The sequence below is a fragment of the Leopardus geoffroyi genome, chromosome A1, assembly GCF_018350155.1.
Source record: "Leopardus geoffroyi isolate Oge1 chromosome A1, O.geoffroyi_Oge1_pat1.0, whole genome shotgun sequence".
NCBI classification, from domain to species: domain Eukaryota; kingdom Metazoa; phylum Chordata; class Mammalia; order Carnivora; family Felidae; genus Leopardus; species Leopardus geoffroyi.
Window position 1 is genome coordinate 177,308,828 of NC_059326.1, and position 288,358 is coordinate 177,597,185.

Consider the following 288,358-nt stretch of genomic DNA (forward strand, 5'->3'; position numbering starts at 1 on the left):
ATTTTATATCCTCCTTCCCTTCCTGACTGCCTGCCCCATGGACTTTAGATCCAGTGTTGAATGTGAAGACAATGGGCTTACAGAGACTGCTTAATTACATTTAACAATTATATAAGGTCAACTCCTTGTAAACAAAAATCCCTTAACACACTGAGTGATTCTGCTTCTCTGACTGACTGGACTGATACAGAGGGATAATTTGCTACTGTGGCATCGTCTATTCTATTCTAATACAACCTTTCTTTACTTTTTCACCTGAAGGTATCTTATATAACCTGATAAGTTTAAAAAGGGTTGGGAAAGCACAAATATTAATTTCCATACATGTCTGTCAATAATTGGTGAAATGTTTCTATTTACGTGCTTTAAATGTATTTTCCTAAAAATTGTGAAACTAAAGATATAACTCATCTAAAATCTATTATTGACAAAGCCAGTCTACACTACCAAACCAGTCAGCCAAAAAGACTGTCAGATAAAGTCTAGCTTTGTTTTTCAGTTCAAATAAATATGCTAATATGTATGTTTATGATAACTACCTTGTTTTTAATTCTATAGATAGATGGATAAGGCATGGAGCCTAGTCATACAGATAAACAGGCTGCTGCTATCTTCAAAAAAAATTTTTTAATGTTTACTTATTTTTGAGAGAGAGACAGAGAGACAGACAGACAGAGTGTGAGTGGGAGAGGGGCAGAGAGAGAAGGAGACACAGAATCTGAAACAGGCTCCAGGCTCTGAGCTGTTAGCACAGAGCCAGACACAGGGCTCGAACCACAAACTGTGAGATCATGACCTGAGCCGAAGTCAGACGCTTAACTGAGCCACTCAGGCGGCCCGGCGGCTGCTATCTTTACTACTTCTTACTGCTGTTCTCTTTCCTAGAGTTTCACAAGATTTTCTCTTAAGAGAACTGCATTCTTTGGGCCACCTGAGTGTCTCAGTAGGTTCAACTTCCAACTCTTGGTTTCAGTCTCCTGGTTTGTGGGATTGAGCCCCAGGCTGTACTCTGTGCCTACATCACAGGGTCTGCTTGGGATTCTCTCCCCTTCTCTCTGCCTCTCCCCCATGCGTGCTTTCTCTCTCTCTCTCTCTCTCTCTCTCTCTCTCAATAAATAAATAAATAAACTTAAAAAAACCTCTCCAGATTAAACAAACAAACAAACAAACAAACAAAAAGAACTGCATTCTTTGACTTTAGTTGCAGATGAGTTAAGTCAAAATTTCAGTGCAGGGTGCATGGCGTTCAGTCGGTAGAGCATGTGACTCTTCATCTTGGGATCATGAGTTTGAGCCCCACGCTGGATGAAGAGATTACTTAAAAAAAATAAATAAATAAAAATAAATAAAAATATTTGAAAAAGGGAAGGGCATGTGATTCGCTCAGTTGGTGGAGCATGTGACTCTGATCTTGGGGTTGTGAGTTTGAGCCCCATGTTGGGCATAGAGTTTACTTAATAAAAAAAAATAATAAACTTAAAAAAATTTCAGTGCAGTATCCCTCTCTATAGTAATGTATCTGAATCAAAAAAACCCATCACAGGTCAAAATATACCATTTTAAAATGTCACTCTTTGTCTTCAAAGGTATTCATAAGAAAGGGAAAGACATAAAACCCTCCCAAGGGTTTATGGTGCCTTGATTAAAAGAGAACTCACGGGAGTCCAATACTTTGAATTAGCATGCATACTCTCTCTCTTTTGCATCTCTATTAGTTATCTATTGCTGTGGAACAAATTAACTCAAAATGTAGCAGCTTAAAATAAACATTATTGAGGTACCTGGGTGGCTCAGTAGGTTAAATGTCTGACTCCTGATTTCTGCTCGGTCATGATCTCCTAGTTTGTAAGTTTAAGCCCTGTGTCAGGCTCTGTGCTAACACAGTTTGGAATTCTCTGTCTCCCTCTCTCTCTTCCTCTCTCCTGCTCATGCGCTCTCTCTCTCTCTCTCTCTCTCTCTCAAAAATGCAAAAGAATGAAACTGGACCATTTTCTTACACCATACACAAAAATAAACTCAAAATGGATTAAAGACCTAGATGTGAGACCCGAAGCCATAAAACTTCTAGAAGAAAATATAGGCAGTAGTTTCTTTGACATCAGCCTTAACAACGTTTGTCTAGATATGCCCCCTCAGGCAAATGAAACAAAAGTAAAATTGCAATATTAGGACTACACTAAAATAAAAAGCTTTTGTATATCAAAACGAAATGAAAAGGTAACCTACTGAATAGAAGATATTTGTGAATGATGTATCCAATAAGGGGTTAACATCCAAAATATAGAAATAACTTAAGCAACTCAACACCAAAAATGTTCGATTAAAAAATGGGCAGATGACCTGAACATTTTATCCACAAAGACATACAGATGGCCAACAGACCCATGAAAAGACGCTCAACATCATTAATCATCAGGGAAATGCAAGTCAAAACCACAATGAGATATCATCTTACGAGACCAGGGCTCTAACCCCTGAGCTACGGAGCATCACAATGAGATCTCATCTTAACACCTGTCAGAATGACTAGTATCAAAAAGAAGAAATGACAAGTGTTGCTGAGTATGTGGAGAAAAAGGAACCCTCGTTCACTGTTAATGGGAATGTAAATTGGTGCAGCCAGTGTGGAAAACGGTATTAAGGTTCCTCAAAAAATTAAAAATAGAAATATCATATGATCTAGTACTCCACTATTGGCATTTACCCAAGGAAAATGAAAATACTAACCTGAAAAGATACATGCACCCCAATGTTACTGTAGCATTTACAAAGCCAAAATATGGAAGCAACCTACAAGTCCATTGATTGAGGAATGTTAAAAGAAGACGTGGTATGCATACACAGTGGGATATTATTCAGCCACAAAAAGAGTGAGATCTTACCATTTGCGACAGCATGGATGGACCTAGAGGGTATTGTGCTAAGTGAAAGAAGTAGACAGAGAAAAAAAACCAAGTACCAGATGATTTCACTTATACGTGGAATCTAAAAAACAAAAGAAACAAAAAGCAGAAAAAACTAGTAACTAGGAACAGGGCATCAAGTACTAAGGGGCAAAGACAACTCTAAATAGAGAAACAGCAGTCATAAGGAGCAACCATTACCTTTAGGGCTGATGCAGAGTACCTGAGGAAGAAACTTGGAGGAGCCTTCCACCCTCACAGCTAGGCTGAGATTCAGACCTTACTGGCGAGACGGTTAATTGTGACCCATTGGATGGTGACATTTGCTGAAGTGCTCCAGGTTAGGGCTGGCGAGCAGGAAACTTCCCACTGAGGTTGTCACTGAGTTCACTGGGAAGCCACCCTATGAAAGTCCCAGCCACCCGTGTATATGTGTTGGGGGGCTGGTTTGGATATGGTTCTGCAAACCACTTGCTGCTGTATACCACAAAAGCAAGAAGGAAAATAAAGTATATTGGAATTAGGAAGAGAAGATCCTCCATCTGCTTGTGTTCCTCTAGGAACGTTGTGCCAGCAGGCAGAGGAGAGGGGAAATATTCAGAGGGTCCCACTCCTGTGTTTCAAAGTATGTAAAAGAACTTGGAACTGAGAGGCTATTAATTGATAACAGGTTCACGTAAGTTCTGCTGCACAAAATTAATTTTATTATGAAGTGCTCTCCTAGACCCCACTGTGTGTGTTATATTACATATACTGCATGTGTACCATACTGTCTTTGTACAATCTAAACAATTTTGAATTCTGAATACGTTTCAGACCTTAGGGTTTTGGTTAAGGGATTGTGGACCTGACCACTTTGTTGTTAGCATGTCTTGTAAACCCCAAAGCAGAGCTATCTGAAAAACTGAAATATGCCTCAAGGTCTTCTGCCTTTATTGATGACCAAATGTAATCACCAGCTGGCTTCAAGCCTGAAGCAATAAAAATACCTGAGGACCTGAGTTCTTGTTTGACTAAAGTGATAAGCCTTGGCTCAGCTTGTCTCTCGTATAGCTGGGGTAAGGCTTCTATCAATATAAGACTTTTTAAATTCCTTGAGCTCCTGGAATTTGACCCAATAGTATTTTTTTCCTCTTACAGTAGAATATGGTTTTAATAAAAAGATAGAAACCTTGAGTTATCTCCATTATAGTTCTAACGCCAAGGGCTGCAAACTCAAATATCTCTATGGGTTAGGCATGCAATTTAAATGAGTGGAGCCTGCAGACAGAAGACAACAGGGGGCAATGGTGACAGTAGAAATCTACAGAGCACATGCTTCCTATAAAGAAGTTAGTTGCTACTTAACCATTGCATATTGTTGCCATGTATATCCAATATAGTCAGATTCTCTAATATTTCGAGATAAGATGTAAACTCAGACTTTGTGAAAATGTCAAAATTTAAAACGATAAATACGGTGTAGGATAAACATACATATTGGGGAATACAGCTTGTGACTCCTACCTTCACCCTATGTGCCACGTCCTGTGGTAAATACTGGGAACTGAGGTCTTGGTTGGCTGTTACACTGGTAGTCCTAGTGAACCATGATTGCTTGTGAACAAGCTTGCATAATTCCTTTCCACATTCACTCTGGGTTTGGCTCTATGACTTGCTTTGGCCAACGGGACATTAGCAAGCGTGGTGCAACCAAAAGCTTGATAATCATTTGCTCACTGGGGCTCATCTTCTTGGAAGCCAGTCACCGTGCAGAAATTTGGATGATAAGACACCAGGTGGAGAAGACAGGCCTGAGAGGATGAGAAGCTATTTTGATGAGCTCCCAGCTGATTGCAGTCTCTATGAGTAACCTCAGCTTATACCATGTGGGCCCAGCTGAGTCCAGTTGACCCACGGAATTGTAAAAATAAACCACAGTTTTTAAAGTTACTAAGTCTTGGGTGTGGTTTATTATGATACAAAAAGGTAAGTGAAACAGAGGTCATTTATCCTAACTCCTGTTTTACTAATGAATGTCCCAATGCCTAGACAGGGGAAGGGTTCTAGTTAAATTCAGACAGCAAGTTAGTGGCAGTAACTTTCCAATTCTGTGCTCCCTTTTCCTACTGCTTTTAATTCCTTTGGTGGAAAGCACCAAAGGACTATGAAACTTCAAACTCTACCAGTGTGGAACTTACACTGTGCCCTGCATGCATACAAATTACTGTAATAACTTGATCCTTAGAAATAGAAAGATTTCTAGGTCATCAAGTCCCCTCACTTTACAGGTACAGAGAATGCAAAACACTAGAGAAAGAGAAAGCAGCTTCTGATATTTAGTTGTAATGCTACTAGATGATAGCTAGCCCTCTTAGGTAGACCTTGTGCCCTCCTGTTGAACACAGTTTGGCAGAATGTAAACATCAGATGAGGCCATTCTCTGACCATGGATAGATCAAGACAAAGACAAGATCGCTCCTTAGTTACATTTGAAAGCAGATAAAACATGAACATTGTCCAAACCACAAAAAATGACCAAACATCCGTCATCTTGGCTAATGAGGGGTTTCTGCTTCTTTACCAATTACAGCTGCAACCTCTATCTAGTGTTCCCGTGTTCTAGGAACGACTGAGATGCCCCATCATAGAATTACCCCCACTTCCTGATAGCATCTGATGCAGAGTAAAGCCCCACTTCCTTACACCCTCTCCCAAATCACCTAACAACTCTTCCTTATGATTTTTCATGGTGGGTATTCTCCCTCATTGCAACCAGTAATTAGCCCAACTTGTTCAATCAGCGTGTCCCTAGTGGTCTTTGGTTAGTGACCACTGACAGACCTGACAAAGTTCACACAGAGATGAAGGCAGAATTCACTAGGAGTCTCCAGGTCTCCAGCTGTGGTCCTTCTTAGCACCCACTCTTTTGGTTAATGTCTGTTTTCCCACCACTAGAATTAAACTCCATGATAACCGAATCCTTCCCTGTAACGTTCGGAGCTGATTTCCAGTGCCTAGACTGGTACCCGGCAGAGGCTGGAAGTTGAAAAAATAAGTACTTTCTGAACGAATGACAAAGAGGGGCCCAATATGCACAGGTTCCCTTTCATTTCTCTGCTCTTCCCAGTTCGTGGTGCGTACAGACAGCACCAATTGTTCATCTCCATAAACCCACTTTCCCCAATTAAATTTCCAAACCTCTCACTCCTGGGATGCCCAAACTCTCAGAGCCTCCTCCCTTGCCTGAGCTTCTTTCGCTGGCTGGCACCCTCCCACACCTGAGCGCCAGGGCTTCCTAACGCACCTAGAACCCACCTGTCTCCAACATCTGTCCCTATCACCAGCGGCTCGCCCACCAGCCTCCCCGCTACCTAGGCGTCTTGTGGACACTGCGGCGTCGAGTGCGCATGTGCGGAAATCGGTCCACACGCAAGATTTCTGACGAGTGAAGAGTTACCTCGGAGTTTCCGTCCCGGTCCGAAGCGCTTGGGGCTGCCAGGAAGTCAGGAGAAACTAGCCGGAAGGAGAATCCGCGCGAGGGCTTTCTGGGACATGTAGTTGTGGCGCTCCTGAGGCCCTGTTTTGAAGGAGCCCTTCATTCTTTAGGTTTGCACGTGCCACTTTCAAAGTCCAGTGCTACTTTCGGCTCAGAATTCAGCTTCGGGGTGCCAAGAGAGATTAGCCTGGTGTTGGCTTCTCGTTCCCACAACGCTCTGCGGGCTCCCCGGCGCCTGCTGGGAGCTGTAGTCCTCGATCGGCGTACTGCGTTCGCCGAGGGGGAGGGCGGAGCTGCCGGCGGCCCGGGCGGGCTGGCAGCTAGAGTGGGTACGATAGCCGCCTCCGCCTCTGCCGCCTCCGCCGTCGCCTCCTCCGCCCGGGCCGTTCGCTGCTGCGCGGGGAGAGCGAGGCGGGGCCGCCGGGGCCGCCATGGAGCCCGACTCGGTGATTGAGGACAAGACCATCGAGCTCATGGTGAGTGCGGCCCGCTGGACCGTTCTTCCGTCCGACCGGCCCCGGGCGGGCCTGCCCACCTCAGCGTCCGGCGCGAGGCCGGCTCCAGCCCTTCCCAGCCGCCGCGGCCCCAACCTGGGCCCCCCGCCTTCCCTGGCCTCGGGGCCGGCGCGGTTCCACCAGATCCCTCGAGATCTCAGGCCGGACCTGGCCCGGCCCCCTCCATGCTTCTCGGTTCTCATTCCTTCCTCTGTCCTATATCCGGGCCCGTCTCTTGAAGGACCCTCGCTCGCTTCTGCTGTGGCCTTAGCGCACACTCGGTCTAGCATCTCATTCTCCTTCTCTTAGAAGGGGATTTTTTTTTCTCTATTTCTCCGGCCCAGGCCTGCACCGCTCTTGCAAGCCCCACTCAGGCCGAGTGAGATGGTGGTGGGAGGGGGGTTAGGAGGAGATGGGTCAGGGCCTCGGTCTCCGCGTCCTAGTAGGGGTCTCAGCACCCTCTCCCCAGCGTAGGGCTGTGTGGATGCCGGGATAGGCCCTACAGGGGTGGAGGTGGGAGCTGTGGGGTTTGTAGATGTGACGTATAAGGGGCCTCTTTCCTGGGCCCCTGTGGTGTCCGGCTTCTCGGACAAAGGGTTTCCTACTCCGCGATGAGGGATGTTTGCATAGCAAGGCCCCAGGTACTCCGGATTCCATCTCCCAGGAAAGGGAAACTGTAACTTCATGTTTTTCAGCGCTGCTTTGGGAAAATTGGGGAGGAGCGGGGTAGGGTTGTCCTCATCACTGCCGCCAGTTCTTTCTTATTAAAAAAAAAAAAAAAAAAAAGAGAGAGAATCCTAGGCCCCTGGGGAAGCGATCACTCTTCTGTTACTAGCCATTGGTAGCCATACCAGACTCCCTGGCCCTACGGACACCCCAACCGCTTTCCGCCTTAGGACTTGGAGCCAGAAGGGGTTTTTGGAGACAGGACTGTGAGAGAGTGGTTACCAGAAGCGAAGAATTTGCTGCTTGGTGGATGGATTGGTGGAAGAAAAGAAACATGGCAGCTATTACCTGCCAATTTGAACATTGGGGGAATCAAACTGGGCTTTGGAGAGTTGGGAGGAGGAAGTCTTCAGGGTTTCTTTCCTGTGGAAACCTTGACAGTTTCTTTGTATCTCTCCTAACACAGTAACCACCTCAACCCCAGGGTTGAGAGGGAAGATGAAAGAATCTACTTAACCCAGCACAATGTTTTCCTAGCCAGATTTTCTCCAGTGTGAAAATGTTTATTGAGTCAGTGATTCCACTGGGTAGGGTCGGTGACATCAGAGCCACTTCCCCCATTTAATGCTATAAATAATAAATGGTGACACTGAAAGTCTGTTGGATAGCTGCATGGTTTCTGTGGATGATGGTATCTGGGGAGTTGAGCTGCATGTTTTAAAAATGGAAGTACAGTAGCGTAAATACACAACTTAATATTTGCTGTCCTTTGCATAATTCACAGAACTAGACTTCTCCAGTATTCTTTAAAACTAGAAGGAAAAAAAAAAAAAAAAAGCTTTGGTTGTTCCTGCTTTGGGCTCGTGCACACGTGTGCTTGCTTTTTCAAGGATGTTGTCACTTGTGAGTTTTTCTTTGATTTTCATGTAGTAAGTAATTTTTCCTTTTTCAGTATAATTTATCAAACTGTCATAGTCAAGCCTTTGTATTCTGAAAATTTTGTAGTGGGTTATTTTGGTAAATATCTTCATTGGGATTCCACGTATAGTACATCCGTATTCTTATGGATGTACAATACAAACACTTAAACTGGAGGAGTACTTCATATTGAAAAATTGTAACTTGGTGCCTCTTTGAAATTGGCTGTTCTGTGCTCCTTCCATTTTCATTCATTTAAAAAATGACTAAAATGTCTTTATTTTCAAAAGACTTAGAAGAAATACTGCATAATTCATTTAGTATTTTTGAGTGTATGATTAAAAAAAAAACAAAACAAAAAAAAACTCTGCCCTAAATTTGTTGGTTCCCCATGCTCATAAAAGTTTTGATTATACATGATTGTACTTGTCTGTGATCTGAAAAGATATTTCAGCCTTTCAAGGACGTTATATACTGGGATTCTCAGAAAATTTAACAAAGAGAGCAATTTTGAAATGGCTTTTCATATACGGATTTTGATATTCTCTCAAAGGGATACCAGTTAAGACTCTTAGGCAACCCTTTTCATAAACATGTATGTATTTATTTTAGTGTAGTGGATAGTGCAGGTATTTAACAACTGATTTAGTAAATCCAGGATTGGATGTAGGAATGATAATGCCTTAAAATCTAATTGCATGTGGCTCTCTGTATTCGCTGCATTTTAATTACAGTTTCCAGAACTAGGTTAAAAATACTTTTTACGTTGGTTCTAAAATAACATGATTGAAAGAAAGGAATGGGTTAAACTGATGGTATGTTAAGAGCCTAAAGCATGAAATATTTTTAGATTTTTATGAGTCAGCTTCAATACTCAAATATTTGTGATTGTGGTGCCTGTACCAGTTTGGTACTTAATGGTTAACAGGATAACTTTCATTTGATATTCCAGAGAGTGCTATATGAAAGACAGGAAACAGACTTTTGGGGTATCTCCAGTTTCTTAATCTTCATCCTTCCACTTCTTTTGATTTTGATTCTTTTTCTTTTTTCCCTTGTGTTTTTGTTTTTCTTTTTAGTTTGCTAGGAAATAAAGCTGGTGATAGCCCAATAATTAAATCTCCAAAATATAACCTCCCTTTGTGACTCCTATCTCTGCCTAAGGCTGGGTCCACAAAAAATGCTTCTCCAAGTGACCTACCTCATAGGGTTCAGTCTTTAATATAGACTATAAACTCTTGATTGAGACAACAGAATTTATAATCGCTGATGGTAAATAATTTAACCACCAAATGACTTTCATGGCCTTATATTGGACTATAGTACTTAACTTAGTTTGTGGGACTTTGTTTCTGACTTTGGTAAAATGAGTTTTATTATTAATGAGGTAGAGAAGTAATAATCCAGTTGGAAGTATGTCTATGTCTAGTGCGGTGGATATCACTGGAAAGAATGAAAACTGCATTATGTATCACATGATGTTTTTTAATGCTTGAGTTAGGAGTAGGAGTTGATGTTCAGGCACTCATTGCTAGAAAGCGCTCACAGAGCTGCTGATTTGAAGAGAAAGATGGTAAATTTTCTCTATTAGAAGATAGCAGAAGCTGATGTTAAAAGTTTTAGGAAAGGTAACCCTTGCTTTCTCTATGGGTGTGAGCGTGTGCCCAACCGTCACCCCCAAGCACAAATTATACTCTTATTAGCTGTTGGACGGTCCCCCTCTTTGGTAAGTGACCTTAAGTGACTCATTTTCCTTTTGTGTTGTCTCTAAGTGGCTATATTACTTGTTGAATGTAGTAAAATACATTGGACCTAAGAAGGTAAGATATCAATGCTATTTCTTAGAGCTGTTGAAGTATAGGCAGGCTACAAGGCTAAGGAGATGAAAGAAACTAAGTAAAGTTATAGGAAATTTTTCTTTTTTTCTTTTTGGATTGTCTCCCCCTTCCTGCCATTGGTTCTCTAAGTGGAGTAAGTGTGATTGTTTTTTAGTGACTGCTTTAAGAAATTGGATCTTAGTTTGTCACTATCACTTACCCCCATTTACCTCTAACCATGTGTTGATTTACCAAATGCCGATTAAATAGACAAAGGTTTAATTAAGTAGGGTCCGAATGGAATAAACCACATACGTATACCTACTTATAGACTCATTTACCTGCCTCAAGACATTGTGGCTCAAATATATCAATTTTTGCTCCTGATTTTTGAGCAAGTTAGCTGCCCCTTCAGAAGTGACAAGGACAAATATGATCCTATGCGCACATCTTGGTACTCCTGGCTCCTGACTGCTCTAACCTGAAAACAGAGAGCTGGTATAGGAAAGTCACTAGGCCATTACATGGGTTCACAGAACAGCACTTAAGGCCACTTGACCCTTGAACGACGTGGGTTTGAACTGTGCAGGTCCACTTACAATAATTTTTTGTTTTTTACAGTACTGTAAATGTATTTTCTCTTTTAATGATTGTCTTACTATTTTCTTTAGCTTACTTTATGTAAGAATACAATAGGTGATACATATGAAATACAAAGTATGTGTTAACCACCTGTTTATTTTATTGGTAAGGCTTCCAGTCAAAAGAAGGTTATTAGTAGTTAAGTTTTGGGGGAGTCAAAAGTTATATGTGGATTTTCTGTTACATGCGGGTCAGTGCCCCTAATCACCCATGTTGTTCAAGGGTCAACTATATATCCTTCTGAGTAGTGCTGTTTGATTCTATGATCCTCTGAATTTTGTACTCTCAGGTTCCTGGGTTCCACCTGGTGGTATTTCACTTTAAGGGAAAGAAAGCATTTCAAGTCCTAGGAATTTCAGTTACAGATTCCCTTCTAGCTTTTCTTCCCACATTATTCCTCACTTATTCTATATTTCAGCCAGACGGTAGACCAGGGTTCTTCAGATTCTGCTCACATTATTATTATTATTATTATTTTCTTTTTTTCCCCCCATGCATTGAAGGCTACCGATAGTTACCGGCGGGATCTAATAGTTGGCTCTCTGGCCAAACTGGCTTCAATCAGATCTCAGCAATTCTCTCTTCCGCCTGTACTGAGAAAAGTCCTGTTTCCTCAAAACACAATTTAGGTGCCACCTCTTTTGATGTCAGTTTACGTTATGGTGGCAGATACTATTTTGTTTTTATAGCATTGCCTACCCGATGTTCACTGTTAAATGAAATGAATGAATTCTGGCACTTTGTGTTTATCTTGTGGCACGTAGCATTTTCCAGGCTTGTATTAGAGTTTCCTGTTTGTGTCTCCTATTAAATGATAAACTCCTCGCAGTGCCTTCTTACAGTACACGTTCAGTAAACGTTGAGTTGAATTTTCCTGTTGGTTGTTTATATGCATTATTGCTGTCTGTCTGTCTGGTAATTCTCACCTGTATCAGTAATTCTCTTAATGTATTCCTAACTCATATGGGACTTAATCATACCCCTCCTGTATATTGTAAAAGCTTGTGATTATGTCTAAATTTCCCTTCCAGAGGCTGTATTGTCTTTTGAATCCTTCACAATGCTTAGGACTTGGGTGTGTAATAGGTACGTTGATTGAAATTAATGTGAGGTATTTTTTCATGCTGTGAAATCTTTTTAAGGTTTCCTTTTGATAACTTTTAAGACAAAGGCGTAGATGAATAGAGGAATAAGACTGGTAAGGCAGAAGAGGAGAGTGATGTGTGGCACACACACATCTATAGACCATTGTTTACTATTTATACAGACATCCTATAAAACCATTATTTACAGACTTTTACACCCAACAGATAGATTTACATACATCCCAGAGAGTGGTTGATAGCAAAGTATTGAGGAAACCCAATTCCTTTTATACGTGTTGATGTGAACTTGCCAAACAGTAAATTCTGAGGAAGCGTGATTTATCAGCAAGGGCATGGACTTTAGAGGGAAGCACCCAAGTTTTATCCTAGCTTTGTCACCTGCTGGCTGTGTGACCTTAAGAAAGTTAACCTTTCTGTGCTATGATTTCATTATCGGTAAAAACAAGAAAATGTTGGTTTTGCTCTGAGTTGTTGGGAGGATGATGGGAGAAATGTGTGTGAAAGGACCTTGCAGAAGCTTATCTCAGCAACTGCTTGCCGTGCTAACTTCCACCAGTACAGGGACCGGGTTTTGTAAAGCACAGTCAAGGCAGATGGTGGGAAGAAAGTTTTATTTTCCCCCCCTTAGTTGTGCATGTATTTATTTGTGAAGTTTTACAGAGGCCTGACATTGAGTTGCTTTAATTATATGTTTCATGAGGTATCTCTTTAGAAGAAATCATGAAATCATACAGAATCAGTATTATTTTGGAAATTTGGGAAGTGGAAGGAGTGTTACAATTATTAAGAACTGTCAGTTAGACTTAATGGCCTGTACTCGAACTACAGAGAGAACCCACCCGACCCTGCTTTAGGTATCCTGGTAGAAAGAGATTGGTGATTTGTTCCTATTAACATTGAGCATTGTGATTTACGTTTGATCAGTTTAATTTTGATGAGGAAATTAGGATTTTTGAGTTCTTATTCTGGTTTTAGCAAAGCTGATGATTTTGACCTTTAACAGAAAAAACAGTGAGTATTATACAAGATTTCCTCTTGAGTTGTATTGTTGTTCATTGAATTAGTTGACAAAGGGGGAAAAACCTGTTGGTCAAGAATGTGCTTGTTAGCTTCAGTTAAGTTTCTGCTGATCACAAGTGCCTAACAGGAAGTTTGTCTTTGTAGGCAAATGAGAGACGAACCAGGAGGACCTGACAGTCCAGTAGGGTATTTCTAACCTGGAGCTTATTATTGTTTTAACAAAATTCAAAGATTGCAGAGTTCTGTGATGTCAGCAGGAAGCATTTTTAGGAAATTCCCTCTCAGGGTTAGTCAACAATGAAGAACTTCACAGAATGGAAAGCTGTGAAGTAGAAACAGTGGGACATTAACTTGTAAAATGAAGGGGAAAAAAGTCTGTGAGTAGAGAGATTGATAAATATAATAAGTGTAATGAATATGGGAAGCCATTCTAATAGCTTGTCTCTGATTCACAGAAGAAAATTTAAGTGAGAGCTGTACTGTTGAGAATTAGAGTTAAATTGAGAACCCTTAACCAGTTTTGGGAACTAATAATAAAATACATTTTGGTTCTGTGAAATGATTGCTTGGGAGACTCAAAGAGAAAGGGACAGAGAACAGGAAGAACTCAGTCTTTACACTTTTGGTCTGGCTTCTATTAATCTTTGTATCTCTAGCATTAGAGCCGCCACGAATTAGGCATTCGGTAAATATTTATTTGAAGGGAAGACCAGAAAATTAACACAGTAATACAGGAAAAAGCTTGATGACTCAGGAGGTTCAGAAATGAGTCCATTAGTCAGATTGTGGTTGTGTTTTGCTATCATTGCTCAGCATTTTGGTTACAGCACCGAGTTACACTTTGAATAGCAGAGTATATTCTTTTTAGCAGTTAGCTACTAGCTAACTCGCTGCTTCTATCAAAATAGGGTTTTCAGTTTATTCTTAGGCTTATTCTAAATATCACTTAACGGGAGAAGCTTGAGCACTCATTCTTTGCTTGAGATTTTACTTAACTGATCTTTTAAGTTGTGGGTATTAGGATACTTTCCTAAGATTGTTACGTTATGGTGAGGCTAATCATAGACTTGTATTTCAGTCACTCCCGTTGCTTTGCTTACAATGTGATAAATCAGAACATCTTCAGTGATTGCCTATGGACTATTTATTGACAAATCTTGGAATTTTAAAGTTTCTTGGTTTCGGTTGGATTTGAGATTCTTTGTCACAGACAGTCTTTGTTGCTAAACACAAAGACCTACTTGGCAACATTATAATGTGTTTTATTATAAATATTGTGAGCCTCACAATTGCATGCCTTTGTTAAAGAAATGCTTTTTTTAAGTGGTAAAATATGGAGCGTTAGCCCTTTCAGGATGGCTTAACTGGTTCAGTTGTGTTTTAGTTTGGCTAGGCTGAAATATTTACTCTTCTGTATTTTTGTACTTCTCTATTCTGGTGTTAACTCCGGACCTTTGAGAGTAAAGCTTGGTTTCTTCTGCCCCAGGAATCATGGCCTTTCTGATCCTTAGACTTGGCAGGCCACAGTGCTCTGTGGAAAGGGGATGGTCTCTACCAATTAGTAGATGTGGGACTTTGGGCAAGTTATTTCTTCTCTTTTTTTTTTTTTTTTTTGAGAATTAAATATGAGTAAGGAATGTAAAGGTCCTGACCCATTAGTAGCCCTAAAGGTAGGTATTCTAATTACTGCAGGAACATTTTGGCTGTAGGTTTTTAAGGAAGTAGAAAATTTATATGTAACTAACAGTCTTTTGACTGATTTTTAAAATTTTTATCTATGTTATTCTGTAGAATGGCTTTTTCTCTCTCCCTTATAATTTGTTTGTATATTTGCAGTCTGATGGAGAAGTTGGTATGGTAGTAAAAGAATGTTGATACAATGTTGACTCGGCTTATATATTTAAAGGTGTTATTTAGTAAATTGTTTATTAGTGTTTTTTAAATTATTTTCCTTAGTTTACCCAATGACTGGTCATTGTAGAGGGTTGGTCTTTACTGAATCAGAAGTTCACTCTTAAAATTATGCCATGTGTTTTTAAAATGTTGTGTATTTCAGGTGAGGTTTGAAGATTTGGATAATGTGTAGATTTGATGTCTTAATGGGTAGCAAACCAAAAGATTTCTTGTTAGGTGCCTAAATATCTTTTTTGGGAGGTATTTGAGCCTTCCTATATCATTAATTTTTTTGTAATGCTGGAGGAGCTGTCTTAGAACATGGGTAAGGAAGTTCATCGTAGCTGAATGGTCTGGGACAATTTATGTGGATAACGGAGTAAGTTTTTAGCTGCTCTCATTGGAAATCGCGTATTTATCATGAGTAAAAATTAATATTAGGGAATGTTTCCTTCTCTACCATGTAGAATTTCTTATCCTTTTGTCGGCACAGAGGTGAAGAATGCTGCTACAGAACTTTTATACCAAATAGCTGACTCAGGGGTTGTGACTTTTCTGTGCCTCAGATCCACCACTCCGATGACCCTTCCTTCCATTTCTTGGTGGCTGTCCTTTGCCGCTGGTGCCATGGTGGGTGTACGGATTGCTTTCTGTCTTTCAACAGTTACCGAAGTGCATGTTTGGGATTTTATTGAAGAAAGCTGGATACAGTAAACGGAAAGAATCTTGGAAGCTGCTTGACTGCTGTCTTTTCTCAGACTAGTCTGAAAGGGAATACCCCCATTCATTCTGGATTGGTGGATCTGAAGTACAAAATATTTTCCAGGTAAGCAATTACCCTGTATTGTTTTGTTGTATGGACCTCAACTCACTGAAAGAAACTTAAAAAACAGAATTTCTCTACTTTTTTCCATTGGTAGAGACAGGAAGGATGTTAGATGTTTAGACACAGTGTTCGTGTCTGGGGTGGATTAGTGAAGGTGCACGTGGCAGAATTGCTAGTGGACGCTTGGTTTTAGTGCGAGAAGGGCAGTTATTTTCATTGTAGGCCCAGGTGGTTTATAGTTATAATCTAACAGGGAATACGGAAAACAAGGGAAATTTGGGGAATAGCTTATAAAATATGGAAAACAAATGGTAATTTCGAGGTATTCTCTAATGATTTATACCTGATACCTGGTCAGAATAGTTTTTGTAGTCACTATGTAAAGCAGTGGTGTTTCATTCTTAGGACTCTTGGAGGGTCTTCTCAGGAAGATTTACTACCTGTAGCACCTGTTTCTTGAGCATCTGCTGCGTACCAGGCACTGTTGGAGGCTCTTTACACACATTTCTGGTTCAGTTGGCACATGCTTTTACCTTACATTTTACAGATAGTGAGATGAAGCTCATAAGCATTAAGTTCAAGTTGCCCAGGGTCATAGAGCTAGTAAATGGCAAAGCCAGGCTTTAGGCTTGAGTCTTTATGCTTCCAAAGTTCTGGCTCTTTCCATGTGACTACATTTGCTGAAATTTGTACTTCAACTTCTGGATTTTCAAATTGCCCATCTGCAAGAGCAAGGTGTGGTTTTCTATGATGGGTTTCCACTCAGAAAATACCTGACTGGTCATTGTTTGGTGTGGCATTTTAATTATATCTGGTGCTTTTTCTGCTTGATGAAGAAATTAGAAGATCTTCAGTCAGTTTGTCAAGTGAACGTACAGGTAACTTAGGGAGTATGAGAGAGGCAGTGCCTTTAAATGTCAAAACATGGTTTATACAGGGAAGTATCATTTGGTCTAGTGAACTCGAACCTGTATCTTCTCAGTTCCTCTTTAGTTTTTACTGGTTATTTAAATAGCTCAGTAGCTTATTACATGGACTTCTTTTGACCTGTAGTTTGTCAGCCTTACAAATAAGACATTGTTGGGTAACTCTCTTAAAAACGTGCCTTTTTTGGGTATCTAATATTCCCTACAGAATCCATTTCCTTTAATCTTAAAAAAGAATATCTTTTTATCATAGATGGATACTCTTGCATTGTGATCCTTGTTTTAGTTTAATTCCTTTATATTTGCTAATGTTTCTCCTAAGTGAGCATTTTACACACTTGTCATCTGAAGAGCTATGAGGGTGGTGTGGTGGGAACAGTAAAAATACTAGCAGTTAACACGTACTGGACACTTACTCTGTATTGAGCACAATTATAAGCACTTCATTTGTTTTTTAATGTTTTTATTTTTTAGAGTGAGCGAGCGAGCAGGGGAAGGGCAGAGAGAGAGGGAGACACAGAATCTGAAACAGGCTCCAGGCTCTGAGCTGTCAGTACAGAGCCTGACGCGGGGCTCGAACTCACGGACCGTGAGATTATGACCTGAGTCGAAGTCAGACACTTAACCGACTGAGCCACCCAGCACCCCTATAAGCACTTTATGTGTATAAACTTTGTATATTTATAGTAACCCAGGGAGGCAGGTGCCATTGTTTCTTTACTGATGAGGAAACTGAAGGATAGAATAATTAAATAATGTGTCCAAGATTACACGTAAAAGACAAAGATGAAGCATGAATTCAGGGAGTCTGGCTTCAGAGAATGTGCTTCTAACATCTGTGCTATACCGCCTGTAGTACGAGTGTCATCCTGTGATAAAAAGAGGGGTGGAAATCCTGAGGGCTGAAACTGAAATCAGTGCAGAGGAAAAGGAAAATTGTTGTTGAATATCTACCTCTTACCTTTGGTATAGAAAACGGTCTAGATCTCGGTTCTGTGGTAGCCATCCAGTACTGTCAGGCTGTTGCCCAAGATGACTCATGGTAGGGTTTATTGGAGGTTATCTTCCAGAATAGTCTGTCCGGTAGAACTTTCTGTGATAACGAAAATGTTCACTGCCTGTGCTGTTCAGTATGGTAGTCGCTAATCACATGTGGTTATTTTGAAATGTGGCTCTGTCACTGAGGACCTGAATTTTAAATTTTATTTAATTTAAATTTACATTAAGTAACCACCAGTGCGTTTTTAGAACTTACCTTAATCCTAGGTCTGGTCATTTGTTTAAACCCCTTAGAAATCTGATCTGGTCACAGGCTCAAAGCAACTCCTTATTCCAGGTCAGGGCACATTAACCAGCTATGCAAGACTGATGTATAAAACCAGAATTCCAGTTTATTAACGATATGTGCATTTTGGTATGATTAATACAAACTTTTTGAATTTTTTTTTTATTTCTGAGAGAGAGAGAGGGAGAGAGAGAAGGGGGGGAGGGGCAGAGAGAGACAGACACACGGAATCCGAAGCAGGCTGCAGGCTCTGAGCTGTCAGCACAGAGATCGACACAGTGCTTGAACCCACCAACTGTGAGATTGTGACCTGAGTCGAAGTCAGACGCTTAACTGACTGAGCCACCCAGGCACCCCAATATAAACTTTTTTGATAGGTAATTTGCTTATTAGTTCCTAATTAGTATACCAGTTTAGTTTTTTCGAATAAGAAACAAAAGTTAGAGGGACCCGAAGGTTCAAACCTAGTGACTGGCATATTGTATTTATGTGTGTAGACTTTACCTATCGGGTTCATACATAGTCGGGTGGCTTAGTTGGCATGAACTCAACCAGAGAAGTGAGATATTTGCTGGACAGGGACTGAGGCCACCTCGGTCCCACCCTACGTCAGGGATGGGTGGTTTTTCCCTGTGGCAGAACCTCTTTGTTTGCTTTTATTTCCCCAGTCCTTTTCTCATTAAGGCACGTGTTTTTAGACTAGTTAGTATATTCAACTTGAATGCATTCTTGACTTTATAGGTCTCGGAAGCCCTTTGTTTTCCTTCAGGTGCCTTTATCACTGCTATGATCCATTTTGTGTTCATTTTTTACTCTAAGAAAGCAGTTGGATGTTTTTGCTTCTGTGTAGCCTCTTTTTACCAAAACAGATTTATTAGCTTATTTAATTTGGTCATATAGTGTGGGGTAGAGTAAGAACATACTCATAAGAAATAAATTAGGTAGTACATTCTCTTTGCATTGTATCATGTTATTAAAAGAGCTTGTTTTTAGCTTACTTTATCGTTACTTTGGGACTTGTTCCTTCTGCTCTTAAAGTACCAAATTTGTATTTTAGGAAGTTAACCTTTCAGGTGTGTGCAACGTGGGTTGAAGAGACAGAAGGCACGGAGACCAGTTAGTTCACGTGAACAATGGGGAAGGCAAACCGAAGCATCGACAGTGGGTGTGAGGAAGGTGGGGAGGACTTAAAAGAGATGTAGGTGATAGGATCTACAGAACTTGGGGACTAGTTAAAGGAGTAGGTGATAGGTGAGTACAGTATGAATTTTAGGTTTTTGCCTTGGGCACCAGATGGATGTTTACTGTCTTTTCCAAGATAGAGAGTACTAGAAGAGCAGACAGGAAGTGGGAGTGGGGGAGGGAGAAAGAATGAGTTCCAATTTATAAGGAATTTGAGTTGCCTATCAGTGAATCCTCCAAGAAAAGTGTCTAGTGGGAATATGAACATCAGAGAGAGCAGGGAGAGAGAGAATGGGTTGGGAATTTTTATTTTGTTTCAGTGGTAGCTCACTTTACTCAGAGTTCTGTTTCTCAGAGTGTAGATTTAGAAGTCTACATTATCAGTGTATGGGAATGTTAACATAAAGGAATGGGCTATAACTCAGTTCAAATGACCTTGATACTGATCAAGAGGTATTACCACTCTCCTTTTTTTCTGAACCTGAGTATTCAGATTTAGATGCAAAGGAGTTTGCAAATTAAGTTCCATGCATCTGGTGACAAAAATAAAGGGGAAATAGCCTAAACAGTGAAGGTTCTGGATCAAGTGTGACATGGGAAATGAAAATTTGCTCTTCTCTCAGCCTGTCTCAATTCCTGAATGCTTCTCATCTAGCTGTGATGAGTGTGATTATGGTTTTTTAACGACACATTTTTAACATCACAGCATGAGGTCTAAGGACAAGCTAGCTGTTTTGTATCCTAGTCAGTTGAAGAAAAGGTGAACTATTCAAGTGGAGTGAAAATTAGCTGTGTTGGAATTACTGAGATGGTGTATCAGTCTAGTGGGCATATATTTAAGGGATTTGTTAGGCAAATGTTTACTCTATGTTGTTTTCACCTTATTCACTAATTCCCAGGTGAGCTGTAGCTCCATGATTTTGGTAATGAAAACATGGAGATTGGAAGAGTTCATTATAGCTACAGTGAATCAGTACTTACCAAAAAGATTTTTTGAATACATTATATATGTCTATGCTACAAAATTGACTGATAAGGTACAAAAAGGAGTGGACAGTTAAAAAAAAGTCTGCAACTTTTTTCCCTCTGGCTCCAGCTATTCAACCATATTTTTGCATAGGTTTCATATACGTGTGTGTGCTGTACATAATTCTTCTGAATCTTGAATTTTTTTAATATAAAACATGACACGGTCATTTTTCATATCAGTTCCCGAAGAGCTCTCAAATTTTTTGAAGAGATAATTTTGAAGATGCATACTCATTTATTGTAGGTGCTATAATTTGTGAAACCAGTCTGGACTGATATACATATAGATTATTTCCAGTCTTTTGCTATTACACATAATGCTGTAAAGAATAATTTAGTGTGTATGTCATTTCATGTATGGAGAAGTAGATCTTCAGGACAGATTCCTAGGAGTAAGCATCACTAGATACACACTTTTAAAAATCCCATAGACATTGCCACATTGCCCTCCAGTTATACTGCAACAGTACATACTCTCACAGGTTTTGCTTGAGAATATTCTTTTTTCCTGACACTCTTAATGGTGTTATGTGGATTTCAAGCTGATTACTTTTTAAACTGTTCTTCTCTTTTTCCCTCCCATAACTTTTTATTATGAAAAATTTCATATATATATATATATATATATATATATATATATATATATGGGGGAAAAAACAATACAACAAACACCTGTATAGTCTTAACACCTAGACTCAACCATTGTTAACATTTTGCCGTATTTGGATCATTTCTCTGCTCTCTGCCTCAGTCCCCCCCTTTCCTCTCCTTATCTCCTCTTCCCTCCCCTTGTCTCCCTCTCATCCTTTCTCCTTCTCTGTCTCTCACCTTCTCCTGTCCTCCCCCAAAATACATATCCTTTGTGGTGGTTAAAAATTTGACAGTGAGTTGCAAACATGATATTTCATTCTCTAAACATTCTGGCACCTGTCTCCTCTAAGAGTAAGAATAGTCTCTTTCTCTAAAACCACATAAGCACACAGCCATGTACAAGGTATATATCTACCTCTCTCTATATAATCTATATACGTATGTAACCACACATTATAATAGTCATATATTTCATACATTTATAAAACCACAATACTATTTTTATGTCTAAGTAAATGAAAATAACTCCATAATGTAATATCAAATATTCAGTTAGATTTTCCTAATTGTCCCAAGAATGTCTTTTCTGGCATGCCCCCCCCGCCCTTTTTGTTTTAATGCCAAGACACCCTTTGTATTTGATTGTTCTATCTCTTTAATTTCTTTTCATTTAGAACATTCTCTCTACCTTTTCCCCTCCTCTCCCGGCATTGTTTTTGAAGAGTTCAGCTCAGTTGTCCTGTAGGATGTGCAACATTCTTCATTTGCTTATTTCCTTATGGTATCATTTAACTGGTTCTGTAGGTACTATGTTTCCTGTAAACTGGAAGTTAGGTGAGAGGCTTGATTGCAACCAGGTTAAACATTTTGACAAGAATGTTTCATCATAGGTGAAGTGTACTTTGCATTGAGTCATGTTGGGAGGCACTTGATGACAGGTTATCCTATTATGAGCTATGCTAAATTTGATCCCTTGGCTGAGGTGGCAATAGCCAGATCTCTCCTTTTTAAAGGTACAATTTTATCCTTTGCTATTAGAAAGGAATTTACGGGACAGTATTTTGGCACCTTGTAAATACCCTGTTCTGTTACAACATTTCACCCAGTGGTTTCAGCAGCCTGATCCTAGAATCAGTTGTTATAATGAGAGTTACAAAATTGTGGTTTTCTATCATTCTGTCTACATTTATTAGCTATCATTCACAGAGGCCATCCCTGTTTCTTCTCCTTTCTTTTGTGTAGCATCATACTCTCATGGACTTTTTATTTAGTGTGTTAACAATCAGAGTCTTTATTGGTGCTCAAATTGTCCCAGATTGGCTAATGAGAGCCCCTTCAAGGTAGTTTCTGCTTCTTTTTAATATGATCCTATCAGTCTTTGTTTCTTGACTTTTTACTTTCCCTGCATTTCAGACACCAGCCATTTCTCCAAGAAGCTCTGATTCCTTTTAGTGGGGAATGGTATTTAGAAGCCCAAACCATTGTTGTTGGGTCGTGTCATTGCTTCTAGACCTTTTCAACAGACCTAAAGAGTATATTTAAAAAGAACCATGAGATCATGTTCTGATTCAAATTTAATATTAACAGGGATGTTTTTCTAAACCCGTTAGCCTTTTGATTCTTCAGCATTGTAAGGGACCATATTGGTGTGTAATGGCCATCAAGTTGAAATACAAATTGTTATGGAAATAGGCAGATAAATAACTTCATTCATTATTCCGCATGTACTCAAACAGGTACTGTTTGATTATTTGGGGAATACAGAACAGAATCAGATATGTACCTTGCTTCCAGAAGCTTGCAGTCTTTAGCATAAAAAAGTATAGTATAGGGTGAAGACTGGTAGGGATTGTGAGAGGTAGACACACAGTGTTTTACAGTTACTCTTTGAAGCCTGAGTGGAAATTAGATGTGATTGTGGGTATATTGGGGCAGGGGATGGCTTTCATAGCAAAGATAAACAAATGAACGATGGCCGGCAGGCAATGGTGTGTATTGCCTATAGGGCGGGACAAGTAAGTAGTTCTGTGAATGTTGGAGTATAACTTGGGTGGTAGGATTGAAGGCAGATAAATTTGTAAAGATAGATTGTAACCAAATCTTGGACTTTATCCTTTAGGCCATACGTTACAAACTAGTAGCCTGTGGATTGAGCTCCACAGATTTACTTGGTCTGCATAGATTTAAAAAATTGAGACATTCCTTGTCAACACTGATTTCTGGTTTTGTCTGAAAATTGGAGCTGGGGAGTGGCTTCTTTTTAGAGTCAGGGCTTGTGCTTTCCTGGTTCCTATGTCCCCTGTAAGTTTGTCTTTATCTATTTGGCCCTTACAAACTTCTGATCTTGTGATCCTGCAGGATTGGAGGAGGGGTGTGAGGGTGGTGGATGTGATTTGAGAGGAGAGGTGACTGAAAGCTTGAGCAAGACCTGTGCTTTAGAAAGATCACAGTCGGTTTGGAGGATGTTTTGGAGGAGCAAGACAAATACGTAGACTATTGGAATATTCCAGGGAAATACAAGATAGTAACAGATGGTGCAAAGGGGATATGATGAGATTTTTAAATGTAGAATGGTTAGATTGTATTGATAGATGAGAGTATGTGTGTGTATGTTGACGAGAATGTAAATCAAGCTCTATTAAAACATGATGTCCTGTTTTTTAAAAATTTTTTTTTTCCACGTTTTTATTTATTTTTGGGACAGAGAGAGACAGAGCATGAACGGGGGAGGGGCAGAGAGAGAGGGAGACACAGAATTGGAAACAGGCTCCAGGCTCTGAGCCATCAGCCCAGAGCCCGACGCGGGGCTCGAACTCACGGACCGCGAGATCGTGACCTGGCTGAAGTCGGACGCTTAACCGACTGCGCCACCCAGGCGCCCCCATGATGTCCTGTTTTTAAAAAGCTTTGCATTCATAAATTGATTTCTGGAAGTTAACCACATATTTTCATTATCTATTGGTTAATTTTGGAAGATAGTAGTAATAGTTCCATGCATTGTTGTCACTGTGTAAAGTTTAGTTTTAAAATTTTTTTTTTTCAACGTTTATTTATTTTTGGGACAGAGAGAGACAGAGCGTGAACGGGGGAGGGGCAGAGAGAGAGGGAGACACAGAATCGGAAACAGGCTCCAGGCTCTGAGCCATCAGCCCAGAGCCCGACGCGGGGCTCGAACTCACGGACCGCGAGATCGTGACCTGGCTGAAGTCGGACGCTTAACCGACTGCGCCACCCAGGCGCCCCAAGTTTAGTTTTATAATAGGCCAATAGCATCTTTCATCAAAAAATCTAACTCTGACCCAGCTTTATCTGAAAGTTGTGGATGAAGTGAATACTTATGATCTTATCATTTTCCTTATAATTATGGAGCTAAATATCCAGGCAAAAATATTAATAATGCTGTATACTTATTTTTAAAGAGCTGCCTGCTTGTAATTCATTTTCCCCACAGTGTCTCTCAGAAGTTAATCCAAAGGATAATGAGTTGACATGGAACTGTCTGGTACACTTAAAATCACACAGGTATTAAAACCATGTATGTGGTTACGTATTTTGGGCATCTTCCCTGTCTGGTTGGGGCATGACTTGATCCAGTTCCATTGTCAATGCCATTACTCCAGGTATTTAATAGCATCACCAGTTTAGGCAGTCTGAGGGAGATAGACATGCAGAGCATGTAAGTGACAAGACTGGTAGTGAGAGTGACTCACAGTGACAGAATCCATACCAGGATTCTGTGTCATAAGCTTTGGCTTCAAGGGGTGAACAAAGATTGGTTTAAAGGGCATTTGAAAATACATTTTTGTTATAACTTACATATAGTATAGAACACAAATCAGCTGGAAAAAAAACCACAAGTCAGCTGAATGAATTTTTGCATATGTATATACAGCACACTGTGTAATCACTACCCAAATCAAGATATAGAATATTTCCAGAGCCTCTTGAGGGCTTCCTCATGTTTATGCCTCACCCAGTCCAGACCTCCCAAAGGTCTGTTCTGGTCTTCTTCACTGTAAGCTAGTCATGGCTGTTTTTGGATTTTATACAAATGGAATCATACAGTTTATAGTCTCGTGTTTTTTTTCCCCTGCTTGTTACTATGTCTGTGAAATTCACCCATTTTGTTGTAACAGGTTCCCCCCGCCCTGCCCCGTGCATTATTCTGTTGTATATATAGTCCATGGTTTGTTTATTTTATTGTTGATGAATTAGTTGGATTGTTTCCAAAATTTGGCTGCTATTATGAATAGCACTCGTAAGGTGGACATAAGCACTTGGTTCTTTCGGTTATAAAAAACCTAGAGTGGAATTACGGGGTCATAGGATAGGCATATCTTCATATGTAGATACCGCTAAACAGCTTTTCAAGTGCTCGTGCCGATTTACACCCCCACCTCTAATGTGGGGAGTTCCAGTCATAGCTCGGTTTTGCTAGTCCTTTTAATTTTAGCTATTTGGATGAATGTGTAGTGGTATCTATGACCATAAGCTATTGAGGTATAGTTTACATGCAGTAAAATGCACTCATTTTAAGTGTACTCTTTGAGTTTTTAGAGCTATATACGCTCATGACCACTACTGTGATCAAGATGTAGAACATTTCTACCCCCTTCCCATCAAAAAAAACCCCCAAACTTCTCTCACTCCCTTTGCAGTTCCTTCACACCTGTCCTTGGCCTCAAGTAGCCTGCTTTCTATAACCGTAAATTAGTTGTGCCTGTTTTAGGTGGACGTGTATAGCGTGTGTAGCATGCATATACTGCAGGTACTCTTGTCTTTAGCTATTTTGCCCAGTGTAATATTTTTGAGATTCATTCCTGTGGAGTTAGTTTTTCATTCCTTTTCTTTGCTTAGCACTGTTACATTAAACAAGTATACAACAGTTCTGTTTATCTGTGCTCCTGCTGAAGAATATTTGGGTTGTTTCCAGTGTTTGTTGTGAATAAAGCTTGTGTGAACATTTGTGTTCCAATTTTTGTTGGGACATTTCTCTTGGGTATACCTAGGAGTGGAATTGCTGGGAAGTGTAGATGTATGTTTAGCTTTTCCCAAAATCGTTGTACATCCTTACGGTTTTCCCTACAATATATGAGAGTTCCAGTTGCTCTACAGCCTTAGCAGCACTTGGCATTGTCAGACGATTTTAGCCATTCTGACACATGTGAAGTAGTATCTCCTTGTGGTTATAATTTACATTTCTTAAGGACTAATGATGTTGAGCATTTTTACATGTGCCTGTTGGCCATTTAGATATCCTCTCTAGAGAAGCGCTTTTTCAAATCCTTTGACCCTTTTAAAAAATGGAGTTACCTCTTTCTTATTGATTTGTGGGAATTCTTCACAGTAGCCAGGAAACAAAATTCTTTGTCAGATACACATATTGCAGACATCTGTTCTGTGGCTTGCTTTTTCAGTGTCTTAATGTTGTCTTTTGATGGACAGAAGAAAAGTCTTAATACTTACAAAATCTAATTACTCAAGTTTTTCTTTTGTTGTTACTGGGTTTTATGTCCTGTTTAAGAAACTTTGCCTACAGTCTTAAAAATATTCTAGCATCTTTACGGTTTTACTATATTAAAATAACTTTTTTTTTATGGTTGAGCTAGGAATCAAGATTCATTTTTTCCCCCATATGGTTATCCAGTTAGCTCAGTGCCATTATTTACACATACATTAAAAAACTATTGAAAAACTGTTGAAGAACACAAGAACATATGAACATAAGAAGCTTTTGTTTTTACAGAATTAACCATCTTTACAATAGAACAGTTAAAAGAAAAATAATGTAAAATAAGAAACAAAAAGAAAAAATTCCTGGTAACTGTTAACATTTAGTATTTACCTTCCTTCGTGTACATACTTTTTCTTTTATGTACCTTTCGTATGTTTTTCACATGTAAAATTGTTTTGCAAACTGCATATAAATTCAGCAATACTTGTGGCATCTTTCTGAGCCATTTTATATTTATAATATTTTGAAGGTGTGCCTTATGTGTATGAATGTGGAAATAGCTAACTAATTAAGCTCTTCCTTTGTTAGACATTTAAATTATTTCTAATTTATAACAACTTAAAGCTGGCTTGTTCCTTCTTATAGTCTAATTTTTGAATACATCCATGAGTATTATCTTGAGTATTAATTTCTAAGAGGTGGAATTGATGGGTCAAATACACATTTTTAAGAACCTGGTTATTTTGTATGGCCAAAAGTTTTATCCATTTTCTATTACTTATATGGACATTAATATTCTTTATATTTTCTCTATAAAATTGCTGTTTTCTCCACGTTTATGCCATTTTCGAGTGTTAGTAATTAAAAAATAATACCAATTTGGTTAAAGAATTAAGTGATTTCTGTAAGTACTAGTGTTATTGGGTATGTTATGATGCTTGTCGCTATTTATGTTTCTTTTGTGAAGAAAGGGAAATGTGTAGAATAGCTGTAGTTGTACTCTTGTTGATTTAAATCCAGGTGCCTTGGGGAATTTGGTGGAAGGAAGTCACCAGGGTAGGGAACTTCTGAGTTTGTTGTGGCTGGGACAGTGTTGCCTTTTTGTGATCAAAATGGCCATTTTTGGTAGAAGCCAGCTGCAGAAATATTTGCTTTACTCAGTGACCTGTCTGTGGCGAGCTTAAGCTGGTCCCTGCTCTGGCCAGACCCTGGCTTCAGATGCTCTTTGTGAAGCTCTTTGGGATCACTCACTGCCTCAAGGACACTCCTTCCTACTAGCCTGCTTTGAGCTAGGAGGCGAGGTTCTGCTGGGAATTTCATGTACTTTTTAGGTAGGCTTCTCTTTATTTACATTCAGTGAACCCTACTTCCACTCCTGGTTTGTTTTTGTTTTTTTTTTTTTGTATTGTATTTTATAGAAATTTCTTGAAATGTTTTATATATGTGCAGGGCATCCTAGCCAGGTTTCCAGTGCCAATGTAGACCCTTTTATTTTGACATTGCTTTGATGATTTCAGTTGCACCAATCAGAAATCCCAACCTTGACACCTCTGTTTCCCTCCTAAGTCTTGTCTGGTTTTGTTCTTTTTCATTCTAGCTTTCTGCACTTAGTTACAGTGATTCCCCCACCCCTTTCTCTAGTGTCTTGACCCAACAAGTTCTTTATTGGGGAAACTTCACCGTTTCCTCCTTTCTTGCATAATTAACCTCTGCGTGTCCTTCAGAGCTGATTTCAAGCATCAGTTCTTTAGGGGTTGTGTCTGGGTCGCCTAGGTACCCCTACAGGTTGAATTCCCTTGTCACATTCTTAGCACTCACTTCTTTTCCTTCGCTGCTGTTAACATAATTGTACTTGATAAATGTATTGCACAATCCCCCACTAGACAGCTCCTTTGTTAGAAAGTACTCTTCATGGGGACAAGGATCATGTCTGTCATGCCACATTCAGCTCATAGAATATTTCCAGCATACAGTGCATACCCTATAGCTGCCCAGTTGAATGAGGGAATAAATTTGGGAGGGCAAATGAGAATTACCACGTTGTATCAGAAGTTTATATTCACTTTAAAAATGAATGTATTTGTTCCTTACATGCTTGGTGTTTCCAGTTTCAGTATCATCTCTTAATTTTAAATGACTTGATCCTGAAGATTAAACCCTCGGCATTAGAAACTCCTTTCAGGGGTCAAAAAGCATCCCTTCTTTCCCTCTGCCTCTAAACCAGATTTCTAAATCTGTCATTGACTTCTAATCTCTCCAGATTATTTTGCTAATACTTAAACTGTCATTCTGAAGGATTTGTCAACTGTTGTAACTGCTGATTCTTTCCTCCTCCCCTTTCCGTGTGTGTGTGTGTGTGTGTGTGTGTGTGTGTGTGTGTGTCTGTCTAATAGGATCACTATTCCTGGGAGTTGGTTCCTTAGGTCAAGTAAATTGGGTAAATTCCTCATATAATCTCCTCTTGGAAATTCACTTAATAGTTGTCATTTTAATAATTTGTTTCCCAACATTTCCCAAACTTTCTGACCCCAGAATGCTTTTCCTCTATTGTGGTTTAAAACCGATGCAATCTAAGAGCTATTCTTGACTGTCATTTTTGTCATTTCATCCCAACTTCTTGTTTTCAAGAGTTCTCTATCTTCTTGTCAAAGTAATGAGGGAGGGAGCTAGCACTTGTTAAATGCCAGACTTACATCTGTTATTCCTTTTAACCTTCTATAACTTTGAGTGAAAGGTAGGCTTATTTTCTACATTTTAGCATGTGAGGAAACTGAGACTGAAGAAGAGAGGTTTTTTGTTTTTTGTTTTTGTTTTTTGCTGAAGGCCACATAATGGGTTTTATCTATATCTGTTTATCTGCGGTGTCTACAAAGCATTGTGTTCTTTCCCTTGTGTAGAGAAAAACACTCTTCTGCTGATTTGAGAAACTGCACCTCCAGCTATCACTTAAGTTCGTTTGAGGAGTGTTAGCCTCAGGAGCCGCAGGGCCTCTAGGCTCTTGGTGGGCAGCAGCATTGGTGCTTGAAGAGATGGAGAAGAGAAGGCTGAGAAAAGCCTGGACTCCTCCTGCCTTTGTAAGCCCTCATGCTTTCTTCTCTCCCTCATTCCTTGCTTACCTCATTCTCTTCAGTTCCAGGCTTTCCTACTGTATGTGACTTCTTCGTTGGAATTTTAGGTTGGCTTTTATCAGTAACATAGGAGCTAATATTTATTGGGTGCCTGCTTTGGATGTAGCAGGCTGTCCTCTCTAGCCCTCTAAATAGCTGACTCACTTAAAGTCACATAGTGTTGAACCTGGGATCTTAACCCACCTCTGTTTTTGTGTTTTTGGTTTTTTTTTTTTTAGCCTCAGTACATTTTTTCATAGGGAAAACCTACCTAAGCAATTAAAATCTATGAAATCATGGGTTTGATGTGCTAGTTATTTTTTATAATATATATTGAAGTATATGGCTATTAAACATTAAAACATCATTTACGTACCACTGAAAATCACCTTGAATATTAAACCTTGGGAAATGTTCCTGTAATCCACCCTTTTAACTTTTTCTCTTTATCTGTTTATTCATGAATACTTTAGTATGTATCTGTAAAAGAGGAGGACTTTAAATTTTTTTTTTTTTCAACGTTTATTCATTTTTGGGACAGAGAGAGACAGAGCATGAACGGGGGAGGGGCAGAGAGAGAGGGAGACACAGAATCGGAAACAGGCTCCAGGCTCTGAGCCATCAGCCCAGAGCCCGACGCGGGGCTCGAACTCACGGAACGCGAGATCGTGACCTGGCTGAAGTCGGACGCCTAACCAACTGCGCCACCCAGGCGCCCCAAGAGGAGGACTTTAAAAACAAAGCAAAAGATTGTTAAAAACACACACAGAGCACACAATTCCATTATTATACCTAAAACATTACCAGTATTCCTTGCTATCAAATAGTCTGTTTATATTTGCCTACTTGTCTCAGAAATAATTTTAGAATTAATAAACTTAATTTTTTAGAATAATTTTAGATTTACAGAAAAATTGAGCAGACAGTACAGAATTTCATGTATTTTCCCTCCCCTTGCAGTTTTCCCCACTATTAACATCTTACATCAGTGTGGTACACTTGTTAAAATTAATGAACTAATATCGATGTTTTATTATTAACTACAGTCCATAGTTTATGCAAGTATCCTTAGCTTTTTTTTTTTTTTTAACCTCACGTCCTTTTTTTGCTCCAGGATCCCATCCAGGATGCTATCTTAACATTCAGTGGTCATGTGTCCTCAGGCTCTTCTTGGCTGTGTCAATTTCTCAGACTTTGTTCTTGATGATGTTGACAGTTCTGAGGAATTTTGGTCAGGTATATTGTATTGCCCTCTATTGAATTATCTTGTTTTTCTCATAAATGGTTTTTTAATAATTGTGTTTTTTCAGTTTAGGGGCCAGACTTGGTTCACACCTTGCATATAGTTAATAGCCTCTTAAATCTTTTTATCTATAAAAATTGCCTCTCCCATTTTTGTTTCTTGTGTATTTATTAAAGAACTGGGTTGGTCATTTGTTGTGTGTAACTTTACAAATTCTGGATTTTGCTGATTATATCCTCTTTAGGTCTACATATTCTCTTCTTGGTATTTCTTGCAAATTGGTAGTTAAATCCAGAGGTTTGTTGGATTCAGGTTCAGTGTATTCTGTATTCGTTAAAAAACAAAACACAACATAACCCGTGCTTGCTCTCCTGTGCCATGGTGCTTTCTTATTTTTGTGATATTCTCTGTTCTTTCCAAGTAGCTGAGTTTGAAGAAACCTAGGACTCTCATGCATGTACATTTTTCTGAGTTAAAAATTGTATAATTAAAAAAAAGTTGCATCATTTATTGATGGTACGTAGTGCAGCAGTAACCTGGTGGCAGGCATGTCTACATGTAGTTGTCAATTTTGCCAAGGATGATGATGACACAATTTATGGTATTGACCATCAGTATTAGAGTATTATTCCTGTAGGTTTTTATTTGTAACCTTCTCCTTTTCCCAATTCAGATATGTAATGACTTTTGCTACTGTTAGTATATACTTAAACTTTATTAAAAAAAAAAAGAATTTGATTACAATGACACATACAGTGTAGGAACATAAAAACAAAATAAGTGGGAAAATGAAGATGAAAGGAAAAATAAATGTAGGAAAATAAGATGAAGGAAGGAGTAAAGTAATGTAAAAATGCACAGAATAAGATCAATTGTCATAGGAGGGGCACAGATTAGGCTCTGCTTGTCGATAGTGTTCTTTGTAGCAGTTTGCAGGAATTTTGTATTTTTAGATGACAAATATATTACTTTCCCCAGGGTTATTTATTTATTTGGTGTTTGTACTCAGTAATGCCAGTCTCATTGCTTATTTGGAATGAAGTGCCTGCTAAGATGTGGGTCAGGTTTCTCAGTGTTTGGTTTCAGAGCTCATTAGAAAATCAGGACTCATTTTTTTCTGTTGTGCCTTCTTTGTACAGTTTTCTTACAGTTTTGATTCGTTTATCCTGTTATATAGGTTTTTTGTTCTCTAGTCTCTGTCGTAGAACACAAATGAGATATTCTTGGGACATTTAGTTTTGAAAACCTTCGTTTATTAGTAGAATAAAGTGTGACTTCATAGGAAAGAAAATAAGAATTTCAGAATGTTTCACCAGCAGAATATGGTGTCTTTATAACTTTGGCCATATCAAATATCTTTTTTGAGTTTTGCCTGTTGTATTCACACTAAATAGTTCAGGTTTCTTCCGTTTTTTTCCAGTTAAAGTGGCCGAAAAGCCTACTTAAAGCTGGTTTAAGCCAAAACACGGAATTTGTAATACGAAAAATACAGAGGTAGTTATGGATTCAGGTTTCTTCCTCAGATGCAAAGTGATACCTCCTGGTGACCCAACTCCACACTCTCCCGTGTGGTAGCATGAGGAGGGCATCAGCACCTCCAGCTCTCATCGTCTCATGTTCAAGCTCAGTGGGAAAAGAGATGTCTTTTCTTGTGGCTTCCATAGAGGTCCTGGGATTCGAAGCAGAACATGTGCCCACCTCTGAATTCATCGCTGTGATTAGGAGATATGGGCAGAAAACAAAGTGTCACCATCAGCCCCTTAAAATTATAGCACATTCTTCTCTGGCCCCTGAATCAGGTTTTTGCCCTGCATGTAAACTTTCTGGACTTTCCATGTTAATTATTTGATAACAAATACTTATGGAGTTCCTACTATGAACAGGCACTATAAGGACTTAAAAATATTACATTGTGAAGTTTTTAATGTTTATTTATTTTTGAGAGAGTGAGTGGGGGGGGGAGGGGCAAAGTTGGAGGGGGACAGAGGATCCAAAGTGTGTTCTGTGCTGATGGCAGAGCCTGATGTGGGACTCGAACTCATGAACTATGAGATCATGACCTGGGTCAAAGTCCCATGCTTAACCGACTGAGCAACCCTGGTGCCCCCAAAATATCACACTGTAAATTGATAAATTGCCTTTCCAGTTGCTTGTAGAATTCTCTATTTTTATGTTATTATGGAAATATAACAGTTGTTTTGGAAATAAACTATAATTTTTATTTTATTTTTGTTTTTATTTAAAGATTTTATTTTTGTAAATGTTTATTTTTGAGAGGGAGCGAGTGGGGAGGGGCAGAGAGAGAGAGAGAGGAATACAGAGAATCCCAAGTAGGTTCCAAGCTGTCAGTGCAGAGCCCAATGCAGGGCTTGAACTCACAAACTGTGAGATCATGACCTGAGCTGAAATCAAGAGTTGGACGCTCAGCTGATTTGAGCCACCCAGGTGCCACTTAAAGATTTTATTTTTAAGTAATCTCTACATCCAACATGAGGCTTGAACTTACAACCCTGAGATCAAGAGTTGCATGCTCTACCGACTGAGCCAGCCAGACACTCCTGGAAATGAAGTATACTTTTTAAAAGAAAATTGATGACTTTAAGATTTTCCTGTGGTTTATAGACCAGTTTTTGGCTTAGGAATTTGATTATTTTCAACATCAGAGTAGTATCACCTTTTGAGCCTTTTTTCATTTACATCCCAATCTTGGTAGCTGTTTCTGTTGTTTCTTTGTAGAATTTTAACTCACCAGTTAAAAGAAATAGGGCTTGTGGATTTTTTTTTCCCTCTTAAATGCAGCAGGAAATGTTCCTTTGAGATTTGTTTTCTGATCTTCCTCTCAATTCTGTATTCTCTCAGAGTTAATGAAAAATTTATTATGATGGTGACATCTGTGTTCTGTGCTTTGTAGAACATCTTGGCTGATTGCGTATAGCTGAGTCATTCATAAAGTTATTAAAACAGTGAAGTTGAACAAAGAAGTCCAGTATCTCTTAAACTTATATTTGGGCTTTCCATCTTGACTTCATTACTTTGTGTGAGGACTCCCAGAGTGCTACCGTCTACCCATGTTCATATGTACTCCTGCAAAAAGAGTCTGAAACGTACAGGTTGACCTTACTGGAGCATGTGTTCAGCAGTAATTATCTGCTGTTGAGACGAGGTGCTTTCAAGAGGATGCGCACCAAAAGCACAATGTGAGAGATTTAGAGGACTTAGGCTAGAAAAGCATTTTAAGAAGACGGACAGAATGCTCTGTAGAGTCCCTTTCAGCTCCAGAATATAATGAAATCTCTGGCTTCAAGCAGTGAGAACTCTCCTTACCCAGTTGCCTGCAGGAAACAGACAGTGTGAAGGGAATCAAAGACATCCTTGCTGTGCAGCAAGCAGCAGGAATCCTTCACTAAGGCAGCCCTAGCCCCTGGCTGAAAGACAGATTCATTTGTTCGCAGGGCCCAGTGGATTGTGAGGCACATAACTTCATTCTTATTTGAAACCAAGGTCAGCCTAGGATATGAGGACAATGGACTACATGAGAAACTAGAGCAAGTGTAAAGTTTGCTATAAATTTAATTAAGGGATGATAAAATGTGATCCTTTATAGGTTAGCTTTGACAACTCTTTGTACCCTTCCTAGCTAAAGAAGCAAAATTTTGATTGCCATTGTTTTCTTTTTTTTTAAGTTTTTAAATTTATTTTGAGAGAGAGTGGGAGTGTGCAAGAGGGAAAAGGGGGGGGGGAGAGGGGGGGAGAGAAAGAAGAGAAGAGAAGAGAAGAGAAGATTCCAAGCTGGCTCTGTGCTGTCAGGGCAGAGCCCAACTCGGGCTCAATCCCATGACCCTGGGACCATGGCCTGAGCTGAGATCCAAAGTCAAACGCTTAACCAATTGAGCCATTCAGGCGCCCCAATTACATTGTTTTCTAAATCAGTCAATACACAGTTGATTGTGTTTGTGTATATATAAAGTTTTAAACGCTGAGACTCTACCAACTTGGCTGGTTAGGTCTCTGAAAGTAAGTATACATTTGAGAAATCAGCAGTGTTTAGAAAATGTTAGAGGGCGTGTTTAAAGGGCGTAAGGTCTGAATTGAAAAGATTTCTTTGTAGGACCAACTTTCATTCTATAGATGCTTTTTCAGAGTTAATAATGAAACAGGAAGCATATTAGATGGTGAAAGCTTTGAAAGTCTTTGGAAGGTTTTTTTTTTTTTTTTTTTTTTGTATTTTGGTGTTTTTTAAAATACCATTAGTTAGTAGGGTTTAAGTTTTAATACTCTTAAAAGCTGTGAAACTGCATTTCTTTAAAATATTTTATACTTCTTTAGGAATTTAGCTGTCTTCTTTAGTGAACTGGGAAATAGTATAGCTTTATTTCCAGAAATAATTTTAATACCAGAATATTTAGTTTTGAGAATTCTTGTGTCTATTGAGGCAGTTAGTGTACTGGTATGCTCAGTAAGCCTTTTTGAATAAATAATCAGTTTAAAATGAAAAAGTTCCAATATGATTGTGGTGTGGTCTGACTGTAATTGAGTCAGACCCATTGAGAGTAGATATAAGTCATATCATCTTCCTGAAAATGATATCTCTTCCTAGAAAAAAATGAGAATATCCATTATATCAGGGAAAAAAGTTTTCCCTTTCTGTATGTTCTAATGGTCTTTTAGAAACATGGTGAACTTTGCACTCTCATGAAAATAGGTCAAGGATTTTGATTCAGTATGTCATATAGCAATCAGACCTTGTTGTGCAGACATGTTCACAAATTCTCTGATTAAAGTTTTTTTTGGCTTGTGAGAGTTGATAGGACTAGGAAGGGATGCAGCCAACCCCTATGTTTGGAATGGGAAGTTGGATTAACTCAGAGTGGGGTTTGGTGCTGTGGTGTAGATAATGAAATCAGGTGTCCCGCAGGTCTCAGATGATGTCAAAAACATGAGGTGAGGTTTTAGGTCTCTTACCCGGAAGTCCTCTCAGATGTTATGCAGTATGGGTTGTCGGATATATGGAGGTGGCAGCGTTATAAGACAGAACACCTGTACTTAAGAGTTGTCCCCCCCCCCCCCCCCCCCCGCTGTGTTCCCTTAGTTAGCTGTCTAGAAGCCTCAGGCATTGAAATGAATTTAGGTTAGTGTCTTTGTTATCTCAGAGTGCAGCTAAATTCTGAGACCTAGCTTAACCCCACCTGTTCTCCACCTTCATTGAAGGGTAATAGGCCAGAATCAGGGGGACAAGTTGCGATGACCAGTTCTGTAAGTAACAGTGGGGAAGTGACAGTTCCTGTGTTTGGAGGTGGCCTGGAAGAGAGAGGATTGAGAAACCGGAGTACCATGTTGCCCATTGTCTGTCAACTGCATCTGAAAATCTATAGTGGACCAAAAAAAAAAAAAAAAAAAGAAAAAAAAAAGAAAAAGTAAAGTAAACATCATCTGTATTTACTTCTGGATATTTTATATATATTTTATGTTTTATTAAGTAAAAATGGGATCATTACGAAAGTCCTGATATATAGCCTTTATTCACTTCATATTTCTTGAACTTCTTCAGTGTCTGTTAACTTTCCATATATTGTAAACTTCCTTCTGGGTCAATAAATATACTCCTACAACAGGATTTTTATTTGGTGGACACATAATATTCTGTCTTCTGGATGGTCTGTAATTCATATAACCAATCTCTATTGTTGGGCATTTTTTCCTTTGCTGTAATGACAGTGATGTGATGAACATATTCTTAGCTATATTTTTGGACATGTCTTTATTTTTGTCCATAATTTAATTTTCCACACTTGAAATTGCTGAGACAATGATGTACCTGTTTTTCAAGTATTGAGTATGTATTGATAAGTTGCACAGGAGAGGTTGTATAGATGGGTAACAAGTAGATAAAATTTGCAAGTAGATTAGAGGAAATTGCTGCTCCAGGGAGTTTAATGGCAAGCAAAGGAAATGAGAGGCAGTATAGTTTAGGGAAGAAAGCAGGGATTTTGGAGTCAGATAGAATTGCAAATCTGCACTTTTGACCTCTCGCCAGTTATTTGCTGTGTCTTGTCTTCAGTTTCTTCCTCTTTATTTTTTTTTACTTTTTATGTTTATTTTTTGAGAGAGAGACAGAGTGTGAGTAGGAGAGAGGCAGAGAGAGAGACACACACAGAATTCGAAGTAGGCTCTAGGCTCTGAGCTGTCAGCACAGAGCCTGACGCGGGGCTTGAATTCACGAGCTGTGAGACCGTGACTGAGCCACCCACGCGCCCCAGTTTCTTCCTCTTTAAAGCTAAGGTACCTGTCTGGCCAGAGGTGGTATGAGAGTTAACGAGATCACAGTACAGTGTGTGGCACATAGTAGGCACTTTGAAAATATGAATGTGCATCCCCCTCCCACTTTATCCTTTTTTGGTAAATTTTCATTTACATTTATCATTTTCATTGAAAATGAGGTTAAGCTTGTAGTTTGGTGGTCTCCCCTAGTCCTGAATAACCTTCCTTATTGGACCACAGATGCTAATTGACAAAGGCTCAGATGTACTTAATCTTACTGTTAATTCTCTCCTGTCTCAGGATTTGTGGATCTTGGATAAACCCCATTGGTATTGGGTTCAGACTGATCCGACCTGGAGCTTGCTGGGGGAGACTGTTCCTTCTTGGCAGCTGAATCTGATACTGGGCCTAGTACAACTGAGGACCCTTGTGGCTCTGCTGGAAGTAGATGACTTTGTTACATCCTGTTCTCTGTCATGCTGCTTAGAATAGAGATTTTGCTCCCCCCATTCATATATCTAATCCTCCTTTCCAGAGAGCTCTGAAAAACCTGGGGACATTTTTGAATGCTGGGTGGTAGTTGTTAAGTGGACAAGGATGCCTTTTTACCTATGGAGTTACTCATGAATAAGGTGTTAATCATTTTGAGGTGTACTGCTATTTCTGAGGGTCACTAGGTAAAAGATATTTTTCTACCTTTCCAGCATCTTAACACAACTGTAAACTACAGTTGTTAAAAATGGACTTAACTTGGGGCGCCTGGGTGGCGCAGTCGGTTAAGCGTCCGACTTCAGCCAGGTCACGATCTCGCGGTCCGCGAGTTCGAGCCCCGCGTCGGGCTCTGGGCTGATGGCTCAGAGCCTGGAGCCTGTTTCCGATTCTGTGTCTCCCTCTCTCTCTGCCCCTCCCCCGTTCATGCTCTGTCTCTCTCTGTCCCAAAAAAAAAAAATAAACGTTGAAAAAAAATATATTTAAAAAAAAAAAAAAAATGGACTTAACTCATTCTTGGGAAAAGAATTTGTTTTTATTTAAGTTGTCAAATTACTGTTTATAATGTATAACAGCTTACAATTAAACAAAATAAAACATCACTTAAAATTATGCAATGTAGTGTTAAACTGTTATCATAAGTACTCGATGTTCATTGGAGAAAAATCAGAAAATATGAATGAATAAAATTCAAAAAGAAAAATTACCTTCATCTGTCTACCAAAGATAAATCTGCAAAGATCTATTTTAATTTTATTAGCTGCAAGTTCTGGTCTCTCATTTTAGATAATCATTCAAGATGAGATCATTTCCTGGACATTAAAATATTTGTTTTTAAAATTATTGTAGGGTTTAAGGAAAGTCTGGGCTCTGGCTTTGAGTCCTGATTTCACTGCTGTTTGTTTAAATTTGAAGCTCTAAAACTTGCAGATAGTATCAGGTTTCCTCACCCTTCTTTTTTTTTTCTTCCTCCTTCCACTGTGGCCTCTTCCTCATACCCTTTTCTTCTTTTAACATATATCCCAGCCTGAAGATGCTCTGTGGTATATTGTTTATAAATATGGAGTTCTACCATACAGTTGTTAACAATTAAAGCAGTAACTTTCTTAGTTATGTCATATAGTTTATACCATCAAATTCTGCTATAATAAAATATCATTATAAGGAAAAGAAAGTCTTTCACACATGGAGGCATTGGACTAGTATTCAGTTCTTCAAAGGGCTTTGGTGAATGCCTTTAAATTGTGAGTTAACTTTTATTCTACAACCTGATTACTGAATTATGGTTCTTGGTTTTAAAAGTAATACAATTTTTGGTGGGAGTTCGCTCTTGTAGTTTGCTGTCAAACATTTTAACAGTAGAAGCCTAGGTTTTGAATCTTAGGAGATGCTTTTAAAAGCTTTCTGTGGCTCTATTTTCATTACAGCTGCTGCTTCTTGAAAAGCAGTAGTCTGAGAATTCGGACACAATAAGGATAGTTCCTAATTTGGATGACTTTTAATACTTGCTTTATTTGCTTTGAGGTGAGGACAGCCTCCAACTGAAAGAATGGATACTCTGTAGCTTTCACATCCATGTTTAGAGAGAGAGTTACATAATCTCCTTGAGCCTGCCTGTTGTATGATTCTTCAGGACCAAATCCCCACTCCTGGATAGAGATTCCCAGTGGAGAGTGTCATGGCCAAATGGTAACCATAAAATGGAGCTTTTATTTCACTTCTGTTATTTGGTAGCCCTCATTTCATTATCATGGCACTCTGTTTTATATCCTGTCCTATCAGTAGGGCATAGTGGAAATTTTATTAGGAAAAAAAGAACCTAGACTGGGTTATGAAAATTGACTGTAGGCATGTACTTCCAAAGGTAAGTGCTGGCCCTTGTATCCACTCTTTGCAGCCTGGCTAGAAGAACTTTGTATTGGTTGTAAAATAAAAACGAGAGACTGTCTTGTAGGTTCTTCAAGAGACTTCTGTTTCTAACTTCTCTTCAACATGCTTCTCTCCAGCTACCAGGAGTCGTTCCTCTCTGCTTAAAACGGTTTAACAGTTGTCTCCTCATTGACTCTAGCAGTGTTTTGAACTCTAAAGTTTTTGATGTCTCACTTGAAGGCATTAAAAAATCAAAACGCTCTTATTTCACAATATCTATAAAAACATACATGGTTTTTATACCATTGACTTCCTCTCTTTATCTCTTTATTTGGGTTACTATTGAACAGAATTCTTTTTTCTCCATTCTTGCATGTGGCAGATGCTTCCCACATGTTCCTGAAAACATAGATCTTTCTCTGATGCTGGCTTGAGTTGGCTTGGCTTTGGCTTGATATTCTGCTTTGTCCCCACCTTTGAGTCTAAGAACCTTACCCCCACCCTTGCCAGTATGTTGCATGTTCTGCTTCTATCCCTTTTTGACAGATGTGTTTGAAACAGTATGTATGCTGAGTTGCTGGAAAAAAAAACTTGCACATGTCGATAAAGAATTGGACCGCACACTTGGGGAGTTTTGGTTGTTTACTGGTGAGTTATACAGCACACAGTATGAGCTGTTGTCCTACAGGATGAAGTCCAAGTTTGATAGAAGGGTTTATGAAAGACCTCTGTGATTTGGCCTTTCCGCTTTCCCCATCTTGTACTGAAATACTTCAGTAATGCTAAATTAATTGCAGATCTTTGAGTAGGATGTGCCATTTCTTAGCTCTTTGGCTCTGCTTATGCTATTTATTCTGCCTGGAATGTCTTTCTTTCTCTTTTTACCCTGGCTGCCTCCTACTCATCCTTTATGGCTTAGTTTAGGCATCCTTCTCCTTTGGGCGGGTTAAATCTATTTGTGTGTGTGTGTGTGTGTGTGTGTGTGTGTGTGTGTGTGTGTGTGTGTGTTAGTTACACTGCACATTCTCAAAATTCCCTCCTTTGAACTCCCGGACAAGAGAGAATTTCTTAATTGCTTTTCTGTCTGTAGATATAAGTTGTTTGTTGAACGAAATAGTATTTAAGCTACTCTATTGGTTATCCCAAGCATGATGATAGGAGTTAGATGAGGCTGGTAATGATTCTATGGGAGGTGGTTTAAAGAAAAAAAATTAGAGGATTTATAGAAAACCCCTAAATATATACTTATAAGAATGTAGAAAATAAGGCATACTTCTGAATCAGAGTGACATTAGAGAGACCATTGACATAAAATACCTCTTTGGGTAGCTTTTAAAAGAATTGCCTCTTTGAGAAGGAATCAGGGCAGGATATTCAAAACAATCCCATCTAGAAACAGACCAAAGTTAGCTTTTGTGAGTTCTCCTTCAAGCCAGCCAATTAGAAGACAAGGTGCCTGCAGCTACTTTTTCCTTTTGATTTGTGGTTCCTATGGCAATAGGAAGAGAGACTAGGACATTTCTCTCCTACCTCTTTTAATAACTTTTTGCTTTTGAAAAATGCCAAAAGCTGTTATTCTTCTTGTCTTTACTTACAGTATTTCTCACCATGATGGCCCTGATTTTTAAAAAAAAATTTTTTTGATGATTATTTATTTTTGAGAGAGAGAGAGAGAGAGAGAGAGTGTGTGTGCGTGCATGTGAAGGGGGAGGGGCAGAGAGAGAAAGGGAGACACAGAGTCTGAAGCAGGCTCCAGGCTCAGAGCTGTCAGCACAGAGCCCAATGCGGGGCTTGAACTCACGAACTGTAAGATCATGACTTGAGCCGAAGTTGGACGCTTAACCGATTGAGCCACCCAGGCGCCCTTGATTTTGGTTTTTGATTATACAGTGGATATGACAAAATTAATAAACATTCTCTGTTCCCTTGACTACTGCTATTTTCTTGGGCTATAGAACTGCAAATATAATCAATCTAATTGAGTATTTGCTGTTAATATTAGAACACTTTGTGAATCATTTCTTATTCTTTATGGATAATCCTAAATTAGTATACTAGTCATTGCAAATAGCTAAATGTGAAATTAGAGCAAACATTTCTTGGGGGTTTTCTACCCCTAAAAAGCTTCTGTTAAGTGTTCCCATTGTGACCCAGTGGGTTTCTCTTGAGCTTGAGGCTAAAGTCTCAAGAGGAAAGAGGCTTAGTTTGTATTGTTGTTGGCTTAATAAGTAGGTCAATAAGCATTTGTTAAAATCGGTAAATACCCACAGTGTTAGGGTAACTTCTTGAGATATATTTTAATAATCAGATAGTGTTCCTTAAGTTTATAGAGAAACCAATAATCTTAAAAAAAAAAAAAAGACAATAGTCTATACATTTTGAATATAGCTCACAGGAAGAAATCTTTATTCTGTTGAAGAATGATAGATAATAGTTATTCCATAATAGTCAACATAGGTGTCTATCCACGTCCCTAAATTTAAGATTGGAATCTTCAAGAAGCAATTACTCCTGTGGTCCTAGCTGCATTTTAATGCGCTTAGGTTAATAAACGTGGAACTTTTAGTTTTATCCATTGTTTTCAAATTACGTCAATGTCTTTTTGGTCACTACACTTAAGAGGAACCTTGTTTAGACTAGCAGGTACATCCTTATTAAAAATGGGTGTATTTTCTAGAGTGGCATTTTCTGTTGAGTAAAGACTTTTTCAGCACTGTGGTTGGTCTCTTAGCTTCAAGGTAATTAAGAGTGAAAATAAAGCAGTTCTAATACCTTTAATAAATACTGGCATTACTCTCTATCCCACAATGTCCTTCATAGATGTTATAAAGGTAAATTCTTGGAAATTAGATCTTGAAAGTGTCCTTATATTTCCCTGAATGTACAATTTCAATATCAAACTTTTAAAAACAGTACTAAATGGTTAATATTTTGAAGTTAAGTTCTCAGGAAATTTTCTTTACATTGTTTTCCATATATTTTTAAGTATTAGGTCATTTGACGGTTTCCTAACCTTGGGAAGATCATTATTTTTCTTTTTGGGCTTTAGTTTCTTCTAAAATTAGGGGTGGAAGTATGGACTAAATTGTCTTCCAGTTCTTTGTGATTCTTTGGTTTATTAAATGTGAAAATGTGTCTCCTCCCCCCCCCCCCCCCCCCCTTTTTAAGTTTTGGATCCCAAGGCATTAGCAGAATCTGATCAGGGTATAGTATTCTTAGGCCTTCATAGTTTTACTCTTTGAGTCAAATACATATTAAACCTTGCGAGCTCTGGAACCTATTTTTTGTGGAATAAATGAAAATTGGTTTGCTGGTGAGCTTTGGTGTTAATTTGGTATCAGTTGCTGAATCCAGATGTAATCCTTAAACTGTATACTCAGATCTAAGTGATTCTGTGATTTGGTTAAAGATTCCAAAAAAGAAACTTAAATTGAACTATGGGGATATTGAGTTTATTTAATTTAAATAATTGATGTAAGCAGTGTGTACGAATGTATTGTGTCTGGGTCTTTTCTCTGCCCATCTACTTCTGATGCATGCTGATGTAAGTATTCTTTTAATAAGCATTTACTAGATATCTCTGAATAGTTTTAGTGGAAGGAAAATGAGTTTGCTTAGAGTCAGGCAGGATTAACTTCTAGTCCTAATTTTGCCACCAGTCAGCCCTTGTTTTCTTGTCTTAGCTTTTTTTTTAATGTTTATTTTTGAGAGAGAGAGAGAGCGAGCGAGCGAGCAAGCAAGCGAGCAGGGGAGGGGCAGAGAGAGAAGCAGGCCCCAGGCTCTGAGCTGTGAGCACCGAGCCTGACATGGGGCTCGAATTCACGAACCTTGATATCACCACCTGAGCCAAAGTCCGAGGCTTAACTGACTGAGCCATCCAGACGCCCCATAGCCCTTGTTTTCTTGTACCTTGAACAAGTTGCTATTTCAGTAAATTAAGTGCTCCTTTGCTGATCCTCAGATTCCTCATCTGTAAAATGGAATAATACCTCCCTTAAAAGAGTAAAACTCTTGTAAGGGTTTACTATGTCAGCTGTTTAGTGTATGAGAAGGACTTGATAAATGGCAGCTATTTTATTATACATATATTTATTCAGCATCTTTTGTGGCACTCTGCAAAAGGGTTGGGGTAACAAAATGTGTGCCTGGAGTATCAGTGATAGATTTCTGTATTGTCTCTGGTAAACTTTGGAGTTGAGGCACATGTTGGAAATGTATGACATTTTTGTTGTTACCAAAAAGCTGCTCAAGTTTTTATTCTGTTTGGTTCCTCTGGTGTTGTATTCTTTAAGTGCCTTTTCTAAATAATCTCAATACTCTAGCTAAATTGTAGGTGAGATGTAGCTAGTAAGTGGCAGATGCTGGATAGGAGCCCAGGTTTATTTGGTTTCAAGCATAGCTGACTTTGTTTATAATATAATTGGGGTGACCACAGAATTTGTCTCCCAAACCAGAACACTTCTGAGAATGAAAGTTATTCTGGGACAACAAGTGTAAACCTGGACTGTCCAAGGAAAATGAGGATGTCTGACCATCCTAATTATAGCTAGGGTAAACAAGTTTATGATGTTGAGTCTAAGACTTCTGGAGTATTTTGGTTGAATCCAAACACCCACCTTCAGTTAAAAAAAAAATTTTTTTTTTTTGCATGGTTGTTGTTTTTGCCACAGTGAATTCATTGACCTTAGATCTGCCAAAAAAGTACTTATTGAGTACAGTATATAATCTAATGGCTTAAAAATACTAGCCACAATGCCTATATTCATTTTTATATTTCCCTTTTTTCTTAATTCCTTTAAAACCAGCAAGTTTTTGAAAGAGAATGGGAATGGGTAAATGAAACAAACCTTTAAATTCTTGTGTCAAATGAACTTTGTAAACAAAGTCTAAAATCAATATCATCGTATTCCAAAGTTTTTTCTTTGGAGGGCAGAGGTGTGGGTGTCACTGAAAATCAGATGTGTTTTTAATCAGCTCTTTTATTGGCCTGTGTCTATCAATCTATCACTCATCTTTCTTATTCCTTTTGCCTTATGTCTGTAGATGTCCTGTGATTTTTATTTAGGGAAGTGCAAAACTGTATCTACATGATAAAAATTCAGGTGGTTTTACAATAGAAGCATCATAGTCTTGTAGAATTCATGTGGGTTTAATAGCAGACAAACGAAGATTTGAAACTCTGGCTTTCCACTCCTTTGCTGTGTGTCCTTGTGCAAATGATTTAACCTCTGAGCTTCAGTTTCTTTACTGTGGTGTGGGAATTAGAAAACACGTTTAAAGTCCCAGGCACATAGTAAGTGATGGTAATGATGGGAGTTATAATTCTGTGACGCAGACTAGAAACCGTTACTTTTATGAAGTTATAGTCACAATCTCACCCCTAATCTTGTGCACTCAACTTTCACAGTTCCCTCTAGTGGGTTTCCATTTAAACATTCTCTCTCTCCCTCTTGATTCTGTTCACTGTGTCCTGAGGAATTCGCGGTTGGCAGCAGAAACCTCCTTTCTGTAGGACAGAAAGTGGGCCCTCTCCCAGGGTTTCAGTAAGTTGTCTAGGACCACCACCCCTGACCTCCAAACTGCCACGGGTGCATCCCCTGCCCGACTAACATTCAAGTTGCCTGTGTGAAGGAGTGATTTGTTGCGGCCTCTAACTGCTTCTTCTCTTCCTTCCTTTTTGTCATCCTGCAGTGTTCTGTGCCAAGGTCTTTGTGGCTAGGCTGCGCCAACCTGGTAGAGAGCATGTGCGCACTGAGTTGCCTGCAGAGCATGCCCAGTGTCAGATGTCTCCAGGTGCCTCTCTTCTTTCTTGTTGTAAATGTGTTTTTTACGTATGCCATGAACATTTGTTGAAACTTGCAGTAGTGTGTTTAATCCAATGTTAAGTCTGCTAAATGTTCTGTGTAACCCTCTGCTTTTCTCCAGCCTGGGTGCCCCCCATGAAGGAGTTTAGTACCAAGAGGGGCCCTTCTGAGAAAATGGGTCTTTGGCTGGGCCCTGTTCTACTCCTCTTTTTCTGCTCCTGCTTTTTATTCTCCCCTCCTCCCTACCTTGAAGTTCTGATTCTTATGTTTAATAGTTGTGCATGTGCCCACAAAACCCTGATAATTTCCATTTGGCTACTTTTAACAGTTCTTTGTTGAGTTGGGAGGGTTTCATAATTCAAGTGCTGATTTTTCTATTTTGAAACTCATCTTTTGGCATGCTTTCACTCCCTCCTTCAAAAAAGGAGTGGGGAGGGAATCCCTAATTGTATAAAACCTCAAATTGAAGTTCATTGAAGGTCACAGCTTTATGCTGCCAATAACTGTCGGTTTGGGCCACCTCCCAAAGGCCAGATCTGACACCTGTCCTCAGGGTCCACCCAGGTTTCCAGGCCGAGGCTGGCAGAGAATTCCACAGATAAAAGTAAAACTTTTTTGGGGGTGGGGAGGGTTGCTCAGGAAAAAAAAACTGTCAGCAGCAGTGTGGCCGGATTGCACTCTTGCACTCGTTGGGATGGAATCTTAGGGAGCCAAGGCAGAAAACGTTGTGGCTTTATTGGGGAAACTCTGTTTAGAGGAAACGTGTATTTAATTAAGTATGGTTTCAGTAGCAATATTTAGTTTTCATCACTGCATATTCCACACAGTTTATTATATCTTTAAAAAGCATTATGAAATTCCTGGTATCCTGTGGAGACTGCCCTGTTTTAGGAAAACACTGTAAAATCAGGAAATGAGTTAGAGGGATATTATCGATGGCATGGATGACTTTACTGTTCTCAAGGTTATCTTTCTATTCATGTTTACAGTCTCTAAATGGAGCAGGGAAGCAAGGAGGGAGGAGAACTTCTTTCACATTGGGATTGTGTATTTTATTTACTTACTAGCAAACATTCTGAGTAGCATTAGTGTGGTTATTGATTCAGATTGCTTTCTTTAGAAAACTCTACTGGAACCTCATTAACACAGTTAACTAGAGAGTAAGTTGAGTGTAAGATCCAGTTGTTATAGGAGTGTGCATAAAAAGGCAATACAACTCTTCAGGGTCCAGGGATCGGATGTTTCAGTGAGGCTCCAGCATGGTGTGCATTTACCTTTGGAAAAGCAGCTTCCCTGCATGCAATGTAGCTTTAACAAAAATGTTCTTGAAATAGCAGACATTGTCGCATGTACTCTCCTTGGTGCTAAATAATGGATATTTGCCTTCTTGTAGTAACAGTGTCTCTGTTTTTCTGAAAATGCTTACTTGAATGTTAAAGTTAATTTTCGGTGGAGTGATTGAGTTTTTTTTCCAGAAATATAAATAGGGGAAGAATTGTTGTGCAGATTGAAGCGCAAATTCTTTTTATTGAATTCGGTTAAAAGTAATTGACCAATGGGAAGCATTATTCAATATATTTTAGTAACATTATTTTGAGATCTCTGGAGGTGGGGTGAGTAGGAGGAAATACTGGTTCTTACCTTGTTGAAAATGGAAACACTAATGTGTTCAAAGTTCTTTGACTTATCTCTCCCAGTGAAAATCCTTTAAGAGAAAAAAATGTAAACTTGCCTTGACTGGATCTTGAAATAAGGTGAAGTATTGAATGATATTCACTGAAATGTGAATGGAGCAAATATTGTCTTTAGAGATGTATAGGGAATTTTGTTTATTTAGGTTTTTATTTTCTTAAGTATATAATTGAGGATCTGCAGCACAGTAAAGTGAAATACATACTCAGCTGATTGGAATTTGCAAATAATTACTCTCTTCCGTTTGTGAATGGAAAGTAAGCATGTATCCATGAACATGGAAGATTTCTTTCCTGTCTAGTCACTGGTTTTACCTATTACTTTTTTTTAAAAATTTTTTTTTTTTTCGACGTTTATTTATTTTTGGGACAGAGAGAGACAGAGCATGAACGGGGGAGGGTCAGAGAGAGAGGGAGACACAGAATCGGAAACAGGCTCCAGGCTCTGAGCCATCAGCCCAGAGCCCGACGCGGGGCTCGAACTCACGGACCGCGAGATCATGACCTGGCTGAAGTCGGACGCTTTAACCGACTGCGCCACCCAGGCGCCCCTACCTATTACTTTTTAACACCTGTGTTCCTGCTCTCTACCTACAGTCTCCAAACAGTGCTACAATTTAGTTGACTTAATTTGGGTTTGGGTTTTCAAAGAATGCCTTTTGGCTTATATGCTACATCTTTGGTTTATCACAAAGATGACTCTTGCTTGACTTGGCACATCTCTCAGCTCACCCATTTTAAGAAGGCCTCAGAAGGGAAGAAACAGGTTATCTGAAGAGCCTAGTTGACTAGGCTCTGGAGTTGCATGACAGGGTCCCCCTTAAAATTACCACACCAGACCCATTGCTAGATGGAGCTTTAGCCAATTAGACTGTGTGGCTGAATTAGCATACCTTTTGAAAAGCAGAAATAAAGATAGTAGTTATCTTTGGCATTATACAGTCCCTCTGGTTTCTGCCATTTGTGAGAAAAGGGACAGCAAAGACTGAAAAAGTGAAAATCACTCATTTACCTCAATAAGCTGTTTAAAAAATAAAGATCATTTACCATCAACTGTACTTGCTGCTTCACATATATTAACTTCGTGATAACCTGGTGAGGTAGGTGTACTTATCCCCATTTTTCAGATGTGGAAAACTGAGTTTCAGAGGTGTTATGGGTGACTGGACCTAAGTTAATACTACATAGCTGTGAGATGGTGGAGTTGGCATTTGAACCCCAGATTTGCCTGATTCCAAAGTTGTTTTTCTTTCCTCAGTGCTTGAATGCTACTATTTCTATAGTTTCCCATCTTAGTTTTGTTTGTGAAAACTTTACTAGTGAGCTATCTGGTGTGTGGCTTGTTTCGTCATTATTTATTTGAAAATCAGAAAGGGAAAACCTGCCAGATATCTGTAGGTGAAAAAAATTGCATTTCTATTGCCAGGATGAGCCCTCCTGAATCTTAAAGCTAGTGAGGTTCCTGAATGGCTTTTCTGTGAGAATATTTACTGAGCATTTGCTATGTGCCTTGGCCTATACTGCTGCTGGACACATAAAGATGAATACAGACTTGTTCCCTGTTCTCATGGGGTACCCTGTAGTAAGCAGACCCATGAATGAAAATCCAGACTGAACCACAAATAAAGTCCGAGAGAGAGAGAGAGAGAGAGAGAGAGAGAGAGAGAGGGAGGGAGAGGGAGAAAGTGTGTGTCTAATAAAACTATGAAGTTAGCCAAAAAAAAAAAAAAGTGAACCGGTTTAAACTAGGACTAACTCTCAGCATTTTTTTAAAGAACAGTTGGACTGGAATATCTGGATGTCTGTGAACAAGCTGAACTGAATCAATATCTCAGTTGGTTCAGGTATCCAGAGTGAACCAGTTGATCGTTACATCAGATAATCAAGCGTTCAGACCGTGTAGAGTATTTGCTAAGATTCCAAGACTAATGGGGCACAGGAGTAATAATACTAGTGTTAATAACAGTGTGTATCATTTATTTTCCACCTCCTTTTTATGTGTCAGGCTCTAGGCACTAGGTTGTTTCATATAATCCTTATGCACAAGTTCTCTGTGGTGGCTTTTTGGTATATGCAGTTATTGAACTGAACTGACTTGCTTAAGGTTGCACATTTATTTAAGTGACAGAACTGGGCTATGAATGTAGGTCTGGATAGCTGTAAAGCCAGTGCTCTAGTCACCATTCTGTAGTGATATTAACTTGGCAACTGCCTTTTGTTTGAGAACAAATTCTTTATTTCTAGTATCAAAAGTTGAAAGCTAACGCACCTAGAATGTAGTGGTTCCATGTAGTGGACGGACAGATTTTCTTGGGAATGCCATTTGTGAGCTGTCAGCTGGGGAGAGTGTTAGTGCTAAGCCTTCCTCAAGGGTAGGACTGATGATTTGGATCGACAGCAGGGATCATGTGAATCAAGTTGTAGTGCCTCCTTCCAAGCTCTAGTGTGGGTAGTGCTGGACAATCAGTACAACTTCTTGACAGCTACCTTTCTTGCTTCTTTTCTTTAAGTATGGATAGTGAGCCACAGTGGGTTAAGAACACTACAGGTGGAACTTACAGCTGCCAGCAAAAGAGGATATTTTTTAGATATGAGCTGTAGCTTGGTAGAAAGAATCCTGGCTCTGGAGCAGACAAACCTCAGTTCTAGTCTTCTGCCTGCTACTCAGTAGCTCTGTGACACTAGGCAAGTGACTTAAATTAGCTGAATCTCAGTTTCCTCATCCTTAAAAGTGGAGATGTATCTATGTACAGGATTTTGTGAAGTAGAGGAAGCTACCTCTTAGTGATTGCTTGTTGAGGGGATGAAAATCCCTATCTTTCATTGCTTCTTCCTGGTTCCCTATTCAAGAAGAGCGAATTCCAGTCTTACAAGTCTTAGATTCCATTCCGGGGCAAGTAAGAATAAGATAAAGGCACATGATATGGCCCCTTCTGTCAGGTGTTCTCCTTTTGTTCAGGACTGTTTCCTTAGGTCAGACATGGCTGTTCCAACTCACTGTCTCGTTTCTAATGAGCATTGGGGGTTTTATCATTTCTTGTTGATTATCTTGTTGTACTCTGAGGCCACTGTGAAGGCTTTGAGTAACCTTTTGGATTATTTAATGGAAGAGTCTTTTATATTTTATGAACGTTAAAAAAACACCTTATTTCTCTTTACAAGAAAATTTACAAAATACTCTTATTAAAAAAAAAAATCCATTGGTAAACTCACCACCCAGAGAGAACATTTGTTGCTGTTTTAGGGTCTTCCTTCTGCCTGTTAGGCAAGGAGGAACCATCAAGTTGTGCAGGCTGTTATTATGGTGATGATAATGATTATAAGAGTGGTGTTTTAAATGTCCCATGGAAGCCCAGAGTTTGACTTTGGAGTCACTAGAGGGATAAAGGAGGGCCTAGCACAGTGCTTCCTCCTACTTGTGCCTCACCCAGAATAGCTCTGGATTTATCTGTATTATATAGCAGGGCTCTTAGTAAGATTTTATGTGAAGATTTTGGCTGTGGGAATTCCCAAACATACAGAACAATAAAGAGAACTATTCAATTCAACCCTTGAACAGTTTTCAAAATCATGCTATTCTTGGTTCAACTTTCTTCTTCTCCAACTTTATCTTTTTCTGGGGCATTTTAAAGCAAATCTAAGATGGTCTAAGAGATAAAGAGTTTGACAAATCACTGTTTCATATCAGCATTTACAAAATTAGAAAAATGGTTCATAGACTTGAAAATAATAGGATTGGTACTGAAAGTTATAAAAGACGTATAAAATTTCCTTTGACCCCAGATCTCACTTCCCGAAGGATCACTTATCTGTTTCCCAGTATCCTGTTAGACAAGAGCTTAAAAAAAATACAAATGGAACCATACTATACGTACTGTTTTTCAATTAAGAACTTGTTAAAATGTTTATTTATGTATTTTGGGAGAGAGAGGGGGGAACAGAGAGGAGAGAGACAATCCCAAGTAGGCTTTGCACCGTCAGTGTGGAGTGTGACATGGGGCTCAATTCCATGAACCATGAGATCATGACCTGGGACGAAACCAAGAGTCAGTCCCTGAACTGACTGAACTACCGAGGGGCCCCAATTAGTAACTTTTTCAATTAATAATATATGTTGAGCATTCTTCCCTATCAGTATATAAAACCATATAACATCTTTTTTATAGCTGCAATAATGTTCCATCATATCATTTATCATTGAAAACAAAATTTGGCCAATTCCCTACTCAAGGAACTTTAGACTTCAGTTTTTTTGTATCATAGCACTTCACTAATTTTATTGAACATATATCTTAGACTTACGTGATTATGTCTATAGAAGGAACTCCTAGAAATACAATTGCTTGACCAAAGAATATCAGTGTTTTATTGTTAATTCAATTATCTATATATAGAAAAGTTTAATACTATCTCCCTTCCAATATCCCCCAAATGCCACACCCAGATGTTTACAGTTTGTTGTCTGCCACTGTGTATTTCTTGTTGTTGTTATTGTTGTTGTCATTCATCTGAGGATATGTAGCACTATATTTAAGGGATTTAGGGAAAATGGGCTCACACTGCACCTTCGTTAACTTCCTTTATTTACTTAACATTATATTACAGACATGTCCCCAGATTTATAAAGTCTAAATAACTTTTTCACCAGTGGTACTTTTATCATTCACAGATTTGGTAGGGTTGGGGAGAAAGGAGAGTATAGTTTTTTTTATTCTTTTTTGAGGTAGAACACATGTATAGCAAAGTGCGGAAAACTTAACTGGTTTATCACAAAGTAGGCAGTGCTTTATTTTGAAAGGTATGGCTAAATTTTTTTTTTAATTAAAAAAATTTTTTTGATGTTTATTCATTTTTGAGAGAGAGAGAGAGAGGCAGAAAGAGAGAAAGAAAACAAGCAGGGGAGGGGTAGAGAGAAAGGGATGCACAGAATCCGAACCAGGCTCCAGACTCTGAGCTCTCAGCACAGAACCCGACGTGGGGCTCAAACCCATGAACTGTGAGATCATGTCCTGTGCCAAAGTCAGACGCTTAACCGACTGAGCCACCCAGGTGCCCCATATGGCTAAATTGTTTTAATGAAGGTTGGACCATTTTATAGTCCAGTCATTGCCATAAGCTATGGATATCATCACAAAAATGTTTAAGCTTTACTTTTAAATTTTTATTTAAAATAACTTATTATTGTTTAAAATTAAACCAGTAATAGAAAGTGGCAAATAGTAACATGAACTTTCTGTCGTCATTTAAAATCACTGCATAAAGGGCTCCTGGGTGGCTCACCCGGTTAAGTGTCTTGACTCTTCACTTTTGCTCAGGTCATCATCTCACGGTTCATGGATTCAAGCGCCATGTCAGGCTCTGTGCTGACAGTGTGGAGCCTGCTTGGGAGTCTGTCTGTCTGTCTGTCTCTCTCTCTCTCTCCCCCCCCTCCCTCCCTCCCTTTCTCTGCCCCTCGCCTGCTCTATCTCAAAATAAACTTAAAAAAAGTTAAAGAATTAAATCCCTGCATAATATTCCATTTAATATTATTGGTTTGAAAAGTCCGTCCTATCTGCATCAAGACTGCCTCCAGTTTTTAAGACATTTGAAGTAATGTTGAATAGAACCTCATTGTAGCTAAGTTTTTGTATATTTTTGTAATAATCTCCTAGGTAAGAGTGTACACTTGAAAATACTTTAGGTGGCTAAATTGTACTTTTGAGAGGCTGGGTCAAATTATACTCCTAAAAGGAGTGGATGAGAAGAGAGATTCCCTTTTCAGATGCCCTAGATGACATTGGATATTTTAATTTTGTATTTCTTCGCTATTTTGATGGATTAATATGTTAATATGTTGTAGTAATGTTATTTGCTTGTTAGTGAGATGGAATATATGTAAATGCATATTTATTTATTGGACATCTCTGTTTCTTGTTTTGTGAGTTGTCTCTTCATACCTTTCCTCCATTTTTTCTATTGATGGTTTTATTTTTTAAAAATCTGATTTGTAGGAATTCTTTTTATGTGTTAGAGTAACTCATTTATTGCATATTTTCCCTAGTTTGACATTTGCCTGTCAGTTTTGTTCATAATGCTTTTTACTTTGAAGAAAATTTCGAAGGGAAGTTTTCCTTTTTATATAGTCATACTTATTCCTGTCCTTTACTGTTCCTCCAGTGATTTATGGCTTTCTGTTCTACATTTAAATCTTTGAGTTTCTGTGTAATTTATTTTGGTATATGCTGTAAATTAGGGATCCACATTCTTTCTAAGTGGCCAGTCTGTTTTCCATATGCAGTTTACTGATCTCGCTTTTTCCCATTGATTTGAAATCATATGCTCATGTTTCACTTCCTTGTATCCCATGATGCTCACTCACAGAAGTCTCTTTCAAGCTTTTGTTGTTTTTTCCTTCCCTAAGTATCATCATCGGTTATCAACCTCTGTGGTCCTTGTGCTATATCATGCCATCCTTTACATATTAATGCTAGTTTCAGTATTTTGTTAATGATGATAGGCTTTGAAAGTCCAATGCCAAACAGAAAGATTTCATTCTAACATTTTTCTAGAAGGGTGATTTTTCTCTATTCTTACTATGAATTGAAATTTTTGGTTGGTTGTTTCTCATCATTTCCACGTCATATTTTCGGAAAACAGTGAGGGTGACTTGATGATCTAAGACTTTGAAGCATCAGAAGAGCAGCAAGTAAATTCATATTTGGAGAAAGTTGTCATATCCCAATGCCTCACGTGTAGTACTAGCACTAAAGAAATCACATTTCCTGTGGAGGAGAGCCTCTGCTATGGGAAAATTAAAACTACATCTAATAATTTAATTTGTGGTTTCTAAAACAGAGTGCTTGGTGATAAGGTTTAACAGTATATTTTTGAGGATAGGGAAGTGAGCAGATGAGACTCAGACCACATTAGAAAATGTCTTTTTACTTGTTTCAATAAAAATGATATCTTAAAGCCTCATGCAACAGACATTTGTTACGTTGCTTGTAAAAATGCTGTTTTTATGTCTTTCTATTGATTTATATTCAACTTTTGCAAAAATTTTAGAGAAGAGAAAACAAAATGAACCATTTACCGTAATCCCACTTCATTTTTGTGTCCAACCTTTGTTTTTTCTTCTTGGCTCTCTCTTTCTTTCTGGAATTTTATATTATATGTTATATGTTGTATGTTATATATATAATAAATATATGTACATGTATTTATTGTTTCTTTGTTTATGTATAGGCCCGTACTTTATATACTGAATTATAACCTGATTTTTATCAGTATGGCTCATATTAGTATATTTAGGTCTCTATTTAAAATTTTTTTTTAAATGTTTATTTTTGAGAGAGAGAACAAATGCAAGCGGGGGAGGGGCAGAGAGAGAGGGGGACAGAGGATCTGAAGCTGGCTCTGCATTGACAGCAGAGAGCCCGATATGGGGCTCAAACTCACGAATTGTGAGATCACCACCTGAGCCAAAGTCTGACACTTAACCGACTGAGCCACCCAGGCACCCCTTAGGTCTCTATTTTTAATAACGGAGTTTCATTCACTGGGCATACAATAATTTAATCAGTCTCTTGTTGATGGGCATTAACGTCACTAAATTTCAGTGTCTATTTGTGATTAATTAAGTTATATTATTCATTGGAAAAATTCTGAGTCAAAGGATATGACCTTTCTTAGGGTTTTAAGCTTTCGACCAAACTTCCACAAAAAAGATTATTCTAATTTACATTACAGTAGTCTCCCCCATTATCTTTGGGGGATACTTTCTAAGACTCCAAGTGGATGTGTGAAACTGCAGATAGTATCAAACCCTGTGTATGCTAGGTTTTTTCCTATACATATATACCTATGATAAAGTTTAATTTATAAATTAGGCACAATAAGAGATTAGTGACAAAAACTCATAATAAATAGAACAATTATAACAATATACTATAATAAAAGTCATGTGGATGTGGTCTCTCAGAATATCTTATTGTACTGTACTTACCGGTACTTCTTATGATGATACCAGATGGTAGAATGCCTACCTGATGAGATGAAGTGAGGTGAATGATGTAAGCATTGTGACATAGTGCTAGGCTACCATTGACCTTCTGATAGTATGTCAGAGGAGGATCATCTGCCTTCACACTGCAGTTGACTGCAGGTGACTCAAACCACAGAAAGCAAAACTATGGATAAGGGGCACTGTTGTCTTCTCAGCAGTGTTGGAATATAATAGAAATAACATGCCCAGTGTAGAAAACTGGAAAGCACAAAGACCAAATTAAAAATCACTCTTTGTTTTTTTTTGTTTGTTTTATTTTTTTGTTTGTTTTAAAAATCACTCACTTGATTTTCTTCAAGCAACAAATATTTATAATGTTTCTGTTGTGTGCCAGGAATTCATGTAGGGGATGGGTATACAGGAGTGATCAAATAGACAAAAAGCCACTTTGTCTTGGAACCTAAATTTTAGTGGGGAAAGCAAGAAAATGAGTAACGCACATAATATGTTAGATAGCAATAAGTGCTATGGAGAAGAGGGGAGATTGGGCACTTCAGGGTTTGGGGCTTTTATTCTGTATGAGATGGGAAACCATTAGAAAATTTTGACCAGAGGAGTAATTTATCTCACTAACATGTTAACAGGATCTTTGGCTGCTGTGTAGATGATAGAATGAAAAGAGGAAGCAGGGAGACCAATTCTGACTTTGGCTAGTGTATTAGGCTTCTTCAGAGAAGCAGAACCAATAGTAGATAGATGGATAAGTAGGTGGATAGGTACGTAGGTGGGTAAATAGATATTTTAGACCTTTGGCTCATGTGATTGTGGGGACTGGCAACTGTGACATTTGTGGGGAAACCCAGGCAAGATTTCTCTGTTGCAGTCTTGAGACAGAATCTTTGCGTTAAGGCCTTCAACTTATTGGATGAAGCCCATCTCATTATAGAAGGTAATATGCGTTGCTCATATTATCTCAATTATAAATGTAAATCACATTCACAAAATACCTTCACAGCATCATCTAGATTAGTGCTTGAGCAAACACCTGGCTACCATAGCATGGCCATTTTGACATATAAAATCAGTCATTACAACTGGTGACTGAGAAGAGCCTAAACTTTGGGAGTTAGGGACACAGAATGGAATCAGGCAGTTCATGACCGAGTGAAGAAAGAAAAGGTGAGTGTGACATTAGTAAAAATGATAACAACCTTGTCAAGCCAGTGTCGTTTATATCACCAATGTCTAACAAGCATTTAGTCAGAGGTGATTTGGGCTTTGGAGTCCCTGATATGATTGGAAGATAAAAACATATGTGTCTGTTTGTAGTAATGGTATGCTTGCAATAATGAGTCTTCAGGAAAAATCATTCAGTATATATATATATATATACTGAATGAATATATATATAGCATTCATTTGGTGGAAGAACCATAATGTGTAGGGAACTCACAGTGAATGAATACTTATGCCTGTTACATTACTAGACTCTTTCCCATACATTATTTTTCTTAATCCCCTGAACAACTTTATAAACCAGGTACTAGTATGTCTCTTTTTTTTTTTTTTTTTTTTCAACGTTTATTTATTTTTGGGACAGAGAGAGACAGAGCATGAACGGGGGAGGGGCAGAGAGAGAGGGAGACACAGAATCGGAAACAGGCTCCAGGCTCTGAGCCATCAGCCCAGAGCCCGACGCGGGGCTCGAACTCACGGACGGCGAGATCGTGACCTGGCTGAAGTCGGACGCTTAACCGACTGCGCCACCCAGGCGCCCAGTATGTCTCTTTTATACATGGGAAAATTGAGATTCAGAGAGAGGGAGACAGACAGACAGACATGGAGTTTACGACTCGCTTAAGGGCACACACGTGCTAAGTGGCAAAGTGAAGGGTTTAAACCTAGTCTGTCTAGGTCAGTATACCTTACTGCCTATTAAAAATAGAAGCTATTTTCATAGCGATGATTATTTGGTTTTTTATGTTGTAAATAGAGTTTTCTAAATCTTGGGACAATTATGCAATAGGAATGCTATTTATGTTATTAAGCGAGTAGCTTACGTGATCAAATATCTCTTCTTTAGAGGCCTTCTCTGACCATCCAATCTAAAATAACTTCCCCCTTTTCACTCTGTTCCTTTACTCTGCTTTATTTTTAATTCATAGCACTTAGCACTGCCTGAAATTATATTCCATGTTTTTTTCCTCGTATCTGTTGTCTTTCTCCCCCACCAGCATGTAAGTTCCACGAGAAAAAGAGTTGTGTCTTGTTCATTGCATGGTAAATATGCCCGTTTCTAGAATAGTTCCCAAATAGGCATAATAAACTGGAATGTGAAGGAATGGCTGTCTTTAAGTTTTTTTTGGATTATATGGTATAGTGATATTTGCTGTCCTAGCTAGAACTGCTTTGAACTTTGTTCTCTGAATTCTTTGAATCCAAGTGTTCATGTGAGTTGAAAGAGTATCTTGAGTAAAAATTGATTTTGCTTTGAAGACTAGCTTGTGTTTTTGCTTTGCTTTAAAAATACTCTTTTCTGATTATAAAAGTAATGCATGCATATTGTAGAATGTTGGGATAAGAATGGAAAGGAAATTGAGAAATAATCCACAATTTAGGGAGTATAATTTTTACTATTTTGGCATATTTTTTCTTAGTATTTAATCTACGGGTGTGTTTTATGGTAGTTGAGAATTTTTATATGTGTATATAATTTCATACGCTTATTTTACTTTATATGCCTTGTACATTTATTCGGGATGATTGTGTAAATGTTTTCCTATTATTAAAAATTTCTCATGGCATACTTTGAAATTTCCATGTAAATGTATTTCATGAACATCCCACGATTTGTAATTTTTCTGGGTGCTTAGAATCTTCATTTTTAACTATAAAAAACTTGAGCACCATCTTTGTACATAAATCTTTGCTTTCATTTTGAAATCCTTAGGATATATTTTCAGGAGATATACTATGTATGTTTTGTTAAATTGTTTTCCAAAGAATTTGTGTCTTGTTGTACCCAGACTAGGATTAAACATTTTTATTTCGAAAAAGTTTAACAAGCCTGTTCAGTAGTATACTCTAAATTCACAAGCCTCCTTGCAAATGGCACCTCTCCTCTCTGAGCAATTTGAGTATATGCTGAGTCAGCTAAGGCATGGCCTACTAAAAGAAGATATAATACTACTGGATATGCTTGGCCAAGGAAAAGAACTCCAGAGACATTTTCAAACACATAGCAACTGTGCCAGCCTGTTCCTTCCAATTACTGAATTGCCTGGGTGCTATGATGGAGTTCAAAATTGAGATCATTCAGTTAGGATGAGGTTATTCAGAAAATACTTAAGAAATCTTAGAATTATTCGTAAATCCTGTCCAGATTTACTGACTACCTACTATGTGCCATGCATCAGATACCACGCGATGGCATGGTAATACAAAGAACCAACTACCAATTTTTGTAGATAGATTGCACAAAAATACTCCTTACCGTAATAGAAGGAAGGTTCTTTCTACCCTGTCCTCCTTTAGAAAACTAGGAATCAGTTACTGGAGTCCTTGTAAGATCTCTTCTTATAGGATGCTTCCTAGTTGTTTAATTTGGAGTAAAAGGCAAATGTTAAATCATCCACCTTTAAGACAACAGGAAATGAAAAATTAAGGATTACAGTACTGGTAGCAGAAGACACTATTACCTAATTAATTTCAAAGAAAAAGATTTTGCCAAAGGAAACATTGCCCCGGGGGATCTGGTAGAGTTCACAGGGAAGGGATAGATGGATGAACCCCTCATTGCTGATTTAGTAGTGAATGGCTTGGGGAAGACCTGAACCTGTAGTGTCCTCAGTACTAGTTTGAGATGTTTACTAAGATCATTTGGCAGTAGTGGTGAAAAAGAGCACAAAAGATTTCAGCACATTTTTTTCCTATGGATATGATCTGACAATTTGAAGTGTTACTAATTAATGCAAACCAACTGTTGAAAGATTGCTTTTTATTTATTTTGAGACAGTCTCAAGCTTAATTGTAAGTACAATGCAAAGAACTTTTTGTTTTCCAAACTATTTGAAAGTAAAGCTGAATGAGTGTTTTGTCATGCTCTAATGTTTTAGTGTATATTTCTTACGAAGGAGGTGGTCCTACATAATTTTAATATGAGAATCAAATTAGTAAAACAACTTTGATACACGACTGCCATTGAGTCTTCAGTCTCTAAGTTTCATCAAAGGTTCAGTAACTTGTTTTGTTTTGTTTTTTAAATTTTATAGCAAAGATATCCAGTTCAGAATGACGTGAAGTTGTCATACTTCGTTTCTTTCAATTTTGAACAGTTTCTCAGTCTTTGCTGGACTTATCTTGACCTTGACACTTTTGAGGATTACAGATAATTTATTTTGTAGTAGGTCTGTCAATTTGGGTTTGTCTGTTTCCTTATGAATAGATTTAGGTTACATATCTTTGAAAGGAATAACACAAAAGTGGTGCTGTGTTCTTCTCACTGCATCTGATTATCAGGTGGTGTAGGATTTTGGTTTGCCTCACTACTAATGGTGATCACCTTGATTACCCAAGTAAGGTAGCGTCTAGCAACTTTCTTCACTGTAAAGTTATCCTTTTTCCCTTTGTAATTAAATATTTTGTGGAGAGGTGTTTTGAAACTGTATAAATATCCTCTTTTCATTAGAATGTCAGCTTATTCATTTACTGTATTAGTATAGATTTGTGGTTCCTATTTATTTAGTAGTTATAATGTTATTATCATTATTTATTTTGATGGTCAGTGTTCGAAGTTTGGCTAGTGCATAGATGCCCTTTCACCTTGCCTCCTGTATCCTTTTGATCTGTCCTCATAATTCTTTAAACACTTCTTTCTTTCTGCTGCAACAAAAATGTTCCAGGCTCATTTTATATTTTCCCATACTCAGCGCTGGGTTGAGTCAATTCTCCAAGGAGTGTTGGTGACTTTTAGTGAAGAAAGGCAGTTAAATCTTGGTGGTAGGTGTGTTTAGTGCTACTGGGATTGCTTCTAGTCATTGCTTCTAGGCCTTTTCAGCCAATCATGTTAGGTAACACACGTATAAATTTTGTCTTTCTCTGTAAAAAAAAAAAAAAAAAAAAAATTCCCTCCTTTTCTGTGTATTAAATCCATGAGTTCACAATATCTCCAAATCTAGTCTAATCTCATAATTTCATTCTAGCCTTTTGTAAGGTCATGCTTTTGTTTTTATAACTCCCTTCTCTGATGGTGAGAAACTTGGCTTCTGTCTTCCACAATATATTTACTCAATTCTAGATTGTATATTAAGTCGTTTTAGGATTGCTCACTTACATCACTGAAAATAAATGTGCTCATCAATGCTGAATATTTTTTTGTAATTAAAAAATAAGTCTTTTGCTTGTGGCTGTATAGTCAGTCTTAACTACTGAGTTCAAGAGTCACTTGATACGGTTTTACCCCCACCATTAAGTGTGATTATATTATTCATTTGAAATATATTTAGTTTTATTTCTTTCTGCTGATACTCCATCACTCCCAGTCCTTGATGATTGTATTTTTATTTGAGTATATAAAGCATTTAACTTACCTAGTTCTAAGAATCAAAATAACACAAGAAGGTATAGTCATCGTTTTTGTCCTGTTCTCATTTTTCCATTGTTTCCACTGGGTAACCAATTTCATTGGTTTCTTCTGGTTTATTCTTTCTGGGTTTCTTAGCACACTAATGAACAGGTACACATACGTTTATTATTTCTGCTTATTTCTTCCACAAAAGGTGGTACATAGATACCTTTTTTCACTTTGCTTTTTTCACTGAAAAATGTATCTTGAAAATTACTCTTTTTGGTCTGTTCAGGCCTTCTTTATTCTTGCTAAAGGTTGCATAATATTCCCTTTGTGTTGATGTGCCATAGTTTATTCAGCCAGTATCTTATATATGAGCATGTAGGTTGTTTCCAGTTTTTTTTTCAAACTATAAACAATGCTCCAATGAATAACCTTGTGTTATTTTCATAACATTATTTAATCACAGTGTATCTTCAGGGAAAATTCCTGGAAGTGGGATTGCTGAAACAAAATGTAAACTATAGGTGTAATTTTGTTAAATATTGCCAAATTCTCCCAAGGGTTGTACACATTTGCTTTCCCACCAGACATGGGAGAGTGCCTCTTTCCTTACTGTTTCACTGACAGAATGTGTGGTCATACTTCTAAATATTTGCCAGTGTTAGGTGAGCAATGTGTAACTTTGATTTGCATCTCTTATAATTATGAGCAAATCCGAACATCTTTTTTTATTTAAGGGTCATTTTTGTTTCTTTTAAAAAGTGCTCGTGTCTTATCCCCATTTCCTATTAGGAGTTTGGTAACTTTTTACCCCTCAGTCCAAAAGAAATTTTTAGGCATGTAAGTCCTTTCATCTGTGACATATATGTGCAAATATTTTTTTCCCAGTCTTTTCATTCTCTTGTTGATTTTATAGTGTTTTTAAAAAATAATGCTATGCAGGGGGCACCTGAGTGGCTCAGTTCATTAAGCATCTGACTCTTGATTTTGGCTCAGGTCATGATCTCACCGTTGGTGAGCTTGAGCCCCATGTCAGGCTCTGCTCTGACATTGTGGAGCCTGCTTGGGATTCTCTTTCCCTCTCTCTCTGTCCCACCCCCAAATAAATAAACTTTAAGAAAGAAAGAAAGAAAGAAAGAAAGAAAGAAAGAAAGAAAGAAAGAAAGAGGAAGAAAGAAAAGAAAGAAGAAAAAAACTGCTATACAAAAGTTAAACATTTTTATTGGCGAGATTTTCCTATTTTTTTCTTTTATTGCATTTGGATTTTGACTCCTAGCTAATTAAATAACCTTACCCTGCACCCAGATTTTAAAGAAATTCACAAATGTCTTTTCCAGTACTTAGGGTCTCACTCTTTAAATTTCTGATCTATTTGGAATCTATTCATGTATAATTTGTTAAGTATGGATCTAATATTATCTTTTTCCAAATGGTTAACAAGTTATCCCTTCTTGTTAAAAAGATCTGGGAATACAAGGTTTGGAAAACACAAACTCGGAAAGATTATCTGCACTCGCGTGTTCATAGTAGCATTATTTACAGTAGCCAAGACATGGAACCGACCTAATTGTTCATTCATGGATGAATGCATAAAGAAATTGTGTTAAAAATATTCAATGGAATATTACTCAGTTACAAAAAATGAGGAAATCCTACCATTTGTGACATATCTTGAATAGACCTTAAGTCAGACAGAGAAAGATAAATACTGTATTATTTCCCTTCTATGAGAATCTTAAAAAGCAAACAAACAGAAGCCCCCAAACTCAACAGAGAAAGAGATCAGACTTGTGGTTACCAAGGCAGGATATGGGTGGTGGGAGAATTGGAGGAAGGTGGTCAAAAGGTACCAACCAACATCAGTAGGGATGTAATGTGCAACATGATAACCGTAGTGAACGCTGCTGTACAATATATAGGAATATTGTTAAGAGAGTAAATTTTAAGAGTTCTCATCACAAGGAAAAAAATAATTTCCCCTTCATTCCTTCTTTTCTTTTTACTGTAAGTATATGGATGTTAGTTGTTGTGGTAATCATTTTGCAATATATGTAAATCAAACCATCTTGCTGTATGCCTTAAACTTAAAATTGATGTTTGTTAATCATTTCTCAGTAACTCTCAGAAATGCCAAAAAAACCCCAAAAAACAGAAAAACCCTTTATCATGGGGTTTAACATTTCCCCAGTGATTGGTAATACGTAACATGCTATCTTTAGCAGCGCATATAATGATAAGGTTATTTATGTTTAAAATATGTGTGGTTTAATCTGTGGGACTAAATTACAGGCAATATGTAATGTTTAACGAAACTTGTCTGTAAAGCCTGTTGGTGGGTCCAGGCTTTGTTCCAAATGTCTGTATAGAATAAATAAAGAATAAAAAAATAAGTTCCCCAGTGATTTGAGATGCCACTTTTATCATATACTAAATGTCCATTATGTACTTGGGTCTATTTCTGGATATTCTATTCTGTTAGACCAAGATTTGGCACACTATTGCCTGCTGGCCAAACTCAGCCTTGTTTTTGTAAATAACAGTGTTTTGGAACACAGCCACAGTCACTCATTTACATATTGTATATGGCTGCTTTTATGCTACAACAGAAGAGTTGAGTAGTTGTGACAGAGACGGTGAGTCTTGCAAAGTTTAAAATATTTACCCTTGACCCTTTACAGAAAAAAACTTGCTGACCCCCCACTGAAGTAATTATGTATTCCTTTGCCATAGAAGTTCCTTATTTTTAATTAGAATGGCTTATAGTAGTGTATTTTAATGTCTGTTAGGGCTGATTCCACTCCCCCCCACCCCACCCCACCCCGTCCCTTGTAGCTTTTCTTTTCCCATGTTTTTTTCCCTGAGTATTCTAACAACTGTTTTCATATGAACTTGAGTATCAACTTGCTTGTTTCCACAAGAACCTTTTTTATAATTGTTGGGCATGTGTTAAACGTATAAATTAGGGTAAACTGCATTCTTTATAGTGTTGAGTTGTCTTATCTAAGAACAAGTTATGAAGACAAGAATAGGGAAACTTACCAAAGAACTAGTCCACAAAAATGCATCAGACCAACATGGCTTCACGGGGGGAATTCTACTAAACCTTCAAAGGACATACAGACCAGAAGCTTCATAAGTTTTGTAGTATTGATTTTGAAGGAAAATGCTTAAATTATTTTTATAGAAATCATTTTTAGGTTTATTGTCTTTTGATCAGTGACTGTTATTTGATTTTTCTCCTTTTATGGAATTTACTATTTCTTTGTGATCTAAATGTGATCAATTTTCATGAAATTTTCATGTGTGCTTGAACAGTAGGTTTAGTCTCTATTAAGAGTGTAAAGTTTAGGGCCACCTGGGTGGCTCAGTGGGTTAAGCATCTGACTTCAGCTCAGGTCATTATCTTGTGGTTCATGAGTTCAAACCCTGCATTGGGCTTTGTGCTGACAGCTCAGAGCCTGGAGCCTGCTTCGGATTCTGTGTCTCCCTCTCTCTCTGCCCCTTCCCTGCTCATACTCTGTCTCTCTCTCTCTCAAAAATAAATAACACATTAAAAATAAATAAAGAGGTGAAATTAATTTAAGAAAAGAGTGTAAAGTTACTATCTCTGAGATCTGCCTGCTTTCTTGATTACATTTACTCTTTTTTTATTAAAAATTTTTTTTTAATGTTTACTTATTTTTGAAGGAGAGAGAGAGCATGAGTGGGGGAAGAGCAGAGAGAGAGGGAGACACAGAATCTGAAGCAGGCTGCAGGCTCTGAGCTGTCAGCACAGACCCTGATGTGGGGCTTGAACTCACAAACTGTGAGATCATGACCTGAGCTGAAGTTGGACGCTCAACTGACTGAGCCACCTAGGCGCCCCTGCGCTTACTCTTTTTTTAAAAAGTTTATTTATTTTGAGAGAGAGAGATAGTGGAGGAGGGGCAGAGAGATGGGGAGAGAGAGAATCCCAAGTAGGCTCACACTACTAGCGTGGAGCCCGACGTGGGGCTTGATCCCACCAAATGTGAGATCATGACCTGAGCCAAAACTGAGTCAGACACTCAACCGACTGAGCCTCCCCAGTTATTCTTTTGAATTTTGTTTTGTCTTCTTGATCTGTCTTGTACTGGGAATAGTATGTGTTTGTGTATTTTCAATCCATGTCTCTTTGCATATCTTCTACTTTCTTTTCATGATGTAGTTTTTTCTTTTTGAAACTTCTTTTTAAGATTAGGAAGGCTCTATTAATTACCCTTATAATTGTTCTATAATTGTTCTGTTAATTACCCTTATAATTTTTTAAAGGCCTCTAATTCTTTGTTTTTTACTTAATGTTTTATTAAGAAGTTTATCAATCTTCCGTGAAATCCTTTAACTCCCACCTACTGCCTGTATAACAGAGTTTGTTCTTTACTCTTTCTGATCCCTTCTCCTTTCAGTTTTTTAAAAAAGTTTTGTTTATTTTGAGAGAGAGAGAGAGAGAGAGAGAGAGAGAGAGAGAGAAAGCAGGGAGGGGCAGAGAGATTAGGGGAGAGAGAATCCCAAACAGGCTCTGCACTGACAGTGAGGCTGGATTCCACAAACTCTGAGATCATGATCTGAGCCGAAATTAAGAGTCAGGACACTTAACTGACTGAGCCACCCAGGTGCCCCTCTCCTTCCAATTTTTTTTTTTTTTTAATGTTTATTAGTTTTTGAGAGATGGAGACAGTGATAGAGACAGGAGAGGGGCAGAGAGAGAGGGAGACAGAATCTGAAGCAGGCTCCAGGCTCTGAGCTGTCAGCACAGAGCCCCACCCGGGGTTTGAACTTGCAGACCAGGAGATCATGACCTGAACTGAAGTCAGCCGCTTAACTGACTGAGCCAGCCAGGTGCCCCTCTCCTTCCAATTTTTAAGTTGCATTATTTTGACTTTGCCAGAATGAATGGCGTATTCTTCTACCCTTCTCCCTTTGTTTTATTCATAGGTCCATAATTAGTTGTTTTAAATGTCTACCATTAATCTTTTTGCTAAAGTTTTCTGAGTCATCTCTTGGTTTCTGAAGAAGGGCTCATGGGTACAGAATTCTCTGACCTGTTTACCTGTTTAAAACTCCTTTTCTATTGCCTTTGGATAGAACATCTTTGCTCCACACTTTTCTTTTCGTTCTTTTCTTTTCTTTTCTTTTCTTTTCTTTTCTTTTCTTTTCTTTTCTTTTCTTTTTTAACGTTTATTTATTTTTGAGACAGAGAGAGACAGAGCATGAACGGGGGAGGGTCAGAGAAAGGGAGACACAGAATCCGAAACAGGCTCCAGGCTCTGAGCTGTCAGCACAGAGCCCGACGCGAGGCTCGAACTCACGGACTCTGAGATCATGACCTGAGCCGAAGTCGGCCGCTTAACCGACTGCGCCCCTCCACACTTTATTTTCTACAATGTTTTGAAAATGCTTCTCCACTGATGCCTTGCTTGACGCATTGTTTTTAAGACATTTGATGCTAGTCTAATGCTCTCTCTCTTGTAAGTTTTTTTTTTCCCCCAATGAAAATTATTTTGGACTAGAGACTGTGAGAAGTTTTCTCTTTCTCTTTAAAATCTAATAATTTTCATTAGCTATCCACTAGAGTTTAATGCTGTGAACCAATTTTCTGTAGTACCTGGACACGTTTTTAACATGCAGTTTAACATGCAGTTTAACATGCAGTTTAGGTTTCTTTTTATTTCTGATACGTTTTCTTGAATTATGGTATTTTTAAAACAGCTTTATTGGGGTATAATTCACATATCATACAATATACCCATTTGAAGTATACAATTCATTGATATTTAGTATAGTTACAGAGTTGTGCAAGCATTAACCACAATCAACTTAGAACATTTTCATCACCCCAAAAGGAAACCCTTTTAGCTGTCACTCTCTATTCTTCTTCACTCACTGAACCCTAGAACTTTATCTTGAAAAACTTGGATCATAGTTTTAAATGTTATTTTGGTTTCATTTTGTGTGTGTATATGTGTGTATGAACTCCAGTTATACTTGAGCTGGATTTTTTTTTGTCTTCCATTATTTCAACTAATTTTTGTCCCATTTTGCTTCTTTCTTTTTCTCATTTCCATTCTCTTAGGTTATTTTCCTGCTTTTCTTCAATGATTCTTACTATGTTTTTCATTTGAATTTATCACTTTGTGGCATTATAATTTGCTTTTATTTGTTATAGGCTTGTTTTTCTTTTCTAAAAATTTTTTTTTTTTCAACGTTTATTCACTTTTGGGACAGAGAGAGACAGAGCATGAACGGGGGAGGGGCAGAGAGAGAGGGAGACACAGAATCGGAAACAGGCTCCAGGCTCTGAGCCATCAGCCCAGAGCCTGACGCGGGGCTCGAACTCACGGACCGCGAGATCGTGACCTGGCTGAAGTCGGACGCTTAACCGACTGCGCCACCCAGGCGCCCCTTGTTTTTCTTTTCTAAGTCATGTTTCACTTCTTTCTGCTTTTGGTGCATTTCTATTCTTGTTTTGAACTTCTGACTTAACACATGTAAAAAATAACATCAAAAACTTTTTTGAGCATATGTAACTCAGCTTGGAGTAACTCGTTTCAATCAGGTTCCGTAAGAGCATTTAAGGCATGCATGGTATATTATAAATTCACTTTTCTCATACATAACTAGAATGATAGTTACCTATATACTGTCCTTAGGAAAATTAAGAAGATAGTTACTGATAATAGGGCTTAATTATCTTGTTGAACCCCAGTTAAGAAAGGCTGATTTCTGGTATTTTAGTTTTCTTCTTCTGTCCCCCTTCTCTCTTTCCTTCTTTCATGTGTAGGTGTTTTTCTGTTTTTGTATTGATGAAGGTTGCCTGTGTCACTACATTTTTTGGGACAGGACTGGTAGTTTGAAGTTAAATTCACAAAATTTTAGTGTAAGAACATCCTTTGCCAGTGTAACAAAGTATAGTTTCTTTATTGGATGATCTTTTTTTGCAGGAGGGGGGATTGATAGTAGGAGATACGGTGGGGGCAAGCTTTGCATCCTTTGAATGGTTTTTAAAAATTCTTTAATGTTGCAGGATCTTAAAATCCCTCCCCTGGCATTTCTTTTTCCTCTACTCATATAGTTTCTAAAAGATGCCTAGGCTTTTCTCTTCTTTTAAAAAAAAAAAAATAGACTTTCTTAGTGCGGTTTTAGGTTCATAGCAAAATTGAGTGGAAAGTATAGAGGGTTCTCATACATTTCTGCCCTCACACATGTACAACCTCTCATGACAGTGATACTTTTACTATGATATGAACCTACATCATCACCCACAGTTCATAGTTCACATAGTTCACTCTTGGTGAACCCTGTTGATCACTTGATGGGTTTCAACAAATGTATAATGATACATAGTCACCATTATAGTACCATATGTAATTGTTTCACTGCCTTAAAGATCTTCCTTTGCCTGTTCATCCCTCCTTTCCTCTAACCCCTGCCAGCCACTAATCTTTTTACTGTCTCCATGGTTTTACCTTTTCCAGAATGTCATATAGTTGGAATCATACAGTATGTAACCTTTTCACATTGGCTTCTTTCACTTAGTAATGTGCATTTAATGTTCCTTTGTGTTTTTTTCATGGCTTGATAACTTATTTGTTTAGTGCTGAATAATATTCCATTGTTTGGATGTACATAGTTTATCCATTCACCTACTGAAGGACCTCTTGATTGCTTCCAAGTTTTGGCAGTTATGAATAGAGTGGCTATAAAAATCTGTATGCAGGCTTTTGTACGGACATAAGTGTTTACATCCTTTGGGTAAATAACTGTGGAGTGCATTTGTGTGATCATATGGTAAAAGTATGTTTAGTTTTGAAACTGTCCAACTGTCTTCCAAAGTGGCCATACCATTTTGCATTCCCACCAGCAGTGAATGAGGACTGTTGCTCTGCATCTTCAGCAGCATTTAGTGTTTTCATGTTTTAGATTTTGGACATTCCAATAGGTGTATGGTAGTATCTCCTCATTTTAATTTGCAGTTTTCTGTTGACATACGATGCTGAACATTTTTTCATTTGCTTACTGCCATTTGTATATCTTCTCTGGTGAGGTTTCTGTTCATGTCCTTTGCCCATTTTAAAAATTGGATTGTTTATTCTCTTTATTCATTTGAGTTCTTTATATATTTTGACTAACAGTTCTTTATCAGATGTGTCTTTTGCAAATATTTTCTCCCAGTCTGTGGCTTTTCTTTTCATACTCTCGACAGTGTCTTTCACAGAGCAGAAGTTTTTACTTTTAATTAAGTCCAGCTTATCAGCTATTTCTTCCATGGATTATGCTTTTGGTGTTATATCTTAAAAGTCATCACCATACCCAAGATCACCTAGATTTTCTCTTACATTATTCCAGTCCTGTTCATTGAAAAGTCTGTCTTTGCTCTGCTGTATTGTCATTAATCCTTTGTCAAATATCAGCAGACTATATTGGTCTGTTTCTGGACTCTGTGTTTCATTGATTTATTTGTCAGTTCTTTTATCAATACCACACTGTCTTGATTGCTGCTGTCGCTTATAATAATCCTCGAAGTTGGAAAGTACCAGTCTTCTAGCTTATTCTTCTCCTTTAATATTTTGTTGGCTGTTCTAGATCTTTTACCTCTTCATATAAACTTTTAAAATTTGTTGATATCCATAAAATAACTTGTTGAGATTTTGATTGGGGTTGCATTGAATCTTTAGATCGAATAGAGAAGAGTTGACATCTCGACAGTGTTGAGTCTTCCTATCCATGAACATGGAATATCTATCCAATTACATAGTTCTTTGATACCTTTCACCAGAGTTTTATAGTTTTTCTCATATAGATCTTATACATATTTTGTTAAATTTAGACCTAAATATTTAATTTTTGGAGATCCTAATATAAATAGTAATGTATTCTTCTGAAATCAGGTGAGATTGGGCGTGTTCAGGATGGTATGGCTATAGACAAAAGTAATGTATTCTTAATTTTAAATACCACTGTTGGTGTACCTGAATGCAAATGACTTTTATGTATTAAGCTTGCATTCTCCAACCTTGTTACAATTGTGTGTTCATTTCAGGAGTTTTTTTTTTTTCTTTTTTTGTTAGGTTTTATGTGTTTGGTTTTTTGTTTACATAGATGATCATGTCATCTGTGAGCAAAGACAGTTGCATTTCTTTTTTCCTCACTATGTATACCTTTTTTTTTCTTTTTTGGTGTCTTATTGTATTAACTACCTCCTTGAAAAATAGTGTTGAGAGGGGACATCCTTGAATTGTTCTTGATCTTAACATTGAAAACTTCAAGTATTTTAAGTATGATGTTATGTTTACTTTTTTTGTAGATTTTTTTTTTAAATCAAATTAAGGAGCTTCCTTCTATTCACCTTTCCTTTTGCACTCTTTTTTTAAAAAAGAGCCTCCCCTTGATGACTCCTTTTTTGCATCTCTGATACTTTTTTTTAAGTTGCTTATTTATAATCAACTCTGATACATTAGGACTCATTCTCATTTTTTTCATACTTAATGTGGTTTTATGTCCATCTTCGGTCTGTTGCTTGTTTCTCTCTTTTTGTCTTTTGTGTATTTTATCCTGGTCTACTCTTGCTCTCTAGGAAGGCTTATGGCAGAGAATATAGGTGTCCCAGAATTTATTTACTTTTCTACTTATGTTTTGTTCCTTCTGGTTATGCTGAAGGCTTGAGTTTTATGCAGCTTTATTCGTCCTTTTTATTCTTTGTATCCTGTGACTTTACTACCATCACATATTAGTTTGACTTGTTTTGTAGGTTTCCTGGGATTTTCTGTGTAGACATCATGCCGTCTGGTTCCTTCCTGACATTTATTTTGCCTTTTTCTTGCCTTATTGTACTGGCTATGATTAGTGAAATTTGTATAGAATGGACATTCTGCTTTTGTACTTGAGGATGGGGGAAAGTTTTCCATTTGACCATTAAGTGTGTTAGCTATAGGTGTGTGTGTGTGTGTGTGTGTGTGTGTGTGTGCGCACTCGCGCACATGCACATATACATCTATATATTCTTTATCACATTGAGTAAGTTACCTGAGAGTTTTTATTTTTTTAAAAATGTTTGTTTATTGGGGTGCCTGGGTGGCTCAGTCGGTTAAGCATCTGACTTTGGCTCAGGTCACGATATTGCGGTTCATGAGTTTGAGCCCCGTGTCAGGCTCTGTGCTGACAGCCCTAGAGCTGCTTCGGATTCTGTGTCTCCCTCTCTCTCTGCCCCTCCCCTGTTCATGCTCTGTCTCTGTCTCTGTCTCTCAAAAATAAATAATTTTTAAAGAGCGTTAAAAAAATGTTGATTTTTGAGACAGTGCAAGTAGGGGAGGGGCAGAGAGAAGGGGACAGAGGATCCAAAGCGCTCTTTGCATTGATAGCAGGGAGCCTGATGTGGGGCTCGAACTCATGGAACACGAGATCATAACCTGAGCTGAAGTCAGATGTTCAACTGACTGAGCCACCCCGGTGCCCCACACCTAAAGATTTTTAATCATGAGAGGGTTTTGAATTTTGTTATATGCCCTAAATACATGTATTGAAATCATTGTATAACTTACTGCCTTCTGTGTATTACATTGATTTTTTGACTCTTCAGCCAGTCTTTAATTCTGGGAAAGCCCCAACTGATGATGATGTATTATCCTTTTTATATAATTTTGTATTTGATTTGCCAATATTTTGTTGAGGGTTTTTACACCTTCCTGCCTGAAGGTAATTGGTCAGTTTTTTATTTTGATAGTGTCTTTTCTCAGGTTTTAGCATTAGGATTATTCTAATACAATGACTCATTCTCTCTGTTTTTAAAAAGAATGTGAAAGATTGCTGTTATTTCTTGTCTAGATGTTTGATAGTATTTACCAAGCAAGTCATTTAGGCCTTGAATTTGCTTTGTGGGAAAGTTTTTGTTTTTGTGTAGCACTTAAAGTTTTTAAAAAGTTAACTTTTTTGAGGTATACTTTATACATAATAAAATTTTCCAATTTTAAGTGTGTAGTTTATGTAGGTTTGACAAATGAATACATATAACATTCACAGCAATCATATTTATCCGTTTTGTTTTGTTTTTTTTTTCTTGTGATGTGTTTGAGAGACTTCGGTATCAAGGTAATGTTGGCCTCAGAATGTGAATTGGGAATGTTCTTGCCTCATTTACTTTCTAGAAGTTTGTGTAGAATTAATATTACCTCTTTGGTAAATACTAAATAAAATTCACCAGTGAAGACAATTTCTTGAACAGATATGGGGCTGCTGAAGTTACCTTTTTCTCTTGTTGGTATCCATGTGTCTTTTAAGGAATTTGTCTCTTCCATCTGAGTTGTAGGATATATTAGTGTAAAATTATAATATTTCCTTATTTTCCTTTAATGTCTATAGGATCTGTATTCACGGTCCCACTTTTTATCCTGAGATTGGAAATTTGTTTCTTATCTATTTTATTTTCCTTGTCAGCTTGGCTAGAGGTTTATCACTTCTATTAATTGTTTCAAAGATACAGCTTTGGTTTCATTGATTTTTCATTATTGTTTTTTCTGTTTCATATTGTATTAATTTTGTATCTCATCTTTACTATTTCCTTCCTGCTGCTTATTTTGGGTTTCATTTGCTAATTTTCTAGTTTTTTAAAGGGGAAGCTTAGATTGTTGCTTTGAAGATCATGTCCTTTTCTAGTGCATTTAATGTTATAAGTGTCTCTCTAACCACCATTTTAGTTATATCCCACAGTATTTAATATGTTGAATTTTTACTTTCATTCAGTTCACAATATTTTCTAATATTCTTTGTGATATCTTTTAGTGATATATTAATTTCCGAACCTTTTGGATTTTCTGTTACATTAATTTTGGATTAATTCTTCCAAATTAATTAATTCTTAATTAATTAATGCTCATTCTGGAGCATACTTTGTATAAATTCAGCCCTTTAAAATTTATTGAAACCTGCTTTATGGCCCAGAATAACATTTATCTTGGTGAATGTTGTGTACTTGGAAAGAATGTGTTCTCTTGTTGGGGAGAGTGTTCTATAAATGTCAACTAGGTTAAGTTGGCTGATAGTGTTTTTATGTCCTCCATATCTTTACTCTTTTCTGTCTGCTTGTTCTATGTATAACTAAGAGAGGAGTGTTGAAGTGTCCAAATATAAATTTGGATTTGTCTATTTCTCCTTGGAGTTGTGTCATTGTTTTTTCCTCCAGATGTATCTCAAATCTTTGTGAGAAAAGGGCATATGCATTTTGGATTGTTATATTCTTTTGATAAGTTGATCCTTTCATCAATGTGAAATACCTCACTTGATCCCTGATAACATTCCTTGTTCTGAAATCTGTTTTGCCTATTATTAATATTAATTTACTTTGACTTTTGGATTTCCTTTGATAAGTAATTCATGGTGTATACCTTTTTCTGTCCTTTTAACCAGTGTGTCTTTATGTTTAAAGCGGGGTTCTTTTAGAGGGCATATAGTTATCCAGTTTCACAATCTCTGCTTTTTAATTGGAGTGTTTTGACTACTTATATTTAATTTATTATTGGTATGTTTGGTTTTATTTAAAAAGGTTTTTTTAATGCTTATTTATTTATTTTGAGAGAGAGAGAGAGAGTGCATGTGCGCAGGGAGAGGGGTGGGGAGGGGCAGAGAGAGAGCGGGAGAGAGAGGGAGAGAATCCCAAACAGGCTCCGTGCTGTCAGCACAGAGCCTGACGTGGGGCTCCATCTCACAAACCATAAGATCATGACTTAAATTTTGGACGCTTAACTGACTGAGCCATCCAGGTGCTCGTCAGGTTTCTTTTAAAATGGTTAACGTTAGAAGCAAAAAAGTAAAAATGTTTTTCTGGTTTATATTTTTGAGCAATGTTATCCTGTAGGTGCTTTGCACGTGTTATTTCTCTTCCTGCAATGTAGGCAGTGTTCTCCCTGCCCTATAAAAGAGGAAACTGAATCCGAGAGAGAAGTCAAGTAACTAACAGGAAGTCAAGACAGTTTGTCATTGTCAGAGCCCAGAGTTTGCAGTGGGGCATTGTGTCTCTAAAGGCCTGCTCTTGACTCTTCAGCTGACTGACTCCCTCTGTGGTGCCATGACTCAGTGTCCTTTGGCCATTCTTCTACTACTTTGAAAGCACCTTCTTTTTCTGGCTTCCTTCCTCTGGTGAATATGAAACATTTTACAGGTTTTACTTTAGTAGTTCTCTTCCAAGTGTTAAGCACCAGGAAGCATTAAGGGCACATTCTGCTACTCCCCGTTTGCTTTCTCAGACTCTAGCAGACTTTTATCTATCCATCCTTTTGTTGGACCTTTTTAAGCAGTCAAATAATTAATGAGGTGTTCTTCTTTTATGTAGGTGAATGAATACTTTAGGGGTAATAAAGATGACTGCCTTTCTGAAACTAGATTTTGTTTCTTACTGCTTTTTGTGAGGGCCAGAAATTGTGTTGCATGTCTCCCCCCCCCCCCCCCTTTTTGAATCCTTGCTCTTTGTAGACAGTTTGGAAACTATGGGAAAGGAATAAGCAGAAACAAAATTACCACTTTTGTCATTACAATTCATAGGAAGATTGTAATAATTACAGCCAAGACTCATATCAACAGATACTTATTATACTTCTGTACTTAAGTAGTGTGCCAGGAATTATCGGAAGTGGAAGGAATACAGAATGAATAACTCAGCCAAGCTTTTTCTGCCCTTTGGAGGTTAAATTTGACTAAGGGAGCCCTTATAAGTGCCAGGATTCTCTTTTAAATTTTGTCACTCCCTCTGTCGGGGGGAGGCCTGTTTCAACCTCAGTTTTCTGGATGAGGAAGTGGGCACAGAGAGGTCAGGTGACATGCAGGAGGATCCTGCCTCAACTTTCAGTAACTAGTTTCTGTTTCCTTAGACTAGAGCATATGTATCTGGGGTCTTGGCATGGATTTTTACTTTTGAAAGTTTAATGTTAAAAGTCACCATTCCTTACTGTTAAAAAGAGATGTCTTTAAGCAAATAGAAAGCAAAATATACAGAGATAACATTGTTAGCATTTTAACACACCTTTTCTAGATACTGCTCTAAATAAATCAATAATTAAGTTTTATCCATGAAGATGGAGTCCTACAGATGTATTCTGACACCCCCCCCCCCATTTTATTTTTCATTTAAAATTTACCTTAGACCTTTTTTCATGTCACTATTATTCCAAGAAGTAGTTTTCCCGTAACTTTAGACAGGTGAGTACTATCTTCACAGTTTTGGACATTATCTGTATACTGTGTGTCCTTTTATCTACTTCACATATTTAAAAAATCTGCTCTCTTTTAAAAAATCAGAAAAGGAGACCGTATTGTTATATGACTGGAAAATCATGGCACTTGCTGAGACCCATATAAAATTCTAGCCACATACCGTTTGTTACAGTAAACTGAATAGGAAGCTAGGTCTTTTTGTTAAAAACAGATAATTGAAAATATTTAACAGTGTAAAAAATATCTTTTGATATAGTTAGAAGAATCGAAAGACAACTGAAAAGGTGGTAGGTAACTTTTGCAGTATGGGATTCATTGTACTCCAATACCTTAATTAGGGGTTTTCAGTGTTTTTAAGTATTTTCATAGTGAGAAATAAAACTTATATTTAGACCCCGCCCAGATTTACATTTAGACTTAGTACATGTAATCATATGTGCACACACATATTTATGTATATGTTTTATATATGTTTGTGTGTGTAACATAACATACATTCCTAAAGTCACCCCAATGTATACTGTATTCCACTGTGAAACATAAGACAGCATAGATTGTAAGATATGCCATTTTCTGTAACATTCAGAAAAAAATGCTACCAGTTTTAAGATGCCATTGATGGTTAAGAAATATCTCAATTTCAGAGATACTAAAATGTGAAAAAATATGTGTTAGAATTGATGAAATAAGAGATGTGTTGTGTGTTCATTTCTTCTTTCTTTCTTTCTTTTTTTCTTTCTTTCTTTCTTTCTTTCTTTCTTTCTTTCTTTCTTTCTTTCTTTCTTTCTTTCTTTCTTTAATGCTGGGTGTCCATTAAGTTGGTATTATAAACCACAGTGGCTTGTAAACTGCAATTTGAAAAACATAATGAATGCTGACTCCTACTTTGCATAAAGATTAGTATAGATGAATTTTAGATGTAAGTATAAAGATGAAATAGGGTCACCTGGGTGACTCAGTTGGTTAAGTGTTGGACTCTTGGTTTCAGCTCAGGTTGTGATCTCCTGGTTCCTGAGAGAGCCAGTCAGGCTCAGTGCTGACAGCATGGAACCTGCTTGGGATTCTCTCTCCCTCTCTCTGCCCCTCCCCTGTTTTCACTCAATGTATGTGCCTGTGCTCTCTCTCTCCCTCCCTCTCCCTCTCTCCCTCTCTCTCTCAGAATAAATAAACTTTGGGGAGGAAAAAAGTAAAACTTCTAGGCTATTCCATGGGAGACTATATAATAAATAAACATTAAAAAATTAAGATGAATTACTTCTCTTTATCAAAAGACACCATTAAGAGAATGGAAAGTTAAGCCACAGATTAAGAGGAGACCTTTGCAATAAATATATTTGGAAAGGGATGCTATTCTAGGATAAATAAAGAATTTCTGGAAATGAGTAAGAAAAGACTGTCCAATTAAAAATGGTCAAAAGCTATTTTTTTTAACATTTATTTTATTCTGAACTTATTCCTGGGCTGCAAGTTTTTGTTTCTCCAGTTTCCTCTTGGATATCTTTTTCTTTGGTGCAACCACCTCTTCTGATTTAGGAATACTTTGCTCTTTTTCAGTAAGGATCATCTCAATGTGTCAGGGAGAGTTCATGTATGGGCTAATCCGACCATGAGCTCTGCAAGTTCTGTGCTGCATCCTGGGGGCTTTGTTCACCTAGATGTGGTCAATGACCAGAGAATGTACATCTAAACCCTGAAGTTCAGCATTACTGTCTGCATTTTTAAGCATTTACAGTAAAAATTACTGTATTTTATGATCTGATTGTTCACCCCTACTATAGACCCAACAGAAATACCTGCCCATGTACACCAGCAGACATGACAGAATTATTTTAAATGCCAAAAGTGGAAGTGACCTACATGTTAATCAGTAGTAAAATGAATAAATATTTTTTGAAATAATATAGAGCAGTGAAAAAGAATGAACTGTTGCTGTATTTAAGAATCTCAAATCATAGTGTTAAGCAAAAGAAGCTAGACCTAAAGAGTATATATGATAAGAATCTATTTACTTAAAGTTCAAAAATGGGAGCAACCTGAGTGGCTCAGTCGGTTAAGTGTCAGACTCTTGGCTTTGGCTCAGGTCATGATCTTATGATTTGAGACCCACATTGGGCTCTGTGCTGACAGCACAAAGCCTGTTTGGGACTCTCCGTCTTTCTGCCCCTTTCCTGCTTGTGCACGTGTGTGCACTCTGTCTCGTCTGTCTCTGTCTCTCTCAAAATAAATAAACATTAAAAAAAAGTTCAAAAATGAATGTATAAATCTATGGTGATATTAAAAAAATTAGTGGTTACCTTTGGCCATTAATGACTGGGAGGTAATATGAGGAAAATATTTATGGACCCTGGCAATGTTCTTTATGTTGGTCTGAGTACTAGTTACACTTGAGAATTAAACCCTTTATTATATTATACTTCAATAGAAATGTTTTTAAAAAGAACTAAAAATTTCTACTATCATATATTAAAAACAAAATTTTTTTTTTACGTTTATTTTTGAGAGACAGAGAGAGACAGAGCACAAGTGGAGGAGGGGCAGAGAGAGAAGGAGACACAGAATCCGAAACAGGCTCCAGGCTCTGAGCTGTCAGCACAGAGCTCAACACGGGGCTCGAACTCACAAACCATGAGATCATGACCTTGAGCCGAAGTTGGACGCTTAACCGACTGAGCCACCCAGGCGTCTGTATCATATTTTTAAATGATACCCTGTTGTTGGACATTTACATTGTTTTCTAGTTTTCCATGTTATAAATTGTCATAGCTATAATTTTCTATAGACATACAGTTCCTTAGGAAAAATTGCTAAAGTTAAATTATGTCCATTGTTAAGTAGTACTTTTTGAAGTTATGTATTGATAAATATTCTCTGGAAAGTCACAATTTATAATCTTACCAGAGCGCCCCAATTCCTGTAGAGTACATAAAAATAAAAGTTGCCAATTTTGGTAGGTGAAAAATTGCATCTTTTTATTGTTGTAGGTGTTCATTTTTGATGGCCATTTAAATTTCTCATTTTGAAATATCTACTTACTCTTATTTGCCTATTAGGGTATTAGTTTGGGTTTCTTATTAATTTATTAGAAATATTTATATAGTAACTTATTTATCATACATTGCAATACTTCCCCCAATGTATTGTATTTGTTTTTGAAATTTATTGTGAACATTCATGAGTTTGAATTTTTTTATCCAATCACATCTACATTTATTTCTGTCTTTGGTATCATGCTTAGACAGCCTTTCCCTGGTTCCATGAATTTGTAGAAACTCCTGTATGCTTGCTTTTAGTAGTTTTATGGTTGTAATTTTTCACACTTGATTCTTTGTATCCATAGTATTTATTGGGATGTAATATGAGGTAGCATTTTAACTTTTCTTTATTTTTAAAAAGTTTTTATATTCATTCATTCATTCAAAGCAGGCTCCACACCCAGTGTGGATCCCAGTGTGGGGCTTGAACTCACAGACATGAGATCAAGACCTGAGCTGAGATCAAGAGACCCATGCTTGACCAGCTGAGCCACCCAGGTGCCCAACTTCTGTTTATTTTTATTTATATTTTTGGAGCATGTGCGTGTGTGCACAGGGCAGAGGGAGAGAGAGAGAGAGAGAGAGAGAGAGAGAGAGAGAGAGAGAGAGAATGAATGAATGAATGAATGAATCTTAAAGCAGGCTCCACACTCCATGTGAGCCCCACAGGGGACTTGATTCCAAGACCCTGGGATCATGACCTGAGCCAAAATCTAGAGTCAAACCCTCAACTGACTGAGCCACCCAGGTGCCCTCCACCCCCATCTTTTATTTTTAATCCCATAAAGAGTATTATCTCTTTCTCACCAATTTGAAACTCTGACTTTAAAATACACAGATTTGTAAGTATAAATGATCGGTTTCTGGACTTTCTATTTTGTTTCATTGATCTTGCTTTGCCAGAACCATACTGCTTTAATTATTGTAGCTTAAATTTTTTAAAAAATATCTAATAAGCATTCCCCTCTTTTAAAAAATAATTGGTGGTGAGGAAAGGAAGAAAAATTTTACCCTGTGTTCATTCTTCTACATACTTTGATATGATCTTGTCATGTAGGGTCAGGAACAGCCAAACACCTAGTTAGAAGTGTGAGAAGTGTGAGTAGAACTGCAGATTAGATAAACTGGAACAGAACTGACTACATTATAGAAATTACGTGGCAGTGATTTCAGACAAACTTCCAAAGAATTAAAATTTAAAAATTTTATTTTAATTGTAGAAAGAAAACAACTGGTTTGTTCCTATATGTTGATATTTGTGTGGAGGGACAAGAAGATTTTTGATTAGCTATGTTTAATGGTGGCTGGAGTTGTTGCTTTAAAAAGTCGTGTATGCATAGATGCGTTCATGTTTTTCTTCCTTCTGGAGTTGTGAGATTACTATGAGAGAGGGGACTGCTTTTTTGGAAAAGCTTGTCTCTTCTTTTTCCAAGTGAATGTTTCTCCCTCTTCAGTGATCTCATTTACCAGTAATGTGTTGGTAAGATTTAGGTTTAAGGGGAAAGAATTTTAGGTTAGACTAGGGGCCTGGGTGGAATTAACAATAACAACACAGAGGTGTTTGGTTTATTTGTGTGAGTCATTGTTCTGTTTATCTTTGGAATTTGTGGCACATAGTAACTAGCAAACTAGATTTGGACATTTCTGCTTGGCTTGATCTTAACACAATAATCTTTTCTTGATTTCTGACTGTATTTGATACTTTTTCTGTGGCCTAGGATACTCTGTCAGTTGTTTTTTTAATGTTCTATGGAAAGCCAAGCTTTTATTTGTTTGGTCTACTTGATCTGTCAAAGATGCAAGGGTGTTTTAAAAATTAAAAAAATATATATAACTTTTTTCCTTGATATATTTTGTGGAATTTTATATCTAGTGTATATATAAAAGTACACATAATCCTCTTCACAAATTACGACTTTTAGAGATTTTTAAAAACTCTTTGTCACTCAGTGATTTGACTTGAGTATTGTTCTCCTTGTGCAATAATGAGTTTTTCTTTCCTTAATTTGAATTTTCCTGTTCTGGTTTTGCTCATTCCTTTTATTTACCCCTTGTGATTTTTGTTATGCTTACCTTTGTGAGCAGGGGAATGCCCAGATTCAATTTCGTTTTATTAGAAAATGCTGATTGCGGCCCATTAAATGAACTTCATAGGCTACAACCAGCAGTTGGAAAATACTTAAGATGTGTCTTTCTGTACGGAAAGGACATTGACTTCTGATTAGAACAGACCTAGATCTGATTCCTGCATCTCTCATTTACCAACTTTGTGACTTTTAATCACTTACTTATCTGTTCCTCATTTTTTTTTTTGTAAAATTGCAATATATACATTCATATTTTTTTCCTCAAAATTAAAAGGCAATGTATGAAACAAGCCTAGATTAGAGACCCAATGAAGTTAGCTAATAGCATTTTTGCATTATATGTCTGTCATTTTTAATGTCTTAAGTCCCCCAATTTTAAAACACTAAAGAAAATGGCAGAATGCTCCCATGTTTTCCAGATCCTTTGTGGTTTTCTTTTTTTATTTTTGCTTCCTCTAAAGAGTAAAGACTCCTTTTGTATGAAAATCTTATGTTGTATAAACATTTTTCTTTTTTTAAAAATTTTTTTAATGTTTATTTTTGAGCGAGAAAGTGCAAACAGGGAAGGGGCAGAGAGAGAGGGAGACAGAATCTGAAGTAGGCTCCAGGCTCTGGGCTGTCAGCACAGAGCCCAATGCGGGGCTTGAACTCACAAACTTTGAGATCATGACCTGAGCCAAAGTCGGACGCTTAACCTACTGAGCCACCCAGGTGCCCCTGTATAAGCATTTCTATCATGAAACTCATAATGCCGAATTTGTAGCATTTTTAAAGTAGGAAATGTATTTCTCTTATATAACTCTTAAAGTAGATTTTTCCAAGTGACATATATTCTCTTAGCTGGTGGCACCTACTGGCAAAGATGTATCATGACTTAGAGCTTATTGTACCTACACATAGACTCAGCTCATAAAGCAGTCTGGGAAAGATGAGAGGAGACTCGGAATATTTTGTGCCTACCAAAGCGGTCATTTCCTTTGTCTCCCAGAAACCTGGGTCTGATGAAGTGAGAGGAGGGAGGACTTCTGCATGCTATTGCCCTAGTCCAGTGTTTTCCAGTATTTGCTGAGCTCTTGTTAAATGAGGTATTGTTAAAGTAAGAGAGGTGTCCATGTCCAACAAACTTGGGAAAGCTAGGTTAAACTACTATCTTAACCTGATTGTTACTTACGAGACATCTCTGAACCTTTAGTGTCTTAAGTGTTGTTCTTTTTTTTTAATGTTTTTATTTATTTTTGAGACAGAGAGAGACAGAGCATGAGCAGGGGAGGGGCAGAGAGAGAGACACAGAATCTGAAGCAGGCTCCAGGCTCTGAGCTGTCAGCACAGAGCCCGATGTGGGGCTCAAACTCACAGACTGTGAGATCACGACCTGAGCTGAAGTCGGATGCTTAACCGATTGAGCCACCCAGGTGCCCCTTAACGAAGTGGTTTTTAACCTCAGGGGTGGGGAGGGAGAGAGCAAGTGTTTGTGCAGCATATAGCATTTGTCAGATTTTATTAGACCGTGGGACCCTTTTTTCTCTGAGCGTCTCTTGTGTCACCTGGAAGACTCTTGGGAAATGATCCTCTCATCAATGTAGCTTCAGAGTAGCATTTTCCCTTTGGCAGCTTCTCCTGAGGGCTTTATAAGAGAAGTTGAAAAGATATGTATGATGGGGGAGCTATTCCGGCCACCCCAGGGCTTTATTAAATACAATTTTATTAAATCGTATCTTTTTATCCACTTTTATCAAGCCTTAAGAGAATAGTTGCTATTTTTATCAGAGGGGTTGTTTCTTTCTCATCTGTATAAATAAACACCATTTCTCTGTTTTGGAATGAGTGAAAGGAAGAAAGATAGTTGTTTCTTGTGTAATCTGTAGGGACTTCTGACTTTTTATTTCCTCCCTGAGTAAGGAAAGTATTTAGGTAGCTTAGGTCAGAAGAGTTCTGGTGGGTTCAGACTCCTGTATAACAGAAGTTTTTACTTTAGTTGTTTTAACATTGTATTTATTTTTGAGAGACAGAGCCTAAACGGGGGAGGGGCAGAGAGAGAGGGAGACACAGAATCTGAAGCAGGCTCCAGGCTCTGAGCCTGTCAGCCCCGCAACATGGGGCTCGGACCCACCAACCGTGAGATCATGACCTTAGCCGAAGTCGGATGCTTAACCAACTGAGCCATCCGGGCGCCCCAAAAGTTTTTAGTTTAAAACCCTACATATATGCATTCCTCATGCATTTCCTCAGGGGCCTGAAGACGGGGGCAGGGACTTGCCATTTTTCTTCTACTTTATACGCTTACTCTTCATGTTTCCAGCCATGGTTTCTTCTTGTTACTCTCAGAACCCAGGACATTGAGACCTTGCAAAGATGGCTTTGTAACTACTAGTTGGACCCAGCAGATGAGGTATTAAGTCACTGTTTCCACTTTGTTCACTCCCCTGCCAGCTTTATGAATCTTAAGTCCTTCAAGATAGCAGTAAAAGGAAAATTACATGGAGAGAGAAGTACTACTTTTGTTTTTCTCTTCTCCACCCTCTTCTTCCCATTCAGGATCATTTATTACCGTCTACTCTAGACCTGTTTTGGACTCTTGGACACAATGTCTTCCTCTCTAGCTCATGGTTGGCTTTCACATATGGGGAACCCTGACCGTTTGCCCTTCTCCCCCATTGCAGACCTTGGCACTGTGGGACTTGTAAGATTTTATTGAGGGAGCCAGTGGATTTTCTCTACAGGCAGCCATCTGGAGCCATTCTGTCAAAGCCTGAGGTTAAAAAGTGTGAGACGATAACACTTAAGGGAAAGTAGCATCTTCAAAGCTGGGCATGAATGATTTTTTGAGTACCAGTTACACACCAAGCACTGTGCTGGGGAGTCTCCATCCCACAGTACCTCTATATGGTTTGTATTTGTCCATGGGTAAAACACCTTACTCAGAATCTCTCTCTCTCTCTCTCTCTCTCTCTCTCTCTCTCTCTCTCTCTCTCACACACACACACACACACACACACACACACACACACACTGAATAAGTGACCACCTCACAAATGCAACGTGTCTCTGGTTTCAAAGCCTTTGACTGTTGTACTACATACTGTATTCCTGATCAGAGCAAGCTATGTGACCTGCAAAGCACTAGTGTTCTGTAGTGATTCTTCTGTCATTACCCACATTGGGAAATACTGTGTGGGTGCAAACATTTTATGACTTGAAGAAAACAAAGGAAAAATAGGGAAGTTTTGAGAGATAGGCTTATCCCTAAAGGCAGTAAACAGAATCTTGTAAACACCAGTGACTTAAACAGATCTATAGGATTCTTTTGAATAATACTGTGGAGTGTTATAGTTTATCTTTTGTACCCCAATCTTAGAACTTTAGGTTTGGGAAAGAATCTTAGAGGTTCTTGAATTGTTATTCCTTTCGGAGCACTACTCTCCCACTTCCCCTTCTCATTAAGTTTCCATTTAGCCATTAGGTAGGAGCTTCAAAAGGGAAAATCCAATCATGTATAATCTCTAGTTAATGGCATCTATTGAGCGACTAGGTCACCAGAAAGAATAATCACACAGTGCCTCTTTGTGCGGTAAACACAAAAATCAAAAGCTAATGCATTCCCAAGGCAAGCCAGATTGTTACTGGCTACCAGCATCCTCCCCTTCAGGGAAGAAGTTGGGGCACCCACCACTGGTGCTTGCTAAGGGAGATTGCAGAGCCGGTCTAGAAAAACAAGGTTATCAAGGAAGGAAAGAGAAAAGCAAGGGGGAACTTCCAGAGCTTGGCAGTACTAATTGCTGGTGATGGTTGGGATGGATTACTGAATAGCAGACATTCTAGTAAATGTTTGTGCAGTCAAAGAACTAAGTGGGTCTCCGTGGCTTCTTGCCACAAGTGAAAAGAGTAACAGTGATGGTTGAGGTAGAGCCTCGGCCCCAGTCCCATAATTTAGCTTGTTTTCTAAGTATGCCCAGCCTTCATAAATAAAGACTTTATGCTTAGTTTTGTCCAGCAACTAACTGTAACTTCAACTAACGTATGAAGATGAGCACAACCTTTTTGACCCCAAAATGGCATCTGTTAGTCACAAGCCAAATAGCTCTTGGGTTGGTGTTGGTACATTCTACTTTGGGTTTTCAAAATTATATTTTGGTGTAGGATTTGCAAAACTCGGCATAATTCAAATAACCTGTTTTTCCCCCCTTAGAACACTTCAGTTATGGAGGATCAAAATGAAGATGAGTCCCCAAAGAAAAATACTCTTTGGCAGGTAGGAATGACGACGCACAGATAAGAGCAGTTGACTTACTATAGATAAGATGCTCCCTCAGCTCATGTCCTCAATGAAAACCAGAGCCAAGCAAGCGTTTTTGTTTTCTTTTGTGCAATTTTGCTAGTTTCGGAATTCACCCTAATTTATCTTCTGTTCCTCAGGGAAGTGTCATTACTAATAGTAAAAAATTTTGGAGTTGCTACAAAGATTCTGAAGTGTCTGTAGCCTAAAATACTCAGTTTGTCGCCACAGTCCAAGCCAAAGATGGTCAGTGGTGGCATCCTTTGTCACCAGAATAGCACCATGCCATACCAGTGTGTGTGCATTGGTGATTTTGTCTCCCTACCCTCACCCTTCTCCCCCATTTCTTGTTAGTTTGCCCTTTCCTTTCTTCTTTCTTGGTTCTTTTTAGTCCTGCCAGTTTTCCTCCCAATTCCCCAGGGGTTTTTTTTTGCCCTAGCTACGGGGAGGGATGCTATGTAAAGTTTCATGATTGGATCTTTCCATCAACCATTATGGTACAAATAACTTTGCCCCTCAGAAAGACACAGTAAGAGGCAAATAAACCTAAAGATGAAGAGAATAATGTTAAAAATATTCTCTGCGTTCATTTGATTTGAAATGAGAGGAGTAGATGAGTTAGCAAGAATAAAGTATGCCCAACAAATTTACGATGAAATAAGCAAAGCAAAACAATGTCAGGAAAATCTGGGCTCAGCAGGTGGCTAGAAGTAGAAATGGGAAATGTGCTGTAGAACTGTGCACTTGCCACTGCGTCAGGGGAACTGTGTGCAGCTTGATGTCTGTTCCTCCTTCATGCTCCGTATTTTCCAATAGGGTTCTCTTCATTGACTATTGATTTTTCAGTTCACAGTGGTTCTTAACATTTTGCCTTTCAGTTTTTCTTTCGTAAGTTCTTTTAGTTAACTAGTTAATGGTATGCCAGTGTTGTAGGGAAGTTAGATGTTTAAGAACCCTTCTGTAAATGAAATAATAATCCCTTTGCTTATCAAATGATAATGGATGTGAAAGTATTTTGGAAATTATAAAACAGTACACAAATGCAAGTTGTTACCATATATTTAACCTGTCAGGAAAGCAATTATTTTGACAAGTTACAATGAGTAAAATGTAGAAAAGAAGGAGGAAGGAAATACGGCTGTTTTTTTAAATATATCCTTTATTCTGTCTTGTGTGTTCCCCATTGCACAAACTAACTGTGATTGTAATGCTCTATAAAATTCTGCATCTTGTCTTTTGTTCCTTAATATTGTTTCATAAACATGTTCTTTTGTTATTAAGATGTTACTATATAAACCTAATTTTAATGGCTTCATTATAGTACCTTATGTAGATGTATTATTATTTGCTTTAACCAGTTGCCTATAGTCGGGCAGTTACTATAACATTATAGTGAACATCCTTATACTTAAAAGTAGCAGAGATGTCCCTTATACTAGCTGATACTCACCACCGTGAAGAATTTTCACTTCTGACTGTTTTGAACGTTGATTTTTGGGCTCTGTCAGATAGAGGTCTTAACTACAAGCAGCAGCATAAATTTCTCTTCAATGCTGCCCTCTGGTGGTACCCAGTGTCAGTGAGCTCTCCATCCAATTTCCAGGGCGGGGGGGAAACATTCCTAGAGAAGGAGGTAGTAAGATAAATGGGATGGGAGGTGAATGCCTTCTCACTATGTACCTTTAAATGTGGACATAAAAACTTGCTGCAGAGAGGTATGATATATAAGATTTTAATAAGGAAAGTCAGACTCCTTTGGTTATTTATGAAGGATGTCTTCTTTCTGGGATAGATTCAGTTAAATTAGGGGACATAGTGATAACAAAGCTCTTGGTTCTTTCTGTGTAAAACTTCTGAGATAAGCTCGTGCATGGAGTTAATGCATGTCTGTAATATAACTCTTCAGTTTTCAAAATTCTCTTCTAGGCTATTTCTGGTGTTACACATGAAGGGGCTCTCAAAGGAGTGACTGGTAGATAGCTTGGCAAATGTTTGACAAAAACATTGAAGTAATTTTCGTTTTAAACAGGGATGTTACTTAGCCTCATAACACCAGTGGCAGTTGTGGCTTCAGTCTGGGGATTCCAATTTTTTTTTTTTTTTTTTTTTTTGATGCTGTTGTCAGATAAAGTATATGTAGTTTTTATTTTTTAAGAAATAAACTGGTTTTATGCAAGAACCATCATCCATGCAGCTTTGAGGAGAAATGATGCATAGGTAGTATAGGAGTCTGGGATATCATCGACCAACTCTATAGGATGAGAATCTTTTGAGGTGTATGTGGTTTACCTTGGGTTGCTTTCAGAGTAGGTGAAAAAAAAAAAGGGAGTGAAAGTCTAAATAAACTGTTATTTGCTAGCAGTCTAGTAGCTCTGGTAACAGCTTGGAGATGGGTTCAATTTTTAGATTGAATTGCCTTCAGATTTCTTCATTAAATGGACCAGTGGTTTTCAAAGTGTGGTCTCTAAAGTGCATTCTCCGGACCATCAGCACCAATACCACCTGGGAACTTGCAACTTCTCAGGCTCTACTCCAGACCTATAGAATGAGGACATCTGTGGTGGAGCCTGGCAGTCTGTCTGTTAAGAAGCCCTCTTGTTACTCTGATGCACACACAGGTGTGACAACCATTGGCTAGATGAATATAGCATTGACTTTGATCTTTGAAGAAGTAAAGCAGACTACTAATAGTCAATCAGTTGCTACTTTGCCAAGTTGAGCACATTCTCTAAGTAGTTATCTCTGACATTGGTTATCTAATAACCACATGGTTTTGGAATAAGCATTGGAGAATGATGACTTGGGACACCAGATAGCTTTATAAATAGCTGTAAATTCGACATTTACTTTAGAGACTTAATTTGAGGCCCTAAATACATTTTAAATTACTTATGAATGAATTAATAAAGGAATGAGTTTGGCTTCAGGGTATAGCTGGTATTTTAAGATTAAATACACAGGGTGAAAAATGTTTCCAATAAAATACTAATTAGAGTTTTTTTCTTTGTCAAACTAATTATTTTTTTTTGTTTATTTTTCTAAAATAGATAAGTAATGGAACATCATCTGTGATCGTCTCCAGAAAGAGGCCATCAGAAGGAAACTATCAAAAAGAAAAAGACTTGTGTATTAAATATTTTGACCAGTGGTCTGAATCAGATCAAGTGGAATTTGTGGAACACCTTATTTCACGAATGTGTCATTATCAGCATGGACATATTAACTCTTACCTGAAGCCCATGTTGCAGCGGGACTTTATTACCGCTTTACCAGGTAACTGTACTTGTCTTTTAAAAAGCTGAGCAGTAGAAGAATGTCTAGTCCAAGGGCCTACGCAGAAGTCAGTAGATATTCGTGAAATGAATGAATGAGTACAGTGTGACTACAGTGTGAGTTTCTTTGGTACCCATACTATATTTTATTATGGCATTGGAAAAGGAGTTATAATTTAGGATCTGTATAGGAAGTGTAGGCAGTTGCCACGATTAGTGGTGTTGATCATTGGTCATACCATTGTTTAATTTAGTTTAATGAGCTAATGCTATCCTGTTTTTTAAAGTGTTTATTTATTTTGAGGTGGGGGAGAGGCAAAGAGAGAGGGAAAGAGAAACCCAAGCAGGCTATGTACTGTCAGCACAGAGCCCAATGCAGAGCTTGATCCCATGAACTGTGAGATCAAGACCTCAGCTGAAATCAAGAGTTGGACACTTAGCTGACTGAGCCACCCAGGCATCCCTATGCTGTTAGTTTTGATGTAGCCTATATATAATCTGGATTTTGCTTTTATAAGTAATTTAAAAAATATATGAGATAATTTTTCCTACAGCATGTATGTTTAAGCAGTGTCCCAAAGTTTAGGATGTTCATTTGTACTTAAAATGACACTTAGGGTAGGGAATGGTACAAATGTTTTGGAAAAACTGATGGCATGTCTTTATTACATTTTTTGAAAAACTTATTTCTGGATCTTCTCCCTCACCACTTCTCTTTTTCTCTCTCCCTCCCTCTCTGTCTCTCTCTCTCCCTCTTCCTCCCATCCCCATACTCCTCTGGTTAAGTTTACTTTGATTTAAAAAAAAAAGAGAGAGAGAGAGAAACTATTTTTTTAGAGTAGTTTCAGGTTCAGAGCAAAATTGAATGGAAAATACAGAGAATTCATATAGTCTCCATATCCCCATCCTACCTCACTATCACCATCCCATCCAGCCTCCCCCGTTAACATCCCATCCAGGTGGCTCATTTGTTCTGGGACACATGGGCCTACATTGACACATTATTATCACCCACAGTCCATACTCATTAGGGGTCACTCTTGGTGTGCATTCTTTGGGTTTGCACAAATGTGTAATGACATGTATCTGCCATTATTGTATCATATTGAATAGGTTCACTGCTCTAAAAAGCCTCTGTGCTCTGCCTGTTTTATGCCCACTTTGATTTTTGATCACTCATTAATTCTGTCTTTTCTCTCTTTATTTCTCTTCCTCCTCCTCCTCCTCCTCCTTCTTCCTTTAATTTTGATTTTAACTTTAATTTTAAATTTGGCTAGGTAAGATAGATTTCTGAAGAGAATGCTGTCCAGAATGTTTCTTCTAATAATGGTCATTGTGGTCTAGAGGTTATAACTGCCATGCCAGGGTAGACCTAGAAATAGCCAGGGATAAAAGTGCCATTGCCACCAGCCCTGTCCCGTCAGACCTTCTCTTCAAAGAAGAGCTCTTCTCTTCAAAGAGTAGCTCCTTCCTTAGCTTGTCTGTGATTTACAGTGCATCAGGACTCCATGCTCTAAGTATTTTCATGGCAAATAGGAGCTGTTCTCAGGTCTCAGGCAAATTGAAAGTCCAGTTTTGAATTTCGAATCTTTCTTCCAAAATGTGTACATTTACTTTCTACAGTGGGAGTGTAAGGATATTTGAGTTAGCTTAAGAAATTTTGACTCTTCTGGTTTATTTTATGCTGAAATATAGCACTGTTTGCTCCATTTCATTCATTAGTATTTCTAGAAAAGAAAATAAGAACCCTCTCTTTCTAGAATTGTGTAGTATTTAATTGCTACGAAGGATCTTAGCCATCACTTAATCCTCTTTCTCACTCTATAGACCAGGAAGCCAAGGATCAGAGAAATTTCTTGAAATGACGAAGATCATACATCTTGGTTATTGTGGTGATTGAATTGTGGGTGATGGTGGGGGCTGGTTCAAAAGTTAGTGCAAAGGCTGAAATTGCTAGGATTACTCTGGAAAATTCTTATTGGCCATAGTATAGAATACATGTTTACAACCCAATTTACAGCCCAGTTATTTATGATAGGAAGAAAGGAGGAAACAGATACGGTTTTAATTGTATGAGAGGGAAGGAGGGTGAGGGGTTCAGGGGGAGAGAATTATAAGTGAGTTTAAGTAAGGTGATTGACCATGTGGTGCCGTCTCTCTGGTATGAGCAGTGCCAGAACTCAGAACTCCAGCAGCCAAGCCTTTCTGTGGACTCAGCTTGCATCTCATATCTAGAAAAGATCAGACAGTTAAATATTCGATGATGGTACTTGTTCCTCATAAGTGCTTTGAAACTATGCCTCCATTTTGCTCAAGGAAACCTGTTGTTTTTTGGTTTGCTTGCTTTCTGCTGCTTTGGTTTTATTTTATTTTTGCCTGTAATTTGCTTCTCAAACATTTTAGAGTGCCAGGAAACTCACCTTGTATTTACAGAATATCCACAAGGTGGCACTGTTGAAGTTCTCTTGATTTGCAGAGTGTAGTCCAGAGGCAACCCCTTCTCTTGGGGAGTGTACAGTCTTGGAGAAGAGACAGAACAGATGAACATGTGTTATGTATATAAATATGGTTAGTATAATTGCATACAATTCAGTTTTCATTACAGCGAATTTTAAGGCATTGTCCATATCTCTGTTAAAGTGGAATTTTGTGGTATTGAATATTACATGAAATGAATGGACCATTGGCTGGGACATGGAAATATTTTTGTTAAAATGCTATTTGTTTTAACAGGATTTGATCTGAACATATATACATATGTCAGTATATATCATACATACGAATCTAATAGCTGGGGACAAGCTGGCCAAGTTGATTGTGTTCGTGTCTAGTAGACTTGGATTAAACCTGGCATTAGTTCCTTAACACAGACCCTGCCTTAAGAGTATTAGGGGAGAAACTGGTCCATGTGTACGTGCATACTTAAAGTTAATAATGTATGGAGCAACTTAGTAATCACTATTCTAGTTTGGTGTTGAACTTTTACCATAGATGATCTTGAGTTTGAAGTTTTACTCTGTTTCAGTTGTCAACTTAAGACTTCTTTTGATTGGGAAAACCATTAATTCCATAAAAATTGTCTGTAGTTCTCGCTTCTTAATGCTTACTGTGAATATCATACCTGTCAGTATAGGGAAAATGGAAAATGTTTGTGGTCTCTGGCTCCTTTTGGTTCAGTGGAAAAAGTGATAATTATGATATGCTTTTCTAAAAATCATGGTAAATGTTTAGTCTGCAATGTCAATTTCTGCAGGCTAAGTTTGTGGTTTGTAAGAACTGTTGTTAAAGGGAAAATTTACATCATTTGAAGTAGAGGCAGATTGTACTTCAAAGAGGATGATAAGCATTGGCGATGTTTTTGGTGAGGTATCTGAGCAATTAAGAATTTTGAAACACTTAGCTTCCTGGCCATGGTTTATTCATTTGTCTTATCCCCAAGTAAGGGCGATAAACCATTATGGACTGTAAATGTGACAGACTAAATCAAAGGTCTTGAGAGAGCGTAGCTGAGGCTTTAGGCTGGATGTAGGGCCAAGGACCAGCATGACAGAGTGGAAAGAGTATGGGTGTTGGATTTAGACAGTCCCTAAATTTGAATCCCAACCCCTGCACTTGATAGTTACATGAGCCCACTTTTTGGAGCCTCAGTGTCTTTATCTGTATGGGAATAATAATAATAATACTTCATGGGATATTGTAAAGATGAAAGACAAGGTATGTAATATGCCTGACATCTGGTGGGTATTGTGAGGATGGTAGCTTTAAAAAGAAAAAGAAAAAAGAAAAAAAAAAACCTGGAGAGACAGGAAACACCTGCTTCTCCAGAGGTAGTAAGATTTGTTGCCAGGAAGTTTTAATTATTCACCTGCTAATTTCTGAATTGATTCATCCTGACATCATAGAGGTAGATGCGTGCGCCATTTTGTTGGGACAACAAAATGTTGAACTTTGTGACTTGAGTGTCATTTCACTTCATTTCTGTCTGAATCCTTAGGTCTGTATATGCCAAGTTAAAGGCATCCATTGACATCCTATTGCTGTCAGCAGTTGCATTGTTTTTTCTTTCAAAAGGTTGCTAAGTTCAGATTTTACCACTAGATCTGTGACTAGGAAGGGACAGCAGGAGTGGGTGGGGAAGGAAGTTTCTTTGCAGCTGCCCTTTGAAATGTGTTTCTAAAATAATAAAAGTTTCTGTAATTGTATGATCTAAGCAGCTGTGTTAAAACTGGCTGTAGTCAAGGGCATTGAAGTGACATTATACATTTGAGTTTCATTTTGATATAGTGTTGTTTACATACTGAGCTTTGAAATTTGTGCCTCTTAATTGTTTTAATTTATTGTTGAAATTTTTCCAGACCTTCGTCTGGTGCCTATAATTAGCAACAGAAGCACTTCTTCAGCATTGTGTGTGCCGTATTCTGGCCTCATTTTCTGAAACCATAATGTGTCCTCTTGTTGCCTTGGGAAGGGAGGTGGTAGTGGGAGACGGGGGGGGGGGGGGGGTCTCAGCAAGATAGAGAAATGAGAGCCAGATATTGGTACTTAAGAAAATGCTTAGTTTTAACACTTCAAAGCACTTTCTGGCCCGAGCAGATGGCCCACCTTCTTCAGTAACTTCTTTGTCCTGAATAGGCTTGAAATGAGAAAGTTCCATGGTCTGCTTGGCTCCTGGGGATACTGTTCTAAGGTGTTCTCGTAGAGGTTGTGGGATTCCTGTTATGCTGACATTTAAGGGGATATGCGACTTAGCACCAAGATGTTAGAATGGGCTTTAGTGCTTTGCTAGAGGAGCTGTTCAGCGTTTTTCTTTGTGGAAAATAACAAGAGCAACATTGCTTAGTTTCTTTGACCAATGGTAGCAGTTAAGGGGATTTGGAGATGAGGGAAGGAGAGCAGAGACTGACACTTAGCAAGAGCCTGCTCTGTATCTGGCTCCTTCGTAACCTTCTCCTGTTAACCTTCCCAACAAGGCTAAGAAGTTCCTTCTCTGTAAAATGAGGATATTGAGAATGACTGTTGTCAGAGTGTTACTGTGCACATTATATCAGATCATTCATGACAGGTGTCTAATATTATTCCTATTTTATGGGAGACTGAGATGGAAAACTGATTTGCTTCAACCCAGGTTATCTGACTCTACAGCCAGTGCATTTTCCAAGAGACTGAAATGCCCTGCCTCCTGGAATTGATGGCGTGAACTTAAAGCATTATGCAAGGGAAGTCAGTCTTCTAGATATGATGGAGATGTGGCTGGATTGGAGTGATGGCATTTGAAAGAGGAGGAAAGATGTGTTTGAGATTTCCTTATGTAGAAACTCAGTGATAGTCTAATGGTGAGCTAGACGAAAAAGGATATCAATTGCTATAAGGCAGTAGTTCCCAGTATCAGAATTATCTGGTGGCACTTCTAAAAAGACAGATTCCTGGTCTTCACCATGTAAACATGCTGATTCAGTAGACCAAAAAAATGTCCAGGGAATCTGTTTTTGGTGGTGGTGTTTTTGTTTGTTTTATTTTAAGTTTTTTTTTTTTTTTTTTGAGAGAGAGAATGAGTGAGCCCATAGGCACACACATGAATGGGGGAGGGACAGCGAGTGGGGTGGAGAGAGAATCCTAAGTAGGCTCCACACTGTCAGCACAGATTCCCACTCGGGGCTCAATCCCACAAACCATGAGGTCATGACCTGAGGACCTGAGCTGAAACCAAGAGTCGGATACCCTATTGACTGATCCACCCAGGTGCCCCTGTTTATTTTTAAAAATCACTTGCCCTAAGTGATTCAACTACAACTACACAGGCTTCTGAGAGCCAGCTCCTGGACCACCCAGCCAGGTAGAAGACTTGGATGGATGGCACTTTCCCAACTCAGATACAGACGATGGAGGTGTTGCACTGAGTTGCAGTGAGAAAGCAACTATCTGATGCATTCTTATCTCACTATGCATTTCATCACTCAGAGCGAGGGACTCATGAGGGGAATTGGTTAGGGGTGTGTTTATAACCAATTAAGAGGATTTAGTTGACGATATGGAAGTAATGTGGACCTTGAAAGGTGACTGTTCTCATAGAACGTGAGAAACTAGATGAGGTAAGTGCCCAGAATTAGAAAAATTCAGAGAAGAGCTAAATCTATTAGCCCATGATTAGAGGTGCTAAAAGAAAATGTGATTGTAGGGGCGCCTGGGTGGCGCAGTCGGTTAAGCGTCCGACTTCAGCCAGGTCACGATCTCGTGGTCCGTGAGTTCGAGCGCTGTGTCGGGCTCTGGGCTGATGGCTCAGAGCCTGGAGCCTGTTTCCGATTCTGTGTCTCCCTCTCTCTCTGCCCCTCCCCCGTTCATGCTCTGTCTCTCTCTGTCCCAAAAATAAATAAACGTTGAAAAAAAAAATTAAAAAAAAAAAAAGAAAATGTGATTGTAGAGGGCAGAGAGATTCTGAAATTTGAAATTCTTGTCAGTAAATTTGTGAGCCCTAGCAGTGGAGAGGTACAAGTACCCTATGATTATCCATGGATCTCCCTGATTTTAAATGCAAATGGAAGAAAGGAGCACATGATCATGGAGATACACAAAAAGGAAACACATAGCTTCTATAGACAAGTAGACCTAAAGACATTGTGTGCCAGGGTAGTGATTGAACACGGAGTTGTGATTTTCAGAATTGTGGAACGTTGAGAAGTAATTGAAAACCATAGGCAGAGGGGCTCCTGGGTGGCTCCGTCGGTTAAGTGTCTGACTTGATTTTGGCTCAGGTCGTGATCTCAGAGTTCGTGGGTTCCAGCCCCACATTGGGCTCTGTTCTGACAGTATGGAGCCTGCTTAGGATTCACTCTTTCTCTCTCCCTCTCTCCCTCCATCCCTCCATCTCTCCGTCTCTCCATCTCTCTCTGCAGCTCAAAATAAACAAACATTAGAAAACTGTAGGCAGAGCTACTAGGTACAGTTGTACCCTTTACAGCTTGTACAACTGCATTTGGTAGCCCTGCATGGATAGTACTCTGAGATGATTGATGAGCAGACTTCCTGGTGTTAAGAGCTGGAGACCTGAGGTTGGGTGTATTTGGGGGATATTGGCTAGTAAATTTAATGTTATACTGTGGCAGACTTTTAAAATGGATTATCAAAGTTAATTTGCAGCTGAAGAGACCGTGTAGGGTTGTGTAAACCTATAAGGATGTATACAGAATGCTAGGAACCTTTATATCTGAGAGGATTTAGGGATTAAAAATTTTTGCTTATATGCATTTTATAATTTTTGTGTCATGAACTTGGGTTATATATGTTAAAAAAAAGGGATACAAAGCAGCTCCTTGCCAACTTGTAAACAAAAAATACAATACCAACTTTATGTAGGAAGCACCAGCAAGGGAATACAAAGAGTAACCATACCAAATTCACTTGATTGTGGGGTGGGAGATTGGGATAAGCCTATCAGATTAGTAGGTCAGAAGAATGGTGCAAAGGTAAAGGTGATAGGGTCTTTATGGGGGGCACAGTTTCTCCAAATATCCGAACACTGAATAGAGAGATGTGGGCTGGACAGTAGTACATCCGAGTGGCCACAGAACCAGTGGCTCTGTATTGGTACTGTGAGTATTTAATGAATGGATCCACAGTAGCCTCGATGGAAATACAGATCTAGAATCATGGGTGCTGTCCTTGGTTCTGACCCATTTAACATGTTTGCCAAGAACTTGGGATAAAGACTCACTACATTTGCCCATCATGCAGATTTGGTGTGGAATATCCACTCTTCTGGATGACAGAATCAGAATTCTAGAGGTGACATGCAAGGGTCAGATTAAGCTTCAAAGGTGAATTACAGTAAGGATAACTATAAACTTTTGCATGAAGCTGCCCTTCACCTCTCCATTAGCCATACAAATGTAGAATTAGGGGGAATTTTATTTTTTAAGTTTATTTATCTATTTTGAGAGAGAGAGAGAGCATGCCTGTGAGCAGGGGAGGGGCAAAGGGAAGATGAGGGAGAATACCAAGCAAGCTCCACACTGTCAGCACCAAGCCTGATGTGGGGCTTGATCCCACGAACCGAGAGATCGTGACCTGAGCCAAAATCAAGAGTGCCAGACACATAACTGACCGAGCCACCTGGGCACCGTGGGGGAATTGCTTTAATAAATCCTTTTGGAAATCAGGCCTAGGAATTTATTTATCTTACTCATCTTAGGTATCTACTGTGATAAGACTACTTAGATAAAGACAGTATAATCTTTGACTGCATTAACTGTGATACAATGACAGTCACCAGAAAAAATAGTGGTCTCAGTGTATGTAGTCTTTATGATCAGATCAGAGCTTGGATATTAGATCTAGTCCAGAGTAGGAGAATTAGTATATGAAAAGCCTGTAAACCACAATCAAGAAAGTATAATATAAAGTGTCACTCTCAGAGTTGAAGAAACCATTAGTCTGTAAAGCATTTTAATGCACCATCTCATTTTGATATTTCCAAAATAGAGATTATTATCCCCATCTTATACAGATGAGGAAAACTGAGCTCTGAAAGTTTAAAAGAATTACTTACATCCTGCAAAGTTAATGCTACTATATGGCTTCTATTTATCTTGAAAAAGAGAACAAGTATTTACCTTATATGGTGTTTTGTTGCCTTAAAATCTTTTTATAAAGTTCTTCCATCTGATTCTTACTGGTAGTATGCGGAAGGACAGTGGTTACTGGTAATTACCATTTTTTAATGGTAAAAGACCAAGGGGCAGTGATGTTTCAGGATTATGTTTAAATATTTGTTTCATGTCAGAGAACTGCTACATGGTGAGCCTTGACTTGAAATTGAAATTTTCTGCCTATACGTCTAGTGTTCCCACTACTACAATAGGTCTGGGAGGTGAGCTTTATTTTTTGTAGCTACAGAAGACTTGCCTAGAGCCATAGGATGGGAGTTCACAGGTGGTAACGTTGATGAAAATGGTGATTTCCTTACTAGATGGCAGTGTCAGGCAGACTCTGAATCTTGGTTGTCTTTGGGGTGACCCTTGCATTGTGTGGGATAAATCTCATAAGGTTCAAGAATTTACAGACATGTGGTTCTTGCTTTTGAGGATTCTACCTCCATAAGAAGGAGATGAAGAAATGATTGGCAAAGATACATTTAAGGAGACCTGACTTTAACTCTTGGATTGTCACTTGACTTTTCATAAGCTTTTTAAGATGTGTGAGTGTTTCTCCTTCTTTGTCTCCTTGGCTCCAAGAGATTCACATAGGTCATATATTAAATGGATGATTTGTTATGAGAGACGGTAAGTCAGAGGGGAAAGAACACAAACTTAGGAGCAAGAGATCGGAGTGCAATCTTAGTTTTAGTATTCTATAGTTGTGAAACCTTGAGGACTTAGTAACCTCTCTATGCCTCATCCTTAAAATTTGAGGAATCATTTCCCTGTAGTAGTTTTCTAAGAGTTATGTAAAAGAATGCAAATAAGCCTTTTTTTGTAACATCTGACAATTAGAGACCTGTCCAGGATCCACTTTTATACATAGAATCTGTTGCCATCAAAACATTTTTTTTTTTTTTAATTTTTAGGGTGCCTGGGTGGCTCAGTCAGTTGGGGATCCGACTGTGCTGACAGCTCAGAGCCTGGAGCCTGCTTTGGATTCTGTGTCTCCCTCTCTGTCTGCCCCTTCCCCGGTCTCTCTCTCTCTCTCTCTCTGTCTCAAAAATAAATAATCATTAAAAAAAATAAATTTATTTTTTTTTAAGTAAGCTCTGTGCCCATCCTGGAGCTTGACCTCACAACCCCCAGATCAAGAGTTGCATGCTCTACCAATTGAACCAGCCAGGCACCCTGCCATCAATTATTTTATCTTAAAAACTCAGAACCAAAAAGAAGTGTATGTGTTTATGTACTCATGCACTTGTATATCTGAACTTTTGATACTAGTCAGGTATGTTACCTGGTTCAGGATTTCTTTATTCCTCTTACCTTTACAGAAATGGTGACTGGTACATTTCCATCTCCCTTCCCATTCCTTCATTGCCTTTTCTATTTTGTAGAGCAAGGCTTAGATCACATAGCGGAAAACATTCTTTCTTACCTGGATGCCAGGTCTCTGTGTGCAGCAGAGCTGGTATGTAAAGAATGGCAGCGAGTGATCTCGGAAGGAATGCTTTGGAAGAAGCTGATTGAAAGAATGGTGCGCACTGACCCTCTGTGGAAGGGACTTTCAGAAAGAAGAGGGTGGTAAGTTCCTGGGTTGCTTGTTCCCCTGAAAAAAGTTTCTTGGACATAGGGTCAGTTTGGTTATTCAAACAAGCAGTTTGACTTGCCAAATGTGTTGGCCTATTTTAAAGTGGGAAAGAGGAGTGGTCACAAGTGGCACGTGGGGGAGGGGGAGTTGAAGCTGTTAGAGTAATTCCTTCTGCAATGCATATTTCCTTTACAAGTATTAACTGTTAGGAAGTATTATATAGTTTGAGTGATTTGGCTTTTCAAACCTATGAGTTTATGTTTTCGTTTTCCTTTCACATTTTTCTTAGGTGATGATACTATTACCAAAAGATAGATAAGAAAAAAGAAAATATGAGAAAGTCAATAACATTTTGTTTTTTGTCATTGTTCTGACTGAAGATATGGGAGGCAAGGCGGGCAGGAATTTTCAGCCGACCCATTAACTTACATACAGTTTTATACCTTTATACGTGTCCATAACCTGGCCCACTTAGCACAGAAAGAGAGTTACAGCTTGTACAGGCTATGGTGTGAGTGAGGGATAGAGCTGTTGTTTTTCTTATGGGAGGAAGTTTGATGTGCCCCAAGTAAGGTTTTTCACAAAGCTGCCTTAGCGTTTTTTCTTAAATTGTAGAATGAAAGGCTGGATTAATATGCGTTGGGTATTCAGAAAATAAAAGGCCAGGATTGTATTAGAGAGCTGGAAGTTAAAGTACATTTGTGTCTAATATGTAAATGTAATGGTCAGAAATCCTACTTTTGAACTGTTAAAATCAAAACACTCGAAGGGTACACTATCTTTGTCAGCACCACGTTTAAATAAAATTCACCTTTTTATGTGCAAGATTATAACATCTGTTTGTTTCCATTTGCCAGGGATCAGTACCTGTTTAAGAACAGACCTACAGATGGCCCTCCCAATTCATTTTATAGGTCATTATACCCAAAGATTATCCAGGACATAGAGGTAACTTTATGATTTATCTGTTTTATGGGCTCTTTGTGTCTTGTTCTCAACTTTTTATGTTGCCGTAGAGCGTTTTGTTGATCTAAAAACATGGAGCTAGTAATTTTTTTTTTAAGTTGAACTCTTGAAGCAAATATGTCAACAGTCAGTATAACCTGCAGCCATACTTCAGGGTAGATAATGCCTGTTTGTAAAAACTGACCTGACTTTTCTAAAACCTGAAGTGCTTCTGCAAAGTTGCCAGTTCATTAAAACCTGAGTCCAAAGTCAGCTTTTTATTCTAATTTGATAAATTTTCCAAAATCCCAGGCACAGTTTTTCAGGTTAGCAGTTTTACATTTTTGAGCCATCTCTAGAGAATTAGAGAAGGCACAAGGCTCAGTTTCCTCTGTAAATTTCCCATAATTTTTTTCATAAAAATGACTCAAATATGAATCTAAGCAATAGTTAAGTGGGTTTTATACAGCAAATTATGCTCCTGGACCATTTTGGATTTGAGGGTAACTTCACCAGACCAGTAAAACTCTGTAAACTTGATGAGAAACATTGGAGATGTTTGATATTATTCATGTGTTCTAATTAGTTCCGTTTTATTATTTAGCCCTTTTCCTTGAACCAGGAAAGACAGGCACAGGCATTTCTCATTAACTCTTTCACATGTGTTCTTGGCAGGTCTTGGTTACTTCACTATTTCCTCCTTGGCGAAAAGTTTAGCCTTTGCTAGGCAGTGCTGTATCACCCATAAAGTTATACTCAGTTTCCCAAATGTCAAGTAATCCTCTCTCCCAGGTGATAGACATAAAAGTTACTGTGCCAAAATTCATTAATGGAGAAACATGTGCTTTTTGGAGAGTTCTCCCCACCCCCTTCCCTTTTAAGGCAGATGTGAACTGATGGAATCATTAGGTTAATGGTAAATTTCAATGTGACTGGAACATCATATTTAAAACACAAACCCTTGTTTTGAGTATCTACTTCCTAAAATGAGCTGTAAAGCAATCTTTTACGGAGGGCTAAATAATTTAAAACTTCTGCCTGACTAATCAAAGGTTAGGAATTGCTTGATCCACTGGAAGTTCAAAACTTAGAATAAATTGCTCCTACACTGTTAACTTGAATCTTGAGTTGGTGTGTGTGTGTTTTAGGGGAGAGGAGCTGTCTCTTACCCCAAGGTAGTTGTACTAATTATTGCTTTGCATACATATTAGAAACTATATTACTTTTTGCTTCTTTTTTCAAGTGTTCATTCCAAAGCAACTCCAGATTTCCGTGACTAATTTCAGCAAATCCTTTGTTATGAGAAGGATGATGTTTAAAGTCAATATTAATAAATAGGAACTCTGGAAGAACTTTGATCAGGTTGAAGATTTTGGTGACATAGATTATTTAATCCTCATGAGTACTGTTATAATCAGTAGTATGAACTCAGTACTCTGTGGCATGATAATATGTGACACTACCTACTGTAACCATTTCCTCAGGCTAAAATAATATTTTAAAGTTAGTGGAGGAGGCAGATGTGAGGGAAATAGAGCTATGGGGGAAAACCCTATTTGATGCAAAACCTCTACATCATGGTGGTCTACCCAGTGGTTCTTAAAGTGTGGTTTGGGAAAACCCACTGGTGGCCCACAAGAGTCTCCTCCAGATTTTTGTGGGCTAGATCTCTTAGTGTAAGGGATGATGTTTTATACTTTGGCATATTCACTAATAGTAGTAATAATAAAAAATAATGTATCATGCCTACAAGACCGTTTACTTGTACTAGATACTTTGTTAAGCATCTTATGATACACTTTTCCATTTAGCATTCTGAACAGTACCTGAAAGGTAGGCCATGTCCTTACTCAGAGCTAAGGAAATGGAGACTCAACAACATTAAATAGCTCGCCCCAGATCACACAGTGAGTAATAGAGTCTGTGATCAACCTACAATTCTTCTGCACTTACTACAACTTTTTTGTACTCGAGATCACTGGTGCCTCATCAGAATAGAGTTCTTTACCTCTGTTTTGGGAGTGTGTTTTATTCTGACCAGGATGAACACACATGTAGAGAGTTGTGTCAGTGACCTATGGATCAAACAAATAGAGACTCAAGGACTTGATTCTTGACCATATGGCTGGCATGAAACTCTCATAGCAGAAGAGAATAATTACAGGTACCCTCTGTTGAGCTCTTGCAGTATACCATGAACTGTGTTGTATGACTTACAGAGATTATTGCGTTTAATTCTTACAACAAGGTACATATTATCCCTATCTGTAACAAGGGAAAACTGAGACTAAGAGATGGGAATTGAACTGAGATTTGTTCAGCTTTGGGGTTAGTGTGTTGTTTATCATTTTCAAAGTGGAAAACTCAGGAAGTGGAGAAAGAGGTGTGATGTTACATGCCTATGGACTTTGCAAGGTGATCTCATCTCTCCCCAGTTGTGTGAGTAGTCAGCATTCTTGACTGCTAGTTTAAAAAAAGGGCATGAGTTAAGGTAAGATTAATTGGCCTTGTTATAGTCTACTTACGGCAAAGGTAGTATTTTAAAGGGTTTTAATTTTAAGAAGCACATTGCCAAAGATAAATTACACCCCGAGCATCAAGTGGGTGCTTATGCCCCCTGCCCAGTTGCCCCTCCATGCCTGCAGAGTCTCTGTGTAGTTCCCATATACTTGGCGAAGTTGCCAGTACACAACAGCTTCTTCTTTTCTTGCTCTACTTTGACAGCTGTGTTTCAGGTACTGTCTTGTGTCATCTGTCCATTCCTAGATTTGACTGTGATGAGCAGATGACCTTGCCCTTCTACATTGACCCATCACAAATCGGCTAATTTTTAAGAAAAAAAATAGAAAACCTAGCCTAGTGTGGCCAACTCCCATTATTGAGGAAATGAAGATGTGAGAGATGAAGTCTAGGGAGAATAAATAAGAATTCTTAGCTTTCTGCAAAGCTTCATTTCTCTTGGGTGTTCTTGCCACACGGGGGGGGGGGGCGGGGGGAATGGGGTGGCGTGGTTTAGAGTACCTCTGAGTTGAGAAGGAATTCCTGGAAAACCTGAGGCACATTCCTCAAAGATGCAGCCATATTTCCCCTGCTATCTAGAGTCTCAGTTGTTCTGCTCACTGCTAATGGTGAGCTTACTATTAGGTACTTTGCTGCAGTGATTTGATTTAACTCTCAGACGATCAAAACAGAGTCTTAGTCCAAAGCTCATGCTCTTTTCATGCTCTTTTGGGGATCTACCATGCCCCCAAGCGTCTCTCAGCAGAGAGGTGGGAGTTGTTACAATAGACTTAATCAGAATTCTGTGTCCTGAACTTGGATTTTTCTCTGTTGCCATCTCAGAGTAGTGTAAACTCTTTCATGTAATATGCATTTCCCCTCTTTTTATTCACTGGATTAAAGCCTTTGAAGCACTCTCCTTGGAATAGACCACTGGTAAAATGATGGTGTGTTGTATCGCACCTTTTAATAAACCACATTTTATTCAGGGAAAGTGGGAAGCTTTTTTGTGGTTTGCAAACTTGATATTAATATTGTCCTGACCAGAAAATGCTGAAACTTGCCCACCCACCCAGTTGTGTTTAGGCTTCTAAAAATAATGTTATTCCTCCATACTCAGACATCTGTTTTCACTCTATTGCCAATTTAAATGCCGCTGTATACTCTGTGTATCATGGCTACTTTCCCAGTATTTTTAAAATTTGCACAGGGTAAGGGGATTTTACAAGTTCTCAAAAACACGAAGTACTCCTCTACAGTAGCCACACCACATGATGTCTAAGTGTAATGGCAGGTATCGGCATAATTAAAGAGGTGCACCTGTGTATGCCCTGTATCCCTGCTGCTGGAGTCACAGTTGAAATGCACTGGAAGGCTGAGCCCCTTCCCAGGAATGGTTAGGGAGGGCCCAGGGCTAGTAGCATTAGATACCAGCCCAGACCGAGACAACCGTTCCTGACATCTTGGTGAGAAGATTTTGTTGGTCACAGCCTACTCCTTTGGGTCTGTGTTCTCCGCAGCTGAGGAGGAGCATCGCTGCTGTCGTTTGTAGGCACTGTGATGAGCACTTTATATGTGTAATTTCGTTTGCTCCTTACAAGAGTTTTTAAGGAAGTAGATCTTATTTTTCCCATTTTTACAGAGGAGGAAACTGCAGCGCAAACAGTCCCACCTCATTTGCCAAAGCTGCTAACTGACCTAGGTATTTTCTGTACCACACTGGGCTGCCTTCCATTTTTAAGGGTCTAGTATTTTATTTTTTATTTATTTATTTTTTTAAAGACCTGGCTTATAAGCATTCTAGTAAGAGTTGAGGTCGTTGAATATGGTGGTAGGTAGTATTTTGGGCAGGCATAGTCAGCAGGACGTGCTGCTTTCTTTTGTGGGTGGCCCAGGGAATTGAGAAGAGTAGAGTCTCAGGAGTTACACGAGATTGGTGTGCAGCAAAACCATCTGTTCCCTGCTCTGGGTTAGTGTCCCTTTCTTGGCATTTTGAAACAAACCACTTCTGTGGTGATTCAGGAGCTTAAAAAAAATTTTTTAACACAGCCTTAAGCGGGAGCTTCCTAAAACGACCCATCAAGAATGACCTGGCAGACCTTTTATTTAAAATTCAGAAATGTATTTTAGAAAAACTAGGCTCTTTTCTGAATATTGAAAAGCTAAGCCATTTCCTAGTTCTTAACTTCCGTTCAGCTTAGAACAAGAGCCTGTTATCTGACAGAGCTTTGGAGAGGGCCTGGCCTCCATTTCTTATGTGAGGGCCAGAGGCAGAGGGTATGGCCCAGGCTGTCACGTCAGGCGGTGTTCTCTGACCAGACGTTGTGGGGGATGGGTGTACCCCAGGCTGACTGCTGCCTCACCCCAACTCCTCTTTGGTCCTCTCTGCTGTATCTTTAGGTTTTTAGGTATAGTAAAAGATTGTAATCAAGTCGCCCAGTTCTAGAAAACATTTTCCACTCGAGGGAGCATATAGGCAGTTCTTTTTGGTATGAGGCTTCTTCTGCTTTCTCTTTTTACATTATTTTTTTTTTCAGTCTCCCATGTGATAGTAAATACTTTTCCTTTGCATTGAAATATATAGAGTAACAAAGCTGCTTTACTGATTTGATGATATTTTAAAGCAAATGTTTATGTTTTATAACTGAAAGCAGTTGTATGAATTTTTAAAATAACACCCGAGATGCACACACATATATATACACACACACACACACACACACACACACACACACACACACACACATATATGCGTATATATGTATATATGTAAGTTATGTTACGTATTCAACTTTGTAATACTTGGGGTTTATATGGAGTCATGCCTTCTGCAGCAACTCTCTGGGTCCCTGTAGGGTGTAGCCTGAATATCGGTAACCACTGCCAAGAGTCACTGGCCATGAATGAGACTTGTTACCAGTGCATCTGTCTCCTAAGTCAGCGTTTTCCTGGTATACTTAGCATGCTGAGGTGGCTCAGTCACTATCTAAAAATATATTAGCTCTCTAAATGATTCTAAGCATTGAGTTCAGTTTAAGTCTTTTTTTCTGGACCCCTTTTCTAAAAGTCGCTTATATACTCAGATCTGTTATCTACGTTGGTAGCGGTAACAGGGGGGGTGAATTATTAATATTATTAATTTTGGTTTTGGAATATTCTTTATTTCTGACATTTCACAAACTTGCTGGAGATGATGATGCTGGCTCAGAAGCTCTGACTTGGTAGCAGATGGGCAGATGAGCGTTTCCTCACTCCTGGCATCTCCATGACACCTCCTTGCATCCCTCGGGTGTTAGAAATATGCGATCCTGCCCTCTCTCAAGGCTGTACATAGGAGCTCTTTGAGGGCAGGGATTATATTTCCAGGCTCCTGTGCTAAGTGTGGAGGCCACAAATGATGAAACATTTTCCTTTTTAGGTATATGTGTATCACTATCTCCAACCTTCCATTTCTTTTTCTATAAAAGGAGGACAGTAATTTCGGCTTCAGAGTTGTGATGATTAAATTAGCTATAAAATATTTAAATCACATACCATAGTGTTATGAAAGCATAGTACCTGGCACATAACATTCAGTAAATTTGAACAGTTTAGAGCATACAGAAGCATACTGCCTTCAACATAAGAGGAGATACAGTTTGTCAGATGTCAGCAGAGCTAGTAATTAAGTGCATATTGTGAATGAAGATGAGACTTATCACCTTCCTTTAGCAGAGCAACTAATTAAACTTTCAGCTACTCATATAATTAACTACTCAGAGATAATCTTTCAGGCTATATCCTGAACTCAGGTGTAACCAATCATTTTAGTCCCCATCGCCCCCTAATTTCAAGGATTTGGAGTTGACGCTCGGGTTGTTCTTAGAAACATTGTGCCCTTTGATCCTAAAAATGCCTCGTATCTACTACCAAAGCTTAGGTCTTCTAGTGCCCTGGGCATGATCCACTTTCTCATTAAACTTTGCCCACTGGTCTGAGGCCTTGGTTCTGTTTTTCTCCTGTAAGTGTCCTACAGAACTTATAGTTTTAATCACTCATTTGGCACTCATATTTTATCTGGAATTGTTACCGATCTTATGTTCTGTGTTCACTGCCTCAATAGCTAGGACTGTGCTTCTTTACAGACACTGCATATTTTAGTGGAAAAGCATGGACTCGTTGTCAGGAAGAACCGGGTATAATTTCCATTTACTCTAGTTACTTAGTTTTGTGGCCTCAGGAAATTAAACTCTTCCCTTGTTTTTAAAAGGGAAGTAATAAGAACTTCCTTCCAAGGTTAGTGTGTGGATCATTTAACCAGATAAACATCTTTTGAGTATATCTAGTTCCAGGTACTGTGTGCCTAGATACCTGTGTGCCTGTAGTGGTAGCTCCCTTGAACAGTGTGCTTCCTGTTCTTTTAATCCCCGGCACCTAGCACAGTCAGTATATGGAAAAAAGTAGCATCTCAGTAAATGTTGCAAGAATGATGGAAGAATGTTATCCAGGGCCCAGGTGTGCCATTCTTATTCTAAAGGACCTTTCAGTCTAGTAGATGATTAAAAATGGATAACAAAATTCTTTCCGTAGTAGTTGACAGGTAGTAATTGTTTGATGTCTTTTCTCAGTGATTAAGACAATGCCTTGGATGGATACATAGATTGTCAGTATATGCTTCATGTTGGTGGTGGTCTTCTGCCAAATATTTTAATTGGCATTAGAGAGTGACCCAGTGAGTTACTACTTATTTGTATATTTTGGGTGCAAATGGCATTCTTTAAGCATATTGAGTTCTGTCTAGGCTATTTTTTTTCAAACCCAACTCAAACTCATTGGAAATCCTATGGCGGTTGCCAGATAGGGAGCGTTTGACAAAAAACACTGTTGGGCTAATGTCTTACTTGGAAAGAGCATGATTCCTATCCACAGACAGTTATGCAAACCAAGATGGGGTATCTGGTATGCTGTTCCTGGAAGCAACACTAGAGTCTGAAGCCTAATAGAATAGTTGATTCACAAAAACTCATCTGTTGCCTCCTTTTCCCCCCAGACTATAGAATCTAACTGGCGGTGTGGACGACACAACTTGCAGAGGATTCAGTGCCGCTCTGAAAATAGTAAAGGTGTCTACTGTTTACAGTATGATGATGAAAAAATTATCAGTGGCCTACGAGATAATTCTATTAAGGTGAATGACTGTATTTTGTATGTGTTCTTCTTAGAATTGTGGTGTGTTAGATACTAGATCACTGAATCTCTCCATTTATTCCAGATTGTTTTCATCAGTGCCCTTCCATCTTGGCAGCTCTCAGTGTGGTTCTCAGGAACCGCAGAGTGTTTCCCTAGACTAACACAAGACCCCTGGATTGTCTCACTTCTTATCCTTCTCTAAGCACATGTGCATTCTGTGTTCTGTGTTTAGGTGCGCATGGAAAATATCTCAGTATCACAGGACTCTTGCTGACTTTGCTAGCTGGTGGAGGCATTGCTGCCTTGCCTGTAAATCAAAGTCATTGCCTTTTATGGGTGCTGACGAAGGCTCAAGTGATAACACAAAAGAATGATAGAGCAATTTATATTTATATGTTTTAATTCACTCTTCAAAAGTAGATAAGCTGGATCATTTCTGTGTTTTTAATGTTCGGCAGCTGATCTGACAGATTTTGTTTTACATTGTTTATAGCTTATTTTCTCGTATTTAAGAAAACATAGCAGGATTTTTTTTTTTGCCATTTTTTTTAAAGTTACAAGTTACATACAGGAAAATTCACTCTTTTTGTTGTAAAGTTTTATGAGTTTTGACAAGCACAAAGAATTGTGTAACCGTAACAAAAATCAAGATATAGAACAGTTCCATCATCCCCAGAAGTTCCCTTATTCAGCCCCTTTGTGTTCAGTTCTTCCCCTTAGGCACTGGGCTTTTTAAATTTATTTATTTACTTTTTAATTTTTTTTTAAAGTTTATTTTTGAGAGAGCACACGCGAGTGCAAGTGAGCACGTGTGCTCATGTGGAGTGGGGGGGAGGGGCAGAGAGAGTGGGAGACTGAGAATCCCAGGCAGTCTCCATACTCTGTGCTGTCAGTGCAGAACCCTACTTGGGGCTTGAACTCACGAACCTTTGAGATCATGACCTGAGCTGAAACCAGGAGTTGGATGCTTAACCAGCTGAGCCACCCAGGTGCCCCAACCTTTTTTTTTCCTCAGTCTTTTTTTTTTCTCCCTGTCCTTATAATTTTGCTTTTTAGAGAACAGTCTATAAATGGACTCATACAGTATGTAGCTTTTTGAGTTTGGCTTCTTATACTTAGCATCTTAGATGAGATTATCTCCTTTGTTACATTTAGCAGTAGTTGATTCCCTTTTCTTGCTGAGTAGCAGTCTACTTTCTGGTGCACCCCAGTGTGTTTATCCATCTACCTGTTGAAGGACATTTGTGTTTCCAGTTTTCACAATTATGAATAAAGCCACTATAAACATGTATGCAAGTTTTTATGAGAACTTACATTTTGAGTTCGCTTGAGTAAAAACATAGGAGTGGGATTGTTGACCCATATGGTAAGTATCTGTATTTCTTGCTAAGAAATGGCCAAGCTGGTTTTCAAAGTGGCTGTACTATTTTATGTTCCTATCAATAAGGTATGAGAGTTCCTTTTGTTATGCAACCTTGTCAGCCCTTGGTATTCTCAGGTTGATATTTGCCATTCTAGTAAGTATGTAGACATATGTCATTTTGAGTTAATTTACATTTCCCCAATGACTGATGATCGCATGATCTTTTCATGTGCTTATTTGCCATCTGTATATTTGGTGGTGAAGTATCCAAATCTTTTTTTTTTTTTAATTTTTTTTTTTAATGTTTGTTTATTTTGAGAGAGAGAGAGTGAGCGAGCAGGGGAGGGGCAGAGAGAAAGAGGGAGACACAGAATCCAAAGCAGGCTTCAGGCTCTGAGCTGTCAGCACAGAGCCCGCCACGGGGCTCAAACCCACGAACTGTGAGATCATGACCTGAGCCGAAGTTGGAAGCTTAACTGACTGAGTCACCCAGGCGCCCCGTGAAGTATCCAAATCTTTTGTCCATTTTTAAAATGGGTTGTTTTCATATTATTGAACTTTGAGAGTTCTTTACATATTCTGAATACAAATCCTTTTTTTTTTTTTAATATTTTTATTTATTTTTGAGAGAGTGCAAGTAGGGGAAGGGCAGAGAGGGGGACAGAGGATCTGAAGTGGGCTCTGTGCTGACAGCAGCTTGCCCAATGTTGGACTTGACCTCACAAATCGAGAGATCCTGACCTGAGCTGAAGTTGTATGCTCAACTGACTGAGCCACCCAGGTTCCCTTGGATACAAATCCTTTTTTGAGATATGTTTTGCAGATATTTTCTTCCAGTCTTGTCTTCTCATTTCCTCAATGCTATCTTTCATAGACCAGGAGATTTTGATTTTGATGAAGAATAGTGTACCATTTTTTTCTTTTATGGATCATGCTTTTTTATTTTAAAGTTCATTTATTTTGAGAGAGAGAGAGTGTATGAAAGTCGGGGAGGGGCAGAGAGAAGGAGAGAGAATCCCAAGCAGGCTCTGTACTGTCAGTGCAGGGCTGATTCAGGGCTCAATCCCATGAACTGAGAGATCAATACCTGAGCAGAAATCAAGAGTCAGATGCTCAACCAACTGAGCCATCTAGGTGCCTGTCTTATGGATCATGCTTTTGATGTCATACCTAGCAAGTTTTTCACTGAGCTTTTGGATCTGTAAATTTATATCTTTCATTCACCAAATTTCAAAAGTCTTTGGCCATTATTTTTTCAAATATTTTTTCTGCCCCCTTTTCTTTTTTTCTCCTTCTGAGACTCTAATTACATAAATAGTAGATCTTTTGTTATTGTCTTACATTTTCTCCAGGCTTCCCCCCTGCCCCCCACTCTTTTCTGAATAATTTCTTTTAGTCTGTCCTCAAGCTGATGGCATGCTGTATCTCCTTAGAAATTCACAGGATAGAGTAGCACATAAAGACTCTGAGGTCTGCAGGAGAGAGACACCCAGTGTTTCCCCACTTCCAAAATATATTTGACCTCAGAACCCTATTTTTATGTAATACTTATCAATCAATAGCCCTGATAACCTGCAGCCATAAATATACTCTGGCAAGAGTGACGTATGTTACTATTTAATTTGGGCAGTTATCCTTTAAGGAATAGTGAGAATGTTTTATAAGGGAGGTGCCTGGGTGGCTCAGTTGGTTAAGCATCCAGCTCATGATCACATGGTTCGTGGGTTCAAGCCCTGCATCAGGCTTCGACCCAACAATGTGGAGCCTGCGTGGGACTGACTCTCTCTCTCTCTCTCTCTCTCTCTCTCTCTCTCTCCTTCTCTGTCTGCCCTTCCCCCACATGGGTGCACTGTCTCTCTCTCTCAAAATAAATAAATACACCTTAAAAAGAAAAAAAAAGAGAATGGTTTATAAGGACCTTGTCAGAGCATAGGCTGACCACAGGCTTGCGTTTCATTTACATTGGATGTGTTTCTAAAAGAGTGCCGTTAATAGAGGCACACGATGTTTAAAATAGGCATGCATTTTATTTACGAGACATAAACAATAGAGCAGAGACGCACTTTAAAGAGATCATCTAGAACAGTGGTTGGAAACCTTTTGTCCTTCATTCTGTACCAGTCCTGGATCACCAATCACTCTTTCAAAATAACCGTGATTCTAATAGGTCAGAAATTAGAAGCAGGTCTTGCTGTTATAGAAAGACAGTTAAATGTCTTGTTTTGGCTATTTGTAGTAAACTTGAGGGATGCTGCTAATTATGACAGTATGATTTTACAAAGGAAGAAACAGGTTCACATGATCTATTTTTAACAATCCAATCTTTAAAATAAATGATTTCCTATCCCCTATTATATGTGGGAAGTATTGAAAACTTGAAAAACATTGGAAAGATCAAAAGAAGGGAGAAAAAGAACACTCAGAGAGCAAAGCCGACTATTATTAACATTATCTTTCCTTTTCATCTTTTTTTTTCTTTTAAATATATTGATTATATCACCATATAGATGGCTTTTATTCTATTTTTTAAAAAACATAATTGTAATTAAGCATTATATTCTCTCATTAAAAGCTTTTCAGTTTACTTTGAAATTTTTCTGAAATGTCGAACATTTTTCATTTTAAAATTTTTGTAAGTAATCATAATGGGTTAGAGATATGCATTTTTAAAGGCTCTTAATAGATGTTGTCACACTGTTTTTCAGAGTTTATTTAAAAATTCCCTTTATAAGGCTGTTAAATATAGTAAGTATAATAGAGGGACAAAGTAAACAAAATAGCGCATCTCTTTTGGAAGTTATTCGATATTGCCTCTTCCCTTTTTTTGTCATTTTCCACCTGTTTAAAGTTTAACTGCTTTTATTTACTGTAATGCAGGTTTGTTCTATTTTGTGATTCAGAAAGTAAGGTGAGACAGAAACATTTATCAGAAGGTGATAGACTAAATCACTGTTTGTCGTTGATCTTGTCTCAATAGATTTGGGATAAAACCAGCTTGGAATGTTTGAAAGTGTTAACGGGACACACTGGCTCTGTCCTTTGTCTCCAGTATGATGAACGTGTCATTGTGACTGGTTCTTCAGACTCTACAGTGAGGTGAGTGATTTGGCTTCGCTGGTCTGACTTCCGTATCTTCTGTGAGAAGACTGAGACTGCACCCTTTTCGGGGATAAGGACACACATTCTTTGTATATGTTTTATATGCTGTATTTCAAAACCACTTTAGGTGTGGGTTTATTTGAACAAAGCAGGCTAGAAAGCCAACTTTTGTTGACTAGGTCCTATGCTCGTTGTTGTATGTTATAGAGATGGAAATGTACTAGGAAATATTACCTAGCGTTAGACTAGCTTTCTCCTGGGAGACCATGCTCCAGACATTTGGAAAAGTCACCAGCATGCTAGTGTCCTTTCTCTGACTCAGTGCTTTTCAGACACTGCTTCTGCCACAGAAGCCTGTGACTTTCCTCCTTTGGTCTGTGTGAATTTGTCCTCTTAGGAGATTGGGTTTACAGAAAAGCTGTGATGTGAAAGGGCTGCCCCTGAGAACCTTATATGTCATGGATGGAGCAGCTGCCATATTGCCTTTGTCCATAAAGCAGTTGGGTAAATAGACGCATGTGGGAATTGATGAGTTGTCATGACTTACAGTCTCTAGTGTGCAATGGATAAGTAATGGACTCTGAGACCTATCAGAGGCCAAAAAGAGCCTTAAGCTTGGAAACTGCCCTCAGTTCCCCAGCTGTGAAGCCTCCTTCCCCTGTCATCTCAGACTCCCTGCGAGCCCACTTACTTGAAGAATCATTTTGTTGTCCTCACTGTCCCTGATTACCTGATGTTAAATAAACCTAAACCTGGACAGAGCCAGAGTTGGCCTTCTTTCTTCCTTTTTTTTTTTTAAGTTTATTTATTTATTTTGAGAGATCAAGAGAGCATGAATGGGGGAGGGGCAGAAAGAGAAGGGGAGAGAGAGAATCCCAAGCAGACTCTGCACTGTCAGTGCAGAGCCCGATGTGGGGCTGAAACACATGAACTGTGAGATCATGACCTGAGCTGAAATTAACAGTCAGACACTTAACTGACTGAGCAGCTACCCAGGCCCCTCCATAATTGGCCTTCTTTTTTTGAAACCCTCTCAGTACTTCTCAGCAAATACAATAATTGCTTCTGGGGGCTCCTTTTAAACATGGTCTTGGGTGTGAGGTCCCAGTCACAAGTGAAGCTTACATCTCCCTAGCCTACTACTAAGAATGGGCCCAGGGCACAGACACTGACTCTTCCTGGTTGTCTCAGTAATCACGCATTGTGCTTTTCTGTTCTCTAGAGTCTGGGATGTGAACACGGGTGAAGTTCTGAACACATTGATCCACCACAATGAGGCTGTACTGCACTTACGCTTCAGCAATGGACTTATGGTGACCTGTTCCAAGGATCGCTCCATCGCTGTGTGGGACATGGCTTCTGCTACCGATATCACTCTACGCCGTGTCCTGGTTGGCCACCGTGCTGCTGTCAATGTGGTAGACTTTGATGATAAATACATCGTGTCTGCCTCTGGTGACAGAACCATCAAAGTAAGTGTGTCTACTAGTCATAACTCTGCTTACTCCTGTGCCTTTTCAAGCACAGAGGAAGCAGAGGTGGGCTTTACCAACCTGGTACTGGGCAAGATCTGTAATCTCCTTCATCTGTGCTTGAGCCCTTGAGGCAGTCCCATTCTTCATGCTTCTGGAATCACAGGCAAGATAGGAGGAAAGGGTCATGGGTCCACGATGGAGAGCAGCCTTCTATTTCATGAAATGACACCATTGATCGCGTGTTTAAGGGGAAGAGAACTAACCTGTGGAACATGTACTGTGTGCTAGGAGCTTCACCTTACCCTGTCGCTGATCTCTTCCAGCACTCTGTTGAGGAAGGTATTGCCTCAATTTTACAAATGGGGCTCAGAGAGTGAAGAACTGGGCTGGAGACCACACAGCTAGTTAGTGGTGGAGCTGAGATTTGATTTATTCACTTAATTCACTTCATTTGAATTAATCCACTTAATGATCTATGCCTGGCCATAGACCCTAGGCTGGATGCTGGAGATACAATAATGAATAAGACCCATCCCTGCCCTCAAGAAGCTCGGCGTATGGTGGGTGGCAGGCATGAGACAAATGGTTGTAGTCTACGGTGAGTCATACGATGTAGTAAATGCAGGTCTGATCCCAGTATCCATTTTAACTTTTTAAAATTTTAGCTTTTGAGATATAGTTCACATACCGTAAGTTTCACCACTTAAAGCATGCAGTCCAGTGCCCCTTAATGTAGTTACAGTGTTAGCCATTTAATATAGTTTAGTTTCAGAACATTTTCATTGTCCCCTGAAAAAACCTCCTACCCACTGACAGTCAACCCCTGTACTCTTCTTCTGGTCCTTAGCAATCACTAATCTATTTTCTGTCCATGGATTTGTCTCTTCTAGACATTTCATATAAATGTAATCCTATAATATGTGGCCTTTTCTGTCTGGCTTCTTGCACTTAGTGTGGTGTTTTCATGGTTCATCCATGAATATTGTAGCACGTGTCAGGACTTCATTCATTCTAACGACTGAAGAAAATTCCATTGCGTGGATGTACCACGCTCTGTTTATCTGCTCATCAGTTGATGGACATTTTGGTTGTTTGCACCTTTCATTTGTTAAACATAGTGCTGCCATGAACATTTGTGTATAACTTTTTGCACAGACATACATTTTCAGTTCTCTTGGAATTGTAACTCTGGGTTCAATATTTTGAAGAGCTGCCAAACGTTTTCCAAAGTGGCTATGCTGTGTTAAAATCCCACCAGCATTGTGTGAGCATTTGAATTTGGATCAAAAAACCTTCTTTTTATGACCAGCACTAGGTGGCATTCTGGTATCTAGTATCTAGCCCCACACATCACAGAGGTAGCATCAACCTTTAGATAAAGTGGTCTGGCAGTTGAACAAGTAGGGTTTGTGTGCAGTAACTCACTTACCATTCAGTCAGACCAGTTGGAACAAGATCACTGCCTGGAAGTCAGGAGGGGTTGGGCCTTTTTTACAGAGCAGCCGTTGCATAATATCAGCCTGGAGGATTTCTCCGTATCCTTGCCAGCACTTGTTATTGTCCGTCTTTTTTATTACAGCCATCCTTGTAGTTGTGTAGTGGTTATCTCTGGTTTTGGTTTCCATTTCCCTTGTGACCAATGATATTGAGCATCTTTTCAGTGCTTATTGGCCTTTTTGTATCTTCTTTGGAGAAACATCTGTTTAAATCTTTCATGTACTTAAAAAATGGAATTATTTGGGTGTTTTTTGTTTGTTGCTTTTTTTTAACTGTGTAGTTACAAAAATTCTTTATATATTCTGGTTACAAGTACCTTAAGAGGTGAATGATTTGGAAATATTTTCTTCCATCTTGTGGCTTCTCTTTTCACTGTCTTGATGATGTTCTTTGCCACACAGACAACTTTAATTTTGATGAAGTGCAATTGATCAATTTTTGCCTTTTGCTGCCTGTGCATTTATTGTCCTGTCTGAGAAACCATTGCCTAATCCAAGATCACAAAGATTTACTCCTGTTTTCTTCTGAGAGTTTCATAGATTCAGCTCTCACATTTAGGCCTTTGGTTTATTCTGAATTGTATTTTTGTATATTGTGTGAGTTGGGGGTCCGACTTCATTCTTTTGCATGTGGAGATCTAGTTATCCCATTCAACTACAAACGCAGCTGGTAAAATAATTCAGGGCACTCTGGTTGCTTTGCGTCTCCTTATTTGGCTTGTAATATATTAAGTGTGTCTGTGAACATCTAAGTCTTGCAGATGGTTTCACAAAAGAGGGATTATTTATTCCACATACATAATATTAGGAGTGATGTGTCAAAACAAATGGAGCTGTTCAAGAAACTATGCTGGAAAAGAGGAGGATGTGAAAGGTGAAACTTTTTCACATCAGTTACATTGGATATGACATGTCAGCTGGCATGAAAACATAAAATCTGGCCCACACTCTTCCCTCTAGGCAAGTGAATGTCTGAACCATCCAGGAGATGTTCTCTTTGTGAATATCTCAAGGTTGGAGACTTCACAGCTTCCCTCTGTGTTTCATTCCTGTTTTATCACTCTGCAGCTAAGAAAACTGTATGCTGGCCAGTCTGTCCCCCAGCTTCTGAACCAGATTTCATAATCAAGTATTTTGGTCATTCTTAGATGCGCTGATATTTTTAAAAAGGTATATTGTGAGGGGACTTTTCAGCGTTTATTCTTAAAGTATTATTAATTGGTTATGCAGGTCTGGAGCACGAGCACCTGTGAATTTGTTCGTACTCTGAATGGGCACAAGCGAGGCATTGCCTGTCTCCAGTACAGGGATCGGCTGGTTGTTAGTGGATCATCAGATAATACCATAAGGTGAGTAGAAGCTGGTGTGCTGACAGAGTAGGCTGATTTTTGCTATAGTTTTGACTCCTGCCCCAGTCCTGATGCTCAAAAGACTTGGAGCCTTTGGAGATACTTCAAGTAAGAAAACTATAGGTAACTTTTATTAGTCCATTTGGTCCTGTGAACTGAAGTGGGTAAACTGACTCCTCCAATACACACGTTTTATGACATAAACTCCACCCAAGATCCCTTAATACCAGAACTCCTCAGAAGAGAGGACGCTCCAGCCTGACTCTCTACTTTCCCTTATCTGTGAGCTCCTGTCTCCCTCACTAACAGGTGGGAGGAGTGTACTTGATTTATCTGTGTCTCACCCGAGGCTACACTACAACATCATCCACTCCTGTTTCATCATTTATTTTATCTCCCTTTTTTCTTCCCAGCACTCAGTGTCCTTGCTTTCTAATAAATCTGACTATCCATAAACACTGTATTTGTTAAGAATTTCCCTTAAATATCTACTCACTGATCCCAAGTCGTTTTTCCATTGTCCCAACATATGCTGGTAGCTTTTTTTTTTTAAATCAAATTGTTTAATGTTTGGGCAAAATAAAGATTGGTTTCAAGATGATTTTTAAAAGAAAGAAGGAAGGAAGGAGGGAACAAAACAGCAATAAAGCTGAAACTGCTGCAAGTTTTCTTTATCATTTTAAGTTTTAAGATATTATTAAAGTCAGTTGACCCTGAATCTTGGTTCTCTTGTATCCATCATGCTTTATATTAATATTTCATCAGTAAATAGTCCTTACCTTTCTCACTGGAATCTCTGAGATTTTACAAAATAATAATGTATATTCCTTTATAGTTTATAGAGGGGAACCAATTTGGAGTCAGTGGCAGTGCTGAATGGCTCTGCTCACAGTAGGTTAGAGAAGCCACCGTCACTGACACTGATGAGAAGATTTGCTGAGGGTGGCTGTGGTAAAATATTCATTGGGTATATGGTAAGAGCTATTGGGAGAGGGGCTAAGAAAAGGTTGTTACAGAATGAGTTTGCTGACTTTGTTTTGTACACGTTAGTTTGCTGTGATTTATGTTTACAAACAATGTAGAAAAATCAATGATGACAGAAAAATTAAAAAATTTTTATTTTCAGAACTGTTCTGTAAATCATACACCGAGAAGAAGGCTGGGCGTAGTGTATGGGTTCATGTTCCTGAGACACTTCATATACCTAAGGAGAGGCTCCCACTGTGACTGTGTAAACTGGACAACCCTCGTGTCCTGGAGTGTTAATCTAGGAGGGGTGTCCCTAAACCTCATCAGGAGAGGAAGACCATTATGCTGGTCCACTGGTTCTAACTTCAGTGGGTCTCATGGATTCCAGGCTAGAAGTGCCTGGGGTGGAAGCCTACCCTCCTGACTGTATTATATCCTCCCCCAGCCCACACACATCATGCCTTTTCTTCTCTCCTGCCTACAGTCCCTATCTCCCCCGGAAAAGCCCTTCCTAGACCATTTGGCTACATGGTTTAATCAATTCAGACATCAAAAGAATGCCTAGGCACTAAATATAATTGAAGTTTGTTGTTTGTTGATCTTATTTAAATAGTAATACATGCGTGTGATTAAAAAAGGTTTCCAGTTGAGTAAAAGAAAATGCAATGAGAAGTAAGGCTTCTACCCAAATTAGTGCTTTAAAATGTACAAGTGGTATAAATGTACACGCGCATCTCTCTCTGTGTACGGTGTAGACTGGGAACGAGATAGAAACAAAGTTCAGGAGAGAGTGAAAGTCACGTTACAGGGCAGATAGTGTGAATCATGTGTGGGAAGTTGTTTCACAGAGATCTGTTTCACATTCAAGGCTATGGGATATCGAATGTGGTGCCTGTTTAAGAGTCCTAGAGGGACATGAAGAATTGGTCCGATGCATCCGGTTTGATAACAAGAGGATTGTCAGTGGGGCCTATGATGGGTATGTATTTCAGATTTCTAAGTGCACTGCTGCCATGGTATCTAGAGGAAAAGGAGTGCTGAATATTAAGCAGCTACGTATCTGCCAGTTTTGTGCCCGGTCCCTTCTGTGTAATGGTGGACGGCAGGTGTTGCCGTACCGCTTAATCAAGTGAGGCCACTCTGGCCCAGAAGGATGAGCAGTCTTGCCCCAAGTCTAGCAGAGCCTCTGTAACTCCTGTGCTTACACCTTTAACCATTATTGTAAAGGTTGTGTGGGAATTCAGTTCTTCGCCTTCGCCCTAAATTAAACCAACTGTGTGTGTGTGTGTGTGTGTGTGTGTGTTCGTTCGGCGATACATTTCCTTTCCCCTTTTGGTTAATTGAACAAATACTCTTTAAAAAACCTCGTGACTTTTTAAATGAGCAAGTGGCAACTGTAAACCTTTCAAGGTGACCTTGTATGTACTCACAGATTAGTTGGTCTGTTTATGCTCCTATTATTAACTTTCAGCATTTGCTTAGTTTGAAGAAAGGTATCCTTGGAATTTCCCAGAGAGCCCTAGTTTCTGTCAGCAGCACCTACTCAGCCCTAGAGAGCCCCCTGATTAATGAATTTGGTGACATAGATTATCAAGTCAGGAACTGAATTCAGATAGCATGAAGTTGTTTTCTTATCTCCCTTAAAAATATTTCTTCACAGTTTCAGCAATCCTGAGAATGTGTAGGTCCTTGTTTTTTCCAAAATCTGATGTAATTAGTTTAAGTAATTTGTAAAAACATAAGCATATTCTCCATTAGCTTATTATTATTTTTTAAAATTTATTTTGAGAGAGAGATTGAGAGTACAAGTGGAGAGAGGCAGAGAGAGAGGGAGAGAGAATCCTGAGCAGGCGCCACACTGTCAGCATAGAGCCCGATGCCGGGCTTGATCCCACAAACTGCAAGATCACACCCTGAGCCGAGATCAAGGGTCAGATGCTCAACCAGCGGAGCCACCCAGGCACCCCTCCACTAGCTTTTATACTAGCAGTTCATGTGCACTCCTTTCTATCAAGGAAGTGCTCGACAATATATAAAATGTTAACTTTCCCACTAATCGCAGTCTTCTTTTCTAGGAAAATTAAAGTTTGGGACTTGCAAGCTGCTCTTGACCCTCGAGCCCCAGCAAGCACGTTGTGTTTGCGCACGTTGGTGGTAGGTAATCTGTTGAAGTGGGAGTGGTTCCTGTCCTGGAGGGTGGCTTCCTGTAGATGGACCTGCCCAGCTGTGTCACAGGAAATCTTGTGTATCTCACAGCGTGCCTTCAGAGAAATGCACTGATTTGTTCATTTTGGTTAGCCCAAATCAGAGAGTAATTGACATTGACGTTACAGCCTAAGGAACATTAATACAACTTAAAACATGAAAGCAGACATCCTCATTTGTAGGTGGATTGGTTTCCTCGTAGAGCTCAAAGTATTTTCTTCCTATAGATTTGGAAGAGTTCTTTTATTTATTTATTTATTTATTTATTTATTTATTTATTTATTTATTTATTATTTATTTAGATGTTTATTCATTTTTGAGAGATGGGGAGAGAGCATGAGTAGGGGAGAGGCAGAGAGAGAGGGAGACACAGAATTCCAAGCAGGCTGCAGGCTCCGAGCTGTCAGCACAGAGCCCGATGCGGGGCTCAAACCCACGAACTGTGAGATCATGACCTAAGCCGAAGTCGGACGCTTAACTGACTGAGCCACCCAGGTGCCCCTTGGGAGAGTTCTTAATACGGGTATCTGGTTACGTTGAATTTTTATAATACAGCACATTTCTGTATTATTAAGATGGAATTTCTCCTCAGTCTATATTGTGTGAATTATTGTTTTGGCATTTAAAAATACTTTATGTAAATCTTGTTTTAACATCTTTAGCAGGCTCATTATTTCTAGTAGTCTGGTTGCTTTTGTTATATTAATGAGGAGACAGTTTTTTTAAAATATTGATAGATTTTTCATATTTTTCGTAGCTTTACCTTTTATTCTATTTCTTTGCTTCTTGCATCGATTAGAACATTCAGAACTATGGTGAGGGCCATTCTTGTTTTCTTCGTGATTTCAGTGAGAATGCTTCTTACATTCCACCATTAATTTTGAGTTTGGCTGTGGTTGAAATAGATATTCATGGTAATGTTAAAAACACTATCCTTCTGGTCCTTTCTGCAGTGTATCAAGAATGGGTATTAAATATTGTTGTTTACCTTTCCAAGATCTTTGGTGAGGCGATCACATAATTTGTCTTCTTTGACACATTAATGAGCCAGGATCTCAGATACAAAGATTAATTTAAAGAAGAGGCCTAGAAGGAAAAGCCAGAGTTTTGTCCCTGGGGTGAAGGACAAAGATCAGTAAGCTCTGGAACATTCAGTAAGCCTGGATAAGTAGCTGCGTTTTCAGCCTGCGCCAGAGCACGGGTAGAAATGAGGGATTGTAAAGGTCTCATTTTACTCATCAAGCTGTCACATTTCACAGGAACATTCTGGACGTGTGTTTCGGCTACAGTTTGATGAATTTCAGATCATCAGCAGCTCCCATGATGACACTATTTTGATTTGGGATTTCTTAAATGTGCCTCCCAGTGCCCAGAATGAGACCCGTTCTCCCTCCAGAACATACACTTACATCTCCAGATAACAGTCTGCACTTTACCCGTTTCAGGTGAGTTTAATCTTGCTAATTGAATTCATCTTCCCTTTGGGGGAATTTTGTGATTTGGGCTCCCCATCGACAGGAACCAAAGTGATTAGTGTTTTTTTAGCTGTGTCAGCTTTGCAGTTCTCATGTAAGGCTAGATCTTTATGGTCACATTAAAATAAGATCTAAATCAGAGTCCTACATATTGTGGGTTTTCACATGGGCAGACAGTGTGATTCCTGTTTTTAGAAACTGATTTCCTAAATGATTTCCTGTCAATTTAACACAGGCAAGGTCCTTCAGATTCTGTTTTGGGGTGCAGGAATCTCCTTTTTCTCTTTCCTGTTTTTCAGTTCTTTTATTTAAAAAAAAAAAAAAAAAAATCAACATCAGCCAAACACTCAAACTTCCCCCTCTGTCCCTGGTATAATCTACCCACCATCACTGTCCTCTAGAAGAGGAATGAAAGAAAGGTGTTTGTTGAGTGAGCCCCTAGAACCCGTTCTTCATCCACTAGATACAGCAGGTACCCTGGAGGCAAAGTCCTTTGCTCTGGTTACAGGAAGAGTTAGAGCCATTGTAACCATTGATGATGGCATGTTTTGATTACTAAGGGTGTCCAGTCTAGAGGATGAGAAGCCTTACTTGGCTGTGTCCTGGGACCTGATGACCCTGTTCATCTGGAGCAGTATTTCCAACTCTGAATATTTTGCAAGGGGGCCAGTAAATCCTGTGCATGTTAAACTTTACAGATTGAATAAATTGGTTTGTACCTACTTGTATTACTATGTATATATGTATGTAAAGACTGATTAATAAATAAAATTCATACTTATTTTAAAATATTACTTACTACTTAGTGGCTCTTTATCGTTGTATGTTTTCTGCTCGTTAAATGTTAAAAGTGTAAAGAGAGTTTAGATGCAGAATTGTGGGGAGAAAAAAAAAAGGGGGCCCTTAGATCACTAAGTTACCATCATTTCTAATACTTCTTACTTAAGACTCTAAGGCTCAAAACACAGATGTCCAGGAAGTTTGTCTTACCCAAGAGTCAGCAGACTATAGGCAGAGTCCAAATTTGTTCCACTGCCTGATTTTATTCCCCTGCTACAGCAAGCTAAGAGTAGTTTTTTACACTTCTAAATAATTGAAAAAAATTAGAAGAAGAGTACTATTTCATGACACACGAAAATTATATGAAATTCAAGTTCTAGTGTCCATGAATGAAATTTTATTATAATAGCCATGCTCAGTTGTTTACGTATTGTCTGTGGCTGTTTTCATACTTCATTGGAAGAGTTGACTAGATGCCACAAAGACCCTATGGCTTGTGACATCTAAAATATTTATTAGACAGCTCTTTAAGAAAGTTTGCCGTCCTCCAGTCTTGCCCCTGTGCCATCGATTAGTGATAAACCAAGGGTCTGCAGGAATGGCAAATAAGCTTTTTCTTCATCCTGGCTGAGTTTGATCAGTAGTGCCTGGCTGGAGTGCTGCCTTTGGAAGGATTCTGGGACCTTGTGACCCCAAGGGATAATGCTGTGATGGGTTGGCAGTGTTTGCCTGGATGTGGGAGGTGAGCAGTAATGACCTGTAAGCCACATACATAGTTACTGTTCCTGGTCCCGAGTGCGTTCATATTATTTCTCATGATAGTGACCATCTATCTGCCTTGCCACCTTCTCTCTGGATGGATTCTTCCTAAGTTGAAAAACTGTATGGCAGAATTATTACATTTTTTGAATGGAGCCTTAAAATAGATACAATGGGGGATTACAGAGGAAGAAGGCAAGGATCTCTTGAGTGATTGCTCCTCCGCGCTTCAACCGCCCTTCCCCAAAATCCTAAGGAAGATACAGGGAAGGAGAAATGGACCTAGATGAAAACTGGTTTCCCTCCTGGTCTTTCCTCTCCCACTTCAGCCCGCTCTCCATTCTGCTGTCAGTTAGGATCATCTTAAGCCCTGCCTCTGGCGTCCTCTGCCTTACTGGTTTCCTGCCGTTCACGGGATCATGGTTCAACTACTTCACATTAGCTGACAGGAGTTTGAGCATCTGGCTGTTACCTTGTGTCCTCACTATCCTCCCCATGCTCCCGTCTCCTGTTACTCCCTTCCAAAACCCTAGCTGCAGCCAGACTGAACTCTGTTTAATGTCTCTAATTACACTACAGTAGTGCAGACCTCCACCATCTCCCTCCCCTTGCTTGTGTTATTATGGCTTCTAGACAGCCCCACTCCCCCTCTGCCCTTTCATTTCATGCTTAATTTATTATTTGATATTGAAATGGTTTGCACGCCTGTCCCACTCACAAGGCCGTGGGCCTCCTTGTGTTGCAGAGCTCCAGGGTTCATTGGAGTCCCCGGTATATTGCAAGCGCTCATTGATGTTTGTTGGGCAAGTGACACCCATGGCCAAAATGACATATTTGTGTTCTTTCTCCGAGGCCACACAAGAATTTACCCTTAAGTAGATAAATACAGTTTTAGGGTATTCCTGCAGTCACCTTCAGCAAGCATAAAGATAATAAGTCAGTGAAAAATTGTAGTAAATCATCTAAACTGACACGGCCAGGTACTAGATACGTTCCCTAGGTAGACAGGTCACCTAGATGTACGTGTCTCCCTCTGCCCCTGCCCCTGTTGTTTTTTAAACCAGTTTTACGGAGATAGGATTTGTGCAAAACTTGCACTCGTTTAAAGTGTACCGTTTGATGAGTTTTTACAAATGTATACCTGAAAATACCTCCACAATCAAGATAAGGATATTTCTGTCACCCTCAAAAGTTCCCTTGTGCCACCTTTGTAGTCAAAGCCTGACCCCATCCCAGCCTTAACAAAGACTGGCCTGCATCAGTTTACATTTTCTGAAGTGCACTGTCCACTGTGGTAGACAATAGCCACTTGTGGCTATTGAGCTCCTGAAATGTGGCCAGTGTGACTCAGGAACTAAGTTTTAAATTAAATTTTAATTGAATTTAATTGAATGTTTAATTGTATTTAATCATACTTTATTTAACATTACATTCAAATAGTTACACATAGGTAGTAATTCCTGTTTGGACCGGCATAGTTTCAAAAGTTTTATATTTTTAGCTTTTACATTTCCATCTTTGATCATTTAATTTGTGTGTGTGGTGTGAGATAAGAAAGTCACTGGTCTTTTTATATAGCCATCTAGTTGTTCCAGCACTATCTGATTAAAAGAATTTCCGTTTCTCATAGATTTGCTTTAGCGTCTTTGTTTAAAAGTCAATTGACCATTTATTTGTAGGTCTATTTCTGGACTCTGTTCTAAGTCCATGATTTATGTGGCTGTCCTTTCGCCAATACCATAGTGTGTAATAAATGTTCCAACTTAAAAAAAAATTGCTTTGACTATTCTAGATTCTTTAGGTTTTCATATTCAGTTTTGAATTGTCATAGTCTATGAAAAGGACAACCGGGATTATAGTTAGCACTGCATTGAATTGTAAGATCATTCTGGGGGAGAATTTCCACCTTAACAAATGTTGAGTCTTACAACCCATAAACATGGTAGAACTCTCTATTATTTAGGTCTTCTTCAGTCTCCTAGCAGTATTGCACTTTTGCTTTGCTTTGCTTCCCTTTGCTTTGCAAAAGCAGCTTTGCACATCTTTTGTTCAATTTATTTCATTCTTTTTCTTTTCTAAGCTATACATTTTCCTCTGCACATTGCTTTAGCTGCATCCCACCTATGCTTTTGTTTTTCCACATAAGAGCAGCACATAAAATAGGACCTGGGCGACTGTAGCTGGAATGGATAGTCTCAGGGGAATAGGTGTATCAGAGAACAACTTAAGTGGTTAACGCTTTTTTTTTCTTTTGTATTTTTGATATGTGTGTTTGTCTTCACATTCTGTTTAGAGAGGTACATGGTAAAATCCAAGACATCCATAGTATGTTTTCCCTCTCTGGCATATTTAGTAGATGAATGTTAGAACACAGTAAAATTTCACAAATTGGACAACTTTTACATACTACTTTAAAGTGCCCCGGAACAAGATTTCTTTGGTTGAGAAATGGAATAATGGTCACCCATGGTGTTTCTCTCATTGGCTGTGGTAGAAAGGAAACTGTGGTGTTACTTCTTCCAGGCCCTCCTCCCGCCCCTTTTTGGGAATGTAAGAACAACTGCCCTTGTTACGATCCACAATTATAAATCAATGGAAAAATCTTATCTGCTTTTTAAGCAGCACAAGCAGTGAAACCTCAAATGTGTTTGTCTCTTCAAAGTGAATTACTTTTGACAACCTTGGCAGTCAGCTCTATAGATTTTACTGCTCTTTTCCAAATTCTTTTCATTTATTGTAACATGAAAAAAATTATTACCATGTGATACTGTAAGATTTATGCATAATAAGAAACACTACCCTAATGATGATTTAACCTTGCAGTAAAATATTCACCCCTAAAATATAAGGTAAGAGTATTTCTATGTCAGGAAAGTTAGCAACAGATTTATTTGCTGAGTCATTTTTTTAAATTACTAACTCCTAAGAGCTAATATATACAGTAGTTCTCTTTTTTATTACAAGACAATATAAGATCATTATTAGGAAATTAGAATAAATAGATAAGCCAAAAGAAAATAAACTCCTACTCATGATTCATCATTATTCACTCCCTTGTAGATATTCTTTCAGGCTTTCTAAAATTATGGTTGAGAACTGTATATGTTTTTAAAATGCTTCCCCCCCCCCCCCTTTATTGTAAATTTGTTCCTTGTCTGTAATGTCAGTATTTGTCTAAATCACCATCCCTAATGGCAAAATAATATTCAGTTGTTTGCATGGGCCCTGTTATGTACATAAGTTTTCCCCCAGCTTTTAGCTGTTATAAAACACACTGCTGTAATCATTCTTTTAGCTTAATCTTTGCTTTATTACCTTTGGATAAAATTCTAGAAATGTCTGCAGTGTCAGGTCTAAAGGTATGATGTTTAAAGACTTTGGTTCATAGAGTCATGTTACTCACCAGAAGAGTTAAATCAGTTTACGTTCCTGCCAGCAGTGTTTGAGAGTGCCTACTTCTTATCTGTGGATGTTAATGTTTTAAAAATAATACTCTTAAAGATCCTTCATGGCGAAAGCTGTGGTGAATGAAATTAAATCTCTCTTGAACTCGTTGAAAAGGCTTATTAGGATTCTTGATCTTTATGAAAATAGACAACCTTTTAGGAAAGTTTCCTTTAAAAAAACATACAAGCTTTTAAAAAAAATCTCTTTCTCTCTCTTTTTGTCAGAGAATCTTAGACATATAGGTAACTTTTAGATCTTCTAGGCTATTGGTTTAGTGCTGTGTTTGGAAAGGGTTGTGACCCATTAGTGATTGTGAAATCATTCTAATGGATTTTGACTTTGTTTTGATGAAATTTAGGATAGAAAATGTCAGCCTGCATTGTACATAGTAATGATACGTTTAGGGGTGTGTGTGTGTGTGTGTGTGTGTGTGTGTGTGTGTGTACACATATTTATATACATGGATGAGTGTAGAATATATATGATTAAAATGTGTCCCTGACTCAAGGTCACCGTCAAAACAATATTTAACATTCAGTAGTCTTTCCCTCTACATTGTATTGTCCTTTTATAAATGATTTATTTTGAAAAGAAGTAGTTTCTGATTATTAGCATTCTATTTAGAATGAATACTTTATTTACTAGTTTTTGCATATGTTTTGTTTCACAATGATAGATGAGGGCTCTCTCGGGCAGATATGAGACCAGCCGTCGTAGGCTTTGGGTGTCATAAAAGATTATGCTAACTATAAAATCTAACATGAAGCATATTTTGTTACATGCATAATTTTTAGCAGGAAGCACTGAAAGATGTACGTTATAGGGGTCAGTCATCTCTTCTAATGCCCTCTCTGTCACTTAATGGCTAATGCTTTGAGCTAAACAATGTGTCTGAGCCTTAGTTCTTTTATTTGTCAAGTGGGTATAATAGTTTCTACCTCATAAGATTGTTGTGGTTTTAAATAAATACGATGCCTGGTATGTAGTACACTCAAAACATCTTACAGCTTTTATTTTTTATATATTTTTATATAATACATAAAGTCTATTTTTTTATATTTTTATATGTTTTATATATTTGAAAATCAATAATGTGTTATGTGTGCACAAGGGCATGTCTGTGTGGATGTGGATGGGCTGTGGTGTATATCTCCATGTCTAACCAGAATATCCATCCATACTCCCTTTGTGTTTTGTTTTGTTGTTTTGTTTTCCCAGGGTTTCCTAGTCTTGAACTACTGGCTACATGGCTACCAAATGCCTAAGGGAGTTCTTCGCAGCTGAGTTATGAAGCTGGAATTGGTTCTAGACGCTGGGTAGATGCAAAGCAGCCTAACTCTTCCAAGTACCAACATTTCTCACCTCCGATTCCGGCCTCTACTTTGAGAAGGATACCTTAGCTTCACCGACTTCCAGTAGAACAGAAGCCCATTTCCTCCCCCCATCAGTGAAAAAAAAACAAAATCTAATGCTTCAAATGTAAATTGTTCATATAAAAGGAACGTACAGTCTGTCTGTTTTACAGAAGTAAATCGACCATCAAGAGAAGACTTGGCCTCTAATTTATATTGCTTTGCACTTTGGTCTGATACTAAGAAACCGCATTCTTCTTTGGTGAAATTTTGGGTGCCAAACACCTACCCAGAATGTCCAGGGCTTTCCTTTTCAGAAGTTAGCATTCTCCTTTTGACCGTCCAAGTCATTATGAATTCTGACCTGTATTAGGAACATGTTGGACAATGGAAACATTTCTCTGGTTTGTTTTAGTAATATTTTTTGGATCACACTTCTTTTCTGTACCAATTTCTTTTAATTTAAAGAACTATAAGCCAGGTTATATTATCTCCCAACAGGTAATATAGCTCTTTTCTTTTATTAACTGTTCTCTGTCCCCCAACCATCTCCTGATATTTGGTAGAGTAACACTTTTACACGTGTGCTTGCCTCCTAATTTAAAATACTGTATCCGCATGTAGATATAATGTACATAACAGTTTAACCTCAAGGTTGCTAGAGTCAGGGCCCCTGTGCCTGAGACACTAATACAGAGTGTGTTCGCACTTAGCCATGGGCTGGGCTCAAGAACCTGATACCAGGGTTGATGTGGATTACCTAGAACCCTTCCTGCAGTATTCATACGGTATTTTTATTTTGTCATTGTCATTTTGTGTGTATGTGTGTGGTGTGTGTGGTTTTAACGGGAATCTTGTTTTTAAAATGTAGTTTCTAAAGTTTAACACAAAATGTTTCATTCATTGTGCAGCATATACAACAGAGAGGTACCTTAACATTATTTTTTGTTGTTCTTTTCCTCCCAAGTACTTCTCTGAGTACTAGCGTTCATTTGACTTCACTGTCAAAGATCATTCTTCTGTGCATTAGTAACCCTGGAAAGGGAGGAACAAGAAGGCCCTGTTGACTGGGTTTCCTGGCTCTGGAATTCAGGCATCCTGGCTTTACCAGGATGTTAACCGGGCCTGCTCATACGTTGGAGCCCGTATCCCATGGCAGGTTGCTTCAGGGGCCCATCTTGAGTGGAAGGGTACTCCTGTGTGGTGCAAAGCCTCAAGCTCCTGAATCCCATTGCCGTCATCTCTGGTGTCACATGTCGCTGTGGCCCTGGCAGGTTCTCAAAGCTCCCGAGTGCCCCGCAGCCCGAATGTGTGAATGGCACTCTCACGCCGACCGTGCACCGAAAGGACTTTGGCATTCGGTTGGCACTCCTTTTCCCTTGTTCAATATTAGGTTCCTGTTTGCCCCTTGCCATCGTTTCCAAAGATTAAGCAACGTCAGTAACATTTTAAAGGACCAATAAGAACCTCCTGTTAACTAAACCTCTTCCCGTGGAAGCACACTCTATGACTAAAGGGAAGGGCCCTGGGCTCTGTTCTGTCCTTTGCATTGAGAACGGTGTGGGGATCAAAGTGTGTGTATGTGATTTGTTTATTGGTTTGGCTTGGCTTTTTTAATTGTTCTTTTCTCCTTTTCTAAAAATGCATCCTTCCCTTCCACATGTTACCAAATTAATTTCTATTTTTGAGAAGTTGAGTCTCCAAGTGTAAAGAAATAAATAAATAAAAGGAAATCTCTATTTCGTGAGGTAGATGTTGTAAGCTTGACAGTGGCTGTGGAAGTGAGTTCACCTTTACCACTCTCCACCTTACAGCTTTATATCCGACTGGTTAGGAGAGCCCGGGGGTGTGGGAGGGGCGGGGGAGGAGGCAATTCTTCTGAACGAATGGACTTTCTGTTGTTGTTTTTGCATGTTTAATATAGAAGTTCTTGTTCCTTGGGAGATCATGGCCTTTGAATATGCACACAACCTTTGAATTGTGCCTATTAAATTATAGCAGGGGACTCTGGCACCCAAGGAATTCTGACTTTCTGGGATTATAGTAGTAATTCCCAGCCGTACTCTGGACTTTATTTTGCTAACCATAATTGAGCAACTGTAAATTACTGCTATATTAATGTTTTAAAGCACTGGGATAGTCTAATTCTAACTTGTAATTAATTATGTTTGCCAATTATCTGTTTGAAATAAATTTGTGTCTGAACAGCTATTGAAACTGTTAAATTGTACAGATATTATTCATGACAGCTTTGTACTGTGGAATGTGCTTAATAAAAAACAAAAAGTTTGACTTTTGTCCAATAAATTGCTAAGTAATGTCAATAAATCAAGTATGAGTATTATGCAGTACACCTAATCTGGCTTCATGCAATTGTTACTTCAGCTACTAATTCAAAGCCAATACTCTTAATAAAGTGTTGCAATACTCTGATGCTCTGTTAAGAAATTTTTCAAAAAAAAAAAACCAACTGTTATGTTCTCTCAGTAATTCAGTGATGTACCATTAAAGTTTGTAGATTAAAAAACAACAACAACTCATCTGCTCTGTAAAATGAGGTTGAAAGCAAACTGCTTTTTGACTTGGGAGAGGTTTGTGTGGAATAATACCAGTCCATGCTGGGGCGTCTTGCTCTTTTGTTTCACTTTCATCTGAGGAGCTGGGGGCTGGCTTCCCCATAAGTTCTTTCTTCACTGCTTCACAAGTTACTGTAAAAATCCGAAAACGGCCCCTTCAGTGTCCCAAGTGGCTCCGAGGGTAAGTGGATCCTCTGGTTCTCGAAGAAGCAGGTGGAGGTGTGAAAAGCACGTTTGCTGCCTGACCCCGGTAAATGCAGGACGTGGGACTGTTGAGTTGTCCACGTTCACAGATGCACACACCACTGGCTGGTTACTAAATCAGGAAGGATACCGTTTGCGTGTGTAGGATTCTGCTCAGAAGTCCTGTGTGGTAGCGGAAGTTTCCGCGTAACTAGATCTCCCCCCCCCCCCCCCCCATCAACCCGCCAGGTTGGTAATGTGGACTTTGGGGATGAGAGTGTTTCTAGACAGTATTGCCTCCATCCATTTTTCTTGTAAATGTTTTAAAAATATGTAACATGCATATGATTAAGCAAACCTATGTACAAATCATAGAAAGAGTAAAAAGTGATCCTCCCTTCCACCCTGGACCCTCAGTCCCCTAGTATTATCCAGTTTTTTGTATATCCTTCAACAGCTAATAATACTCTGTGTGTGTATGTATACATATATGAGTATATCATATGTACACATACACACGTCACCACACCCCTTTTAACATCAATGGTAGCATGCTGTGTCACACTTTCATCTTACGCTTTTTTTTTTTTTTTTTTTTTTAGTTTATTTTGAGAGAGTGTTTGTGTGTGAGGGGGGAGGGGCAGAGAGAAGAACCACAAGCAGGCGCCACGCTGTCAGCGCAGGGCCCAGTGCGGGGCTCGATCCACGAACCCCGGCGATCATGGCCTGAGCCGAGATCAAGAGATGCTTAGCCAACCAAGCCACCCAGGCGCCCTTTCATCTAATATTCTCTAGGAGATCATTCCATGCGAGTGCATGTAATTTTACCTCCTTGAGCATGACCGTGTAATATTTGGTTACCATAATTTATTCAGCAAGTTCCTTGAGGGAGGAGTTGAGGTGATTGCTTGCCCTTCCCTGTAGTGACTCATTTTTCACAGGTCTTTCTATCTGTGCCTGTGCTAAACGTGAAAAACTATTGGTAATTTGTGCTCATCATTATGAACAGCAGACCTTGAGCCCGAACATTGCTGCAGAGTGGGAAGGACCTCGGGTGTCAGACGATCTTAACCTCTCCAGTCGTCTCCTACAGTCACATAAGTGTTCAATAAAGAATAGTTTCTTTTTTCCTCAGTAGGTGAGGTGTTACTGCAAGAAATTGACAGCTACAAATGCATCCCCTATTGATTATGGAGATTCTAAGAGAGGTTTTGTAGAGCTCCTTGGATATACAATCAGAGATAAGTGGTTCTTTGCCATTCAGCCTATTGGTTTTCTAGTTAATAAGGAGAAAAGGAAGTTGGGCCATCTGGCTAATAACCCTGTTACTAATTAGCTGTGTGGCAATACCCCCTTTGGGGTCTTAGCTTCCCCATGTCTAAAAGAAGGTGTCACTAGCTCAAGTCCTGGAGGGCACATGCCCCAGCTCTAGATGATCTATTGGCTTGCAGGAATGCAGACCCTGTAATGCCAGGTCTAGATTTTCAAGAAAAACTGAACATTCATATTATGTAAAGACCCAATTTTTATAAGTTGGGAACTTTTAAAGTCAGTCACTGGAGCACTGACAGCATTGTGATCCCTGAACCAACATGCTTTGAAACATTTCTAGTAGCGACCTCTTGAAATATTGTGCCTAAGTTTGGCCACCGAACACTTGAAGAATAGAGATTTCAGAGAAAAGGGACAAATTAAATGATATGCCCTGTGACAAAGTGACCAGCCCATGGAATGACTCCATACATGTTCCTTTAGGAAAAATGACCAAACAAGGGAGGAGTTTGAAAATAAAAGGAGGAGGGGGAAGGAAGGAGCCGAGAGCTGGCGACCACCGTCTTCAATCATGTTGTGAGTGTAGAGACCAATTGCCTGCTTTTGTGCTGGGACTGAGTTCACGTTACAGCAAGGCGGGCTTTAGGCCCAGGATCGACTTGGTCTTCCGGCTGGAGAAAATTCTGGGAGCTCCAAGGCCTCCAAGCTCCTGTTGGTTTTCTTGATGCTGGGTCTGAGACCTCATAGATGTTCAAACTTATATGTGGGGTGACTGCGTACATGGCTGTCTTAAGGTGTTTACCTGCCCAAAGATGGGGTGATGGACCCCATACATCAAATGCGCTGAAATCCTAATCCAGTTTGTAAGAATTTTTCTTGGTTATGTGTAGCCATGTGAAAGAATTATAGTGCAGGCCATAAGTAACTTTTTTTGTGTGCATGTAGGGTAAACTGGAAAGCAGACTCCAAAAGTGGAGTGGTATTCTTGATTGCTTTCAACTTTCTGGCTTTTTACTCATCCTGTCTCTAGGAATTGCTTCATCGTATTTTTCGTATGTTGTTGGACTGGCCTGGGAGAACCTACGAGTGACAGCCATAGACTTCATCTGTAGTGGGGTCATGCCCAAGGAACAGCTTAAAGCTGGTGAGATCTCAGTGACTACAGCGTAAGCTCCCTCCATCCTCCACTACCATCTTCGGATCCAACGGACCTTTCTCACGGGCTGTGTCTTACTCTCAAATGCCCTGCAGCTCTAGGGGTTGAGAAGGAATGCTCTCAGAGCACTGCAGCCTTTGGAGCTCAATATCACGCCCAGAGATACCCCATGGGGGGGCTCTGGTCTACTGGACGCAGGAAAGAGCATGAGCCTTGGCGTCATGAGACCCAGCTTGAGACTGGAGCTCTGCCATCTATCTGGTGGCAGCCCCATAAGCAAGGACATTCTCTGCCCTGAACCTGAGCTTCCTCTAGGAAGTGGAGACAGTGTTTTAAAATCTCTTCAAGGGGCGCCTGGGTGGCGCAGTCGGTTAAGCGTCCGACTTCAGCCAGGTCACGATCTCGCGGTCCGTGAGTTCGAGCCCCGCGTCGGGCTCTGGGCTGACGGCTCAGAGCCTGGAGCCTGTTTCCGATTCTGTGTCTCCCTCTCTCTCTGCCCCTCCCCCGTTCATGCTCTGTCTCTCTCTGTCCCAAAAATAAATAAACGTTGAAAAAAAAAATTAAAAAAAAAAAAAAAGAATTAAATGACATAACCTAAAGTACCTCATCTGAAATCTCAATTCAAGTCGACTCGAAGCTCTGTACCCATACATAAGATACCTTTATCAGTGCCTGCTCCTTTCAGCAGCTCCAACTGTGGCTTTTAAGCAGCTGGTACAGAGTGTCCAGAGCAGAGAAAGGTATTATGAGGGTTAGGGTTCAGGATGGTGGGGGATGAGACAAAATGAAACGTGCTCAGGCAGCCTGAGCGAGGCCTGTCTGGGCCTCTTGAAGGGAAACACAGGAGCTGGCACTTGGAATTATGCTGACCGTCCCCAGGGAGCATTTGAGTCAGTAACCAGGGCCCAGGCTGCTCAGTCGGTGCAACTGAGGGAGGTGGACCAGATGGATAGTATTTATGCCAAGTTACTTTTGTTGGTTTTTAAGTTTAGAATAATTCAGCTTTAAAAGCAGTCAACTTATATCCTCCTGGGGTGTTTCTGGGAAGAGAGTGAGACCTCAACACGCCAGTATGCTCAGCAGATTGTAGTGTCTCCAGAGTGGACAGGCGAGACTTTCACGTCCTCAGCGTGTGTGTGTGTGTGTGTGTGTGTGTGTGTCTGTGTGCGCGCGCGCGTGCATGTGGGCGGTGGGGCAGGGAGCAGGGTGGGCAGTGCAGGGAAGAGGGTGGTTCAACGCCAGCTATAGCAACAACAAGAATAAACATAACCACCAAACAGTGAGTGCCACGCCTGCTGGGAAGGGCTTTCCACACCGTGTGATCCTCACAAAAACCCTGTGTGCTATGTGTTCGTACCACTTGACAGCTGAGGAAACTGAGGCCCAGGTCTGTCTTGCTAGGCGGCTGGGCTTAGCCTTGATTCCAGTCTATCTCGGCTGCCACAGCTGGCCTCTTACCACGCCACCCTCTGCCCACCCACCGCCACCCCGCCCGTGCTCCACGGGCACTGTGATCAGCAGCGTCTCCCCGGGGGAGCCTTCCTCTTACATTAACAGAGGCTCTGCACATCTGTTTTCCTCCCCTGCCATACATTCTTTGGTCATTAATAAATGTGTACAGCGCTTTCATCAATGCACAAAGTTTGGTAGAGTGTAAAGAACACAACAACATAGGTGCCGGGGACCCGACCGTGGCCAGGCTGGTGGGCCAGGCTGAGCATCTATCTTGGCAGCACTGGGCAGCCGCTGATGGGTTTAGAGCCGGGGATGAGCAGTCAGAAGGCTGGTGCCAAGATTCAGGAGAGGCATGTTGAGGTCTGGAATAAGGCAGAACACTGAGGAGGTGAGAGAGGGCGGTTTTGCGGGGTGTTGAGGAGGCAGGAGCTGTGCGATCCGAGGTTGAGGGAGTAGGAGGCCTTAGCGAGGGCACCCACGGTTGGCGTGTCTCCCATGCGCCGCTAGGTGGAGCTGTAGGGACAGGAGCCCCGCCCCTGCTCTCAGGAAGCTTCCAGTCCGGAGGAAATAGACAATATACCGTGGTTGCTACGGTATACGCACGCGCCCGTGAATTCACTGGCTACATCCTGATTGCGCTAAGTGCTGTGAAGCGATTACGACCGTCTGCGAGTGTGCAGCGGGCTGTGGGACATCTGAACCAAGACCTCAAAGATACAAGCAGGAGCCGGTGGGGGACGTCCCAGGCCGGGGAAACACATGCAAAGGCTGTAAGGTGGGTATGCCCCTGGACCAAACTGGCAGGAGGGGCACTTGGTCTCCCAGATAAGGGAGGGAGGTTTGGGTGGAGGGGTGACGCTTTTGGATTTGGACATTGCAGGTGCCTGAGAAATAGTCACGTGAAGCTGACTCGGGCTGCCTCAAGAGAGCGAGAGAGGCAGGGGGCGGCTTTCGAAGAAGAGCCCAGACGCTGAGTCGGGAAGGATGTTGCATTTAGGACAAGGGCACAGGAAGACAAGCCAGCGACAGAGGCAGAGAAGGAGCAGCTGTAAAGGTAGGGTGGATGCTCCCAGAGCTTGGAAAGCCCTTCCTCTCTGAAGAGTTGCCTCCGGCCTGGCCGGGCCTCCCGGGGAACAATGCCTGTGCACTCATCATGCCGCAGGACACCTAATCCTGCTTTCCCCTCCTTCAGCACAGCGCCCCATTCTCCCGATGGCCAGGCTCCGGTCGCAACAGCAAACAGCCCGGCCCGGCCCTAGCCTCTCTTGTCCTTGGGAGTGTTCCCTGCAGCCCATCTGCACAAACAGACGGGGGCCAGGTCTGCGCCTCAGGAATGAGAAGATAAAAGGGACCATCGGGGCTTTTTCCACCAAAGGCGAAAGCATTTTATAGAACGGGCTGCGAGTTTTTGTTTCAGGAAATTTCATCATGTCTCCAAGAAGGGGAGGGGGAAAATGAGAGAGGGAGAGGTGGTGGTGGGGGAGAGAAGTTAATTGGCCTCAGATTTTCTCACTCCCTTTTCATGTTGGTAACACGAGGCGGCCCAGGTCAGCTTCAGGTCAGCGACGTTTGGGCTCTTTAGTGCCCCTCTGTGAATACCTCATTTCTGTAATAGTTTTTCCTTTAAAAACAGCTCTGCCTTCTTTGGCAGATGGTGACATTCCATTAGCATATGGAATATTTTTCAAAACACATCCGAAAGCATGTCTCTTACGGAGGAGACTGGGCAAAAGCAAACGAATGTTTGAAAAGTATGTTGGGAGCAACTCAACATTTAACAGAAGGCTCCCACTCCACCGCCCCCATCCTGCCCCTCCCCGCCATGGCTCCCGGGCTGTTACTGTAACCAACAAGAGGAGAGGATTTTCCCCCAAAGCTTGTCTGTTGGCTTTACTTTGACCATCACAGTGCACAGAGGGTAGCTAGAGAGAGCCTGAACCCAAGAGGATAAAGAGCACATTTCTTGGACTGGAATGGACATTGGCAAGCTTTTGTGGATGTGGCACCAGGGGTAGTGATGCACACTGCTTGTTCATTGAACACTTACTGTGTGCCAGATGCTGTGTGTGACATACGTTATTGTCTTTCCTGCTGAGATCCATCTACCACACTGTAGGCAGAGTGATCTCTTGAACCTCTAAGTCAGAGGTCACTGCCCTGCCCAACACACTCCAGTGGCTGGCCATTGTGCTTAGTTAGAATCAAGTTCAAACTCGTTGTCATGACGCAGCAATCTAGCCCCTGCCTGCCTCCCCAATCACAGTTCCCTCTGTCACTCCCACTCCAGCTGTGGGGCTGGCTTCCCATTCCTTATTTCTGCCTCAGGGCCTTTGCATGTGCTGTTCCCTCTGCTTAGCATGCGTTTCCTCAGTTATTCATTATGGCTGCTTCCTCATCATTCAGGTCTCAGCTCAAATACCCTCTTCTCCTAGGAGCCTTCTCTTACATGTCACTCTCCGTTGCATCCTGTGTTCTATTTATTCCACAGTACTCACCCGTTTATTACTTTGTTTACTTGTATTTATTCAAGACATATTTATTGAAGGCTTACTATGTGCCAGGTACCGAGGCAGGCAGTGACAAAACAAATATCCCTGCTCCTGGAAAGCCTACAGTATGACACGGGAAGGCACATGATAAACAAATTGTATAGTTTCTGATATCCCTTATCAGAACTTCCTGAAGTCTGGGACCTTATTTTTCTTCTTTAGAGTTCATTTTGGGCATGGTAACCACATAGTTAAATAAAGGACTGGACCCCATTGTATAAACAGTGGCATTGAGGACAGAACAGAAAGTGGTTTTCAAAACGGCAGAGCAAGGATCTGAATCCAGCTCTGTGTGATTCTGAAGAGGGCTCCCTACGAGGCCGGCCCAGTCCAAGGCCTCTTGCAGGGTGCCTTCCCTACTGTTTCCTTCTCCCAGCCCAATATCTGGGTCCTCCTCGTCTCCCCCACCGCCATCTGACCTATCTCATGACTGTGCCTTCAGCTCCCCACTCTCTGTGGGGCTACTAGGTTTCTGTGTCACTCTGGGCCATATCCGTGAGCTCCCTGAGGCCCAGGTCCCTTGTCAAAGTGAGAATTTAAACCACAGTAGATTTGCCCAAAGCACTCGAGGTTCTGGTATCTTGAGTTCTGATGAACTGATCTGTAAATTGGGTTCAGGACAGGTTGAAAAGTAATTTTGATTTCTGCAGCCCCAGCTGAATAGTAATGTCAAGGGCCAACACAGTCTCAGTGGCTATCTCTTCTCAGACTCTTATTTCTAGCCCTCTACTCAGCTCACTCTGCTGCTCCAGGGATAGAAGCCCAATTCACAATTGCCTGGGCAAAGAAAGGCATTGATCGGCTCATATTACACAGGAACCCAGGAAAGGGCTAAGCTTTAGGCATGGATCTGGGAGCCTCCAGCTATGTCATCAGCCCTTGGGTCTCACTCTCCCTCCCTGCCCAGCTCTCCTGTCTCATGGTCTCATTTGAAGACAGGCTCTCTGTGCACACGGTGGCCAGGTGACCGCTAACAACCCTAGGGGCACATCCTATCCTCTGGGTATCTCTGGGTGAAACAATGTCTCTCTTCCTGGCAGGCCCAAAGAACCCTGGACTCAAGACCCCTCGGCTCAGATTGGCTCACGTGCCCACTCTGAAAGCCATGGCTGTGGTCAGTAAAATGTGATGCTCTGGCTGGCCAGGCCTGGGTCACAGGCCGGAAACCAGGGCCTGGGGGTCTAGCCCGCACAAACCATACAGACTGAGAAGGGAAGGGAGGCAGATCCCAAGGGAAGAGCAGGGTGCTGAGGTCCAAAAACAAAGGAGGGCAGAGGCCAGGGAGATAAAACCCCGGGTCTGCTGCTCCTGACACCAGGCATACATTTTCCCCATGGCGAGTGACGAAGTTTGCATGTTCTTCCAGGCTCAGCTCAAATGCTGCCTCCTGCCCCATCCGCGGAACAGGGACTAAACCCTCCATGCCCGAACCCCTCTCCTGCCTTCCACTTTCCCCTTCGTGTTGTAGCTAGTAGTGTGCACATCTGAGGGCCTGCAGGTGGAGAGGGTGAAGAGTCCGCCTTTGGGGGCACAGGGTTTGGGTTCAGATCTCACCCTGCTGTTCATTGATTGGGTGACCAAGGACTAGGTACTTCTTTGTGATCATTCCTCTCCCCAGGAGCTGCTTGGGACGAAGCCAGCCCAGCCTGGGTTCACAGAGGGCTTTTGATTTCCTTCCTGCCACTCTCTAACCCTGTGTCCCCAGCCCTGATCACAGGCACTGGTACATGTGTGTTGAATGAACAGACCACAGTGTGATTTCAGAGCTGTCAGGGTACGCTAGGGTCTCCCCTTTTGTGGCACTCAGATTCAAAGTGAGCCCTTCGGTGAAAAACCGCAATCAGAGACTCTTGAAAACTCTCATGATGTGAATGTGGTACCACACATGAGGTGTGTGTCGTATGACCCAGGACAGCAATTCTCACACCCGTTTAGAGGTTGAGAACCACCAGGCTGGTCAGGGAAGACAAGACAAGTCTAAACACAGACACTCGGTCACTCAAATGATTCTGCTCTTAAAAGGACTATCAGGAGGGATGGAGAGTTACGAGGGGAAAAGGAGAAGAGAAAGTGGGAAGTTCTGAATTTCAAATTGCCTGCAAGGTTCACTCCATTCTGGCTTAATGTGCAGCCTTATTTTCTAAGTTTAATACATGTCAAGAGACTTGTTTGTTATGCGGAGAACATTTGTGACCATATATGTAAGTGTGTGGAGGACAGTGTGAAGCACAGAGTGGGGGCCCCGTGAATGTGATGGACCAAACCCAAGTCTTGCTCGGTGGTCTGACATGCAACGATTCCCTGGGTTGCTGTAGAGGTCTCAGCTGCCTGCATCTCCTGCTGGCGGCTGCACCAAACTGACTCGCACTCGCTTTGAGACATCGGTCACTGACATGTAGGTCCTAAAGCCTGGGGTGAAAGTCAGGAGGCATGGACGTAGTTCGGCTGCTGCTCCCGCCTCCATAACCCTGTGGCTGGGGTGTAAAATCCCGGCAAGTGAAGCTGACCTTGGTCCCTTTTCCCTGAGTCTTGGTTAGCAGCATATTACTTTCAGGACAAGTACGTAACCTCAACGACCTCCTCTCCCCCTTCCCATCCCTCAAAGCCACCCAGCCCTTGAGTCAAGAGCACTGCGGCATTGTTATTCCAGGAACGAAGGTTTATCCTGTGTTTTTGCAGGCCGTGTGATTTCCGGGCCAGCCGCGTCAAGCCTCCGGGTGTGACTTTAGCCATACTGTGTCATGATTGCAGTGTCCCTTGGGGAGAAAGGAAACTGTGAGGTCCAAAGGGCCCTAGAATCCAGAGGTGCGTCCAAAGGCCGAGAGGCTTCCTGCGGAAGCCCGGGCCCTTCCCACCGGCATTTGCGCGCTTCGACTGTCATTACCCACGTCGCAGTTCTCCTGACTGTGGTCTCTGAAACCACGCCTTTCCTTGGCCTAGGGCGGGCCAAGGCCAGCGGCGCTGGTTCTTTGTGGAATGGCAGAAACACTGGCTCCCTGTGCTGACCCGCTGATTAACAACAGCCTGGAGTCTGACTCCCGTCTCTGCGTGTGAGTGCTCAGAGGTCAGGAATTGAGTGGGCTTTTTGCTGTCAGATCTCTTCGTGGCGGGTCACCAATCTTCACGCCGTGGAACCAGTGTCAGCTCCTGTTTCTTGTGCATTTTTCTTCTGCCACCAACTTGCAGCCTCCCTCGCGGTTTGCCTGGTCGAGTCCCAGAGCGACAGAGCCTCCTCATGTCAATTACTTGAACGGACTGGGAGGAGCTTTTTTGTTCTGGCCTCCTCATAGGTCACCAACCAGCCAATGAAGGGGCTGCTCATGAATCAGGTGCGCATCTTTTGTCCAACCCGTGACCATCCTTTGTTGAAGCACAGCTGAAGCACAGCGGGCTTGGGTGGACCGTTTCCCTTTGGAGGGCACTTATGGGTGGCTGATACCACACGTCCCCTCCTGACTCCCTGCCCAACTCTTTGGTAAATGCTGACAGGGTCAATATAACTGACTGATAACGTACGAACTGCATATTCCTGAAATGACTTGGAGGTCTTAAGGTTCAAGGGGCACATGCCCCTGTTCTTTACTGCATCAGAAGGCTCTCCAGGAAGGCTAGCACTTTCTCCACATCCTGTACTGCAGTACCTACCAAAGTGTGACTTTTTGTTTTCACAATTCCAAGATCTGGCCCAAGGCCTGACACTTGGGCAGCCCTTGGGAGGCCCTTGGAGCAGCTACAAAAAATGTAGAGATGGGGCACCTGGGTGGCTCATTTGGTTAGGAGTCTGACTCTTCGTCTTGGCTCAGGTCTTGATCTCAGGATTGTGAGTTCACCCCTGCATAGGGCTCTGTGCTGGGTGTGAGGCCTACTTAATTAAAAAAAAAAAAAAAAAAAAAAAAAAAAAAAAAAAAAAGCAGGGATGCTCAAATAAAATAAGGATGAGCCGTACTGACACATTTAAGGCAGAGTTCTCTGGCCAAAGGGCTTTGGTCTATTGCCACCATTACTTGATTTTGTTGGATTGGCTTTTACATCTCATTAATATACTATATTTCACTTTCTCTGTAGTCCCTTTGAAATGTTTCCCAATGCGTGTCCTCTGGGATGATAGTTCCATGGATACTAAATAAGTATTATAAGTGAAAAAAGATTGCGTGGTGGAGTTTGAAAAATGCGGACTAAAAGAAATTCAAGCACATTTTTTTAAACTGCAGGTCTTATCAGAGCCTTTAATGGGCTAACGCATGCTGTTGCTGCCCATGAAGGTAGTGGAGGCTTTTGTGTTTCCCATATTTATTTGATCTTGGAATCATTTTTTTCCCCCTGTGACTATCTCACAGGAGTAGTACTCTAAGGAGAAGCACACTGAGAAATGCTACTCTAGACAGTAAGGGAATACTATCTTTCCTTTCTATTGGATATGTGGGACTTAGGTCATTTGCTCATTTGTCCGATCCATTATCGCCAGATGTGGGAAAACACGCATGTGTCACTGGATGAGACTGTCTGTCTTCAGAGAGGTTGCCTGCTCTTCCTGTTGGCCCACTAGTTATGGGTTGTGGTTGTTACAGTGACGGGGAAGGTTGCTGCAGACCCACGGGGGGATTATGCGTAAACGGTGTGTACATTTGGGGCAGCCTCTTTGAATTGGGTTGGAGTCACAGCATTGTCTACCCCAAGAGAACACGATGAAGTATATAAAGTCCCCTAATAGCCTGGTTTCTGTCTTCAAGCATGTAGCACTTTAAGACTCCAGGGAAGCTGAGGTGGCTAGAGAAGGGGTTGGTGTATTACTTCTCCTGTGTTTCTCACCCTCAGCACTATTGCTGTTTGGATGGGATCATTCCTGATCCCAGGAGGGGTGCTGGCTTGTGCACTGTAGGATGTTGGGCGGCATCCTTGGCCTCTACCCCCAAGAGGCCAGTAGCACAGAGTGCCTATCCCTTGCCCCACTGTGACAACCAAAAATGTCTCCAGACGTTGCTACGTGTCCTCTGGCGGCTGGGGGGGGGGGGGGGAGGGAAGATTTGCCCCTGATTCACAACCATTGTTTTAAGGAAAGCTTGACCAAAGTCTGTGAAAGGCTTTCAGGATATATTACCGTACCCCCAGAAGAAGGCAAATAGTGCGGTCATGCTCAGAGCATGGTCTGACAGCCTATAAGAACTGCCGACTAATGAAACTCTCCTTTTGGGGCATTTCCCTTTTTTTTTTTTTTTCCTTCTTTTTTTAAATGTTTATTTATTTTGGGGAGAGACAGAGTGTGAGAAGGGGAGGGGCAGAGAGAGAGGGAGACACAGAATCTGAAGCAGGCTCCGGTCTCTGTGCTGACAGCTCAGCACGTGGGGCTTGAATTCATGGACCATGAGATCATGACCTGAGCCAAAGTTGGACGCTCAGCTGACTGAGCCATTCAGGTGTGGGTCATTTTCTTAACTCATCCTTAAGGCTCATGTATCTGTTGAGGTTCTTGTTGCAAGATACAGAAAATTCAATCCAAAATGGTCTAAGCAGAAAGAGGAATTTTTTGGCTCATGAGATGGAATAGTTCAGTGTAGTGTGAACTTCAGGTACAGCTGGATCCAGGCGCTTAAGTAATGTTATCAAGAATATTTCCACCCCTTTGCCATGATTTCCTCGATATTGGTTCCATTCTTAGACAGGCTCTTCCCATGTGGTAGTGAGATGGCTGCTGTGGCTCCAGCTTACTCCTCACCACAATGCATCTGATGGAAAACGGAGACCTTCTTTTCCATCACAGTTTGAATGAATGTCCAGTGTTGGCCCAGGAAACTATGCTACTCTCATTAGCTACACCTGATTCACACACCTCTCCCTGGAGGGAGGGGAGGAGTCTACACCAATTGAACCATTCAGTTGGGAATGGAGAAGGGATGTTTCTTCAGAGAAGAACTGGGATGGTTACCTGAAGAGAGGTGGATGGATGCTGGTCAGACAAGCATCTCTATTGCCCCATTAATGATAAAAAACTGTAACAACAATAACCAGCAATGGCAGCCCGCAATTGTGGAACATGAGTGCCATAGTGGATCCTACCCTGCCTTATTCCTAATCCCAATCAGTATCTTGGGAGATAACTGTAGTTATCCCATTGTACGGACAGGTAAATGGAGTCTCGGAGATGAAATGACATAGCCAAAGTCACCCTGCCCACCGCAGCTGAGCCACAGACCTGAAGCACCATTTGGCCTCTTGTAGGGCCCCCTGCCTATCCGTCTTTTGCTCTGCAGCAGTCCAGAAGGTTTCATGAGGTCTGTTTGGTGATAGTCTGGAAAGAAGTGGGGGGATAGTGGAGGACCAGTGCAGGACCAGCCTTCCGGTCACTGTCCGACCTGTCCAAAATTCTCTTGGCAATTTGGTGCCAGTTTGTGACAGTCATTCTGTAAGGGCCATTCTAGAGAGAGAAAGCTTGGTTGGCGTTTCCAGGCTTTGCCCTGTTTTGCCTGCTTGGTCTCTTTTCCTGGCCTCATTCTTTGTCCATGACCTGCTATTGTATCTACCCCCCCACTCCATCCCCGCCCCCACCCCGCCCCGGGTGAATTAATAACAATAGCTAACATTTCTTCAGGGCTTACCATATACTGGGCACTGTGCCAAGGAATTTCCATGACATAAATTTCATAAAACTTCCTCAGATGCCATATGTCGATGCTACTACGATTCCCATTTTACAGACAAAGTAACTGAGACTTGGACAGGCTAGGTGCCTTGCCCAAGGTCACCCTGCCAGTCGATGGGAGAACTGGGGCTTGAATCCGGGCAGATCCCATCGCCTTGACCGTGACACAAAACTGCAGAAATTGCAACCCCGTGGCCTGTGAGTCAAATTTGGCTTACAGACATATTTTGTTTGGCCCATGTAGCGCTTTTGAAAAAAAGAAAAAAAAAAAAAAACATTTGAATTAGTTGCCAATGTTTAAAAATTGGGAACCTGCACATTAAAAAACAAAATCCGTTCTTTCCTGCTTGTCTTGAAAAAAAAGCAGAAGATTGGCGATCCTGGGTCTGCGTTCCCGAGTGGCAGGGCTTGGTGGGAGCTGACGGCCCCGGGCCCGGTTGTCTTCACTGCCGCAGTCCCCGTCGCTCCCTCTTGCCTTCCCAACACCGAGGCTGTGTTCAGTGGTCAAGGCTCATCATGTGTGTTCTGGTGTTTCCTTTACGTGCTTCACAGTATACCTGCACAGCCTCCGAGGGTGTTTGAGCTGGCCGCCCCACCTCCCCGATTCTGACCACAGTGGTTTGGGGTTGCTGATAGTCCTGCACAGATTAGGTGGAAAGAGCTCTCACTGGTGAAGGTCTGACTTGGACACTGGAACAGTTGGAAAGAGCCCCACTTTTCCTCCAGTGCCCCAACCGCCACCCCGCCCCCCACCCCCCGCCATCTTCCGTTTATTGACCATGCAGGGCCACTTTCTTGGCAGTGCTTGCCTTGGGTACATGGCTGTTTTTTTTTTTTTTTTTCTTGCTCCCCTCAGAGCCCCCGACCATTTTCTCTCCAATCCTCCTCAGGAGAACCATCACTCGGATTATCATGAAACCCGAGTGCATGAGCATGAGGCACAACCTTTTACGACTGACGGACCATTTCGTTTCTGCCCAGTTCTGTTTGTTTAAACTCTTTGCTGGCAGGACCCCGGCTCAGGGGCAGAGTTCCATGGCGTTCTCCGGCAGATGTTCTGGCCTGTGGCAGGGGCCTGCGTGAAGGAGCCAGGACAGGAGAGCTGGTGGCTGGAATCCAGGCTGGGGGGGGGGGGGGGGGGTTGGAGGGCGCCTCACAGGTGTGCTCAGGGAGGAGAGGCATTTGGGATGAAAACACCGGCTCACGATACTTTTGTAGATGGGGTTTACCGGCCCCCTTTCATGCATGAGAACGCCGAGGCTCAGAGGGGCGAAGGCACCTCGGAGAAGTGAATGTCACAGAGTTGGTTGAGAAGAGAAGAGGAAAGAAATACCGTGTGTTGTTTACGGCATAAGGGTATGCCAAATTTCAGGCGGGCGGGTGATGATGAGAGCAGCTGACAGGCACAGTGGAGGCCTGAGAGAACTTCTGCAGTGTGGACACCATAACCGGCCTCTGTTCCGGCATGACTGCCTCACCTGGGATCACAGAGTGGGTAGACGTGAGGATGTCGGCCTCTGCTTAGAGGGGTCCTGGCCCTGCTGTGGGCCAGCTGAGTGACCTTACGTGAGTCGTGGAACCTCCATGAGCTTCAGTTTCCTCATCCGTGAAATGGGAAGGGAGGTGGCGACAGGAAGGAGTAGTTTATGGGGCTTTTATGAGGAATACATGCGACAGTGCGGGAAAGCGTGGAGCATGAAGCCTTGGTGTGAGGCCTTGCACACAGTGGGGCGTCGGCAAAGACCATCCAGAGCCCTTTTTGGGAGGCAGGGGCCAGAGGCCAGGGTTAAACTCCAGCCCCTCAGGTTCCTACCTGGGTGACTGGGGCAACATCACAGGCCCTCGCAGGGTTCCTGCTTCCTGGTTTGTAAAGTGGCTGGGGTGGGGGATAATCCTCCCTCGTAGGTTTGTTGGAGGATGAGAGGGTACAGTACAATTATGAGTGCCCAGGCTTTTCTCCTGCCCAGGCCCAGGCTAACCTCTGAGGGTCAGGATTGCACACACACACACACACACACACGTTTCCTTTCCTCCAAGGGATTAAGATGAGCAGGACAGGTGTTCAGGGTAGCCTCACACACAGACCTGTGGAACTGGCCAGCTTCCACACAAACAGACCAAGAGGCAGAAAGCCAGGCAACCTCTCCTGAGGGCCTACTATGCCCATACACTTTGCCTACCTCAAGTGCATTAACTTCTTAGTCACAAACTCAGGCATGCAAAAATGTCACTTTGTTTCTGGAACACAGGCTGACAACCGGTTTCCCAGCTCCCAGAGTTCCTTGCATGCCTCATGGCAGCTGCTTAATCTGGTCATTTTCCGACTTGCCTCGCTCCAGCCCAGGGACTCCGGCTCTGTCAATTACAACTGAGTCACGGTCGGATTTGACTGGCCCTCCTTCCCAGGTTCCTCTCTCCTCTTGGAGGGATGGCAGTGGGGGCTCCGCTCCTCCCTTGGCCCCCCTCACTTCTCTCTAGCCTGGCCCCCTCAGCCTGGGGGACTGTTCTAGCAAATGGTGGCCTTGACCTCTGGCTAGTGCTGGCCCTAGAGCCTGGTGAGATCTCAGAGACCTCGAGCCCCTGAACGTGGCTGGAGGTCGGCTGGGGCCATTCGGGAAATGCAGGGACGGGAAGCTCTCCTCCTGTTTCCTCAGTTGCTGACTGCTCTGCCATCTGCATAGCCCTCCTTGTGCCCCTGAGGTGGGGACACATCAGTCTTTCCAAATTTCAGGAATGCTGTTGCCTGTGCACCCACAATAGGGTCTCATACTGGTGATAACCTTTGGGATTGGAAGCAGTCATGAACCCATTTTTCAGAACTGTGTGCTCAGGGAGATGGTTAATTGCTTCAGGCCATTCAGTGGGGAATTTAGCATTTGAACCCAGGGCCATCTGATTCCAGAACTTGTCCTCCTTTTACTTCATAGCGCTGCCTCGAAGGTACCGTTCCCAAGAAACCCAAGTTCTGATAGCAGGAGAAGCGATGTCTGCTAAACAGTTCATAAAACGTGCTTTCGGAGTCTGTCCATTTCCATGGAGGAAAGAGAGGCTCAGGAAGGAGGAGTCACTTACCCAAGGTCAGACAGCTAAGAGGCTGAATCAGGATTCAGGTTCAACTGAAGGTTCACCCTTCCAGTGCTGGATTCACAACTCCTTGCTGTCCCGGCCCCGGAAGGTCTCCTGACTGGGGAAGCCATCAGCCGAGTCTGAGGATGACATGGCTGTCCACTGGATGTCATTATTTCTCTACCAAAAGCTAGCTAGGCCTTCTCCTTGGCAGGAGAATAGGATTTTCCCCCTTCCCTGGGCAAGGAAGTCATGGGACGCTCAGGTGTGGACTCCCTCTCTTTTGGCTAGAAGACAGGAGGTAAAGCCTGCTTCCTGTTTTCCTGGAGCGGGGAAGTTCTGTGCACAAGCTGACCGTCTCCCTCCTGGAGACCTGTGAGCATTGCACCCCTTCTTCGTCCTCTATGGCCCCTCCCTGTGTCTCGGCCCGAATCTCCTGTTACTCTGCCTTCCCCCAATCTCTCAAAAAATATTCTTCCAAAACACTGCTTCCGTACGGGAACAAGGATGCTGTCTCTCCCCCCAGGATTCACGTCAGTTCGGAGCCACAGTCGCTGGGCAGTGATGCTCCGCCAAGCCCCGTGCTGCCTGCCGCCCGGTGCCGAGGATACAGAAGCAACAGGAAATGCCCTTGGCCCCAACAGGCCGGCACGGGCTGGACAATTTCAACCCGAGGAGGTCAGGGGTAGACACGGAGATTACAGGGGAGGGGAGCACAGGCATTTCTGGGGAAATCAAGACAATGAGGAGGATGGCGGGAGGAGCGGGGAAAGGATGTGCTCGCCAGAGGCACAACCCATCAAAATGAGAAAGGGTGTGCGTGTGTCAGGAAGTGCTGTATGATTGGAGCCTGAAGTGAAAGACAGGGTGGGGCGGGAGACAGCCAGACTGGCACAGAGAAGGGCTTCCTTGAAGAAGAGGCCTGGGGTCCCTGCCATCGTCCACATCACCTAAAGAATCCACTCTCCAGCTCCCGCCATGGCACACGCACACATCAGACAGTGAGGAGAGGCCCCACGTTCAGCTTCCTGACTTTTGATCCGGCTATTAGCAAACGGCCTTGGGAAGGTCAGGTGACCTCTCTAAGCACTGGTTTTCCTATGTGCAAAATGAGAACACCTAGGACGCTGTGGGATCGTGGATGTGGAAGGTACTTTGGATAAAGCAAAAAAAAAAAAAAAAAAAAGGCTATTCTGGTATTTGTCAAATGAATGTTATGAAAGCATTTATCAAAATAATTTTCATTAAATATTCTAAGAGTGAGGCCCAAATGACCACTGGACATGCAGGGAATGAGGGAAAGATTTGAGTTAACCAGTAGGGGGGCAGACTCGGTAATAACCAATTGTTATGGGATGAATAGTGCCCCCCCCCCCACCCTCCCAAATTCATACGTTGAAGCCCTAACCTCCAGTATCTCAGAACGGGACTGTGTTTGCAGACACTGTCTTTAAAGGGGTCATGAGGGTGGACCCGAGTGTAATATGACTGGTGTCCTTATAAGAGAAGGAAATTTGGACACACAGCAAGACACCAGGAATACAAGCACAGAGGACAGATCACGCGCAGGCAGAGGAAGCAGGATGCCATCTGCAAGCCAAGGAAAGAGGCCTCCGCAGAAATCAAACCTGCTGACACCTTGACCTTGGACTCCCAGCTTCCAGATCTGTGAGAAAATAAGTTTCTGTTGTTTAAGCCACCCAGTCTGTCGTAGTTTATTGTGGCAGCCTTAGCAAAGCCGACACACCACCGAAACCTCATTTTACAAGAGGGAAGGAAAGGAATTTATCCCTTTGTTCCACAAAACTTTCCCGGATGCCCACCATGAGCTAGGCATGCCTCTGGATGCCGGGGAAAGCGCAGTGCAGGAGACAGGCAGGCAGCCCGACAGGAAGTGTGTCCAGCACTTCCACGTCTAGTCTCCCCTGTCATCACCGGGAGCCCAAGATGAAAGCCAGAGCCACTTTACTGCAAAGCGTGCTTTCTTTTCATGACCCCTTGTGGGACCCCAGGACCGAACTGTCTTATGCTGTGTGTACACCTGTTGCATTAATCAGGATGTACTTGGCTGCAAGTAATAGGACGATCATCTAACAGTAGCGAAAGCAATAAAAACATCTTATGCTATAAATCTGCAGGCAGGCAGTTGGGCATAGGCTGGTTCAGTGATCAGAGTTCACATCAAGGACTCTCCTTCTGTATTCTGCTCCCCGCCATGTATTCCTTTTAGGAGTCCACCCTTGTCACCTCATAGTCTTAAAAGGCTGCCATAGCTGAGAGTGTCAGTCTTCACACATCATGGTCAAAGCAGAAAGTAGGGGGCTTCCCGTGTATCGGGGCGGGGGGGGGGGGAGAACTGCCCCAGAGGCTTTAGCAGGCATTTCTTCGACAAGAACTGCCTCACAAGATCAGCCTTAGCTACAAGGGATGGGAAAGTGAGTAATTAATAACATAAAAGGGAATGGGGGGCACCCTGGCTTTCTCAGATGTAGCATGTGTGTCCCCTGAGGCTGGGCACAGCCTACCAAGATGGGAGTTCTGTTAGCAAAGACAAAGAGAGGGGCTGGCTGTTGGGAGTGGGGGGCACCTAGGTGTGTGGGCTACTCTTGGCCCCACCCAGCCCTTAGGGTAACACTGCTGTCATGGTTGTTACTCATGGGCAGATGGAGGTGATAACTTGAGGAGTGGGCATCCCCAGTGCCGAAGGAGGAGGGAGAGAACCCGAACCTTGGGCAGCAAGGAGTGCGTCCTGTCCCATCTGTGGCCCCGCGGCCCCAGCTGAGGCCAGGCACAGCATGTGGGCTCAGCAGGTGTTCCGAGAGTGAAGGAACCCATGTGGGGGCAAATGAAACTGCGGTGGCAGAGATCGCTGCCCTGTCGCCCAGTGTCCTTTATCCCCGCCGTGCCCCCAATACATTCCTTCTGGAGCCTGGTTCCAGTAAAAATGTTGTCTCTGCCGAGGTTTGAACATGCTTTCTGTTGTCGGAAAATGAAAACTATGCAACCCGATGTGTTTCTCTTTCTGCCTCAGCTGCCAGAAGCGGGAGCCAAATGTGTCGCCCAAGTGCTGGGGGCCGTGCTCCCTGGTTTCTCAGCACCGCCCCGGCCTCCTCCAGGGGGCGCTGTTCAGGCTCACCTGCCTGTGTCAGAACCTCGGGGCACCCCCAACGCCCAGTCCCGCGGGTAGGGGGCAGATCGGCAAGAAACCCACGTGCTTGGCAGACTCACCTGGGAGCGCAAAGGCATCAGAACTGCTCAAGTGTCTTCTGAGGCTCTGCTTCCTCTGATCTGGGAAGAGACAAAATAGGGGAGAGGAATGGGTTCCGTCAAAGCTGAAACCAAACATTTTGGCTATCTTAACGACCACTGAATCACCGAATCCACCGTATTTTTCCACTTTCAAGTTGTTTCTGGGCTGCTGTGGAGACACGCCCTTCCTGGGTTTAATGGCTTCGCTGTCAGGCGGTGGGGAGGAGGCGTATTTACTTTTCGCAGGGAAAATAGCGGTTAACGGTGGGACGGGTGGACCTGATTAGTAATCGGGTGATTTATCCCATGAACGTTCTTTGGGTTTTCCTGGTGGTTTGCACTTGAACTTGGGCTGAATGGAGCAGGAGGAGGGGGTTGGAGGAAAAGGGCTTTCGGGAGAAAAGGGTGGGGCTGGCTCAGAGCGGGACAGGTGGAGATGTGCCCAGATCACAGATCCAGGGAAGATGTTGTTCCCTCCGTTGTCCCAGGCTCTTCCTCTGTGTTCATTCATTCATTTGCTTACTCTCTCACTCAACTGCATTTAAGGCTTCAAAATTCTGAGCACCTTCTCCGAGCTGGGGAACCAGCATACCTACTGAGCCCTGGGGGTGCAATGCTTTGAATAGGCATTCCTCCCTTCCCAGGAGAGCCTAGCCTCCCCAGGGGAAACAGATCATCCCCAAAAGGGATGGGTACAAACGGCATGAGGTAACAATAACTAACCTGTTAGGCGTTCTCCGTGTACCAGACACTGTTCCAAGGGCTTTTCATGTATTAAGTCGTTCACCTCATCAACAATCCCAGGAACTAGATCCTGAGAAAATGAAGGCCCAGAAATGTGAATAACTGCCCACGGCCACACAGCAAACAGATCTGCACCTAGGCAGTCTGTCCGCCTTTTTACCATCATCCTTTCCTAGCTCCACTTTGGATGTGAGGTGGGTCAGCCTCAAAAGAAAAAAAAGGCGGGGGGGGGGATTTTGGAGAGAGTGATTTGTGAGTCTGGGTCTTGAGGAGGGACTAGGGAAGTTTCTGAGGTAGAAGTGGCAACCCAAGACCCCCAGAGTTGAGGGTGCCTGCCACATGCCAAGAGCTGCAGGGGTGGGTGTGTCCTGAGAGGGGAAATGGAGAGGCAGACAGGGCCAGATAATGAAACTTTATTGAAGCAAGGGGGTGAGACAGTCTGATTTTAAATGAAGAAAGAGCTCTGGGGCAGCTCAGTGGAGGATGCATTGTGGGTGGGGGTAGATTAGAGCAGGGCAGTTTCAGCTTTTTGGCACCCACTTTCCCTTTTGCTCTGACCTTCCCCAGGGGATCTCACTCTGCCTCCCCTTTGCCCTCAAGCCAGGGAGTTTGGATGAGTCCAGCTAGACTTGAGGGGTGGGCATAGGACTCAGAGCTGGCCAATCAGCTTCTTCCATCCCCCTGGGCCCAGGGATTGGCTCAGGAGTATACATGTGACCCAAATCAGGCCAATGAGACTCAGTTCTGGGATTTTTGTCAGACCTGTTAGGGAAAAGAGACTCTTTCCACTGAGGTTGCTGAACTGAGGATGTAAGCCTGTAACTGCAGGGGCCATATCATCATTTCCTGGGAAGCATCTGCTTGAAAATGAAGCTGTATTAGTTTTCTAGGGCTGCGATACCAAAGCACCACAGACTGGGCAGCTTAAATTCAACACTCGTTTATTTCTTCATAGCTCTGGAGTTGGAAGTCCAAGATCAAGGTGTCAACAAGGTTGGCTTCTTCTGAGGCCTCTCTCCTTGGCTTGTAAATGACTATCTTCTGGTGTCTTCACATGGTCTTCCCCCTGTGTCTGTCTGTGTTCAAATCTCCTTTGCTTATAAGGAAACCAGTCATATTGGAGTAGGGCCCACCCATGTAACCTCATTTTCCCTGGCTTATCTTTTTAAAGATCCTGTCACAACATATAGTGACATTTTAAGGCCCTTTAAATGGAGGTAGGACTTTAGCATATGAATTCTGAGGAGACACACTTCAGCTCATAACAGAAACCAAAACAGAAAAAAAACACCTGAAGGTAGAGTAAGAGACTGAGTCCTGACCTTATTTGAGCTCCTGCATCCAGTGGTACCTAAAGCTGAACTCATACTATCCCGGACTCTACATTTCATGAGCCAATAAATACCTAAGCATTATTTCCCCCTTTTTATTAAACTAATTGAATTGGCTTTCTCTTACTACATCTGAAATTCCTGAGTAACATACAGGGGAACCAGTTAGTAAGATAGTCCACCTCTAATTAAACTTCAACTTGCAAGATAGTGCTTGTATTTGCACCCAGGTCTATCCAACTCCAATAGCCAGAGGTAGCAAATCCAGAAAAAATATCATCCGAGTTGGCACCAGCCTCTTCCCACTTAGGCAGGAATTTCCACCTTAGCCCTGAAGCCATGGGGGACAGGGCTGGAGAAACCGCCTTTACCCCCAACATTTCTAATGCGTAGAGTAGGCTAGCGTGCTGGCGGGTAAAAATAAAAATGCAGTTGGGGGTTAAAAAGGCTTTCAAGAAGGGGAGAGATCATGTTGAGAAGCCTTGGATGGGGCCGTGAAGGATGAGCTGAGAGTAACGCTTCACAGGTGGTATCTCCCTGGGAGACGCTCAGACAGAACTCAGGAGCAACGGTTTGGCTCAAGGTGTTAACAGGCAGGAGTCGTCCAGCAAGCACTGTGCTGGGTGTAGCTTCTTCAGACCTCATGTGAGGTGCTGAGCAAGGAGAGGCCACGGCTGAAGTGGTCCCCATCAGCTGCGCAGAAATGAAGAGAAAGCAATAGAAACGGGGTGAAGAGGGAGTTCAGTCTCTGTGCCTTGCAGTCTTGAAGTGGATGCCTGACCCTTCCATGGCTTTGATCTCTGCCATTCTCATTGCTGCTGAGTCCAGCTTGGGGTCTCCTTCAACAGAAGAGGGATTTGGAGGGGCCTCCTAGGTACCAGGCCTTGGCCTCCTCCCGCAATGCTCAGAGGTGGCCCTTCTGGCGGTGAGACAAGGGCACCAACAGCCCTGGGGACTCAACACACCAGCGTTCACTTGGTGCTCTGGGCTTGACCAACCTGGTGACTTGTGGTGAGTGGCTTACTAGGGCTCAGCGCTTTTCATGCTCACCCTGACAAAACAGTACCAGATAATCTCAGTCTCACCGCCTTCTCATGAAGCGTATGTGAAACCGAGTAGTAACAAAGGGACAGGCTCTGGAGTCTGGGTTTAAATCCCGGTCTATTTCCTTATTAAGCTGAGTGACCTTGGGCCAGTCGCTTACCTTTTCTGAGCCTCGGTTTCCTGATCTGTAAAGTAGGCACAGCAGCTCATCGTGGGCGTGACTGTGAGGACTGCCTGAGCTAAAGCATGTAAACTTCATGAGGACTGGCGGTTTTGTCATTTTATTTTATTTTTATTTGCGGTTCCTGAGACATAAGGACAGTAAATAAATGCGAGTCATTGTTACTGTTAACACAATTCATGATCGTCTGGCATTGGCTGAGACCGCTGGGTGGCGTCCTACAGGGGCTGTCTGTGGGCTTGTGGTCCAGGCGGGAAAAAGAAGACACCACAGCCGGCCTACTTAGTAACCTGCCTTCAGTTCTGTAAGAGAGGGTGCAAGCAGAGGCCAGGGGATGTCCTGGTTAAGCACCTCACATGCATTATTTCACTGCATTCTCGCCACAACTCATCAGCTAGATGGATTTATTACCCCTTTTTTATAGGTGAGAAAGCCGAGGCTCAGACAGTGGCTGAGGTCACACTGCCAAGGAATAGTACAGCCAGGGTTGGTACCTGCATTTGTGCAGCTCCAAACCCTTTGTATTTATTTATTTTTTTTTCAACGTTTATTTATTTTGGGGACAGAGAGAGACAGAGCATGAACGGGGGAGGGGCAGAGAGAGAGGGAGACACAGAATCGGAAACAGGCTCCAGGCTCTGAGCCATCAGCCCAGAGCCTGACGCGGGGCTCGAACTCACGGACTGCGAGATCGTGACCTGGCTGAAGTCGGACGCTTAACCGACTGTGCCACCCAGGCGCCCCAAACCCTTTGTATTTAAACGGGGAGACACAGGGAGGAAAAGGCTAGAGGTGGAGGTGAAAGGCAGGTCCCCAGGGGGATCGCGGTGGTCCTCCAGCAATGAGCCCAGCGATGAGCTGCAATGGCGAGGGTCCCGCTGCTCTGAATTCTTTAGCAAGTGGCTTGATGAACCAGCTCCCAGCTGAAACAGGACGGGGTGGGGGGGGGGCTCTTTATGGGTGGGGGATGGAGCACAGAAACCACCCCTCCCCCTGCCGGCGCTGGCCTTCCAAGGTGAACAGAACACAGCCGGTGTTGGAATGGCAGTGCCCACTGCCCTAAAAGCCATCCGGGAAACGGCCCCTTTCCTTGTGAACCCACAAACAATAGAGAAAAAGGTGGCCAGCCCAGAAGCATTGCAGAAGCATTGCGGTGTGGCCAAGTTCTCCAATCAAGGGTGAGCAGAGTGGCCTCCGGGTCACCCACCCACCAAAGGAACACGGCGGGCCCTTTCCGAGGGGTTGGGGTTGGGGTGGGGGTTCTGGCCACTGCCCCTGGACCAGGACTGCCCCTGAGTTGGACTGAGAGCCTAAATGCTCGTGTGCATCTTTCTTATTCATTTGTTTAACTGAGAGAGAAGATAGATTTGGGAAAACTTCTATTAAAAATGCATTATCAGGGGGGTACCTGGGTGGCTTAGTTGGCTAAGCGTCCGACTTTAGCTCAGGTCATGATCTCGAGGTTCAAGAGTTCGAGCTCCATATCGGGCTCTGTGCTGACAGGTCAGAGCCTGGAGCCTGCTTCAGATTGTGTCTCCCTCTCTCTGCCCCTCCCCTACTCACACTGTGTGTGTCTCTCTCTCTCAAAAATAAATAAAACCGTTAAAAAATTTTAAAAATGCATAATTATGGGGGTGCCTGGGTGGCTCAGTCAGTTAAACATCGAACTTCGGCTCAGGTCATGATCTCGCAGTTGGTAGGTTCGAGCCCCACGCTGGTCTCTGTGCTGACATCTCAGCAGAGCCTGGAGCCGGCTTCAGATTTTGTGTCTCCCTCTCTCTCTGCCCCTCCCCTGCTCTCTCTCTCTGTCTCTGTCTCTCTCTCAAAAATAAATAAACATTAAAAATTAAAAAAAAAACAAAACAAAACACTGTCAGGAAGGAATTTCTTGAATGATTCTTAGATAGCTCTGAGAATCAAGAGACAAGTAGCAGGATGAGCCTTAGGCAAGAAGGAGGAAACTGAGGCATGGAGAAGTCCCTGCCCAGAGATGGTCCCTTTCACACAAAGCTACTGACACCATTGCCATGGGACACTTGCTATCCCCAGTGGCACTACCAGCCCTGGGTCTCATCTACCCCCGCTGAACGGAATACCAGTGAAGCCTCTCTGAGCCATCTCTCTCTCTCAGTGCCTTTGGGTCCCTCCTTCCAGAGACAAATTCCCCACACACCGGGTTGGGGGAAAAAAAAAAAAACACAGGATGCCCATTGAAATTTAAATTTCAGATAATAAAAAAGCTTTCTTAGTTGATGAAGTGGTTGTTTATCTGCGATTCAAATTTAACTGGGCCTTGTCTATTTTTATTTGCTAACTCTGGCCCGCTTACCCAAAGGGCCTTGCTCTGTTTTAGGTAGGTGGGAGGGGATATCTGCTCCTCCGCTTCTGTAGCAAGAATGCCAGTCTGGAAGGACTGGATTGATTGTATTGTTGGATGCAGCGTAGTCACAAAACAGATCAACTGCAATTCCTCAAAACCTGCCTTTAAGAAATACGTCACACGCCTGACTTGTTTTCAAAGCTGCCTTCACCCAGAGAGGGCCTGGGTGGCAGGAATGGCTCATACGGTCATTCCTTTTCTGTGCCCACTTTTCATAACACAAAAGATGTCCCTTCCCCACTCTCCCCGCACTGGGCCGTCTTGGAGGCAGAGAACTCAAGGACCTTTCTGGAACGAGCCTGAAGTCTTTACCAACATGCCCTCGTCACTCAAGAGCAGGTGACGGAGCTGAGCTGAAATGGAAATAATCTATGGGGTTGACTGTCTAGACAGGGTTCGATCCTCTGGACGGGGAGGAAAGCAGACATAAGTGGGCTTTGGCTAAAGCTCTCACCACCTGTCTTCCCCAAGCCATCCTCAGATTGCCTGGGCCATAGCCAGAATTGGCCCAGGGCTGTTTCTCGCTCTCATTTCAAAGGATTTGTGCTTCCACTGAAGGAAAAGTTTGAATTTTCACAGTGAATAATTTAACAAAAGGTAAGAAACAGTAGGTGCCATACCTCCTCTTTCTTATCTTTTTGGTTGGGGGAGGTTCAATGAGAGAAAATGAATATTTTAGCTTGAGACAGCTTGGCCTGAGACCAAGTTTAGAAAGAAAGGATCTATTAATTGAAAACATCATTTTGGGGCCCTTATTTTAATGGAAACAGGTGCAGGTTTGTGGTTTTAGAGTCTTTCTTGTGGAAAAAAGAAGAAAAAGTGCCCCAGATAAGGTCTCTCCAAAGCCAGCAGACCTTTACTCTTCAGCCCCTAATTACTTAGAAGGTGATTGAGAAGATTAACTGAGATGTTAAAAGAAAACCAGCTCACACCCTTCTAGGGAATACTCCAAAACCTCTTTTTTTTTAAATTTCTTTTTCTTCCTTTGCAAAGCTGAAGAGAGGGCGAACGTGTAGAGCGATTTCGAAAACGTTCTCTTACAATACTGTCCATTCCTGAGTGGGTTCCCACACCTCATCCACTTTTATTCTGGATCTTGTGAGGCCTGGGCCTTCCTTCTCTTTTTGTACAAGCTCAAACGGAGCTGCTATTTCTCCTTTGCCATTTCCCTGGTGTATTTTTCAGCGTTTTCTCTGGTTGTGAAGGGACGGGCATGTCCAGGTCAAAAAGTCTTAGAAGAAGAGAGTAATATTTTCATGCCGGCTGCACGTTGGGTGCGTGGATATGTTGTATCTCGGCATCCTCACAGTAAAACCATGGGAGCTCGTGGAGGCTGTCTTCCTCCCTAAGCCTCTTTTGAAGGTTGAGGAAACGGAGGCTCAGAGAGGACAAGGGACATGCCCAAGGTGGTCCAGCTCAGAAGTAGCAGCGTTGAACTTGAAAGCCAGGTCCGTCTGATCATCAAGACTTTCCACTACAGTGCCTCCCACCTTTGCAAGCACAGGGGCGGCAAATCAAACTAACAGCTATGAAAATACACAGATTTTTTTCTTCGAAATAGTTCACAGCATCTTCCTGTCTCAGGGAACTGTTCAATGGGTTATCTTTAGTCAAATGTAAATTACTGCCATGTTTTCAGGGGAGATTCTCAATTTCGTGTTACTGATCAAGAGAGAGGGTCAGTGGAACCTGTTTTTTCAAGGAAGGAATATGCTGTATTAGTTATCTGTTGTTGTGTAACAAATTACCCCAACATTTAGCATCTTGAAATAACGACATTTATTTTCTCACAGTTTCTGTAGGTCAGCAATCTGGCAATGACCTAGCTGGATCCTCTGGCTCAGGGCCTCTCATGGACTATAGACAAGGTGTTAGGTGGGGCTGTTGTCATCAGAAGGGTTGACTAGGGACAAGGTCTGCTTCCATGCTCACTCACGTGGTTGTTGACAGGCTTGAGTCCCCCACAGGGTGTTGTGGGCCTCAGTGAGGAACTGGCTAATGGCCTGAGTCCCTTGGCGCATGGCCCTGCCCAATATGGCTGCTTGCTTCATCCAAGTGTACAAGCAGTGAAGGCAATAGGACTGTGTCGGCAAGATGGGAGCCACGGCCTTTTCTAACCTAATCATGAAAGTAAAATGATCCCATCACTTTTTGCTGCAGAAGCAAGCCACTGGGTCCAGCCTGCGCTCAAGGGGAGGGGATTACACAAGGGTGTGAATACCAGGAGGCAGGGATCACTGACGGCCACGTCAGCAGCTGCCTACCGCGCAATGGAAAAGAAGCCGTGGTGATCAGAGTAACAGGAACGAGGCTGGTGGTGATAGCCAGTATTTATTCGTAGTTTGATGTGCAGGCACGGGGCTAACCCCCTTCTTTGCGTTATCTCACTTAATTCCACACTACTCTTTGAACCAGGAAGGTTTGTTAACTTTCCTGAGTTACTGCGACAAAGACAGTAGAGCCTGACTCTGCTGGTTCCCACTTCAGAGACTGTCCCTTTCCATGATGCAGATGCTTGACTGAACCCACTGGGCTGCTGGAGCCAAAGCAAGCACTTTGGAGACAGGAGTCGGACAGACAAAGCCGAACTCACTGCTCATCAGAAAACTGCACATGATTGCAACCAGAAGCCATTTCTTACCCATCAGATTTGGGGGGGGGGGGGGTGGAGTTAAGTTGGTGAGAGTGTGGGGGAATTCTCATGCACTGCTGAGAGACTATAAATTTGTACTGCCACTTTGGAGGGAAATTTGGCAGGATCTATTAAAATTTTAAAAGGACATAAAAATAAAAAATGTGCATAGCCTATGACCCAGCAATTACACTTTTAAGTATCTACCCCAGAGAAATGCTTGCACATGTGCATGAAGAGCTCTGGACACGAATTTTCATTCCATTGTTGTTTCTAAGGGTAAGAAGTAAATCATGGAATTGGAAATGATCTAAATGTCCATCAGTAAAACAAAATGGCTAAATGAATTGTAGAACATCCATACTATGAAAAACTATGAAACAGGTAAATAGAATGAGGTAGATCTTTAAGTATGGCATGGAAAAATCTATAAAACATGTTGTGGAATGAGAAAGACAAGTTGCAGAATGATACCCTCAGTATGATACCATATGTGTAATCCCCAAGAATATTACAGACCATTTGTAATATTGTGCATTGTACATTTACATATACAGTATAACTGTATACATTACATATGATATATACACATACAAATACATGTGTTGTCTATATACAAATAGAAGTATATTCAAATGCATGGGAATGGCCTGGAAGGGTGCTCAAGAAACTGATAACAGGAGAGGAAGGAGGATAAGAGACTAGACTTGAGGGGTGGTCAAAGGAAACCTCAGCTTTGTAGGTAGTATTATTTTGTTGTAAGTAGGCTCTATGCCCAATGTGATACTTGAACTCATAACCCTGAGATTAAGAGTCACATGCTCCACTGACTGAGCCAGCCAGGCACCCCAAAGGTACTTTTTTACAAAGTAGCTCTACACCTAACATGAGGCTTGAACTCATGACTCTGAGATCAAGAGTCACATGCTCAACTGATTGAGCCAGCCAGGTGTCCCCTGTATATGGTATTTTTGGTATTTTTTAAAGAAAAAGTTTAATTACCTTACTTATATCAGTTGATTCTCTCTCTCTCTCTTTCTCTAAGTTTTTAATTTTATTTGAGAGACAAAGAGAGTGTGGGGGAGAGGGGCAGAGGGAGAGAGAGAGAATCTTAAGCAGGCTCCATGCTCAGGATGGAGCCCAATGCAGGGCTCGATCCCATAACCCTGGGACCATGACCTGAGCCAATATCAAGAGTCAGATGCTCAACCGACTGAGCCACCCAGGTGCCCAGAGCCTATCTCCTCTTAAAACCATGACTGTAAGCCCCACTCAATGATTTCCCTCATATTGAATTGGCCAGAACTGGGTTACATGGCCACCCTTAGCTGCAAAGGGGTCTGAGAAGGTGATGAGTTTTTAGCTTTGCAAGTAGAGGAAAGCAAGGAAGAATTGTGAGGAGCTGTTGGGTGGCCAATTAAAAACATCTGTCAGAGTTCAATCTATAGTTACTCAACATTCACACATGCCTTTCTTTCTATACATATACTCTGTATATAGTCTAAAGTCCAAAGTCAATTGCTACATCTGTCTTGAACTCTGGGATCTTTGAGTGACGAAATGCAGGCCACCCATTAGATCCAGATGTGAGACGACACTGCCTTGTCTATTATCTTAGCTATGTATGAGACAGATTTTAGGGTGGGTGTCTTTTCTGGGGACTGTACCAGCTTTAGTAGCCCATTCTTGTTGGTGAGAGTTTGACTCCCAAAGATTATTTGCAGGGTTTAACAGCCTATCATAGGCCAAGCTCAGATTGTTTTGGAAATATATATCCCTCAAAAATGTAATAGAGATCAGTCTTTGATTTCAGAGACTTCCATGTATAAGTAACCACAGCAAAAGATTTCATGTAGACATAGTGTGTAAGCTTAAAGAGTCTCCTCTTTTACCCACTCTCTCTGTGCTCTGCCTGACACTCTAGTCCCTGGTTTAATGGCTGATTCTTTGGGGCAATTTAATATAGTGATCTTGAGTGGAGAGATACCTCCTTTAATTTGATCTTTGTTGGTGCTCCTCCTTTATTTGACAGAGAGCTCTTAGGGGAAGATTCTAGACAATAGTCTAAGTCTGATCTCATTTCCTGTTAACATTGTAGCTTCATTGCTGTTACATGGGCTTTTCCAACTTGGAAGCCTTCAAATTCTGGAATTCTCAGTCAATTTAGATTATAGGCTGCAGTCAGAAGGTGCCTCTCTTAGCAAAACACTATCCCTTCCAGTGGCTTGCAGACTGGCTAGGTCTTGTCTGAGATCATCTCTCTTTTGCAGGACTTTATTAAAAATGGCAAGGGATGCCTGGGTGGCTCAGTGGGTTAAGCGTCTGACTTCGTCTCAGGTCATGATCTCACGGTTTGTGGGTTCAGGCCCTGCATCGGGCTCTGTGCTGATAGCTCAGAGCCTGGGCTCTGCTTCGGATTCTGTGTCTCCCTCTCTCTGCCCCTTTTCTGCATGTGCTCTCTCTCAAAAATAAATAAACATTTTTAAAAAAATAGCGAGAAGTAGCCGGCATGGACTAATATTCTGGAATTTTCCTATCGTTTCTTCTGGCTCTTCAATCTCAGTTGGCATGAAGTCTTTTTTTTTTTTTTTTTTTTTTAATTTTTTTTTCAACGTTTATTTATTTTTGGGACAGAGAGAGACGGAGCATGAACGGGGGAGGGGCAGAGAGAGAGGGAGACACAGAATCAGAAACAGGCTCCAGGCTCTGAGCCATCAGCCCAGAGCCCGACGCGGGGCTTGAACTCCCGGACCGCGAGATCGTGACCTGGCTGAAGTCGGACGCTTAACCGACTGCGCCACCCAGGCTCCCCTGGCATGAAGTCTTTAAAAAAAAATTTTTTTTTTAATGTTTATTTCTGAGAGAGAAAGAGACAGAGCATGAGCAGGGAAGAAGCAGGGACAGACAGAGACACAGAATTCAAAGCAGGCTCCAGGCTCTGAGCAGTCAGCACAGAGCCTGATGTGGGGCTTGAACTCATGAGCCATGAGATTAACCTGAGCTGAAGTCGGAGGCTTAACCCACTGAGCCACCCAGGGGCCCCTCAATTGGCATGAAGTCTTAAGATAGAGCAGGCAACAATTTGATCAAATGTTTGCCACTGCATAAAAGGTGTCATCTGCTTCAGCCAGTAAAGATCAGGTGCTCCCTCCCCATGTTTTAGGTTCTGTTACCTTCATTACCCTACTCTTGGCACCAATTTTTTTTTTTTTTAATTTTCTTTCTTCTTTTAATGTTTTTATTCATTTTTTGGGGGGGAGGGGCAGAGAGTGAGAGAGAGGGAGACACAGAATTTGAAGCAGGCTCCAGGCTCTGAGCTATTTATTAGCACAGAACCCGACGCGGGGCTCAAACTCATGGACCGTGAGATCGTGACGTGAGCCGAAGTCAGGTGCTTCACTGACTGAGCCACCCTGGTGACCCCCATTTTTTTTTTGAATCAGAGAGAACTTTTAGTTGCGTGCAACAGAAGTTGAGTCTGGCTTACCAAGCAGAAAAGAAGATTGATGAAAGAATATCGGGTAATTTAGAATTGTTGCAAGGGCTGAAGAATCAGGGTCAAGGTTAAGTGTCCAGAGACAATGTCCCTATAAATTCTTGGGAACCAATATGATGAGAAAACTGTCACCACTGCTATAAGCAAGCAGTTGCATTGCTGTCAGGAGCTCAGCTTCAGCGCAGCTACTATTTCTACTGATGCTCCTCCCGTGTGCCAGCAACTTGACTTCTCAGCCACGACCACCCTTGCAGCCAGCTGCCTCTGCTCCTGCCTTCCCCTGCAACATGTGTTTCGAGCAATGCCTCCTTGCCCCCTTGGTTACTTTATACGCAAAGCCTGCATGAATACACCTTGTTGGTGGCACCCAGAGCACAGGCCTGTGACCAGGGGCAAAGGAGCTAGAGAAGCAAGTTTTCTGAATTCTACCTTATGGATTCATAAAGCCAAGGAGTTATAACTATATTATGATTTATAAGAAGATACAACTATTTGGTCTTCCTCTGTTTGCAGTGCAAAGCTCCTAAAAGCCTTGGGGTTTCCTAAGTGATAAGAGCCATAAAGGCGGCTTTTGTTATGTAAATGAGACTTTTGGAAGCCTCCCAGGTCACCTAAGGATGGGGGCTGGTCACTAGAGGAAATCAGCCATGGGATTAGTGGGTTGGGACTTTCCCTCCTATCCCGCTGACCTCAGAGGAGGGGAGAAGGGCTGGAGATTAAATTCAACCACCAATGATGACGATTTAATCAAACATGCCGATGCAATGAGGCCTGTACAAAAACCCAAAATGGTGGGATTCAGAGGACTTCCCACTTGGTGAAGATAAGGGGATTCCAGGAGAGCGGGTTCTCTGACTCCTTCCCACATACCTTGCTCTGTTCATCACTTCCATGTGGCTGTTCCTGAGTTATAGCCTTTTATAATAAACTGGTAGTCACTAGGTAGAATGTTTCTGAGTTCTGTGAGCCATTCTAGCAAACTAATTGAACTCAAGGAGGGGGTTGTGGGAACCTGCAATCTATAACTGCTCAGTCGGAAGCCCAGGTGACAACCTATACTTGTGATTAGCATCTGAAGTCTGTGTGTGTGTGTGTGTTAGCGGGAGTAGTGTTGTGGGACTGAGCTTTTAATCTGGGGCATCTGATGCTATTTCAGACAGAGAGTGTCAGAATTGAATTCTTTGGTGGTGTGGAAAAGGACACACATAATGTGCATATTAAGGGTGTTCAGAAGTCAGTGGGCATCCAGACAACACAAGTCTATACAGCAGCTTTACTCACTCAAGAGTTCCAGGCTCTTCCCTGATGGTGACAGGATAGCTGAGCAGCTCCAAAGTCACACCCTTTCAAATTCAAGACCAGTGGAAAAGAGTAAGATTGTTTTTCCCCCATAAAACTTTGAGATTCACTTTGATCAGACAGACTAGGTCAAGTGCCCATCCCTGAACTAGTTCCAGTGGCCACGGGCATGGCCTGCTTTGATGGACCAGGACTGGATCATGCGCTCCACATCTGAAACAGATTTTCATCCAGAGCTCAGGGCCTGAGAAGGGAGGGGGAGTCATAAACAAATATTGGGAAACGGGGACTGGATTCTGATAAACCGGAAAAAGTTCATGTCTTCTGTCCTATATGTAGAGTGGAACATTTTTCCCATTTCCTAAAACCTCTTTGAACCTCTTGTTTTGTTTATTTGTTTACTTAAGTCAGCATGAATCATGAGTTCCTATCTTAATAGGTTATAATCTGTTACTATTATTTATTTTGATGTTCCATTCATCCCCGATTTGTCCAGTGAGAGCTCCATAAAGCTGCATCCTGTATCCTTTTGATGTGTCCCCATCTCTTTCTGAGCATTCCCTTATTCTCCGGTAAAGCATATTGCAGTCATGTCTCATACTTTTCCTGGCCCAGCCCTAGAATTAGTTACCATTTGGTCTGGGATTGGATTGTATTCTAATTACAAACTATTAAGAGCCCCTTACTCTTTCATGGATGCCGGTAAAATACATGAGACCTCTGAGTCAGAGACAAAGGACTTTATTACTCATGACACAGGAAGTAGCATGAGCATCAGCACACTCACATTGGTTTTTCCTACACCCAGGTCCGACGGGAGCAATGTGATATGGCCTCCATGGACAGCTGCAGTGCATTTGCCTGAGAGCTGGACACTGAGCTTGGGGAGTCCACTGCTTTTATAGAAAGCATGAAGCAAGCCTTCTCTTCAGCCTGGAGGAGGGAGACATTATGCATTCTGCAAAGTTGGTCAGTGCTGACATGACCCTGGGACAGGCCTAGAAAGGAGTGATCGGATTCTTCTATTCTTGGCACACCAACCAAGAATGTGCAGGAATGCTTAGGCCTATTGCAGATTGCTTCTTCCAACAGCCATTTCTTCACAGACCCCGTGGGTTCTTTTAGGGGAGAATGGTATTTAGAAACCAAGATCTAGTGAGGTGTGCTCATTACTCTTGAGCTATTGTCGTTTCTAGATGCTCTCAGAAGACAGAGCTAGGGGAACTGTATACACACACACACACACACACACACACACACACACACAGCCATCTATGTATCTCTCTCTGAATTCACGTGAAGTCACAGTGATATCTCCAGTGCCACAGGTTCATTCCAGTTTTCTGCCTTTCCAGATTTATAACTCTCTTCTCTGGCAATGAGAAATTCAAAACGTATTTCCCATTTGGCTTAATGCTCCTGCAGTCTCTTCACTGCCACTTCAACCCACCCTCCAGACATATGGATGACTTCCTGACCGCTTGGGTTTTGAACCAAAATGCTGGGATGCATCTCTTCTCACCCCGTATGGAGGTCCTCCTTACCCCAGTCAGACTCCACACCCCTTGCTGGCCCGCTTCAGCGGCCGCTGCTTATGAGGACATTCTCCTCCATCCGCTCAGGCTCTGAATCCCTGTGCTAGACTGCCCCCCCCCCACCGCCTCCCTGCAGGGGTCCCCTTCTCATCTGCTTGGTGAGGCACCCTGTGCCAGGCCACCCTCCTGCATGGACACTCATGCTTCAGCACCCTGGGCCGAGCCACCCCTGCCACTGCCACCACCCTGTGTAGACATACTCTGTATGTACCTTACTGAGGCTCTGGGACTCCCCACCCTCACCTTCAGGAGATGCCTACCTTGCTCAGCCGCACCTAATGGCTTCTAGACAGAATTAATCAGGAAGGGAAGGGAGGGAGTAAGGACCTAATGATCATTTGTGATGGCTGTAAAATACTACATTAGGTGGATGTAACCTAGTTTGCTTACCACGGTAAGCAAGTCGAGTTTGTTTGTATTTTTCCTTTTCTAGATACCATCTCAGGGGTCAAAGTGTAGACAGAAATCTTTGTGCGTCTCTCCACGCACCTCTCAGTGATTTTATTAGGACAGGTTCCTAGAAGGGGAATGATTTCCTGGGTCAGAGGGCATGACCGAGTGCAAAGCTCCGAGTCTTTGTGGTGCAGCCTCTGTGTCCATCTTACAATCCCTACACACTTGAATAAATAAATAAGCACGACTCGGTCCCAGGCACTGCTTAGGATTTTCTACAGATGATAGTTGTTTCACTGCTCGATGACATCACCTCGCTTTTTACACCAAGATTGATGTGGGAAATTCTGTATAAATACCCTGCATCAACAAGCCATTGTGCCCAGGCCTCTTAAAGATGGGCCGCTTGCTGCAGTGTGGCTGGCCAGCCTGCGCGGGACAGGCGCCTGTGATTTATAAGGTCCAAACATGAAGTCTTCAGGAAAGTTGGTGAAGTACTTTATAGGTCACCTGTATTTTTCCTACCATAGATGTTTTGACTCACGGGTTTCCTTTATGTCACTCTGTCCATAGTCTAGGTATTATTAAAATGGAATAAAGAGGTTACTGTAGCAGAGGCTGAGTAGCACATGGGAGGGAGTTTGTGATTCTAAATGAGAGAAGAAAGAAATAACAGGCAAGGGAATTAATTAGGACAAACATTGGCAGCCAGGCAACCAAGTATTTGTTGCATGAGGGCCACTGGCCTAGCTTTGTGCTGGAAGCTGTCAGGAGGTTCATTTGTTCATTCAACAAACATTTACCAGGCACCAACTCTCTCTAGGTCCTGTCCTAGGCACTGGGGAGCCAAATCCTCCTGAGTTCCTACTCTAGCTCGGGGAAGGTTCTGTGAATGTTTCCAACAGAGTGCTTGAAGTAGAAAATGTATCTCTTAGGTGGGCAGCATTTTTCCAGGCAGAGGAACCAGTGTAAGCAAAGCCACGTGATTTTGTCAGCATATCAGCAAGGATTCAGTGTGTGTGCTCTACATGGCCAGCCCCGCTCCAGGGAATAAGGAGGGAGTGAATTTCATACTCCAGATTTTACTGGGGCAGTCGTGAGAGGACTGTTTGCATAAAATTATTAAGTGAGTCCTTTTTGCCTGCCGGGTAGATTCTGAATGTCTTACCCGGGCATACAAGGCTTACAAGTTAGCATTTGTGGTGTAACAAATAACCACAAAATCTCCTTGTGAATAGTTCTTGTTCATGCACCTGTGGAGTGGCTAGCATGTGGCTGGTGTTGGCCAGGCGGAATGGGCTTGACTGCAGGCTGGGTGTTGGGTCTCGGGTCTGCCCCATATGTCTCATGCTCCTTGGATCAGTGATGGCCTAAAGCGTGCTCTTCTCAAGGCAGAAGGCAGGAGTTCAAGGAGACAGTCCTAATCTTGGAGACACATTTACAGCCGTTGCTCTTCTCAGGCCTGCTAGCATCTGGAGGTCAAAGCAAGTCACATGGTTAAACCTTATATGAAGGGACTCTCAGGACCATGGCAAAAGTGAGGTTGTACGATACATCCTCTGAAGCTGGTCCTTGCAGACCTCAGCTGCCCCAGTTCTTTCTTGTCACACTCGGTACCTGTGCACATGCTATTCCAGGGGCCCGGAACACTCTTCCCTGCTTCAACCCCATTGTATCATTTCTGAATAAGCGAGGTCTGGCTTCAAGGGTCGGGGACATTCTCATTTGTCTTCCGTTTCCTCTTCATACCTGTGGGTGGGTAAGGGGATTCGGCACCCCTCTTGCTGTTTGGTTCTTTCTCGTGGTTGTTCTCCTACCCCAACCAGAATCTTTCCCCCTCCTTCTCTTGTATGTATTTTCAGCATGCATTGGTGTAATGATTTTAAGATTAAGATTTGGAGTAGAGATAGGCAGCCTCACTTTGACCTTGAACCTTGTCTAAGGTGCACTTAATAAGGGTCATCTGAGACGCAGTTTCTGAAATGGCTCCTAATTCTCTTCTGCTCTTGCTTCTTGGGTTTCCTCTGTGGGGAGGGTGGTAGCAAAAAAGCAGCATCCAGACACTCCTGGGTCCTGTGCAGTGACACCATCAAATAGTTCCCAACCCACCTCACCTCCCCTCGAGCATGGAACAGGTTGCACAGAAGAGCTGTCAACACGTCTTGGGTGGATGCATGAATGAGTGAATGGATAGATGTGTATCCTCGATGTAGTCTTCTGCTCACTGGCAGGGTCTTGGTTGAGTCCAGCGGTCAGGCTTGCAAAGGCAGGAGAGTTGAAGCGATGAGAAGACGCATATCTTAGTCGGTAGCCACCACAGAAAGCAGTTCTGAAGGGCAGACATGTCTGTAAATGGATCCAGCTTTGGAAGGGGGGACTGAGCTCTAAGCATTCTATTTGGAGAGGCTCTAGAAAGTTATGGAGCTCTGGGGAACCAGCCTGGGGCCACTCATAGCCCACTTAGTGCAAGTGTTGTCTTTAGAGGCCTCTAATTCCCTTTTTAAAGAGGTGTGGTTTTTTTTGTTGTTGTTGCTTTTTTTTTTAAATGGAGCCTGGATACAGTTCACAGTAATGTTGAACAGGCCAAGCAGTTCCAGCCATTACTGATAATAAAAGAGAGATTCTGCAAATGTAACAGTCAATGCAATGCCCCAATAGGCAGCATATTAGTTGGTCTAAATTGTGGATTGTTTCTGCAAGTTAATAGAGAAGAAAGCTGAGGCTGAGGGAGGTCAAGGGATCCCCCCAAGGTCACACAGGTAGGACGTTAGTGGAAACTGGCTAATAGCAGGTTGGCTGAGTGACAGTGCTCACTGTCTGTGTGATGTAGAAGGTCTAGGGGTCTGCTCAGGGTCACAAGGGAAGCAAATCTCAGGGCATTGATCTGAAGACTGAGGTCACTCACAAGCAGGAAACTGGGCTTTTGGAGGCAGAGGCTGGGAGGATTTGGCATTTGCATAGCATGTGGGGCAGGGTCAAAGACCACAGTCAAGACTACAACTAATGCCCATTTTAAGGGACAGATGTGTGAACCTAGCACAGAAGGAGGGAATCCAGAACCTGATCTGTTTAGCCTCCTTCATCCCCAGGCACTCCCTTTCTGCCGTACTCCAATGCCCCTCAAGACTGCTCCATGGACAAAAAATGCTTCTTGGAACAAAGCTTGGAGACCAGTGTTTTCAGGCAGTTGGACAACCCTGGGCCCCTTCCACCAGAGCATCAGCCAATCCGTGAGTCACATCCACCCTGGAGACAGATGAACTGGTCAGATTTGCTTCTCTACCTTTACAAGAATGGAGGGGAGTGGACACAGTGGGAGAATCCGAGCTGATGTAAGTCTAGGATAACGCAAAGCATTCGATGGTGAGGTGGGTATTTGCTGCTGTTGGCTTCTCACCACCCACTCCCCATTTTTCTTGGTGTCAGCACCCCAATTTTCCACTGGGTGCTGTCCCCCCACGTGACTCTTACACTTCAGTGGGAAACAGGCCCAAACCCTAGTTTCAGGAGGTGGATCCTGGTTGGCCTAAGCATGTGTTCACAGCTTAACATCCTGGGCCTCAGTGACTGGCAAGTGTCCTCGGGAAGCTGGACATTTTTGAGAAGGAAGACTTTTTTGTTGTTATTCTTTCATAGAAGCTATCTTGGAGGAGCTCTCTTTCCTCACTGGACTAGGATGCCCTTTTTGCTGCAGGCAGCCATCTCGTGGTCAAGAGGAGAGGCAGACTCAGGCAGAAGGCAGAGTGGGGAGATGGAAAGAAACAAGCTTCTCACACCCTCCCCCGAGCTGCTAACCACGCGTTGCTAAAACCTATCCTGCCCCTCCCTGGACTTCTCAGTTGCAGGGGCCACTAAATTCCCTTAATTCACTATTGTGTATTACTTGGGAATGAGGTGTTCCTAAGTGATTTACAGAGCTACTGCCTCATTCATGTTCTTTTCTTTGGAAAGCATTTCAGGCCATCTTGCAGATGCAGCCTCTGAGTTATACCCCAGCACTGGGCTCAGGGGACAGCACCTGGGGGAGGTCAGAGATCCCTGCCTGGCTGCCAAGGCCCAGCCTCTCCACCCTCTCTGTCACAACCCCCTGCCATAGTCCAGATGTCAGACCGATGCGGCAACCTTGGATGATGGTGACATCTCAGAAACGGGTGGGAGAATATGCCTTCTAATATTTTCTTTTTAATGAAATGTTGTCTTGATTTCCTTTTTGAGACTTCTCTATCCATTTTGGATGAGGTCAGCCATAAGACAGAAGCCCCAGGGGCTGTAAGAACTGAATATTCGACTGGACTTGGACAGAGTACTCTGTCTGGCCCTTTCCAATTCTGATGAGCTCTGATTCTGTGAAAGCTGATCCAGTTATGGTAAAGGGACTCCAAGAACGTGGGCTGTGTGCCAGGCACCTCACAGCCACCCTCTCCTTTGATGTGCTCCTCCCTTATGCGAGGAGTCAATCCATATCCCCATTTTGCAGATGTGGAAATCGAGGCTCTGAGAAGCTACGTGGATAGCTCAGGTTGACACAGAAGCAGAGCCAGGATTGGAATTTGGCTCCTTCTGATACCAAAGCCTTTTTACTTTGTATGACACTATGTGATAAGCCCTTACTTCGGACATTTTATTCCGTAAAGATGGTTACCCTACTTTGGAAAAGGTCAGATGGAGTGATACAACTGCAGCCCAGTGGGAATTTTCTTGGAGTGGTTGTGCCATGTTTTCTTTCTTTCTTTTTTTCTTTTCACGAACTCACTCAGTTCAGCCAAGGGTGCTTTGAGAGGCCAATTTTCAGCCTCTGTCCCCACTGAAACCTGGAAGAACGTGAACGGCCGCCAGCGAGCTTGCTGGATAATTTTGGAAGCGAAAGCAGCAGAAATCTGCTGGAGTTGGCCCGTCTCTAGCTCACTGTGTACAAGTGAAGGATGTTTGTTGGTTCAGCGGCCACCAAGCAGAACTCAGGGAGAGGGCGCGGAGCCCTCGGCGGCCAAGGATTCTGAGAGGACAGGGTGTGTGCACGCCACAAACCAGCTTCAAAAATACCCGCAATTCGGGGGGAAAAATAACCCAACCTGACTTCATAAAGCTCTCCTGATGAATATACCAATCCCCCGCCGAGGAAACCCTCTTTTCTGCAAGACAGTCTGGAGTTTTATTGAGCATTCGCTGTGTTCACTGGAGGGAATTTCAAAGGGAGTCGACAACTAAAAGATTTGGAGTTGGGCTGGGTGACCTTACTTTGACCTTCGTCTAGAGTAAATTTTATAAGGGTCACCTGGGATGCTGTTTCTGAAATGGCTCCTTTGTTTCTCTTTGGCTCTGGCTGCACGGATTCTCCTTGGGGGAGGGTGGTGATGGTAAGAGGCAGGATCCAGGCACTGTCAGATGGTTCCCAACCCACCTCACCTCAGCCTCAGGCAAGGAGCAGGTTGTACAGAGTAGCTGTCAACAAAGTTGGGTGGATGGACGGATGGGTGGATGGACGGATGCATTTCTTGCTTTCTGTTCACTGTCAGGGTCTCCGGTGAGCACAGCAGCTGTCCTTTGTTTTGAAAGATATGTTCCCTTACTTAGTATATTGACTCTTACGGGCTTCAGACGATAAGACCCTTAACAATTGCACTGATGAAGGGAGGCTCTGAATTTTTGTAACATTTGCTTCCCAACTTCTGGAGCTCATGTGTCCTATCAAGGCCTCCAGCATATTTGTCCAATAGAGTGATATCACCGATATAGTGATATCTGACATGTCTGTCAGTGAAAAATGGGATGCTCTTTAGAATGTTCAGATGCTCCAGATCCCTTTGAATGATATTATGAAAAAGGATGGGAGAATTAATATAGCCCTAGAGTGAGACTGTAAAATTTCTACTGTGGACTGTTCCATGGGGATGCAAACTACTTGTGGTACTCTTTCTTGACAGGGGTAGAAAAGAATACACTTACCAGAGCTGGGGCTGCGTACCATATGCTGGCTCTGTGTCCCCCAGCAAAGATACTACATCTGAACCGGCAGCTGTGATTATAGCTACTACTTTGTTGAATTTGTGGTAGTCCACTGTCCTCTTCCAGAATTGACCCGCTTCTTGTAGGGGACAAATGGGCGAACTAAACGGGGATATTGTGGGGACTACTACACCTGCCCCTTAAGAGGACGCTCCCTCCCTCCTCGATAAAGGTGGCTTCTTAAAGATTCTTTTTGGGATGTGATATTGTTTTTGATTTAATACCTTGAATGAAGGGTGGGGGACAGTTTCAGGAGATTCCACTTGGCTTTCCCCATGAGGATGGCTCCACATGTCAAGGAGCTCCAATGTTGGGGTTCTCCTAACTACAAAAGGTACCCATTCCGTTTATATATTTGAGAACCAGGGAAATTACCGCGAGGTGGGTCCACTGATTACCTGGCTCCCTCCCATCCCCAGCTTACAGGGGACCAGGGGATGCTGCAACTTAGATCCAGTGTCTCACAGTCCTTGAAAGATCTGGACATTTTATCTGAGTAAATTGGCTATCAGTCCCTTTGGGAGATGACTGGGGGATTCATGACTGTGTATACCCGAGGCAGTGATGCAGGGTCCGTCCTCTTGAGGACAGCTTTAGTAGACAGCTTTCAGGTCTAAAAACTGGGCCAGGTATCAAAACTCTACTGATACAGCTCCCCTCAGTTTCCTGAGAAGTCATCCTTGATTTCTTTTCATTGGTATAGTTTGAGTAATATCCTTTGGGAGTCCATCCATTCTGTGCATAGAGGCACTGCATTCTCTTCACCACTCCCATGGGTCTCTGTGAGCCAGCCTCTTGGTTGCCACGCCATCTTGCCAGTCGCACCTGTGGTTGCACTGACCTTGCTTCAGACGGGTCAGCAGCACCACCTGGCCTCTATTCTTCTGTGATCCACTTGCTATCATGGAATCTTGTAACAACATCTCCTACTGTCAGCCCTGGCTCCTGGAGCCCAGCCCCCCTGAACTTCAGTGATGTCTCTGTCCCTCTCACCAGCTCATTACTTAACTGCATCGGAAGATGGGGGCATGCTCTAGGTCCACCTGCAGAATAGAATTGGAGAACATAGCTACTCTTTCTATCCCTTCTTCCATCATCTACGATGGCAGCTCTGGGATTTCTGCTTCACTTAGTGTTGGCCATTCTAAAAGCCACTGAGTAACATGTTTAGTGCTTTCTCCTGGGGTCCTTGCCGGGATGTTAAGTGCTGTATCATATGGGAGGTGATCCTGTTGATAAACTCTCCCTTTTCTAATTATATTCTGTCCCCTTGATCCAGCATATGATCCTGTCTGCTGGTCCATGTTGGCTCCTTCTGGGTAAGAGTCTCTTTCTACCCTTAGCGGGCACCTGTCTAGAGAGAGAGAAGCAGGACTAGGCAGAAGAGAAGATGAACCAATGCCGTTGCAGCAGAGGATTCGGCTGATCCCTCGGGGAAGGTGGAGGTTGAACTGGCCTTTCTGCACCAACCAGCCATGTGGTGTGGGCTTCTGTGCAAAGGAAGCGTCACTGTAGTTGAGATGGCTTCCTTTTAGCTGAGGGTGATAAAGACAAAAATTATTCTGACGCTTAAAAGGGCAAGGAGGACTTTATTCAAAATTATTGCAATAGGGATATTGCAGGAGGGGTGAGAGATTGGGCTCAACTCCAAACAGAAGGATGGATGGGGGTTTACAACCAAGGACAGGGTGAGGAGGTCAGTGGATGGAAAATTACTAGGAGACATCGAGGGTAGGAGGTTCTTGCTAAACTGGCCAGGCAGGATTCTTACTAGAGGCAGGCCAAGGAATGAGGGATGAAGAATTTGGGATGAGGAACGGGGGTGAGGAGCTTGGTCAGATATCAAGGGTTGGGGGGGTGGGTAGTTCTTGCTAAGCTGGACTCAGCAAGGATGGATGTGGAAGCTCAAGGTTGAGACCATTTGAGAAGAAGGCTCAGAGGGGCCTGAGTGGAGTTTGATCTTTGTCAAGGGCGGCTCCCAGGAAGGATCTCAGCTGTGAGCCATCAGCGAGTGTGGGGAGTTCTCAGTCCTGCAGGGGGCATCAGACCTACCAGTGTCTGAAGTTAAGGTTCCCTTTGCCTGTTGACTGGTTGTCTGGGGGGGGAATTGATTAAAGACAGGTGAGCTGATCTGTTTTGAGGACAAGGGTATTTTCTAGCCTTGGCTTTTCCTGAATAAACTCTACCTGGGTAGATTCAAGCAGAGGACTGTTAGGTTGAAGTTGGAAAAGAAATAGGGTCATTGGTGTGATTGGAGCCAAAACTAGAAACTTGGTTACTTCAGCCAACTTCGTTTTAGCCCACGTAGGCTCTGCAAGATAATGAATACACTAAATTGATTGGTGTCTGAGCCTCTCCCCTGACTGGGACGCAAAGATTATGGACCACCTGGAACAGGTCTTGCAGCTGAGGGTGTCTTGTACCCATCGCTCTGATGCAAAGAGCCAGAGGGAATAAATACGTCTGGGGGAAGGCTGAGGGCCAGGTAGAAGTACAAGTGGCTCCGACAGGGTCATTAAAGCAAACGCAACCCAATTTTTCCCAGGGCTTTCCAGTTTCATGGTGCCAACGCATTCAACTTTCACAGACTTTTTTTACTACAGTTCACACAATGTAGGACATTGGATTCCTCAGTGTTTCCCTGGTTATTTCCGGGAATCTCTGGGGGTGTCTTATGTGAACCTACAAACTAAGTCCTTTTAGATGATCGTCTAGTCCCCTTAATAACGTCTGCTGCCCAAAAACCTACTCGAGGGCAGTGCGTTGCCAGTCGCGATGCCACTGCTGAGCACTGTGAGATGTTTTGATGGGGACGTAGTACCTTGCTTTTGTAGCCACAACCCTTCAAGGGGCCAGTCTGGCCAGTCTTTCTGGGGGGCTTGCTCAGTGTTGAAGCCAGGATGAGTTCCAGACAGAGTGGGGTGCCTTCTGCCGAAAGAAGTTTTCTCGTTGCTTTGAGAGGCCCATGGGGAACCAAGCTCTCTTTCTCTCACAGCAAATCCAGTGAGGGCACGGTAGCCATGGCTCCTGTGGAAAGCCATCTCACAGACCCAGGGGAACCAGCCTTGGCGTGAAGCTGACACTGTGGTCAGTAGATGGAAAGATAGACCATTGACAGTGAGACACTGGATCAATTGAATTTGAAGTCTCCCCTGCCCCTCTGCCCCACAAGATTTGCTCTTATTTGAACAGATAAATTGACTATCTCTAGCCGGTTTGATTTTTTTGTTTTTTTTTCATTTGCTATCTGAAGGATTTTGACATATACTTAGCTCTTTTTTTTTTTTTTTTAAATCTGTCTTTAAATCCTCTCTTGAAAGGACTCAGATGCAAATCCATGAAACTTGATTCTTTGCTGTTTGCAAACACTTGTTCTCTCCTCCAGCCAACACCCCCCCCCCGCCCCCACTGCCCACAAATCCACTGAAGGTGGCCACACTTGCACATTAAACCTCAGCTCGGTATTCCAGATGGGGCTCCCCAAATAAGGAGAACTTAGGGCAGTTATTGGGAGCCAGAGTATGGCACTGATGGCTGGAGAATCTAGGGGGTTGACAACAGGTACTCAAAACAAAAAGTTCTAGAATCAGACCTCTGGTTTCAAGTCCCCACTCCACCACTGGGGGACCAAGAAGAAAAGTAATTTTACTTCTCCATGCCTCATTAAAAAATTTTTTAAAATGTTTATTTATTTTTGAGAGAGAGAGAGAGAAAGATAGAGAGAAAGACAGAGCATGAGGGGGGAGAAAGTCAGAGAGAGAGGGATACATAGAATCCGAAACAGGCTCCAGGCTCTGAGCTGTCAGCACAGAGCCCAACATGGGACCCCAACCCATGAACCATGAGATCATGACTTGAGCCGAAGTCGGACGCTCAACTGACTGAGCCACCCAGGCACCCCTTCCGTGCCTTGTTTAAATTGGATTGATAATAACAACTATCACAAAGTCATGAGGATTAAATGGAATAATGTATGGAAGGTGCTTAGAACAGAGCTTGGTATGCAGCAGGTGCTTAATGTTATCTGTTGGTGGCTATTTTAACGGGAAGCTGGTGTGATCAGGTGAGAAGCAAGAAGGGAAGGTGTCTATTACTTGCCCTTAGCTCTTCCTGAGGTGAGCGGGCTCGGATCTGGGCAGAGTGTGCTCAAAAAGCTAGAGGCCGAATGGACAGTTCCTCCTGGGTGAAATCCTTTGCTGGCTGCCTTTTACTTCGTACATTGAATCCAAACAACTTAGTGGTGGTGATGGGGTGGGGAGGGAGGAGGGTGAGTTATTGGTTGGCGTGTCTGAGAATACTCCCTTTCCTTCTTCTGTGTGGGGAATTATTCTGGATTTGAGGGTTCTGAAGGCCTCAGAAGGTGGCTCACCGCAGCTTTAAACTTCTTCTTTTCATCTTGCTTGGCCCCTGTTGCATCTTTATTGGGTTTATAAACTCTTTTTTCTCCTCTCTTTTAAAAATCACTGTTTATTTGTAGAGCCACTCGTTTTAAAACTTGAGCAATATCTTAAATGTCATTTTTTTTTTGCCCTGGTCTGCTCATAATGCATGAGCTAGTGTCTCTTACATAATGCACTCAGAAGCCTTTGAAAATAACGATTCCCAGCAAGCATTTAGCATGGGCAGTCATTACATAACATGGAAAAATGTACAACACCCACCATCAATTTGATCTAGTCTTTTACGGTTGGGGAGATAGGGGCCACATATAGACCTTGCCAATAGAACCGGTTACTTCATCCAGTGCAGGCTGAGTCTGCTAAAGGTTTCAAGGTGAGCCGATAGACCCCCAAGTTCACTAGTCAGTGTAGTGAGGTAACCAGCCAGATTCAGTCTTCAACTGGGTCATCTCTCTCAGACAACCAGCTTTGTTTATTTTCTCTTTCCACTGTATTGGCCAATGGAATGGGATTAATTGGCCTGTTGTTTTGGCATTGGGTACAGACACAGTTACAGTCAAATCGTTGGCCAATTCAGTGGGGGAGAAACATCTGTCAAGCTTGTTGTTCCACTAGCTGATCTGGAAGGCCCGTGGAGACACAACTGTCGTTAAGATCAGATGAGAAATATAGGCCCAGGGAACATGGTGGTTAGATGCCTTGTTTCCCTTTTTACATGGCTGTATAATATTTGTGGCCTGACACCCACTCTTCCTGCATGATGCCTCAATTTTGGTAATGCATTCCGGATGACCGGCTGGTTGGTTAAACGGTTGATGGTAGAGGCCTTGCTGACAGGCGCGAGGCGCTTTAGAGTCAGAGGGATGTCGGTTTGTCACTTGGCCCTGCCAGGGATTGCTTGTGTGACCTTTGGCAGTCACCGTTCCTTTCTGAGCGTCAGTTTTCTGCTGTGTAAATGGGAACAGTTTCAATACTTGCCTCACATCATGGTTATGAGGTGTTGGGTCCAACCATCCGGGTTTGCTGGAGACTGAGAGCGTTGCTGGGATGCAGGATTTTAGTTTTAAACTGGGGATAGTCCTGGGAAAACTGGGATGAGTGGGTCACCTGGGTTGTGAAGATCACATAAGACAGGGCCTGTGGAGTATTTGAGGCATGCGGAAAACCTTTCACAAAGGTTGAGAATATTATTTACTGTCTAGATTTTGACCGAGGTTTACTGGAGCTAGTAAAAAAAGAGGTGCTCCTTCCCTCAAGATGGCATGAGTTCCCACAGCATAGGATGGGCCCCTCGCCTCTCCCATATTGGACACTGTCTCTCTCAATTCTTCATTCACATGAGGTGAGGTTGACAGGCTTTTTGAGTTTCGGGGACACTCGATCTAAGGAAGGCCCAGAGCTTGTCCTCAGGGTCCAGAATGCACTGACCTCAAAGTCAGGAAGCCTGTGCTTGGTGCTCTGCTCTGTCACCTACTAGTTGTATATATGGGACACTAGCACTTTACTTCTGAGAGTCTCAGTTTCCTCAAAGAGAGAACAAGCCAGTTGCCTCCCGAGGCTCTTGTGAGGTTCAAACGACATCATGCATGTCAAAGGGCTTTCCTGAACTATGAACCATCGTTCAGATGTGAGTGCTTTATCAGCAGCGCTGGCTTAGCCTCAGGAGAGAAATGGCAGCAGAAACCTGGACTCTACATTTCAGGCCAAAAATTCAACAGCTTTCCGCCTTGCCACTGGGCACCCTTAGTGCGCCAGCCCCCTGCTGTGTGCTGTATGAACGCTTGTGGTCTATAAACAAGTAAGTTCAATGCCATGTGTTGAGTGAGGAGAGGGGGTGGGGCTGGATGCTGCAGGAGCCCCAAGGAGAGGGAACCCTGGTCTGGTGCAACAGGAACCCTGAGGAGAGAGGCAGGTAGCCCAGCACGAGGGTTTCGAGAATGGCTAATGTGTGAAGGAAGCAGGTTCTAGGCACAAGGAACAGCCTGAGTAGATGTGAAGGAGAGGAGCTTCAGAGTGCGTGCAGGAAACTCCGAGTGTTTCTATGTCATGGCACGTAACTTTTGAAGTAAGAACATGATAGAAGGCAAGGTAGATGGGGGCCAGATCACGAAAGGCCTCCAATGCTGTGTTCGTGTGGCGTCCTTTTGTTGTAAGAGGCAACCAGATGAAGGTAAGATAAAAGAACAAAAAGGAAGGATTTGTTGAAGGATCCCAGGAGAGTTCAGAGAATTGAGGGCAGCAGTACAGAAAAACTAGATTTGACAGTTCCTGGTCTCTGTCTCTCACTCTTTCCTACCTTCGGTTACCATCTTTCCTATCACACGTGGCCAACATGACAAGGAACATGGTCATCAACAGCCAGAGTCACATCTATCTATCTATCTATCTATCTATCTATCTATCTATCTATCTATGAGGGAGAGAGAGAGAGAAAGCACAAGCAGGGGAGGGGCAGAGGGGCAGGGAGAGAGAGAGAATCTTAAGCAGGCTCCATGCTCAGCGTCAATCCCATTGGAGTGCTTGAGTTCATGACCATGAGATCATGACCTGAGCTGAAATCAAGAGTCAGAGTCTTAACTGACTGAGCCACCCAGGTGCCCCTGGAGTCACATCTTTCTAAGTCTATCCTCCAAATTGAAGAATCTTGCCTCCCAGTTCCAGGAGAAAAATTCCAGGAGAGGTCTCTGATTGGTTGTGTTTGGATCATATGCCAGTTTTTGGACCAATCGCTGTAGCCAAGGGGATAGGACGTTGGGATTGGCTCTGTCCTTGCATTCACTTTATCCCCAGACAGAAGCAAGAGGAAGAGGTGCTGGGAAGGCAATGGTAATAAGTACAGTTGATCCCCATTATTCACAGATTCCATATTTTCAAGTTTGCTTACTAAAATTTATTTGTAATCCCCAAACCAGCACTCATAGTGCTTTTGTGGTCGTTGACGGATGCGTGGAGAGCAAAGAAAAATTTATGTCACCTGATGCACACATTCCTAGCTGAGGACGAACAAGGTGATGCTTGCCCTCCTGTTTCAGCTCTCAAACTGCAACCAAGTGTCTTTGTCATGGTCTATTTAATGCCATGTTTTCCCCTTTTTTTTGTGTGTGCTTTTTCATGGTGATTTCACCATTTAAAATGGCTTCCAAGCATAGCGCTGAAGCGCTGTCTAGCGATCCTAAGCTCATGAAAGATATGTTGTGCCTTATGGAGAAAACATGTGTGTTAGATAAGTTTCATGGACGCATGAGTTGTAGTCCTATTGGCAGTGAGTTCACTGTTAATGAATCACCAGCATATATTAGTATATATGTAAAAATTAAACCAAAACACACACACAACAAGGTTACATATTATTGGTTGACAAAAATGTTGTGATCAGAGGCTCACAGGACTCTAAATGCATTTCCCCTAAGAGGAATAGTTCAGTATTCACTAATACAGTGTTGGCAGTGACTTTATAGAACTTGGCTACTTTGAATAACAAGAATGGACTGTTGTATGTAAAATGTTCTATGTAAAAGAGCTTATACTTTATTCTGGAAGAAACGGGGAACCACTGAAGGGCTTTTTTTTTTTTTTTTTTAAACAGTAGAGAGACACATATGATTTGTGTTTGAGAAAGTCCCTCTGGCTACTGGGTGGAGAGAGGATTGGAGGAGCCAAGACTGAAGACAGGAAGAACAGTTAGAAGGTGGTATTGACCCTAAGTGAGAGATAATGAGGCCCAGCGCAGGAAGTGGTGCTGGGGATACAGAGAAGGGGATGAATTTGAGAGTGGTATTTAATAGGCAAAGTTGGCAAGGATGGGAACTCACTGATGAAGGCAGCAGGGAAGGAGAACCCCACACTTCTCAGTGCTTTAAAAATACCTACATCTGAATTTTATTTTCAAATTAAAGAAATGTCTCACTGGTCTGAGCCATGTGTTTCCTTCCACGAGAGGTGGTGGGGACCCTCAGCCTTCAGAGGGGGGCAGAGCAGCTGTAAGGGCTGGTGTTTGGGGACAGGCACACTTTCTCCCAGCGCCCTCTCTGTAAACTGCACGCAGGAGCAGCTGTGTTTTCTCTGCCTCCTTACATCATCGCCAGTCATAAAAACCCTACCGGGGGGAATTGTGCTGGCGATCTGGGCTGTGATGTATGAGACAAAGGAGTCCAGGGGCCGGTTTCAGAGTTTGTACAGTTAAGATTCCTGCTGGTTGGGAGAGAAGGCAGGTTGGACCTGGCACGTGTTACGTTTGACGATCGTCTACGGTCACTCTCCAGGTCAATAATTTCCTGGCTTTAAGCAGCTCTGGCTGATTAGTTCAACCCTCGTCTTTTTTTTTAAAGGATTGTTCTGAACCTTATTTTTTTTAGACATCACCATTTTTTAAAAAAATTTTAATGTTTATTTATTTTCGAGAGAGAGAGAGAGAGAGAGAGAGAGAGAGAGAAAGAGAATGGGTGGGGGAGGGTCAGAGAGAGGAAGACACAGAATCAGAAGCAAGCTCCAGGCTCCGAGCTGTCTGCACAGAGCCTGATGCGGGGCTCGAACCCATGAGCCGTGGGATCATGATCTGAGCCGAAGTCTGATGTTCGACTGACTGAGCTACCTAGGCACCCCAACCCTGGCCTGTAATACAGCTGGTGCACCCCAGCAAGGTGCTGCAGCTGGGCTGGAGCACCTCCCTGGCCCTCCCCACTCTCCTCCAGTGGATCTCCAGGTCTCTGGCTCCTTGATTACAGATGACCTGTTTTCCTTGCCTTTAGAGTTCTGCTTCAGCACTTTCCTCTGGCTGACCCATTGTAACACCTCCCCTGGGGCGCACTGTCGACTTGTGTCTACATATCTTGGCTCTCTCCCTATGGAATAGGGTGTGTAAGAACCTAGTCCTGCTCCTGCACCCTCCGGACGTTTGTGTGGCCCTGCTCTGCCAGTAGGCAAGGATCTGAGCTAAATACTTATCCTTGTTTTAGGAGGAAATGTCCATCTGTTGAATTGGATCCTACCAGGCGCTCGTGCAGGACATGTAAGTGTAAAAAATAAGTCTTTCAGTATATGTCCTGTATTAACACTAACTCACGTTGTAGAGTGTTCACCATGTACCAAGCACTATGCTGAAGGCATTTACTTGATTTACCTATTCTAATCCCCATGACCACCTTATTGGGTAGTTTCCCATCCCTTCTCCATTTTATTCCTGAGAAAATGAGGCATAGAGAGGTCCAGGAAGGTGTCCTAAGTCCTGTGGCTTGTGAGGATGTCAGTCCAGGGTGGTTGATTCTAAAGCTTTTACTCTTTACCGATACACTGATATCATTGCTGATGAACACCTTCCAGGAACTGCATGCTTGCTAAGTGGGCCTCGCTGGCCAGCGTCTGACCCCGTCAGGGTGCAAGAAAATCCAATGAGTCATTGCTCAGCAATTCGCCAGGGCCGTGCCCATCACACGTTTGGAAATGTGGATTCTTCAGCTTTCAGGATTTAGGAACTCATCTGGAGTGCTGAGGCACCACCCCCAGCACACACACTTTTTATATTATTTTATTCTGGGCATTTTTCTTTACACAAGTAACACATGACTTTATTCTCATTGTGAACATTTCAAGAATATTCCAAAGAGAATGTGAAAGTTTGTCCTTACCTCTCTTTCTTCCCCTTTTCCTCCACTGGGTGGCAACTATTAACAGTTTACCACCCCTTCTCCCTGTCCACTTTCTATGCGTTTCCTGGCATATGTGGGGTCTTTGTGCCCCCCACCCCCTTTTGAATACACGGGATCAGCTTAACCACACTGTTGTGCAACTTGATTTTTTTTTTTTTTCACTTACTATATCTTAGAGGCCTTTCCATGACAGTCCCTGTCCTTTTCCCTGATTCATTTGAATGGGTAAGTAGTACTCCATATTGTGGATTTACCATAATTTATTTAACCTACTTGACCAGGCACTTTTAAGCAATGCAGATCATTCGAGAAAGTAAACGACCCATGGTTACTGGGTGGTAAGAAAATAAATAACAAAGACTAACGTGGGAGACAGTTGTCAAAAGTGGAATGTTAATTAGGGTATAGGGAGAGATAAGGGGTTGGGCTAGAACCCCCGACCCCTGCCAGCTTTGACCCAGAACATCACCTGCCTGCTTCTGTCTTCTCCACTCAGCTCCCCACCTGGCTGCGGGCTCTGCAATCTTCCCTAATATTAACCTTTCCCACAGAGTGATGTCACGCTCCTTCTCCATCCGGTCCTTTCAGTCTTCTCTGACCATGGAACCCCCACGTGACCACGTGACCCCTGCCTGCTGCCATCCAAAGGAGGTTCGGACACAGGATGCCTGAGTTCCAGGACCATCTTGGCACCATCCAATGCCACGGGGACAGCCGCTGGTTATAACTTGCTGGCTAAAAGGCACCAGAAAGGCCGCCTGTAGCAACTCAGATTCCACCTAGGCATCTCACCCAGTTTTACTCAGTAAAACCCAAACACCCATTTTTGTTGAGACTTTGACGAGCCCTTGAAGCCACCAAGGGCCCGGCTTGCCTGGGCACGAGTCTGAAATATGTCAGGCAGGTGTTTCCAAAGAACTTATGCTACAGGAAAATATATCCTGATGTAATCTGACTAATTTGGCTTTTGCCTCACTTTCAGGAGAACTAGCTATTTGTAATGGAAACAGTTCTCGGGCCACTTCAGACGGGGCTTTGTAATGTGAGCTGGTTAAACCCTGCAGGTGCTACGGAGGCCCCTGTTTTCATTTTACATCTCAAGTTTGTTTACTTTAATGTATTTCTCTGGGAGGGGGGAAAAAAGTGACCCGGGAGGGGTTTCACAAGTCATTTTTCATTTCGAAAAAAGAAATGGTTTTGTATTAAGAAAATTAGCGTCGAGCGGGCCCCCGGAGTCCTGCTGGCGACAGGAAGCACACATGGCCTAGGAGGATATGTTTCCTGAGACTAATTCCCCAAAGATGTGTGTTCAGGAGCCGACATACCTGGGGCCCTTGGCAGGGGCATCAATTAGAAAGCGGGAAGCCGTGTTTCCCTTGCTAATTCTTGGCTACCGAATAGGGGTTACTGAAAGCTCCTTCTTCCCCCCTCAGAGTTAGGTGGTTTTGAAAATTGTAAAATTATGAATTCAACCTTGTTTTCAATCAAGAGAGGGGGAAATGGCTTCCAGGGTGCAAAGCCCGTGTGATGGGTGGAGAGGGCCATACTTCCAGAGCACCCAGTGCCAGCCATCAGTACCGGCCCTACGCTGGTGAGGGTGGCCCCAAACAAGAGGTCGGTGGCGGTGGGGGTGTCAGGGTTGCTGCAGGCCCCGCCCCAGGGCAGGGATTCCAGCTAGAGAAGAGACGAGGGAAATGAGAGGAACCCTGTCGGTTTCCCAACATTACTTCATGCAGGTTGAGGGCAACAGATAGCTATCATTAGCCTAGAAAATATGAGGTGTTTGTCACCTATGGCTCTCCTGTGCCCTGGAGATGGGGTTCATTGAAACTTGTACCCCAATTCCCTGCCCTCGATGGGAAAGCTGAGTGCGTGTTCCCCCATATGGCATTCCCTGTGGAGAACGTTTTCACACTTCCCGCTCCCTCCTGGACCCTGTGTTTGCATGGGCTGCCTTGAGACTGGGCCATGTCCATCTGTGCAGGGAGTTTGACCCCTTCTCTGGTTTTACCTAGAAAATCTGCCCCTAGAAAATCAGGCATGTCATGAATTTGGCAATGTTACTGACCCTTGGTGAGGGTATAAGGAGTGGGTGCTTTTATTTTTTATTTTTATTTATTTATGTTTTAAATTTTTTTAATGTTTATTTATTTCTGAGACAGAGAGAGACAGAGCATGAACGGGGGAGGGTCAGAGAGAGGGAGACACAGAATCGGAAACAGGCTCCAGGCTCTGAGCCATCAGCCCAGAGCCCGACGCGGGGCTCGAACTCACGGACCGCGAGATCGTGACCTGGCTGAAGTCGGACGCTTAACCGACTGCGCCACCCAGGCGCCCCTACCTTCCGCCATCTTGTATGTCTATCTGGGTTTTTTTCTTCCCTCCCTGTGTCTTCTTCCCTCTCTGGAGGAATAAACAAAGTTATCGGCTTTCCTCCTAGAGAAGAGCCCCTTTCTCACATACTCAGGTGCCATGATTGGCTCACACCCCTGCTCAAATACTTTTCCTCTCCTAAGGAGAATTCCTTAGGTGAATTAAATGAATTAAATGTTCAACTCAAGCATAGAAGTACCCATAGGCACCTCACAGAGCATTTAAAGTAGTGTTACATGCCCTCCCGCACGTTCTCACTCTCTCTTTCTCAAAATAAATAAGTAAACTTAAAAGAAAAAAAAAAAAAAAAGAGGCACCTGGGTGGCTCAGTCTATTAAGCGTCTGACTCTTAATCTCAGCTCAGGTCATGATCTTGCGGTTTGTGAGTTCCAGCCCCACACTGGGCTCTGCACTGGCAGTGCGGAGCCTGCTTGGTATTCTATATTTCCCTCTCTCTGCCCCTCCTGCATGTTCTCTCTCTCTCTCTCTCTCTCTCTCTCTCTCTCTCTCTCAAAATAAATAAATAAACTTAAAAAAACACACACACACACAAAATGGGGGCACCTGGGTGGCTCAGTTGGTTAAGTGTCCACCTTCAGCTCAGGTCACCATCTATGGTTCGTGAGTTTGAGCCCCAAATAGGGCTCTGTGCTGACAGCTTGGAATCTGGAGCCTCCTTCAGATTCTGTGTCTCCTTCTCTGCCCCTCACGTGCTCATTCCCTCTCTCTCTCTCTCTCTCTCTCTCTCAAAAATACACATTAAAAAAACCCCAAAGACGAAAACCCCAAAACCCTCAAAAATCCCAAAGACAAAACCAAAACAAGTGTTTTATACATATAGATCCATGGAGTCATATGTGATCCTAGCCAATTCAAACTGAAAAAGGCTTTGGAGACCCACTAATCTAAACCTTCATTTTACAGGTTAGGAAACAGATACCCAAAAAGGGGAAGGGACTTACCCAGGGTCACCATGAAGTAGTGGGGAAGCTGAGCTAAGAACCTGGACTTCCTGACTCCTGTCCCAGTGCTCTTTGCTCTGGGCCATGTATCTTTAGCCACCTCCTTGCCCCATTTCTTTAAAGGCTGCTCTCAGGAAGGTATTTGAGTGCATACCCACTCCATGATAAATCTTGTTGTTACTTTCTATTACATCTCTTTCAAATTCATCCTTCCCTCTCCTTTCCCATCTGGTAGGGGGAAGGACGGAGGGGAGACAGAGTAAAACAGTTTGATCTGAATTCATTGTACCTTGAGATGTGATAACTATTTGCTGGATAAAGTCAAGTTAATGAAGAACGACTTTGAAGATTATAATGCTCAATATTTGGGAGGCTTTGGTTGGGACACGACTCCTGGGCAATGCTGGTGGGAACTGATACAACGTTACCTAAAAGTAATTTGGTAATATGTATCATGAATTTTAATAATATCATCTGTTGTGTTTTGCTAAACTTTTAAACCGAATGATAACATGATACAGTTTCCATGCATGAGCCTTAAGTGAAGAGCTTGATGATTTTTTATTTTTATTTAAAATTTTAAAAATGTTTTTATTTATTTTTGAGACAGAGAGAAACAGAGCATGAGCAGGGGAGGGGCATAGAGAGAGGGAGACACCAAATCCAAAGCAGGCTCCGGGCTCCGAGCTGTCAGCACAGAGCCTGACGCGGGGCTCGAATCCATGGACTGTGAGATCATGACCTGAGCTGAAGTCGGACGCTTAACTGACTGAGCTACCCAGGTGCCCTGAGCTTGATGAATTTTTAAAAGTGAATTCACATGGGTGTCCACCATTCAGATAAAATATTACCAGCACCTCCAAAAGTCTCTCTTGTACTGTCTCCTGATCATTACTCTCCAAAAGTAACCAATATCCTGACTTATAGCACTATAGATTAATTTTGCCCAATTCTGCATTTCGTATAAATGGGATCATAGATTAGAATTGTGCTCTTTCTTGTCTTTTAGTCACATTATATCTTTGAGACTTATCCATGGTCTTGTATATACTGAATTGCTTTCTTTTTCACTGCTGGATAGTATTCCATTCCATTCCAAATATAATGGAATACTGTTTATTCCATTCCATTCCATTCCATTCCATTCCATTCCATTCCATTCCATTCCAAGTATAAATGGAATACTACTTATTTATCCATTCTACTATTGACTGTTGAATGGTTTCTAGTTCCTAAGTGTTAAAAATAATGTGTGATATCTTTGGACATGACTTTTCAATACACACACACAGATACACACATATACATATATCCATTTCCAAGAGCATACTATACATTTGTAGTAGAATTCTTGGTTCATAAAACATATGTATGTTCAGCTGTAGGAGGTACTGCTAACAGTTCTCAAAAGCCGTTGTCTAATTTACACTTCCACAGAAATATAGGAGAGTGCTAATAGACCTATATCCTAACAGCACTTGGTTTTGGTTTAAAACAATTTAGACATTCTGATTGTAGGGGATGATATCTCATTGTGGTTTTAATTAGGCATTCGCAAATAACAAATTGAGCCCTTGGGTATTGCCCTGTTGTCAAGTGCCTGTTTAAGATTTTTTTCCCATTTGGGGAGGTGTCTTTTTCTTATTATTCAGAGGAGTTCTTTATATATTCAATGTACGGTTTCTTTGTATTGTAAATGTCTTCTTGCATTTTGTTTGCCATTTCCCCCTTTTAATGGTGTCTTTCCATGAACAGTAATTCTTAATTTTAAAATAGTCTAATGTACCTGGGCACCTGGGGGACTCAGCCGGTTAATTGTCTGACTTTGGCTCAGGTCATGATCTCACGGCTCATGGGTTCGAGCCCCACATTGGGCTCTGTGCTGACAGCTCAGAGTCTGGAGCCTGCTTCAGATTCTGTGTCTCCCTCTCTCTCTGCCCCTCCCCCACTCACACTCTGTCTGTCTGTCTGTCTCTCTCAAAAATAAACATTAAAAAAATTTTTTTAGGGGCACCTGGGTGGCTCAGTCGGTTAAGCGTCCGACTTCGGCTCAGGTCATGATCTCACAGTCCGTGAGTTCGAGCCCCGTATCGGGCTCTGTGCTGACCGCTCAGAGCCTGGAGCCTGTTTCGGATTCTGTGTCTCCCTCTCTCTCTGACCCTCCCCCGTTCATGCTCTGTCTCTCTCTGTCTCAAAAATAAATAAACGTTAAAAAAAATTAAAAAAAATTTTTTTTAAATAGTCTAATGTACCAATCTTTTCCTTTATGTTTAGTGTTCTTCGTATTTTGTTAAGAAATCTGTGTCCATCCATGGTCATAAACATACACTCCTGTGTTTTATTCTAGGAACTTTATTGTTTTACTTTTCACATTTAAGCTTATGATTCACCTGAAGTAGCATTTAGAGTATGTTATGAGGTGAGAATCAACAGCCATATTTTCCATAAGTTTGTGCAATTCATCCAGTACCATTATTGACACGACAGTTTCCTCCCCACTATGCTGTAGTAGTATCTTTGCCATAAATCAGGTGACTGTATTTTTACAAAATTTGTGTCTGATCTCAAGTTTGTTAGTCAAGTCCCTTCAATCTTTATACAGCCTTATTTACTTTTGTGTCTGTTTGTATTATCAGTTACTGAGAGATATGTTTCAAAACATTCCACTGTGATTATGGAATTGGTTATTTTCCTTTTAGTTCTAAGAATGTTTGAGGCTCCATTACTAAACTCATTCGAATTTAGGATTGTTATGTATTCCTGTTGAGCTGGCCCCTCTATAATTATAAATTGTTACTATTTTTTTAATGTTTATTTTTTATTTTTGAGAGGGAGAGAGAGAACGCGAGCAGGGGAGGGGCAGAGAGAGAGGAGAGAGAGAATCCTGATGTAGCGAGTCTGACGCCGGACTCGAACCCACGAACTGTGAGATCATGACCTGAGTGGAAGTTGGAATCTCAACCGACTGAGCCACCCAGGTGCCCCATGAATTGTTATTCTTAATGTCTACTAATACTTTTGGTCTTAATGTCTGTTTCATCTAGTATTAATAGATCTATACCTCCTTTTAAAAATAATCTGTTTATTCTTTGATGTTTTTATGGATGTTTTCCCATCCATTTATTTTTAAGTTTTTATTTGTGTCTCTTATAAGCAACATGCATTTAAAAAGAATTTTTTTTAACGTTTATTTATTTTTGAGACAGAGAGAGACAGACCATGAATGGGGGAGGGTCAGAGAGAGGGAGACACAGAATCTGAAACAGGCTCCAGGCTCCAAGCTGTCAGCACAGAGCCTGATGCGGGGCTCGAACTCATGGACTGCGAGATCATGACCTGAGCCGAAGTTGGCCGCTTAACCAACTGAGCCACCTAGGCACCCCAGCAACATGCATTTAAAAAATCCAGATTACTTACCATTCTGTTTTAATTGGGACATTTAGTCCATTTCTAGTTTTTGGCTCTTATGGATCAAGTTGCAGTGAGTATTTTAATACAAGACTTTTTGTGAGTATATGCTTTTTTCTTGGGTTAATCTAGGAATGAAATTGTTGGGTCACAGAGTTGGTGTTTAATTTTATTGTTTCCAATTCATATTATTTAAGCATAATTTATATACAATAAAGAGTTTAAAGTACCCACATAGCTACCACCCCAAATTAAGATGTAGGTTATTTCCATCACTCCAGAACCTTTCCTTATACACGGCCTTGAGATGTTGACCTGATTTTCATCACCATAGCTCAGGTTTTTATGGAATCAGACAATAGCTACACTCGTCTTCCTTATTTCATGCCAGGTAATGCTTTTGAAACTCATCTGGCTGTTGTATGTATCAGCGGTTTATTCTTTTATTTATGAGCACTATTCTACTGTATGAATCTAACTACAATTTATTTATGGATATTTGAGTTATTTCTAATTGTTGCAGTTTTTGTACACTTATATATTTTTTGATGCCTCCCCCCCCCCCCACTTTTTCATTCTCTTGGGTAAATACTTAGAATAGAACCACTAGGTCATTCTGTAGGTCTACATTTATAATAAACTCCCAAACTGATTTCCAGACTGGTTTGCATAATTTTATACCTTATCAGCGATGTATGAGATTTGCAGTGCTCTGCCTTCCTCCCCAAGCGTGGTATTGCCTTGGTATCCCACTGTGATTTTACTGTGCATGACCTTGATGAACAATGCTGTTGAGCACTTTCCTCATGCTTATTGTCCATTCATATATCTTCTTTTTGGCACACTTTTTTAGCACACTTTAAACATTGGGTGGTCTATATTTTTCTTATTGATTTGTAGGAGCTCTTTATATATTCTGGATATAAGTCTTTTGTCAGATATATGTATTGTGAGTAATTTCTCCCAATCTATGGCCTGGCTTTCATTTTCTTGGTGCATTTGTTAATAATAGTGAATAGTTCTTTGAGGAAAAGAATACTCTAGGTGCCCAATAATGTTATGTGGGATATGACGAAAATACTTATTACAGACTGTTGGATTGAAAGAGGAGAATGCAACATTTTACTTTGCATTATGACCTTAATTATTTAAAAATACGCATTTTAAAAGGTGGAGAGAAATACATAAAACATTGCTTTGGCTGACTCTGGGTAGTGAGATTATGCTGTCCTGCAGTTCTTTGTTGTGGTAAATGCACATAACATAAAATTTACCATTTTCGCCATTTTAAAATGTGCAGTTCAGTGGCATTAAGTACATTGATGATGTTGTACAACCATCGTCACCACGGTCTAACTCCAGAACTTCCCCATGAAAACCCTGTACCTATTAAGCAGTCATTCCCTATCCCTCCTCCCATAGTCCCTGGCAAACACTAATCTGCTTTCTGCCTCTATGTGCCTGCTATTTTAGAAATATATACATTTGGGGCTCCTGGATGGCTCAGTCGGTTAAGCGTCCGACTTCGGCTCAGGTCGTGATCTCGCGGTCCGTGGGCTCCAGCCCCGCATCAGTCTCCATGCTGACAGCTCAGAGTCTGGAGCCTGCTTCAGATTCTCTGCCTCCCTCTCTTTCTGCCCCTCCCCTGCTCATGCTCTCTCTTTCTCTATCTCTCAAAAAAAAAAAAAAAAAATTTACAAGTATATACATTTGGTATCTTTTTTCTGACTTTTTGCTAATGAGTATGTGCTTCGATACGAGAAGTAAAGCAGAAACCAAGAACAAGGAAGGATGTCTTCTGGAGGGGAAACAAGTATGTTATGAAGAATTGATGCTAAGCTTATGCCAGAGGGAGTGGGGAGTAGAATTCCCTTTGTGACAGTAGCTCAACATGCTCGGCTCGGCTAGCTGCTCCTGTCCCGTGTATCTCACCCCCACCCTGGCAGCCGGGTTCCAATATTATGCCCAAGTTACCCGGGATGCTGTGTCTCCTCCCCAGGTGCCATTTTCTCTGACTCTCCACCGCACTGGGAGTAGAGACCATGTTGGTTCAGTTCTCCAGTTCAATCTCTTTGCTGTCCGGTATGACCCCAGCTTATCCTTTCGGTCGTTAAGAGTTCTGGAGTAAATGAATGCCTTTGTACAAGAAATGACTTTGCCCAGACTCTAGAGAGAAAAGAATCAGATGGGTCTGTAGGCGTAGCCTCAGAGCCACGGGCAGGCTCTGAAAGTGCCGCTAAGGGGCTGAGGCCAGCCCTGAGAGAACATATCTGTATGGTAGATTCATGAGGTCCCTCATGACTTTCATGACCAGGGCGGGAGGAGAGAAGTAATAGCGAGTGACATTTATATAATGTGTTACAGTTTACATAGCTCAGCATGTGCATTACCTCATTTAATCCGGAAGGAGCATAGGGCGGGGCTTCAGCACGTGGCCCCAGAGTTGGCTTGTCTGAGTTTGCATCCTGGCTGCACCACTTACTGTTGACCCCGGAATATTTGTGCACCCCATGTCCCAGTTTCCTTACATGTGCGGTGAAGACACTGATAGCACACACAGATTTGTTGTGATAATTAAATAAGGTAGGCGGTGCTCATAAAGTGCTTAGAATTGTGCCTGGAGCATAGTAAACACTAAATAAAAGTTGCTTGTTATTACTCAATTCTCTCAGTGGGCCCTGGAGATATGTAGACGTACCCCATTTTATGGGCAGCTGACTGGGGCTCAGAAGGATGGAGTGACCTGTCTGAGGTCACACTGGAGAGGTTGGGGTGGGGAGGCAGGGCTTGGACCAGGTCTGTGTCACCCCAAAGCCGTGACTTTCCAGCTCCTTCATGCCACCTCCTCTGACATGCACTTTGCCTGGGCTCATGGGCAGGAGAGTCTGCCCCTGCACCGGGTGTCAGGAAAGATCACCCGTCTTATCTAGATGAGCTACAACCCGAATGAAGATAGCTGAGAAGTCGCTTTGTACTCCGCCAGAGTATGATGGGAATGTAAAGAATTGTTACTAATACTTTAATAAAGTATTTAAAATTTTTTCCTAGCACTGGTTTCCCACGTTCTGGTAACAGCACCCTGATTTCCTAGGGGAACCACCACTCGCCCACTCAGTCTGGGCGTAGGATTGTCCGTGGCTAGAGGGATGGGTGTGTAACACAGGTCTGGCCAATGTGAGCACTGTGTCATTTTAGCCACCAGGATTAGCTCTGAAATCAGTATTTGATCCAATCTGGGAACCACCAGGTTCAGTTGTAGGGATTTGATCATGGTTGTTGCGGCAGAGGCGTTTGCTTTCCCCCCGGGGAGAGCTGGGAGAGCGGGAGTATGGGATAGAGCCTGAGCTCCTGACGCCATCTTGCTACCACGGTGGGGACAGCCTGCTGAGAATGGGGCCTGCCCAGAGGCAAGCAGAGCTGTAGATGGAGACTGAGCCAAGGGCCAGAGTCCCCTGGACTTAACTGGGCATGAGTCTAGATTTCCCGGGACTCTTCTGTTCCGCTACCTTTTCTTGGCACCTACTGGCCTTCTAACGCTGTGCTTGACTGTTATGTGCTTTTCATATCCCAACAGCCACTCAGAGGAGGTGGTAATAGCCCCATATGACAGAGGGGGAAACTGAGGCTCTGAGTGGTGAAGTGATGTGGCCAAAGCACACAGGTGAGCAGAGTTCCTTCTGCTGAGGGCTCAGCTGCTCTACTGAGAAAGCCAGCGACAGTGTCTGAATAAAGTTCCTGTCTTCTTTCTTTGCCCTCCAGCAAGGATGCATGTCCTCCTGGAAATGTCACAACAGAAGGGATGGATGCCCTAGAAAGGCGTCTTCTTTGGCTCCCTCCCTCACCACCCTCAATTATCCTTCTGACAGCCAGATCAGAACCAAATTGGATTTAGTGCATTTCACAATTTTTTTTTTTTTGAACAAATTTGTGGATTAAGGGAACAAATTAAATCCACATTTTTATTTGACATCATCAAAAATATGACATGCAGACTGGAAATGGACCTTCCTGGTCTGGGAATAATTTCAGTGAAGACCAAATCCCTACATCCCAAGGGTATTTGTTTTAAAAACAAAGCAAAACAACAAACAACAAACAACAAAAAAAATCCGGATTCTCACAAACACCTGTAGGAAGCCTGGTCCCAAATCTTATCTGAGACCTGGGATCTGACACTTGGGGTGAGGCGAGGCCACACCAGCCCATACCTGAGATGTGACTCTAGTGGGAAGGGGGTCTCTCTGCCCCCACCCATCATTCATCTGTCTTCTGTTTCCCCTGTGACTCTCCCTTGGCTACAGCCCAATTTAAGTTTCTGCATTTTTCTATAACTGGACTAACAGATTTTCATGTTAGTGCCAAATCAAGTTCCCTATCCCTTCTCTAAATTCTTAGTTAGGCCAATAAATATATAGCTCATTTGGCAATTAGGTGCCTTTGGCACTTTACCCAATAGCTACTAAAAGAATATGAATACTTCACTTTTCTCGTCTTTGTTTCTTGGTTTCATGGTAGAAAGACAAGCTATATGTGGGCAGGGAATGTGACTTCTACTTCTCTATATATGTACCCAACATGTAGTAGCATGAAATGAGAATTTATTACCTTATAAATTTAATTGGCATGTGATTACTTAACAATACATGATCTTGGCTAGGCTTAGTGGAGGCGAGGCTGTAAAATACATTGGGTTAATGTGAGGGTTCTGATGCTAGAGAGCCTGGGTTTGAATCCTGCCTCCCCATTCATTGATTATATGATTTTAACAATGATATAATCTCTCTATGCCTCAGTTTCCCTGTCCATAAACTGGAAGTAACAATAACACTCGACGAAGCGCCTAAAACAGGACCACATTCTCTAAATGTCTGTTGCCACAATTTCATTATGTCTTTCCAATAGTCCTTATAGTCTTAGAAAATACATATCGCTAATAGGTAGGTGGACTTTATCTTACCCAATTTTTGTCTCGATTATCAGATTCTTATCTTTAAAACATGAATTATCTGGATGATTGTGGGTTTTTTTCACCATTATATAAGTTGGAGGAACAGAATAGAAGCTGACCAAAAACAATAAAACAAAGAAAAACGTAGAATGAATCAGTGTTAGCAAAAGAGAAGAGCCCGAGGGAGCATTAAGAAGGCTGCCAAATAGATCTATTAAGTAAAAGAGAGATGGGGAGAAAACCATCAATTAAAATTAATTGAAAATTTTAATTGTTTGTGATGCTGACCTCATGCTCCAGGTGTCTGAAACAAAAGAAGAAATGTGGATAATTGAGTGGCCATGACATTTTTCCAACTGGCCACTTTTCTCTTAACAAGACCACACCTGTCTCTTCCTCATGAGCTCCTTGGGTCAGGACCTGAATCATGGCTCAGGTTGCACTCCGCTGGAGAGGAAGTCCTGAGGCCTGGCAGGCAGCTATCTAGACCTTTCTTCCTCATTCTTATCCAGCAGCACGTCCTGCTGATTACACTTTCAAACTGAATTCTGCTTCTCTGTACCTCTCCCCCTACTCCAAGCCTCCGTTTCCAGCTGGAAAACCACAGTGCCTTGCTAAGTGGTTTTCTTGTTTCTACTCTTACACTTATCATTCTCTGAAATTGCCTTGTCTTGATTTTTCTACTTGTTTTTCCCATTAGCCTGTAAACTTTGCCTTTGCCAGTGGCTGGTACACCCATGGCCCCATCATTTCTTTTTCTTTTTTTTCAATTTTTTCAATTTTTATTTAATGTTTATGTATTTTTTTTTAATTTTTTTAATGTTTTTTTATTTATTTTTGAGACAGAGAGAGACAGAGCATGAACGGGGGAGGGTCAGAGAGAGAGGGGGACACAGAATCGGAAGCAGGCTCCAGGCTCTGAGCCATCAGCCCAGAGCCCGACGCGGGGCTCGAACTCATGGACCACGAGATCGTGACCTGGCTGAAGTCGGACGCTTAACCGACTGCGCCACCCAGGCGCCCCTAATGTTTATGTATTTTTGAGAGAGAGAGAGAGAGAGAGAGAGAGAGAGAGAGAGAGAGACAGAGCACAAGTTGGGGAGGGGCAGAGAAAGATGGAGACACAGAATCTGAAATAGGCTCCAGGCTCTGAGCTGTCGGCACAGAGCCCGCTGCGGGGCTAGAACTCATGAGCGGTGAGATCATGACCTGAGTCGAAGTCAAATGCTTAACCAGCTAAGTTACCCAGGTGCCCCTTCAGTTTTGACTCCTGATTTTGTTATTCAATTTCTCTTTTCTATTTAGTCTTCGGTCGCTGGGAAGCCTGGCCTTGCAGAATCACTTGGAGCCGGTTGTTGTAAGGGAGTTGGGTTGGGGGCTGGGGTGGGGGCAGGGAGACCCTGCTCTGCTGGCAGCATTGTTTCTTGATTGAATGGAAAGAGCTGGAAATAGTTGCCTTCTCAAGTAAAAGACATTTTCTTTCCCAAAGGGAAGTCCACTCTATAGATAATGAAAGTGGGCCCCTGATAGACCTTCTGGGCAACATTTTGCCAAAGTCATTCAAATTATAAGACTTCAAAGTCATGAAAGGTAGTCATGCTCTCCGTTTTTTTTTTTTTTTTTTCAATGTTTATTTATTTATTTTTGGGACAGAGAGAGACAGAGCATGAACGGGGGAGGGGCAGAGAGAGAGGGAGACACAGAATCGGAAACAGGCTCCAGGCTCTGAGCCATCAGCCCAGAGCCCAACGCGGGGCTCGAACTCACGGACCGCGAGATCGTGACCTGGCTGAAGTCGGACGCTTAACCGACTGCGCCACCCAGGCACCCCCATGCTCTCCCTTTTAAGTGTGTCATTTGTATTTTTCACACTCAGGAGCTGGAGAATGAATGAAATATTGCCAAATTAAGATGACCTACTCGCCTATGGTGACTCTGGTAGTCAAGCCTCTTCCACCTCATTCTTAGCAATTATATTCACCTTTTGAATGTTTGCCTCACACAATTCTGCTTCCCTGATATTGGCTCTGGGGGCTCTGAGGTACAAGGGTTGCCATCACTCTCTCTCTGCCACACTTGTGACCACCTTGGGAAATATGAGGTCATTACACATGGTCCAGAGTCACTCATCAGGAAGGATCCCAGGCTGTTTCTCGTATGAGGAAGCACCATCCTGGCGTATTTGATTCTCACTTCCCCCTTCTGCCACAGCTGATTGGAGCGGGAGTGGTCACCCCAAGGCCATCCAATCCAAAGGCTGGTAGACACAGATCCTGACTCAAGACAGGAAACTCCAGCCAATGAAATGAGTCAGTCACATCCCATCCACCCCCTTTGGAGCTTGATCTGGGAAATGCAGACAGAATTATATGGTCACTGGAAGTTTGGAAGGTCATGAGAAAGGGAGAGGCCTTGTGGGCCCAGGAGCAAATCAGAGTTAGGAGGACTCAGAGGCAGAAGTGCTGAGCTGAAGAGGGGATGGTTAGAGTGGTGCTCAAGGAAGCCACTGGAAGCAGGAAGAGATGGGGCAGACACACAAAGAAAAGCAGAGACCCAGAGAGTGGCCAGGTCAAGGTAAAGGTGGAATGCTAGAGGGAAGCTCCCAGAGTCTTGCAGCAGGGGCTCCTGGAGCACCTTGGTGGATGCTTTGGGTTCTCGAAGCCCTTCCTGGTCCAGATTCCAGGATCCCAGGTTATGGTATGCCCCTGATTTCCATGAGATTTCTGACTCCTGCGTTGTTGTGTCACAACAAACCCTCATTGCCTGAGCCACCCCGAATGGCTTGCTACCCTTATGGGCTCACAAGATGACATACCAAAAGTAACTACCACCAGTGGGCTGCAGCCCCACACCAGCATGGGCCGTTTCTGTTAGGCTCTGTGTGTAGGTGCGTGGGGGTGATGCATAAGAGCTTTCAGGGTGTGATGCCTCTCTTCAAATGCTCTGCTAATATCCACAGGGGTGGTTGCATTCCTCAAGGATCTAGCTCTGTTTTCTTTCCTTCACGTATCCCCCAATTTTATGTACATGTATGTTTTATAAAAACATTCATAACCGTATCATATATAAACTATAAATATATATAATATGTAAATATAAACACACACCCATATGTTACAGGTACAGTACAGTTGCAACTTCGATGGGGGTTAGAGTCTGCGGTGTGTGTTAAGCCAAGGTTGTATACAGTCAGAATCATGCCTGAGAACCCTCTCAACACCTGTAGAGCACATGTGCATGATTTGGGGTTCTGGAACTACAGCTTTATAGTAATAGTAAAGATAAGTGCAGAGAAATGCCAATATGAGACCTTCCTGCAGAGTGCTTGCTGAAGTAATTGCAAACAAGGAAAACAGATTCAGGTTTCCCAGCCCCTGCTGAATGTTCAAAGTGGCAAAACTGTGACCATAACTTGTAAAGACATTTTCCTTCCCGAGCGGCAACCGAATAATTTCTCCCGGCAAACGAATCGCCGTGACATTCCCTGTAAGTCAGATATTCTAGGAGATATTTTTATTGCAACCCTCATGACTTTCCAAAGATTTGAGGTAGTTCTGATAATTGGCACATAGATAATAGCTCCAGTAAACTAGAAAACAAACCCAAAAAAATCATAGAAAGGGTCAAATAATGGGAAAAAAATGAGGCTGATATCATTCCCACAATGGACAACTGAACTCTGAACTTCCTGAAGTCAAGGGAAAAAGGGAAAATCCTAGGGGCGCCTGGGTGGCTCAGTTGGTTAAGCGTGCAACTTCGGCTCAGATCATGATCTCACAGTTCGTGGGTTTGAGCTCTATGTCGGGCTCTGTGCTGACAGCTCAGAGCCTGGAGCCTGCTCCGGATTCTGTGTCTCCCTCTGTCTCTGCCCCTCCCCTGCTCACGCTCTGTCTCTATCTCTCAAAAATAAATGAACGTTAAAAAAATAAAAAAAAGAAAGAAAGGGAAAATCCTAGATAAGAATTATCATTGTTTAATCAAAGTCATCAAAATTAAAAGTCACTCGTAATTTCATCACAGTGATATTCTTATTTTACTTGTAGACACCGTATTCCAGTGTCTCTGTAAGCAAAATAATAGGTAATTTTATTTTAAAAATATTTGAATAGGGAAAACATTCACGTAGTCTGAAAACAAAAAAGTGTGAAAAATTTCGCTCTCATCCTGGTCATACAATTGCCCATTTCAATTCCCCCAACCACCCCCGCCCCGTTTTGTATCCTACTAGTTTTTATGCACATTCAGTAACATCGTCATCATCATCATCATCATCAACAAAATACAGATTCTTATTCCCAGGCTCTTCTTATACCTTGATTTCTTTCATTTAACAACCTTTCTTGTAGACTTTTCCATATCAGTAGAAAAGCTCCCTCATTCTCTTTCATACCTACAGGGGCCTAATTTACCTAAATTTACCTAATTTAACCTGGGACCTATGGATAATCATTTAGGTTGTTTCCTTTGTTTTGCTATTATAAACGAAGCTAGGAGAGTAACATTTCGTACATGTAATTTCACACATGTATGTATATGTGTTGTAAGTATATATTTCAATATAATATATATGTTATATATAATTATATAATGCTATAACTATGACAAGTATATATATATAGAATATATATGATAAATATATATTTCACACATTTATAGGAGATAAATCCCTGAGGCAGATTGCTGGGTCAAATGGTAAATGCATTTGTGAATTTCATAGCTGTCACCACATTGCCCTGCACAGGGGTTTTGGCAATTGATGCTGCTAGAAGCGGGGCCAGAGGGTTGAGCTGCCACATAACATCTATATACTCCAGAACCAGACTCGTCTCGCTAAGTTCCGGGGAGGAAGGAAAAGGAGTGAAAGAAAGGAAGACCTATCTATCAGGCACTCTACATATACACCCTCATAGTGCTGTGAGGCAAATTTGTGACCCTGATTTTTCCTCATGAGGCACTTGCGTCTCAGAGAGGTTAGGGAATTTGTGCCGGATCTCGGGGAAGTGGGCAAGGGTTCTGCCCCGGAGGCTGGCTTCGTTCTGGCACCCCGGAGTCCTGGTGCCCTGGAGGCTATCTCAGCAGGGCCCTGGTGTCCTTCTGATGGCATTCGTTCGTGAACCAGCCGTGGTGCCAGCAAAGTTCTCAGGGTCTCAGGTATTTTATTGTCTTGCCTGCTTTGAAATTCAAGTGTCACAGCTCAGCTCTTGTCAGCTGGCCAGGCTTCCCCCGCCTTTCACTTGGCATCCTCCCCAGGGTCCAGCCCCGGGCCCTCACAAACCGTTCTTGAAGCTGGAGCAGGGATCCTCCGGGTGCCCCTCTCCCAGAAGGGCATCTAACCACCCCTCCAGGTCCTGTACCAGCTGCTCCAACTCCTGCACCTCTTTTTCTAGCTTCTCCAAGAAAACGTGCAAGTGTTCCTTCAGCCAGGTCCTGATGACCCTTATCGGCTCTTCTGCGGGTTCATCGGTCTGGTATTCAAATCCCTGAAAGGCAGTTATCAAAATTGCATCTTGATGGGGCGCCTGGGTGGCGCAGTCGGTTAAACGTCCGACTTCAGCCAGGTCACGATCTCGCGGTCCGTGAGTTCGAGCCCCGCGTCAGGCTCTGGGCTGATGGCTCAGAGCCTGGAGCCTGTTTCGGATTCTGTGTCTCCCTCTCTCTCTGCCCCTCCCCCGTTCATGCTCTGTCTCTCTCTGTCCCAAAAATAAATAAACGTTGAAAAAAAAAATTAAAAAAAAAATTAAAAAAAAAAATTGCATCTTGAGCTTTTTCACGTAGGACGCCCTCCCCCCCCCCCCCCCCCCCCCCCCCCCCCGCGCGCTCCTTGCTACTGGTTTCAAAAAGCTTTCTGAGCCTTTGCAGGGTTTCTGTCTGGAGTGTCTACCCCCACCTTCTCCACCTGGCCAGCTCCTAATTATCGATCCTTCAAGATCCAGCTCGCCAGTGACACCTCTGGGAAGCCTTCCCGGATTTCCTCAGCCAAGCTTGACATCCCCTCAGTACCTTTCCTGAATATATTACCTGGGAAGCCACAGGATTCTGGGGATAGTTACATTCTCTGATCCTTTCTGACACCTCCCAACTTCTTCCTGAAACAGGCACGAACATCGCCCCTTAACAAGGGCAAGTGAGCAGTAGTTGAAATGAACATGTTCGGTCCTCCCAGTGGGTGAAGGAGGTAGGAGAAGGCAGGCTGTGGAGGCCTCGTTGGCATGCAGCCATCCTCAGAACACCCCTCCCGACCCCATGTGGACTCGGCTCCTCCTTTCTGAGATTTCGGAATGCTCACCTGATATTCCTGTGCCCACGTACAGGACCAAGATCAGCAACGCCAACAGCGTCTGGGGGCAAGAGGAGGAGGACGGAGGTGACTTTCTCGGGGGACAGCAGGCATCCCTGCTTCCCTCACAGAGGGCTAGGCACGGGGATGCTATAAGATCGTTTTTAGAGCTCAACTTTTTTCTTTATCCTTATCTTAACTTTATCCAGGTCATGCATGCTTATCACACAACCCCCAAACATTGCAAAAGTCGGTAACATGGCGGCCTCCTGCCATTCCACTGGTGTTTTTCCTCCCTTCTGCCTGCTGAGAAGGCCCGCCTCTCTTCTCAGTCTTGCCTTGCTTTGTTTTTACATTTTTGCTCTGCATGATCTTTAAAAGGAATCAACCTTATTGTGGTATACTTCACAGGCAGCAAAAGGCACACATTTTAAATGTATGGTTTGGTGAATTTTGACACGTCTACACCTGTGGACTATCATCCCACTCAAGAGAAAGAACATTTCCATTGTCCCAGCACTTTCCCTTATGTCCTTCTATAGTCTGTTGCCTCCTTGCCCTCACCATGCCAGAGGTATCCACTAATGTGCTCTGTCACTATGGAGTAGTTTTGCCTGTTCCAAAACTTCAAATGAATGGAAACTCATAGTCTGTACTCTTTTGTGGTAAGCTACTTTTTTTTTTTTTTTAACATTTATTTTTGAGAGACAGAGAGAGACAGAGTGCGAGTGGGGGAGGGGCGGAGAGAGAGGGAGACACAGAATCGGAAGCAGGCTCCAGGCTCTGAGCTATCAGCACAGAGCCAGATGCAGGGCTCAAACTCAAGGACCGCAAGATCATGCCCTGAGCTGAGGTGGGACACTTAACCGACTGAGCCACCCAGGCGCCCCTGTGGTAAGCTACTTCTGCGCAACATAAAGCTTCTGAGGTGTCTCCATGTTTTTGTGTTCACTGTTATTGATGAGTAATATCATCTTGTGTGAATATGGTGCAGTTTATCTCTTCACCTATTGATGGACCTTGGGCTCCTTCTAGTTTCTGACTATCATGAATAAAACTGCTGTGAACACCTTGGATACGCCTCTTTGTGTGGACATGTGTTCTCGTTCTGCTGGGGGCAGTACCCAGAAATGCAAATGCCGGGTCATATGGCGAGTGTATGTTTAATTTGATAAGAAACCACCAAACTGTTTTCCATGGATTGGTACCAATTTACATTTCTACCAGCAACACGAGGATTCTAGTTGCTCCACATCTCTGTCAGTAATGCTCTTCATGTTAGGCAGGCATTCCATTGGTTGTGTGGTAATATCTCAAGCTAGTTTTTACCTGCATTTCCCCAATGATTAATGGTGTTGTCTTAGTCCGTTTGCACTGCTGTAATGAAATTATCACAGAGCTGGTGGCTTATAAACAACAGAAATTTCTTATAGTTCTAGAGGCTGTAAGTTCAGGATCAGGGGGGCAGTAGGGTCGGGGTCTGGTGAGGGCGCTCTTCTGGGTTGTAAGTAGCCATTTATTTTCTCATCATATCCTCATGTGGCAGAGAGCAGAGAGAGCTCTCTGGGGTCTTTTTTTAATAAGGGCCCTAATCATCACCCAAAGATCCCAACTCCTAATACCATCACTTTGGGAGTTAGGATTTCAACATAGGAATTTGCGGGGGGGGGGGGGGGGGACATAAGCATTTAGTCCATAACAGATGTTGAGCATCTTTTCATGTGCTTACTGATCATAATTCACACATCTTACTTTGTGGGTGTGTCTATTAAAAACTCTTTGCTCATTTTTGTTGTTGTTGTTGAGCAGTTGTCTTTGTATTAAGTTATAGTTCTTTATGTGTTTTGGATATACATTTTTTTTTCAGATGTTTGTATTGTGACTACAAAGTCAAAGTCTGTGGCTTGCCTTCTCGTTTTCTTACCAGTGTCTTTGAAAATTAAACGGTTTCAATTTTTTTAAGTTTATTTATTTTTGAGAGAGAGAGAGATAGAGAGATAGAGAGAGAGAGAGAGAGCGCTAGTGGGGGAGGGACAGAGAAAGAGGGAGACACAGAATCCGAAGCAGGCTCCAGGCTCTGAGCTGTCAGCACAGAGCCTGACGCGGGGCTTGAACCCAGGAACCGCGAGATCATGAGCCAAAGTTGGATGCTTAACTCACTGAGCCACCCAGGCGCCCCATAAACGGTTTCAATATTGATGAAGTTCAAATCATCAAATATATTCCCTTTATGGTTGTGCCTTTTGTGCGCAGTCTAAAAAATTTTGTCGAACTCGAGGTTGTGAAGATTCTCTCCTCTGTCTTCTAGACATTTTATTGCTTCTAGCTTTCCAGTTAGGTATATGGTCCATTGTGAACCTCCAGCACCGCTGGGTTTCCAGTATCTCTGCTCTGCCCCCAACTGCATAGCAGCCACTCTGTGGAGAGCAGCTAATTTAGCCCTTGGCATTCACATCCCCGCCCCCTCAGCCAGGGAGTCACGGGGCTCCCCTTGGTGCACAGCTCTCCTCCCTCTCCAGGGCCGTGTTCTCTAGAGCCCAGCTGCTTTAGCTGTCCCACACTGGGCAGCTCAGTGGGGACTGCTGTGCGTGCTTGGGCTCTGCTTCTCGGTGCAGCAGCCTCTGGGAAAGAGGCGAGGCTATCACGAGTTTTCCTTTTCTCAGGGATGGCACTCTTGTGCTGCCTGTTACCCCTCCCCTGAAAATAGCTGCTTTCTAGATATCGACAGTTTTGTGGTTTCTTACGATGGGAGGGCTAGCTTCGCCCCAGTTACTGGGTTAAGGCTGCAAGTGGAAGTCTAATCATAGCGTTTTAGTGCAGGCTGGAGTGAAGGAGCTGCCTGGAGGCAACATCGCTCGCTGATGCTTGGGTCAGCCCACAATCATTTAGGAGATTCTGGTGGGTGTGCCAGGATTAGGAGAGAAGACAGGAGCCTTTTAGAGAGGTGGGAGAAGAGAGAGGCCGAGTCTGAGTCTGGGAGGGGCCTGGCGCCCGCTCTTGGTGGCTTTGTGGTGTGTCTGGGCAGGCCTTAGCCCAGGGAGTTCAGAGACACCTGCTTTCAACAGACAATGTGAGCTGCGACAGTGATGGTGTCAGGGACAAGCAGAAGTCGACAAAGGATTAAGACAAACACAGTATTGACTGACATGGAACTTTCCTCGACTCATTAGATGTGGGCTGAGTCAGATTTAGTTTGACTTGAAATAATATATTTCTTACTTACCCGAGTTCACAAAGCAAGATTTAGACCTGCTGCCACAACAAAGAAGATAAAAGATTTGCATAATTTCCCTCTCCCCCAGATAGTTTTCTTTATATATACTAGTAACTATATTATTATTATGATTAACTTTAAAAATAAAAATAAATTACAAAGCATCAATCTGGCTGAGTCTTACAGTCTTACAGACACTGACGAGGGAAAGAGGCCAGGCGTAAAGGTCCACACTGACGGATTCCGTTCACGTGAAATTCAAGAACGCACAAAACTCTACGATGGTAGAGATCAGAGATCATGGTTATGGGGGCGGGCGTGAGATGGGAGGGGCCTGAAGGAGGTTTCTGGGGTACTGGAAATGGAAATGTTCCATTGCTTGATGTGGGGGACGATACCTGGGTGTGTGCATTCAATGTAAAGATCATTGCATTTTACACTTAAGTTTAGGGGGCTTTTTCTTTTATAGTTTATTTTTTATTTTTTTAAATGTTTTCATTAATTTTTGAGACAGAGAGAGACAGAGCATGAGCAGGGAGGGGCAGAGAGAGAGAGGGAGACACAGAATCCAAAGCAGGCTCCAGGCTCTGAGCTGTCAGCCCAGAGCCCAACGCGGGGCTCGAACTCACGGACCGCGAGATCGTGACCTGAGCCGAAGTCGGACGCTTAACCGACTGAGCCACCCAGGCGCTAGGGGGCTTTTCCTTAACAGTGTTCCCTGGGAATCTTTCTACAGACACACAGAATTATCTCATTCTTTGTAATGGCTGATGCTCAATGCTCTGATATTTCTTTAACAGCCCCTCTGTCCATGTACTTTACAGAACAGTGCCTTCCCCAGTACACTTGTTGTTGGGTTTTTATTTTGTGCTGTTTGGAGACTAAGGGGGGAACAGGGGCAGGATTAAGTTTTAGCTCTTCTCCCGTGTTGCCTTGGGGCCTGAGCCAAATCGTTTCTTCTCTCTGAGCCTCAACTGCTTCATCTGTAAAATGGATTCTGAAGTATACTGAAAGGTCTTTCAAAAACAAAAGCTGGGGCTCGGTGTTTGATTGGTCTGGGAAATGCTGTGGTCAACAAAGTGAATTTCTTGTTGCAGAACTTCTCAGAGCCTTCATTATGTGAATGAGCAGTGTCAATCTCCAAGAGGGGACAAGAAAGAGTATTGGCATTCCTTGAATGGCAGAAGTCTTTTGGAGATTTTTCTCAAAGAGCCTTCCTGGGGCTTGGTATTTGTGGGACTCTTGTTAGGAAAAGCTACAGCATGATGGGATCCCATAAGGCCCCATCTTGCTGTGAGGTCCAGCACAAAGGAGGCGTTGGAGCACGTATATCAAATGAACAAGTGAACAAATCTTTTGGAAACATATAGAGATCAGTCGTCCATTGCTCTGCTTACGATCTTTCAATGGCTTAAACAAACCAACAAACCAACAAACCTTTAATGGCCTCTTATGAATCTCAGAATAAAATCCCGTCCCTTTCTGTGGTGTGCATGATCAGGCCCAGCTGACCTCCCCAGCCTTCTTTTATATGCCTCCCTCACTTCCCCACCTGGGAGGCAACGGAGTGCAGGGTAAGCTTGCTAAGAGTTCTGAAATCAGATGGACCTGGCTTCAAATCCTGGTAGATCGTGGCTATGTGGTCTTTTTGCCTTTCTGAGCCTCGGTTTACCCATCTGTGAATGAAGCTGTTAATAGCTGCCTCTCGGGAATGCTGTAAGTCATGAAAGAGAGAGGGGGGTGGAAGCACCAGGCTGTGCATAGTAAGTGATAACATTTCCCATTTTGACAAAGTTCTACATGAGGTTGAATTTCAGTCCTAAGAACAAATACTCCAGGAGGTCTATAATTCAGATGTATCCTATTTATTTCAAGTCGTTCATTCACTCATTCATTCATTCAGCTACTAATACGAACCAAGCACCACTGTAGGCACTAGGGATATAGTAGGAAACTAAACGAAAAACCCAGCCCTTCTGGAGCGCACGTTATGCTGGCGGGGCTGGGGATGAAGTTAGAGAGTCAGTCAGTAGTGACTTCAGGGGCGGAGAACCCAAGCACCCATGCTGTGTTCAACCAGGTCGGGCTCCAGGGAGAGTCCGGCTGAAATTCAGCCTCTTCTGACTTTGAGGGCCTTACAGTCTGTCTGGAGTGTCAAAGGGACCCCAGATGGGAGGAAGGCAGCATGCATCTGGTCTGGCCTCACCTGTTTCTTGTCCTCACAGCGACTGCCCCTTCTCCTTTCAAGAATCTCGGCTGCCACTCGCCCCCTGCTGCCCACCTGTTGGATCACCATGGCCTCAGGTCAGGCTGCCTGGGTGCAGCAAGGTACCCCCACCTGCCGGGCAGAGGGGCACCCTCCTCCTTCCTGGCCTCTGGTCACCAGGCATCAAACACTGAGTTCTGATGTCATAGAAGGTGGGAGGCAGCAAGGCCCCCACCTCGTCACCACCCTGATTTTTATTCCTACCTCTCACATTTTTTTTTTTCATATAAATGTAAAAAACAAAGATCAGGAAAAACAAAAGCATCAAAATATTGTGTTTCAGGATGGTGATTTTTCAGATTTTTTTCTCCTATATATATTTTTTTCCCAACATTTATTTTATTCTTTTTTGGGACAGAGAGAGACAGAGCATGAACGGGGGAGGGGCAGAGAGAGAGGGAGACACAGAACCGGAAACAGGCTCCAGGCTCTGAGCCATCAGCCCAGAGCCCGACGCGGGGCTCGAACTCACGGACCGCGAGATCGTGACCTGGCTGAAGTCGGACGCTTAACCGACTGCGCCACCCAGGCGCCCCTCTCCTATACTTTCAAATCTTTAATAAAATATGAGTTTTAAAATACAAATCAATAAAAGTTTTCACTGAAACTTTTATTGAGATAGTTGTAAATACACATGCAGTAGTAAGAAATAATACAGGGGGTCCACTGTACCTTATACCCAGTTTCCCCCTGTAATCCCCTAGATCCCCAGTATCCCCAAGATACTGCCATTGACCCAATCTACCAATCTTATTCAGACCCCTCCAGTTTTACTTGGACTCATTTTGTATGTGTATTTAATTCTAAATATTTGCCACGTATGTGGGTGTCTGTATCCATCCCTACAGTCAAGATGCAGCAGAATTTCGAGATTCCAGAAGAATAGTGGACGCCCACCGTCCTTTCCACTGTCCCCACCTCCTGGCAACCACTCATCTGTTCTCCACTTCTAAGATGCTGTCTTTTCAAAACTGGAATATCAAATAGTATGCTATCTTTGGATGTGGGCTTTCTTGTACTTCTCATCATTCTCTGGAGATTCATCCAGATTGGCGAAGTATCATTAGTTAGTTCCTCTTTAGTGCCCCATGGCATGTATGTGTTTGTTTAACTGTTCATCCACTGAAGGACATCTGGGCTAGTTCTAATTACTGGCTCTTCCGAATAAGCTGATATGGACATTTTTGTACAGTTTTTGTGTGAACCTAAGTTTTCGTTTCTCTGGGATGCCTAAGATGCGGATTGCTGAGCTTTATGGTAATTGCTTAATAGTTTTGTAAGAAACTGTCATACTGTTTTCTAGAATGGCTGTACCATTTCACATTCCCATTAGCAATGTATGAACAATACGGCTTCTCCTCAACCTCGCCAGCTCTTGGTGTTTCCATTATTTTTTATTTTGGACATTTTGATAGGTAGATAGTGATCTCCTTGTGGTTTTAATTTGCATTTTCCTAATAGTTAATGATATTGAACTTTTACCGTGTGCTTATTTGCCATCTGTATCTCCTTTTCAGTAAAATCTCTGTTCATGTCTCCTGCCCATTTTCTAACTGGATTGGTTCTTTTTACACTTGAGTTTTGAGAGTTATTATTCTTTAATTAATTTGTTTATTTTCAGAGAGAGAGAGAGAGAGAGAGAGAGAGAGAGAGGGAGGCAGAGAGAGAATCCCAAGCAGGCTCTGCACTGTCAGCAGACCATGAGATCATAACCTGAGCCGAAATCAAGAGTTGGACACTTAACTGACTGAGCCATCCAGGGGCCCCAAGAGTTCTTTGTATGTTCTAGATACTAGTCCTTTTTGAATATATGGCTTGTGAATATTTTCTTCCAATGTGTAGCTTGTCTCTTCATCCTCTTCACGTGGATTTTTGCAGAGACAAAGTTTTTAATTTTAACGAGGTCTGATTTATTAATTTTTGTTTTATGAATCATGTTTTTTTTTGTGTGTGTAAAGTCTAAGAACTCTTTGCCTGGCCCTAGAAACAGAAGATTTTCTCCTATTTTAAAAACATGTTGGGGCGCCTGCGTGGCTCAGTTGGTTAGGTGTCTGACTTCGGCTCAGGTCATGATCTCACAGTTTGTGAGTTCGAGCCCACGTCGGGTTCTGTGCTGACAGCTCAGAGCCTGGAGCCTGCTTCAGATTCTGTGTTCCATCTCTCTCTCTCTCAAAAATAAATAAAACCATTAAAAAAAACATGCTATAGTTTTATGTCTTACAGCCCAGTCCATAATCTGTTTGGAGTTAATTTTTATATGAGGTGTGAGGTTGGGATCACAGTTCTTTTTTGTTTGTTTGTTTTGTCTTTTTTTTTTTTTTTTTTTTTATTTTTGGGACAGAGAGAGACAGAGCATGAACGGGGGAGGGGCAGAGAGAGAGGGAGACACAGAATCAGAAACAGGCTCCAGGCTCTGAGCCATCAGCCCAGAGCCTGACGCGGGGCTCGAACTCCCGGACCGCGAGATCGTGACCTGGCTGAAGTCGGACGCTTAACCGACTGCGCCACCCAGGCGCCCCATGTTTTGTCTTTTTTTTTGTGGTTGTTGCACCTTTGTAAAAAATCAGTTGCACATATTTGTGTAGGTCTATTTCTGTGTTCTCTATTTTGTTTCATTGATCTGTGTATCCTTGCACCAATACCACATTGTCTTGTTTACCATGGCTATACAACAAGCCTTAGTATTGAGTAGAGTGATTTCTTCTTCTTTGTTCTCCTTTATCAAGATGGTCTCAGCACTTCTAGGGCTGTTATGTTTTTCCATATACACTTTAGAACAAGCTTGTCTACATCTACAAAAAGAAACCCTGGCTGGGATTTTGATAGTAATTGCATTAAACCTATAGGGGCGCCTGGGTGTCTCAGTTGGTTAAGCGTCCGACTTCGGCTCAGGTCATGATCTCATGGTTGGTGGGTTCGAGCCCCGCATTGGGCTCTGTGCTGACAGCTCAGAGCCTGGAACCTTCTTCAGATTCTGTGTCTCCCTCTCTCTCTGCCCCTCCCCCATTCATGCTCTGTCTCTGTCTCAAAAATAAATAAATGTTAAAAAAAAAATTAAAAAAAAAAAACAAACCCTATAGATCCCTCTGGGGAGAAGTGACATCTTCACTGTGTTGTGTCTCCCAATCCGTGAACACAGTATGCCTCTCCATTTATTTAGGTTTTCTTTGGTCAGCATTTTGCAGTTTTCAGCAGACAGAGCCTCTTTAAATGTATATTTAAATATTACATTTTTTTTTTTTACTTCTCTCGTATATTTTTTAATTAAAAAATTAACTACCCATTCCTTTTTAAAAAAAAGTTTAGTTTCAGGTGTACAATAGAGTGATTCAACACTTTCATACAAAGCCCTTGTCTATCAAACAAATGTCATGTGTTAAGAAATCATTAATCCGCAACATTTTTATGCACTAACTTTCCCAAAGTTACACGTCCACAGCTTCTGATTAGCACCCAGATAACTTACTCATTGAACACCTACTATACTTTAGTCATTTCACTAGCTTATTTTTATTGCGTCTTCTCTGGGCTATAATTTTGTAGATAGTTGGGGATTAAGTATGTTTTACTAGCCATTGTGTCTCTAATTCCCATTATGCAGGCTGTTACACACTAAATGTTCGGTAAAAATATTTGTTGAAGGGATGAATAATGAGCAACTTCAAACTGTGGGTTCTGAGAGGCCATGAACTGTGTCTGGTGAATACATTTTTGTATTCATAATACTTGGCTCAGTAAATATTTGTTGAATGAGTAAAGCAGGTGGTATGATTTTAATTTTACCAATGAAGAAGCTGAGCCCTAGGGAGGCTAGGGAAGGATATTAGCCGTAGTGGCTGGCATGTAGTGAGTATTGACTTTGTGCCAGACCCCATGTTAAGTGCTTTTTCCATACATTATCTCATTTAATCCTCATAGCTGCCCTGCAAGGTTAGGGTTGCCAGTCTCCCCTTGGGGGATGTTACTTTCCTCATTCAAGATCACACACCTTACCTGGGCTGAGTGTGGGTCTGTTTAATTCCAGAGCCTTTTAGTTGACCACAAGGAATTAATGTAATTTCAGCCCAAAGCAAAGAAAGTTGCCTTTCTTATTATCCTTTATGGCTTTATTGTGCATAAGTAGATGTGGGATTCCCATTAAACTTTTTTGAAATATCAAAAGTAGCTTTATTCTCTCCTCTCCGTCCAACTCTATGACTCCCTTAGCTTAGCACGTAGGGATCTCATACCTCTCCTTTCATACCATTCCTTCTCCTTCCCCCTTCTCTAGCATATTCTTATTATTATCATCCACAGCTAAGACATTTCAAGAAATGACTGAGTACCAGGCACTGTGCTTCACATATATTGGCTCACTGTATTATTATTGCAACTCTAGGTAATAAATAATATCATTGTCCCCATTTACAGATGAGGAGACTGAGGCTCACCGTGGTTAAAGTTTCTTTCTCAAGGTTACACAACTAGTGAGAGCCAGGGCTGAGATCTGAACTCTGTGTGTCTCATGTAAGCTCCTAGGCTCTTGATTGCCATGAGATTTGCCTCTTCCTTGGAGAAACTCAAGACCAGAAAAAGAAAAGGACCTGTCCGAGTCAGTTGGAACAAAGGGACCAGATCTCAAGTCTCTGATCCCCACGCAGGGGGCTTTTTAAAAGGCCGTTTGTGTCATTTCCATGGTGCAAGATCATGGAGATGACGCCATTGCTCCAGGGCAGCTATTGGCCTCTCGGACTTAACCTCGCAGAAACATTTCAGATGTCAAATGCAGATCAAAGACGGGGCATTAAACTAATTACAACACACGGAGAGTAATGAATTACAGTCATGGAAAGAGAAGATGACCAGGAACTTTTTCTAGGAAACCCAATGAATTCTTCCAGGAAACTGTCCTGAGGAACAGCGACGAGTCGGGAAGCTTCTGAGATTAGTTGGTAGGGCCATTTGCTGTGGATTCAGCTTCAGGGCAGGGAAGAGAGGAAAGAAGGGCCTTGCCTGGCCCTCAGAGTGCATGCCCAGAAACTGGTCTGGGTTGAGGGCTGGGAAGGGTCCACACTGAGCCCTGTGGCTGACAGCCTACCCAGGCCTCCCATTTCCCAGTAAAGGAAGAAGGCGGGGATGAGAAGGGAGGAGGGGCACTGTAGACAAGGGAATTAGGCTTCTTGCGTGAATGTGGGAATGAATGGGGGAGGGAGGGAATGAATGGAAAATGTGCGAACGAATGGTGTTCCAGGCAAATAACTAATTGAAAAATTCCACCCTGCCACAGGGGACGTCTGTGGCATACCTAACAAGTGTAGCTCAAGCAGTGCTGTGTGCTTAAGTCCAGTCACTCAACCATATCTGGATTCAAGTCCTGATGTCACTGAAACACGTCCCTAAGGAACGTGACATCCTGTCTCTGAGTCTCAGGCATCTGAAAACTGCAGCCGACGATGGTGTACGTCTTGTGGGGTTATCGGGAGGGCTACGCAGGACGAACTGATGGGATAGTGCCAGCTTCACAGCAGGAATCTCGGTTTCCCACTTCTCCCTCACCCTCTCTCTCCTTTTTTCAATTTCCCTTCTTTCCTTCTTTTCCTCACTTCTTCAAAATTTATTGACTAGCTGCTCCTGGGACAACTCAATGCAAATGTCTCTCCCTCCCAATAATTTAAGAACGCAAAGACTTCTCTATGAAGAGGGTACTCAGAGGGAGCACCTGGGTGGCTTGGTCGGTTAGGCTTCTGACTCTCGATTTTGGCTCGGGTCACCATCTCGTGTGAGTTCGAGCCCTGCGTCGGGCTCCACGCTGGTGGCACTCTAGAGCCCACTAGAGATTCCCAATCTCCCTCTTTCTCTGTCCCTCCCCTGCTCGAGCTCTCATGTGCTCTCTCTCTCTCTCAAAATAAGTAAGCTTCAAAAAATAAAGAAAAGAGAAGTGTACTCAGGAAGCTGATACAGCAGTATAACAGGCAAGCCTGGGTAGGAGTGGGTGGGGAATAATGGGGAGATGGAGGAGGGGACAGAATGGCTTCATAAAGGGGCAGGCGTTTTTGGCTACTGGAAGGGAGAAGAAAGGCTACGTGGGGAGACTGAGCCTCCCGGGCAAAGACTTTCCAACCTGGGCCTCCCACAGGAGCCCTGTCCTACTCTGGCTCTGGTGCCTGCCTCTAGTCTGATGGGAGAGAAACTCGTATTTGTAATAAGAATGACAAACTCAGAGCCTAGAGGTACTGAACAATTAATGAAATGAGGGGAGTGGGCTGGGTATACAACCAAAAGGCCTATGGCAAATTATAACATGCATGTCTAGAAGGGGCAACAAATTGTTGCCACGAAAATGTGGGGTCTAGTGTTGCAAGAACTGATTTTTTCAAGAGAAGTTAGAAATTCAGGCTTTTGGGGCACCTGGGTGGCTCAGTCAGTTAAGCGTCCAACTTTTGGTTTCGGCTCTCTCACGGTTCGTGAGTTCGAGCCCCGCATCGGTCTCTGTGCTGACAACGCGGAGCCTGCTTGGGATTCTCTCTCTCTCTCTCTCTCTCTCTTTCTCTCTCTCACCCTCCCTCTGTACCTCCCTTGCTCACTCTCTCTCAAAATAAATAAACAAACATTTAAAAATAAAAGAAATTCAGTTTTGAATGTGGAGTCTCCTGACTTATAAATGTTGGCAACACATTCCACTTTAGTTAAAAATACACCATGTGCTGTTTCCGATTCTGTGTCTCCCTCTCTCTCTGCCCCTCCCCCATTCATGCTCTGTCTCTCTCTGTCCCACAAATAAATAAACATTGAAAAAAAAAATTAAAAAAAAAAAAAAAAAAAGGGGCGCCCGGGTGGCGCAGTCGGTTAAGCGTCCGACTTCAGCCAGGTCACGATCTCACGGTCTGTGAGTTTGAGCCCCGCGTCAGGCTCTGGGCTGATGGCTCAGAGCCTGGAGACTGTTTCCGATTCTGTGTCTCCCTCTCTCTCTGTCCGTCCCCCATTCATGCTCTGTCTCTCTCTGTCCCAAAAATAAATAAACATTGAAAAAAAAAATTAAAAAAAAAAATACACCATGTGAGGGAAATGCAGGCCATTGGTTTGTGAACTCTGATTTTTCGTGTGTTGGCTGTGTGATGGGCGCCGTGCTGGGCCCAAATATGGCCTCTCCCTCATCCTCACAACCGCCCTGCCACGTGCAGTTTCTTACCTAAGATGCCAACCAACAGAAGCCCTGATGGCTCACTAAGATCAGAAAAGAAAGTTTGGGAGGAATGTCCAAAGGGAGCTCCTGGAATTGATGAAGAGGCTGAGGATCCAGGGAGGGAAACAACCGTCAGAACCACAGACAAGGGCCAATCACAGAAACAGTCTGAGCCCAGGACTGTATATGGGGGCAAATGCAGGCTCCCAGCAGTTGGATCCCAACGCCATGAGAGAATTCTAAATTCTTTTGGCGTCTGCATCAGTTACCTACGGCTCCTGTAACAAATTGCAACAAACTGGGTGGCTTAAAACCACAGAAGCTCATTTTCTCATAGTTCTGGAGACCAGAAGTCCAAAGTCCGTATCACAGAGCTGAGATCAGGGCATCGGCCTGGCCTCACTCCCTCCAGAGGCTCTAGGGGAGAATCTGTTCCTTGCCTCTTCCAGCTGCTGCTGGCTGCCCGCGCTCCGTGGCTTATGGCCACGTCACCCCGACCTCTGCCTCTGTGGTCACACCGTGTTCTCCTCTTATAATAGGAAATGTGTGTGTCATCTTTCTCTTACAAGGATACAGAGATTACACTGGGGCCCGCCCAGGTAAGCCTGGGTAGTCTCCTCATCTCAAAATCCCGAATTTAATGACATCTGCAAAGCCCTTTGCATTCACAGGATCCAGGGATTAGGTCATGGATATCTTTGGGGGACTTTTCCCACCCTATCCCAATGCCTCTGGGACATTCCGTCGAGATTCAAAGCTCCGAGCAGAGGCAATCTGTAGGCTGAGCTCCTGGCTGCCAGGAGGCAGGGAGGAGGTCGGGGCTTCTGTTTTTTCCACAGTGGGCGGCAGGCAGGCTTGTGTCACCTCTCCAGGACTCGCATAATGGGTGGTTCCCTCCAGTGAAGGAGGGATGTGGGATGCGGATGGCACCATCAGCGCCATGAGGACAGAGACCCTCCCCCCGTTGTCCTCCGTGGCATCCCCAGAACTTAGCACCATACCTGGCACTTAGTAGGTGCTCGGGATCTGCCGACGGCTTGCCGCCTCCAGTGTCTGGGTTCTGGCCCTAGGATGCAGCATGGCACCTAGGATGCCATATGAGCGAGGGGGTCAATGTACACATTAATACACAGCCTTGGCATATGCCTGCCTGCTGGGGACCAGGGCCACGCCAAAAATACCCGTCTGCACGCCCCATTAACCAGAGGGCTAACAGAACTGTGAACAGTGGACCAAGAAAGAAAAAAAAAAAGCGGGATTAATTTATGAGGCGTTCTGCTGCCTGGATGGCTCATTGCATACCCGTCTTGGCAACGCTGCTCAGTAATGTGCTTCTAGACTTACTGTACTTCGACATCCAGGGGCTCTTTTGTAATATGCCAAATATTCCGTCGTTATTGTTCTAGGCACCTCCTGTTGGTCATTGGGCTAATTTATTTCAGTCGGAATTTCAGGACCAGACACAACTCTTATTACTCACTGCTTCGAAGAGGGAATAAGAGAGCAATTGATATTTGGAAAAATGAAAAATATGTCCAGAATACTTTGGGCCCTGAGGCCAAGAAGAAAAAAAGAAACGGGGGGAAAGCTGGAGGGAAAAATAGCGGGCTCACCTCGTAATGCACTCTGTCGTGGCTTGTCTCGGAGACGTGGAGTCTAGAATGTCTGCAGACAAATGAATCAACGACAGGGCTCTGAATTCCTCAGACACCTGGGTCCTTCTGCACGTGACTTCAGCCTCCACCTGCAGGAGCAGAGGGCGGAAAAGACTGCAGCGTGGGGCGCTCACCTCAATTAGCTGAGTGTGTTACACCGGGCCTCAGGTTGCTGGGTGAGGGAGAAACCCCAGTGGGGCCGTTGAATTCCTAAGGCCACTGGCTCCTGCATCGGAGACTCTTCATGGAAAATTAGCCTAGGAGTAGAATTCGAGACACGACAGGCGAGCCGCTAGATTCCAGGAGCAATGGGATGCTGAAACGTAAAAGGGGCATCTGTAGGGATGATAAAGAGGCATCCCCGAACTCTGGCAAGTGGCCTTGCTGGGGCCAAAAGGGCGTGTGGCTCCTTTGCCATGGGAAACGTGTGTCGGCGTGAAATCCGTGGCCGCGCTGTTCCTGGAAGTCCTGGTTGAAGGCTGGGCTTTTGGCAGATGGAGGGGCTTCGGCGGGTACAGGGAAGAGGAGCGTGGGGTTGGCTCTGCGCTGGCCAGCACCGGCTGCATAGAGGGGTGATGGGTGGGAACACCAAGGGGTGTCTATCCGTCTATCCTCACTTTGGGCCTTCTTTAAAGGCACTGTGATGTGGTGGCAGTTAGGACCCCAGGCCGCAGAGCCAGCCAGTGCTGGGGACGAATCCCACCCTACCATTCATCTGCTGCAAGACCCTGGACGGAGCACTCCACCCTGCCAGGCCTCGGTTTCCTCATCTGTAAGGTGGGCATAAAAATAGCTGCCTCCCAGGTGGTTGGAAGGAAAAAAAGATAATGCACGTAGAAGTCTTGACCTGCAGTGATAATAACTGCTCCCTTTTACTCCATACTCTTACCTCCAGGTGTCCAGTTAGGCACTTTGCTTCCCTTCTCTCATGGAGCCCTCACGGCAACTCTGGGAGGCGGAACTGACCCCATCTCTGTCCTACAGACGGGAAAACCGAGGCTAAGGAAGATTTGGGGCTTCACCCAAGATCACAAATGCACAGGCTGTGAATGAAGGCCTGTCTATCCCCGGAGGCTGAGCTCTCAACATCCACCGTCTCCCATGAAGATTAGGCCTTAAAGAGAAGCTCGTACAGCAAAAAGCGTACGTAGTCAAGTCAGAAGAGACGGAGTCTCTTGAAAAGCACCACGCGGTCTCCGTTCCTGTGGTGACGGAAAGACCACTGGGCCTTCATCTGAGCCCAAGTCAAAGTTGTTGCAGGCACGTATTGAACTGGAAGATCCTTTCAAATGGTAGAGCTGCCCTCAGAGGGACAGGGTGCCCACTCTAGGAGGGACCCGTGGCAGTGGAGCCCCAGGGAAGGGGGCAATGCTCAGTCCCTGGTGCTGGGTTGGGAGGGCAGCACTGTTTTGGTATATTCTGGACGTTTCATTCCCTCTCTGATTGCATATGTTTTAAAATTTCTTTTTTTTGGGGGGCGCCTGGCTGGCGCAGTCGGTTAAGCGTCCGACTTCAGCCAGGTCACGATCTCGCGGTCCGTGAGTTCGAGCCCCGCGTCGGGCTCTGGGCTGATGGCTCAGAGCCTGGAGCCTGCATCCAATTCTGTGTCTCCCTCTCTCTCTGCCCCTCCCCCGTTCATGCTCTGTCTCTCTCTGTCTCAAAAATGAATAAAACATAAAAAAAAATTTTTTTTCTTTTTTTTTAATGTTTATTTATTTATATATTTTTTGCTTTTTGCTTTTTGTGTTTTTGAGAGAGAGAGCATGAGCAGGGGAGGGGCAGAGAGAGAGGGAGACACAGAATCCGAAGCAGGTTCCAGGCTCCGAGCGGTCAGCCCAGAGCCCGATGCAGGGCTCGAACCCACGAACCGTGAGATCATGACCCGAGCTGAAGTCGACCACTTAACTGCCTGAGCCACCCAGGCGCCCCATCTGATTGCGTATATTTGAATTTGAGTAAGTTAGATGGCCAAGGGCCCATGCCTGGGAGGACCCTGTAAAGGTGCTACAAATACCCAGCATTCCTGGCTCATAGTGAGTGCTCAGGGTCTGCCAAATGAATGTGGCCAAGGATGAGTGTCCGGGTTTGGCCAACAGCCCTCCGCACCCCGCCTTGGGTTGAAATGGCTTCAAGATGAGACCAAAACATCTGTGTCTGGGACGTTTGTCGCAGAGTGCTGCGCAGTTCGGACTGCCCGTGCTCCCAGACATGCCCTGTGTCCTTCCCCAGGGGGCTCCTGAGGAGGGCTGCCCTAGACCTGTGGCTTGGGAACCTCAGGCCCAGTTAATAAAAACAGAGTGAGGGTGTAGACACGGCCTGAAATGAGGCTCCCGCAGACCTCGAGCCAGTTTCTTTTTGTTTTAAGCTGTTTTGGGTTTCTGGCAGTTGGGAAGGGAGGGATCATTGACACAATAGCTGCATGTCAGGTTGTGCTTTTATAAGGAACACCGTGAAACTCTTTTCTGCGTCCAAGACGCTTCCTGGGCTCTGTGGATGAGCCTTGCCACCCAGTGCAAAGGAACATTTGATGGGATTGGATGGCGGGGCAGGGCAGGACGAGGATGGTAGGTCATGGACCTGTGTGAGATGAGCCCACAAGAAACTTTCAGGGGTCGTGAGCTCCTGGAATCTAGTTTCCACGGGGGCACCCACGGCCGTCCACGGAGCAGGTCCTGTGGGTGTGGCCGGAGCAGATAGAAGGTGAGCCGTGGAGCCAGAGAGACTCCACCGACTCTGTGTAACTTTGCAAGGGTTCTTCACTTCTCTGAGCTGCCTCAGTTTCCTTATCTGTAAAATGGGGATAACCACGTCATCATCGGTTTCACTGGGCCATTGTGTCAGGGTAGGGGCAAGCGTGGGCTCTCTAAATGGGGTGGGTCGGGGTGGAAGGTGACAGAGCTGTAGCCGCCATCAGTCCCTGCTCTAAATTTTTTTTTTTTAACATTTATTTATTTTTGAGACAGAGAGAGAGAGAGAGAGAGAGCATGAACAGGGGAGAGTCAGAGAAAGAGGGAGACACAGAATCGGAAACAGGCTCCAGGCTCTGAGCTGTCAGCACAGAGCCCGACGCGGGGCTCGAACTCACAGATCGCGAGATCATGACCTGAGCTGAAGTCAGCCGCTTAACTGACTGAGCCACCCAGGTGCCCCTAGTCCCTGCTTTAATAGCGATAGCAATTACAGCACACAAGATGGTTGGGATGGCAACGGCTAACATGACTGAGCTCTTGATCGTGTGGAATCTTTTTTTTTTTTTTAACGTTTATTTATTTTTGAGACAGAGAGAGACAGAGCATGAGTGGGGGAGGGGCAGAGAGAGATGGAGACACAGAATCGGAAGCAGGCTCCAGGCTCTGAGCCATCAGCCCAGAGCCCGACGCGGGGCTCGAACTCACGGACCGCGAGATCGTGACCTGAGCTGAAGTCGGACGCTTAACCGACTGAGCCACCCAGGCGCCCCTTGATCGTGTGGAAACTAATGAGCTTGATTTCATATGATCCCCACAACCACCCTCTGAATACATGTCATTTTTCTTATTTTGCACATGAGGAATCAGACACCAACCAAGTCCATAACCACCAAGCCACACCACCTCCTGAGAAGCATCCTCATGGTAAACATGCAAACAGGCAAATCTAAATTCTACTCCCCAGCTGAGGCCTGGCGGGAACCCACCTCCTTGGGGGAGCCCTCCAGACGCAGGGATCTCTCCCTAGCCATCTGGCCCACAGACAGATGTTTACATTTTTAAAAAGCTGTCAATATTTGAAACTTAAGAGCCTTTATATACAAATCCAGATTTCTGGCTGTTCTCAAAGAATGAGAAACCTGGCCGCACTGTCTCATGTTCCTGCATAAGGACACTTGCCTGGTGCTGGCGCCTGCCTTCAAATGGGGCCTGGGCCCTCCTGTCATCCACTAGCTGCTGTTATGCTACTTATCTGGTCCTGAAGGCACGTGGCTTGGTGAATCTCACTCCCGGTTTAGTTGTCTAATCACGACACCTTGGGTTACTAGCAAATACTTCCTATGCATTGTTTGCTCCCTGTTGTGCTGGCACTCACTCCTATGCAGGGGAAATACCGTCTACGTTTTCAGCATCCCTGCTGTCTGGGGCCTTGTGCCAGCCCCAGGGCCCGTGACCTGTAATGATCTGTTGATTGGATTAATGAAAGCAGGTGACAAACTGTTTTCTTGGAAGGGTCCAGACAGGAGTGTCGGAAGGGATTCAGTAATCTCAGAGCTGTTGTGGCTCCATTAGTCTGTATTGTGGTGGGGTGGTGGATATGAAACTATTGCTTATTAAGCTCCTGTTACGTAAGAGACACAGTGGAAGGATTCATGCAGACACCATCTCTCTGAGCCCTACACGTCCCCGAGGCTGAGGTCAGTACCCCCATTTTACTGGGGAGGAAAATCAGACTCAGGAGAAGTGAAGAGGCCCACCTAAGGTCAGAACAGCTTGCTGGTGGCAGAGCCAGGATTCGAACCCAGGTCTGTTGACTCCCACGTCTGACTCTTTCCACACACACCCCGGGCCAACTCTCCAAGCCAGTCCCCCCTCTCTGCCAAAGAGAAGACCTTTGCGATGTTTTGTGTCCTTGAAGGCAAACCAAAAGAATTCCCTACAACTCGCTGCTGGCATTTCAAGTATTGGTTTATGGGTTTTTTGGTGAGAATGCATCCAGGGGCCTATCACCCTTAGTGAAATAGATACTTTTCCAATCAAAGAGTCAAACCAGAACTTGGCTTCTTAGAAAACCACTTGTCTGGAATGCTTGCCAGAGACCAGACGGTCCCACACTTCAGATTTTAGAAACCGTCTCAAATGTATGGAGGGACCTTCAGGGTGGAGGGTGAGAAAGGCACATACCTTGCTACGGAAATCTACAGACGTTCAAGTCTTCGGGACTCCTCAGCTGGCTAGTGTCAAGTCAGCCCTTTTGTGGCCTCCTCAGGGGTCTCGCCGCCTCGCTGAACCAGAGACGAGGTTTTATTTTATGGGACTTTTCTTTCATGAAACAAAAACAGCAATTAAAGAGAAAAACCTTCTATAAACAAGTGTCTATAGTTCTCGTTTGCTTAACTTTTTCCAACCTTATGAAAAATTGGGACTGAAATTGCCTTCTGAAGGAAGGTTCGGGAAGTATTTTCTTTCAGGTTCATTCAAAACAGTCACACCCCCTTCTCCACCCCTTCCCGAATTCTGATGTTTCCAATGGTCTCCTCCATATCCTGGAGACTAATAATGTGGTGTGTTTTCATTATCTTTTGCCACAATTATAGGGACATGCAAATGACTTTGAATATACCCTCGCCCCAAATCTGGATGGAATCTGAGACCCCAAATGGTTTGACCATTTGGACTGAAGAGGTTGGTTAATTCTGTCCAAGAACCCGTTGTGGGCTGGTTAGGGACTGGTTAATTCATTCCAAACGGTCAACCGAGGATGGTGAGCAGACATAACCTGTGGTTCATAAAGGTTTCCCTTAACCCTTCCTGAGTTTTGATCTGAGGTTTATACAAACAGAAATTATGTGTGGGGTGGAGTGCAGCCAGGAAGTCTCTGAGAAAACTCCATCTTACACATTTTCTTTGAGACGGCCAGACATAAATCTTTGAGGATATCCGTCTTCCTAACAGAGCGGCTGGATTTTATGGTTACTACACCCTGGTTAGATTTTAATGGATAAAATACTTTTTTGAGTCCAAGGAAAGGGCTAGTATTCCCTGAATAGCTAATACAGTCTTTCAAGCAGAAAGGAACAACCATTTTTTAGAAGTCAGACTATATACTACCAAGGAGAGAAGGGAGGGTGTGTGTGTGTGTGTGTGTGTGTGTGAGAGAGAGAGAGAGAATGAGAGAGAGAGAGAGAGAGGAGAGAGAGAGTGTTTGAATGGATGAATAAGGAAAAGAATGGTACTTTTTGGATAATTTTTCACTTCTTTTCAGGGTAAGCAAGTTAATTTTTCTGCTTCTGAAATAACAGATTAGTCTGGGAGGTGCTGGCTGTCTTCACGTAAAGGAAAGTAAATATGTATTTGTCCACTCAAACTACCCTTCTCTATGCCCTTTTGAAATATCATTAATAATAATACAATGCCATTTAAAAAAATTTTTTTTAATGTTTTTATTTATTTTTGAGACAGAGACAGACAGAGCGTGAGCGGGGGAGGGGCAGAGAGAGAGGGAGACACAGAATCGGAAGCAGGCTCCAGGCTCTGAGCTGTCAGCACAGAGCCCGATGCGGGGATCGAACCCACAGACTGTGAGATCATGACCTGAGCTGAAGTCGGACGCTTAACCGACTGAGCCACCCAGGTGCCCCACAATGCCATTTTTTAATCCATCATTTGTTATTGATCTACGATACTCAATCTGTTTTTATCAGCCCTTCCTCTCTTCCGCCAAACGCCCTGACAGTCTCATAGTGTCTCAGATGGGGACACTTCTCAGATTAGAGAAGCGTACTTATGGGGACATGGGGGTGGAGGTTTGAGGGTGCTCTGTTGGTTACTGGGGACACAGAGACCAATGATCCAATTTGATTTCAAGGAGCTCTGAGTCTGTCGAGAGAGGCAGCCTGTAGAGAAGCCTCACTGTGGTGTAAGTCTTATGAGAGATACCAGAGAATACGGAGAAGCACCTCAGTCTGAAGTCCATGGAGAGGGAGTCCTGAGAAGGCCTCCTGAGGAGTTCAGTGTTAAAGGCGCTCTCTGGCAGAGGAAGGAGTGGGGAGGGCAGAAGAGGCAGAGGGGCAACGTCAGGCAGCCCTAAGGGGGGAGAGCGTGGCGCATTTGAGGCACTGGCTCCAAGGGGTAAGGGTGGAAGGCAAAGTGGAGGAGGGTAGCAGGAGTCAGATCATGCTGGACCCTGGATGTCAGGCTAGCCAGTTCAGTATCCTATGAAAGACAAGAAGCAAATATGGCTGGAATTTGAGGTTCAGTGGGGAGGGAGCTCCACGTGCACTGGGCTCATCATCATGGAGAGCTTCCAGAGAAAGTGAGGTGGGTAGATTCGGGGAGAAGGAAGGCAGGCAGTTTGTGTCAGCAGCAGAGTGAAAACTCAGAGGATGGAAGGCATGTGGATTCTGAATGGGAGATGCTATGGGCATAAGGAAGGTGCTCACCTGTGCTGGTGAAACACACTCATGGCGCAGGCTGTGGTAAGAGGGGATCTAGAAGCACCTGCTGCAGGAAGCACACTGGTCCTGTCCTCTGCTGAATCCTCAACACCCACAAGGACTCACTAAGCTGTGCTGTGCTGAATAGATGGATGGACTCACTAAGAGGCAGTGAAGATAGGCTGTTGGTCTCTGTGTTTTTAACTTGCAAGTCACATGCTATGTGGCCCTTACCCTGCATAATATCTCCAATTTGGGCAGAAGTGGGAGAGAGACACATAAATCATGTAAAAAAAAAAAAATAGAAGGGAGACTGACAAATTTTCAGCTGGAAGCTGGGGGGAGTTTAGATCGAACGGGGATCGGAATTCCTATGATCCTGGAATCATAGGACCAGCTACCATTTTACTAAGCACTGATCATTTGTTCGACAAGCAATTTCTCTAATGTCTGCAAGTCCAGGAGAAAAGTATCTCATTCAGATTTTCACGGAGACACTGGTTGTTAAGGAGGCTCACCCCAGGTCACGAGGCTAGTAGGGGTTCAGCCCACATCTCATTGGCTTTGGAGCTTGAGGTGGTCTCCTTGAGATATGGAAGAGCTTGAAAGAGGGTCAGATGTGCCCCAACCATCACCCATCCCGCTCTGGAATCCAGCTCCAGGGGACTGATCCCCAAGGTGGGCAAATTGGGTGAGGCCACACTGGGTTTTCTTCCATTCCTGTGTTGGGGACTCTATGATCCTTATTTGAAAGCCAGCGCTTCCACACGGAAGGGGATGCAAACTGAGTGGGATGAGGAAACCATTCATTATATGTTCTAGGGGAAGGTCCAGGAGCCCGTGCTATCGAACCCCAGATTGGTTAGCGAGGGAGGAAAGGAGAGGGGTTCTTTCTCCCCCTTGCTCCGCTCCCCTAGACTCCAGCAGCTGGTGTGGATTCAGATAAGCATCTGCACTTGGGGAAGTCAATGCCTACTGGATCCAGCTCCTGTACTGTCTGAGGTCCACCCATCACTAATTTTCATATGAGTTACATTAAAGAGTCTGATGGGAAAGTATGTCTTGGTTTAAAAATAGAATAATACAACAATAAATCAAGAAGAAAAAGCAAACTGAAAAAATGCAGAAAACAGATGAAAAGAAGAGGGAAAAAGTGAACGGTATAAAAATACCCTCCGTGCCAGGCACTTCAAATGTGATTTCCTGTGGCCTGCACTTTGAAAACGCCTGCTGTTACGCCATGTGCCGCATCTGAAGGCCAACGGGGCAGACAGAAAGGGGTGTTGAGACTTGGAGGCAAGGGTGACATCTGACCTGCCTGAGCTCCAGACACGCGCGCCGAAGACAGAAGACACGTCAGAGGATTTTCCATTTGGTGGAACAGAGCCCTGCGGGCCTGCTCCACCCACCCTGTGCCCACCAGGCTCTGAGATGCTTCCTGTTATGGGTGGCAGGGCACACAGTGGGGCCACTGGTAGAAGCCTGGGCTCTGGCTTCCCAGTGAGCTGGGGCAGATGACTTCAAAAGCCGCGTCTGGCAATGTAGAGAAACGATTTAAAAGTGAACTTGGGTGGCTCCCAATACGACCTGCTCCAAGTAAGTAGAAAGAAAACATACATTATCTCATGTTAAAGAGCAGGCTTCTTTTAAGGCCCTGCCAACTATTTATGAAATTCTAACTTATTGCTGAGAAAAGTCCCCCCCCCCCAACAATCCTAGTAACCGCTGGCAAGGCCGAAAGGACATAAACATGATGTCAGAGAGCCAGTTCCAAATTGGTCAGGATTGCATGACAAATTTGTAATTCTAATCAGCCAGAATCTCAAATGTATGCCCCAAGAATATACTGTCTGCCTCAGAGATGCACTTGCCTGATATTAAATTATGCCAAGGAAAAGCAAAATAAACATCTTTTCCAACAGGCTGATTTGGGAGGGGTTACGGGTGGTGGTATATGAGTGGAAAAAATAACATTTCAATAACAGGAGAGACAAAAAAGAACAAATCAAGACACGACTGGATGCAGCCTGTGAAATTGTCCATTTCAGATGTCTCTTTGGTGCTTAGGAGTTCGCTGTGCGTCTTGGGACATGGAAGGCTTGTTGGGGTTGAGCGTGGGTATGAATGGACCTGGAGTCCTGTGAGCACCTGACACAGATGGGCTTGAACCTGAGAAGTGTCCCAAGATGGAGTGGGGTCATATTTGTAAACCACTAAAATATTTCTGGTTTGCCAGACAAGAAATTGGCAGCAGGCATCCTCTAAACATGAGTGAGTGAGAGTGTGCGTTCATGTGTGTGTGTGTGTGTGTGTGTGTGTGCGCGCGCGCATGTGCGTACACGCATGTGTCCTGGCTGTCAGCTTGAGGCCAGCTGCACTTGGTTAGTCATCTTCAGCACGCCCACAAACATGCATGTGACTGAGGGAATAGTATGCTATTAACAAGATGTGACTTGTTAACACCAGGCTGGAGATCCCGACCACTTTTGCCATCCCTCTGCGCCTTGGGCATGGTGACCGGGGACGGGGGTTGTGTGGGCTGCCTGTTGAGTCTGGGCTTTAGAAAACAGGAAGGTGATGTGGAGGAAGAAATGTGCTTAGGACTCTGTCCCTTTCCTCACTGCACTGATCCCACCCCAGGGAGGAATAAAGGACTCCCATGGCTAGCAGTCCCCATTTCGGAAACTCCTGATTTTAAGTCCTGGTTGTGCCTCTGAAAAGAGAGAAAGAAGGAACCAAGCACTGGCTGTTGAACCTGATCAATTCTTTGAACCTCTAACCACGTAATGGGGAATCATTTTTCTGTTCCTTTCTCAAAGAGAATTATTGCTGAAGATCAAAACCAAAACTGGGTATGAGTTGTTAGTGCTAGAAGCATTATCGTTATGAGTGTTATTTTTATTCAGGGGGAGCAAAAACTTCCATCTCAGGCTATCTCATTTGAATTGGCCCTGCCCCAATGCCTGAAATTTCTGATACTTACCATTGCTTTGCGTTAAGCATGGAAAGTTCAGGTTCAAAAACAAATCCAACCAGAGAAAAGAAGGCATATTAAGGCATGTCATATGTACTGCTCATCTAGCATGGCTTTGAGGCAACATTCTTAAATTGGGGGGACATAGAACTCTGATGGACCCTCCCAAAATGTGCATTCATACGTCTGCACAAAACTTACTTATGATTTCCTGGTGTTGATGGATCTGCTGAAATGGGAATCTAGGGATCTCATATTAAGATCCTTACGTTTCAAAAATTGGGACTATAGACTGGATACATTTTGAAGAATCTCAAGAAAGGTCAGTGACAGTAAGTACAGCCTTGGAGGGCAGATGAATGTGCTGAGGCTCAGCAAGATGGAGTGACCATCTCCAGGTTACAGAGCCAATGAACACCAGAGCTAGGACTAGAACCCAGGGCTATTGGACCCATTATCCAGTGGAGTCAGGAAGCCCGGGTTCAGGACACCTCTTATCCACTTACTTCTGTGTGACCTTGGGGAAGTCATTCATCCTCTCTAATCTTCAGCGTTTTCATTTACAGCAGAGGCATAACCACATACTCAGGTTTATTCATCTACGAATGAGAAGCTAATAATTACCTTAAGTACTTCATTTTCTCCTTGGATTGTTGCAAGCTTTTAGTTAATTTCCAGAGTTCTGAGGATGTGGGTTTTCGCCAGGGTTATTGTTGCTTTTATGGTATAGCAGATTTTTGGAGGTCCTTGGTCCTCCATTCCAGAAGTGTTTCTTCTGGTCTGTTTACACTTAGTGTAGTAATTGTTTTAGTACAGGACTCAAATTTATCATTTCTCTTTGCCTATGGAAAGCCTGATCCATAACCGGTGCCCAAGCTTGGTGAGAAATGACTGGCCATTTCAGGAATGTAGGAAGGGGTCTTCCTGATTGAGAACTTAGCTCACTTAGTCCTCTCTGCTTTCACAGTTCTACGACATCTCTAAAATATGATTTAATAATCCATACATTTTTATTGTTGTTGTTGCCATAAAAGCTATAGCTTGCCTCTACTTATCACATCCTACAAAGGAACAGAACTTGGGAGCCTTACTTAATAATGGACAGTTATGGAAGTCTTTGCTGGGATGGTAACGTTTTAGCTGAGGCCTGTGATATTGTGATTTATCATAGATATATTTTTGGTCTTTGACCCCATTCCTGGCACAGAGCTCCTAAAACCCTTGGAATTTCCTAAGCACTGAAAGGGATGAAAGTGTTTTTGTTATGTTAATGAGGTGACTTTTGGAATGCCCATAAATTATATAAAGGTAGGAGCTGGTCACTGGGAAAGCTAATCCTGTGATTAAAGGGTTGGAACTTTCAGTCCCATCCCACGACCTCAGGGGAGGGGAGGATGGCTGGAGATTGAGTTCAATCACTAATGATTTAATCAATCATGCCTATGTAATGTAGCCTCCATAAAAGCCCCAAAGAACGGGGTTTAGAGAACTTCTGGGTTGGTGGACATGTGCAAAGTCCTAGACAGTGGTGCATTCCAAAAGGGCACCATATCTCCAGGCCCCTTCCCCATGCCTTGTCCTATCCATCTCTTCCATTTGGCTCTTCCTGAGTGATATCCTTCTATAATAAACTGGTAATCTAGTAAGTAAAATGCTTCTCTGAGTTCTGTGAGCCACACTAGCAAATTAACTGAACCCACAGAGGGGGTTGTTGGAACCTCCTATCTTTACCCCTTTGGTCAGAAGCCAGGTGACAACCTGGACTTGTCATTGGTGCCTAAAACTGGGAGGAGGGACAGTCTTGTAGGACTGAGCTCATAACTGGTGAGATCTGACAGTGTCTCTGGGTAGATAGTATCAGAACTGAATTGCACAACACCCAGCTGCTGTTGGAGAATTGCTCAGTGGTGTGGGAAAAATCCTTACGTATTGGAACGGGTGATCAGAATCCTAAGGCCCGAAAGATAAGAATGAGCCAGCCATAGGATGAGTGGGAGAGAAAAGCATTTAAGAGAGACTGGTTTCTATAAAGGTCTTGTGGCAGGAAAGAGATTGGCCCATGTCAGGAACTGAGAGTAGGGCAGTGTGGGGGAGCACAGTGAGGGAAGGAGAAAATGGAGAGAGATGAGGTTAGAGAAGGAGGCTGGGGCCATTGTAGGACTCTGAAGTTCACGGCAAGGAGTTTGGATTTTATACAACATGGATTGAGAAGGTTTGGGATTGATAAGGTTAGGAGTGTTACATGATTAGATTTACATTTCAGGCAGATTGCCATGGCTGCTTGGGAAGCATGGATTGAGGGATAAGGTTGGGAGGAGGGGGGCCGAGTCTAAGTCTACTGTAATCACAGGTGAGAGGTGATGTAAACCTGTGCAGGAGGCTCTGTTCCCTTCCTTCCCCCATTTTATCCAACACTTAACTTAAGCAGCTATCTCCTCAGTCTCCCCAATGTTTTCAATCCCTTTCTTTTCTCTTTCTCCCCAGTCTATATACATAACATAGTCCCCTATGTTATAAAATAATCTTTGTTTCATTGTCCCTTTCCAGGTACTGTCCAATCTCCTTCTCCTTCTCACACGAAATTTTCAAAAGAAATCTACAACTGTTGCCTGACTTTTGCTCTTTGCCACCATTCCACAGCTAAGTGGCCAATGACTTCCTAACAGCACTGTAGGATCGATCCCCCTCCTACTTCTCTCTCCTCATCTGCTACAGTTAGCAGCTTACTTAGTGCTGTTCCAATTGTCAGGCTTGATGCATGGGATGTAGCAGGTGTCAAGTTGATCTTCTTCACATAAATGATATTCTAGGGATATTCACATGGGGATTGATCATCTTGGACCACCGAGAATAACCATATATTCACACATCTTTATCTTCCTTCATTCAGTATCAGGGGACAGTGCATCTCTGTTCCTACTTAAATTTAACCCCTTAGTCTGTACTAGCTATTAATTAATGAACTCATTCATTTATTCCACAAATATTTCTTGAGAGCCCAACTTGTGTAAAGGACCATTTATAATTAGTACAATCTCTGTAGTCTTTCTCATTCAGAGTTTAGCACAGTGCCTTGTACACAGTAAATGCTTAATAAATGCCTATAAACTTGAACTGATTTACTTTAGGATGTGCTAGTTTCATCCCTCACATTCTAGCTCTCTGTAAAATTAAAGCCAGACACATTTAAAACAGTTTTTATTTAGGAATGTCTTATACACAGTAAAGTACACAGGTCTTAAATGACACTTATACACTAGGGAACCACTACCCAGAACAAGATACAGAACTTGTCCTAGAAGGTTCCCTCATGCCCCACTCTCTGACACATTTTTGAACATATACACATGAATAAAAAAACCTTCCATTTATATTGTATGTTTTCTTTTATAAGCAACCGTAAATGTTCTAGAATAAAAAAGGAAGTAGATGCTCAAGGAAGGTGAAACACGAAGCTACACTGAAGGACATGACAACCTTTAATACCAAATGTCTGACTATTCAGGATCAGGAATCTTTTACCCAACTGAAGAGATGTGACCCAGCAAAATCAACTGTAAAGTGAATTTCTATCAAAAATAATCTTTTCGCATCAACTCCTATAGTAAAATTGGAAACACTCTCTTTTAGGGGAACACATGTTGACCTCCAGCTGTAGGCCCACACTTAAGAAAACCAATTCTCTGATAAAACCTTACCAATAACCCTCAAAATGCTGATGGGACTCACACAACTCAGAATCCCCCGCCGCGTTCCAAAGAAATCACAAAATCAAAGCACCGGAAGTGGAAATGTAATGGACACTGTGGTGATGCGATGGCCTCGCGTCATAACTTTCCGGCAGCTGAGTAATCCCATGAGCTAAAAATTCTGGGTGCTTGGCTTGGCTCTCATGCTAGTGGTGCTCCTTAAGTCGGTTTGCTTTCCTGAACCTCAGTTAAATTCATTGTCAATATTGGGGTAAAAACTACCAGCCCTTCTTTCCCATGAGGCTTCTGTGAGGATCATATAACCTCATGTTCAGTGGTTGGTTTGTTCCTTTGTTTAGTTATGTGTCCGCCCAAACAACATCTGTTAAGAATCTCCTGTGTGCCTGGTACTGTGCTGGGGCAGAAAGTGATGAACAAGATGAACAAGATGAACAAGAAAATGTGTCTTCTGCTCCTGTGGAGTTTACAACCAATTGTAGAACACAGAAATTAAACAATTTAACTTGAAGTTCCTTGTGCAATGTAGCCAATGAAAATGGTAGCCAGTCAATTAAAAACAAAACTTGGTTACCATCAGAAATTGAGAAAATGATACATATATGCTGTAAGCATTTTGTTTGGATTAAAAACACATACATATATACTTATTCACCAACATTTTGATGTAGGAAAGAGTCTTTTCTTGGCCTTTCGTGTTGGGTGGGGTTCTGTCCTTTTTTTTCATATACCACTTTCTTTAGAGCGAGGCAAGATATTTATGAATTAATACAAGTGCATAATCCTTCTGGAATTTTATGCTTATTGTCTCCAATTGTGTGGAGTTTTCTCCTCACCTGCATCTGACAGTTATGTTTTCGGGGATTTGCCTTTATTGATTCTTTTCAGAGTAGAAACAGCATTCTTAAAAATGTTTTTTTAGTTTTGAGAGAGAGAAAGAGAGAGGCAGAGGGGGGGTGGACAGAGGATCTGAAGTGGGCTCCATGCTGACAGCAGAGAGCCTGACATGGGGCTTGAACTCATGAACCACAAGATCATGACCTGAGCCAGAGTTGAACGTTTAACTGACTGAGCTACCCAGCCACCCCCAAAACAAAAATTTTTAAAAATGCTCATATTTCACTAATTTGCATGATATTTAATTAAATTATATAATTATAATACTGCCTATGTCTGCCATAAACAGTTTAGACACAGATAGAATGGTCTTTTGGTCAGTAAACAGCTTAACTTGTAGGAACTGAAGTTCAAGGTCATGCTGAAGAGTGGCTGTGTGGGATATGATGCATTCGGCTGCAAGTAACAGAATCTTTACCTAAAACTAGCTTTTTAAAAAAAATACTTATTTAAACTCAAGTTATTTAACATACGGTGTAGTATTGGTCTCAAGAGTAGAACCCCTCCTTAATATCCATCACCCATTTAGCCCAACTCCCACCCCCCTCCCCTCCAGCAACCCTCAGTTCATTCTCTGTATTTAGGAGTCTCTTATGGTTTGCCTCCCTCTCTCTTTTGTCTCATTTTTCCTTCCTTCCCCTATGTTCATCTGTTGTGTTTCTTAAATTCCACATATGAGTGAAATCATAGGATATTTGTCTTTCTCTGACTGACTTATTTCGTTTAACAAAATACCCTTTAGTTCCATCCACATTGTTGCAAGGTTTCATTCTTTTTGGTTGCCAAGTAATATTCCATTGTATATATATATCACATCTTCTTTATCCATTTGTCAGTCGATGGACATTTGGACTTTTTCCTTAATTTGGCTATTGTTGATAGTGCTGCTATAAACATTGGGGTGCATGTGCCCCTTTGAATCAACATTTCCATATCCTTTGGATAAATACCTAATAGGGCAATTGCTAGATCCTGGGGTGGTTCTATTTTTAATTTTTTGAGGAACCTCCATACTGTAAAACTAGCTTTTAAGTTTTGCCTTCACAAAACCTTCAATACATAGAAAAAAAATACAATTTACATTTTCATTTAGTACACAAGCACCTACACATACATAGAATGTGAATAGAAACACATTTTCACAAACACTACTTACCTTTATTGTGTGGGTCGCTATCTAATGTTTTCTATTCTAGTCTATTCTTTCCTCATCTATTAAAAGAAAATATTGGTCATAGCCCACAAGAATAATCACATGCCCTATTAAGAGGTGCGACCAACAGTATGAAAACCATTGGCTTAAATGATAAAGACATTGATTATTTTTTTTAATGTTTATTTTTGAGAGAGAGCAAGTGGGAAGGGGCAGAGAGGGGGGCAGAGGATCCAAAGCATCCTGACAGCAGGAGCCTGATGTGGGGCTTGAACTCATGAACTGCTAGATCATGACCTGAGCCAAAGTAGGACACTCAACAGACTGAGCCACCCAGGTGCCCCTGATAAAGACATCTATTATTTCATACAGGAAGAAGTCCAGAGACAGGGGAGTCCCTGAGTTGTTGCAATGGCAAAACAGTGCCCTTTTTTTTCTCTGGCCATCCTCAGAGGACTAGGGATGTCTCCCTTCATGGTACAGAATGGCTCCCACATCTAGCAGCACTTTCACACAGACAGAACTTCATTCAGCAAAGAAGAGTGAGAGGGAACCCTTCCTGAAGCCCCCAGCTGATTTCTCCTCAACTTCTCTTGGCCAGGATTGGTCACATGCTTACATCCTGGCTACAAAGGAAGCTGGGAGAGCAGGTGACTGGCATCTTCAGCCTCTATAAAGCAATGGGCTCTGCCAGAAAGGACGAAAGGAGGGGGAAAGAGTGTCAGGAAGGCAGCCCAAAGGGAAGGGCATTGTGGCCTGGCAGGCATGAGCATCTGGCTTGTACTGGGCATCAGTTGTGTACCTTATGGAGGGAGGGGCTGGAGAGTGTCTCTTAATCTAGGGAGTTGGCCAAGTAGATGCTCATTAAGAGAGCATCTTCTGAAATGTGGTGCAGGTTATGAAGAAAGGTGCACAGCTGCTACTGGTTCCTGTGGCAGGGCACTTACCTGGGTGAGGAGGATGGGGAGGCCTCTAAGGGGAAGTGGCCCTGTGAAGGCGGTTGGAGTAGTGGCCTAGTGTGGGCAGACAGGCCCAGGTGGGGGATGGTGGGAAGGGTGTTCCAGGCAGAGGGAAGAGGCTGTGAGAAGGCTAACAGGAAGGAGAGATCATGGCCTAGGTGGCATGTTTATTCCTGTAGCTTTTCACTTCCTATAGGCCAGCCCTGTGCTAGGCACTAAGGGTTTTGAGGAATGGAGACCTCCTGCCCTTGGAAAAGTTACTGTCCGTTAGGAAGGATGAAGTAGAAACATTCATGACAAGGAACCAAGGGGAAATATATCTTTCAAATGCTATGATCCAAGGGTGCCTGGGTGGCTCCGTCGGTTAAACGTCTCAGTCTTGGTTTTGGCTCAGGTCATGATCTCATGGCTCTGAGTTGGAGCCCCACCTCGGGCTCTGCGCTGACAGCGTGGAGCCTGCTTGGGATTCTCTGTCTCCCTCTCTCTCTCTTCCCTTCCCCCACTCACGCTGTCTCTGTCTCTCTCAAAAATAAATAAATAAATAAACTTAAAAAAAAAAAAAGATGTGATCCCTTCTAACAGTGAGGACAAAGAGGACTTCTTGGACAGCATGTAACAGGCAGGGCCTCTGTGTAGGGCTAGCAGGGGAGACACCTTCCGGGGGGAGGGCCCAGCATGAGCAAAGGCACAGAGGCAGGAGAGCAGAGCCGGGGGGTGTACTCGACCTGAGGGGGAGCCACAGGAGTCAAAGTTGGAAGGGTGTTGAAGCCAGGCAGTGGGTCAGGCCGTCTTTATCCCAGCTCCTTCCACGGAACCACAGACATCTGTTGCCCCAGGCTTGGCAAAACTTCCACGAGACTGTGACACTGAACCTTGGGGGGACAGAAGGAATGACTTGGGCCTTGTTGCTGTTCAGCTGGTTAGTCTATTTTTCCCCCAAGCAGAGCGACTCCGGGGGAGATGTCCCTGCCTGTCTCTCCTTCTTCACACCAGTGAGGGCGCCCGCTCAGTCTCTTTGGAGAAAGACGCGTCTCTGAACAGTCAGAGGGTCGCTGGGTCTTGTGTCTCCCTGGATGTGCTGGGAGGGCTGCCACGGTGGCATAAGGCCTGCCAGAGAGATCTCTAGAGTGGAGGTAATGGCTCTGGGGGGCAGGCATCTGTGGTCAACCCTGAGGGAGTGTCCAGGCCTGAAAGTCATGGGTGACAGCACAGGCAGGACGCTCAGGGACAGAGGTCACAGATGTCAGAGCTGTGGTGGGCAAGCCTTTGCGGTGGCCCCTGGGAGGCCTCGAACGGCTACCAGGACATGGGTGAGGCAGCTTCGTGCAGAATTTCTCGACCTGGACACCACTGGCAGTTTGGGTGGCTGGTTCTCCATTGTAGGGGCTGTCCTGTGTATTGCAAAATGTTCGGCAGCGGTCTTGGCCTCTACCCACTAGATGCCAGTAGCATTCCCCTGCCCCAGTTGTGACAACCCAAAAGGTCTCCAGACACTGCCAAATGTCTCCTAGGTGGTAAAATTGCCTCAAATTGAGAATCACGGCCTTGAGAACCGTGAACAAAGAGGCATCGGGGACCTCTCTTGTACAAGAGTGGACCACGAGAAACATTGCCCACCACTCGGCGCCCCAGGGGCAATAATTTAGAGAGGGCCAAACTAGAGGCAGGGTCTCGGTAAGGGAACCTTTGGGGTTGTTCTGGGACAGGGACGGTTCTGAGCGATGTCCTGGAGCTGCTGTTTGGACTCACAGCCTGGGAAGAAGGGGTAGTTAAGGGTAACTTCCAGGTATCTGGCTTGGGCCGCTGTGCAGGCTGCCTTTCCAGGAGCCAGGAAAGGAGTCGCTCTGGGTGAGCAGGACTCACCCAGTAAAGAGAGAAGGCAAATGCTCTGAATTCAATCCTCCTTTGCCTGTCCCTCCCACCTTCTCTGGCCCTGTCTAAAAACTGTCCCCTCAGCATCTTTGAGGACGGGCTCCCACAGCTGCCGCTCTCTAAGGCAAGGAGAAGGAGCGGAGACAGGACGGGTCACCACCCTGGCCAGAGAAGCCTCACGTCTTTCCAACAGAAAACCCCGGGCTCTGGCTATGTTCTTGCTACTGTCTGACATTCGTTCAATTTGGCTTTACTGGGACCAGAGCCCGGAACAGGATTTCTCGCCAGTATTTGAAGGGTGAAGGAAGTCCTAGGTTGTTGATGGCTGGGAGAGGGGAAGGGAGCTAAAGAAGCAGTGGCCCCTCCCTCTTCTGAGCTTTGTGCAGGCAGAGAAGACCTTGGGAGGAGGGGCTGGACAGGTGGCAGCTGACCCTTTCAGAAGAACCATCTGCGCAGGGCTCTGGTGTTTTCTGAAAGGGCACTTTTAGGCACAAGGATGACCTTCCACAGAGGCTGGGATCCTTTGCGAACTTGCTTCTCTGGGGAGCTGGGCCTCGGACCAAAGGATCCTGCTTCGTGGCTCTGTCCTTCCATCACCCATACCTCCTTCTCCCTCTCAACAGCAGTTGAACCTTTCTGGAACACTTGGCACCCCTCCAGGCCTTCTGAGGCCCGACAAGAACACATAGTCTGCCCTTGCAGACGGAAGACATTGAAATGCAAAGGCAAGCTGTCCAAACAGCAATTCAGGAGGCATAATTCAGCACTAAATATATATCCTAAGAAGCACAGTGACCATCTTGCTACACTGAGCCGAGACAGGCACATACTTTCTGTTCCTTTGCCTTAAGTGGCCCCCACTGTGGACACTTGACATTGTCTTTGGCCATCCAGCATCTGAATGTCCTTCACATGAGTCTTGGTGGGTCCAGAGTTCATCCTTCGGAATAAGATATGGGAAGGGTGACATCTACTTTCCAAACCTTCCTTGCCGCTAGGGCACAGCAAGTGACCCATGCTCTGCCAATCAGGTGTACTTGCCCTGGCCTTGAGATCAGGAGCTGTTGAAGCAGAGTGGAAAAGAGTGAAGGAACCCCTTCAGGGGCTAATGGGGGTGCTGTGGTGCTGCGGGTGGTGGTTGTGAGGTCCTCATTGGACCAATTCTATAACATAATTTAGAGCAGTGCTCCTGGCCATGCTGTGTTGAATGTGGTACTCCATTCCTCCCAGCAGTACTGTGAGCTCCCAGTAAATATCCTTTTAATGAATTCATTTTCCTGTTTGAAAGAGCCAAAATCAGCATCTTTACTGGCAACCATGAACTCTGACTAGTATACTCTCCCTCTCCATTCCATTTGTTCTGCAAATTCCAACGCATCTTTAAACCCTCTACTCAAATAGTGCCTCTTCCAGGAAGCCTTCTTGGATTTTTTTTCCCTTGGTTACCTTCAAGTTGCAAGTAACAGGCAGTTAGTAGCTCAAGCATCTGGGCTCCTAGGTGTATACAAGATGTTATGAGAACCATAGCAATACAGGAGACAGTTTGGATGGACCCACTGAAGACATTTGCATAATTTGTCTGTCTACTAGGTGGTAATGAAGGGGAAAAGGAAGAGGACAGTGAGATCATAAAGCAGAGTGGTTATGAGTTTAAGATTTAGAATTCAAATCCTGGCTCAGTCACAGGCTGGCTGTGTGATTATAGGCAAGTTACTTAAAACCTCTGAGCCTCAGTTTCCTCTTCTGGAAAATGGGGTTGCTAATAGGACCTATCTCATAGGATTGTTGTGAGATTCAAATATAACACATGTGAAGTGCTGGAGAAGAGTGTCTGACACTGAGGAGATGCCCAGTAAGTGTTAGTTATGGCTTTTGGAGGTGGCGGCAGGATACAGCAAAAAGTCAGGAGAAGTGAGTTCTACCCCAGCTTTGCCACCAGCATCGCGGGATCTTGGCAAGGCTGTTAGAAATAAACTTCTACTTCAAACAGCTTAAGCAAAGGAGATGGGGGCTTTCATAGAACCCAAAGGTGGAAAATCACAATGACCTGGAACCGGAAATGGAAGGTCAATGCTACCGGTCAACCACCTACTCCATCTGGCTCTCCTTTTCTGGAGCCAGTAAGTCTGTCTTCTCTGCTTCTGTTTACTTGTCCAAACGCAGCCTTCCTCCATTTCTCTGTGCACATTTCCCCCAAACTTACTTGCAGAAGCTCTCTAGTTGTCTCTGAACCCCAATTCTCAGTTCCCAGCAGAGAGACTCAGATGGACTCAGCGTGGGTGAGGGGTCCATCCCTGGTACAATCAGCTGTGGCCAGGAGGTGGGGTCATGTGGTACAAACACAGCTGTCGCACCAGTGGATTCCACTGTCCATCAGACGTAGTCACTGGAGTTGGGCAGACCTGCCTTCCCTCTGTCTCAGTTCCTTATCTATAAAATGTGGCTTTATGAGTGTATCACTTGGAATACAAGTAACAGAATACTCAACTAATAGTGGTTTAACTATCAAATACTTTTATTTTCTTATCTACCAAATAGTCTTTGAAGTAGGGGTGCTGGGCTTGGTTCATGGTTCAGCCTTGTTATCAAGAAGCTGGCATCTTTCCGTCCTTCGGCTCTGCCATCCTTTGCCTGTTGTTCTTTGTCTTTAAGCTTGTAGCTTCATGGTTGCAAAATGGCCACGCAGCTCCAGCCATCACACCTTCACAGGGTACTACCTAAAGCGGGAAGCACCAGACCTCTCCCCCTGCATCTATTTTTTCTTTTTCAAATCCTTACAGATTTCCTCTTACATTTCATTGGTCAGTAATACAAATTCAAGGGAATCTGAGAAAGTATCTGCTATGCTCAATTCTGTTATTGGAGAGAGATTTCACCAGGAAGGATGATAAAGGAGGAGAATGGCCGTTGAATAGGCAACCAACAGCGTCTGCCATGGTGAGATGTAAGGTTTGGTTGTGTCTAGATAATACCATTAATTGTCTGGCTAAAATAAGGCAATGCTCAGTGCTGTTGCTGCTGATAGAAATTCGGAAAGTATCCATGTACAAACATATGTCCAAAAGGCTGTGTTTTAGTCTCTTTCTTTCTAAGCCCAAAAGAGACATTATATATAAGCCGCTTCAGTGTATGTGTCTGTGTAAAGTTGAGTTTCACAAGAGAACCAGTGATGTGCTGGCATTGATTCTGGCTCTCCTTGGTTCTTTTCAGCTCTTCAAAAATGTATCCAAAGATGTTTTTACTTTGACTTTCTTCTTTTCATGGTAAGAAGACACTTCTTTAAACAGCTCATGGGCCAACACTAATGAATAACGTGATGGCCAAGACGAAAATGGATGCGCATGACTGTTTCACACCATCTGTGGGGAGCAGGCAAAGCTGGCCTACTTTTTCTTTAGTGCATAGCTTTGTTCTTATCTGTGAGTGTTTGTAAGTGGAGGAATTTCAGTGCAGATGTGAAATTGCTTTTGAAATATGGGTGGCTCTTATAATTTGTGTGCTTTTTACATTTTTAGAAAGAAGGGGTTTTTTTCCCCCTTTCCTTTCTTTCTTTTTTTGTCTTATTTTATTTGACTTTTTGGTCTGCTGCTCACTGAGGGTAGAAAGAAAGCCCAAGGAAAAAGAGGTGAGGGTCCTGCAATGCGGGGCCCCCTCCTCCAGTGCATGGGTGCAAAGCCACAATATAATGGGTGCGTTCTTTTGGAGGTGCTGCGTACATTCTGCTGGGTGGAAAGAGTTCATTAACATGCTGGGTGGGTTGCAGGCTCTGTGTAGGCTTCAGAACTAACCAACTTGGGTTTCTGCTACTTCTTCGGCTCAGAGGCCTTGGGCAAACTTCTTCCCATCTGAGCCTCAGTTTCTCCAACTTGAGCAAAGCCAAATCATATCTCTTGGGGTCTTTGTGTAGATCTTAAGAGTTGGATGGCCCAGGTGACTTTCCAAGGTCCTTTCTGGCTCGGAACCCTCTGAATCTGAAGCCCAAAGTCCAGCACCAACATCATCATTAACTCTTCTTCCTCTGTCTTTTTTTCCCCATCATCATCATCACCATCTCTTGAGTGTTATCTTATACTAAGCACTCTCCTGAGTCCTCTACCTGCGTGAACACACTGAATCCTCATGGTGAAACTGTAAGGTGGGTATTTTTACTGACATCTAATAGTTTAGGAAGCCGAGGCTCAGAGAAGGGAGAGGATTTGCCCAAGATCATCCAGCAGGTAGGTTACGGAGTAAAGATCAGAACTTCCAGGATAGGATTGGTCTTATTTATTAATTTAATTTATTTTTTTAATGTTTATTTTTTGAGAGAGAGAGAGGGAGGGAGATTGTGAGTGGGGGAGGGGCAAAGAGAGAGGGAGACATAGAATCCAAAGCAGGCTCCAGGCTTCTGAGCTGTCAGCACAGAGCCTGAAGGGGGGCTCAAACTCACAAGCTGTGAGATCATGACTTGAGCCGAAGTCGGACACTAAACTGACTGACTCACGGATTTGTCTCATTTAGAAGCCACTTTGTCCATTTGATTGTTTCAGATGCTGCTCAAGAAGGAGCCCATGCTCCTCAAATAAATGTGCTCTGGGGTAAAGCTGTGACCCCAAGGCCCAGGGCCGGGAAGAGCTTTTGTGCAGGTTCAGTTGCTACAAGTTTCCTAATGATCAGATGACCTTCTTGGAGGACAGCAAATAGCCTTTGCCTAGAGTGTATTATACTATCCTAATAGGGGCATCTTGGAGTTTCTGCCTCCTTAGCATCCAACCCCTCCTCTTTGGGTGACACATTCCAGTTTTTCTTTGTGATAACCATCTCAACTCCACTCTTAGTCCGTGTGTTAGGGGAGACAGACTCTTCTTTTTTCCTCACTCCTCACCCACATGGCAGGGATGATCACACGGTGTGGTTCTGACCTATCAGAGCATTCCTTCCATCTGACCAAAGCTTGAGACAGAGTGCCCAAATCATCTAGTGTCTGAAATCCTGGGAATCCTGTGAAACCCTTAGGAAAGACAAGCTTCTCTTCTGCTGGTAGGGGCGTAAGTCAGGATGCTGGACTCTGAGACACTCTAGGTATATCTGAGAAAAAAGCTGAAGCAGAGGGAAGTAGAGCTGAGAGATGACGGCAGGCGCATTTGAGCACCTGGATCCATCAGTTCCTGAAGCCAGGAGTTCATTTTCTGTCTCTTGTAATGGGAAGAGTCACGACTGATACACCTGCTGCCATGGCAATATATTTGTGAAAGAGGTCAGGGAGGCAATCCCTCTAGGTCAATTTTTTTTTTTAATTTTTTTTTCAACGTTTATTTATTTTTGGGACAGAGAGAGACAGAGCATGAACGGGGGAGGGGCAGAGAGAGAGGGAGACACAGAATCGGAAACAGGCTCCAGGCTCTGAGCCATCAGCCCAGAGCCCGACGCGGGGCTCGAACTCACGGACTGCGAGATCGTGACCTGGCTGAAGTCGGACGCTTAACCGACTGCGCCACCCAGGCGCCCCCCTCTAGGTCAATTTTTGATACATCTTTCCTGAAAAAATTCTGTGATGTTTCATGTATGTAGTATATTGACAACCCCTAGCTTCTCATCACACACTCAAACACATTTTTGGGGTATAACTATACAACTTTGGCTTGGAGATTGCTTCCATTTGGAGATTACTCCTTGGTGCAAGCAACTGCTAGTTGCCTTCTGGAAAAGGCATTGAAGGTATCGAGGTTCACTGAGGATCCCTGATGCTGGGACCTGGCATCTGGTTCAGGCAGAAGCCAAGGCAGCTCTGGGGACGGGAGACCCCTGCGTCTCTTCTCTTGTGGGAGCTCTGAGCCAGTTTCATTCACAAGCGTCCCCTGCCTTCTCATGGGTTTTGCTCCCTCAAATCTCCACGAGCAGGTGACCCAGTGAGGCCTTGACTCCACCACGTGCCATTCTTTCAACTTCAGTGCTCACTGGAAAGTCTGGAAGGAGGCATAGGACAGGCCAGCCCATTGTTTCATGACACGTCTCAGGTTGCTGGTCAGTTTGTGGATTCTCAGGTCAGATATCCAGCCTGGGTCCAAACTGCTGTGCTGGGGGTCATGGGAGGGTCTGTTATCCATCTAGTGTCCATCCGCTGTGGTGTCATGTGACCTACATGTGGCTCCCCCCACAGGAGGGGCTGTGAGTAGGGCAGTGCTGGGGTTGACATCTCTCCTATGAAGACTCTATTTGAACATATCCTGAATTGGCACTGAGTCATAGTAAGGGATGTTTCATGTGAGGGTTTGAACAAAGTCAGCTCTCAGGGAGCTTATAGCCTAGCCGGGGAGATGGGCAACAGACAAGAAAACACTGCAATAGAAGAGACTACAGTCTATGATAAAAGGTGGGGTGCGGTCTGAGAGAGCAGTGGGAGGGCCCATTGTAGATTGTGCAGTCAAGAAAAGCACCTTGGAGAAGTCACTGGAACTAAAGCTTGAATAACCAAAGGATCTGGATGGATCAAGAGCTGGAGGAAGGACAGTCTTGTGGGCAGAGAAACAGCGTGTGCAAAGGCCCCCAAATTGGAAATAAGACTGTGTATTTACTCAAGGAATTAAAAATGAAGTTGGGACTGGAATATTCAGGGTGATGGGTGGAGAGGGGAGCTCAGGATATGGTCGGAGATGTCAGCAGGAACCAGATCACTCAAGGCCTTAGAGGTCCTGGTGTGACATTTATGTTTTATTCTAAGAACAATGGGAAGCCATCAGAGGCTCTTATGCAGGACACTTGACATAATGCAGTATATGCTTTCAAGGTCCACGACCTTGGGAAAGTCATGTTGTGTCCCTGAGTTTTTCTTGTTCTCCTCTGTAGATGCTGATGAGAATCAGGCAACGTTTGAAAGAGCCTGTAAAGATTAAATGAGAAAATGTGCTAAATGAGATAAACCTATTTGAACATGGCTGGGCCTCGGCAGATCTCTGTAAAGGTTTTCCTCTCTTCCTTTTTAAAAGAAACTGTATTGTCATCTACCTGCAAACCCGCTTCCCTCATGACCAGCCTAGACACATGTTGGTGTCATGGTTTCACTTTTCTATTTGTTGGCTCCCACCCGAATTTGGCTGTTGTCTGCTCCCTCCTCATTGTGTTGAGAACTCTGCGCTTTTACTATTCAGGTGATTGCATTTCATAGGTCTTTTCCACGGTTAATCGGTCGAAACCCTCCTTCCGTGATTTCAGCCCTCTCTCCTGGCCCAGCTCCTTGCCCTGTGTAGCATTTGTTGAAGCCGTCTTACATAGGCCTTACCTTGACTTCCTCTGAAATGTCCCACTTCACATAGATTTTAGCTGAATGCAGGAGATGGTGATTTTATCACTAACCCAGTGGGAAAGAGAGGTCATCACGCCTGTAAGGATGTGTTCAGAGAATCTTGCAGTCAGACAGAATGGGGTCCAAACTCTAGCGGTCCTTTTTTCTGGCCATGTGGTGTTGGGCAAGTGACCTCACCAATCTGAGCCTCAGCTTCCTCAACTACAAAATGAGAGTATGACTAGGGCTGAGCTCCTGGCACACAGGAGGTATTCAACAACGTTAATTCATGTCTCCACCTACCACGTCTCCTTCACCCACGTCTCATTCTTTGACCTTTATCATGATGATCTTTGGCCTGATTCCTGGCATGCAACTTCTCAGAATCCACGGGCCTTCCTTATAAGCTTCTTTTCATGGACTATGATCTTTGGGGTTAGACTGACTTGGGTTCCAACCCTAACTCTACTGCTTACCAACTATGTCACTTACATTCTCAGAGACTCACTCTCCTCATGTGCTAGTGGGCAATATGAAGAACGCTGACCTCCGAAGTTATCACAAATGTTAATTGAAATCACATTCTGGAAGCGCTCGACATCATGCCTGGTATGTTGTGGTCAATGATAGTGGCCCATGAACATTACTATAACTCTGTGAACTCTAAACTCGTGAAGAGTGAGGACTGCTGTTTTTTCATTTCCGTGTGCCCTTGGCTTTACAGAGCGCCTGGCACATAGTGGGCCCTCAGCTGGGTTTAGTGCCTTTCATCTCCCATAACAAGAATAGAATTTCTTTGCTGCCAAATTGGCTGGAACACTAGCGTCCTTATAAAATCCTACCTGTTTACATAAATGCCACTTTCTAAGACCCTAAGAGGCACAGCAGGATCATGAAGTGAAAATACCATCAGACTTTATTGAGCAGTCCAACTCCTGGCTGCTCTTCCTGGGGGGGGCAGGGCTGGAGGAAGCCATGACCCCAGGAGTGCTTCTCTGGAGGGAAGGGCCTTGCTTTTTAAGAGTTGCTTGTCTTACTTACGTGTCCTCTTCTCATTACTTCTCTGAGGACCTTTTTAGAATTTCCCTGGGAGTCAGAAAACACATTCTGCCAAATTCCAAGGCCTTGTAACCACAAGGCTTGGTCCCTGTGACCAAAAAGACCAAACTGTAACCTTCTGGCGCTGGACGCTGTTTACAGCTGGCGAAAGACCACTTTGGGTTTTCACAGTAAAAAGGGTTAGAAAATTGTATGAAAGGGCTCAGAAGACTCACGGACATCAAATAGCTCTTACAAAACCAATGTTGTAATTAGTTAAGTATAAATGAATCAGAACCATATGGCTTAAAAGTTAAAGGAAAAAGGAGCTGGAGGAAAACATGTCCTCTGGGATTTAATCAAACAAAAAATGCTGGAAAAATTGTTGATGTTCACCAAGCTCAGACCCCATCTGGGTGCCCCCCGGTTCCCCTCCTGCTTTTTCCTCCTTCCCTGGTTCTGTACATGAGGCAGAGGTGACTTTTGGGCTCTGCTCTTTTCATGCTGGGCATCGTGGGGTGGAGTAGGTGTGCTGCAGTGCAGTGGCGAAAGCTGGAGAAAGGCTCAGGGCATCTGGGGAGCACAGAGGAGGGGTGCCCAACCAGGTCCCTGGCAGATCGGGAACGGCTTCCCTGCGGAGATGATGGAGAGCCAGCCTTACAGGCGGAAGAGGAAGTGGGGAGGGGTAGGGGAGGGAGAGCGCATTTTGGAGGCGGCAGTGGCGTGTGCGCATGCGCAGAGCATAGCCCGCATATTGTACGGTCGCAGAATTTGGAAAGCTCTCGTATGACTGCCTTCCCTTGACCACCTCCTCTAAAGATGTCTGGCCTCTTCCCCTGTCGCTAGCATGGATGTCGCAACATCACCCTGTTGCGTTTTCCTTGCGGCACTTTTCAAGGTCGGAAACGCTCCTCTTTTCTCTCCTTGTCATTTACATCCCACTAGAACGTACGCTTCCTAGGAGATGGGGTCTCGTTTGTCTAGTCCCCTCCTGCTGGATCCCTAGCAGCTGACAGAGTATCCGATTTGGAGTGGCTGCCCAGGAAGTGTTAGGGAATGAATGAATGAATGGCCAATCAATGCCTGAATGGCTGGAGACAGAAGGCCTGAGGGAGAGGGAAGGAACAAAGGCTGGAGAAGTGGCTAGGAGCCAGGTCCAGAAAGACTTTGTGAATTGTGTGGAGGCTCCTGATGGTAATGGAAAGTCAATAAAGAATTTCAAGCAAGGATGTGACAAAGTCAGAACTGAATGACACTGAGAGCAAACCATGAGGGTGGGAAACCCGGAAAACCAGGGGAAAATAAGTGGCAAAGCGAATCTGAGGTTTATTTAGCTTTCTCCCCATCATCCTTTAAGGGTATGTAATAGAATGCTCCGTATAGAATAGGTGCCTCATAAAGGCTGCGGAGTTAATCAATGATAAATGCTTCGGCTCCAAATTGCTACATACAGGCCATTATTTTCTCATTTAGAAAATGGATCTTGTGGCTCACTGTGGAAAATCATCTTCCAGAAAAAAGAAAAAGAGAGATGTGTATGTCTGCTCTGTCTCCAATGTTTTCACTGAACCAGATTCTCTTTCCGTAGGCTGGCTGTCCTTGGCAGCTCTCGGGTTACATTGAAGCTGGGCCGGGGTTTCTCTGACATTTTAGCAGAGTCACGAGTGGGTGGGATGGGAAGATCCGGGCTGCGAAATAGGTAAGTTGCTCAACGTCCCTGGAAAACCTCTGAGGACAGACTGAGAGTGATTTGGCGGAGTATTTTAGGTGGGAAGTCATTTTCTTTTAGGAGAGAAATGCATACCCCCTGCTCTTGCTAATGACTGTGTGTTATTGCTGGAAGTCCCAGAAAAGCCCAGATTCAGCAAGTTTAGTGGGTGTCTGTGCCCTGTCTGAGAAAGCCATCTATTCCCATCCCAGTGTGCAACATACCTGTACTGCAAGGGTCGCATACTCCCCGCCCCTGCTTCTCTACTTTGGGGCCCCCAGGCTGCTTCTCTGTGCGGAAGGTACTGCAGCCGCCATAGCTAACCTTTCCTGTGTTTGCCATGTGCCTGCTCATGTTCTAGATGGATCTAGATGGATCATCTTGTTGGACGCTCACCACTGTTATTTTCCTGCTTAGAACAAAAGCTCAGACAGACAGGTGAAGTTGCTTGCCCAAGGTTACACAGGCAGGCCCCGTGGAGGCTTGGCACCGCCCCTCTCAGCTTCCCTCACCTCAAGGAATGGAGCTTACTAGAAGCCTAAGCCCACCCATTCCCTTCATGCCACGTAACTCCAGCCCTGGTTTCAAGGAGAAGCAATCTGCCTTCTGTCCTGGATGTCAGTAGTAACATCTGCAGTGTGCATTTGTGGGTTTGGGGCTATTTGACATCCAGCCTGCCTTCTAACAACACCTCGATTTCCCCATGGAGACCCACACTTCTGCCATCATGTATAGTCATAGGTGGGCAGGGGGTGTGTCTGCCCCCCCCCCCCCGTAGATATGCAAACAGCACAGTTCTCCCTCTCTGCTTGAGCTGCAACTGGTGGGAGGGGAGGGGGGCTGGGCATATAATTCAGATGAGGGCAACCAGAAGTTCACTCCAGGACCTGGAAGCTTGAGTGAGCGATTCAGTCAGTGGTGGTGTGTTGGCCATGGCCCATGACTTCACTAAGGCTCTGTTGCCTAACCTTCCAGTAATCTCTTGGTTTCTGGTCATTTTCCAAACTTTATCGCGACTCTCTCTGCCAATTCTATGAGCCCCTGATAGCCTTCCAATAAATTCCATTTTATTGCCACCCAGCTCGCATTCAAGAACCCTGACTAATGCACAGCCATTTATTAAACGCGAAGTATGAGCCAGACGCCTGGCATGTGACGTCTTGTAGGATTCCCAAATGCCCTGGTGAGGAAGGCATGAGTACACCTGCTTTCCAAATGAGGACCCGGGAGCTCAGGGAGCTGTAGTGACGTGTGCAAAGTTGCACAGCCAGTGAGTGGCAGTGTTGGAATTCGAACCCAGGGCGCTCTGATTCTGAATTCTGGGCTTTATCAATCCTCCTATCCACCGGCCCCGACTTCCAGCGCCTCAGAGAAGCAGTGTTGGCTAGCCCGGGACTTCACGCAACCTACGTTGCAGGCCCGAGACTTGTGGCAGAAAAGACTTTCCAAATCTAATTCGCTCACGTCTGTGAACACCTGCCAGGAAGGAATTTGAGGCGTTTGGTCTAAATATGGAAAAGCTGAGCTCACTTACCCCAGAGGAGCGCCTGCAGGGAAGGGGAGATGGTTTGAACCCTCTCCTTGAGTCAGAAGAGGAGACTGCCACAGCCCCCTTTCACCCCTCCACCGTCAGGAGGGTCTGAGGTGGAAGTTCTGCAGCTGAAATCGCCGTGGGCTGTGAGGGAGGGAGAAATCCACGGAGCTGTGAGGTTTCCCTTTCCTCCGGTCAGTTTGCGGGATATGTGAAAGAAGTTGGAGTGGCGCACGAAGAACCGTTTAATGTCATGTGGCCACCTGGGGGATGCTTGGGGATTCCTCAGACCTGAAAACGTGCGGATTTGAAGGCCTCGGCGACGCCTGACCCGTTGACTCCCTGTGACTGTACTTTGTCAGTGATGCGAAGAGACGTCTGGGTGAACCTGCAGTTGAGGCTGCCGGGAAAAGGGACGACGTCACGTGCTTTTCTGTCCACGGCAGTGCGGGAATCCAGACTCACGCTGGACACCCACGTTCCCCAACTCGGGGCACAGCTCATATTTCCTGCCCTGACCACTCTGCCGTCACGGTTATGGAAGGGTCCACACCGTTTGGTGGGCATGGCTACATTTTCAGGAGAGAACCTCAGTTTTCTGAGGAGTCGAGAGTCTTGGTTAAGGTTTCAGTGTCTTTGTTTGCTGCGCACACCTGGAGATGGGTCCGGAGGTTCAGCTGGCCCGAACAGTCCATGTGGCTGTTTTTTTTTTTTTTTTTTTTAATTTTTTTTTTCAACGTTTTTATTTATTTTTGGGACAGAGAGAGACAGAGCATGAACGGGGGAGGGGCAGAGAGAGAGGGAGACACAGAATCGGAAACAAGCTCCAGGCTCTGAGCCATCAGCCCAGTGCCCGACGCGGGGCTCGAACTCACGGACCGCGAGATCGTGACCTGGCTGAAGTCGGACGCTTAACCGACTGCGCCACCCAGGCGCCCCCCATGTGGCTGTTTTAAGAAGACATTGCTTGGGCAGGATGAAAGTGATGCTCATCCAGAAGCCCCTGTGACTCTGAATCACGGAGGTGGGTATAGATCTTAGAATTGTATCCTGATACTTCTGGCTATCTGGTCCAGCTCTGGGCGACGTTTGGGCCCACATGTGTACATGAAATCACATTATTTTTTAATGGGGTTGCAAACATCGAGGTCTGTCTACTCCATAGTAGTAAAGGATGGCTGTAAGGAATAGAGAGCCATTTAAAATAGCTCAGATAAAAGGGCGACTAATTGGGGAATAATAAAAGGGATTCTTGTGACAAGAAAGTACAGAATTAAGCCCAGCCTTGTGGGAACTAGAAAGTGGTCTGGCAGTTCATCTTCCCGTTTCTTCCTTTGTGGTGCCGCCTGGCATCTGTTCCTGAGAGGCAACAGACTGGCCTCTCTGCCTCCTTGTGGTTTCTGTCTCTCCACAACTTTGGCTTGTGCCAGGATTTTGGCACTATCTCCAACCCCGTCTCCACGTGACTCTACAAGTACAGCACCGTCCATCAATGGCTGTCATCTCTGGGATTCTCCACCGGTTTTTAGGAGAGTGTATCGGTTATCTGTTGCCACAGTCATGCTGCGTAACAATCATCAACAACATCTCAGAGGGGTAGAGCAATAAACGTTTATTTTTACGTACTAGTCTGTTCTGTGGGTTGCTGGGCGGAGCAGAGCTTGGCAGGACTCTTCTGTGCATCTGTGGTCAGCTTTGGGTTAGCTGGGTGGCTTTGAGAATCTTGGATAGGCTTTCTCACATGTCTGGCCCTCACTAGGGGCACATGGACTGACGCGGCTCTGTTCTTTGTGTCTACCTCCAGCAGGCTAGCTCAGTCATATCCTCATGGAAAAGCAAAGAATCAAGCGAGAGAGAGTGGAAGTACTCAAGCCCTCCAAAGCCCCAGTCTGAGAACTTGTACACCATCTCTTCTGGATTCTATTGTCCAAAGTGAGTCATGGGCCAGCCTAGATTCAAGGAAAGGGGAAATTGGGTCTACCTCTTGAGGGGAAAAGTCATACTTGAGGATGCAGTGTCACACTGCAAAGGGTATGGCAGCCAGGAGGGCTGAAGAATTGGGGCCCCTTTTGCAACTGCTGTATCACAGAGAGGGCATCTGATTGGCTGTTAGCCAGAGCCGGGGATTGGTTCCCTTAGGTTCACATGCTCAGTTCTCTGTGGCTTGGATGTGTGTGTATGTGAAGAGAGGGGGAAGGCCACAGGAGATATAGGGCTAGTCTTTTCAGTAGCTGTTGTTGGGTCAGGGTAACTGAGAAACCTTCAACATCCGTTTGCTCTTAAGACCGCTCCCCATTTTGGTTTGGGCAGTGGTTACTACTTAGACTGGATGTGAGTCCTTCAACAATCCCAGGAAGAGGCTGCTTACTTTGGCCTCAGCCAGTGTATGTTATGCTCCCAACTGGAGTCACTGGTTCAGGAATGGGCATGTGCTTCAAACCACACCAAACTGGGGCAATCAAAGACAACCAACTCTAAGGCCGTGTCTTCAGTCCCATGGAAAGGCATTTGCTTTCTCCTGATGAATTTGGACCCGAGAGGACAGGAGCCTGGAGCTACAGCAGCCATTCTGCCAGCTTGTGGAGGCTGCAGAACCAGGAAAGCAGAGACAGAGAGAGATTAGATCCCAGTATTTAAGGTGCTGAATCAAGCCATGCCTGAACCCAGTTTGATCCTGGACTATTTATTTACATATATTGTCTTCTAGTGTAGCCTATTCCAGGTTGGGCTTTCTGTCACTTTCTATCTCCAAGGTCTTGACCAGTGTCCTAATATAGCAGAGAGAGTGACAGACATGTCAGCTACATGCGTGTAGACTCACCTACATTTTGCGGATTGAGCAGTTACTTGTTCTAGGGCTATTACTGTGTATCACTGCACGATAAAGCTGATGAATTTGGATTTTTGGATTGCATTATGTAACTGCCAAGGCCGGTTTTAAAATACCTCTCCATTATTGTCAATGCAAATATCATGGAGCCTACATTTCCCTGGACACTGTGGATATTCCTGCTATTGTACAAAACAACAAAAACCAAATAACTCAGTTCCCTTAGTTCGGAGGGAACCCTACCATTGGGCTGATCTACCTCATCTGTCAGGAGAGAGCTGGGCAAGATCTGGCTGAGTTACCTACTGTCATGATACTCAGCTCCTGTCTTCCTGTTTTCTTCTGCCTTTGAGAATGAGGACAGTAGGTGCTGACTCTGGGCTAATTTTTTTTTACATGCATTCTCTCTTCATTGCACTTATCAGTATGGATAATTGAATGTTTAAAACCTTTTTATTTTGTATATAATTTTAAGCTCCAGAAAAGTTGCAAGGACAAGAAAAAGAATTCAGGAATATCCTTTGACATTCTGTGATCCATCAATTATTTACCTCCTACCTCATTTGCCTTATCACTCATGCATCCACTTATCCATTCATTCATTCTCCTCTCTTTCTGCATATATATGATCATATATAGAGATGTGCCTTTTTTCAATGTTTATTTATTTTTGAGAGTGAGAGAGAGAGACAGCGTGTGAGCAGGAGAAGGGCAGAGAGAGAGAGGGAGACACAAAATATGAAACAGGCTGCAGGCTCCAGGCTCTGAGCTGTCAGCACAGAGCCTGATGCAGGGCTTGAACCCATGAATCACGAGATCGTGACCTGAGCTGAAGTCAGACGGATGCCTAGCCGACTGAGCCACCCAGGTGCCCCTAGAGATGCCCCTTTAACCCTAGGTATTTCAGTATGTCTTGCCTAAGAACAAAAACATTCTCTTTTCTAACAAGGATCAAAATCAGGAAAATTAACATTAAAGGAATCCTCTTATGTAATCCACAGACCATATTTAAATTTTATCAGTTGACTCAATAATCCTGTCTTTGATAGCCATTTCCCCAGTCCAGGAGCCAATTCAAGACCAGGATTACGTTCATCGTCATGTTTTTCAGCCTCCTTTAATATAGAATAGGCCCTCAGCCTTTCTTCATCTTTCATGGCCATAACTCTTTTGAAGATTAAAGGCTAGTTATTTGGCAGGATGTTATTAGATTTAAGTTTAGCTGGTGTTGCCTCACAATTATATTCCTATCATGCATTTGGGGGCAGGAATACCACCAAAGTGATATTGTGTCTTTTTCAAGGCATCATGTCAGGAGGCATGTGGGGTTGCTTTGTCCCAGTTTTGGTGATGTTAGTTTTGCTCACTTGGTCAAAGGGATATCTTCATTATAATTCTATCTTTGTCTTCAGATTCAATAAATCATCTGTGGGGAGATAGTTGGAGACTATGTAAATATCTTGCTCTTTACCACACACCCACTAATTTTATCATCTGTTAATAATTTCCTAATTCTGTCATTCCTTGTATGTTAATTAGCTGGCATTCTATTGTAAGAAAGAAAGTTCTCCTCTGAGTTGTCTCAGATTTAGCAGTGGGGGCTCCTCCAAGCTGATTCTTGTGTCCTCTTGATGTGCCTCTGTTCTTTGAACACCACCTTGCTTTTGGGTGCAACCACGAGTTCTCGCCTCATCTGCCCCAGCCCCTAAATCAGCATTTTTCCCAGAAGATTTTGCTAGTTCCTTTGAGTGGAGAATGATATTTACTTTTGTTATTATTTATTTTTTATTGTTTATTTTTGAGAGACAGAGAGAAAAAACATGGGCGGGGAGGGGCAGAGACAGGGGGACAGAGGATTCTAAAAAAGCTCTGCGCTGACAGTGGTGAGCCCGCCATGGGGCTTGAACTCACGAACCACGAGATCATGACCTGAGCTGAAGGTGGACACTTAACTGACTGACCCACCCAGGCACCCGTGAGTGGAGGATGATATTTAGAAAGCAAGATCTGAGTGCAGGCTGTATGTGCCTTGCTACCTAGGTGTCATTGCTTCTAGAACCTCTTAATTTTACTTCCATGACAAGTTTTCTGATATTTTTGTCTGTGTAGGTTCATCATTGAGATTTTGCCTATCCTAAAACTTCATAGAAATGCAATTCAGTATACAGTAATTATCGTTTTTGTATCTGGGTTCTTTCAGCTAATGTAATGTGTGTGAGAGGCATTTATGTTATTGCATGTGTCATTAGTTTGTTTCTTCTTTTTGCTAAGTGGTACTTACTCTGTTTTATGAGTACACCACAGTTTGTTTATTCATTCTCCCGTTGATGGACATTTGGGTTATTTCCAGTTTAGGGCTATAATGAATAAAGCCGCTATGAGGATTCATGTCAATGTGTTTTTGTGAACTTAAATATTTGTTGCTCCTGGATAAATACCTAAAAGTGGAATTGCTAGATTAATGGTTACGTGTCTGTTTTTTCCTTTTTCCTTTTTGCTTGGTGGGGGGGGGGGGGGCAGGTAACAGCTCTACTGAATATAGCTCACACATAATTAACTTTATACGAAACAGCCAGATAGTTTTCTAAAGTAGTTGTACTATTTTGTACTTCCAGCAACAATGTATGAGAATTTCTCCTGTTTCACAACCTAACCAGTATTTAAAGTTGTCAGTGTTTTTTTTGTTTGTTTTAAACATTTTTAACATTTATTTATTTTTGAGAGACAGAGCATGAGTGGGAGAGGGGCAGAGAGAGAGACACACACAGAATCTGAAGCAGGCTCCAGGCTCTGAGCTGTCAGCACACAGCCTGACACGGGGCTTGAACTCACGACCATGAGATCATGACCTCAGCCGAAGTCAGATGCTTAAGTGACTGAGCCACCCAGGTGCCCCTGAAGTTGTCAGTGTTTTAAATTTTAGCCATGCTGGTGGTTATGGAGAGGTATCTCATTGTAGTTCTAATTTATATCTCCCTGATGACTAATGATGGTGAGGACTTTTTCATGTGCTCAAATGTCATTGGTATATCTTCTTTTATGAAATGTCTGTTGTAGTCTTTTGACAACAAAATAAGTTAAATATTTTGTTTTTTGAGTTGTAGGAGTTCTTTATATACTATTCTATAAATGAAAGCTGTAGAAAATCTCTACGTTTGAAAAAAGAAATCTTGATTTTACCTTCATTTTTGAAGGCTGTTTTTTACTCAACATAGATTCCTAGGCTGATACATTTTTCCTGACATTTTAAAGGTGCCCTTTTATTGTCTTCTGGACTTTACTGTTTTTGATGAGAGGTTAGCCATCATTTGTATATTTGTTCCTTTGTATGTATTGTGTTATTATTTTTAAAATAGTTTTACTTTCTTGGCTGAGATTCCTCATCTGTTTTATAATGATGACAATGTTTTCCTTTAAAATCCTAGAACATATTTATAATACCTGTTTTGAAGTGCTTTTCTGCTAATGTGAACATTTGGATTGTCTCAGAGTTGGTATCTATTGATGGTGATTTTCTCTTGGCTGTGAGTCATGCTTTTTTGTTTCTTTGCGTGCCTGGTAATTTTTTTTTTTACTGTATCCTGAAGATTTCGAACCATGCCTTGTATGACTTCTGGATTCAGTTATCTTCCTTTGAAGAATGTGGGGCTTTGCCCCACCAGGCTGTTGACTCAGTTGAGTTTAAACTCCAAACTCAGTCTCCTTTGCTGTGGATAGCAGCTGAAACTGCTCAGTTTCTGCAACTTCCAGCCTGTTGCTTTTTGCTGAGAATCTTGGAATCTTCCCTACGCACCCACAATTCAGGAGTCAACAAGAATTTGAGGTAGAGTTTTTAGTGCAGATTTTAGAGGTTTCGTATTTTGTGGCTCTCTCCTTTCCGGGATTTCCCCCTCGGTTTCAACCCTTCTGGCAGCCTCAAACTTCATTCTCTGACTCTTTAAACCAGTAATGCTGAGGATTTTTGCTTGAGTTACAGCCACTCTGGGCTACATCCATTGGGGCATATTCTTAGGTTGGAACCTAGTCAACTTCCCTTCAGTTTCGGTCTGCTTTTGGTAACTCTCCACTGCCTTCAGATGGTTGTTTTGTCCAGTTTGTAGGCTGCTAGGAGAGTTATTACAACACAAGTTACCATACCATTACTGGAAGTGTAACTTCCTGCATTTGTATATGATATCAACGTTCACTTATTTAATGTCTGCCTCTCTCACGAGGGGGAACTCTGTCAGAACAGACCACTTTGGTTTTGCTTACTGTTGCGCTCTCATTGTTTGGTATTTAGTAGTCACTCAACAAATAATAGCAGGATGAATAAATGAATGTGCTATTTAATTCTCACAACTCCCATGTTATGTTCTTTCCATTTCCCCCTCTGTTCTCAGCTTTGCCCTTTGGCTGGCTCTTCTTACAGTCACACGACAGCTGCTATAGTTCCAAGCATCTCATGCACAGATGACAATGCCAAGAGGAAGGGAAGAGACTGTTTCTTCCTATGCCTTTGCTTTTAAGAGCAGAAACAATTTTCCCAGAATTCCTCCAGCTGGCTCCCCTTCCTATCTCATTGACCAGAACTGGCCCTCAGGCCTCTCTCCTCGGTCATTTACCGGTAAGGGGAATGGGGACACCATCATTGGCTTAGACTAACTGGGATTTATCCTTGAGTCACTTGAAGAAGTAAATAGCAGGTCAAAATCTTGACTCAGCTAGCAAGGAGAGAGGGGGTGACATGAACAATAGGTGGCGACCACTAGTGACTTATATAAATGGTTGCCAAAATGAGATGTGGGTTCTCCCTTTGTGGGGCTTCCAGTTTGGTGGGGGAGATTTATCTAATCACTCTGATAAACATGTAATTAAAACTGAGGTCAGTGCTACGAAGGGAAAGAAAGCCAGTTGTGTAGCATGTAGTCAGGAAACTGACCCACGATGGGGTGGGGGGAGGGGGGTCCTGGCGAATGTGGTTGGGGAAGCCGGGAACATGGTCTGCAGGTTTGCTGGCTTGAGTGCAAATTCCACTCCACTTCCTAGCTGTGTGATTTTGGATAAATCACCACACGTCTCTGAGCCCAATTTCACCTGCAACAATTTTTCCTAGGGTTGTTAAAGTATTCAATAAGCCACTCTGTGTAACCACTTGGCACATAGTAGGCACTTAAGGGATTCCTTTTCCAGCTTAATGAGGGAAAAAAATGTATGTTTGGAGTTAGCAACAAGACAGGATGATTCCTCATGTTTGTTTTGGAAAACAAGTCTTAAACTCACAGCCGTGACAGAGTCTGACATCATCAGACATAAGGCGCTTTAAGGATCACACTCTTAATTGAACATGTTCAAAGTTTGTGATTAATTGTAGTCCTTTTCAGATCCTTTCCCTGAGAATTTCATTTTTCTCCCCACCCAGCCGGGGTCAGGCTCACAATGTAACAAGTACAATAAATCCCTCAGCGAAGATGGCCTCGTTCTTGGGCAAGCTGGAGCAGAGCTCATCTGGATTGTAAACCTTGGCGGTTTGGAGTCACCTGGTGGGGTTTATGTGCACCAGCTGGGGCCCAGCCTACCTAATTAGGACCAGAGAGTGGTCGCGAAGGGACGGGCGCGTATTCTAGGTGCCCTCCTCCAGTGTCTGTTTCTAATAACACAGCAAGTAGCAGAGGCGGCAGGGTGAGCACAATGACATCATCCCCCCAGCTGTTTTACACATCTGTAACATGGCTCATTAGGACTCTCTTAACACCTCATCCTTCCCTGCTCCATACAGCCCCAGTTGCGTGAGAAAGGGTGCTCTTGCATGCAAGGGGCCCTGGAGATCGCCGCACTGATTTCAGGGTCAAAGATTAGCTCGGGCATTCTCCCAGTAATCAGACTTTTCACAAGGACATCCCCATTAGCGCAAGCTCCTTTAAAGTGCTAATGGCTTCAGTATGAGGCTGGCACTTCTGCGCGATCCACGCTGTTCAGGGCCAACTTTGTATCGCGGAGCAGGACATCTGCGGCAGCTGCAGAACTGTTTTTGCTTATTTTGAGCATTCTAAGTTTTTCCGAGCCATGAATAACAACAATCGAATAAATCATCACACAGTTTGTAGAGAAGGGTTGTTTTTCCAACCAGAACAAAAAAAGATGGCTTATCGTGTGCGCTATGGATATTACGCATAAAAAAATTCCACTATATTCACATGCAGCGGTTAGCTACATGTATTTAGGTATTTGAAGTGTGTATGAGAAAAGTTTCCCAGGTTTCATTGGACAGCTTAAATGATTAAACGAAAACATTAAAGTTTTATTACTATTAAGTATACTGCATATCCCAAAATGAAAGATATGTGATATTTACAAAATGAAAGAAAAAATAGACAGCCTCATGGAAAGCAGCAAAGTCCCCCTGGGCTTAGAGACCTTCTAAGGGTTCTACAACTTACCGTGGGGTAGGGTAGGGGCACGGGGTTCATTTTACTTCTTTAAATTTCCTCATCTTCAAATGGGGATGATATGCCTCATGGGGTTTTTGAGAGGATCAAAAATATAAGTATGGGGGGTGCGTGGGTGGCTCAGTCGGTTAAGTGTCCAACTCTTGGTTTCAGCTCAGGTCAGGATCTCACGGTTCGTGAGTTCGAGCCCTGCATTGGACTCTGCTGATAGCGTGGAGCCTGCTTAGGATTCTCTCTCTCCCCCTCTCTCTGCCCCTTCCCCACTCATGCTCTCTCTCTCTCTCAAAAATAAATAAATAAACATTAAAAATATATATAAGCATGGAAAATGGTATTGTGGCTATCATAAGATAAGTGCTTGAATATGTTAGCTGTTATTACTGCTATTATTATTATTATTTCTGCTACAACTGTGTTATTGTGGAAATGCAAAGGAGTAAGAGATATATGCGTGTTTTATCAGCTGTTACATGCTGCATGTACCATGTTTCAACTAATATAAAATGACACCTGTTGCAAGATGATTGTTGTATTGCTTCTAAGAGAGAAAAAAAGGCAGTCCATCAAACTGTGGCACATTGCTTTCTTGCTACATCAGCTGTCAGGTGTATCCTTTTCAGTTAGGATAGAATAGGTTATGCAGCAGTAACAAACAGCCACAAAGTTCCAGTGGCGTATACAACCAAAGTTTATTTCTAGCTTATGTTACCTGCCAGATGCAGGGGATGGGAGGGTTCTGCTCACTGTGGTCGCCTGGGGACTCTATTCGTTTGTTCAGGCTGTCATAACAAAGCACCACAGACAAGGGGATTAAACAACAGAAATGTTGTTTAACATTTCTAAAAGTTCAAGATCAAGGTGATCTCAGGGCTGGTTTCTTCTGAGGCCTCTCTCCTTGGCTTGTAGATGGCTGTCTTCTCCCTGTGTCCTCACGTGGGCTTTTCTGGGTGTCTGTGTCCTAATGTCTTCTTCTTATAAGGATACCAGTCACGTTGGGTTAGGGTCCACCGTAATGACCTGATTTTAACTTCATTATCTCTTTAGAGACCCTATTTCTAAATATAGCTCCATTCTGAGCTATCGGGGGTTAGGGCTTCAACATACGAATTTTGAGGGGGACACAATTCAGCCCATAACAGGAGGCCAGACTAGGGGAGGCTCCGTGATCATTTGGCAGGGACAAAGCTACATGGCCAACCGCACTGGCTCTTCAAGGCTTCTATTCAGAAACCACACTGTTGGCCAAAGCAAGTTCCATGGGTACGTTTAACTTCAAAGGGCTATGCGACTGGAGAAGTGCGACACTACCTTGTTCCCAGAGGGAGAGAACCGGCCTACTTTTTGGACGGCTTAATAGCTACCCCACAACCCAATTTTGGAAGTGTTAATATGTGAAAAAAATGTATATCTTAGAATCAATAAAATAGGAGATATGAGAGGGATGGTAATTGCTGAACTGTAAGGGTGACAGTCAAGTGACCCTCTCTGCCCACCTAGAAAATGGCTTAGGGAGTTCCTTATCAATAATTTAATGATTATAGGGGCGCCTGGGTGGCGCAGTCGGTTAAGCGTCCGACTTCAGCCAGGTCACGATCTCGCGGTCCGTGAGTTCGAGCCCCGCGTCAGGCTCTGGGCTGATGGCTCAGAGGCTGGAGCCTGTTTCCGATTCTGTGTCTCCCTCTCTCTCTGCCCCTCCCCCGTTCATGCTCTGTCTCTCTCTGTCCCAAAAATAAATAAACGTTGAAAAAAAAAATTAAAAAAAAATAATTTAATGATTATAAATTTGAATGATCATTAAAAGCATAAGCATGAAGTTCTGGAAGAATTGGTAATCTCTCAGGCCTCTGAAAATAATCTGATTTCATAGACCAAGCCCTCTTTTCTTGCAAGCCGATCTATGAATTTAGAAGATGTGCATCATGACCATTGCTGTCTCTCTCCTCCCCATCCGTTTCCTCTTTCCCGGCAGCTCTCAAGGTGTGTGGTCAGGTTAAGGGATTGCAGCTTAACCCAGGTAGGTGTCACATTCCTCTCACCACCATCATTGGCTCTGGGATGTTTTCATGACAAAACTGAGATGGTGAAAAAATAAATGCTTTTTTTCCCCCTGAGGTTATTGGCACATTTCTCTGCTGGGGGAATTCTTTCCCTCTGGGCATGAAGTAGACCAGATATAAGTTCAAAGTTATAGGAACCATTTTGCCACCACAAGAATCATGAGAATGAAGCCAGCGTAGTACTGAGAGTTGTTGAGAAACCAACCTGATTTGACCTTCTGTGAACCCCTGGATCTAGCTGTGCCTGAAGCCAGAACTTTTCAATAACATGAATCCAAAATTCTTTTTTTTTGATAAATCACTTTGAAGTTGGGTTTTCTACAACTTGCAGCTGAAAAGGTTGATATGGAGTGAAAAAATCTAGTAAGCACCACAATACTGTGCCTGAATACTAAAAGAGACAATTATGTGTGAACTTCCAGCAGTATTTAAAGACCCCATTCCTGTCAGTTTCCTATAATACCTATCAGAATTCCTGTCTTGGATTTTTATTGTATTGTATTGTATTGTATTGTATTGTATTGTATTTTGAGAGAGAGAGAGCATACATGTGTGCGAGCATGATTGGGGGAGGGGAAAAGGGAGAGGAAGAGAGAGAATCTTAAGCAGGTTCCATGCCCAGTGTGGAGCCCAAATGTGGGCCTCCATCTCACAACCTCATGATGGTGAGATCATGACCTGAGCTGAAATCAAGATCAGGTGCTTGGGGCTCCTGGGTGACTTAGTCAGTTGAGCATCTGACTCTTGATTTCAGCTCAGGTCATGATCCCAGAGTTGTGGGATTGAGCCCCACCTCGGGCTCTGTGCTCAGGGTGGAGCCTGCTCTTAAGCATAAGAGTCTCTCTCTCCCTCTCTCTCTCTCTCATTCCCTCTGCCCCTCTCCCCCACTTGAACGTTCTCTCTAAAAAAAAAAAGGAGTTGGATGTTTAACTGACTGAGCCACCCAGGCACCCCAGAATTGTATTTTCTGAGCTGAGCTTTAATGTCATGCATAGATAGCCGTATAAAATTCATGAATGTATTCATTACAAAAAATATCACTGAAGATATCTTTGTATCACTCAGTGATGTTTCGTAAATAAATTTCTTTTAGAATTCACTGTTAGGAGAAACTTGAGGAAAAGGTATACCCTCCTCCCCTTCTGAAAATATGTGAATAACTAATCTTGTAATCTCTCTCTCTCCTCTTTTTTTTTTTTTTTTTTTTTTTTTGCTTTGGCTGACAGGAAGCTCAGAACCACATTCAAAGCTCAATTTCAGGTTATTCTATACCACCTTGTGACCGGTACATTTTTCTTTGCCTTGGTTCTCGTGTTCTGTGCACCATACATTGTACGTGTTTTAGTTTACACCACCCCCAGATTCCTTTATGGAAGAAGAATATTATAAACACACAAACAAAAAGATGCCCAAGTTATAAAAGCAAGTATAGGAGAGAAGGAGTGTGCAACTGTGCTATGCATTTCCTCTAAGTTGAAGCCTGAAAAATGAGGTAGAAACTCTAAAAACCAGGTATTCGTGTGTGTTATAGGGGCCATGCATTTCCCTTCTCCTGACCCACACAAGTTTCTATTTTTGATATAATAGCGGAGGAGTAGAGCGGATTGCTTCTCCGTATGGCCTAGGGAAAGAACTTTGGCTGAAACAGACGGGTTTTGGCCACTTCCTAGCTATGGGACCTTGGGCAAGTCACACCGGCTCCTTTGAGTCCCAGCTTCTTTCATTACAGGAGGAAATGCCCATCACAAGTGGTTGTCAGAGAGCGAAGGGGATTCTGGATGGGTGCTCTGTGGCACAGTACCTGGCAGACTGAGGCCTCCCCAGGGTGGCGTGTCTCCCTCTCGGAGGACACAACCCTTGCTTCTTGTACCACAGGACCACTTCTCTGCCTTCCTGCAGACCAACGCATCTGACATGGCTTGCGTATCGTGTGAGTTTACCCTGTGCCTTATGTCGGTCAACCATTGTCCCCCCACCCTTCACCCAGAGGCAGCCGAGGAGCCAGCTCTGTGTATCCTATGTATTCTAGTCTTGTCAGGTTATTGTAGATATTTGGCCCTTTATGGGTTTAGGGCCACTTGGATGAAGCCCTGCGTGAAGCTTACTTTTTTCTATCGGAAGGTATTAAGGGAAAGCTTTGCTGGGAATTATTTTCTCTCTAACAACAACAAAAACAACAACAATTAGGCAACTGATGCTCCTCCCTCCACTTTGGCTGCTGGGAAACTCAGCAGGATGTACCACGGACAGATCAACAACTGTACCTGAACACGCATCTCTGCACCACTCAGGGGATGGGTGAGCTGTACTCCCTGACTTGAGACATTCACAGGCTGGAGAGTCCATGTCAGATGGGAGGAGAGTAGGCTGCTCGGAGCCCAGGGCTCCTGGGGATTATTTGTTTTCTCAGAGTCTTGACTTCCTCCCAGGACTTAGGATTTTCTTCTAGATTTTAGTTTCCATACTTATATTTTCAATTGCATGTTTTGTTTTGCAAGCTACCCTAAATCCTTTGAACAATGAGACAGAGGCATAGATAGCATACAAGTAGAACAGCTTTTCTCTCTTGTACTATCATCCTGTGATGGCCTGGCCTTTGTAAGGTGGCTTTGCCGCTCTTCCCACAAGAAGTGGGGTGTGTCTATTTCTCCACCCCTTCAATCTGGGCTGCTATGTTGACTTGCTTTGGTCAATAAGATTCAGCAAAAGTGAGGGTGTGCTGGTTCCAACCCTTGGTGTAGGAAGTCTTGAATGCCTCCACTTGCTCTCTTGGACCCCACCATCCAGAACAATCCTAGGCTAGCCTGCCACAGGGTGAAGTCCATGTGGAGGAGAGCCATCCTACAGCCGATTGACCCCTGAGCATGGGAGAGATCCCAGCCAAATCAGAGCTGCCTGGATGACACGTGGATGACTGCAGATGCATACATAAGCCAGCTAAGACTAGTAGAACCGCTCAGCTGACCCGAAGACTTGTGAGCAATGATAAATGCTTGTTGTTTCAAGCTACTAAGTTTAAGGATGGTCTGCTACAGAACAATAGTTAACATACTCTCCCAGTACCTGCACAGTGACCGCATACCTTGTAAGTGCTACATAAATGCCTGTTTTGTGGAGTGAGATACTCTCATGTCATGGAATTAAGGACCTACATTTTTATGTGGCTTTAGAATATTTTCTCTTTTTTTTAATAATTTTTTTAAGTTTATTTTTGAGAGACAGAGGGAGACAGAGCACAAGCAGGGGAGTGGCAGAGAAAGAGGGAGACACAGAATTGGAAGCAGGCTCCAGGCTCTGAGCTGTCAGCCCAGAGCCCGACGCGGGGCTTGAACTCATGGACCGCGAGATCATGACCTGAGCTGAAGTCGGACGCTTAACCGACTGAGCCACCCAGGTGCCCCAGCTTTAGAATATTTTCTAGCAGACTTCCAAGTTTAAAGAGGGAATATAGGTCAGAGAAAAGTGCACTGGACTCAAGTTTGGGAGACCTGGACAGTGGTCCCAGACTATGGCTAGTATGTTTCATGGGTTACTTTGCTCTAGGCACCTTGGTTACCCCATCTATAATGTGAAGAGGAACACTGGCTTGGAAGAAAGGGCAGCCAGAACATTGGCCACAATCAAGTCATTGAGCCTGTCCTGCAAGGACTCTGTTACCACTGTAGTGACCAAGGTCCAGATGCCATAAATGGCCATGCTATGCCCCTGTACTGGCCACTAAGTGTTGGTGCCAGAAGTGACATGTTTCACTCCAGCTGCTTCTACCAGGGTGGTTTCGTCATTGTCCCCCAGCTTAGTGTCACTAGCTCCCATGTGAGATTATGAAATGATGGCTGGTGGTGCCTGCAAGGGAGGCTGGAAGGTGAGGGAGGTGCCTAGATTTTAGTTTCCTAAAGGAAACTAAAAGACCCTGCCTTTCACTAAGATTCATGTACTAGGGAATACCCCAAACACAGGAAGGAATTCAGATGCTGGCCACCTAAATACAGGAAGAAAAAAGGCCGCTACACAAAATCCTTCCTAATGTTGTTCCAAGAGTATGAGAAAATGCTTACAAAGGGAGTATGTGAGGCTTGGTAGGGGGCTTAGCAAATCAGGTGCTCAGCAAACCTTGTGATTTTTCACAAGTTGCATTAATTCTCTCCTGGAACTGAGCGAAACAGGGCTTACAGAAGTTAGCTGGGCCTGTTAGGCCCCACTATGGCCACTGAATAAGGCTCCAAGCACATGCTCTAATGCACCCTTGGAAATATGGGGGCTTGCACCTCTCCGGGGTAACCCCCAAAAATTGAACCGAGCAACAAACTGGGTTGATGAGATGACTTCAAAAGCCAGAGCCTCTCCATTACTGAGGAATCAGCTGGAGAACATTACAGTCAAGCAGAACTGAAGGCAGACAGCTCATTAAAAGGATGGCCCTCAGTAATGAAAGCCATGCTGGCATAGGGACGCAGAAGGCCCTAGGAAAGTCCTGGCACATCCCAGGCCCAGTGTGCAAACGCAGGTCCCCTGCTCTGGCTTCCGACCCTGAGAAATACTCTGCTTCTCTTCGTGGTGTCTTTTCCTCCAAAACTCATCCATGGCTTCTCCCTTCACTTGCCGTGAGTGTAGCACTTTACAAGGTGCTTAAACATTCAGAATCGGTTTCCTCATGTGCAAAAGGAGATAGTTACGCATACTAAGCAGGCTTGTTATAGAAGGTTGAAAACATTTTGCCGGTGGGCATGGGTCACAGGTCCCTTTGAAGATCTGATGAAAAGTGGTGATCCCCTTTCTAGGGAAAAATGTATACACACACAAACACTCCCTTCCACGATTTTGCTTAAGATTTAATGAAGTCGTTGGAGTTCATCCATAAATGCCTAGATGGCTAGAGCATGAAGTACCATGTTAAGGAATCCAGTACTCTCTGTGGAGGGCATTTAGGATACCGTAAGAGCTAGGACTTATTTTCAGCTCTTTGTAAGAGAGACACAGATATTTCTCTGTGGTGCAAGCAAGATAGATACTTCTCTCTTTTGCAAAAGAATCCAGAAGTTGGCAGTTCACAGTTGTCAGCATCCCAGCCTATGTTTTATCTCCCAGCTCCACCATTCCTAGTACTGGTTTCCATCCTCAGTATCCCTTCACGGTCACCAGTTAGCCCCTGCCACCCTAGCCATCATGTTAGTATTCCAGTCAGTAAGAAGGAGGGCCTGGAAAGGTCAAATGGGTCTCCCAGCTGAGTCAGTTCCTTAGTAAGCATGCTTTCCTGGAAGCCCCATCAAGTAACTCCCACCCCCATACTGTTGTGCAAAACTTAGATATGTATCTGAAAGGCCTTGGCAATGTAGGTTCTCATTTGGACTGATTGCCAGTCCTACCCAAATAGGCTCTTGTCCTAAGGGAGGAGAGGAGAATGGGCACTGGGTGGGCAGGGTGCTGTCTCCACCTGAGGGGTAGGAGGATTGGAAGCAGGGATGTTGCAAGGTCATGTTGCTAGTACAATGGATTGCAGCCTGGAAAGAGCAAGGGAAAACAGGAGACAGAGAGATGGTGAAGGAGCCTGAATTGGCGTGGGGACTGCGGGCATGCAGAGAAGTCAAAGGGGAGAAGCCGGGAGCACCAGGACTTGGTGGTGGATGGGATGTGAGGGTGGAAGAGAGGGAGGGTGGCACTGTGACTTATGGTAACAAGTATGTATTTGGTCTCTGTCGCCGTTTCTGTCACAGAGCTCCTGAAACCCTCAGGATCCCCTAAGTGATTAGAGCAATAAAGTTGGTTTTTGTTCTGTTAATGAGGAGACCTCAGGACCCCGCCCATGGATGGGGGCTGGTTGCCAGAACCAACCCTGTGAATAGAGGGTTCGAACTTACAGTCCTGCCCCCTGACTTCTGAGGGTAGTGGGGAAGGTGCTGGAGATTTGACTCAATCAGCAACGATCCATGACTTAATCAGTCATACCTGTGCAATGAAGCCTCCTTGAAAACCCAAAAGGATGAGGTTCAGAGTGCGTCGTGGAGCACATGGGCTTCGTGTGAACGCGTGGAGATGCGGGGGGAGAGGGGGGCATGGAGGGCGTGCGTGGAACCTCCCCACACCTTGCCCTGTGCCTCTCTTCTGACAAAGAGATCACACGAAGTGCGGGATCATGACCCGGGCCGGTCAGACGCTCGGCCGACTGAGCCGCCCAGATGCCCCTGCTTAAACACATTTTTCAAAAGTCACCTTTATTGAGCTATCGCTTACATACAATAAACGCACACATTTTAAGTGCACCGTTCAATGAATTTTGTCAACTGCGTATACCTTTTGGGTAACCACCACCCCAGTCAAGGTAGAGAATGTTCCCATAATTACGGAAAGTTCCCCGGTGCCCCTTCCCACTCAGGCCCTACATCCCCTACCCCAGGCAAATGCGGCTCTGATTTCTGTGAGTATGAACTAGTTTGCCTGATTTGGGACATCACATACATGGAATAATTCAGAAAATACTCTTTTTGGTATGGCTTCTTTTACTCTGCGTCCTGCTTCTTAGATTCCTAGTGTTGTTGTTGTGTGTTTGTTTCTAATTCCAGGTAGTATTCTGCTGTGTAAATACACCCACAATTTGTTTATCCATTCACGTGTTGTTGGATATTTGGATTGCCTTCAGGTTTTGGCTGTTGTGAACAGACCCTTACGGACATTTGTGTACAAACCTGTATTTTCATTTATCTCAGGTAATTACCTGGATGTGGAAGAGCTCGATCCTATGCTAAGTAGATATTCAACTTCTTGCGGAAGCTGCTGAATCGTTTTCCAAAGTGGTTGTACCATTCTGTTGTTCATCAGCAGTACACGAGCATGTCATTGCACCACATCCTTAACAACACTTGGTACCATCAGACTTTTTATTTTATTTTCTTTTAAAGATTTTTAGCCATTTCGGTGGATATGACGTTGTATCTCACTGTGGTTTAAATTTGTATTTTCCCGATGACCACCATCTTTCTATATGTGTATCAGAGATTCATGTACCCTCTTTTGAGAAGCAAAGTGGGGTTTTTTCCCCCATTTAAAAAGAATTAGATTATTTCTCTTCTTCTTGTCAAGTTGTAGAAGGTTTTCTTTTTTTTTCTTTTTTTTTCTTTTTCTTTCTTTTTTTTTTTTTTTTATATTCTGGATACAAGCCCTCTGTCAAACAATTGTTTTGAAAATAACTTCTCCGGTCTGTACTTTGCCTTTAATTTTCTTAATTAATTGTGGCTTTCGAAAAAGAGAAGGTTTAAATTTTGTTAGAATAAATTCATAATGTTTTGTTTTGGTTCACAGTTTTTGTCGCATCCAAGGAACCTTTGCTCAGCCCAAGTCTGTAAAGATTTTCTCCTATGTTTTCTTCTAGAAATTTAGAATTTTTAGCTGTTATGAGAGTTATGTTCTGTGCATGGTATGACACAGAGATAGGTCCACTTTTGTCCTTGCAACTATCTAGTGGTCCTGGCACTGGTGTAACCACCTTGCACACTCAGATACTTTTTTGAAATAGCAATTTATTGAAATACTTTCTGTTCCTTGTATATTTGGTCCCTCTGGTTTGCTGGATGCATGCTTCACTCGCCTACGTAGTAACCCAGCTCTGACTGCTGATTTTTCATGTGTTGTATTTGCATTGCCTGTGGCTGAGTCAGGTGGAACCAGCCCATCAGGCATTGGGTGGGCTGGAGCCCAGGAGAAAAGACTGAGCTTTATTTTTCTTTTTTTTTAAGTATACTAAAAATTTTTTTCCAATGTTTATTTTTGAGAGAGAGAGATAATGAGCACAAGCGGGGGAGGGGCAGAGAGACCTGGAGACACAGAATCAGAAGCAGGCTCCAGGCTCTGAGCTGTCAGCACAGAGCCTGATGTGGGGCTTGAACTTGTGAACCACGAGATGATGACCTGAGCTGAAGTTGGACGCTCAACCAACTGAGCCACCCGGGTACCCCTTTTTAAGTTTATTTTTATTTATTTTGAGAGAAACAGAGAGCAAGTGGGGGAGGGGCAGAGAACGAGGGGGACAGAATCCCAAGCAGGCTCTGCACTGTCGGTGCAGAGCCCAGTGTGGTGTTCGAACTCACAGACTGTGAGATCGTGACCTGAGCCGAAGTCAAGAGTAGGGCTCTTAACCAACTGAGCCACCCAGGCACCCCAAAAGTGAGCTTTAGATACAGAACTGGGACATATATTGCTAATGGCTGCAGTCGCACAACATCAGATCCGTGGGAAAGCCACAGAGAGATTCTTTCTGGATTCTGCAGCCCCACCTTTCTTCCCCTTGCCTCTTTTGCCTATAGGTGGTGGCAGGTCCCCACTGGGGGCTTTACACCCCCTTGTTGGCTTTCACACCTCTAAATTCTAACACTCCTTTTGCACGTGCCATCTGTTTCCTCCTGAGACCCTGACTGATACCCAATTATGAAACAGTTTATGAAAAGTAACATCCCTTATTCTCCCTCTTGTTCAACATCTGGACACATACCTGATAAGCATTTAAGCAGCCCATAATGGGCTGAAGCTGCAGGCTTCCATTGCGAAGCCTTAATCTAAGAATGCAAACCCGAATGTAGTGTCTATTGGTAATTTCTGAACTCAGTCCCGGAAGGAGGCCCAGAAGTTTCCACTGGGTACTAGACTGTTAGATCTTCAAGGGTGGAAATCGTTATCTGTGTTGGCTCACTCTTGACTGTCGGGCACATAGGAAAGCACCTGACACGTAGCAAACCCTGATACGTTGGAAACCCCGCAGTAGAATCAGCACCCCTCCCTACACCCCCAGCGGCTTAGGATGGTACCATCAGCATTTAATGGGTAAAATACTAAGTACAACCCAGTGAGGGCATTCAGGGCAGGAATTTCGAGCCGTTTGATCAAGGCCACATTGGTCACAAATGAATAAGCCTTGCGGGTTCCAGGTGAGGTTGGAAAAAGGTAAAAGGGCTGGGTCAGTGGAGATAGGATCGCAGGGGAGAGTGGAATCTACCCTATCGGGCTGTGGCACGGCCATGATCTTTATTCTGGTGCGTGGCCAAGTGCTCCAGACCTGCTTCAAATCCCATCTCAGTCAGCTTCCTGGATGTGCAGCCTTGGGCGCACATCACTGAACCGCCCAGGTAATTCCAGCTCAGGCAGGGCTTGGTGCAGGGAATCAAGGACACTCCCAGAACGCACCTTCTCCATCTCTCTCTGAATCTCACAAGTTGGCAGCCTCAGGGCCAAGCCTCACATGCTTTCTGATTCAGTGTCACCTTCCCAGCCAGAGGTTGCTCAGTGGGGTCACAGACCCACGATCAGTGTGGCCATGGGGTGTAACACACCAATGAGCTTAAGCCTGGGCCATGTTGTCCACTTCTGGGGCCTAGACCATGTGGACAGTAAGTGGGGGGGAGGGGGTGTGGTCCTCCCCACCCCCCTCACATCCCTACAAGGGAACCGAGAGCTCTTTGGAGGGTAAAGGGAATGGGTGTTACAGAGAAAGATGACAGAAGTTGCTGCAAGCTCTCCACTATCAATATTTTAGAAAATGGGGAGGAGTGAAAAAAGCTCTGCGTTCAAATCCTACCTAGCTTGGCCACTTACTTGCTAGGAGGACTCAGGAAAGTCTGCTTATTTGAGCCTCAGTTGTCTCATTATAGAGTGGAGAAGATACCTCCTCACTTACAGTCTGTGTGCAAATGAGCAGTCATGTAAAGGGCTCCATTTGGCACCCAGGCCACGGGCAAGCACTAAATGGTAGCAATTATTATTATAATTATTATCATTCCCTGGTTTGGGCCTCTGGGAGTCTACGGATGCCCAAGGACCAGCTGCAGATCATTAGGCTTCATGTGGCTGACATCTGGGCTCCGAAAAGCAAGTGTTGAGGACGTGTTGCTATCACTTAGACCACAGGGACGCAGCTCAATGGGGGCTCAGGCCACAGGCTTCCCCTGTCAAGCATCTGCATAGGGAGGGCGGGGCAGGCCTCTGTCCAGCCTGGTGTCTGGTGACTTGTTAAATAAAGGCCCAAGAGCACTGGTAACAATCTTATCTCAATGCACATCGAAGGCGGTACAGAGACTGGGAGATGAGGGTGAAGCCCGTGTTAAATGCTTCATATCGATGCAAAGACTACAGGTTGTCTCCTGGTGTCCATTGTCCCTTCTCTCCAATAGGATCAGGACCCCAATGTTAAGCTCTGCACATCAGTATCCAGAATAAAGGCATGTCCCACCCCTTTCTTTTAGCTAGTTAGGAGTGTATTCTGGTCAATGGGATGTGAACAGAGAGATCTGTGCAAGTTCAGTGTCTTGCCCTTAGAAGGAAAGGGGCGTGTCCTTTCTCCTCTACATGCTGGCTGGCATGAATGCATGATGGTGAGCCATTGGGTCCACGAGGACACAGAGCAGCAAGAGAGAAGGAACCTAAGTTCCTGGCACTCTGGAGCCCCCATATCAACCCTGAAGTGCTCATGCCTGGATTTTTATATGAGACAAGCAGATCTCTTATGGTTGAATATGAGTTCTGCCGTTGTAAAAGAGACCCCAACGATACATCTGCGTCTTTAGGAGAACACGCTTTCCACCCTTTGCTGCGATGAGTAAAACAAAGCTCAGAAAGGTTTAGAAACTTGCAAAAAGTGCATTAGTTAGTGTTAACACCAGTTCTGGTAACAAATAGACCCAATGCCAGACATATGTAGTCTTAAACACTATGATGTTTATTTTCGGCTCGCTTGACAGTAGTTGGAAGGTGAAAAAGTCAGTGGGGCAACATTCTCTTTGCAGTCATCAGAGACCCAGGATAATGGAGGCGCTTCCGCCTTCAATGTGTACATTCCAATGCAAATTCCAGCATGGAAATCTTGTCTTGGAGGCCAGCTCCCTTCCAGCCAGCCGGGAGGGGAGGAAAGCATGGAGAAGGACTGGGGAGTTTCATGGGCCAGATCATGAAGTGGCACACACCTTTCTCACTTTCATTGGCTAGAACTCTGTCACATGGCAAATCTAACTACAAGGGAAGCTCACAAAGGTAGTCTACCTGTGTGCCCAAGTAGAAGAGGAAATGTTTCTGCTAAAGAGTCAGCTAGTCTCTGCCACGCTGGGGTCACTCAGCTAGAAGCTGCAGAGGCAAACGCGTCATCCTGATTCTGAAGCTCGGTGTCTTTTGGTTTCTCTCTGTTGCCTCCTGGGTTTGATGTCTGTGATGATCTTTTGATGCATCAACCTGGCTAGGCTACAGTCTCCAGTTATTCATTCCAACACTAGGTGTCGCTATGAAGTTATTTCATAGATGTGGTTAAAGTCCATAATCGGTTGACTTTAAGTAGGGGAGATGGTCGTAGATGATCTAGGTGGGCCTGATTCATCCAGTTGAATGGCCTTAATAGCAAAACTGAGGCTTTCCTGCTGAAGGAGAAATTCCACCTGTGCACATCAGTGCCCATCTATGCCCAGTGGTTTCCAGCCTGTCCTTCCTGACGGCCTGCCTATAGATTTCAAACCTATCTAGCCAGGCTCCACAATTGTGTAAGCCAATTCCTTGCAGTAAATCTCTTAATCTCCTAATGGTTCTGCTCTGCTGGTTGAACAATGTCATTTGCCCTCTGACTGTACTCTCTTCTAAGTTCCCTCCCTGTGACAGGTCCTGATCTCCCACTGATATTCATTAATGTGTGCAACAAATATTTATTGCACACTTACTTTACACCAGACACAGTGCCATGAACTGTCAAACATGGTCCCTGACCTCGGGAACCAGGGAGGCTCTCCTCGTGGGAGAGGCTGGCTTTAGTCAAATAATAAGACAAGCAGATATATAGTGTCATCTTATGGTAAATGCCGTGACATAAAAAAGTTCAGAGGACTATGAGGGGGCCTGATATCATCTGAAGCGTCAGGACAGCTTCCCTGATGAGTGACATTTGGAACCGAGCTCTGAAGGAGAAGTAGGAACACTCAGCTAAGGAGTGTGGGCAGCGCTTGGGAAGGGTGTCTCTGCAGGGGGAGCAGTATGGACAAAGGAGTTGAGATGGGGGAGAGCGGCAGGTTTGAGAATGGAGATCAGGCTAGAGGGGACAGAGAACCGAGCATAGCAAAAGGATGGCAGGAAGCAGAAGGCAGGCTAGGGGTGGGCCAGGCAGTACCTGATAGTCCATTTTGAGGATTTGGGTCTTCATCTTAAAAGCTCTGGGAAGCCACTGAAGAATTCTTAGCAGGTATTCCCATTGAAACATGGTCTGGGCTGCTGTGGCAGAAAAGATTAGAGAGTTCCACAGTAGATGAGAGAGAGAGAGCAGTTTTATCAAAGGAAGCACGGCTAAGCCAAGCCCAGGCCTGACGGGCTTTACCTCCAAAACATCCTTGCTTTGCCCTCTCTGTCTCCCTCCTACCTGTAAACCACCCGTTTGGCAATCAGAGTCCTACTCAGATGCCATCTCATCAGGAAAGCCTTCCTGGGGCCTCCTGACTGGACTCTCGAGTCGGCCCCAGTGCTCCTACGGTATGTTCCTCACTTTTCCTTCTGTGTCATAATGATTGGCCAAACTGCTTATCTTTCTCATGAAACTGTCAGCTCCTCGAGAGGAAAGAGGATGTCTTCCTCTCTGTGTCTCTCAGGATCAAGCACAGGGTGAGTGTGTTGAATGAACTAGATGTTACTGAACCGCTCCCAGGGGTGTTTTCATTTCCATAGGCAATGCGTGAAGGAGACATCAGGCCTCAAAAGGAAGTTACCCATGGAATTTCCACCTCGGTGACTATGGGAAGAAGTGACGTCTTTGGGTAGTGTGTTTGAAGGGCTCTCACAAACTGCACTGCTCTGTGTTTCATTGTGGCTAGGGAGTCTGTTACACTTTTTTTTTTTTTTTTTTTTTTACCAATAATTTTATAGTTAGATCAATATTTCCTAAAGGGCTTTCCACTGAATTTCAGTGCCAGGGAATATTAATAGGTGCTATAGACAGACACACAAAAAATCCCTTGATCAAATAATGTATGAAGCACAGGTTTAAACAAAGTTAAACAGGTTTCCTCTCTGCAGAGAAAGGTGTCTGTGCCAAAGTGCATTGTGAGGCCCTAATTGGGAGATACATGGTCGACAGCATTTCCAAACTGTGAAAACCACAGACCATAAGAGCATTGGGTCATTGGTGCAACATATTTCTGGGAAAACTGAAATGCGGTTCCTCCCTTAGGGTCAAATCTTCAACTATCACTTCTGTCTCAGGGACAACTCATAGACACCCTGTAGGGACAGAATAAGAATGCTTTGTCTCCCGTGTCCAGTGTGCCTGCCTTCAGCCTTTCCCATTTCAGTGAACAGTGGTGACATCCATCAGGATCCTGGGAGTCAGTGATGACACCCACCCCTCCACCTAATCAACTGTGTCTCCATCCCCTTGTCCAAGCCATCTTTCACCTGGATAACAACAATGGCCCCCCTAAGTGTTCTTCTTGGCCTCTAGTCTTATCTGTACTGATGCATTTTCCACATAACAGCCAGTCTGACAAGGGGTGAGTTAAACCAGGTCATCACCCAACCTAGTCACTGGTTTCTCCTTGTCCTTGGGACAAAGCTCACCCCCTTGACCAGGCTCTGCAAGGCCCTGTGGGACGCAGCCCTGTCGACATCTCCAGGCTCGTGTCAGTCTCCTGCCTTCTTTCTGGGATGCTCCCATCAGGCTGATCTCTAAGTTTGGGGAACACAGCAAATTCTTTTTGCCCCGGGAAGTTTCCAAGCACAGTTCCCTCTGCCTGACAGTCCCTTTTCACCAGCTCTTTGCCTGTGTAGCCCTCCCATCCCCCTTAAGGCTTTCAGATTTTGTTTAAAGTGAAGCCAGCGAGTCCTCAAGTTAAATCGGGCACACTCTCATTGCACAGATCATAACGTATGTGACCATGATGTATCTCCAATCGCGTGTAAACTCCCAGAGGGAGGAGCATGTCTGTTTTTCTCCCCATTGTAGGACCAGCTCCTGGAGCCTGGCTGGCCCACAGTGGTCCTGCCGTACACATTTGCTCAAAGGAGAGAAGGTGATTCTGGATGCACGTGGCTCTGTGTGACTGTTGCTCTCCTTTCCCTGTACTTTCAGGTTGTGCCCGGGCTGTCCAGGTGCCTGCTGGTGCCCTAGAGCCTTGGGGATGACCAGAAGTACAATGTCAGCCAGAGCCCACGAGGGGCAGGCAACCTCCACAGTGTCTGCTCTGGGCCGGCTCTGCAGTGGGTTGGGCTTGGCAGGTTCTGGTATTACTCGTGGGAATATAATTCAGAAGAGAGGATAAATCGGAAAGGGTATGGAAATGCATATGACATGTTTTTAAATGCTCAGACCCTTCAACTTAACAAGATGGAAACCTTTATGTGGAAAGATGTTCATTTTAATGCTATTTATAAAAACAATTGGAAACAACTAAAAATCTAACAGTAGAGGGATGGTTAGGGAAAGCATAGTGCCTCCATTCTATAGAATATTACCCAACCATTTAAAATAATGTTTAAGGAGAGTTTAGAGAAATCCAAGGAAATGCTTGAGAAATAATAATTCATCACAAGAAAAAAATTGTAACTATATGTGGTGATGGATGTTAACTAAGATCATTTTGATACCTATCTATTTATCTCTCTATCTTTGTATATCCCAAGTCATTATATTGTACACCTAAAACTAATGCAATGCTTATATGGCGACTATATCCCAATGAAAGAAAGAACGATAAATTTTAAAAAGTGGGAAATAGGGGCGCCTGGGTGGCGCAGTCGGTTAGGCGTCCGACTTCAACCAGGTCACGATCTCGCGCTCCGTGAGTTCGAGCCCCGCGTCAGGTTCTGGGCTGATGGCTCAGAGCCTGGAGCCTGTTTCTGATTCTGTGTCTCCTTCTCTCTCTGCCCCTCCCCCGTTCATACTCTGTCTCTCTCTGTCCCAAAAATAAATAAATGTTGAAAAAAAAATAAATTAAAAAAAAATAAATAAAAATAAAAAGTGGGAAATATATGTGTATAATATACACACACATATAAAAATTTTAAAATATATATGTCAAGATATAAAAATAAATATAATTGAATATACATATAATGTAAATATGACATACAATCATAGATAAAACATCAGTGAACCTATAATAATTATCAGGAACTTATACCCAGAAAAAAGGTGTAGGAAAAACAGATAAAAATATGAATAGATGTGTGAGTGGTAAGCACTATTAGTGTTTTTGTCCCCTTCCTAATTTTTTAAAAGTTTATTTATTTATGTTCAGAGAGAGAGAACACATGTGTGTGTGAGTGCACGAGTTGGGGAGGGGCAGAGAGAGAGTGAGAGAGAGAATCCCAAGCAGGCTCCGTGCTGCCAGTACAGAGCCCGTCTTGGAGCCCTATCTCAAGAACTGCAAGATCAATGACCTGAGCTGAAATTAAGAGTGGGATGCTTGGGGCGCCTGGGTGGCGCAGTCGGTTAAGCGTCCGACTTCAGCCAGGTCACGATCTCGCGGTCCGTGAGTTCGAGCCCCGCGTCAGGCTCTGGGCTGATGGCTCAGAGCCTGGAGCCTGTTTCTGATTCTGTGTCTCCCTCTCTCTCTGCCCCTCCCCCGTTCATGCTCTGTCTCTCTCTGTCCCAAAAATAAATAAACGTTGAAAAAAAAAAAAAAAAAGAGTGGGATGCTTAACTGACTGTGAGCCACCCAGGCGCCCCGGTCCTATTTCTGTTTTTATGCATTTTCTCTTTTGATTCAATAAACATGTTTTATTTGAACAAGTCATGCAAAATGATTTGTGGCCACCGAATTCATATTTGGTGAGACAGTGCTGGTGCATGATTTAGATGCTACCAGAAAATCAAGTTCAACAGCAAAAAGTGAATTTTTGTTGCACTTGCTCGAAAGCTTTCCCTCACTGGCACGATCATCACAGGTCACTCGATTGAAGTGGAGATTAGCTATTTTCCAAGTTTTATAAATGATTCTGCAGAAAGAAAACCACCAATTAAAGGCAAGAGTATCTTAAAGAAAGCATACAGAATACTAATCATATATTATAAACTTGATAAGCACTTGTTGGAAATAGAAATAATCCTTTAGACAACAGTTTCTTACTGAGGCTGTACACCAGGAAGTCTGGGGATGGTTTTTAGAGACTCTAAATATGAAATTTTATCCAAATATTTTGAGTTTGGATCTCTTTTTTGGGGATGGGGGGAAATATCCAAAAGGCCCAAAAGTTTCAGAATCACCATTTTAGACAAATATAACAACACGATACCTAACATCCTTTTTCATATACGTATTCCACGAATGTACACTTTGTGCCTGCTGAGTGCAGGCACTGGGCAGGTAGCGTGATCCCACAGGCATTGTCTCTGCCTCTCAGGGTGGACCTTTGGACCAGCCTGCAAGCTATGTACCACCCCTGCTGAGAATCCTGAGGCTTAGTGAGATTCAATAACTTTCTTACAGCCCCCAATTACTCACTCATTGGACACTCACAGCATGCCCAGCCTGCACTGTTCAACACCCAGCCTTTAGTCCCCCCACAGAGCAGGGCCACCGAGCACTTGAAATACAGCTAATTCACATGGATATGCAGGTACTATACATATAAAACACACAATGGATTTTAAAGACCAGTACCAATAAGAGAATATAAGATATCTCATTGGTTTTTATATTGATTACATGTTAAAGGGATTTATTTTTGACGTGTAGCGTTAAATAAAATACATTATTAAAATTAATCTTGTGTTTCCTTATATTCTTTAAATATTAGAAAATTTAGAATTTTATATGGGACTCGTGTTCTACTTCTATTGGATGATGCTGGGTAGGCACCGGAAATACAGTGGGGAGAACAGACCTCAGGAATGGCCGTTCTTAAGCTAGAGCGTAGCTCTGAAAAAATTCTCTAAAAGGCTAAATGTAGACAGAAATGGAAAAGTGTACTTAAAAGCATAGAGGAGGTGAATCCCAGGTGGGCAAGAAATGAGCATTTGCTATTTTCTTTTGACCAGCTTCAAATGTGCCCTGAAGGTACCATTCTAATGGTTTAGCAGGAAACAACTCTGGTCATTACTGGGGGGCGCCCTTCCCTGGGTGGTTCCATAGGAAGGATTTTTGTTCCTCCAACACCTCAGTTCACACTGGTTGCCAGGAGGATGTCCACTGCCCCAGCCGACATGTTCTCCTCAAACACGGAGAGGGAGGTTTCGCAGAGACTAGAAACCTCGGTGTGCAGAATCATACCACACAGCCTCCTGTGGCCACCTGATGGCTACCTCCTGCCATCCCTTAAGGTGTTGGAGTTGGAGGTGTGGATCCCCACTCTCCCTGGGCCCGGAGAAATCCCTTTCCTCACCCTCTATCTCTTTACCCCTTTGGACTCTCCCCTTCCTACATCATCCCTAACATACATCTATACCTTCCAGCTGGCATCATCTCCTGGCCAGCTCAGGCCAGAGGTCTGTGCCCCGGACCAACAGGTCTGAATCTAGCCTAATGTATTTTATTGGGCATACACAAAGTTCCAGTTTTAATTTGACTTTGATGCTGACATTTAAAGCTTTCACACAGGGGCGCCTGGGTACCTCAGTTGGTGAAGCGTCCGACTTCGGCTCAGGTCATGATCTCATGGCTCATGGGTTAGAACCCCGCGTCAGACTCTGTGCTGACAGCTTGGAGGCTGGAGCCTGCTTTGGATTCTGTGTCTCCTCTCTCTCTGCCCCTCCCCTGCTCGTGCTTTGTCTCTTTCTCTCAAAAATAAATAAACATTAAAAAAAAAAAAAAGAAAAAAAAGAAAGCTCTCACACACAAAAAATCCAGCTTTCCAAATTCTTGATAGGTTAGAATCTGGCAACCTTGGGCCTGCATTCCTATGGGAATGAATAGCCAGAGGAAGTCACTGTCCCCATTTTATTCCTCTTAGTGACTGCTGCTTTCCATTGTCTGTGTGGCTCTTGTATCCTTTTGGATTAAAAATAAACTGCACTTTGGATTATATTGGAAAGCAGGGCCAGGGCTGGGGGGGAGGGCGGGGAGTGCGGTGCCTTGGGCACACAATTCAAAGGGGTGTCACCCTTGCACAATCACCTACAACCATATACCCGGCACCTTGCTCAGCACACTCTGGTCCCGAACTGACTGAGGTTGCTTCTTCCAGCAGCTTCTTTGCACCATTGAGGTACATACAGAAAAAGGCCTTGCCGCGGGTGGCTGGTGAGCCTGAGGAGAGGACTTGCAGAGGGGAGGCTGGGTCAGAAATGAGAGGGTAGCAAGCTTTAAGGCGGGAGTGGGAAGTGCGGTCAGTCGTAGAACTTGCCAGGGTGGGAACTCCAGAAATTCGGTTGTCGAGGGAAGAAAGAGATGGGGCGGTAACTGGATGGGGGCTGAGGCTGCACATTCCAGTTGGGTGGGTGGGGAGCCAGGTGAGCAAAAAGCAGCACTATTCATTGCGAGCTGTGTGCCATGGGTGCTGAGGCCTCCGTCCCGTCCCCTCCAACAGTCTTCCCGGCGGCCCTCCGAGGAGAGGGTCACATCAGCCTTTGCTGCGGACCAGGAGACCAAACTCAAAAAGGTGCCATCGCCTGGACACCTGGTGAAATCTTCCTCGGAAATACTGCATCGGAGGGTTGGCGAAGAATACTCTGGCACACACACATCGATTCAAAATTGCTCGCGGCGATGAGCCCAAACTGGGCAGGCCAACGTGAAGAGCGGCGTGATGTCAGGTTAGGGGGTTCAGGTGACATGCCTTCTCAGGTTTCTCCCGGCTCCCTTCCGACAGATTCCCTTTGGCCGTGCCAGGGGGGGTTTTGCTGCCTGTCCAGCAGAGGGCACTGCCAGGTGGTAGGAAGCCTGGAGTAGATGCCTTTCAGATGTCCTGTCCTCCCCGTGCCTAGCTCCATTCCCCAGGAACTCTGACACGAATACTTGGTATTGTTATCAGAATTGGATTACAGGAGGGGCACCTGGGTGGCTCAGCCACTTCGGCTCAGGTCGTGATCTCGCGGTTCAGGGGTTCAAGCCCCGCATTAGGTTCTGCGCTGACAGCTCAAAGCCCGGAACCTGCTTCCGATTCTGTGTCTCCCTCTCTCTCTGCTCCTCCCCCCACTCACGCTGTCTCTCTCTCTCTCTCTCTCTAGTAATGACTAAACATTAAAAAAATTTTTTTAAATAAAAAAATTGGAGTACAGGAATCATCTGCTCCCATATCTCAGGACATGTTGCTTCATGATCGACAGGTCATATAGTAATGGTACGTCATCACTGGTGATCGTGTTACCATTATGCAGCCAAAAGCGTCTGGGGACACACGCTGTCCTCTGCGATGCCACGAAAGCCCAGGAGGGACTGTTCGTGGCGAGCCGAGCCACCACACCCACGGCTACATGTGGCTAGTTTTTGTGGCAGGGCTGATGTTGAACTCAGGTTGTGTTTTGGTCCAAAGCCAAAGGAGAAGGGAGAAAGAAACAGCCTTGCACAAGAGGCAGCCCACCTGTCCAGGGGCCACAGGAGCCAAGAAGGAAAGGATACTGTGCCTGCAGGGACAATTTTGTGGGGCTAGTGTGTGGGTGTGTGGACAGAAAGGGCAGAAAGTCAAGGGTAGTCTTTTTCCCCCCAGGTTTTTAGAGGTGTAATTTTTTAAAAGTCTGTATATTTGAGGCGTCCAACTTGACTCTTTGAGATACGCATACGTTGTGAAGTGATCGCTGCTATCAGGCTAATGAACACGGGTAAGAACATTTGTTGAGAGGGGAGGCACTGGTGAGGCTGGAGATTTGGAAGAGGAATTTAATGTTTGGGACAGCTATGTTGGGCTGGGGTGAGGGGGTTCACCAGGGGACCCCAGCAGGATCATAGGGCACCGCCGAGAACTAGGTTGAGTTTGGAGACCCTGGATCTGAAGTGACTCCAGTGTGTCTGGTGTCGGAGTTAGAGCCACGAAACATCAACAGGTGGGCTGATGTAGGGTTGGGGTTTTGCAAGGTGGGAGAGTTAGGACAACAAAGGAGCCACGGGAACTGGCAAAGGATTGGTTCAAGTGAACAATGATGGGCTTGTTTAGATGAGGCGCTTGCAATGAGTAGGGATTGTCATTGGGGTAGACATCAGGATGAATGTGAAGACTGAGCTCAGGGGTATGGATTTGTTGGGGCTGTTGGCTGCAAGACAAAAATTTCCTCTGTCCTGAGCACAAGAGTCCTCATTAGAAGGACTTTGGACGCTCCCAGAGTTGACAGGAGCCTGGAGAGCTAGGCTTGGACTGTGAATGTGAACCAAGGATGTCCCGGGATAGAGAGTCAGGCTCAAGCAGCAGAAATAAGTGGTCCCCAGCTCTACGGCTGCTGTGGCAAGCCTGACCTGCAGCTGTCTTTGTGTGCTGAAGTCATAAGCTCAAGATTCAAAATCACAGATGAAAGCATCCCACCGGCTGAGCCGATGTCATGTGATGGCGCCCTGGCTGCAGTGGGTGAGGAGGGGAGAGTCTGGCCTCTTGGGACTAGAAGATAGCCCCCAGTCCTCACCTAAGAGACAGCATTGGGTAGACCAGAAAGAGCAGATCTAGTGCTGGAAAGCCAAACAAGTGACAAATGTCCGTTGTAGGTGAGAGTGACCACTAAGGTGTGGTGGTGCAGCTGCCCTTACTCTGGATGTTACTATTTACAGAGGGGGAAACTGAGGCTCCGATGGGTGACACCACTCACTCAAGTTGTGGGCAGAGCTGGTATTCCAAACTCAGTCACCTGGAACTGGTCTCCAAACTTCCTCGCTTGAGTCCTACCCACTCCCTGAACCAAGTCTAGGTCACCATCCCCGCAGCAGTCCTGGAGAAGGGAAGCCAAGTGACATCCCGACCCTTCTCCCCAGCCATGGCATTTGGCTCTTTGTTTTGTCACATGTTATTTTGAAGTCCCATAAAAGCAATAAACATGCCAAGGCATGTTGAGTCCACTCTGGGAGACGGGTCTGAGTCCCAGGGGTGTGGGCAGGGCATTAATGACCCAGGCGCCAGGCCAGGCCCAATGCCGGCTCTGAGGCTCCTTACACAAGACCCCTTCCCACCCCACCCCCTGGGGGCAGGGTCTGGGGGCTGTCCTGTGGCCAAGCAGGACAAACACATCCTGACGGGCTGGAACCACTTCCTGCTCACTGTCCGGCATTCTGGGGGAGCCGGCCTCTCACTTTGTGTACTCCCCGAGAAGGGAAAACTTCCTGTTTGTGAAGAAAAAAAAGCCATCCAAATAGCTCGACGGCCCTTAGACATCAAAGTGTTCTTACAAAACAGCATCCTAATGGCTTAAGTATCAATGAATCAGGGACATATGGATCTCATTTGCCATAAAGTGCACACGGGTTTAAAAATCCTGAGGAAAAATGCCAGGCAAAATATGTTTCAGGTTTTATTGAACCAAAAAACTCTAAGAAGATGGATTTTCGACGGTCACCAAACCCAGAAGACAGGTCAGGCTGCTCAGGCTGACTGTAGAGAAAACTTAGTTCTCTTAAGCCACAGTAGCTTAAGCCACGGCCCTTGATAGCACAGACAAATTAAGTTAGATTTTGATGTAATTGAGATATAAAAGGCTTTTATGGGATCTTTTCCTTTATAGGAATATTGTAAGTGTATCTGAGAGGAGCCCAGCTAATTTGCTGGGAGAGCAGTAGGTTTGACATTTAGCTGTGCTCTGGGTTGGGGGCGGATCGGTGGCATTTAGAGGTACATCCAGGAAAGGGGGAATGTCCAGGAAAGGAGACTTTGAGAAGCCTACCCAGAAAAATCTCTTGTTTTCCACTCTGAAACCATATCCGATGGGAGGGAAAATGGAAGGAAAGATGGAAGGAAAGAGAAAGGGAGGAGAGAAAAGGAAAAAGAAAAGAAAGAAGGAAGGAAGGAGGGAGGGGGGAAAAAAAAGAATGTTTTAATGTTTTCCTATAATCAAAGTTTCCACATCAGGAAAAATGGTGTCACACTAAAATGTATTAGCAACTGAGTAGTTTTATGCTCTGCATTCAATTTTTCTAGTTATATATTTCTCCCTGGTTTGCAACCTTGCTTTGTGAAAAGTGTCATAAAGAAATGCTTTACCGTTAACGCACTCTGACTGGATCATATTTCAGGTTGTTACTCTCCAAGACATTATCGCAACGAGAATCCGTGTACTGTGGAGTGATCTGTCGGAGCCGCTTAGAGGGACAGATGAGAGGACTGGAATGGGGCCCGGGGTTCGTAATGAAACCCTAGCCCAGACAAGGGCCGAAGAGGAGGCTGTGGTTTGGGGGGTCTTGAGGAATTCACGTGGCTTCGCTCTGGATGGGTTCAACACAGCTCAGTGCTGAAAGATGAACATTCCTGTCTTTTGGCTTCATTACCTTCCTTTACCCTTTAGTAGGTGAACCAGCTCTGGCCACTGATGCCTCATGCATGAGAACACCAGATTTCCATTTGGCTTTATTTTTAGGTGTGTGTGTGTGTGTGTGTGTGTGTGTGTGTGTGTTCTTGTCACTTTCAAGTGGAATATGGTATGTTATAAATAAAGCCCCACTTTCTCCCATCCTGATCACATACCATATGAGCATGTGGGGCGGGGGGAAGTGGAGGAATTGGGAGGGGGGTGCAGATTCAGTACTGGTCCACATGCCTCCAAGATTTCCCTTTGAAAATCCCGAGGCCTGGCCCGCACTGACATGAAATTATTATGTACTTTTGTTGTACAACAAATTATCATCCTATACTGTTGCAACAGGCGTTTGTACAGAGAATGCAGGTTGTAGTAATTTTGTCATATGGAGTAATATGTCACATAGACCATTCTGGATTTAGACCAATATATACAGTTTCTGGCCTAAGCAGTAACACATGTTTGGAGGAGAGACCGTTTCATTTTACTGGAATGGACAGTAAGTAGAAACACATTCCAGATTTCTTTTTTTTTCCCTCCTGCTCTGAAATTTGGCAGCCGGAGTCCTCCTTGCACTTGATCTCAGGTTTTCAGCTGCTTACGAACCATGTGCACAGAGCACTATGATGCCCGTGCGTCTAGTGACTGGTGTCTAATGAAATCTAAAATCACTGCCCAACAGATTTCCCAGAACCCCTCCAAGAGCTGTTTGAAATGAATGCAAATGGCACTCAAAATTTGCCCAATAACATGCTAGCTCAAGTTCAGGACTTTTCTGAAGCTAATTTTATGCTTTCGAAGCCTGGCCTTGTGAAAACTTTTTTTTTGGAATGCCTGTGAGTGGATTCAAGATGGACAGACAGCCTGGAGAGGACAATGGGTGTACTCCAGACCCCGGAGGTTCCAACGTGGAGACGCTCAGGTACCTGTTTGCCTGGATCCCCAAGGTGAGGCTGCATTACCTTGCCACTTTGTCTGGATGCAGAGGGCGGACGCAGGCAGCATTTGATGCTGCTGACCCCCGGGTCTGGAAAAGCGGGGTTAGAGTTGGAGAAAAGAGCACGATCCGTGTCAGTTGGACGCTGAATCTTCTTTGTGCTTGGTACAGGCTGTATTTCACTCAAGTGCTCACAGTAATACCTTTTGCTAAGAAGGACACTGGTATTCAAACTCTGCAGGTTTTCTATGGGATTTGATGATCAGGGCTGTCTGACCTAGAACTTGGGCTCTCTCCTCCTCCAGCAGCACTTTGCCCAGTGCCTAACGCATAGGAGGTCCTTAGTGAGGCTTTATTTTCCATGTGGTTAGTTTGTGGAGGCCCTATGGGATTATAAATTCTTGAGGTACAGGGACCCTGAATTTCCTTTATTTACCTTATTGCCCCTTTTGGGCCTTGTATCAGTGGAGATAACCCTTTACGACAATCATTCTCGATTGGGGACATTGTCCCCAATTGAGGACATTTGGCAATATCTGGAGACATTTTGGTTGTCACGACTGGGCAGAGGGGTGTTACTGGCATCTAGTGGGTAGAGGCCAGGGATGCTGCTAACACAGGACAGCCTCCTACAACAAAGAATTATCCAGCCCCAAATGTTACTAGTGCTGATGTTGAGAAACCCCGGCTGTAGAAGAAAGGCAGTCAGGCCATGCATGGCCATATGCTAGTAAAAACAATTCAACTGACTTGTTTTAAAGACTTTTTAAAAAGAACCGTAAATACCAAACATTCAATATATTTGCTTAGGAAGTTAAAACCATAGTCCCTCAGACTTAGGCCATAACTACAACAGACCGAGAATCAGTAAGGCTGAGAGAATTAAACTAGGACAGGAGCTTCTTAAGGGCAGGGATTATGTTATACTAATTCTGTATCCCCTGTGAATAGCATACAAGCAGTGCTTAATGAATGCTTGCCGGGTGTTTGGTTGAACAAACAGAGCCTCTTGTCACACTAAATTGTACCAGTCATCGAACTGGTGCATGTCCTATGATCTAACAGATTCAGTTCTATAGTAATATCCCAGACTAGCCACTGATGGGGACCTCACTACCTCACAAAGGGGCTAATTCTGTGTTTGGATGACTATAGACATTAGAAAAAACAATGGCCTCTGATTATGATTTGGAGCTCCTCTTTTTGGGAAGGGGCCAATATCTGAAGTTCAATGATCATTGGTTAGGGGGACAAAATGGCCAGGATGAGATGGTATTTAACAGGGACTAGAGCTGTGTCTTGATCACCTCTCAACCTCAGGGCCGTTACCAAGTTCAGCAAGAGAAGAGCTACTTCTCCCTCTCACTCTGGAAAAAGAGTGGACCTTCCTTCAGGGCCATCTCCTGTCTCAGCGTCTGTGTCCACGACGCTCTCCCATGAGGAAAGCTCTTTCTCTCTGCCGGACCTCTCCTTCCTACTGCACGGCTCTCGGCCCTCCTACCTCTGAAACCAGTATTTCTGGGGGTCAGAGCCTCAGAGGGCCAGGTGACATGGTGGGCTTTGAAGCCAGATGGCTCTGGGTTCCGGTTCTGGTTCTGTCACTATGCAACTGTGAGGCCATTGGGCCTTGGTTTTCTCATCTCTAAAATGGGAATGACTGGGGCACCTGACTGGCTCAGTCGGTAGAGCATGTGACTCTCGATCTCAGGGCCATGACTTTGAGCCCCATGTTGGGCATGGGGCCTACTTAAAAAAAATAAAATGGGAATGATGACTACTACCCGGGTCAGATCTGATAATAATATTCATATCGTAATATGAGTAAAAGTTATTATTTATTGAGTGCTTGGCAAACAGTGGGCCCAATGAGTTGCTTTGTGCACACTCTTTTTCATCTTTCTATGAATGCAGTAAGTTTATTATACCCATTTTACCAGCAAGAAAACTGAGGCCCAGAGAAAAGTGACTTGCATGGGGTACCTGGGTGGCTCAGTCCATTAAGTGTTGGACTTCGACTCAGGTCACGATCTCATACTCTGTGAGTTCAAGCCCCACATCAGGCTCTGGGCTGACAGCTCAGAGCACAGAGCCTGCTTCGGATTCTGTGTCTCCCTCTCTCTCTCTCTCTCCCTTCCCCAACTCGTGCTCTGTCTCTCTCTCTCTCTCAAAAATCAATAAATGTTAAAAAACAAATAAAAAAAAAAAAAGAAAGAAAAGTGACTTGCTCAAGGTCTCACGGTCAGGAAGTGGCAGAAATGAATCCATACCCAGGACTAAGTGTTTCAGAGCTCAGATGCTCTTCAAGATCCCATAGCAATGCCCAGGTTATGCTTAATTCGTTAATTTCCTTTTCCCCTTCCAGTTCAACACTTAAAGATGGTCTTGGCTCGCTCTTCGGTGATTTCCTTGACTTGGTTTCAGTGTCTCAAATAGCCTATAAGCTCGGAAAGGCCATGACCTCTCCTTTCCTGTGATCAACACTCTCTCCCTGCGTCCCTGTATCCCCTGCAGACACAAGGTGGGTGCTCAGGTAACATTTGCTGACTTGAAACAGTACTGAAGGCCAGCATCTTGCCCCTCCTTCTATCCCTTCACACATACACACACACACACACACACATACAGACTGCACACACACTCACACACATTCATCATCCTCATACTCAGACACACTCACACACACTTACATACACACCCTGCCCCTGGGTACCGTGTCCTTGGTGAGTGGGGGTCCCAGGTGGGGTCTGACTGCTGGTTTTCATCACGTTACAAGCCTGCCCGGGGAGCGAGGCCTCGTTTGGAGACGCAATATTAAATGGGTATGCTTTCCGCCGAAATTGTTTTTAAGCATGTACGTTTCAGATCCATTTAATCTCCAGCCATCAGTTGAAATCAAGCCGTTTCGTACATGTCACATACATTTTCGTCCTGGGAAGGCGTGTTTGTGGAGCTGTGCACGCCACATGTGTGTGCCAGGGGCAGGGCGAGGGGGCTGGGAGCAGGGAATGGCTTTTCCATGTGGGTAATTGTGGCCGTCAGGAGAGTGGCTCAGAGCAGTTACGCTTTCTCAGTTTACCAAAGCCCCAGCATCTGTTCTGAGGCGGAGCTGCTGGGTTCGGGGCGGCCCACGGCCCACCCCATCAGTGCTTGGGAGGCGCCCTCCCCGACAAGCCCTGAATCTGCAGAAACAAATAGAAGAAGGGGGAAGGGGAAGAAAACGATGTTGACACATGCTCTGAGGAGGCCAAGGAATTCTGTTTACTCCTCGGTGATATTTCTGCCTTTTGTTGTGGCAAAGACCTGCCTTTGACTGCATTGTTGAAACATCTTCAAAGTCTGCAAATCTGAGGGGCATTCCAATAAAAACCTTTGTTAGGCTGCAGTGGAGAGAACCCCAAATTCAAATCAGGTCCCAGAACTTGGCAGCGGTGGCGAGAACTGGGCGGCATGAGCCGAGTGCGGGTGGAAGCCAAACTCGGCGTCCAGGCCGCAGGAGAGGGGCACAGGGCACTGGCAGGGATGGTTGCTAGGAACACTGTGGAGCCACGGAGAGCCCGATTTGAACCCTGGCTCCACCACCAATTCAGTGTGTTACCTTGGGCCGGCCACTTTGCCCCTTGGCCTCAGTTTTCTCATCTGTAAGATGGGGTGGGGGAAGCAGCCATCTGTAAGGCTGGTGTAGAGGTCGGAGACAGAGTGTGTAACGTGTTCGGCTCGTGGGAGGTGTTAACAGATTTTAATTGCCCATCACCTTGCTAATATGGAAAAACTCGCTGCTGTGCCTCAGGGGCCCCTCTCTCCACTCTGAGCTTTGGGAAGAGGTAGCCCTGGACACCCCACCTCCCCCACCTCCCCCACAAGACGAAGGAAAGCAGATCTGCGGGTTCCTTGAGACGGGGATGGGCCGCCTGGGTTAGCAGGTGTCTACAGTAGGCCAGCAAGGGGGATGACACTGTATGACCCACTCAGATAGGAATCAAGGAGGAAAGTAATTACTCCGCAGGAGGAAGGGACCTATGGGAAATGAGGCCCTAACTTACCCAAGCATGTCTCTGTCATCTGCAGACATTGCCTGTCCCAGTCCCTGTAGGAGGTGGAGCTGGCTCCCACGTGGGTCCCTCTGGTTCATCCACACTGAGCCAAGGTGGCCTCCGTGTCCGTAGTCCAGCCGTGGGCATCATTCAGTTTGAAATGTTCATTACTGCGTTTTATGTTTATCAGGCCATTCATTCAATTGGTAATTCAACAGGTGCTAAAGCACCTGCCGTGTGCCAGGCAGGCTTCGGACAGGGAGCTCAGTCAGACCCAGTCTAGTGGGAGGGTGGGCAGGCACGTCCAAAAGGAGGAGCCCGGGAGGAACCCCATTCCATCCGCCAGGGGCCAAACAGGGTGGGAGTGGACACATCAGTCTCAGAGAAGAAGTTCCCTGAACTGACTCACTTTTCTCCATCTCAAGACAACACGACTGCACCTACCTAATGTTTCAAAACTTCCCTTAAAACTGTTGTGAGGTGCCTACTTCATTACACAATGTCTCTAAGACCAGGAGGGACTCAGTGAGTGAGGGTTGAGGATGGACGTCTAGCGTGAGTGTGTGGGAGGTGAGTGGGACTGAGGATTTTCTAAGGAGACGTTGCGGCCTCGGAACCCCAATCTGGAAGCCCTTGGATGCCCAGGGGCTGCTTCATGTGCTGAGCGCTGGGGCATCAGGTAGGGATGCCAAGTTCTGTATCTCTCTTTTTTTTTTTAATTTTTTAATGTTTACGTATTTTTGACACACAGAGACAGAGAGCGAATCAGGGAGGGGCAGAGAGAGAGAGGGAGACACAGAATCTGAAGCAGGCTCCAGGTCCGAGCTGTCAGCACAGAGCCTGAGGCGGGGCTCGAACTCAGGAATGGCAAGATTATGATCTGAGCTGACGTCAGACGCTTAATGGACTGAGCCACCCAGGCGCCCCAGTTCTGCACCCTTTCTTAAAGGGGAAAACAATGACCCTGGTCAGAGGAGAGGGGCAGAGTGACCGGAAAACACAGAACACGGCCATCTGGCCTAGTTGGAAGAGGTAAGTCATTGAGGAAGGTTTTCTGAAGGAAGTGACCTGTAAGCTGGAACGGAAGGGTGGTGTGGATGATACCACCCAGGCAAAGAGCAGCAGAAGGAGCTTTCTGGGCAGACATGAGAAAGTGAGGGAAGCCTGGAGCAAGGCGGAGCTGAAACTACGCAGTGTGCTTGCAGTATATGTGAAGAAAAGGGTCTGGAAGGGTAATCAGAGGCCAGGTCCTGGGGCTGTGGTCCTCGGGACAGGGGGTGACACCAGGGCCGGTGATTTTCTGACCTTACTCCATTCTGGGTCCTTTGCCTCCATTCTCTGCTCTACCCCATGGTGTGCCTGCTAGTTGCTAATGTGACCGGTTCTTTCTCCTGCTTGAATGCTCTACAGACCCACATGGTCCTCAGGACAAAATCCAGACTCCTTACCATGGTTTTCAAGGGTCCCCAAATCATAAATAGCATGGTTACACTTTCTGAGCTCTGTCTCCCCTCCACACACTAAACACCTGGTAGTTCAGGGTCAGGTCCTCTTACGTCTTGAAAACTCGAGGGCGGGACACCCACCAATGTGACAGATGAGAAAGCCGAGGCTCACTTTGCCCATTTAGTCTGGCATGATTCCATTCCTACTTCTTCTTCCCAAGGCGAGGACAAGGAAGTGGCCCTCCTGAACCGGGCTCTTGTTTGGTGGCTCTTTGGCCACTGGGGTCCAGAACACGTTAGTGACTCTCGCTTCTGACCGCTCTAGTGATAATTTATGCCATCATGCCTGCTGTGAGCTCTAGCTTTCCATTACCTCACGCCCAGCTCCTGGGTCACTGGCCAGACTCATGGGCAGGAAGTCATCTGCCCTGCCCACTGTTGCTTCCACACAGGGGCAGTGAGAGTGGGGGAGCACTGACCCCCGCGGGGTCACCATGCCAGGGCCGTAGGGGACCCACTCCAGGATGTTGGGGGTCAGGAATGTGTGTGTGGGAGGGGGTAGCTAGGTGACAGAAGGACCCAGTGAGAATCTTTCATGCTGGTAAGAAAATCTAATATTTACTCAGTGCCTACTATGTGACAGGCTCTGGGCTGAATGCTTTACATATTTTAATCTCATTTAACTTTACAGCTCTAAGATTAGAGATAGTTATGGTCACCGACCCCATTTTACAGATGAGAAAACTGAGCCACAGAGACGTTAAATAAATTGCCCAAAGTCATACAGCCTGCCGTGCTGGAGTTTGAACTGGGAAGTTGGATCATTGGACATGTGCTCTTGTAAGCGGCTTTCTTTCATGCTTCCCATTTTACAGATGGGGAAGCTGGGGCCAGAGGGGGAAGAAGGGATTGTCCCACGCAGCAGGACCTCAGAGAACAGCTATTTCATGATGTGAAAAAGTCCAGGTGCTTTCTGGCTACACTTACTTGCTGAAAAAATACACCCTGCCTTTTGGTAATTTGGCTCTGTGGTCACCCGGATGTGGGTTCAATCCCCACTGAGTGATGTTGGCCAAGCAACTTCCCCTCTTGGAGCCCCACTTTCCTTACGTGTGACATGACACCGGTGCACCCTCTCTCGTGCCTTCATGGGCGGGGGAGGGGCTGAGGACAGTGATTTGCAGGAAGAGTGAGCAGGCAACACAGGGGAACCACTTATCTTAACTGCCATCACCCCATCAGCTTCCACATGGGATCGGGGGCCCCGGTGGTAAGAACACTAGTGTAATAAAGACTAAGATCAAGGAATGCAGAGCAAAAGACAGTAGCTAGAGAAAGAGGAGAGAAGTCACATCATGAGGCCTCGAGAAGATAGCCCTTCTGGCTTAGCGGGCAGTCTGCTGGAGCCGTGAAGCAGTGACCTTTCGGGTCAGGATCCCCGGGCCCAGATCTCAGCTCCACCACTTACTGGTTCTTGGACTTCGGGTAGATGACTTAACCTCCCTATGTCTCTGTGTCCCCGTCTGCAAACGAAACTAGCTCTTGGGGTCATGGTCGTGAGGGTTCCCTGAGCTAAAGCAAAGAGCGCGGGGCTGGCTTTGAGTGTACTATTCCTGACGTGACACGTGTTTGCGCAGCCCTGGACGTGGAGCCAGTAGGACTGTTCCAAGGACGAAATGAGATTCGGCCCGATTAGCCGGTTACATCTGTTGCCCGGAACTCGGACACAAGGACGGTCACGTTTTCTCCATTCTGCTAAGGCACCTTAAATCTGGCTCCGTATGCACCTGGCTGGCAGGATATTCAGTCTCAGCTCTTTGGGGGTGCAGAGTAGGGACAGGCTTGCTTTCCCTAAACGAGAATTCTGGAAACCTTACGTGGACTGAAAATCAAGGCGGGGTGTCTGGTCTTCCTTACTTGTCCAAGGCCTCAAACTCTGTTGTCAGGGATTCTCTGCTTGTGGCATCCACTCCCTTGGTGCCCATCTGGGCTATGGAAACTTCACTGGCTTCTGAAGACAAGGCAAGGCAAGGCCAGCCTACTGGGGGTCTAACCTGTGCAGTTGGACAGAGCCCCATGCTCAGAAGGCCTAATGCTTGGCTTAACTGCTCTCTGTCACTGTCTGGCAATTCTGAATAATTTTGGAACAAGGGATTTGCTTTTTTGTTTTGCACCGGGCCCTGCAAATTAGGTAGCTGGTCCTGCCCGGAGGGTCTGTGTCATTCTCCCTGGAATGATTCTACTCCTCCGGGGCCCTTTATAGGAGCAGGAGGCCCCTCTCTGCTGCATGGGGAGCCCACACCCTCCACCACGTACCCATCCTTGGAAATCCTATGTGTCTTTCATTTCTTGGAATTGGACAGGCCAGTTCTTTGTGTCTCCGAACCTAACGTTTTGAAAATAGCTAAGCCCCTTACCTCTTGCATGGGCTAGGGAAACCTCTGTCCTTTAGGGCACAAGCTCTCCCCCGCCTTTCCTCCTTCAAAGAGAAAAGGGGAAATGCTCTTACTCTTTCAAGAGCAGCCTCCTTGAACCCCTCACACAGCTTATTCCTCCATCAGGGAACATTGCCTGAGAGCTGGGTAAGTCGTAACTCCTTGAATTCACACGGCCTGAGGTCGGCAGTCATTAATGCTCCTATTTTACAGATGAATATACTGAGGCCTAGAAAGGTTCAGAGACTTGCTAAAGATCACACAGCTTCCCAGCTTCCCCACTCTTCTCAAAGTTTTCATAGACCTGGCCAGAGAAGGGAGGCAATGGGAGTATGAGTCAGCAAAGTTTTCATTGATGTAATTTTCAGTCCTCTAAAGTAAAAGCATGGGCTCAGTCTATAACTCAGAGAAATCTAGACTATTTCCTATTACATACCTACTATATGATGGACACGGTCTGGAGAGTTAACATGCATATCTCTTTTGTTCCTCACAATAGCTCAGTGAGGTGTTATACTAATGCTCCCATTGAGCAGATGAGGAAACTGAGGTTTGAAGCAGCTCAGAACCACGCTCGAGGTCACAGGGGCTAGAGAATTAGAAGCTGGGAAGTTATCATTGTTTTTAGAAGGAAAACTGCCTCTCGGCTGGTTTGTTAGCTGGGAGGCTGTGAAGGGCCGCCCCGTCCCAGTTACATCATGCGGTGCGGTCGGGAAGGTCCATGTGGGAGACGCAGAACTGCTGGGAGGATGGTTTCAATTTTTGAGCCATGGTCTGACCACTTATGTTTTTGAAAATTAAAAATTAAATCTTGCCTCTGGCCCGAGAGCCAAGAAGCGATACTCTGCTGGTGGAGTCCTGCGCACTGGTCCTTGTGAATTGGGAGTTCTCCGTGGTGAGGGAAACGACAGTTGTGGTTGCCAAAGCGTAGATCATCCTTCCTGCAGCCCTGGAACCGAAGAGTTACTGCCGTGGGTGAGAGCCGGGTGCCTCCGGGTGCTGGTGAATTTGAAAGACCTCAATATTCTGGGATCTGCTAGAAACTCTATCCAGGAGCAGGGCGGAGCTGGGGAGAGGTCAGGGCCTAGAGGACAACGCCTATTCAGACAAGAGTCTGCAGCAGGAGCCAGGGGAATGCATGCTCGCGATACGGCTTCTGCAGGACCACCGAATCTCTGGAACTTTCTTCTTTCTCTCTCTGAACTTGTCCCCAGAGAGCCCGGTCCTGTCAGGCCTGCCACCAAATAGCCCTCAGATCTGTTCGCTCACCTCTTGGTCTCCCTGCCCCGGGCCTTGCTGCCTCCCCACTGGTCACTGTACCAAGAGGAGGACCCGACCAGACTTCTGGGGCAAAACCTTCAGGTGTCCCCACTGCATAAACCTGACACATTTGAGGATCTGGCTGTGGCCTGGCTCTCCAGCCTTGTCCTCTGCCACCTTTTCCATGCCAGTAATGGCAAACCATGGGAAGTTCCCCAAATATGCCCCCATCTCTCCCACCCTTTGCCTCTTCTGCCTCTCTGCCTGGGAAGGTCATGGTCACCTGCCCTAACTCCACTGGCCGTCTTCCTGGATGTCAAGCTCAATCTGGGAGAAATTGGAGCTGGTCGCTTGCCCTGGACTCACAGCTCCTTGAAGGCAGTAACTGGTACTTCCAGGTTCCACGTTCCAGGTTCCCAGCTCCATGAGTTTGTCAAATTACAGTAAAAGGAAATCAAGTAGAGTCTATCTCCCATGGAGTGTCAAGTCCCAGAAACAGACAACGAAGGAGAGAAGATTCTCCGATCTAGAGAATCCAGAGCTCCAATCCTAGATCAGAATCTGACTGATATTTCTTGTTCAGTTAAGTATTTCTTGAGCACATGCTCTGTGGCCCAGGTTCAGTTACAGGGCTCAGGACTAGATCCTGTTTTGTTGGCTACTCTCCACAAGGTTTCCTGGAGGGCACAGGTGAGAAGGGGAGCGAGAATCCACATGTCAGTGAGCAAACACAAGTGCAGTTACAAGCTGGGGTAAGACACTGAAGGGAGAAAGCCAAGTGAGAAAGCAGAGGGGCCTACTTGGACAGTGTGGTCAGAAGGTGTCTGGAGAGGGAGGCCTTGAAGCTGAGGACTGGAGGCCTTGGGAAAGGCCCTCCAGGTTGAGGGATCAGCACTGGCAAAGCCTGGGAGGCGGGAAAGAGCTTGGTGCTTTGGAGGGACATAAGGGGAGTGGGTGTCACTGGAGCAGAGTGAGGGAGGAGTGGGCGGCATGCAAAAGGCAGTCTGGATGCCTCTTCTCTCATCCTCCTTGTAGCTCAGCCCCTTTCTTGCCCCGGAAAACCCGATCTTTGAACAGCATGATGCTTTCTTGGGGAAGTGTGTGCAGGCCCCTGGCATCCCCTACCCCCATGAAGGGCTGTCTGCTCTCTCAGCCTGGGTATGGGAAGAGGAAGTCAAGACCACTGGGGAACTTATTCTCCAGGCCCAGAGGGACCAAGTGGATGGCAGGTTTGGCTTTGAAGTTGCTCTTTTCTGAGATCACATCTTTGGGAGAAATGCAAGCATACCACAGCCCTGGGGGACACTGCAAAGACATGCTTTAAGCCTCCCCGTGGGTGCTGGCTGATAAGGAGAGGGAGGCACCTTGGACCTCCCCCCGTGCCTGAGGTGGAGGTCCAGCTTAGTGGTTGAGGGTGCAGGTGCCTGAGTTTGAAGATGCATTTCACCCTGTAACTACTGGTAATCTTGGATAACTTACTGGACCATCCTCCACTCCCCTCCCCGTCCTGTTTACATAAAGGAGAAAATAAGACATAGAGTCAGCATGAGATTAAAGGAGTTATTGAATGTCAGGTATTTGAAGAGTGCCCAACACATAGTAGCAGTTCAATGGGCTTCAACAACTATTATTTTTATACCTTAAAAAAAAACTGGTTATTTATTTATTTTTGAGAGAGAGAGAGACAGCGCCAGCAGGGGAGGGGCAGAGAGAGGGAGACACAGAATCCGAAGCAGGCTCCAGGCTCCGAGCTGTCAGCACAGAGCCCACGACGCAGGGCTCGAACCCACCAACCGTGAGATCACGACCGGAGCCAGAGTTGGACGCTTAACAGACTGAACCACCCAGGTGCCCCAAGTTTTGTTATTAATCACCAGGCCTCACGTGCCTGAGGAATTGCCCACACCTGGCCAGCAGAGCGTGAGGTACTGAGAGGCCACAAGCCTCAAAGTTCTCCAGAAACGTCCACTGCGGTTCGACAGAGTGTCCACGGTGCATTCGGTTTGTCGTACCCAGCAGCTGGTTCCCCAGGGAAATTCTCGCTGAGATTTATTGGGTACAGGGACAGGTAAATATACTGTTTATTCCTTCCTTCCCTCCAGCGTTTCCATCCAGGGATGCTTGGGTGCCGTAATGGAAATCTGAGGTTTATATTCTCATTAAACTCAATGAGCAACCTGATCCTATCTGTGTCCAACTTCATTTCATCCAGTTATCAAGCGCTGGACCTTAACGAAACCAAAAATTTTAAAAGTAAAAAAAAAAAAAAAAAGAAAAGAAAAAAAAAAGCCTTTTTATTGTTTGTTTTCCCTACAGCCATTTTCCTCTGATTTAAAGTCATGTGATTCCAGTGAAATATGATCCATATGTTTTTGATTCATTTGCTGATTAACTAATGATTGTAAAAATGGCTTTGAAATGACAAAGTTTAGTACAAAGTCTCAGCTTCATTATTATTTACACTTAGACATCAAATAGCTCTTGTGAAAGATTTTGTTAAGTGGCTGAGGGGCTTTTCTGGTCAAATTTCTGTTTTCTTTTGAATTTGCGATGGCGGCTGCTGCTTTTTCTTCCACCTCCTCCTCCTCTGCCCCTTTTTAATTTATTTTGGGTGAGAATTCATTAGAACTTGAGTCCGGAAAGCTTGTTTGAGATTTAGACTCATCGTGGTGAGTAGTGGGTTGTACGTCCACCTGAACAAGCCTGTTTCGCCCCACAAAGAACCCACGGCCTAGAAAACTGGGTGAACTTCTCAGGTGAGGCCATCAGGGATCAGGTGGAGCGTTCAAAGCATGTTCAGGCTCAAAACAAAACTCTAAGATTTCAAAACTGGGAATCAAACGGTCTAGGGATGTTTGTTTTTTTGAGATATTTGAAGAGGAAAAGAAAAAAAAATCTAGGGGAATTGGTTGGGTTTTATCTGAGAAGATTTATTTGTTCAAAAGTGAAAAGTTACGGGATCCCAAATCAAAGATAGATTTTTGTCTTCCTGTTTGTTTTTATCCTGCATTCTTCCTTCTCCCCACATCCAGGCTTTTGCCAAACGCCGTGGAAATTTTTCTT

At 43.3% G+C, this 288,358-nt stretch overlaps 2 protein-coding genes across 13 annotated transcripts; one reads left to right on the plus strand and one right to left on the minus strand.

Annotated features, from left to right (window-relative positions):
- Nucleotides 1–6,651: 6,651 nt before the first annotated feature.
- On the plus strand, nucleotides 6,652–128,165 carry FBXW11 (F-box and WD repeat domain containing 11). 12 transcript variants are annotated; one of them, XM_045501534.1, is made up of 14 exons: nucleotides 6,674–6,857; nucleotides 15,602–15,763; nucleotides 83,768–83,830; nucleotides 86,902–87,127; nucleotides 97,157–97,343; nucleotides 98,208–98,298; nucleotides 105,824–105,961; nucleotides 110,304–110,422; nucleotides 111,648–111,897; nucleotides 114,627–114,745; nucleotides 116,583–116,693; nucleotides 117,790–117,868; nucleotides 119,179–119,364; nucleotides 125,599–128,165. In XM_045501534.1, exons 3-13 carry the CDS (start codon nucleotides 83,780–83,782, stop codon nucleotides 119,338–119,340), a joined length of 1,533 nt encoding a protein of 510 aa, XP_045357490.1. In that variant the 5' UTR covers nucleotides 6,674–6,857; nucleotides 15,602–15,763; nucleotides 83,768–83,779; the 3' UTR covers nucleotides 119,341–119,364; nucleotides 125,599–128,165. The 12 variants fall into 12 exon arrangements, with proteins under 12 accessions (XP_045357461.1, XP_045357507.1, XP_045357469.1 ...); XM_045501479.1 differs by lacking the exon at nucleotides 15,602–15,763 and adding an exon at nucleotides 44,889–44,990 and having other exon boundaries at nucleotides 6,757–6,857; XM_045501505.1 differs by lacking the exon at nucleotides 15,602–15,763 and having other exon boundaries at nucleotides 6,652–6,857.
- A 67,683-nt stretch (nucleotides 128,166–195,848) lies between these two features.
- On the minus strand, nucleotides 195,849–202,580 carry SMIM23 (small integral membrane protein 23). Its single transcript, XM_045490546.1, has 4 exons — nucleotides 202,407–202,580; nucleotides 196,996–197,047; nucleotides 196,728–196,795; nucleotides 195,849–196,189 (listed from the first exon to the last, which is right to left on the minus strand). Exons 1-4 carry the CDS (start codon nucleotides 202,494–202,496, stop codon nucleotides 195,977–195,979), a joined length of 423 nt encoding a protein of 140 aa, XP_045346502.1. The 5' UTR covers nucleotides 202,497–202,580; the 3' UTR covers nucleotides 195,849–195,976.
- Between the last annotated feature and the right edge of the window lie 85,778 nt (nucleotides 202,581–288,358).

Coding starts and splice junctions, on each gene's coding strand:
- FBXW11 (XM_045501479.1), top strand. CDS start 6,813: ATGGAGCCCGACTCGGTGATTGAGGACAAGACCATCGAGCTCATG. Junction 6,858..44,888: donor ACAAGACCATCGAGCTCATG/GTGAGTGCGGCC, acceptor GTCATCCTGCAG/TGTTCTGTGCCAAGGTCTTT. Junction 97,344..98,207: donor CTTTCAGAAAGAAGAGGGTG/GTAAGTTCCTGG, acceptor TCCATTTGCCAG/GGATCAGTACCTGTTTAAGA.
- SMIM23 (XM_045490546.1), bottom strand. CDS start 202,496: ATGGTGATCCAACAGGTGGGCAGCAGGGGGCGAGTGGCAGCCGAGATT. Junction 197,048..202,406: donor GCTGTGAGGACAAGAAACAG/GTGAGGCCAGAC, acceptor TCTTGCCCCCAG/ACGCTGTTGGCGTTGCTGAT. Junction 196,796..196,995: donor CGTGGGCACAGGAATATCAG/GTGAGCATTCCG, acceptor TGCCTGTTTCAG/GAAGAAGTTGGGAGGTGTCA.